The 257,527-nt window shown below is 41.3% G+C and overlaps 4 protein-coding genes and 1 long non-coding RNA gene across 8 annotated transcripts; 1 reads left to right on the top strand and 4 right to left on the bottom strand.

Moving 5' to 3' along the window:
* Positions 1-1,829: 1,829 nt before the first annotated feature.
* On the bottom strand, positions 1,830-14,641 carry spopla (speckle type BTB/POZ protein like a). 2 transcript variants are annotated; one of them, XM_037110140.1, is made up of 12 exons: positions 14,454-14,641; positions 13,076-13,161; positions 11,261-11,378; positions 10,496-10,617; positions 10,095-10,246; positions 9,825-9,952; positions 7,447-7,624; positions 6,818-6,873; positions 6,506-6,628; positions 4,024-4,166; positions 3,866-3,919; positions 1,830-3,350 (listed from the first exon to the last, which is right to left on the bottom strand). In XM_037110140.1, the coding sequence occupies exons 3-12, from the start codon at positions 11,336-11,338 to the stop codon at positions 3,206-3,208; spliced, it is 1,179 nt and encodes a 392-aa protein (XP_036966035.1). In that variant the 5' UTR covers positions 11,339-11,378; positions 13,076-13,161; positions 14,454-14,641; the 3' UTR covers positions 1,830-3,205. The 2 variants fall into 2 exon arrangements, with proteins under 2 accessions (XP_036966035.1, XP_036966037.1); XM_037110142.1 differs by lacking the exon at positions 14,454-14,641 and adding an exon at positions 14,177-14,321.
* On the top strand, positions 13,174-32,790 carry LOC119026052. The gene is made up of 3 exons (XR_005076998.1): positions 13,174-14,213; positions 19,026-19,099; positions 32,366-32,790. It is a non-coding gene; the product is annotated as an uncharacterized LOC119026052 (long non-coding RNA).
* A 20,838-nt stretch (positions 32,791-53,628) lies between these two features.
* Positions 53,629-59,440, bottom strand: LOC119025224 (histamine N-methyltransferase A-like). Its single transcript, XM_037108599.1, has 7 exons — positions 59,297-59,440; positions 59,048-59,190; positions 57,717-57,769; positions 55,177-55,284; positions 54,707-54,837; positions 54,339-54,432; positions 53,629-54,187 (listed from the first exon to the last, which is right to left on the bottom strand). Exons 1-7 carry the CDS (start codon positions 59,423-59,425, stop codon positions 53,835-53,837), a joined length of 1,011 nt encoding a protein of 336 aa, XP_036964494.1. The 5' UTR covers positions 59,426-59,440; the 3' UTR covers positions 53,629-53,834.
* Positions 59,441-63,009: 3,569 nt separating this feature from the next.
* On the bottom strand, positions 63,010-74,766 carry hnmt (histamine N-methyltransferase). 2 transcript variants are annotated; one of them, XM_037110827.1, is made up of 7 exons: positions 74,670-74,766; positions 73,846-73,994; positions 70,980-71,032; positions 69,999-70,106; positions 67,768-67,898; positions 67,493-67,586; positions 63,010-64,669 (listed from the first exon to the last, which is right to left on the bottom strand). In XM_037110827.1, the coding sequence occupies exons 2-7, from the start codon at positions 73,980-73,982 to the stop codon at positions 64,311-64,313; spliced, it is 882 nt and encodes a 293-aa protein (XP_036966722.1). In that variant the 5' UTR covers positions 73,983-73,994; positions 74,670-74,766; the 3' UTR covers positions 63,010-64,310. The 2 variants fall into 2 exon arrangements, with proteins under 2 accessions (XP_036966722.1, XP_036966723.1); XM_037110828.1 differs by having other exon boundaries at positions 74,598-74,679.
* A 6,367-nt stretch (positions 74,767-81,133) lies between these two features.
* thsd7ba (thrombospondin, type I, domain containing 7Ba) lies at positions 81,134-247,212 on the bottom strand. Of its 2 annotated transcripts, XM_037110810.1 has the most exons (29): positions 246,881-247,212; positions 239,576-239,755; positions 191,107-191,953; positions 186,505-186,753; positions 184,696-184,865; positions 178,840-178,998; positions 167,933-168,133; positions 157,836-158,027; positions 155,262-155,493; positions 148,127-148,242; positions 146,685-146,817; positions 144,793-144,896; positions 135,735-135,926; positions 124,029-124,295; positions 122,575-122,753; positions 107,469-107,474; positions 105,372-105,505; positions 103,911-104,067; positions 96,555-96,699; positions 96,286-96,401; positions 94,755-94,872; positions 93,096-93,241; positions 92,286-92,457; positions 87,887-88,060; positions 85,723-85,818; positions 84,471-84,553; positions 82,680-82,875; positions 82,233-82,320; positions 81,134-81,877 (listed from the first exon to the last, which is right to left on the bottom strand). In XM_037110810.1, exons 2-29 carry the CDS (start codon positions 239,736-239,738, stop codon positions 81,796-81,798), a joined length of 4,917 nt encoding a protein of 1,638 aa, XP_036966705.1. In that variant the 5' UTR covers positions 239,739-239,755; positions 246,881-247,212; the 3' UTR covers positions 81,134-81,795. The 2 variants fall into 2 exon arrangements, with proteins under 2 accessions (XP_036966705.1, XP_036966706.1); XM_037110811.1 differs by lacking the exon at positions 107,469-107,474.
* Positions 247,213-257,527: the final 10,315 nt, after the last annotated feature.

Genomic DNA, 257,527 nt, shown 5'->3' with positions numbered 1-257,527 from the left:
TTCTTCACATGTGAATTCAACATTTTTTACATACAATGCAAACAAAATGTTTTACTTGTTTTCATGATCAGTTCTTTTCACATATGAAAACATTTTTACATGTAAAATTTAAATGCTCACATGTGTAACTGCATATATTCAATATACGTATATTGGCTTTTTGTCATGTGGATTAAAATTCCAATATGTGAAAACAAAACATGGCACAGAAAATGCACGAAATTTGAAATGTGAACTAAGATTTTAAGGTGCACATGTCACATGTGAACAGTGTGTTTTCACAAGTGACGGCATTTTACATATGAATATTTTCTCATGTCAAGTTTATATATATAAAAAAAACACACAACGCACATTTTCACATGTGAATTGCATTTCGAAGTATATGACTGACTTCTTCATTCACATGTGGATTCAAATGTCGTGTGGAGACAAAACATGGCGCTGTGAAATGGCATGAATTTGCTTCTTTGGGTGCAAATTCCACATTTTTAGATATGACGGGCAATTTTGAAATGTCAATTAAAACTTCAATATGAAGGTGGCGGGTGAGCCCCATGTGCAGAGACTGTTACTGACGCAGCCGCCAAGGATTTGATTCCAACCTGTGGCCCTTTGTGGCATGTCATCCCCCCTCTCTCTAATCCAATTTCCTGTCATCTCTCTGTGCTGTCCAGTCTAACAAATGACCACAAAAAGGCCAAAACAACAATTAACAAGAAAATGAAATGTCACATTTGAACTGGACATTTCACAAGTGACTGTTTTTTTTAAATATTACATTATATTACGGAGTGTAAGAGCAACTGAACATGTTGCATTTCAACATGTGTATCAACCCTCTTTGCAGAAAAGCTTGGTTCATAAAAATGCTTTCTCTTGCGGATGCACTCCAAAGCTGGATTTGACAAGCTGCTGATTCTTTACTGGTTTTCTCTAAATGCATCCAGGAAAAAAAACCAAAGGAAACTACAGTACATCCTAATTGGATGAGTCTGGGGAAAGCACAGCAGTTAAAAAAGCATCTTTGAGTTTATTATAAAATACTTCCTGGGATGTACAGAGCAACACAAATTACTGTTACTGCTCTCTGTCAATTTGCGGTGGAAAGGGTGGTGTACTCTACTGCAGCCTCACGCCACAAGCTAACAAATAAAACTTTGACCAAGACCAGTTTTGTACTCAAGCGTCTAGAGTTCTGGCCACATGTGCTCCTTTAACAATCTCATTTCCTATGATCCAAAGGACAGAATAAATTTTCGATTGCGACGATGCCACTGCAGGCATTGGCTCCTTCAAGCATTACAGTCAGTGGAGGAAAGCGAAAGAGGAAGATAAAAGGTTGGAGAGGCGTCCTAAAGCATCGATGGTATCAGGTCTTTTCCTAGGATCTGTGCTGAGAGGGGCGGACGAGGATCAGCAAGCTGCTGATGAAGACGTCTGTGTTCCAGCAGGACAGAGCGGCCTCGCGTTCACTTTAATTAGAGCCTGCACCGAGCATTCACACATAAAACAAGAGGGAAAATCTCTTTCATGCACTGTAAAAAAGGTTCACCATTAAACACGGTGCTATGCTACTGCAGTTTAAGCAAATTTCTTTTGATTATCACGGTGGTGTTGTTGTCTCGTCTATTTAAAAAGAAAACTGCAGAGAGAGAAGAAAAAAAAACACTGCAGCCTGACATCCACATCCATTAACATGACCATTAAAAAAAAAAAAAAAAAAGCATAGATAATAATCACCCATCTTCAAAGTGGAATCTCCTGTCACATTGATTTGAACAATCCCTAGTGTCAAGACAAAAATAAAATAAACCCGGGCTCCTTCAGACTGCTGGAAAATGGTTTAATGGGTTAATGCAGGCATTCTTGCAGACAACAACTTCATCTTTTTTGCTTCCAAACAAAAGAGGGTTCAACATCTCAACATGACGCTGAATGATGAGTAATATCATGTAAAAATGATGCTACTCCTTTAATTTACAAAATCCTCTGAAGTGTTGGTCACACCACACTACATACGAGACGGACTGGATAAACATGACAACCCCCCATTCAAACACAGAATAACATTGCCAGTAGAAGTGATGCTCAGCATCCTACAAATATCCAAGCATGTTAGAGGAAATCTTTTTTGCACATACTCAATTCATTTAATTCTGCACAAATATGTCAGATAATTGCAGAAAATAAATTGTTAAAACAAAATTGGTACTTGGACACTTTCTTTGACAATAACATGACCATGCATTAGTCTCTCCACTTTTAGTTAACCACAATATATTGAGAATATATAATATTTGCAAGTTGGTGATACTAAGGACAGAAATTCTCAAAATTTAATCTATAACAGGTCACAGACGTATGATCTGGAATATGTCATTCAAATGGGAGACTGAGTAAATACTTCCATATACTTCCAATGTTTCAATATATTAGGGCCAAAGTATAGACACTTTTCCGTCTTACATGTATTATAAAGGATTGACACTGGGTCCTCGTAATGGCAGATTACAATTTTTTTTCCCCACAAATATGCAATAGACTTTCTTGTACACTGGTCTTCTGAAGATGGTTCAACTGTCATTTACATAGAAATGGTGCCATCAATATGGGGCATACACATCTTTTAAAAAGTGTAAAGAACTGACCTTGCACTGAAAGTGTTCATGCTTTTTAATGTCTAGTCACAAAACGGGCTAAACATTACAAATATATAATATTTCCCATTTAGTTAAACCTTTGTTACGTTCCTATAGAACTCCATATCAAAATGACTATTCATGGGAACTAGTGCAACCTGGAGGAGGCCTGGTCTTTGTGACAAGGCAGGCACAGAGTAAAATAGACAAAGTACTCTAGAGCAGCTCCAGAGCAATGGCAGATATATTAAGGCCATTTTCAAAATTACAGGGAAAAAAAACAGTAGCAGACAGCTCGACTTGCTACCCAGGCTGAACAGAATTCAGTTGGGGCAGCAAAGCAAGCAAGCGACACCGATTTTTACCAATTTTTTTCCCAAATCCACTGATGTCAGTCGTCCACGTGCCAGCCTCCCCACATCATCCCCTGGCCAGAAAGCTCCACTCTTCTGTATTCAAGTGTGTTCAGTTTTGGTGGAAATAAGAGTGGTACCCTCGCTAGTCCTTCCTTTGTAAACCCATGCTTCACACCTCCAGTAAAGTCCTGGGGCACAGTCAGGCAGTCAGGACTGTTTTAGACGCTTCCTGGGAAGACCAAAGGGTGGGCACTGTGCTGAAGCCAGGGCACGGAAGGCCTCGGCTACCAAGTGAGGGTGGGATTGGATCATTGACTTCCAGCCTGCAGTCTCCATTATATCTGTAGCATGACTGTAAGCACAGGCAAAATGAAGTTAACACTCAGACATGAGAGCGTGCACATTAAAAATCAATAAACATAAATGAGAATGTAATGACAAAGCAAATAAGGGGGGACTTGATTTGTGAGTTGCATGGAAAACTTAAAAAAGGGCCATTAGTGCTTTCCATGCATGGCTTGAAATTAATGTCGGGTTAAAATGTCTTCACATGTTGGATGCATGAGATGAAGAGAAGTTCAACATTTCAAGGTGCCCTATAATAACACACTATATCATCTGAAAGGAAAACTTCAAACAGCGAGCGCCTCCCTTCTTTTTAAAATTCTGCAAATATTCCATTTCCAGGGTTTATCCAGGTATGAGTCTATTAATAACTTGGATACAAAGATATGGCGCTTCAAACTGAAAAGGCAAATAGCACTCTGTCTGCTTGGGCTAAAACAATGAATTCTAATGCATCTGGTAGGGGGAAGAGATAAGAGTGTGTTATTAATCTTGTGTCACATATATCAGCTAATTACATACTTGCTATTCCAGTTCTTTCCATCTTTACAGCCCAGCTGTCTCAGGACACTGCACCTATGGCAAGGAGATAAAAAGGTAAGCATTCAGGGCTGGTAAACAGAAATGGCAGCAGGAATTTATCACTGGAGGTTTTTTTCTTTTTTTTTTGCGATACTTGCCTGTTGATAAAATCTATGGCTTGTGCTTTGAGCTGCTCGGCACTGTGCAAGTCTGCAAGGATGAGGGTGTCGGCCACATTCTCCACTGAAAGGCTGTTGCACAAGGCCTCTTCACACATGACCTTTAAACGCTCAAGAGCATACTGGGGTAGGGGGGCGAGAGGGGGACACAAATAGAAAGTGGTTACATGCTGGATGTAAAGTGGATCCCCATGGTTTGAGGTTTTGTCTCAGCTACACTGAATACACACAAAAGATCAGAACAGATGTGATCAGTTACTAAAATTTGATGATTACGGCTCTCCAGGGAATTGGGGGGGGGGGAATTACCACTCCCAAAATGACTGCAATGGAAAAAAAACAAAACAGGAAATACCCAATTTTCACCACATGATGTATGTGATTTATCACTTCAGTAATGATTTTGGAAGGAGGCAAGTACGGTTGTTTCTGGTTCTGGTTCACTGCTCAGTTGAAACTCATCCTTTATATTCACAAATAGCACGGTATTCTTAATACAGTTTTGCTAACCCTTCAAGAGGTGAAATTGTGAAAGTGGTTCTGCTTTAAAAGATTATAAGCGACGTCATATCACAGTCCCCAAAGAAACGCAGCTTTTAAAGCTGTACCGATTATAAATGCAACCAGAGGTGGGCAATCTGGCTATAAAATAATACCGCAATCTATTGAATCCCAATCATGATCCCCAATCTAAATTACAATCTTATTTTTTAAATTTTGAAATGGCCTGTAGAGTTGGGAGTTTTAAACAGTCTCTGATTTTCTGTATTTGCACCATTTAAAAACAAAATAGTTATTAAATATAGTTCTTTTTTGGCCCAAGCCCGTCATCCACCAGGCTGCTACCAATAACTCAAATTTGAACTGTTTACAGTAGGTCACCAACAGAAGAGCAATGTTAAGTAATTTGTCTGATTATCATAGCCGTCATAGCAGTTGGCTACATCACTGTACTGCAGGGGTTTTCAACGTTCTTCGGGTCAAGCACCCCCTGCTCCATAAACTGTAAGAAATCTGCTGCATATTCAACTGGACTAGCGTTAACGTGTGGGGCAGTGCATAGTGTCATGTGCAAACAAGCCAGCAGCAGATGCATGGCTAATATTAGGGTTTTTTAGCAATAAGTTATGACATAACCCACTGTGTCTCACAAAAATGTCCATACACTTGTGATAATACGACAAATAACTGGCCAATATGTTTCAAGAATACATAGTTGTCTAGTTTTCCATTATGTGCAGGTGCTGCACAGTGATTAAGCGTACGGTTGGCTAGCTGTCTCACAAAAATGCATGAGGAATCATGGGCAGACAATCATCAGTGTTGTGTAAATTAAATGGTTCCTGTTATTTTATTTTTTTTTATTTATTTTTTTTATCAGATTCACTGAAGATTAATGTTTTTAAAAACTGAAAACTTTAAAATTGTTATTAAACAATAATATAGCGGGCCCCCTGCAATAACTCTGAGGACTCACACTCTATTACTTTAACATAGTGCAGATCTGTGAACATCTATCAGCAACATGGTAAAATATGGAAGAAATCCAAACTAGCACCTGAACAGCAAATCAGCACTCTAATATTCTTTTGTTTTGATCCCAACAACTTCTTTAAATCAAGTTTTTTTTAAAGTAATTCATCATAAATTATGATTTCTGTTGACGAAAGATGACAAGAAATTTCCATTACAGAATAGAAACAACGCAGCTGAAATCCTTCTCAATTCTCTGACCTTCAATTACATGTTACACAAACATATCTGTTAAAGAGCTACTGTCCTGTATTGAACTCTATATATTTTTCACACTGCACAAACATGCTGTTGTAATGGCTGAGGATGAGGTGGGGTGTAATGGACTATATTATTTATAGTTTATCAATACTGAGATTATGCCACATTAGAATGCAAGTTAACAGCTGTGTAATTACACAACAGACCGCATTAGCCTTTTAGCCTCATTGACTTGCATTGCTTTCTGGTCACTTCACTGATTGGAGGCTCCAAACATTCAAACCCAAGCGATGGGAGAAGCAGTGAGGTACATGACTGCTCATCCAATGACTGCCTCAACATTACTGTTTCAGTGTGTAAATAACCTGATGCTGTAATTAACTTGACAGAACACCTTGTGGTGATGAAGTCTGAAATGAGAAAAACCAAAATTCTCATCAGAGTTATTTTGATAGAGTTGACAGATTCAAGCGTTAAACACAGTCGTTTAAACAAGCTCACTCTTTATCTGTGAAAATGAGAGTTGTATCCCAAGATGATTTCAGGGTGGGGCGAGTGGCTGGAGCTTAACTAAACCCAGGTTTTATCAGATTACATTTTTGCATGGCATTTAACTCACAAACTGATAAAAATAACTGTCCAAAAAAGACAAGAATAGAGGGACCTGTTTCTCTGCCTCAGGAAAAGAGGTGGAAGGTAGTTGTTTGCAAACCACTTTGGAACTTACTTTATCTGCAGCTGCCAGCAAATTGTCTGCCATTTTCTCCAGGTTTGGAGCCTTTCCTGTGTATATGAAGCCCATCATTTCCTTAAAGACATCTGGGTCTACGTCGCTGATGTCAACACGGTTCTGGAAGGGAAGACAAAAAGGTTTCTGTGCGACTGAAAACACCCATTAAAAGAAGACACTTATTACCACTGAGCTTGGATCAAAGTTCATTGTAAACATGAAAAAGGCTCTTGAGCATCAATTATGTTGGAAGTAGAGCACTGTGCAATAGAAGACATACATTTACTATAAGTAACCTGTTATTCTTACCTTTTTACTTTCCTCCATTTCATGTTCAAACATGGCATTAAAGACAGGTGACCTCGCTGTCAAAGAAATAAATATGACCAGTCAACATCATGATATGAATGTTAGCACACCAAATAAATAGCTACTGTCCATCAAGATCAACCAACATTGCCTTATGTGATTAATAAAGATGCTCTAATTTAACAGCTTGAGATATAGCTGCTTTATGTATAAGAATAAAAAGGCAAACAAACAAAAATTACATATTTAGCACAACACATCAGTATTGAACTATGTCTGTCGGAATAAAATTGAACAAATCCATAAAGCTGCCACTTCATCAGCACTTGCCCCTGACCACAGCAGCTGCCACCGTGTCTAATGGACACAAGCTGGAGAGCCTCTCAATCTCCTGGATCCTCCAGTCATCTGGGTCAAGTAGGGCCAAGCAGGGGTAGTAGGGTGGATTAGCATCCACTGCTGAGCTAGGCCACCACAAATCATGCCAGGAATACCAAACCCCCTGTAGCATTCTGAGGTGCTTATGGATCTCCGGGAGAGGCCATTAAGAAAAAGGGTATAAACATGTCTGTCTAGGGCCATTTTGGGTTGCCACTTGCTAAAAAGCTGGGGCCAGGGGACGGTCTTACCTGCAAGGATGGATTTGTGGGCTTTGAACTCCTGCCCTCCGACATAGAGGCTGCAGTCTGTGAAGCGCGAACACTCCCACAGGTTCCCCAGATCATCAGACAGCTGACACTCTGGGACCTTCAGCATGTTCATGTTGGACTGGCCCGAAATGTTAACAGAGTCTTGGACAACGCTTACCTGTGCAAAGCAAAACATGACAGAGAGAACAACACGCTTAAGCACTCTCATCAAAAAGGCTGAACATCTTAACAAATCCAGCGGCAGGAATGTCTGACTGCACTGGAGAGCAGTCTCATTTAGGGTTTAATTTGCTCCTTTTACAGTGTATTCGAGACTGAGGAACCTACAGTGGGAGGGAGTCTTGTTTGCAAAACACAACCACTTGAAACCAAAATTAATTAACTCTGCCGAAACACCTAATTGATAACGAAAGGCATTTTGTCTTTAATTTGAATGTAATTTGTTTATCAAAGTGGCAATTTCCCAGAAATGGCTCAATCCTTGTGAAACTGTTGTCTGGCACACTGTCTGATCATGGCAGTATTCAGCCAATTCCATTCACATCAAATTTCATTGACACTTCATTTAGCTTGTCCCTTGAAAGAACATTTTAGAAGACATTTATTCTTCCTGACAGACGGAATTCAATTATTTCGAAAACAAGCATCATTGTAAATGATTTGAGATGGAGGAAGCATTTCAGTTTCTAAGAGGTTAATGCCATTTAAAGCAAATGCCAACAGTATGTTTGTAGTTAAATGGCACCGGAGCTTACAATCAGATGTAAACTGGTCGTGACAAGAATTAAGAGACTCCAGCCTTGATTCACTTAAGGTTACATTTGGGGAACATGGTGATGTGATTCTGATCTTTGCATAGATTCATTTCTGGTACAGCCCAGACTGACTGAAATACAACAATCATTTACTGATCCTTTTTTACATACGCACAATTGAAAAGAGGAAAAAGACAATGTAGTCAATGTTTTACTCCATCAACTTCCTTAATTTTTGTGAATACATCTTGAATTTTGATGCAAAACAAGTTAAAACCGGGGAAACAAAAGAGTGGAAAAGTTGTAGACTGCTCAAAATGTATGACAGAGTCATCCCTGAAAGAGAATGACTCTTTCAGGGATGACAAGCAATTGTGGGGCGAGGTTCACCACATTGTGAAATACTCTTATGGAAAGGATATTATGACATGGGCTCTGGAAAACTGTCTTAAAACAGCTAAAGGTAAACAGTTTGTTTGCACATTATTGTATTCTGTTTTAGTTATACTTTATACAGGTATCTCAGCTGTTATGGATTTGGGGTTGTGTGTAGAGATGCACCGATCAACTGACTGATGGTGAAAAATGTTAAATAGCAACACAGAATCCCTGTTGCCTAAACCAGAGCAGCACAGTTTAAACCAAAAAGTGGGATATTGTTGCAGTTCATTTTCAGGTGGACATTATTGTACAAAAAAGCTCTTTCCAGTTAAAGAGCACTTTATTTTATGATTTGTCCAAGTGAGTGGGAGAGAAGGTCCTGTAACCTGGTGCAGTAAATGTTTGAGAATGCTATTAAATATAGTTCTTAGAAAGAAGATCAGAATTAGCACGTCAGACTTAATACATTTTTTTTTTTTTTTAAACTGACTTGGCCAAGAAAATCACAATTGGTGCACTTCTACTGGTATGCCACATAACAAAATGCAGTTCAGCAACATGGTACTGGTGTGCACTACTGAAAATACCTAAACAGCAGGTTTTTTTTTTTTTTTTTAAACACATTTTTCACAATTCTAAAACAGAATTGGCACTCTAAAACTCAGGTCTAATCAGCCCACGCATCAACATGTTTTGCACATCTATTCAGCAGAGACAAAGTGTAAACAAAACAAGCATAGTCAGCACCTTTGCCTGTTATGTATATGCCAATCACATATGTTCCCAATTATTTGTAAATCATTTTGCAATTTGCAAACCTATATGAATGATTTTTTGGGTATTTTTTCCTTTAATTAATCTACTAGAAATCATTTCTTATACATACAACAACATTTGAATGGGCATGTGCGTAGGATGGAATGTTTTGTTCCCTCAACCAAAAATTGAGAAACAGCTTTTGTTCAGTGAACAGAAGGGAAATATGTAATCAGTGATTTCCCAAAATGAATGACCAAGCTAATAACGAGAAAAATCCTCTCCCATTAATCCGTCCAATAGATTTTTATGTATAGTTCCATAGATCATCTTATGAAATCACCGCAAGCAGACATGACTAGAGTGTTGCTCGTTGAAAAATTTAGCAGAATGAAAGCATTTCCAAATAAAAAGACTGTAAATTGTTAATTTGAAGAATAAAAAAAAGGAAGAAACAGTATTTACCTCACAGAACAGAGTAAGCTTGTCATCTGGCAAGAGTCCATTGGCTTCATCAAGGAGGAAATCTCTCCGTATAAATTTTTTGAAGCCCCAGTCTTTGCCTTGGACAAATCTATATGCTCTTTGGCTTTCTGCAAAAAACAACAAGAAAAAAAGCCCTATTACTGCTATTCTTCTACTTGCAAATTAAAAACCTGGTGAAAAGTGGAGGTATACAAAACAACAAAGATACGGCAAACTGGATGTGAGCATGATCTGAATGCTTGTACTCACCCATCGCTTTTGTCTCCTCTCTTTTAGCGTTCAGCAAAGAAAACTTGAACTTTGCTCTGACTTCACTTTTTGGACAACTAACAAGAAGTAAATACAATGACAGATAATCTTTGCTTTCATCATCAAGTCCCTTTGGATTGACTCGCAGACACCTGGCAGGTAAAAAGACAAAGCGGCGCGTCAGTAACGTGACAAACAAGACAGTAACAACCTTGATGAAAAGTGAAAATCATGACAAGCTTTCATAATGGCTTTAAGAGATTATAATTATCACTCATGTCTAGAGTTACTACAGAACGACATTCATGTTTGTACTTTAAGAACACGAAACTTTTTAAATTCTACAGTAAAGGCTGCAAATAAAAAGGAACAGCAGTGAGTGGTTTAGCTCAAGCACTGACCATTTCATCTTATCATTGGGGCCAGAGGAGAAGGTCGAGCTCTTCAACACCTCCCCCATTTCTTCTCTGCAAAAACTAAAGTTGTTTATGGTCCACATGTAGGAAAACTTCACAACTTTGACCTTGGAATCAGAAAATAAACAAAAAATCAAAACATGCAGCAAAAAAAAAAAAACAGACCAGAGCACCTTCTTTACAATACTAAAATGCAATTGGAAAAAACAACAGGAAATTATATGGCTTATTATGACAAGTTAACTTTCTCAAATGATTTGAATAATTAAGAAATAGGGCTAATTTTGAGGCTGTCCATCCTAGATTACATTAATGTGAAAAATAACAATACACCAGATTTGAGACATTTTGACAGAATAGATATTGACGTGTCACAGTTGGAAAAACAAAGATGTGAAGTAATAAAATTAATGATGGTTAAATTGCAATTAGCTGCTTCATTTTCAGAACCCTGGTACTGAACAACCTGGATGGCCAATGGCTTACTGGAACGCTTGAGCCACAGTTAATGTTATTAGTATCAACTTTGCTTCTCCTACCATGACAAGTCACATTGTCTGCTGTGAAACGACCTATTAACATGAAGACAGAACGAATTGCAAATAAAGTACCAATACTCATGGTTTAGTAGTTCTTTAAAATGATTTCCTGGCAGTGTGATAGGATTTGAAATCCAACAAGCTATCTAAAAAATGACCAGTTTTCTCAAATTATTGCACAGAACATGATTTAAACGAGTAATGTTAATACCTGTGTGTAACACCAGCTTTCTGCCACAGGTCCACTTGACATCTCCCCAGGGGGAGGAGGGGTGGGAACCCGTGACATCACCGGTTTCGGGGTACCACTCACTTTCGTCCTTGAAGCACTAATCATTGCAAAAAAAACAATAAGGAACTTATTTTTGCACAAATTAACAGTATGAGTGACATACACAAAGTCATTTCACCTTAACCACTGACATAATTTGAAAAAAAATGATTCTGACTGTACCCTGATGTCTTATAATTCTGAGAGAAACATCAAAATTTGTAAATAACCTTAACTATGAAATAGAGTTTAGGAAGTTTATAATTTTCTAAAAATAAATAATTCTCCATTTTTTTGACAAGTTTTAGTATGTGACTGGACTGGTATTTGCAGATGTATCCATGCTACATAGTAAGCTGCATCTTCTGTAACTCAAAAAGTTGAATTTACTGACAACACAGTTACTGACCATGTTGCCATCGACACAGCCATTGTCACAGCTTAAGCAAAACTATTCTCAACCTCTTCTGTTGTAAAAGTGTCACCAGAAGAAAAAGACGGAAAAAACAAGGGTGTGTTTAAGTAGTCACGGTTGTAAAAAAAATGCCACAGAAGAGACTATTACAACTTTCACTGTCACACTTTCGACTCACTGTTTGCTGCTTAGAAAAGGTCCAGTGTTGCATGTTGCACTGGTTTCTACAGTGGCCAGGAAGAAACAAACCAAACACAGAGCCGTTCACATTTTAGCAGCCATTATAGGGGAGGCTTGGTTCCAACCTACACACTGGACCTTTAACAATGCTGTTCAGTAACCACTGTATATGCCAAGCAGTTAGTTACAGGCTAGGCTCTGGCCAGTAACACTGTGCAGATAATTGTTATTACAGAAAATGGGTCCAAACACAATCTTATGTAACAGCCATTTTTCATGTGCAAACATCACCATTTAATTTCACATCAGCACCGCAACTGTTCGGGCAGCTGTGCAACAAAGCCAACACAAAAACTACCATGTTCACACAGAATCAGAATCACCTTTGCTAATATTTTCCATTCCCTACTTCACCGACACTCATTTCGGTGTGTCAGCACGTTTAATTTCATATTACTCATCAAGGAAAGTTCATATCAGTTCCCCTAAACCACTGTCATCCTTCGGATCAACCCATATCAGTGTAAGGTATTTCCAATTATTCTTCAGAAGGGTCTTCTTAAAAAACACAAATTCTATCATGTTGCTTTCAAACATTGCACACAAGCACACAAAAAGATGGGAGAATGCTTTCATGGCAAAAACACACAAAGGCAGAGAAGAAAGGATGACGGTGGAAAATCACTACTTCCACTATCTGATCACCTCCTCTTACACATCACAGTATCTCTGCTCCTCTGACTAAAACTTCAATGTACACACACAAACACACACACACACACACACACACACACACACACTGGGACTATTTATGTGTGTGTTCACTGGGCCACTTGTTTGCAGCCTTTTCCTTTAACATTAAAAATGATCTTTCATTCCAAGATTCTGTTTCATGCTATGAATATTTAAATTATGAGACAATGTGCACTCATGACCACGCAAGCAGGGACTAAAAATGATCATTTATTGCCTTTGCTTAATAATCACATTGAGTATTACTGACAGAGTCAAGGACTATTGAACAAACAACTCAAGTTGAGTCCAATGACATAACACAACTGTATCATACAGAACACTGCTGGAACTGAATCCCCTTTAACTGTAAAATATGAAATCCCAATCATGCAGCATCAGCAAGGAAATTAAGAACTTCTCATCACCTCTTATATGGTTGAAATGTACAAAGATGCAGTTTTTTTCCTAAGTTATCACAGGATCCTTCATGGCCCCATCTTCATGTGCCACTCTGGAAAAAAAAACAAACAAAAACAAACAAAAAAAAAAAAAAAAAGAAAACAGACATTAGACATAGAGAATATACCTGGTCAACATCACTAAAAGTTATTGATGTTAGCCAGCAATGTTAAGGCATTTGGCAACAAAGCCACAGCCCTCATAAGAAAGCAGACCTGTGTCATATTTAACGAGGCCTGCAAATAATCCAAGTGTCAATAAAGTGACCTCAGAAGAAAATTAGAGCTGTGAAACCGGTCAATGCCACGTTATTAAAAACGTGAAGGCATCAGTTAGCGTTCAAATAACAGATTGTTAGTGGTAGTTGTAGGCCTTAAAACCCTTGACATGTTACATGTTAACTGAATTTGTGATGCTTTAACGCATAGCCTAGCCTGTAACAGACTGATCGGCCTATAAACCAGTCAGTTAAATTAGCCAACTCAAGATTCACCTGCAACTTTGTTTGGCTAACACATTAGCTGTCCTGCTACCTCGCCTTAAATGTAACAGAAACGATGCTATCCGTACAGGCAGCTAGTTTACATTAGTTGAAAGTTAAATGATCGTACATTAAATGAGCTCCAGAGCTTACTTTAGCTTATGTGCTATTCAAATTTGTGAGCGGATATGGCTACCCTTAATACAAAAAAAAATCGAAATCACTAGAAAGCAACAGCTCAGTGTTAGCGTAACATCAGCTAAAGTGTCAACACTAATTTCTAAACCATCATCAATATCGCTTCGCGATTTCACTTCCCCGGACTTATCGTCCTTTGGAATCTAAGCTAATATACCAAATTGTACACTTGTTCAAGGAAATCTATTACACTGCGCGATTCTGTCAATTGTATGTGAAATACGTATCTAGCTAACTCAAGCTAACATTAATGTTCTCACTAGCGAGACTAATGTTAACTTCACTTTAGCCCCAGACCGCAAATGCAGCTAGCACTGATCAACTAACGTTAGCTTAACACAGATCATGTTAACAAATAATCCGTCCACATTATACCAGGCTAACTTACATTAGTCACGTTACTCCTCTGTCGCAACACAAACTAGGTAAGGATACCACAAGTTAACTTGCTAATGTGCTGTTTAGACCCCGCATTACCCGGTGTAAAACAAAGGGCCTCCACTGATCCCTGTGACAGGATGCTAACAAGACAAGCTAACGTAAACCCTCACGTTTTGGTACAAACTGCTGGTGGGAAAACAACGGCGGCTAACTAGCGGCTAGCCGAAGCTAATCTCTGCACTGACTGCTCACAAAAAGTTTAAAAAGACATGGTGACGGCGTACCTTTCAATTTCATACTTCCATATATATCGAATAACGCATATAGCTTTGTGTCACAGTCGCTCCTGGCACCCTCCGCCACTTTAAACTCTTTTTCACAGAGACTCTTCACAGGGTTTCTTTGTCTAATTTATATCTGTGCTAGCTTGCATCTGTCTAGCTGGCTGGTAGCTTAACAGGCTAGAAAATATAGCTACTGCGCATGCGCGAATTTTGGATAACACTCAGCTCCATCTCATTTTATCAACTGATCCAGACTCTGTTACTACTACTGTCAGTACCACCACTGCTATAATAATAATAATAATAATAATAATAATAATAATAATAATAATAATAATAATAATAATAATAATAATAATGATAATAAACCATGAGTGGGGTGCCCTGAGGATAATATTATCTTCATCTTGTTTCTTTTAGCCAAATAATGTACCCAAGAAAAAGACTGTAGGTCTAATCAGGGTACTTTTACCTGACAACTATAGTTCTTCACATTACTCCAAAAACCTCACACGCTGAGTATTCATGCAAAATGCGTACAAAAATGGATAACTGCTATTTTAAGACATCAAACACTGCATATAATACTTACAAATACACATATTACATATCTATAACTTTGAAAGGAACCATTCTACACAATGAGAATCTTAATTTTGTTTTGTTATCGTAAGTAAGTTTACTGTTGACACTTTAGAAACTGTGAACTTTTGGCACCTTTTTTTTTTTTTTTTTTTACAAGAAAACATTACTTTCAGCAGGCGTTTGCTTCCTTGTAGAGAGCCAAAGTTGTGCCCCTTCCAGTGAACCCCATGCAAACATTCTATGGTGGTGAATAGAGAAAGACAAATATTTTTATTCATCCGGCTTGAATTGTGCCATGAACTACACATATGATGTTGGTCATTTAAAAGGTAATTTTTCAAGTCAAGAAAGGCAGTTTGTTATTATTGAATTATCTAGTTTTGTGTTAAACTACATTGTCTCGCTCAACTCACATCACCAAATCCGACATGGTCAACTTTGTACAGAAAAGTACCAAGAAAAGATGAAAATCACAATAAATCTGGTCATATCAACAGCTGAAAGGGTAGTTTGTCAGCTCTACAGTGTTCATGGGTTTTGGCTGTTCAATGAGATGATGTCACTCACACAAAAAACTGCAACTTTCTTGACTTGAAAATCTTTTTAATCGACAAACACCATATGTGATCAATACATTATTTGTCTCTCTCCATTCAATAAGATAGTGGATACTGGAACGGGTGTGATTTCAGCTCTCTATAGGGCTATTTTAAGAGTATGTGTTGCTTTTTTGGGGCCCAGATTAGAATTTGGAATACATGTCACAGTTTATTGGAAAGTGTTGCATATACGTGTTGTTAAGACATATCAATATTTTGTCAATATTCAATATTCAGAGAATTTGATGTGGTCTCCATACTAATTTTTTACAGCTTGGTATACCAGTATCTGCTACGGTTTTTCCTCTCTCGTCTTTGACAGCGAGTTGACCTACACCCTCACCTGTGTGGTTCACACATCGCCCCATTTACATCTTCCAGAAGTAAATTAACTCAGATGCTGTTGTGCTTAACACACAGTAGCCTGGCCTTGCTATATTTTGCTTTTAATAAAATACAAACATTTTTCTGCCCTCAATGTCGTGTACATTTCCCCCATTGGTGTTGAATATATGTTTTTTTGTATCGCAGTTGGAAATTCCAGTATGTCGACATCACCAGCTGATGTAGACACACACCACCGCTGGCTCGTGTAAGAGAATAAATGTAGTCGTTAACAGTCGCATGAGAGTCCCCATGTAGGAAGAGACGCAAACAATGTGTATGTCGGGGGAGGACGTGTGCTCATCATCGGCCTATTATGTGCCAATAATAGTCCATCTTCATGTGCTGGAGACAGAGAAAAAAATAAATAGAGAAGGGAGCCTTGATATAATGTAGCTTACATGATAGATGAAAACCCCAACTGCAGCTCATTCTCAGCCAGCCTTCCACACTGTCTCTTCTGTCTGCTTCTGATGTTTCTCGTCCAGCAAACACAAAGCAGCTTGGGGTAAGCCATTCTCTGAAACAATACTCTGTAATGGCTCCCTGTGGGCCTGTGATAACTAATTCCCTTTCAGATGGATGGACACTGTTCTGCAGAATGAGCGATAAATGGCTCCTCTGCACCAATCAGTCTACATTCACGGACAAAGTGCGGCACAGTCTGTGAATGTTTTTTTTTTTTTTTTTGCGCTGCATTGTGACACCAAACACCGAAATGTATGCGAAACAGTTTGGGTTTGGTTAAAAAAAAAAAAAAACTGTAAACACAGCAGCAAAATGTCACATTCTGATACTGAAGCCCACATCAAATGTCCTTAATATCATAGTTATGATACCCTGACCCTTCTTGAAGTGGGAGGAATGGATGATAGGATTGCAGTTGAAGAGATACGGGAGGATGCTTATCAGGAGTTTAAACCAGTTTAATATAAGGGCAGGGGAAACAGGCTTCAGTGAAATTGTCTGCAGACAACATGGTCCAAGAATAGGAAGGCTGAGGAGCGATCACTTATTTGCATTTACCTGCTATTCGTTTAATTGGCTCGTGTAGAGCGCACTGTGAGCACCTAGTTTCAAATCAGTTCCATCACACATTTCTTTTCAATTCTCTCCCGGCCTCAGAATGAATAGCACTGAATACCTGTTTTGTGTCTTTTTGTCCCATTTGATACGTTCACAGCGCCCCTCTGCATGAATATCTCCTTAAACAATGGCCGTGACAGTCCTCTACCTCCAGTCTACAATACAGTTCTAATTAAGAGGATCTCCAAATACCCCTGATATTATTCCTGACAAGTATTCAGTGCCTTCAGTGATGAAGACTGATACGGACAGAACTTATGAGCAGGAGGAGAAAAAAAAGGCTATGGTGACAAGACGAGCCCCGCGGTGACCTTATCAGAACGTGGCCATACAGATGTCGAGAGAAAAATTGAGTCTGAAATTAGTCACACTTTTTTTTGCCAGTGTCTTGGAAATAAAGCCGTAATATTGAACAAAGGAGATGGTAGAAAAAAACCCAGATATTCCAATTTCATCTTAGTTGATTAAATCTGTGTCATAAAATATATGGTAATACCCAAACGTTGAGTGGACGGATATGGAAAATGTCTATTAGCTGATCAGATTATTAGAGGTCCTGCAGAAAAGTTCTGTCTCAACTATGTGGTTTTCACACCAAAAATCTATTGTTGCGATTAACAGCTAATGCAGAAAAACCCACAATATGATTGAGTCGCATTTTGGAGTATGAGCCTCCTGTTTTTAAAGTAATGTATCCTTTGTTCTCATCTATGATTGATTCCTGGATGATGGTTGAATTTTATCACAAAACTGTGATTTTAAAGAAGCCCTTGATGTTGGCTCTGAGGGACAGACACCAGAATGCGACATTCGCCAGAGATCTTTGAGATAAATGGAGGTGTTATTATTGTCAAAACATATTTTATCTCTGTAATAATAAAAAAAAGCATACCACCAAACAACAAAATAAGCCCAAAAACATGGCTTTAAAAGGCACTTATTATTCATAATTTACCTTGGTGCTACTAGAATAGGTTTACATGCTTTAATGCTAAAAAAAAACAAAAAAAAAACCACATCAGTTTTGTCATACTGTCCAGTGCAGCATCACTGTATTCCCCCCTCTGTCTGAATTACTCTGTTCCAGCGCCTGGCTCTTTAAGTCTGCTCTGATTGGTACGCTGGCAGATGCCTGAGCCAGCACTGCTAACAGCAACACCAGAGCAACTGGGCTGATTTTTTTTTCCTTGCACTAAGCATAAAGTGTGCAAATGTGTGAAATGGTGCCGTAGTACTGATGAGGTGTTTCAGGCACTTCAGGAGCAGCGTTTCCTGTGGGAGAGAAGAGCGTCTGTTGGTGGAGACTTTGACCTTTTTAACTTTCAAGACCTTTTCCATGTAAAATAACCTATATAAAACACTGAAAGAAACAATTATAGGTCTCCTTTTACGTGTTATAGCAGTTTTTTTTTTTTTTAATGAGGAGATGGTTCTGGAACATGATGAATCCAGTCCAAACATGAAATGCCAATTATTCTGTAGACTGTCATTAACATTGTCTACTGCATCACCTTGGATCCCCTTGCCAAACTAATCACTGGTTGACAGAGAAGGTACGGAATATTTCATGAAAAATATGCAAAGTGGAAAACGAGTCTTTCCTTTTCACTGGGAAGATCAGTTTTAATCCAACTTGTCCTTAACCTTATTTCAGTCAGGATGAGAATTTTGTGTCACTCACACTGATTTGAAATATGCACACCTTCTCATCCACTGCTTGTATTAATGAAACCGAAGTCTACCAACTGTACATGTCACATATTAATATTTATCATTTGCTTTCATAAGCGACAATAAGTTGCTGTGAGGTTTAGCGCTAGCATCAGAGATGCCAGTTCTGGCATGATGACCTCCGCCAAGGAGGTTTTGTTTTCACCTGCCTGTTTGTTGGGTTTGTTGACTGGTTGTTTGTTCTCAGCAGGAAGGACTGCACGAACAGATTTCCGCGAAACTTGGATGGAGGACGGGTCCAGACTTCTTTCAGACATTCTTGTAAGTGAGAACCTAAGATTTCAGATTTTCCTCATAGTTGTAGATATGATTTGGTTAATCACTCACATTTCCATAATAACACAACTAGACTGGCTCAGAATCTTCCTTTGAATGAAACATCCCATGGTCAGTTTTTTGCAAACATTTCATTGCCTCAGGGAAGCCTGGACTCCACTATTATCTTTATGAAACTGGGGTAGTCTTAAGTGTGCAACAGAAGTTGAATTCATGCAGCATTTCTGTGTTTACAGTGTTGTCAATTTTCGCACATTGGCTGCCAGTCAAGTGTTGAAGTGCTCATAATCTATCGACAGATTTCCTGAATAACTTCGTGCATAATGAGTTTGAACCAGTGAAATCTCTCTTTAAAAAAAAAAAAATACCATGCTTACAGTCTTTTAATCACAGTTAATACTCTGTTGGATGTGTGACACAGTGTCACATTGAGGTTGACTACAGTTATGCAGAAAATTCACCTTTTTGAATTACACTGATAATCCTGGCCTTCACACACACTGTCTGACGCAGGGTTCCTTTTCATATAAGAAATGAATAAATTCTTGTTGCATGCCACTAGTGAAGGTCTGTGTTTGGATTTTGTTAAAATCATTGAAAGTCCACAACACAAAACCACTCTCAGTGCCCCTATTTAAAATGTGCAGCTCCATTGAGCCTGAGCACTGGACCGGGACTCCTATACTTAGATGTAATCATTGAAAAGCTTTAAAACCTTTTTTTCCCAGTCTAATGTGCGAGACTGTCCCTGTAATGAAAAGAGATTTTGCCTAAATTTCAGCTAACTGAGCTGTTCAGTAGCAGAGTTCAGTGAGCTGGAGTAGCAGAGTTTCTTTATGCTGTATTATACTTTGTGAAATAAAACAAGCGGATGACCTAGAAAAAAAAAAAATGTTTTTGCATGTGAAATTAGATTTTGTGTCCTAATGACAACCTGTGATTGATTCTGAAACAGGGAGGAAACTGGACCTGTTTAAAGAATGTGACAGTTCAGAACACATGTTCGCAAAATGTATGATGTGCCAAATATCTCCAGGATTATAACACCTGAGCATCACACCAGTGTTGAAAGAAAATTAACTGCGAGGAGAGCGAAAGAGGGAGAGTGTAATGAAACTCCAGACAAGATTGAACTGCACTTTTTTTCCCCCCTCCATTTTCATTCTCCTTAATTAAGTGCTTTCTATGTTTTCCTTCCCAACAATCGTTGAGCCCTTTCAGGATTTTGACAGGGCTGATTATGTAGCATGAAGCAGATGCTCTGTTGCCAAGATGTCCATTGACAATTATTGCTATTCTTCATAGCTCATTTCCCACGGAGCACTGAGAGAAATTGCACACTGGCTCCATGTTATTAATAGTGCCGCTCGGTATGGAAATGAGACGCTAATTTAACCAAAATGTGCCATTTTTATTCTGGCTTGATTATCAAATGAACTATGGCATCCTTGAAATACTGTATTACAGTTATTAGAATTAAAATGAAACGTTTTCAACCACATTCTTCCATACTGCCTTTGATTAGAGAGAACATATCTAATGTGATGATTTGTCTGTGAATATTGGTGCCGTTGACAAGCTGATCTCGTGCCGCGCCGCTTGAACGTTTGTCCACTTGTTAGGGTGTTGGTGTTAATCAAACAGCAAAATACAATCACATCTGGTTAGCCACAGTGGAATACAGTGCTGGAAGTGAACAGCACATTGTTGACTATTTTAAAGTAACTTTAAAGGATTTAAAGGGAAATTTGTGTATTTTTCTTTAATAGCGAGTTTTATCAGATCTACATCACAATTGGCAAGTTTGTTGCTGAAAACTCAAAAAAGCTTTGAATCTGGTGCAATTTAGACATGCGACACTAGGGGCGTCAAGAGTAACCAGTACTGACGATGACTGATATTGTGTTAATGATAAGTGCATGATAATGTCCTGTAAATGGTACAGTGCGGGGCGATGGTAGCTCAGTGGGTAGTCGGCTAGTGATTGGAAGTTTGCTGGTTCAAATCGCGGCTCGGGGCTCAGCTGAGAGCTGCATGTTGAAGTGTCCTTGAGCAAGATACTGAATCCCCCATTGCTTGTCAGTGAGGGCACTGCGATTGGCTGGCGACGTGTCCAGGGAGTACCTTGCCCCTGAGAATTTGACAGCATTTTCCCCCTTAATTTCTCTGCGTATTGCAATAATATCATTATCGTAAATTATTTCTGGCCATGTTGATCATCTAGTTAAAATGATATTGTGACAGCACTGTGTGACATTTTCAGAAACATACATTTGTAAACAGTCAGTGCTGCCTTGTGCAGCAGTGCACCTTCAGGGCTCTGCAGACTGAAGCTTTGCTCGCACATGATCACCCTTGCGTGATCACAGACATAAAGAAAATGGACCTGCTGTAGAAGCGCGTTACAGTGAAAAAGGAAAAGCAGAAGGTTAAACGAGTCTGGAGGAGTGGGGAGACGCGATCAGCACGGGAACTGGAGGTGAGATTTAAACAGTAGTTCGCTAGCTAACGTTAGCCTCGAGGGCTAGGATGTTTACCGCCGCGTGGCAGCACCACCAGCTGCTCTGGGACGCCTCTCTCACTGGTTCTTGTGGTCCGGTTCTGAAAGAACCGATGTAATCATCCAGATTTTGAAATCGTAAACATGTTTGATATGAATTGGGGCGGCTCCGATGAGTCTGTGACAGCTCAGGAGGTTTGAGATTGGATCTGTAAACTCCTCACAACCGAGATAATCTGTGGTGTCCAACAGTAAACATCAGACACATTGATGAATTCAAAATCTACAGTTTCTCTCATATTATGCACTTGCTTCAGTAGTACAGTTCACACGGTATTAGGACGATGACACGTCTGGCTGTGTTAGTACTACTGTTACGTTGTCACTCTTTGTTGTGATGTGTGATTATTTTAGCATAAATAATAAAGACAAAGGTATGAAACTTGAACAGGAGCAGCATTGTTGTGATCACCTGAAGCACTGTAAACGATTTTGAGATCAGTAAACACAACCAAAGAGTTATCCATGAGATGTGTGTCTATATAAAATACAGATTTAACATTCACATTGCAAGTTATCTTTCCTGGAAGAAACATAGGTACGACAAAGGAAAAAAAAAAGAAAAAGATATTGGAAACTGATTTTTCAAATATTTTGTAACACGGTAACAGTTGCGTAGCGAGGATGTTGAATCTGAGCGTTGGTTGTACAGTCAGCGTCTCGTATTTGCAAACAACGCGCCGTCTGTCACGTCAGAAGTGAGGATGATTGGGTGCGAGAGCTGAGGGAGAGAGGGAGAGAGGAAGACATCATGACTTGATGACGAGGTGTCTCATTTCTCAAGCAGGGGAGCTGATGATAACCTGCCGTTCTTCTGGTCTGCTACACCTGCACACTAACTGGCTGCTGGGACCGGCTCCTTCCTGACAAGCTGCTGTCTTCTCTGCCCTTTCATCTCCTCGCTCCACAAAAGAGAGTTTAGAAGTCTTTTATCTGTGCCTGGGGGTACACTTCCTTGTCTGCCAAGAGAGGAAATCAACCAATTAAGCCTGTGGTACTATTCATATGAACCATGCATCACAGGAAGGGCTCTAAATGTGTGTGTGGTTTTTTTTTTTGTCAGTTTTTCACTCTGCATAATTGGCAAACCTCTTTTAAGTCGGTGAAGAACTTAAATAGTAAAATTTAACAAAACCTGTTGTTTCACTGTATGTAAATGTGGATCTTGTTCTGTAAACTCAGTGTTATAGTCTGAATTAATAAGAGAGCTCACTCACAAATGTTTAGGACATATATAGTCTTTTATCGCTTCTTTGATTTTTATTTCTAAACCAAAATTATGTTCGCTTTTTTTTCCCCCCCAAAATAAGATATGCCTTTTAGGTGTAATAAGAAATTGCAGTCTCTTTCCCTTACTCATAACCAGGCTGACTGGTGTATCATCACATGAAAAACAGGAAGTAAGAGGAACATGCGTTGCACCCACAGGTATTGCGGATGTTGTCAGACCTGCACTTTTGCACAAACGTGACTCCATCACCCCACACTTTTTCCTGAGGTAGCCATTCATGAAACGAAAATAGATTCAATAATGATGATTTAACATCCATCTGGCAAATCACAGCCATTTGGCCAATCCACCGGGTCAGGGAACGGTCAGTAACAGGACTGGCTGCATTATAATTCTGTGATATTGGAGAAAAAAAAAAAACACTCTGGATTTATTGTATTCCTTCACGAACCAATCACGATCTACTTTGGGCGATCGTCTAAGCCTACAATGCAGCAATGGTACGCCTGCAAATTAGTGTCAAGGGGAACTGGATGCGGTTTAACATTTGCATGTGCAGGTTGCTAGCTTTGAGAGATTGGTCTTCTTATTTCCTGCTGAGATGGAGATATGGAACATGCTAACACACTGATAGTGTGAGGGGAAAAAAAATTACTTTTTTGGCTTCATCAGTTGGGCATCATGTACAGTTAGCAAAGCATGCAGGCATTTGATTGATACTGATAACTCACTGCTCCCAAAATATCCAGTTTAATATCAGTCTGTGGATCCAGAGTCCCATATTGTTATTTGGCCTTTATAAGACTTAATAGCTTTAATATTTTTCATAGATTCATATTTGTTGAATTATATTAGTTGACCTTACATCTTAAGATGTGCGTTGTCAGCCATTGGTAGGCTCAAATCAACAGTCTACACCCGGACTATGCAAGAGTTAACAGCCAGGTGTGCATTCAGAGAAGCAGGGGATTTTGTCATTCATCCGCCGTGATGACATTGAGAACAACTCAAAGGTATGAAACGTCTGTTTAACCAGCATAGATGATGTTATTGTGCAACTTCGTCAGCTTACATTAGTCATTTAACATTAAATAAAGTAGGCTATCCTAGTTGTTGTGCCAAGCAACCGTATGCAAACTAATGGTAGCTGACATTATTTACGTAGAAAAAAGAAGTCTACCCACCTTTAAACTGTATTCTTAGATACTGGATATTTGATATGGTTTTAAAAGTGATATCATCTTAGAAATAAGAAAAAGATAATTAAAGTCTTAGTGTTTTTGGGAATGGTGTGGTTCAACAATATACATTTTGAACTCAATATCAGTTGCCTATGGTGGTGAAGAAAATGTAGAAAAGCACCGGTATTATTTGATTACGTGGCTTGGAGACTGGGTTGGGGGGTTGATGCCCCACCTCTGGAACCACCACACTTTTAAAATTGCTGCCCCAATCCCTCTTAACAGGGACATCATGGTGTTCAAGCAGACTAGAATGCATGTGAACCTGACATCCTCGAGTCCTCTCTCCTACTTTATATTTCCTGTTACTGTCTACTTATAATCGCCCAATGAAGGTGAAATGCCATTTAAAAAAATATTGCACCTAAAGCTTTAAAATGTTCCTCTTCAGGGATGGTACTTGAAATGCTCGGTACTCCCTCCGCCTCACTTGCTCTCTTGTATTCACTCCTTGTATATTTCATTTGCAAAGCACACAGCCGTGCTCCAAAGAGATACCCAGAATGGATGCATTACTGAGAGACTGTCGGTGAGCAATTGCTGATCGAGGCGGGTGATAAAGAGAGCCGGGCTGTCTGAAACCTGAAAAAAGAGACTGGAGAGAGTCATGGAGCATACAGACCAGGAAGGTCACCAGCTGCCAACGACGGGCCAGACCATCTCCACAATGTCCTCGGCTTCTCCTCTATTTACTGACACTCGGGACATTGGGAACACGCGGTGAAGGAGTGTGTAAGGAGGAAGAAAAAGTGTGTGTGCTTAGGACAAAGAAAACTAATACTTCCACACCTCATGGACGGCAAAAACTAAATCCACATAAACACAAGGCTGATTCCAAATCACGACTCAATGATCTTGGCCTTCACACTTAAACGCCGCAAGTGGATTGATTAGAAGATATGCAAACGCGATAATCCGCTGGACATCCTCACTATCGCTTCTTTTGCATATGGTCATTTTAAGGACGCGCTTATCTCTGGCAGCCAAATTTACCATGCTAATAGATTTATTTCCTTACAGCCCTTGACAATCAGCCCCCAATACATTTGCATTTGTCTGGGGAGCAGCACCTTAAAAAGTCTCACTTTGTAAAATTTGCGTTTCCCTTGAATAGATCGTTGTTTGTCGAGCTCACATAAAGGTTTACTTTTTTTTTTTTGCCGGAAGCATCCTGTGCATGTCATGAATCATATTTTTCAAAAGGATTTTACATTTCATTCCTCTGTCATCTCATTACTTGACAGATGACTGGATCTGATTTTGGATCTCGTTTCCTGTTCTAGCCAGCAGGCTTTCAGCAGTGTTTAGTCACTTATTTATCTGCAGGCTTCCCCCAATCACATTTTCTAGGCAGGTGCATGGCTGCCCTCCACAAATTACGTCCAGGATAATTTCATATTGATTAATGCAGATGCGTTCCTCTTGGCTCTCATACCCTACCTGCAGTCTATTTGGTATAAATTACTGAAGCCATTTTGCTGCACAAAGCCAGCCCTCTCCAATAAGGTGCTGGCTCATGTGTCGACTGGGGCCCCCAAACTACCCCTCTGCCTGCAGGAACCACTAAAGCTTTTAATTGCCTTCTGTGCAAATGGTCCTTATGCACTTGATAAAGTATCTGGAAAGTCAGGCGCCGGTTGCTAGAGGCTTAGGGGAGTCTGTGCACTTGCAGTATGTGTGAACAAGATAGAAACTGTGTGTGAGAGATAGGCTGAGAAAGAAAGAGAGTGTGATACGAGTATATAGATAGTGAGACTTAGTGACGGCTGGTTGGTGAATCCTCTCCATGATATTACAACCTTTATGAGTGGGGTGTTAACGTTACCCTTTATGAGTGCGGTCACCACTCAGCAAAATACTTGAATGAGCCAGCAAGTGGCCCACAGGATTATTTTCTTCTGTGTACATTTGCTACAGTAGAGTGGCTGATAACCCTGGGTAACGCGATAAACAATCAAAGTGCGGCTTCAGTGGAAATGATTGCATTCTGTGCGCTGCCCCAGAGATGGGGGCCATTATTAACTTGGGTCCTGTCCTGACAATGCTATTTTCTGGAAGGTAATTGCAGATTCAGATCTCTGAGAGGGCCTGACTGAGACTAAATGCCACCTCTTTAATTATGGTCTCCTCCACGTCTCCTCTATTGAGCCGCGGAGATGTCTATCGCTCCACGGGATCCTGGGGAAAATGACTCTAATGGGAAATGACCAGTGTCTGGGAAGCCGGCTCAGATTAGAAGCGACGTTTCTAATTGATGGCTAAAGAAATCCCTGGCCGGATGACTGGGAAAAGTCACTTTGGAGCAAATGTAATTGGTGTGATTGGAATTCTAACAAGAATCTGTGGATAATCTCTCCTGATTTAAGCTTGTGCCAACGCAGACAACACACTCAACAAGAGGCAGCACAGTATGGACTATATAGGAATTCAGAGGTGTGACGGTCATTATGCTTCTTACTGTATAAGGTCAAGAGGACAGAAAGTCTTGTCAATGCACTACATCTATTTCAAGGTGACTGCAATGTCACGGCACATGGAGATGGATACGGATGGGACCATGTGAAGTAGAAATCAAACATTCTGTGTATCTTTCATAGCCAGTGTTTAAGGGCTTTCAGGTAAAGATGTGCCCACTATAGAACAGTGTTATCAGAAACAAAAGTCATGTTTCTTGACAGGTAGTGACATCAAGTGGCTGTAGTGGTTCTGATGAAAACAAAGGAGGAAGTCAGGCAACGTTGTGTAACGAGCTACCACACAGACTCAAGGTGAGGCATTGTTGTTTAGGTTAAACAAGCGAAGAACCACCGTAAAACCGAAAGTCACCAGTGAGTTTTTTTGAAACTTATCAGTGTAGTAAAGCAACATCACCTACATAAGATCTGTAAGGTAGGTACAGTCGTAACCAAAGCAACGTGAGTAGTGTAGTGAATTCAACCAAAAACTACGGTGGCCCTGAGAGCTCACAGCACTGCAATTTAATATAACACATGCAAAAAGACAAAACACAAGCAAATTAAGAAAACGTCTTCATCAATTTGACAAAACGTGCAGCATTTAGAAAACGCGCTGCAAAGGCCACAACGCAACACATTAGGAAAAAGCAACGTAAATAGACCGCAACACATCGGAAGTGTTTCCAGTCACTTCCAGACACTTTTTCGTTTTTTTTAATGTTTCCAGAGGACACTGTGATGCACACATCCGGACACGCTTGTTGTTGAAGCAGATTTTGAGTCACAGCACTATTAAGGTACTTTTACTTGCTTTTTATCACATTTTCCAACATCCTTGACGGAAAGAGAACCTCAATAGCACTGTGACTAAAAATCAACAACTCTTCCGTTGAATTGTGGTCTATTTGTAATAATAATAATAATAGTAATAATAATAATAATAATAATAATTATTATTATTATTTCTATCTATCCTTAAGTAAACTGTTAACATATGTGGGAACTATCATAATATTAGAAAACACTGAAAAGACCTTTTCCCCTTATACTGGGTTTGATTTCGTCTGAACTCAGACGCGACTTCTTTCTGTTACCTTTCCCTTGTATTGGGCACATACTTATATCTGCAGTAACACCTTGTGCATCGTCTGTGTCACTAGACCTTTAAGACTGTCTGCAGCCGCCTGTATTGTGGATGTTCACCGGCTCTTGAATCCATCACTGCTTTCTGTCAGTGGTAACAAATTTGCTGCTCTTTTCCGACTGTCCAGTCATTAGTTGACATTCTGGAGCAGGGCAGCAGGATCTCTGAGGTTCTCCAACTGGTGCGAAATGTTGAAATGACAAAATAATAACAACATCTGTCTTGTGTCCAGGGGTATTGACATAACATTACAGGTACCAAATTGTTTGTGTTGTGAAGTGTGTCTCGAAGATACCTCAAGCTTATGACTCTCAAAGCTCCAGACAGTGTCAGGGCTTCCAAGAGTTGATGGCTGATGGTCGGCTGGCAGACAAACATGTAGTGGCATTATTAGATCCGACAGTGGATACATGTGCAGGCAATAACGTGATTGTTTTTATTTTAGTGAGGTAAGCCTTGTAAAGTAACCCTTACAAGAATTCTAAGGGAAAATACACCCTATCAGCTTCAACTCAGACTGTGAGACTGCAGCAGAGAAGGGACTCTCCTCTCAGTAAGATAAACTTCAAGTGTCCAGTCATAGCAACTGTAACTAGGCATGGTATTACTAAATGGTGAACATGGTGCGGTATAGTAGAGATACTGGTGCCTAAAAAATGAAAGACTATTAATGTGAGTTCATCTGTATTAATGTAAGCCGTGACTGTTAGCAGGCCCTGCTAACAAGCTCACTATCTACAGCATCTAACCCAGCATTACCTCCAAGGCCAAGGAGCATACCATTGGATAACTACATTAAATATGATCACCTGGCTAAACACCAAAAATATATTTTTTGCTCCAGAGAGAATTTCTGGGTCATGAATATGTGTAGTAGTGTTTCTTACACTAACCCAATCAGAATAAATGTTGGCAGTGTACAGCTCTGCAAACCACAGATATGTGTAAGCCTTACTTTAAGTTTTCTATTTTATGTTGTGACAACGCTTTGCTTATGGTCTGGTTAGGTTTAGGCATTTTGTTTTTTTCGGTTAGGATTTGGAAAAGATCATGTTATTGCTTAAAGTGCCTGGTTTTGTCACCACAAACACAGATGGAGATGTCCCGATGTCGCCTCAAACATATTGAGTGGTGCCATGCTTGCAGACATTGAAGTGTGAAGTCCCTCATCAACAAATACTCTGTGATTTCACAGATATAAATGTTGAGACACAGTTTTGTCCTTATTATACTATAATACTGTAACACATAGTGCTAAAATGTGCTTAATTAGCTGATTTGCAGCAACTAATAAAGTTGATGGTCACCCGCTAGAAATGATAAACCTGCTTTTGTTTACTTCAGTCTGGAATTGAAAGAAATCCAAAACTGAAAACTCCAAAGATGTAGAAACAGGAAGACAGGGGGTGGGGCTTGATGAGTAGTCAGTTCTCATAATACAAAAGTGAAAAAGACATAAAACAATACTGTATGAAAATATGACACTGGATAATTTTGATCTGCATGGGCATCTAAAACCTACTAATAGTCTATGTTTCAAGTACAGCATTTTGAGGGTTCTCAAGCCAAAAGCATTACGTAGTACTTGGGGCTCAGTCTGGTTTCCTTTGGCTGAGAGCAGCCAGATCAAAACAAGTGTCCTGTTTGGAGTTGACATCATCGGGATCTCTGAAATCGATGGTAAGATATTTTGCCATTTGAAGATATGAACGTGCAAATTTGCGCTTAGCTTTAGTCAATGGAAACTGACCCCCTCGCTGCGAAGGCGTTATTCACTTCCAAACCTGAAATGTGTGAACTCTCCGTCTCATATGTATATATTTTGAAATTATTCTCATTTCTGCCTGCTCTCAAAGGTCAACATTCACGTCTTATTCAATGAGTATTTACTGACCTTGTCACCTACTTTGTATTGTGTGTGGACAAATGAATTAAGATTCAAGAGCCTTGGTAATGGAAAAGTGTTTTAATTTCCCCCTGACATTAAGGTGTTGTGCCTCATAGGCATGTGGTGGCACATTACTCGGCGCCTGCTCTCTGGCTCTGCCGTTGCCCCCCATGTTCCACTTAAACACTTCAATCACAGCAAAAGATCAAAGGAGCTGTTAAACTAATCAAGTGGAGACACAAGAGATGAAACTCCCCCTGTATTCAGTGTTTTTCCTATTAGCAGTCCTCTCTCTCCCTCTCTCTCTTTTTGCTCCCCTGCTATAACCCTATTAACGAACACTGTAAATTCAGGGAGGAGGTTGGCTGGCTCAATTGTCTGCAACATATACAGAGCAAACAATGATCCTAAACAAATGGGCGTGTATCCTCTAAGAGCTGCATTATTGAACAAGGAGCGAGAATCATCTTGGGAGGGTTCTTCCTCCTCCGTACTTCGCCATCCTCCTCTGCAATAACCTCACAGTCTTGTGTAGTAGCGTGTATAGTTTTACAATAAATGTACTTATGGCTATTATCGGTGACAGCTCTATTAAAACAGAATGTATTTAGTTCCTCAGCGGCTGGTAGTTACATTAGATCAAAAGAATGCATGTACTTTCTTGTGATATTAAATTCTTATTACACAAATAGAGTCATCTGCAACAATGGAGTCACACTTTACAATGAGGTAAACAGAAACGTAATGGAAAGAGAGAGGAATGACTTGATGATTAGTTGATCTTTATTGAGTAATTCCTGAGCTCCTAGAGAATAGACCGGGTGATATATAGTGAACTAGACTATTAGGTAATAATTACTTGATAAATATCTGTAATTTGCCATGCTGACCACTTTCTTTGTGAGTTGTTCCTGATTAACTATGAACCAGCCACTGAATGGCTCAAACTAGTGACGACTCATTAATTCTTAATTACTTAAAGGTTAGTTATGCTTACTGTGCACCCTCAAGTAAAGTTAAACATAGTACTTAGTAGTTACCAATCAAACTCACTGAGTCATGATTATTAATTCATTAGTTACTCTTTTTGTGCACCTTCAACTTAAAGTCACGCATAATACTGAGTCGTTAACTAGTAGATTCGTAAATTATTGATTATTTTATCATTAGTTACTCTTTTTGTTTACTTTCAAAAAACACAACATTAAACATAATACTAAGTAGTTACCAAGCAAACTAATTAATTACGGAGTACTTAATCATTAGTTACTTTTGTTGTTCACCTTCAAGTAAAGTGATGCATAAGGAGTAGTTTTCAAGAAAACTAATTAATTATCAGTTACTTAATTATTAGTTATCTTTTTGTGTAAAAAAAAGTGAAACAACTAAGTAGTTACAAAGTAAACTAATTAATTACTCATTAATTGGTCATTTAATTACTCTTTTTGTGCACCTTCAATTAAAATGAAACACATGTTAATGAATTATCCAATAATGTTAAATTATCAGGTGGCTCCTGATTCATCCCTATATTCACTCGTCCCCCTTTTTTGTGTACCTTATTGAAATGTGCTACCGATAATGGCCAAAATATTTAGATATTTCTGACAGTAATACATTCATGAAATCAATCTGATCTATATCTCCACTCAGAGAGGTGGAGTGAGAAGTGGCACAGTGAGAGATTTCAGACTCAAGCTGAAAATGAAGCTGTGTGCTTTCATAATAAAACACTCGGAGGTTGAAGGACAGTCCTTAAGAGTCCATACCCAGCTTAATAACACCCCGGCACAGACCCTCTGCCACTTAGCTCTCAAAAGGCTGCCATATTGGATAATAACTTGTTATCAAGCAGCTGAAAGAGAGGTACATTTTGGAGGAAAAGGTCAGGGGGTGAGCACCATTTTATTTTCTCCCCGGGAAAACAATCTCAGAGATCTAACACATCTCATTTGCTCGTGTTCCAAGAAAAAGTAGTTTGATAGAGACTTTTTAGATACACAAAACAAGGAAAGGAATATGTGCATTTGCAACCTTAATACAAGCATAATTCAAAGCAGATTCAGGTTCAGTAATTCTCTTAAACTCCTGAGTGTTATGCTACATTTAATAAAGCAGGAATGCTTTCATCATTGCTGCGGGCCATTGCTCTCGTACACGGGAGCACACGATGACATCTTTGAACATCTTTTTGAGAGCTTCATCAATCCCAGATTCTTCATTTGTTTCAAGTGTGACCTATATACCGCTATCTTGTGCTACTGGTGAGAATTCATTTAGGGTTTAATGCAGAAATGTAATGTAGTGGAAACGGGGGTTAATTTGACAGGTCTTTACGTTTCAATCGCTAATTAAGTGGTTTCATTTAGGAGCCTAAATAAAGCAAACAATCAGCGAATATATGTTATTGGAGAATAAACATCGGCAGCAGAACTGAAATGAAGCAATTAATGGTGAAAGACAGAAAGTCATTAGTTTAATGGGGAAATTACAAATCAGAATACTGCCTAGGGTGTTTTTTTTTATGCTATTGTCCGTTTATTTGTTTTTTACTGATGATAAATGTGGCGGCATTAATGATAAAGACCGCGGTTCCTCTTTGTAATTTTCAGCAGGTTTCTTAACTCTGAAATCATAATTGCAACATTTGTTCTTTTATTGAATGGTGTCTGGTTGAGATTAATTCATTCATGAAACATTTTAAACAATTAACTAAATATTGCATTTTCAGGGACACTGTCTTCCAATCTGAAGACAGGGAAGACTGAGGACAACAATTAATGGCAACAAAAGTACACGGAGGGGAAGAGAAGTTTCGATCTGATTACAAAGGAGGGAAAGCAGCTCCTGACAAGTCACACAAACTCTTTGGAGCCCTGCTTTGAGTCTCCTTTTACCAGTCCTTTCACAAGGAAGTTAATGATGCTGGCAAGAAGATGAATCACCTCAGACAGCACACAGAGCAGCTCTGACAAGTGAGCACCAGCGAGTCTGACACCTGCAAGTACCAGAAGAAAGACTAATAGTCATGTCAGCTGCTACCTGTAGAGTTGAGCTATGTCTGTCTGTGCTGAAAGAAACTGTCCCTCTGATTGTAGGTGAAAAGCAGCCTGAAGGATGTGGCTGGCTGGACGAAAAAACATAAAGTCATGTGGGCTGAGGAGAAGGAATGTTTGTTGACTTTTTATTACAGATTTTAGAAGTAGATTTGTGTCATATGTGCTTCATAAAGACATTTCTTTTCGTATTAAAAAAAAAAAAACAAAAACATTTTGCACAATTATTTGTTACTTATTAGCTTTTAAAACTAAGTTTAGCAACATCTTGTATGGTGGATTCACCCTATTTGCAGTAATTTGGAGTAACTCCTAATTTAAGGTGAGCAAAGTTTTTGACATGGAAAGCTTAACTCAAAACAGGTAAGACTATTCTGCATTTTAGTATAATACATGGCATTTCGATGATCATGAGTTATTATACGTATTATAAGTATTATGATAGTAGTATGCATATTATGCAGAGGTAGAACTCTCTTTATTGGTAAGACAAGTACGTCAGGCTGAACATAGAAATGTACATAAATTGATGCAAATGTCGGTTTGATGTAATTATACCATCATATGAATGGTGGTGCCTTGGACTGTGAGCATCATGAGGATTCAGTGAAGCGTTCAGAGCTCACAAAATAAGAAAGGTGTGAAATGTTTTGAAAAAGTGTGTTTACCTTTGCCTTAAGGGAAATTCAGGATGAAAACACGTGTTGAATACTAATACACAGGTGCGTAGTAGTAGCTGAAGTCCTTATATTAAAAACAGTATACTAACAACAGTTCCATCCTGTTATTGCTGACTGTTAGGCGGTGCATTTCTCACTGGCTAACAAATGCAGGTACATTTGACTTTGCCTTTAGCTCTCTCTTGGTCTCCACTGACAATGTTCAGCCAACCGCTCTGCACCTTTCTCTGCCGTTTGCTGCTGAGCAGTGGCGCTATCAGGGCATGTTCGTGTTGATAGTGGTCCATAGGGTGAGGATGAGAGCTTCTAAGACTCAAACATACAAAAAATGTTTTGGCTGTAAACCAAAACACTGAAGTAAAACAGGATAGAATACAATACAGTACTTATTTCTGACATGATCGAACTAGTAGCATTAACTAGTGGCTGATCCCATCTAAATCTGGTGCATATATGTAGTTTATAGCCTCTCGAGAGTTTCCTCTGTCCTGTCAAGTTCTTTAGCCACAGCTTTTAGTTTTGCTAATCCTGCCTGCAGCGACATTACTGCACACATTGAAACCTTCTAAATTACTGAAAGCGGTCTCTCTAATCATTAATGTCATTTAAGAAAAATACTCTTTATGAAAAGTCTTAATTTGTGCCGGATCCTGCCTTCAAACTGATGGTGGACTGTTCTTAAGTGGCTTGTCTGCCTATGTCCATGGTACTGAAACAGAGTGGATGACATGATATTGAGTGGTGAAAGCCCTAATGAATGAATGTAAATAAATAGCTTTGTTTGCAGTGGTCGTTAAAACAAGTATGATTAGCCTTTTAGCCTTCCCTATCCTCAGCCTCACCTGCCACCCATGACAATAATACATATAAAGAGATGCAATTAAAAAGGTTAGATAAGATTTTCATTTGCAGTTGTCATAAAGAGTAGTGATATCAGCCGGCCTCAGATGGTCTCAGCTAAAATGATGGGTCACTGAGAGGATCTATTGTTGTTGCAGCTGACCCCCCCGTGGTTATTCATCTGCAGATGTGGAGAACGTGATCAATTATAAAAAAAAAAATGTTTTGACTCAATACCTCACTATCAATGATGGGATGAGATTTGGCAGATGACTATTGCTGCAGAGACTATTGTAGATAGAGATATAGGTATAGGTGGCACAGATGACTCACAGCTTTTTTTAAACATTTTTTTTACTTCAGTTAAAAATGATTATGTGCAGGTGTGACTCTGTAATGCACTCAACCACAAAATGTCCTGTTTCGGAATCAGAAATTAGAACTAAACCGAAAGAAATGTGCAAAACTAAAACTAACCCGTAAATCACATCATTCAAAACTAATAAAATGCAAATGAAAAGATGTTCTAAGAGCCATCGCTCCCTCCCTCCCTCCGTGAGCAAGGCTGAGCAGGAAACATCTGTCGGACACGCCTTGCTTACTCAGCATTCGGGTTATATTATACGGTTATATTTTTGGCATTGGGCGATTTGAGGATAACATGGCGATTTTGGTGATGTTCCTGCTTCAGTGCCCTTGAAACCCTCATGCACCATTGTTTCCCATTTACTTGTTTCTCACTACTAAGGAGGCAACCTTTCCTGGGGATCAGCCCAAAGAAATCTTAGTACACTCAAGTGTCTTTTAACCTTAACAGCCTTCCCTGGTTTAACTCCCAGAAAATCTGCCAATTCCCACAAACATCACATGTACTGGCTCAGCACTCTACCGTTGACCTGTCCATGAGAAATAAACAACAACCGTGTGGTCTCACGTTTGCTGTATCTGCTCATTATTTGCTCGGTATTTCAGTATTTTTGACACCCTTTGACTGTAAGTCTTATAAAACCTGAACCAAACTAAACCAGCTAAAGCATTTAACAGACTGTCGAGAATCGCTCTGTGGCAGTCGCGTTTTTTTTATTAACATTGGAGGATGTCATCACAGCTGAAATCAAAGCCATGTGTTAATGAGAAATTTCTGCGTGTATCATCTTTTAAAAAGGGAGCCATTATCAAAAGCGGTAAAACAAATGTGACAGCCTCGAGAGCGTCCTTTCTCCCCGGACCCTCGTAAAGTCCCCACAGCGATAGTGTGATGAACGATTCAAGGCCGGCTCTGGCCCAGGGATGCTCCACTGAACCATGCTTTGATCTATCATCCGGCCTTCCCATATTAATGATGAGGTCACAGCGTTGAGGGTCACAGCATTGCTGATAAAAGCGCAAAGCCTGCTATTTGTTATGAGCCCAACTTGACTGATCATAACTCTTTTGATGAAAGGCGACATGATTTCACACCCCCGTGCTGTCACACCCAAGACATGCCCGTGTTCCTTGTAATATAATGTCGTTTTGAGGATCACAGTGAATGAGCCCTATCATAGTCAATGTAGAAGTAAATGAAGTGGTTGTTATCACTCATAGGACAATGATTATGGTCTTCTGGGGGCAGTTTCCGACGCCAGCCCTGCTGATATAACACATGTACTCACTGTATGCGCTGTTGAAAGTTTGTAGGTTGTGATTCCCATTAGATGTTACAATAGCTCAGCGGCCATAAAAGGCATCGGACTCTGGAGACGATCAAAACAGCTTGGAGGGCTGTTTTGAGCGGATGCGTTAATGACGTTTTGATTTTGGAAAATGGCACAAGTGACTGCAGACATCATCCCAACATTATTTAAAAATTGTATTCGTTACATTCACACTGACTTTGTTGTGTTTGCCATAAGTTGTCACTCGACAATATATCACAAAGCAGTTATGGAGAATGATTCCCTACTTAACTGCATCATACGTTTTCCTTTAAATAAAGCTTTATTGCATTTAGTGAGGTGTAAAATCTAAATTTTGGCGAAGGACATTCCTGCAAACTCTTACATGCTGAAACTTAACATTTCTTTGTGTCTCACCTTTGTCCATCTTGAGATTCAGTTTTCTGTTTTATGTTGTGACAACACTCATGGTTTGGAACCCCCCCCCCCCCAAAAAAAAAAAAACAGGGTTAGGAAGAGAAGTTTTAGCTTAAAATGCTGGTTTTGGCAGCTACAAACATGGCTGGAGATGTCCCGACTTCTTGTTAAATATATCCGGCTTCCGTCAAAAGAAACGCAACTGAACAAACAAATTTGGTCACTAGCTTGGCAGCCTTCTCACCCGCAACTCCACTGCCATCCCTTCACATCCCAGTATGAGAGTCAAGTACATTAACATGTAATGTGTACAATATTAATCTTATTTTTTTTAGAAATACGTGTCAAGATTTTGTCTTGGTGACTATATTTAAGTTGAATTATAAGGGCAAAACAGCAAACATTTATTAACGAAACATACAGATTTTTTCTGGTAAATACATATCTTTTGTTCCTATTGTGTCAGTTTTTTCCATCAAACTTATCAGCAATACTTAGATAATAAATTCCACCTTAAGCAACAACATGTCATTTCCTGGAGAAAGATAGTTAAGCCTCATCTTCATGTTGACAAATACTGGTGCTTTAAAAAAAAACAAAAAAACAACCTTAAGTGTCAGTATTTGACGACCTGGTGAGGAGACATAGATTCTGTTGAGATCTGGTGACAATTTTTGTCTAATGTGCAGAATCTGAAACACTGGAGGAGACAATTAAGGTGAAATTCTTCCAAACATCCATCTCAGTTTACAGACCGACTACCTGGTTTATCGTTACTTTGTGGTCATCAGTTTTCCTGTGTAATGCCTGGTTATCATTACTGCCATACTTTCACATCTATTAGACAAACTGGTGAAACAGTGTGTGTAGCTTTACAACGCCTCTAATCTCTCAAACACGCTCGTCTTGGTGAATATAATGTTATGATAACCAGTAAAGGAGAACATTAATAAATCACCTCTCTCAACACAACTTCAGAGATGAATATTCATCGTAAACCCGCTGCTTACTTTCAACTTGTAACTCTTAACCTTTGCCGACGCTGTTTGCCTGTGTGCAGCGTTTGTGGATTTGCCACACTGTTCCCTTTGACATGTGAAATAAATCTGCAGTGCTCGTGACGGATGTTGCCAATGATTCGGCCCTCTTTGGAGTTCTTTTCCCGACATTTCATGTTGCTTTTAAAAAAAAAAAAAAAAAAGTAAAAAACCCACATATCAAAGCGCTGTTTGCTCCGAGCTGACACATGAAGCCAACTGCAACCTCATTTGACCCGCTTTGGTAACAGCCACTGCAAATGTGATTAAGTTACCTCGGAGTTAAAGCCCCTTTCAACTGTTTCTCAGGAAGAACATTCATACAGTGACTCACTGCAACCTACTGAAGAATTACCACAAGATAGCAACGCCCTTCTTATATGGAATATACTGACATTAACATAACATAGTTTCAGCTTTTAACCGTAATCTGTGATAATTGTAGTTCATTAAATCCATATAAATGCATTTCTAACTTTTATTTGCACGGCTGCCTTGACTCAAATGTATCAGCTGTATTTTAAACATCTCCCCCCTTCTGTGTTTTCTCCTCCTCTGCTCTCCTTCCCTTCTCTCAGGTGCTGCTCGTCAGGTAATTAGCCCTGCCACGTATTGAAGGGAGGCTGGAGGAGAAGAAGCTCTCTTCTGTCCTGACTGTTTTAGATTATCTGTCTTTGTCCTCTGTTGATGCGTTCTGTTCTTTTCTCCAGACTCCCATAAATTGATATTATCTGTGAATAAACATTCATTTTATTTTGCAAACTTGCTCTCAGGTATGGTGTCCTTTTGAATATGTTGCTGGTCACGAGGTAGAGCTGTAACATGTATATGTACATATGCACAAACAGTTAATTTATCAGATCAGATAAAATAAATGACATTGACGGACTCTGATGCACCATGTAATCTCCAAAGTAACTAGTAACTAACTAGTACAAGTACCTCAAGATTGTACTTAAGAACACTACTTTCCAGCTGCATTACATTCCAACACATGGTGTAATTTACCGTAACCGTCTAAATATGAGAAAATCAAAAGCATTCATGGATATAAGTATCAGTATTTAGTGTTTCTGCTGGAACACATTAGTCTGCCATGGAAAACTAAGATCTGAAACAAAGCATTTAAACTGAGGATGCTGCTGCTGACCTTTAAACAACTGGTGCAGTACTCAACAGTTTTACAATGTTTGTATCATCACATCCATCATATCAGAAGCAGATGACACCAGCTGCCTATTGTCTTGCATTTAATAAAGAGCAAATATTAGCCATGAATGTCTGTGTTTGCGAGTGTGTGTGTGTGTGTGTGTGTGTGTGTGTTTGCTGGGTTATGGCAGGCAGCAGCGTACCTGTAGCGCCTGCAGAAAGAGGCTCCCCGCCGTCGTCTCTCAGCCACTTCACCCGCTGCCCTTGTCAACATATGGCCTCATCCACGGGGGGAATCTCATCTCACTTGGATTGATAATGAGATCTGCTCAACAAGTCCTGACTAACTACAGCAATTTAGATCAACACGGGCACCACCAAACCAACCATTCGATGTTGAGAAGAAGACGTTGAATTAAGTTCGCTAACGCAGAAAATTAGTGTGCACACCAAACATAACACCAGCATGATTCTGCATAACTGTCCGAGATCAGGACCTAAATAAACCATTCAAAAAGCAGTTTTTAGCATTATTATTATGTTGCCCTGAGTGTACTTGTAACCAGATCATCAGTACACTTCAAGTATATTAATGAGGAAGTGACTTAAAGTATGCTGTTTTGGAAAAAAAAAAAAAAACTACCTTTGTACTGACTAGATTTTCAGCTCTAATTATTGTTAACTTTACCTTATTTATGTTATAAATATTTTCGCTTATATATACATACACATTTACAGATATTACAATTATTTTTTTTGCCCTCTTGATGAAAGTATTTGTATTTGTTTTCATGAGGGCAGACACTGTTCAGAGAAATTCATTACGACCATCCAGCTTTTGGATGGACTTACATCCCTGTTTGAACTGTACAAGAGAGGGGAACATAAACAGCCAAACAGCCTGTTTTAGAATAACACTTTTATCAGGAGGCCTAAATTGACATTGATTTATTAGCTTCCTGCATCCTTCCCATCCCCTCCTCTTCCTGCGATGATTGGTACAGTTGCTAATATTTGAATGCCGGTGTTACTCTGTTTGCTAATGAAAGGGTGAACGCACCGGGCTCTCTAATGGTTGGCTGTGAATGTCAGCACGGACAATAAATTAAGGCTGTGACACGGCGTTCTGACCCAGACGGGCATGCCTTCCAATGAAGTGGAAGTCATCTAGCAGAATCATTGCAGTTTGTACACATTAACTCATCGATGTTTGGTATATGCGGCTCTCGACATGACGGCTGGGTCTTGAGAAGCACGCAGCTTTGATGGAGATGTTTGGCGACACAGTCCATTATCAGCAGCTTATGCTTCTTGTGTGCATGGAGGCTCTGCGAAGGCACAAAAACATGGCTGATTCAATAGCCTGAGACAATGTTGAAATGCTACCTGCAACGCTTAGTGAAGTCACACACTACTGTGAATGTCTTCCATCCTGTCTTAATATCCTTTCCAGCTTCTAAACCCCTAATGTTGTCTTTTAATGTACCATAAAGAATGTGCTCGTTTTGATTGACATTAAACTTCGCCACGTTACAATCCATTGAAAGTTGTTTCTCCGCCGGTTCTCTCTTCTCTTTACAGCATCCTCTTCACTCATATTAAACCCTGCCTATCAGATCTACCATAAACTGCAACCCATTCTCTCGCCCTTAGGGATATATTGGGGTTCATCGAATGAATCTCAAACATCAGAGCAATCACTGCCTGTGCTGAGTGGCATTCCGCTCTTCACTCTCAGACCAGCAGCCATGTTCCGCTTCATTTGAGCCGACATCCGGCCGGAGAATGATCTGAGCGGCCAGAGGAGTCTTCCCAGCCGTTTTGTGGGCGTCTGGATGTCCTGGGCTCCTCTGTATTCATTAGCAGGCTAGTCACAGCGGTGCGATGGAGCGTATCCTCTCAGCGGGCTGCAGGGACTGTCAGCAGAGTGACGGAGACAGATCGCAGGTGGACCGGCGAGGAGACCTGCCATAGATTAACTCGTCTGCCAGCAGGGGGACTCCGCGGTACCATTTGTTTTCAGCTCCAACAGATAATTTTTCTAATTAACCTTTTAAATGCATTGCTTGATGTTGCATTCGCAGAGTGGAAAGACCTCCGGACAGCTGCCTGACTTTTCTTTAAGTCCATTAAGAAATGTCTTCTCAAGTATAAGGACACTGCTCCTTGAACTGTAAGTCTCGGTCACTGTAGGTCAGGCTCTGTATATGAATGCATTCTATGTGCTTACTGCGAAATGTCATCTTTGTTTTCCCTGCAGAAGGAAACAATGTAGTATTGATCCGGCTTATATATTGAGCGACCTATAGATGTCACAAATCTCCACTGCTGTGTTATTTCAACCGAGAGCGTTTCAACAGTATGCCAGTGTGTCTGTCAGTGCACACCCATCAGAGCCGATTCGATTTCCCTTTGAACGGCAGCTTTGAGAAGCGGAGAGAAACAAAACAATGCTCCAAATACTGGGGGGAAAAAAAATGAAGTTATTAATGTAATTTCTAATGATCGGTATTAAAATCTGCAAAAACACAAACAGGCTTAAATGAGCTGCTCAACAGCTTGGGAAATAATCACTCTCTGGCTGAGAGTAAGATGAGTAGATACCGACCTCATATCTGATCGTTAAATGAAGCCACAGCCAGCAGCTGGTTAGCTTAGGACAGCTTAGCAACAGCTAGCCTGGCTCTCTTTTGGTTGCCTGGCAACTGCTCTGAGCTAAGAAACAGTCAGACACAAACTGCTGCAAAATGCTTGTTTTTACAGTCTTTGTGCACCGACTAAACAAACAGGATGAAACGTGTTCATTAGTGAGCATTAGGCTTGCTCACATGCGAGTCATGGATTCAGGTCCAGACTAGTGGTTGCCGCCTATTTCCAGGCTTTATGTTAAGCTAAGCTAACTGATGACAGGCTGTAGCCTTCTGTGTAAAGGAGCAGGACCGGCCTGTCCTGGTGTATAATACCACTTCATACTCGCTAGAGGTGATAGTCCTGTGGCCCCCGCAGTTTCAGCTAATATGACAGCTGTTAATGTAGTAAAAATAAACAAAATAAAGTCACGAAATGCCAAGATGAATGTATTGGCCAACTCTTTCTTCTATTTTCTTACCAAACATGAAGCATAGTACACCTTCTGAATTCAAGTGGCTCTCTTTTACCAAACTAAGGTGTGATTAGTTAGACTTAGACGTTCTTTTATTGGCAATCGAATTTCACTTTACAGTGGGAACGAAATTTTGTTTCGGTGGCTCAGAATAGTGCAGGAAAAAGCACCCAGCATGTATTCACATGAAAAACAAACAAAAAGTGCACACATAAAAACGATACAAAATATTCAATAACACAATTAATTCCCTTGTTCACTTGTTGTAAAACCCACACTTCAAACTCGACATAAACAACAGAAACAAAACTAACCAACACAGCCTCGGTTTGTCTTGCCACATTATTCTGAATTTACTCAATATTTTTTAACTAGTTGCTAACGCAGCATATTTATATGTCTATATACAGGACAAGAAAAACATAGAGATTATTTGTTCAAATCACCAGACCAGCTTGTGAGTTTGACTTATCTTTCAGAGCGAGCTCTGACCAAGTGGACTCGGGACATTCAATGTCAAACTTCATATTTACCATCAAATGTTGCCCCCAGGGCAAGAAACTGTCTCTTCTGGAAATAAATCCAAAATGGCTATCCCAAGAAGATTTCCCCAAGCCTAGAGAGGTTCAAGCTTTAGATTAAAAAATGTGTAATTCCATAGCCATCTGGCTCGAGAAAAGGAATTTAAAAGCTGTGAGGATGCCAGCCCGATGCCACATCTTGGAATGGGCTATTGCTTTCCAAATGGCTCTGGGCTGTGTCCCCCTCCATGTATTTGTGCAATATCATTAGCTTGTTTTCTGTCTGCACTCCCCTCTTCCCAAAGTTTAAAAAGTAATCTTTTCTCAGAGCATGGCTGTTTTTTTGATAAGGAATCTAAACTGGGTCAAGGACTCAGAATAAAGTCATTGAACTGTAATTAAAGCAGCCGCCGATGCTACAGTTCAAACTGTCTCCACCATGAGCTTTGAGATAGAAATCCATTCAAGGATTTGGAGAGCCATTGTTTCATTTTCCTCTTGAGTAAAATCATTTTCTTGCTTTTTTTTTTTCTGGGAAGCCGAGTCAGTAATTAAGAAAGCTCAGTTATTATCAAGTCACTGGAGGGACTGGAGAAGTGCTGCCTGTTCACCTATAATGTGCAGTGTCCACTCAGTGAGCGGCAGTGTGCTCACTGCTGCATAAGCAGGGTGCTGCAACTTCTGCCTGCAAACAGTTAGCTAAAAAACACAGTTTTATTACCCTTCTACGTGTCCAAAGTAAAAAGAATCAAGCCTGTTAAATTGTTTCATTTAGTTTTCCTTATTGCATAATGTTTCTTTTTTTTTTTTTAACAAATAAAAGCTATTTAAATACATGATTCTGTGCTAGTGATCATTTCATGACTTGCAGATATTACAATGGTCTCAAAGAGCGAAAAGCACAAGTCATGTGTCATTTTTACACCAAAATTAGAATTCACAAACCCACTAAAAATAGGCATTTGACTCCTTTTACATTTCTAATGTATTAGTATTATACATATGGTCTGATACATGAGTTCTCTCTCACTCTTTTAAAGATTAGATACTGGCAGATAGAAAATAAATACATGCCAATGTCTGAAACATCAGTGCACATCATAACATTGTGCTGAAAAACCTACCAAATTATCAAGAATTCAGATAAGCCAGTGACTACAGTTCAAAACCGCGTTCCTACATTTGAGAGCGTTATGTGATTGCATGTTTTTAAGGAGACCTCGGGACAATTTCAAGCTGTGTCTGTGGCGACCAATGCATGTGTTCAAGCCAAAACATGCACTGTTTGTCGTGCCTAAACCTAACTGAACCCTAAGCTCAGCTTTTTTTACAACATAAAATTGAAAATGGAATGTAAAGAAACATAAAGTTGCAACACATCCATGGTTTTCACAGTTTATTTGCCCAGTGTAATGGAGGTAATCGTAGATGATCAGTAGCTGTGACAAGACGTGGTTAGGATGTATAAAAGTCATTCTTATATCAGAGTTAGTTTGTTGGCCAGCAGGAAAAAACATTGGCATCATATTTTCCAGCGTCAACTAGTTGGTTTCTCGTGTATTTCATATTTAAGACATCATAAAACACAAAGGTTTACTCTGGGAATTAAACGAGCCAAAATAGTCTGCACAGTGTGTCGGAGCCAAACCACTGCTAAGAAGTTCTGAAAGTCAGGAAAAGAAAAAATAAACAGAAATATATGCAGATCTGGAGAACAATATGCGGACTAATATTCTCACCAATGGGACCACCATTGCCTTGTGAAATTCATAATCCCTCTCTGTAAGAAGATGATATTTGGCAGCCACCTCCATCTACTGTAACATTGTGCCTGTGGTCTTTTTGTTTCTTTAGGAGAGCCTCTGGCTGAGCATTTGAAGTTTTTAATCTGGCGTTCCACAGACTAAGGTCACCTTTCACTATCCCCCCACTCTCTCTCTCTTTTATTTGCTCTCGCTGAGTACTGGCAACCCCACTATTTCACACACTATTAAAAGAAATCTGCTAATGCAAGGAGCAGGGTCCTTGGCTTGTGGAATGGAAAATGATGGCATTTCTGAATTCTGTCTCTCTAAAAAAGACCCCAGGCGTCTTGTGCAGGGTTTATGACCCTAAGATTAGTCACTTTTTGGAGCTGGATGTACTGCCTCAGGCTATTTCTGCCAGAAACTGATTTTCATATTGATGTGCGACGTTGAGCCCTCTCCAGTCCACATATTGGCTCATGCATCACCTGGACTCTGCAGCTGTCAAGCGTCAGTGATAGCAAGTGATGCGGACAATTCCTCTGTTAATAAATAAACAAGTGAGACACTGCTAGTACATATTATATTCCTGGGGCTTCGAGGCATCCGGGCTACGCGCCGCACATTTCATTACCATTAACATTGCATGATGTTCAGTCTCAATTTGGTCCTGATTTCCTTTCACAAAGCATAATTATGACATTTTTATGGATTACTTGCGCACAATCAACAATGCAAATGGATACAGTACATGCAGTTCATTGTGTTTCCCTCACCATGGCACCGATCATTTGGTTTTGCTTCTTAATCATCAGAAAGCTGAATGAAAAAAAAAAAAATACACTTTACAATACAGGAATCTGTTGTTAAGCTTCTGCAATTTGTAATTCTCGCTCTGTGTCATATTTATGTTTAAGTCACTTTTGTTTGGATGAACTACAGCCATTTGCAACAGTAAGAGTATGTATTACAAAATCAAAACATGCAGTGTACTTCATACTACCGGCCTTTTTAGCCTTGTCAGGGGGAAAAAGAGCAGTCGGGGGAATTACATGGAGCAGAGCTTTGCATGTATTACACAGTAGAAGACTAAGGAGAGATTATCCAAGGCCAGATGTGTCTTTCTCCAAGTGAAAAACACGCTGTCCGCTAAGAAGCAGCCATATCCTGCCGCTGGTAAGCGTCAAGCAGCAGGGCGTCGGCGGTCGGCTGTCTGGAGCATCACGCCGGCTGTCTCTGAATATGCAAGATTTCAGGTTTAGGAAGCGGTCGCCTTTTAATGTTGTCGACGCGTCATCCATCATACTTAAACAAACATTTACAAAGTTGACTGATTGACGGTAATGCAGCATTAGCCTCTGTTTGCTCAGAGGCAAATGTCATGCCTGTTTATGCATTTCTGAGTGGGGGGGTAGGTGTGGAGTGGGGGGGTGGGGGGGGGGGAAGAAATGTGGAGTTCAATTTTGCCTGTGAAAAGGACCTGGAGAGCTTCGAGAAAGAATATGTTGCAGGGGGGATACAAGAGAGCATGACAGGACTAAACCTCTCTAAAACAAAACTGATATATCACTCCTAATATCATCACAGCCACTTTTTTTTATCCCCCCCCCCCACTTAATTGTGAGGAGAAAATGTTCTTTGAGGAGCATCCCAAGGCAACGACACCCTGCGGTTCATGAGCTATGACTCCAGAGCAAAGAAACCAGCGTGCTCCTCTCGCTACAGATTGCGTTTTATTGAACCGGGGCTTGTCAGCATTTTTTGGTGAGCTGGTAAAATATAATTGTGTCATCCTTTATAAAGCAGTGTTGGGGTGACAGCGCCCACAGAAGCTTCATTACTCTGCTTTTTATTGGGGTGTGAAGAAGGGGACATTCTCCTGGTGATGAATAACGTCTCTCTCGCATGAAGTCAAGGTAAAGCACACTCGCGTTGGTGGTGGTGGCGGCGGCGGCGGCGGCGGCTGCGTGCTCCGCTGGATGTACATGGATCATTTAAAATGAAATCAATTCAGCTGAAGAATTAGAGCTGGTTGCCATAATGGTTTTTATCTGACGCCCATCAATAGCTGCATTGATTTGCAGGTGGGATCGAACCCTGTGAGAACCGAGGGTTGGGGTGGGGAAGGTGGGAGGGGAGGAAAAAAAAATGCTACACACACAAATACTTGAGCGGCGCCGGAACAAATGTAGCATGATGTGACATCTGTTAATCCATCATGGTTTTATTCACGCTGCGACGCACCTCCAGATGCAGGGAAACCCGGCCTAAAGCGCTGTGAATGTTTAATAATATTGTAGCCCAGGGAACTTTACAACCTAAATCCCATCCTCTTTTTATAATAACGTCAGACTCGTGCATGGGTTCGTAACTTTGGTTTGCCTGCTTTGGTGTGCCGCAAACCATCCACCTGATTTCCATGCAGGGATGTGAGACCACTGATTCAAGCTGTAATTGTTTCAAAAGTGCACAAGGAATTTAATGGCGTGCATCATTTGTGGAGCACATTGATTCTCAGTGGTAGTCAGTGTTGCAAGGGGGAGACTCCCTCAAACTGCCCCATTAGAGGTGAGCGACGTTCAGAGTGCCTCGCAGCTCCTAAATGAGATGGCAAACATCCCCCCGTTCACCTGCACTGTGAATTACCAACTTAAACAACCATCTTTATTGTGCGTCGCTTCTCACCGGGGCTGTAAACATCCCCCCCCCCTTTTTTTTTATGGACGGAAACACAGATCTGTCTGACAATTTAGCAGAACATTTCATTAGAATGGGCTTAGTTGCGGGGAACACCGGCGAGGCGGAATAAAAATAAAGGACCCGGGGATCCTGATCGTAAGTTATTAAGACGGAGAGGTTGCTCCAGGGACCCGCACTTTAAATAGAGCTCTGAAGTTCCCAACTTCATTTCCTATGCACAATCAAGCCCACACCCCTGAGAGGGAGGATACTTAAGATCCAATGAATGGATGTGAGCCAGAAACGGCATTTAATAAAAGCAAAAGACGAGATACTGGTTGATTAATGCACCGAAGAATAATAAAGCCACAGCAGATCTGCAGGGAAATGTAAGGTCTTATTTTCTTTTTCTCATGACAGGGATTAAGTGCAAATATCCCCGCTACTGGTATTAACTTCTGGCAGGACTGCTCTGTGTCATGAACAGTTTTTTTCAGTGCAGCGAGTCCTGTGTCTGTCCACTGACGTAGCTGCAGGAGAGGCAGACTTCATCCTCAGTAATAACAGTAATAAAACACAGCAGATATCATCGGCAAGGGTTTAACTGATAAGGATTTTTTAAAGGCCTCCGCTGATGCACTGGAGCCACCGACAGTCACTATATTCAGCTTTTTTTTCTAAATTTGGATGTTTTTTTGCCACAGTGTCATTGTTTGTTAAAGGTTTCCACGCTTATCCTCAACGGCAGCAGCATCACTAAACCTCCAAACATTCGCTCAATTAATTTCCCTTTGAATCCCAGACTAATTAAATTCTTTTCTTTTCTTTTAAAGCAGACCTGACCCACATCACAAGCGCAGCGATTAACTCTGGGACACATTGAACTTAGATGTAAAACAAAACCAGATATTAAAAGAAAATAACACATATAAGGGTTAGTTTTGGTGGATTGGAATTGCCGATAACTCATATATCAATCTAACCTTAGTCGTCTGAGCAGAAACAACACGAGCAACAGAACTGACACTGTGTGAGGCTTTTTTTTTAGTAAGTAAATGACAAGCACAGCCCCAAACACTGCACCATGTTGAAGGGGAACCGGGGTGTTTAGCGAGGGGGGGGGGAAACGTCACCGAGTGTAATTAAGGAGGATCTCGCCCTCAGGAACTCTCTCAGTTGACAAAGTGAACAAGTGACAGCGAGAGTCACTGTCACTTTTATCAAAAACGAGCAAATATGGGCTTAAAAGAGCATGGCTTAGAGTCAATATCAAGTCGTTGCTCAAAATTGTTATCGCCGTTTGTCAGGCACGTCTGAAATTCTTTAGAAGTCGCCTACTTCTCACTTGAACTTTTTCCTCCCTGACAAGAGAAGTTTGTACAGTCTGCACCGCAAAAACAAAAGGCCCGAGCTGGAACACGTTATTTACGAAGTCACTAAATCTGTTGTGTTATCTGTAATTGATCGAGATATGAGCCGAACGGGGTCAATTAGTGGCGGGTTTTTTTGTTTTTTTCTTGGCCTGGTTTATCTCCCGCGCTAGCGATGCGCAGAATAAATATGGCGCCGCAGCTTATCTCGTGGCGACTCTTCGTACTCACACCCACAGGAAAACAGTCCTGAAAATCTGACCACGAGGCCTCCAATCGCTAGATTAATGAGACAGACAAAGGTAAACTTGATTAGAGCAGAGTCAGTCCGTTGCACCCTTTCCTGATTTGTGGTTAATCACCTCGGATTGATTTAAGCCTGCGAGGACTATAGGATCACTTCCATGCGGCACAATTCAACCCCGGTGACAGAGAGAGACCGAATTCTGCAACTGGAATTGCGATTTAATTGATCTGAGATAGAATTTTAAAAGGGGGGGGGGGGATCCGAAGAATCATCAATCGTCAGGCCTTATTCCGCCTGACTCAGACCTGCGGACGACAGCTGCTATATAACAGCGGCTGCTAAACACGACTAATTCTCCAGAATGAAATACGCTGCAGAGGCCGGCCATTTACAGGACTGGTATCAGAGCAATATTTCAAGCCCCGGCCGCAGCCTCTGCCCATTAAAGTGTGTGTGATGTATTTTAGGGCCAGTGTATGTCCTGCTCTGGTCTCACAGAGGTCTGCACACTGACATGATGGCTGATAGAAGACGCCTCTGGTCTAAGACTTGCTCTCCATACGGAGGGGACCAGAGCAGAGGAGCCGTATTAAAGGAGATAGACATCTTACAAGTTTATTTGGCCAAAGACGGAGCTCAGAAATGCCATGTCATGTTGCGCTGTCTTTAACAATAAGGGGGATGTGGGCAAAAAACGATGAAAGAAAAACAAAAGACATCATTTCAGCTCTCATGTTGTTCTTGGTTGTATTTGGGGTTATAAACACTGACATCGTCCTGCAGTATCAACATCTAGTCCACGTCAAACTATTGGCTGTATGGTACCCTTAACAAAATGATATCCTTTAATATTGGAGCTTGTGCAACAGTAGTAGACACTCAAGATGTTGTTTATTCTCTAGTTTTTAGAAAATGTCTCGCTGTAGTCTTGTGTTGAAAAGTTGTCGATTGTATTTTTTGAGTTGGCTAAATTTACGTCCCTTTTGATACCCGGCCTTGTTCTCTTATTCAGTTTGTTACACACAGATGATTGCAATAAGCCTCGGCGCTAAAAGACATAACATAATGCAGAGACTCATCTAGTCTGCTGCTTTTAGACATTCAGACATTTTAAACCAGGGTGTGCAAAAACTTTTTTCCATTGGAGGGGCCAAAGCTGAAACTTAACAGAGGTCCAACTTTTGTATTGTTTCATTGTGATGCAAAAACGTCCCGTGACGTCCCTCTCTCAACATTTTTTGACAGAAGAATCTTTAGAAGGTCCTTAAAATGTTGTTCATTTGCCTCTCAGGGCTTCCATAGCTCCCTTTATTGACTGACTTTGTGCACAAAGTGTCTCTAAGTAGGGATCCAGTTGGATAAATATGTTGAAATACTTAAAGGTGCACTGTAGTTTTGGAAAATAGATTTGAACATTTGAAAGGTAACATTTACAATAGTGATACATTATTAATACAAATCTATAATTATGTGCATTTATAAAATAAAAATGTATATATCAAATTGGTTATTTTGTTTGTCCATTCACTTTATTTAGTCGTGAAAATCCATTCAAGAGGATTTTTCTTTTCTTCCCCAAACCTACATAGTGCACCTCTTTTTGGAAAGCCCTGGTTTTAAACCAGCTTTCCTCTTCAGGCATACAAACACCGGGCTATTTGCAGACATGGTACAATAAATGTGGGCTGGACTGTCTTCATTGTGTGAAACAAAAGAAATAACTGAGGTGTTCTCAGGTCAAGACAAAACAATAATATTCAAACTTTTGGACACATGGCGCGTTAGCTCATTACACTAAAGATGAGTGAAGTCACACTGATGAGCACCCACAGGCTGGAGGTTCAGCTCTGATGGCCGGCCAGATGGACTTTCCTTTTCTGAGGAAGGCTTTCACCTGGACGCCTCTCGCAACCGTGTCAACATTTTGGCACAGCTGCCGTTTCTGACCTGCACGTGTGGCGAAGAAGCATTTAAGGACTGGGTGTTCAGTAACTTTACAGTGACAGTGAGCTTGCAGAGAAAAAAAAAACAAAAAAAAAAACAAAAAAACAAAAACATGAATGTACATCAAACGCCCCGGAGACACGGCTCTACGCAGTGCCATCAGCTAACGAGCAATTGTCAGAGAGTAAATAAAAGCAATATGCAGCTAACAACACAACAACATCCAGCTGTTCGGCGCTTCTGAGCGTAATCAATCATGTGAGAAACAAGGTGAACGTTTCATCACATTTATCGAGCTGAGAACTTCTCCCGCGATAGGACACCAACTGGCATGTGAAGTAAATAGTTCTTGAAGCGCATTAGCCGCAAACAGTGTCTTGAGGTTGATTATCCCTGTGACTAATGCTCTGTCACTCTGTGGTATGAGAAGGGGCCCAGCGAGGACCCCCGGTAATGGAGCCTGAGCAGGTGCTGAAAGCCCACTGACATCAGGGGGGAGTGCACTGACAAGAATTTCTGATGAATTTCAATTACTGATCTATTAAAGCTAATGAGGTAAATGAGCAGCCAGAATACATTTGCCAGACAGCTCGAGACGAGACCTCGGCGGCTTGACGGGGTTTCCGAGCGCGTGCAGCCAGACAGACGCTGCCTGTTCACTGTGTTAGCCGGCTGAGCGGGAACTAAAGGTGCAGGAGGCGACCAGCAAAAAGGGTGGGACACATGTACCTTATTTCCCACACATTAGGCAAACTGTTTTTGGTTATGTTTAATAAAAAAAAGTTGGTGCCCTCACTCTTGACTGTGACGCCGTGTCTAACTGTGAGACCAGCGTGCCATCTGCTGGAGGTGCAGCGGAGAAACACAGGTACAGGATCAGCTGCATTGTCAGACATACAGTACCATCTGGTGGCTGTCAGGTTAACAGCATCACGGAGAGGCCGCTCAAAAGAGTGTGCGCTTACATTACTTGCCTTTACTGTTAGATATTGTAAACAGCGAGTGTAGATTTGGAGAGACAACTTCTGAGAGACTGTTCTCCAGCCTGGCATATCAGGAATAGTCACAGTGGTGTGTGTGTGTGTGTGCGTGTGTGTGATCATGGAATAAGCACTGAGGGGCAAGTGAGATTTAATTTCTTTTTTTTTTTTTTTTTCTGGCGCTCCATTTTCTAAGTTCTAATTTCTTTTCTTCAGCTGCGAAAACAGGGTGAAAGAAATTCTCACTTGCCCCTCAGGGCTTCCGTACTTGACTTGCTATCCTCAAAAAAAAAAAAAAAAAAATATATATATAAATATATATATCTAAGTAATTATATAAGAAAAAAAGTAAAAATAGGGTCACAAAAAGATAAGGGCAGATCTTGGGATAATAATGATAATAATGATAATGATATAGACCCACTCGGTGTGCCCTTTTAAAGGAGGAGCCATTCACAAATACTTTTAATTATTAACTGGGCTCTAAGTTAATCTGTACACAGACCTGAATGGTTCGTACGTTCTGTGGGTGGCTGTGGATCAGGGGTAGAGCTGGCATCTTGTTATTGGAAGGTTGCTGGTTTGATTCCCCTGGTCTACATGTTGAAGTGTCCTTGGACAAGATGCTGAACCCCAAACTGCTCCCTGCATGGCAGCCACCTCCATCAGTGTATGAATTACTGTAAGTCACTTTGGACACAAAGCATCTGATAAATACCCTGAATGTAAATGTACTGTAGGTGGGGCCATGTAGAACACTGTTGAATATAACCTTTGATAATCAGCCAGGCAGGCAAGTGGTCAACTCATAGTATACATGCATGTAAATTATATGTATAATTGACTTTAACTTCTAGTTTTTTTAATCAGAATCATATTAACTGAGTTACTTTTTTCACTTTCTTTATGTGTTTAAACAGGCATATGGTATAAAGTAGAAGAAATAAAACAAATAAAACAACTGTATTCAGCATTGATTGTTCATTTGCTGTTAAAATGTTTCATGAAGTTAAATCTGAGTTTAACTCAACATTTCATTGACTCTAATACTTTACAGGTACATGCTCCTGATTTTATTTACACTATAGTGTAAGGTACTTTTGCACAGTGTGTAGAAAAGGCTCCCGTTTCGCCCGACCAGGCGTGCTATCAAGTCCCCTGTGACAGGAGACAGTCTTTACGGTCGGCTTTAACCTCACCTGTTGTGCGCTGAAATAACTGAAAGTTGTGTTACAAGCTGCCAAACGGTTAAGTTGATGTCGAGGAGAAAAATTGTGTCAAAATAATCCCTCACTGCCTTTTATTGTTCCTCTGCCTTCATGTTACACACTCAAAACATTTGATGAGAGATTTATGATTCTTGATTTTCTTTTTTTTCTACTTTTTTCCTTTATTACAATCTGGTTGTACAATATTAGTAACGTATTAACTGTAATAACTCTCCTGTTTTTGCCCCCTACATATTCCCACACCCTGCATTACGCTGACCTGAAGTTATATAAATCCAAGTCGAGTCTCTGTGACCTGTCACCCGGTATTGCTGGAAAAACACCTGAGCCAGGTGAATCCTTTAGTACACAGCATTTGTGAGCTCAATTGAAATATCACTCTTGTGTATTAACTATGCAAACAGCTGCCTACTATATATCCTGCAGAGCAACATAAGCATTCATTTCAGTCACATGTTCACTCTACCTTTAGTTACCTTAAGGCTCCATCAACATCTCAGGGCATTAGATATGTGGGTATGACAATCAAATTCCGGTTAAGTGGACTGACACTTTTATTTGGATGAACTAACAGCAGAAAAGGGCACTTTTTCATCAGGACACATATTTGAAGATACTGAAGGGTGCTGGGCTGTGCTGACAGAGCTACCAGCTGCCTAATTGTATCTGTAGCTAATGTAACGGCAGCACTGCAGTGACAATTAAAAGATTCAGAGTGAATAATAAAAAAATAAATCAATAAAAGCTTACAGATAGAACTCCCATCTGCCTTGACACCTTTCACCGCTTTCTTTCACTCCCTTTTTCCTCTGTTTGCCATCTTACTTCCCTCTTTCCGGTCATGTTTTCATTCTTCCTACATGGTTTACTCTCTTTGTTCAAGGCTTTTTGTGTTGTCAGGGTTTGACCCACCTTAACTCAGCTGCCCGGCATCCGGGGACCATTGACTCATGAGGGGCATGTCTGTGTGTATGCTGTGTTTCAGTCTGCCTGGGTGCAAGGTGAGCAGTGAGAACGCGGCATGGAATTGAAACGATTTGGGAATTTCCACAATAGGAAAGCAGAGGCGGAGACAGACCGATGCATTTTCGACATGATAAAAATGAGGCGGGCGAAAATAAGAACTTGAAAAACTGTGTGGGACTCACTCAATGTCTGAGGGAAACATCTTGAATTATAATATAATACAAAGCAGCTGCTCCACGGTCTTTACCAGCTGGTTGCAAACTATGACTATTGAATCATAAAGCTCCTTTCAAAAACGAGGGATGTAGTGGGATATGATTTCTTTTCCTCGAGATATACATTTTGTCTGTGGCAGTGATTGAGACGGCAAAACTGAAACTTATTTGATTTTATTGACCTTTCTGGTACACATACAGAGTAAATGAGGTGAACAGATGCTGGTATACAGAGAGATTAAATGAGGTGAATATGTGCTGAAAAATATAGCAAACAGGCAAATGTATTGTACAAATGATCAGGTGGCATGGCAGAGATTGGATTAGGGGAACTCTGAATGTGTGAATTTTTCATAGCATTAACTCAAGCATGAACGAATATGCAGCTCAGAGTGCTGTTGAAGAGCACCTTGCCATCCTTCTCGGTGCTGCACTTGTTTCTGAGCAGATCTAAAATCCCCGCTCTGATCTCAGGGGTGAAGGACTGGTAGAATTGATCTCTTGCCGTCATGAAATTCAGCAGGCGCACTCCAGTCTGGCTGTTTGGATCGAAGCACTTAGTGATGTCAAAGGCGTTGGGAACGGCGTGCTCCTCGTACTTCAGGCCCAGGCTCTTCAGGCAGGCGATAACTTCGCCTGACGAGCGGTACTCGGTGATGGCGTCGACACAGAGATCCTTGTGGTACGTCTTCCACAGGGTGTCCCAGCCACCGTTTCCTTGGTAGGATGAGATCAGAGGATACATTCACTCCGGGAGGAATAAAATCGTGGTAACCTTATCGTCATCTGAATTCTTTTTAGAACCAAAAAACCCCCAATCAAGCTCTGTTCTTCTATTTGCCCGCGAGAAGGAAGAAGTTCTACTCACTTGTTTCGATGATGATCATGAGCCTGCCGTTGCTCTTCAGAAGGCTGTGGTAGAACTTGATCGTATCGGCGAGGTCATCCACGTAATAGATCATCTGTCAAGAAGGCAGTTGTTGGGAAACTTTAATCCAACCCTCAATATCAAGGCTGGCATCCACGCAAGGCCTATAGTGTGAATTGTGAAGTGACTCACTCACTGTAGATGAATCGGGGCCAGATGATACAGTATGTTTTACTATTAATAGTAATAATAACTATACACGCAGCAGTGGAGGACTTAGTGGGTGGCTAAATAAATCTCATACTTGCACAGGAAGACACCGATATTCTTGTTGACAGCATCGCTCACATTATTTTAAAATCGAATACCTGAATCATGTGGATGAAGTCGAATTTCTTCACGTCTCCCTTGGCTTTGACTTGCCTCTCGTAGTCCCCGCTGTGCATGACGTGCCACGTGAACGGGATCGTCTGAAGGTTGGGGGTCTTCGCCACCAAAGCTGTAGGTGGTGCATAAAAGAAATACCACTGAGATATGGTGGGAGCGTTTTATATAAGCACAGATCATGGCAAAGAAGTACATATATGTACAGTATATGATACCAAAGTTAGTGTTATGGTCAAAAACTAATTCAGAAGTGAGGAATATTAAAAAGGGAAGCTTCGATTACTGAGAGGTCTTTTTTTGCAATGACACATTATTTTACATAAAATATTCATATTTTGTTAATAATACAAATATGATGATAACAGCCTTGCCTATCTTTTGTTCATGAGTTCAGAGTTTCCTTTTCACTACTAACTGAGTAGTTGATACTGTGTTTCTGAATGCACAGTACCTTTGAAGTTGTCTACGAGCTTCGAGCTGCCCTCCACGATGTCCGCAGTGATCGGGACAGCGGGGAACGCCGACTGCAGCAGGCTGAGCATCTGGACGTCCATCTCCCCTGGGACAAAAACCAGGAAGCCTCAGTGTAACGCTGCTTCAATGTGAAAACCCCCAAATATATCTGTCTGCACTCAACATTCAAGCACTAATTTCAGGTCGATATGTTCACTGTCACTGTATTTAGGTCAAGCGAGAGAGGTGGTGTGTGTGGCTCCATAGTCTGATTGTTCTGGATACGACCCTCTGATGTTGCCGCTGTGCAGCAGTAAATGCAATCTACAGTATGTCCTGATTTAACCTGTAGAGGGCCTTACATAAACTGCATGAGCTTTGACCAAAGTGTCCTTCTGTAATCTAGCAACTCTCCCCCAGTCTCTAATCAGGACGTCTCTCTATTATTAGACCCTTAATGATGCGCAGCATGAGCAGTTCAACCAGTCTTGGTTGTCAGACTGAGATTCTGCCCGCAGAATAACATTTAACATGAGATAAAATATCTGCTCCTCATTATCAACGGCAGCTCAACAATGAAGAAACCCAGAGGCGACAGAGGAAGAAAAAAAATAAAAAATTGAAGGTGGTGGTTCATTTACAAGAAAAAGTTTTGCGAGACCTCTTTCCCTCCCTGTCCCTTCCGGGCGTCTTGTATTATTGTTTAAGAATAAGTTACAATTTTGCATACTTTTCAAGTCAGTATTGTCCATTGTAAGTGTATTTTATATGTAATGATGTAAATATGTCAATATGAGGCTTCAGCAGTCTGAAACAGTTGAAACAGAGGGGGCATATAAAGCTGCTGTCTTTTCAGTATTAAATCCATCTGTTGTCCTTACAGAGACAGTTTTTCCCGGCAGTTGAGGGACAGAAACACAAAGAGTGAATTTCATTCTTGAAAAGACTGTAACTTCGAAGGCTCTCATTGGATTTGATCTGTGACTACCGAGGCCTCATATTAAATTTAGACACACTTTTGAAAGTATCTTTTGCACAGACATCAGACTGTCCCTCATCACTTCTCTTCTCTCCTCTGGGCCTGTATGAAGAGAAGGAATGATAACAGAAACATAAACTGTTTCAGTGCTCCTATGGGCACTTGACTATTGACTTCAGTGGTTACCTGATCATTGAAGTTTCATCTATGAGGCCATCTTTGTCGCAAAGCTATCATAAAATGAGAGTGGAGAGTAGTGTAACTCTAACTGAATCCAGGTGTGTAATCAGATTTGTAAATGTGTCAATTAACCTCTAAATGCATAATGAGAGGTAAACGTGCACGGGAATGTTTCTTGATTTAGAATAGAATAGTATAGAATACGATAGAATGTCTACCTACACAATTTCATGCTGTTTTACTTGTTACTGTTTACATGTGGCGGACCCTGCCACCGTTCTAGCTTCAAACAGGGTTCTGGGGACCTAATTTTCCTGCAAACATCTACGTCAAAAAGAGCACCTTTCACTACGTTTTAAGAGTGAGTCAGAAAAATAAAAAATTCAAGTGTTGTGTGTTGAGGTAGCAGACTCCCTTCAAAAAGTAGCTGTCATTATTCATTTATCTATTCTATGGCTTGGCTATGGATTTTGCGTTGTTGTGATAAATTAATAAATACATTCAAAAAAAAAGTTTAACTTTTCGGACATTAATATCTCATACAAAAAAAACAGTCTTCACATTAACAAATCTCAATACCCTTCTGAATCTGGACACATGGATTTAAATAAAGCTACCAAACTCTCCACTCAAATGTGTGAATAGGTCTGTTACAATATGGACCCTGTATAATTCTGCCAATCACTCAGAGATCACTTGTCACTGAGATCTCTGCATAACATTTCTCTGCCTCCCACCAACTCCACCTCCTCAACTGGAAATATATTAAAAGCTGCAATGCGGTGACAGCCGGTATCACTACTTCTACCCCCTGTAATAAACATATTCAGCTTTAAATCCATTATGCATTGTGTTTGTTAATGAATTAGAATGAATTAGAATTATGAATTAGAAGCAGCAGTTGAAGCAGTTTGTTATTAAGAAGCCAGATTGTGTCGTCTTAGCTTTGATGTGCGCTCGGGACAGAAGTTTGCCAGAAAACTAAGTGGTAGAACATTAATGCAGGGCCACTCAACTTAAACTGGGCTAAATCCTGTATCTAAACAGGGTATTTATGTCAGTTTGCAATTGACCTCTGGAGGGGGCATCATTATTTGTTTGAAAAAGTGTAAGTGTTCTGTTTTTTTCCCAGCAGCAAGGAGTCCTGCAGAGGCAGAGGCCCCCCGACTGGGCCGTCTGCAGGGGGGAAACATCTAATGAGACTCACACATCAGTGTGTTTTTCCTCTGGTATTTGAATAAAGCCGTGTCTGTAAACACACGTGCCCTCTGTCTCATTCACGGAGTGTTGCTGTTGTTTAAAATTAGACCTCAATTAGTAACCCCGACCACGTGTGTTTATGCAACGGTTACCAGTTGCTGTATCTCATCATCATATACCTCCACCGCTTCCAACGCCGAGAACATCCAGGCTGCTTCGATCAGCTCCGGTCCTGCATCAACACACCAGAGACAGAAAACAAGAGTGTGAACAAATCAGACAGAACATAATAAGTATGACACTTATCAGGGTGTCACTGGGATGATTTTAATACCAATAATGTGGCAGTTTTTTGGCCTGATTTCTGAGCTTTCTAACTAAAAAAAATAATAATAATAAAAATCATGTTATTCTCTTAAAAATATATAAAATATTTAAAAACTCTAATACAAATAGTATCATTTCTATGCATTATTTATTTTTACATTACTTTATAATAAAAGCGTATTAATGCACAACTCTTCCCTTTCATTAGAGACAAAAAATCTATATGCAAATAGGAAATTGCAGTCATTCATTAAAACAAATAGTGCAGCATGTAATGGAATAAATTGTGTATGGCAGTATTATCATTCATTAACCCGAGCCAGTCTACTGTTAGTTTAAAGACTTTAACTTAAAGGTGTATTAAGTAGTTTTGGGAGAGAAATTTTAATCAGATGAGAAAGACCATTGACTGACTTTTTGTTTGGTTTGTGCCTTAACAAACTCAACAAACAAAACCCTCATCAAACAAACTTACTTATCATGACTTGAAATTGAATAAACAAACTGACTTTAAAAGACAACACAGTTTCATACTGTTTTACTTTGTCTATATGTGTCGGACCCTGCCACCATTCAGACATACACCTATTTTGTGTGTATTTTAAAGTCTAACAATGATTAATATGGACTATAGCTGAACTACATGTACAAACAATACATATTTCTGAGTTTGTACTATTACCTCATTATTATTATTATTATTATTATTATTATTATTATTATTATTATTATTATTATTATTATACTATTATTTCTTCTCCAAAACACAGTGCCTCTTTATATTTAAGAAGGTGTCTAATTCGTCTGAGATGTCACTGTGTTGCCCGGCCATGCCACCCACCTCAGGGTTATCAGGGATGTTTGGACATGGAAAACTGGCACAAGCAAAAAAAACCAAAAAAAAAACCAGGTACTTTTGCCCCACATAAAGGGCAGTAAGGTTGATTTCCTGCAGCACTACTGCCAGTTTTAATACAATTTCATCTCTATTTGAAATGTCTAGACTGACCTCTGAGAGAGTTCATATGAGGACTCAGTCAACGAGCTAATGATTCTCTACCTCCAGGCTGCAATACATAGACATATAGAAGGCATCCAAAGCCTCTACTGAGTCTGAGCACAAAGTCACAACAGTTTGAGGATAAAACAAACAAAGTGCACTTCCAGCATTTCCCTCTTGTACCTTTTCATTTCTCCCGGCAGGATGTTTTGAACACACCGGAGCATGGCCTCGTGTTCTCCTGACTGCTGTAAGTAGAACTGGAAACTATCGACAGAACTGCCCTCATAGCAGGTCTGCTTTGTTTCTGCAGCCATGACGGATTCCTGCAAATCAGATGAAAAGCAATGATTTATGCATGCTAAAACTACAGCAACTTGCAGACTTGTGAGCAAGGCAAACATCAGGTGTGCACGTTAAATATTCATTTACCTTGAATGTGTGGAGAGGAGAGACAGAGAGTCGGCTGTTCTCCCACTCTTTAAGTTGGACAGAGTTGCTCTCCCCTCCCACAGTCTGGCCGGCTGCCCTCCCCTGAGTGTGTCTTACGTAACTCTTCATGATGAACTTTGGCTGCACAGAGGAGCCACCGGCAGCTGTGCCTTAAGATTCCTTTCCACGCAAGTATTCCAGAGGCTATTTCGACACCACTTTTCTCAGTAAGTCCCGACAGAAGTTTGTTTCAAATGTTCTCAACACTTTTTACGCTTACGGCAAGCACTCACTGCTATGTTCGCAAGTGTCTCATGCATTATTTTAGGGTTACTTTGGGTTGCTTTCACCCTATCGAGTAAAATGCATCCCAGAGGTCAGAATATAAAAATGTTGGCACTGTACAGTTCTGCAAACTAGAGATACATTAAATCTGTATGTTTCATACTTATCATATGAACATATTTTTTGTTATAAGGGTAAGACTCCGAGCGAGAGACCACTGTTGTGAGCAGGAGACCACTGGCTATTTTTAACGAGAAACCACTGGAATTTGTTAAGTCCCAACCCCGACCATGTGTTTGGTGCCTTAAGCGTAACCAGACCACATGCACAGCGCTGTCACTGCACAGACGTACAGACAAGTCAACCGAATTTGAGACAGAAGGGGACACTGTCAACTTTTATCCCGGCGATCAGGTCGGGAAAACATTTCATTTGTAACCAGCCCCAGGTAAGTGTTTATTTCTGATTTGCAATTTAGAAATGCAATGCCTGTTGATAGAGGCATCAACCTTTCACTGTTCGTTAAAGCAAAACTTCTGCATGACACAGTGACGGTGCGTTTACTGAGCTGGACTCTTTAAATTCTGGTCATTTCTCACAGAAGAATTTTGGGAGGTAGATTTATGCAGGACGGACCTTTTAAAATGAATGCTGAAAATGTTTGAATAAATGAATGCATATGTATAAATATGAGGGCCAACAGTAGAAAAAAATCAGCCCGGTCGCCAGAATAAAATGTTGGCGCTTCGTGTCTCTGCAAAACAACATGCGTTCACATCCGTACACGTTACAGGCTCGTATCACGTTCCCGTTACAGCGATGTCTAACTTCAAGTAGAAACATGATCGATCCTGCAAACCACAAAAAACCCTGAAATGTCTCATGCCATCGAGGCTACACAGTCTTCTACATGTGTTAATAAGCAAAACAAAACAAAGCAACAAAATCTGCATTGCTGCGCAAACAATAAGCAGTTTGAATCCACCAGCTGGCTGCAGCCTCAGGGCGCTCCAGTTCCCACAGTCCAAACACATGCAGATGAGGTGAACTGGCAACTCTAATTTGCTCCTGAGTGTGAGTGCAAATGTGTTTGTCTGTGTGTATACGTGTTAGCACCGCGATGCACTGCAGGCCTACTCAGGTTTTCTAAATGTGAGCTCGGGATTGGCCCCGCGTGACCCTGCAGGATGGGAGGAAAGAGACTCATGCTGAAGAATTTGGGAGGATAGCTGGATTTGGTAAGAATGACCTGAAATGTGCACAAATATTTGCAGAATCGCAGATTTCTGAGGCATGGCAACATCAACTTTCGCAAGCTCGCACGCAGATGATTTCCACCTGCAGTCTGGTTGTTGGATGTTTGGTCAAATATCAAGCAACATTTAAACGAACCGGTTAGAGAAAATGGTAAAAGAATGAATCCTTTTATTGAGGTCTTTCAAAAAGGCCGATCTATGCACTGCTTTTGTTTAAGATTAGATGGATTAAATGTATATCACCTCCTGTGCCTTTGTCAGTTTGTGTGTTGAGTCTTATTGTGTTCCAGTGTCTCCCTGTCCCGCCCTTTTGTGTTCTTCCTGCTTTGAACCCTGCATTTTGATTTGTACTTTGCTTTTGGTTTATATATCTTTTTACCTTTCTTGTTTAATCTTTTGTATTTTGCATTTCACAGATTTTGGATGATTCATTTTTTTTTCTTTTTTTTGTTTAAGCTGTAACAATGAAGGATCAATAACTGCTGAACACAAGATCTCAGGACTCTGACATTTTGGGTCACCATTTCTTCATTATTTTAAACTCGCCAGGATCCAGTTTCTTTGTATTCTACCACAATCCCAACCAGATGTCCAATTCATAAGCACCAAACTGGCACTTAGCTCACTTTGAGGCAAAGTGAGGCGGTTGCAAACTTTTGAAATTTAAAAAACTTACAATTTCAGTTAATATCTAAAATGTGCCCCCCCATTAATCCCTGTTTGTAGCCACCCCAGCTGGTTGTTTCTAACTGACTTAAGAAACCTCGGGAGAAGTTGAAACCAACAGTTAGAAAAATGTGTGCATGGCACTTCCTCTGGATGAGAAGAGAAAGAAAAAGCTAATCATGTTGTTTCTAGACTATTACTGCTTTTACATTCACACCAGGGGGTAAAACTCCTGTCTGCCTCCGTCCTGACAACTGCTGAGTGGATCCACTGGAGCATCTCAACTAAAAAAATCATTTTCTGAATCGCTTCAGATCATATTTTCTGTGCTTATACTGACTGAATAGAGACAGCAATACAGTATCTCGCGAGGTTATTAACATGTTCATGTTTAAGTAAGTGTCGCCCACATCTCCGCAGTGATGGTGCACAGATTTCAAGTTCGTGTTGAATGTGATATAGTCAAGAGCAACCTTAAAAACAAAAACAAAAAAACAAACCCAAACAGCTGCAGGCAGTGTTTTTTCACTGCAGATACAGCAGCTCTGTCTGTGAGCTCGTGTTTCTGTATGTATTAAATATAGTCCCGTCATTTCAGTAAAACAAACCAAAGAAAAAAAGTTTTTCTTGTGCTTTATTTTATCTGTAGCTTTCAGTTTAATTAGAGGATAAATCAAATAACACATTTAGTGTTTTCTGTGAAAGACAGAGAGTTATTTCTTGGTGTTTTTTGGTGAAATGGGTGATCACTGATCGGCCCTGTATTCTGCAGACGGTTACTAACAGTGTCCTCAAGATGGTGCCAATACATCGCACAACAGCGGTGATTATTTTAGCAGAAGACAAATGGTGACACCCGTGGCAGCTAATGTTCCCGTGTGAAACTAAGCCAATATATTGCACATCTGTATGTACGTTGCACTACTGCAGGTTGAAAGGCTGAATATATGTGATTTTTAAAGAGTCTTCTCAGATTTAAGTTGTGTAGAGTTATCAGAGTTCTCTCTCTCTCTCTCTCTCTCTCTCTCTCACACACACACACACACACACCCTCCTGTCCGTGGGCAGCTGATTGATATGTTTAATTTCTGCATTTATAAGCCACACTAGAACCTCTACATCAGCTGAATATCAATTTGATTAACTCCACTGTGTAGTTAGCGGCAATGCTTCATCTTCAAGTGATTTTCGGTCAATAATAAGTCTCAAATTAAAATCCTTCTGACTGACTGACTAACAGAAAAATACATTTGCATAGGGTTTATAAGACTAATTTCTGTGTATTTTAAAGTCTAACAATGATGAATATGGAACCGGGCTTATAGCCGAGATAAGTATACAAACATTTTTCTACAGCTACTATGCTAAACAGAAAGGCAGCAGAAAACAGGTTCTGGTTTTTAATTTGTCCCTCAGTGATGTAAATTTTATGCAGTATAACTGAATGCAAAGACACAAAAATCCATCACCAAATCTCCACGGAATATTAAAATGTTCAATTTTCCATTTATTTTTTTATTTCCAAAGTAATATGATGTGATGAGAGCAGCGGCGTAAAGGGGCTGCCAGCAGTAGCCCATAAAGATTATGTGATAGCAGCATCTGAAGCTGATGTCTGAAGCTGATTAAAACACATAACTTTATGTTTTGATTTGGGGGCTCATGACAAAATAATAAATTGCACATATAATTTGTTCAGAAAAAAATATATAGAATCAAGTCTTACATTTTGCACGAACATAGACATTTATCATGAAATGGGGAAATAATTCTGGTATGGACAAAAAACATCATGTAAAACAAACAAGCCATTTCACACAGGCTAAAATCATATTAATTATGTACAGTCAATTATAAACAGTACAATTTGAGACAATCACCATGTTTAAAACTAATTAACCAACAGTTCTATTATCATCCTACTGCTAATTTCACTTTTCAACAGGACGTTTTTCAAGGGAGCTGAGTAGGTTTGTCGCAATTTTGTTTTTTTAGTCAACAATTGATCAAAATCAGTGTTCAGTTTCAACCATCAAACTCAAATGAATCATCGACCATTATCCCCCTCCCCTCTGCCACGACACGCCGACTTGTGCCCGTCCAAACGTAATAAAAACACTTCAGAAGACACAGCTAGTTTATCAGTAGCCTGCAGCCGCACTCCTACGCTGCATTCACGTGCTCCTCAGATTGGTCCCACTTCCAGAGCTCAGAAGTCGTTCTCCTGACTTTGTGCATCTGGTCGGAATATGGGAGCAGCATGGATGATGTTCTGCAGCTTAATGTGTTTAAACGACACACTGACAGCTGTCTCTGGCATTTGAGTGACATGGACGAGCAAAGGAAACAGATCATCATCCTCATGTGACGTCAACTCTGCAACTTGTGCATCAAAATGTTCTCTGAGTTTACGAGTTGTTGTTCCGACCTGAGGGGAACTTTCCCCGCTCAGAAATACACTTTTCTGATTATTCTAATACCAAGCGAACACACTAAAAAGTAACTCTGACAGTACTGAAGATGCTTCAGAGATCCTTTATTAATGAGACGAGGGTTCACACGACGAGAAAAAAACCGTAATGAAACTAAACTGATAACGTTGCCAAAGATCCTCGATTAATTCACTTGATAAGATGATTTACTCCGAACAGTTTTGAGATTCCAAACTGTGTAACAATTTCTGTGTTTTGCTGATTATTATTGAATGGCTAATTTGTGTTTTTAGCATAGCATAGCTGTCTAATCAAAATTGTGATTGTAAAATCGCAAGTCACATGGAATGGTGGGTTTGGAGAACCGTGACACCCCTAGCGTGGATCTAAGACGATTACTTCAAGGTTGTTGTTAAAGATAACTCTGCCGTTGGACTCCACGCTACAGCCTGGCTGCCGAAGTGTTTTCATGACACCGGCTCTCAGCTCAGGTGGGGCCGTCTTACTGAAGTCCAGCACCTCCGTGAGAAAATCGAGCAGCAGCTCTCCCTTCTCATCCCCCTCGGTAAAACACTCGGTGATATCCAGTTGAGATGGCAGATTGTAGCTCTGGTAGCTCACTCCCTCCGAGTCCAGGAAGCTTTTGATGTCTCCTGTGGTCACACACTGACTTATTTCCGTGTTACAGAGTTGTCTCCTGTGAGTCTTCCACAGTTTTCCCCAACCACTCTCACCTGGAATAGACGACATGAAAGCAAGACTGAGAATTTACGGCCATGCTGGTGGCACGGTGAGGCTGCTCTGACGCTGCAGTGCTGAGTCTGTACTCGCAGTGTGTGCGCTCAGGGAAACATCGTTAGTCGCAGCAACTTAGTGTTTGAAGTCTGTGAACTTCACAAGCAGCAGCTGATGTAACAGATTAGCAAACTTAAAAAAAGAGACAGTATGAATATGCTCGTACCACATGCTCGCAACCACATCAAGCACAAATCCCCTGAATGTAAATGTAAATGACAACTACAAAAGTTGTTACACTTAAACAGGTAATTGTTAACTGTGTGTGCGCTGCCATACTGCTGTGATTTCATGTGAGGTTATGATGGTGAAGTCTTGGTTGGCCTTGCTCGAGTTTTAGAAATTGAATTACCACACGGATGACCGTTCCACTGCACTTTCTTTGTTTGTCTTTGTTTTCTCCTTGAGTTCCGAATAAAATGGAATGCAGCATTAAGTACATCAGTGCTTTGAGCTAAATCACCAGCATACTAATGCAAACACATCACAATGCTAACATGCTAAAGCTAAACACAACTTACACAGCTACATCAGGTGCCACTGCAACATGTTTCATAAAACTGCAGCAGCACACATTTTTGTAAATGTCCCTGTGGGGTAGTTTATGTAGGACAAACTATAAGAGCTTTACAGATTTGCATATCTGAGCACAGAAATGCACACAGGCTACTGATTGTGCTGCTGCTCAGCGTTATGTACAGGCTAACCGTGGATCTGTAGCATCAATAAAGACAAAATCTCATCCTCTGCTTGAGGTGAGGTGGTGATTAAAGAAGTAAATGTGTTTCCTATAACTAACTGAGGGATGCACTGCCTTTAAGAACAACTATTTAACTGCAGGGTAAATTGTATTTGTGTTTCAAAAGTGACTACAGTGCAGTGTGGCAGTTGGACACTGGCTATGGCAACTCCCACCCTTGCAAACATTATACAAAAAGATACAAAATCCAGTTTACTCTGCTCTCGGTCGAATATTTGTTTGCCTAATGTCGTCATTGTCTGCTTGTTCTTTGATGACACAGTCATCAGAGTCAAAGCGCTGGTCTGTTTACACTATTAGAGGCTTTTAAAATCAATTTGTGTACAGAGTTCCCTTTTGTCCTTTGGCAGGTGTAGTGTTTACAGTGCTTATTATCTTAATGTGGTTTGATAGCATGCGATCATTTGATTATTAGCATTGAACACAAGCACAGCTGAGAGTGATGGAAATGTAATTGGTCATAAAACCCAAAGTGAACAAATTTTGACCTTTATGGTGGCACTGAAAGGTTAAGGGAACAAATGTGATTTTTATTCATTCAACAGTGTAATATTTGACTGTAAAACACAAATGTCAACCTCGTGCTGATGCTGGCAGAAAAGTCGAGGCATCACCAAAGTCATTAAAATACATGTGACAGCTGTGAATATCTGCACAAATCTTGGGCCAATCCATCTACTGAATGTTGAGATATTTTACTGGATGAGTATAAACGAGCAGAAATGTTAGTAGAAACTGGAATAGCTTAGAGATCACCAAGCCAGTAGGTCCATCCTTAACATCTGCACCAACGGAAATCAATCCAATCATTTTTGTGATACTGGACTAGGGATGGCATGATGAAAGATTTTATTGGGGTTTGTGTGAATAAAATACACATTACGCTGATGATGCATAATTGTTATTAATGGGCTAATCATGAATATCCTCACATGACTTTAAAAAGATGTCTAGCTCACTGACATGCAGTCTTAAACTGGTTTCCTGATTTATTTTGAATTGCCTCAGCACCATGGCTGAGGACGTAACTTGCACAGTGTATCTCTCACAAAAACAAGTTCAATCAGATGTGTGTAAATACTACAGATTCCAACTTAAAGACTGAGGACGACATGAGGTCACCATCATTAATGTATCATTTACTTGTGCAGGAGGACCTTATGATGTATGATTAATTATTTAAGGTTCTATGATTGGCTGTTTCACTAAAAAAAGATGCAATCTTAAACAGTGCAATAGTAAGCTAGCCCACAGCATGGTTCCCCACCATCTTCCCGAGCTCCGAGCTTCCAGTTCATGCAGACTTGAGTAAAATGATAAGACAGCTAGCTGCACTGCTAACAGAGCTAAATCGCTGACAGCAGGTAAACGTATCAGTAGTTAGCAGTTACTCTGATGATATGCTGCCGCATATTTGTTTGAAATTTGAATCCTTACATACTACATCTTTAAAGTTTTAGGAATATTTTGAGGATTACTGCGATACTTGCAATGACGTGAGACAGGCTGATCATAAAATGATATTATCACTTGACCCCTGTGTAATCTGGACAGAGTCGAGGACTGATGGACTGACATCGCTGTGCAGCCTTGGACACAAAGGAAAGCAAAGCAACATCCTTTGAAGGGACATGTTTGTTTGGCTAATTACTGAATTAAATTCAGTAAATGAAGAATGATTTTCACAGAAATAAATGTGGAGCTTCTAATTAGAAACCACCTGACTGCTTTGTCCACTTACTCCATAATTAATCTGAGCGGTTTGTACCAAAACAGCAGGCAAAGGTTTCTCTCTTTTTAATCCTAGCTCTGATAACCACAGTAATAGTGTTTTTTTTTTTTTTTCCTGAGCGACAGCGTTAAACTAGTCTCCATCCCTTTACTGTACTGTATGTTGGAGCTCTAGCTACAGTATACTCACTGTAAACTGCATAAAAAAAAAAAACAGAGTGAAGAAAAGATGATATGCCTTGATAAGTTAAGATTAGATCCATCCACTCACCAGACACCAGAATGATCACAAGCTTCCCATTCTTGTCGAGGAGACTCTGGAAGAAGCTGACGGTCGCTCCAGGATCCTTCACATAGTACAGCATCTGTCGATTTCAGCACAGATAATGAGTTGGTAACTGGATTCGGAGAGCACCTAATTATAACGCTATGCTAGACAGATGTTCTAATGGGATTAATTGCTGTGGAGCCCCGCCAAATGAATATGACCTAGATGTGTCAGAAACACAGTTTGTGGGCCAGAAGTGCCACAGTGGCAGCACTAACCTGAATCATGTGGATGAAGTCAGCCTTCTTACTCATCTTCTTCTCTTTCCACTGCGCCTCAAACTCTGCCGCGGTCATCTTGTTCCAGTGGAACTGGACCCAATCTAATTCTGGTTTCTTTGACACCAAAACTGCATCGACGGACATAAAAAATGAGTCACGGAGAGTGTCTTATTAGTCCTATTACAGTTGCAGTAAGTTTTTAAGATCTCTGTTAAATTCAATAATTGACTGGTCAAGTCTTGAGAGTGTAACATTCTTTAATAATGTTGTAAATACAGTAGAGAATGAAAAATACATTTTAAATTTCCCCTTTTTGACGCCTCTGCCAAGGAGGGAATGTATTCACTGTGTCTGTTGGTTGGTTGGTCAGCAGGATTACACAGAAAACTACTGAACTGATTTCCACAAAGCTTGGATGGAAGATTACTAACTTCTGGTGTGGATGCAGATAAAAAAAGGGATAGATGAAGGACTGTTTCACTCACTGTCTTCAACATCACAAGTTCATTTCTCAGGGAATAATGCATGGTGATAAAATCGGGCGTATTAAGGTGGCTGTGAGCTATTAGCGAGCATAATTTGATGAGGTTCCAGATAAAAATCTATTTTTATTCCTCGGCGTAATTGAAATTATGGCTCCATCTTCATTGTTTTGTTGTCACAGTGGCTTGCAGATGAAGCCATTATGAGTGGTTTAAAATCTAGCATGAATGAATTAAAGGGGGCTGCTGGGCCTTGGCAGACGTGTGCGCCGGCTAGTTTTTATATTTAATCAATATGGTCCTCTGAGTCTTCATCAACTGAAGAAAGAAGAGCGAGGATAAAAACTGATAATCATGTTATTTATTGATGATGCACGTGCTGAGAGATTTCATTATACCCTTCAGATGCTAATTATGTGAAGATCTCTTGCCATGTCTAGGTATAACTGAAGCAACACTACGTAGAAATACATGAGCGGAGTGCTGTGGATCAGATTCAGTGTCTTGTTATCGAAAGGTTGCTGGTTTGATTCCCCTGGTCTGCATGTCGAAGTGACCTTGGGCAAGATACTGAACCCCAAACTGCTCCTGATGTGCTGCTCAGCAACTCGCATGGCAGCCACCACCATCAGTGTATGAACGTGTGTATGAATTACTGTAAGTTGGACAAAAGCGTACAAGAAGGGTAAATGTAGAATTGTGCGTTTTGACGCCCCCCACAGTTTTTGAGTGCACCACCACTGTTGTAAATACAAATCCCGGATCTGTAACAATTCATCAGATGTAACATAGGCGCTAAATACAAAATAAAAATCATTACGTCATAACAATGTCTACCGATATCTTGAAGTAAAAGCATGTTACGCTGTGATCTTACCCAGGATATACAGTGCCGAAACAAGTGATATAGACACCACTCACCATTCAAGACACTGTACCATCATCATGACCTGGAAGCTGTTGTTTTAAGGTAAATTATGCATTATGCTGCTTTAAAATCAACCAACTTTGAACTCATTTCCTTCCAGCTGTCCTCTGTAAACCCACACAGCCGTGACTCCCTCTGTGAACTCTCTCTTGTGCTGATTCAAAGGGAGGCATTCGCAGGCATGTCTTCAGATCACAAACAGACTCCCAACATGTTTTGCTAAGTGCTTTTAAGAAACACTAATCCTGGCTGACATGTGTGTCAACAGAGAACCACCTACAGAAGCTCCCAAGACAAAAAAAAAAAAAAAAAAACCCGGGGTGGTGTGAGAACATGACGAGCACTTAAAGGGGAGGAACGTCAGGAACACTTCCCCGCACACACGTCTTTATTTATTTACTTTTTTAAGTATGTTTTCTCTGTGGTACCAGAACCAGACATACTTGATGTGAAGCTACTGGTCAGAGAGCAGCAGAATTGGAGCTGGGAGGGTGTCAGTGTTTTATTCACTTCAGAAAGGTTTATACTCGCTGACATGAAGGCTCGGATCTGGGACTGGGGGTTGAAAGAGCGATCCCCCACTCACACATGAACGACAGTAGCACGTCTGCATTAGTGTGAAAGCCAAAGGCAGCTTTTAAAATGTGTTCTCTGCATTCAAAATGATCTAATATAATAATAAAAAGCGAAATATATTTATATTTTACCCTTATTTGCTGTTAAATTAAGTATTAAAACAGATTTTCGGGGGCACAAGAATGTAGATACAGTGTCAATTTGTGGTATGCGAGTCAAGTGTGTGTCGATAAAGGCAGTACCTCTGTAGTTATGTTGCTGCTGCCCACTAGGCTCAACCACCTCGTTATCCACCGTCACCCCTGGGTGCTTCAGACGGAGCTGGGAGAGCATCTCAAGGTCAATCTCACCTACAGGCACCAACACACTTTTTTTTGAAAATGGCTTGCAAGTAAAATCCTGACCTACTTTCCCCTACAACAGCCAAACTCAAACTAAATACACACACAAAAATATTAAAAAAAAACAGGTTGAGTCGAGCAGCGTTTCATCACAATCCTCTAATTTAAGCAGGAAATAGCTAATGGCACTTGTCAGTTTTGCAGGAAATTATACGTTTAATGCTGCGAGATTCAGAGTTACCCAGAGTTATCACTGTGATATTCATTTCAATCTCATTTAGCCACAGGCAGGTGATTTTGCTCGAGCTCTTATTGGAGCTGACAAGTTGCTTTGTATAAAGGGATAAATTTGAGTAAAGAAGCCGATCTGGACAGGCGCTGAATCTTTCTGATTAGATTGAATAATACCTTGCGGGGGAGTTTGTAGTCATTCTAATGGATTTTACAGTCCATTAGAGAATCCGTAACATCGCTCCATTATGATACCGACATGACAGCTCAGGTAAATTAAAAAGATTGGCTTTGACATAAGTGAAGGGTAATAGCACTCATGGGCAGGCCGTGGGTTTGCTGGGAAACAAATTAACCTTGCTGTATCACGAGCGTTCCGAAACTAGTAAAATCAAGGACTGGTCCGGTCACCCTGACAGCAGAAATATTAATCTGACAACCGGACAGATGCAAACCCTTGACAGTCATAATAAGGGCGAAGGTTTTTATACTGCTGCAGCCAATAAATGACAGCGCAGCAATAGGATATGTAATAGCAAGCTGATTCAACAACGCCCCCTCACCTTCGCTGTCTGCGGCAGCTATTTACAGTGTCACGCGGCACATAAGGTAAGTTCGGCAATAAAAGTGTCCTATAGCGTGCGTTCTCACCGGCTCCGCTTCCAACTCCAATGACATTTAGATGGGACTTTCCATTTCCGATGCTGTGGGGAGAGAAGGAGAAGAAGAAGAAGGGAAAAAAAAAAAAAAAACACGCTGTGAGTCTTCAGAGCAGCCATGACTCGGAAAATTCACATCCTCCAACCTGCCAAATGTGGGTCACATTTTTGGGCTTGTAACTGTCAATTCTGCCTGACACCCTCTACGTGAGAGGGACTGTTTTAGCGTCTGAAGCATCTCCAACACCCGGCTTTGAGTGTCGCTGTGACATGTTCCGTCACTCACCGTCTGATTTTTAATAACACTCTTACACTTTTTCATTAATTAACTTGTGAGTCATATGTCTCCAGATTCCTTCCTCTGATCTGCGTCTCAGACACCGACAGGGAGCCGAGAGATGGGTTTTTAGTTCTCTGCATCACAGCACTGGCCTCCTACAGCTCAAGCTTTTATATTCTATTACATTCTTTTATTTAACCTTTATTTTTACTAGGTCTATCCCCACTGAGATTCAGATTTTTTATTTTTACAAGGAGAGTCCCGGCCAAGATGGCCACATAAAAGGAACAAACAATAACCAAAAACAAACCACATGAACATTTTCATATAAAAGAAACAAGCAGCTGATTTAAAACAATCAGCAAATTAAAGTTTACGGCGTCTCTGTAACTCACACCGGCACAAAGATGCAAAAACTTGCACAGTTTTCACAGAGACAGTGCCGGTTGCTTTTTAGGAGTCAGAGGACAATATAGTTAAGGGGGCGGTTCATGCAATACGGCCATTTTTCCTTGTACAAGCTGCAGTGATGCGTACGAAAACACAGAATCAAACAACACAGCATTGCACGCTGAATCCAACATTTTCAAAGAAGAGACATGTGCATGCATAATGTAAAATAGCACCATATTTACATATATCAACACAGAAGAAATATAAGAAGAGGAATTTCCATAAACACACACGCACACTTTGCTAAGCTGCTTATAATCTGTATGTACATTTGTGTGGTCAAATATTGTGGGCATATCAGTGACGAACAGCATGAAATTACCTGTATATAATATCACTGATTTGTACAGGTTATGTTGCTTTATTGTTCTTGTGCCCCAGATCTCATATCTAAATAGCATAGCTGCATTATCATATGTGTATGCCCTACTATTGGACTGGACCGGTGTCGCAGACATTACTTTTTGTACTTTTTGACAAATAAATGCTGACCAACTTGAAGCTCGTGAGGCTTTGAGTGGCCATGAGTTTCAAAGTGTCACGAGTCCCTCCGGATCTCTCTGTCTGTCTCTGTTTCTCTGTGTATTCACTGATTCATTCACTGCACCTGTTTTTTCCTTCTTCCTGTTACTAACCTGTCACTGCAGAAACAGACACACCCTCATCTCATTCCCGCTGCTCTGATCACCTGACCTGCTCTGCCCACTTACTCAGAAGCTCCACATTCCCTGTGATTATGTCAGCAGCATCTACACAGGCCGGCAGTTCAACCCCTCTTCCAGACTGTCTTTAGCGCATTGCTAAGCATTCCAGCCGTCATTGTTTTACAGTCTAATCCTGACTGCCTGAACCTCTGTCTGATTCCTGGGAACTCAAGTAAAAAACAGGAACGGATCAAAACGTGACACAAGCAGCACTGCATAAAATAACAAGGTAAAATACAAAGACGATAAAAACCAAAGAGTGACGAGGTTTCTTCATTAATTCATAGGCTGAGGAAAAGAGATGGGTTTCAAGGCAGGTGAATCAGGATGTATCGGTGGAGGAGGAGGATTTAGCTGTTTGTGGTAAACTATTCCACCGTTATGAGCAGAAATTGGTCAGCGGATCTGAGGGGTCGAGAGGTGCAGTACAGGATGAGCAGTTCTGAAAGGTAACCCGGTGTCAGTACAAGTAGTACAGGTACTCCTAAACAATGAAAACAAACTAAAGAATCTGAAAATCAATCATGACCCAGGGAGATACGGTGTCTTTTCCTGATACCAGTGCATTGTGAAGCCGCTGCAGGCGTGACGGGTCTGACTGACTGTTTCCTGTGTAAAAAGAACTGCAGCAATCACGGCAAGACGAAATGAACGCCTGAGCCAAAGTTTTCTGAATCTTTTAAATGGGCACAAACGATTTTAACTTTTCAATAGATGGAAGAAGCTTGTGTGATGATTCGCGTATCAAATTTCAATCCTGAAACAAACAAAAAAACAAAAACAAAAACAATGTTTTCGGGAAAAAAACAAACAAAAAACAACAACTTTGCTGTAGCGTCTTGGATGCTAGATAAACCATGACAGTCTAGTGGACTAAATATGGTGCCCCGTGTGCAGACGGGGCTCTTTTTTTTTTTTTAAATCTTTTTTTGCCCCTCGCCCATCCAGATCGGCAATGGGACACTAAACAGTAGTAATCAGAAAAATGTTTAATATCGATAATCAGCTGGTCCATCCTTGCCTTCTTAAATCAGGAGATGTAGGCGTGGACATCGCTGCGGCTTCTGTGATCCGGATAATGCAATTAGCCATATTGTGATTTTTCGATTGCATTCTGATTAATTGTGAAGCCCTACATGAACAATAATCATTGCAGCTCTAACGTCCTCTTTATTAATTTCACTTCAGCCTCTTAATTGTATGTTTTTTTCTTATGGCTGTATTGGTGAACTAGTTTATTTAAACTTCTGTTTGTAAATGTTGAGAAACTCTACAGTGTGTTTTAGTAGCAATACCACTTTAAATACATTATATTACACCGTTCCATAAACTCTGGTGCATTCTATCCTGTCGTCAGTGATGTGACTCATAAAAGATCTCTGTGTGTGTGTGTGTGTGTGTGTGTGTGTGTGAAGGATTACCTGGCCAGTATATCTGGCAGCAGACTGTGGATGAAGTCCCTCATACACTGATGCTCAGAGGAGCGCTCCAGAAAGAGCTCAAAAGATTCCTGGTACCTTCCATCATCATTAACCAGACTGTTCAGTGGAGATGACATGGCTCAAGTTATCTGGGAATAAAAAAATTAAAAACATGCATCATTTCCAGGAGCAGCAGAAGAAATGTGTGTACATGCGTTTTTTGTTTTTTTTTTGCTTAAAAACACATTTTTCTTGCATTGCAGGTGAACTCTTCAACCCATCACACATCAGTCACACTGCGTGGGTGGTGCTGGGAGATCTGGACGGGGAGTTACGAGTCTAGCTGTCACATTTGTCATTCGAGGATTCAATGTGGAATAAATCATTTGCCGAGGATTGTTTTGTGGGGGATAAATGCCCATATTAAAAAAATAAAATAAAAATCAACTTTAGGATATTATTATTTCCGTTTATAGAGGGCCAGCTTTTGCACAATTGACCTTCATCATTTGCACTTCCTCTCTCCGTGGATTTGAAACCTGTTGCTGGAAAACGAAACGGTGCGTCCCAACATGAAACCACGTTAAACCGAACTGCTGCTCTCGGCTACAGGTGCGAATCTCCCAGCTGCTGGGACGCAACGTCGCTGTCTTCACGATCATGACGGAGCTGCTCCGCGTATTCAGACGACCGAGACAGCAGCGGAAGCAGAAACACGCGCGTAATGTGCGCAACATCTCATCGGCACTCACATCATGATCACTGTGAGGCTGGTGTTGAAGACAGATTAAGACGAAAGCCAACGCGAACATTTGCGCACTTACACGTTTCTTGCAGGAGTGAGAGTGTTTTCCGGAGAGATCTGCGGGCTGCGACACGGAGAGTCCGCCCACAGCTGCGTTTTTATGGAAGGTCAAAGAGGCCGAAAGAAAAAAAAAAAAAAAGAAAGAGAGAGAGAAGGGGAACAGAAACAAACCAATCCAATGACGTAACACCAGTCTGGCTTAATTTGTAAACTATTAATACATTTTGAATTACATAAGTTAATGTTCATTTTACTGTTGTAAAACAATACAATGCTTTAGTAAGTGATTGAAAGTGTTTAAACTCAATTGCAACCATCTAAATGATGTTTATGTGATTTTGAACAGTTTACTAGTATTGATTTGAATTAGTTTATTAAATATTTTTTTAAAAAATCAGTTGTAATCTTATGATAAATAATTGCTTGATGAATGGTTTATGAAGCGTTTCATTCTGCCATTTGACTTAAAAAAAAAAAAAACATTTTTAATGTCAGTGTTGCATCAACACTTGCTGTTGAAGATTAAAGAGTAGCTCCACCAATTTTGATTTTACAAGCCTTGGGTAGCTCTACTGCATATGTGAGAATGAAACAGTATAAGACCTCTTGTGGCTCCAGAGGATGCTGCAGGAATTTTGAAAAAAATGTCTTCAGTGATGTCACTCAGTGGCTAAATTGCATTGTGGTTAATGTAGGAGCCTGGTCCTGAAAAGCAGTCAGCTGGCCTAGAGTTCAAATCTGCTGGACTCATTATGGACGGATTAAAAACAAATGTTCAAAAATCGATACAGCAGAGCCAGAGATGTCACCTTTCTGTTCCCTATATTCTTTTCAAAACCTAGCGCCTACATTACCCACAATGCCATGTAGCCACTGAGTGAGAAGGTTTTATGCTACTTTTTTTACTTTTGCAGCACTACTTCCCCTAAGTAAACATACTTTTATTCGTAAAATAGGTGGAGTTATCCTTTAAGTTGCTGTTCTAATATTTGTAGTAAGTAGTACAACTAGTTTCCCATCACATTTTCCAATCAGGGGGTTGGATGAGCTTTGTTATTTGGATCACAGCTGTCCCTGAATATCATGGGGTATACAAGAAAGGCTTTAGCAGGGATGGCTTGATCAAAATATCATTTTGTTTAAGATGATAAAAAAAAGTCATATATATTTGTATTTTATTTGTAAAAATGTTGTCGGTGCATACACGTGACCGCCAAAACACAGACAGAAGCAGGCAGACAGGACGAGTTTTGATGATTTATTGGGGAAGTTAATGAGTCACAAGACAAACAAGGCTGTGGTCCAAAAAAAGATCCAAATAGGTAAATATATCTAAAATAAGGTCTGGCAGGTGCTCTTGTAGCTCACTTGGCATGAGCGTACATCCCACGAACAAATACTGTGTCCTCGAGGCAGCAGCCAGTCTGGCAAAAGGAATAACGAGGAGCAGTATCGTACTAAAACAACATAAGATGGTTCGATACGGCTCATATGGTGAAGCCCCAAGATCCCAAATTGGTTTGAAAAAGACAATATTTACACCCATGGCTGAGCTCGTGTATCCACACTAATGCTATGATAGCTCAACAGCTACAGTGAAGATTTGAGCTTTTGAATAAAGTCCTTTAAAATCAATTTGGGGTCTCGGGGCTTCCAGAAACTTTGATGATGCCGGAAACTTCACCCGACTCACCATCGGCATTAAATCTATCCTCTAAGTAATTCGTCATGTCAGTTTTAGTTTTGTCAGGGAAACAAGATTTGACAACGCTGCCCTTCAGCATCACTACACAAAGTAAATGTATTTTTGAAAAGAATAAAAGCGGACACTTATTATGATTTAGCTCAAGTCTCAGCAAAGTGGGTTATCTTACTGTGTGGAGACCAGCGACTGGAAAGACGCGTCACAATGCTTTGATAAGGTTAGCAAAGAAAATGTTAGATACAATACTGTAGTACACTCTTAAAGAGAGAGATACAAAGGACTTTTTGAAATATGATGTTTTACATCAGTTTGTGATAACCAAAAAGAATACATGGTGTAATTTGAAGGAGAGAGAATGAAGGGAATGCCATGTCTCTTGGTTTGTCCGCAGCTCCCAGATTTCCCAGTTGTCATTTAGTAATGTCAGACAGGAAGTAGGCCAAGGACCTAAATTAGATTGTAATTAGGCCACAGACCCCATCTGATAAGGTTTAAATCCAGGGAGTCAATCCAGAGAGGAGCTTTTTACTCATATATGTTTTAGTAGTCAGTGATCCAAGGAGTAGTTTTCTGACAAAAAAAAACAAAAAACTACGACAATATCCATTTTTAGACATGCACCATGTGGATAATTCTCCTCTAGGGCCTCTGCGAATCTTCTCCGTGATCCTCTGTACTCACGTTGGCCTTGTTTTGGGACTCGGTCATATCTTTTCAGCTTCACCTGGACATGGGCCATTAGAGCTCTATTCAAGTAAAAGTACGTCGAAGACAATTTGTTGGGGACACCTTGAGGAAAACATCATATATATTCCGGCCTCTCTTTTTTAAAAAAACATTAAACCTTCAGCATGTATAAAACATTGCCTCGCAAAGCTGACCGTATTAAATCAGTTTGTCCTTTCCTTCATTGGCTCGGAGTCCACGTCTGACTCAACTTCAAAGTCTCTTTATCAATTACACGTGCTTGCACCATCTTATCTACCCGGCCTCATTGCTCTCTCTCTCTCTCTCTCTCTGTCTGTGCCACCTCTGTGTCTCTCAGATCACAGGGGGACTGGTTCTCCGTGTAATCATGACGATTGTACATAAAAAACCAGAGACGACAAAGTGGGCGGAAAAGTGTTTTTTTTCCCACCAAGCGCCACCTCTTTGAAATGAATGAACAAATCTGACTAACTTTGCTTGATTTACAGATACTCTTTAAGATAACAAAACAAAAGTCCGTCTCTCTCTTACAACACACACACACAGACGCTCTGCTGTAGGCCACATAAAGGACTTTGTTACATGTAATGTTTTGAGTTGTATAACGCCGTGCGCGTGCATTGCGTGCAAAGTGCCTCGCAAGGAGATGACATAAATAATAGATAGATGAAAACACAAGACAAACAGCATACATAAAATGACAGAGTTGATTATCATCATGAAGACTCGGAGGGAGGGAAGACTCGTCCGTAACCCTGGCAGAGGTCGCTGAGGGCGTCATGAAGCTGCCCGGCGGCAAGGCGCCAGGGGTGGACGAGATATGCTCCGAGACGCTGAAGGCTCTGGACATTGTTGGGCTGTCTTGTTTGACATTCCTTTTCAGTGTCCCGTGGGGGATCGGGACAGTACCTCTGCAGCGTCAGACAGAGGTGGTGGCCCTTATTTACATAAAGGGGGACCGGAGAGTGTGCCGCAATTGTCATTGTATTACACTGTTCAGCCTCCCTGAGAGAGTTTATTCCATTTGAGAAAAGTATCCAGTCTGGGAACCTCAGAGGGAGCCAGCTGAGGTGGTTTGGGCATCTGACTAGGATGTCTCCTGGACACCTTGAGGTTTTAAGGGCGTGACCGACAATTTATCCACAGATGTTATGGCAATCCCTCCAATAGTTGGGGAGACATTCTCTAAAAAAAACTAACAAAAAATGTCAACCTCATGGTGCTTTAAAAGTGAAATAGTGTTCATCATCTGGGGACCATGAATGTCTGTACATAATTCAGCAGCAATCCATCAAGCAGATGTTGAGATATTCTTAGACCCCTTTCTGCTGCTTACATGGCATCGCTAAACTTCACCCTGAAATCCAAAACATCTTTTTCTTCTGTAGTGATTTAATAACATCACAGGCAACTGCAGAACCAATACTGCAGATGCTTCACTTTTCATCTATGAGGCTTTGTCAGTTCTATTGATTAAGACCGACTCCCCGGTTCTCCTAGACATTCAAACTCAATTCCAGCATGATACTTTTTGTTAGATGGCTTCCTATTATGTCTTCCTGTTGTTCTCCCATCAAAAACTGAATGTTTAATAAAGCCTAATTTCCATAAATACTGTCCAAAAAGTTTTTGTTTTTTTTTCTGGAGAAGAAAAAAGAGACAGATTCATTTCAAGGAGACAAAATACCACCAGCAAGATGATGAAAATGCAGAATTTCATCATTCTGTGGGGGTGTTAGACATGACCACAATAAATCAGTAATACATTATAATAAACATTCATTATTTTAAAAGGTTATTCCATTCCTCCGACTAAATATTCATCAAGCTCTCAGTCTGCTCTGCCAAAACACAGCATGCTGCACTTTATTAGAATGATCAGCTTGCGGTAACAGATGAATCCTGATTACAACTCGACACTGCCACAGTCAGACGGTTCACATATCTTCCCCCGAAACCTGCAAATATGTCTTGAGAGCTACTAAAAAATGAGATGAATCAGACATGACAAGATCAGCCCACGTGCTCGCCACCGATCAGATGGCCATGACACAAGCGTTTGAATTCAACCTCCTCTTAAACAAAAGTGACAGCCTTAAATAAATGAATTAGATGAGACAAAAAGATTTAAACACTATTTCCCGCACAACCTGCGAAGCATCCCTGGGATTATCGGAGTGGGAATCTGACTGGAGGGCAAGATGAATCTTATCAGCTGCTTATATATTCCGGGCTCTGCCTCAGAGCCCGTATCAGTAATTACAATTTATCAGGACTGAGAGTCAAGGAGCCGATGAAGATCACAGCGGGAGTGTAGAGCTTCTCTCGTTTCCAAAAAGATTTCACACAGTTTGAACTCAACGAAGAGCAAAGAATGCAGCGTGTTTTTTTTTTTTTATTTCTTTTTATTTTTTTCACATGGTTCCACAATTTATTTGCATTTTTGTCCAGCTCTCCACGTACACACAATAGTAACACAAATAGCATGGTACTGTAAACAATGAGGGAACAGACTTTTAGATTATCCAAATAGAATTCCTTTTATCAGGTCAGTTGGCTGTTCTGTGTTTTATATAATGGAAATTGGCCCAGGTAATTGGTAATCGATCAATCGCGTAAATTAGACGCGATCAGTTCTTCACAATTGGGTTTTTTACGTCAACTTTCACAGTTACCACACGTCCCGTTTTTTCTTTTTTGTTGGCCAAAGAATTAGAAACATCGCCTAAAAAGAAACTACTCTAAGATGTTTGGCAACTTGTAAAAACAGAATCTCTGCAAGGCCACTCGGAGCACTTTCTGCCAAAATGGATCAAGCATGCCTACGTACAATCAGCTGTTGTAATACGACTGTTACGACACGTAACAACCATATCTGCACAGCCATTAAGATTATAGAGTTACTGGTAAAAATACATTCAGAAGGAGGTCAGATAACATGAGACCAAATCTTCAGTTTGTGGGGTGGGGTTGGGGGGGGGGCAGAGAGGGGAAACAGCAGTAACTCCGGTCAGTGTATCAGGAACCTAATTCTCCAGTGGGTCATGTGAGTAATGCACTGAAGGATCTGCGTCCAAATGTGACTGAATGTCAGCAGTCGTGGTCCACTGGGACGCTGTGGGATAATGCACACAAAAAAAGGAAATAATCATGAATGCCTTGTGGGGTAAGTCATGTCATGTCATCATCTGTAACTGCTTTATCCCTTTTTCAAGGGGTCGCGGGGTTTGTTGCCGGGGCCAATCCCAGCTGTCTCCAGGTGGAGGCAGGGTGCACCCTGGACAAGTCGCCAGCTCATCGCAGCTTGTGGCATAAGAGTAAATCTTAAATTACTTCAGGGCTGAATAAATATGAGTCTTGATTTTCTATGCGGGAGCGAGAGGAACAGAAATGAGAGACGGCTCACTTAAGCAACGTGTGCTCACAAATATTTGGTATTTGATGTCTTTAAACGCTTTCAGCTCTGACTCTGTGGTGCAAAAAACTGAAAAGAAATACACTAGAAAAAGAACTCAAAAGCTATTTTCTCCTCTTCGCTGTGTGTCAGCTGACCTTGAAATAAACAGTGTAAAAGAAAATGAAGTGTGACGTCCTTGTAACAGAAATAAAGTGGAGCATTTGCTCCAGTGGATAAATTCTTCATCTGTTTCTGAAATCGGTGCTTTTTCTGTTTTGCATTTCATGAAAATGTGTGTAGGAGGTATGATCTTTATCATGCTGGTAATTCATTAACCGCCTGTAAATGTTGTTCTTTGTTAACTCATGACGGCATTTGTTGCCAAAGGAGCCACTTTCAGTTGAAGCTGTATGTTTTCAATACATTTCTTTATCTTTTTCTTTCAATTTATTCCTGGCCGAGAGTCTCATGAGTGTCAGGGAGGGGAAATTACTGCATCATTGTATCGTTAAATTCAAGGCAAGCCTGCTTTTGGTTTCCACATTTACACAACATATGGCATCATCAACAAAACACAATCTGACGGCAACAACTTGCATTACAATTAAAACACTAGAAAAGTCATTTGAAAGGAAAAAAAACAAAACAAAACAAAACAAAAGTGAATCAGCACTAACGTAGTGCATAGAGCATCTTGTTTATTCTCAGAAATTCAAAAAAAGGCTGTTTGTTTACCCAAAAGGCTTGTGACATTTCCTTTTACAAAGATCCAGCACTGATGAGACAAAGTCAAATGTCAAACGTTCCGGTGTTCCACCTTTTTGGATGTTGGCTCGAGATGCTTCGTCTCACTCATGACACAAATACGAGACAGATAACAAGGCGGTCCCACGGAAACACGTCCAAAATCAACACTTGTGGATCCACTCTGTCTTTGCCTTTCAGGCGTCCTTAAGTCTTGTGTGTCGAAAACAGTGCTTCAGCTGGCTGTTCACATAGCTAGCAGTTAAAAAAAAAAGAAAGAAACAGAGGTCCATTTATTTCCTATGCCTAGAGACCTTTTATCTCATTTTCATTATTCATGTTCGGCTTTGGTTCCCTCTTCTGCGGGGAGGAAAGTTGGCTGCAGCCAAAAAATTCAGGGCTCCATCGCCCTTCAGCAGCAAATTCATGTGCGCTGCATTTTGCAGTACTGTTGGCACGACAGCAAACAGTCAGCCAGCAGCGAGCCGGCCAGCAATCAGTGGTGTGTGATGGACGTGCCTGCTAACAATCTGAACGCGGTCAGGAGTCTGTCCGAGGCCGAGCGCGTCCTCGTGAGGTATAGCAGCCGGGTTACATATCCATGTCGCCGTCGTAGGCCAGGGTCAGGGGCTTCTGCGGAGGAGGAGACGTCTTAGTGGTTTTGGTCGGCTTACTGAAAAAAAAAAAAAAAAAAAATGAAATAAATAAATAATTGACAAGAAAGAAAAGCTGACAGGGTATCTGACTTCGCAGCACAGAGCAGCCCAACTTGATTTCAGCCTCTACAAAGAATTCCATTATCTGATACCAGCAGCACGCAGCAGACAAAATATTGTGAGGAGTATAACTCATACTTGACAAGGTGCTTTTCAGGGGAGGGTGGGGGAGCAGGTGGTTAGGAATTTGCTTTGCTTTCTCAGTGTTCAGTCTGTTCTCATCTACAACGTGTGTGACCTACAAGTGGGGCTTTTGTTCTCGGGGAAATTGCACGGTGAGGAATCTCGTAAAGAATGTAATACGGTACGTACCAGACCAGGAATGATAATGCAATAATGAAGAGTATTAAGATGAATCCGACGGCAGTCACGGCGTAAACCCACAGCTTTACTCTTCCATCTGTGCAGTCGGAAAAGCAGGTCTTAATGCAAAGTTTTAAAAACATACGTACGTCTGCATCATTAGTCTGGAGGTCTCTGGAACTTTCTGAATCCTAACCTTTCAGAATAAAGCAGTAGGTTTATTCCCTTTTTTAAATATACTGCAGAGAGGAGCAGCTAGAATTTCTTGACATTTTTATGATCCATTGAGTTTTTTTTTTTATACAGCACACACATAATGATGAATGTCAGAAAACATTGACCTAGAATGGATTCCACCCCCAGACCAGTGATCCCAGAGCTACAAAGGCTGCTTCAAAGGCAGGAATGATCTCAGGCACGGCGGCTGAGCTGTAAAGATGATTTCCATTTCAGTACCTGGGCCAACAGGTCGTAAGGTCCACTCGTTGAAGAGGTCCTGAGCCTGAGACGGCCCTGGTTTTAATCTTCCAGAGTTGGTTTTCACGTCCGCCTTCTTGTTGTTGTCCACCCCCGGGGTTCTGGTGCAGTAGTCCAAGAAGCCGTGCGTGGTCATCACTTCGGTGTAACCCTTCTCACACCCACACACGCCGCTCTGCACGGGGAGGAGGTGAGGCCGGAAGAACATCATTTACAGCCAACACAAGACACCTGCAATCTTTACTTCCCATTATAACAAAACACTTCTGACACAACAGTCTGCCGTGTACAAGGACCAGTCTGCTGCGCTCTACTCTTTAAAAACTTTCTGTTATCAACACCGGTTGATTTATTCCAGCAGTGACATTAAGATGCGCTCCTCGGGGGGTAGATTACACCGACACTTCACAGGCATTTCATCAGCATTAAGCATCATAAATGCAATTACATTAAATGTTCAATGGCATTGAAATAGAACTTTGTCAGCCACCACAATGGAAAATGTAAGAAATGTGGCAGCAAGTTCGACAAACAAACCAAAAAACTATTTTCATAATGATGTTTTATGAAATGTTGTAAGAATGGTCTTCTTTACCTTGTGGTACGTGTCCACAGGAGTGTCATTTGATGCGAGGACATGCAAAGCTTTGCAAAAATAGCTCAGCGGAATGTGTTTCTGCGGACATTTTTTGCGGGAATTAAACCACATAGTTGCAGAAACTGTCTTCATTTTAACTCAGCAACGTTTAGTGTTTTATAGGTTTTTAGGAGATTCCTGAGCAACCATGATTTGCATAAAATAGCCAGAATAAAATAGTTTAGGCAAATAAGGAGCGAATGGGAAGTGAGGACACAAGGGATCCTGTGGACACGTACCTTTAGCAGGTACTCTTTGACAGAGTCTGCCATGCTGCAACCCCATGTTTCTACAGGAGCCCAGAAAGGACAACGCAAACAGAGGGGTGTTCAGTCAATTACTAACCGCCACTACCACACAGCTAGATTCCCCTTCACACTGGTCTCCTAAGACTAGAGTAGACTATTTTCCACAAACAACAACAGATAAGACACCTAAAAGAAAGCAGAAAGCATTAAAATATTGCACAGAATACTGTGGGGCAAGATGTGTGCTTCAGGTTGGGGTTTAAATAGCTGATTGAATTAAAATAGTCTTTTTTTTTGACATATTGTTGGTTGCCGAAGGCACCATGTAGTGCCTTTCAGAGCTCAGTCTCAAACTGAGAACATTAAGGCTGAGAACAGACTCTATGACTGCTTAAGGCTTCATCTCTTGTCCTCGCAGCGCACTTCATCAGGGGCTTCCCCATTATTTCCTCCGGCAGCTATTCTAGCCGGCTTATTCCTGCAGTACAGGTCACCAAACAAGTCAAGTGGGATGTTAAAAGACTCTCTATCAGGGTTTCAGGAACGGTTTCTAAGACCGAGTGTTTCCTAAGGAGATGAAGCCTCAGTGCAGTTACACCGAGGGTACTCAGAGGGGCAGTAAAACGTCAAACTCGGGCTACCCTCTGTCGTTTTCACGGCTGCTTTCTGTGCAGTTTCCCCCCCATCTCGGTGTAGTCTCTACCAGAGACTGAGCCCACGTCCACTGCTAATAATACAATTATCCTTTAATGGCAACAAAATATGTCATCCATCAAAGTCCATTTAAATCCTCACCTAGGATGTGGTGGCGACAGGAAACAGACAAAAACACACAGTGAGAATTACAGAGATCACAGATGTCGGATCAAAGTACAGTGATCTTACCGGCGTGCAGTGCGAGAAGGGTTTCATGCACGGAGGATGGCAGTGTCTGACCGTGGTCGGCCTTTTCTGCGGGAAACAGCCCCCTGGAGAGAAACAACAGGTTCGTATTTCTGTTCCTTTGCCCATTGATCACTAAATTAATGTACTGTCACACCTGATTAATGTGCTCAGTTGCCTATCAGAGTCCCTGATCAATCTGTGAACATTTTAATTCCAACATGGAAAATTGCATGTCAAAATATCAAAGACTAATGCCTTGGGCTCTTGCCTTCTCTGCAGAGCGAGGTTACTCCTTCTGGGCCGGGAACACTTCCTTACAGCGATAAGATCACATTCACCCACTATTTACAGCACATCAAGCTCGCCTAAAGCTTTTCGGTTCCCACAGCACTATTACCTTTGTTCTGTTTCTCTACGCCTGCTTTGCTTCCCACAAATACAAATGCATGATTATATTTATATGGATTGAAAGCCTCCCAGCTCAGAGTCTGGCTTATTGATTACTTATGTTAAGAGGGAGAGAAGAAATCAATAGAGGCTGCACTGCGAAAAGGCAGATCAAATAAGGTGTTAAATTCAACTAGAACACTATGCTAAAATTATTCCTTGTGTGTGTGTGTGTGTGTGTGTGTGTGTGTGTGTGTTTGTGTGTGTGTGCGTCTCCACATCGATGTGCAAGGCCGCCGTCGTGAAACGTTGCCAAGTGATTCTTTCTTTGCAGGGGCGGTGTGTCGGATGCTATCTATCGCAGGGTATAACCCGTAAAAAGTAAACTAATATCATAACCTGAGATTGAAATTACAACAAGGAAAGACATCACATCAGTTTTGTTTATTTTTTTGTATCCACCTTTCTCACTTGTTTCCGAACATTTCAATTATCTCCTGAGCCAACAAGGAAATCGATTGTGAATGTATTTTCAAAACCAGCTGCTACAATCACCTCTGCCAGAAATCACCCGTGTGACAGCTTCCTCAGATGAATGAGAGAAGACACTCACTGTCATGACAGTGCAAATAATCTGATACACATATCCAATGTGATCCAGGCTGAATAGAAAAATGTGACTCTGTGGAGCTGTTTGCCATTCACACGATTCAGCTCATTGCGGCGGAACAAAAACAGAACTGGGACACTTTCGGCGCTGTCTGCATTTAGCCGGGGAGATATTCGTATCTATGTAAGAATGTGCGTCTGTGTGTGTTCTACAAAACCACCTCTGAGGTGGCCAGAACATACAGCGACTACTCACCTGTGACATTGACACCGTCTGAGCGCTGACACCACACTGCTCGCACATTGTTGCTCCATCCTCCTGTCCTCCACTGGTAACTGTGGCATTTTCCTCCTGCAGAAACAGCAGAGTGGATGCTCAGCAGTGGTTTGTTTTTTTCGGGGGAATGCAGCCCTGTCATTTGGCTCCTGTGGACACTAACCACCACTTCGCTCACTGCTTTGCTACTTAAAATTATAAGACACATTATGTTTGTCTGGGAAAGAGGAAGCACACCTCCTCTGAAGCAGTACACTACGAGACAAAGGTATCTTTTGGAGGAAATGAGATGGTAGAAAGTGGCTGGAAATGTATGAAAGACACCTCTTATTTTATCTGAGGAAGGCTCTAATTTTCCCTTGGGGGAGCTATAGGGGATAAGATTGAATCGAAGAGAGTCGAAGACACCTGAGTTTAACTGTATCTATTAAAGGAAACCTATTGTGCTTTTTCATTTCTTTCCTTTCCTTTAGTGTGTTGATGTGGGTTCTTGTGCATGTAGAAGAAATTGATAGTTAAGACGGTCAAAGTCCACACAAACCGAAGCTCCTCTCTCCAACGGAAAACACTGCTCCTGAAACGCCTCGTCGGCAGTCCCGCCTTTAATTCTGTGACATCACGCTACATCACCTCGTAACACACTTGCACAATGAATGCCTCGAGCCCTGTTTGGCCCGTAACAGGACAAAATTATGAACTGGGAAATTCAGCATTAATAAGTCTGCTTTAAATAAATCTCTCTGCGTGTGCAATGGTGAAAATTACTGCAGAGTCATAAATAGAAGGAAGGACTTAAAAAGTACAGTATCTCTATCAAACATACACATTTAGCTGCACAGAATGAATATGAATGACAAGTGCTGGACAATTACCGTTTATAACGAAACTTTAAAAATCAGCTAATTAATAAGGGAGGAGGAGAGAGCTGGCACAAGCCCAAACACTTGGCAGCTGATTAGGTATATGAAGGTATCTACTGTAGGCAAAGCAATCAAGAAAGTGGAAGATTATGTTATGAAACAGTGGAGAAAAAAGTTAAGAAACTCATGATAAAAATAAACTCGGCACAGGGAAGCAGTCGAAGCGCAGCAGAGATTCCGTAGCAGTATTCCACGGTGAGATATGCACATCTTCCTGGGGTCAGTCTGTTAGCAGTGGTATAGCAGCCATAGTGCAACTTTCTGTATTTTTGAACACTGGCCCTTTGATGAGCCCCTTGATTGTATTTGTAATTTTCTAAGTGCCCTCCATACAATGATAGCCAATGCAATCACAAAACTGCCTTTTACTGCAGGGCTAGCCATTTAGAAAGCATTTGTAATGTCACCTTTCAGCCTTTCACCACTGTACACACAGGTTCATACTTATTGAGAACGCTAGATAAAGCCTCCAGTCCAGAGAGTGTTTGCTCTGTTCATGATGAGTGATTCTGTTGTGGATGGTGTAAACACGACTCTCATGGATTTCTCAAGGTAAAAGTGCCCCGACGCACGCAGATAAACATCGGCGCGTTCGTTCGATGTCAACAAGGTGAAATACATATCTTTTCTGTGTCCCTCATGACTGCATCTCAAGTTTATTGAACATATATTTGGAAGGGTCAACTTCATTGATCCACGTGAGGAGGAGAGACTTTCCATTCTCCGACATCCAATGTTCAAACTCTAAATAGAGGCGGCGCTACAGCATTGAGGAGGGAGGAAAGAAGCTGTACTGAATTAAAGCAAATGTAGGCCATCAAGCTCAAACAAATCTCCTGGAAAATACAGCAATATAGGTCATGTGTGGACGTAAGAATGACGGAAGCAAAGGAGGACGTCTGGTGACAAAGGACTTTCACCCAGAAACCACAAAACCAGCGGTGACTTATTCCAACTTGCATGTGTAAGCATGCCTCCATAACGTCACATACTTAACGTAAAATAAATCAAATATGTCACTGAGCTTACACGATTAATTACAACAAACCATGACCTTCTCTTAAACCTAACCAAGTAGTTTTGGTGCATAAACATCTGTTGTTGAGGCATCCGAGGAGGAGAGTTACTTAAAACACAACTTGTCTTCATGTTAATTTACCCCGTTCATCACTAGAGACGAAATGATGTTTTCTGACATATGTATCTAAGTGGTTCCCGGGTACCTTTACAGGGCTGGGTCTCAAAGACTTGATGTGGGCAGCTGCCCTGGTTCTCCATGACCTGAATGATGACAGCTCTCGAGCGAGCTTGGCGCCCCGTGGTCTCAAAGCTTCGCCCCTCCAGGCAGGTCAGCTGGCACGAGCTCCAAGAGGACCACACAGTCAAATGGCAGTCTCCTGGGGGCAAAAAGGGTCGAGGAAAAAAACATCAATGACAGACATGACTTAGTCAACAACACTGCCTGACACTATCTTTTCAGACATTTGAGAGTGGTTTATATTCAGTTTTCCAACAGTATTTCAGGGATCATTTTATTGGCTCCCCTGCTAGCTCCTGGAACATTTAAAAGACATCCAAAACAGCTTCGGCACACATCTGTGGCCGATAATGTACCGAACCCCCAAACAAATTACTCAGACAGCCCAGTGGGTATTCAGAAGTAATAGACCAACCAGAGTTATAAATTATACAATACAAGCTATAACTCGGAGCCCAGCTGTAAAAGGCGGCACCCAATTCTGAAAACAGGTCTCCTCGGAGAAGCAAAACTCAATCGGTTTGGGAGCATTTTTTAAGTGGATAATGGCCGGTTGGTGTTTTCAGTCAGCCAACACATAAACACACGGACACTTGCTTCCTTGAAGGTCAAGCATTGCTATCCTCTGTAATCCTCGATAAGGGTCAGCCTGTAGTGAAAATATCACCTGCTGCTACAGCTCCCCAGCCAGAACAACCCTCAGATACTCTGCCCTGAACGCCCATTAGTGTCTGTCTGTGGATTGGTGCATCTCATTATGTTTCATCTTTATACAGATCCACTCAATCAGCTCTCCCCCCATGCTGCTATGGCTGTGGAAACACGCTGTGGCGAAAGCTGCAGCACACAGCAAACAGCAACACCAATACACACACACATAGTGTACATCACATGGATGTCGACAGACCCCTCCCCTGGCCCCTACAGCGCGCCGGCCACCTTCACAGCCGACACACACGCGGCCACAAATACACACACATCTGCTCCGGCCATCAAACACTTCTGATCCTGAGCCAAGGCTCACAGCAAAGGCGGGATGAGTGATGAATCAAGGCAAGGATCAGAGCCGGGGCGAGAGACAGATGAGCAAAAGCAAGCACTGCAAGATGGTGTCTCTTCATAGCAAAAGCTAACAAGAGCCTCGCTTGGCTAGAACCATGCCCAGGGAGATCAGAGTCGTCTTTTTATCAGATGCTAATGATTGTGTTTTTCTTTTGTAGATGACAAAAAAAATCTGGTATATTCTCTGCTACTTGTAGAGGCGGCCCGCATGTTGACTGAGCGCGCCTTAAGCTTTTGTTATAGATTTTCAGCGCGGAAAGCCTGACAGTGACAAGTGATTTGGGTCATAGCTGTCAGCTGGCCAGAAGCTCCCATTCTAACGGCAAAATCGTCCGTTCACAATGTGGCCTAAAAATGGATATTCAAAAAAGAGAAAAGACACCAGCAGGCACCGCGGGACGTCTGGCTGGTTTCTTGTTGCTGTGGTGATTTTCATAATTATAAGTTTGACAGTTTCACTGTGCACGGATACAATTAAACACCACGGCGATGCTTGATGTTAGGGCTCCCTAATTATCGCACTTAAACGATCAATTAAAGGCATCGCGTGACAGCTTAATTTCTATATTTTGCTAAATTTCAAAATGTCTAAAAGGTTACGTTGAAAAAGCACCACACATGAGCCGTCGTCAACAGCAACTCCCCGTCACATAGAGTTGTAGTTTGTGTATGACTATGACAGGCCGAAGGAGAAGTAATTCCTACGTCAACTACATCTTGGTGTTAGTATAGTTTCATTCTGTTGCCCTGCTGATGATAACGCACACATTTACCCAAATTTACTGAGTCTGAATAGAGATGAAAATTGATCGTACACCAGAAACTTCTGGGTCAATCTGCACACCATTACCGCGCAATTACATTTCTGATTTACTGCAAACAGCAGGAACATAAAGTCACACTAAATCATATTTTTTTTCAGCCTCCTCTATGCCAAGTTCTCTCCACTGTTAAGACACAAGCAGAGCCAAGATGCAGAAGATTTTTTTTTTTCCTTTTTTTTTTTTTTTTTACAGCTCCTGTATTGGCAGCAGTCTCCAAGCACTGGTGCACTTTTATCATCGTCTGTCAGAAACAGCATGCGAGTGACGTGATGTGCGCTGCAGACTGCCAACGGTGAATGAATAACACAGCTGAAATTTCGAGAGAAGCAGATTTATCTCGACCTTCTCAGTGGGCTGTGGCTGTACAGTATGGTTCGAACACATGGACGCGCCATTAACCCAACATTAGTAATGCACCTGATCAAATAGTAATGCACCCGTGACAGACAAGCGTATGTTACTCCACGATCAGAAAAACTGCATTTGACAAACTGAGTTGAATAAAAGCCACACACAGACATGTTGAGGTGTCACATTCTGGTCCAAGATTTATATAGTTTGTTTTCCCTTACTGTCAGGTAAGAAATGTGGCCGGTACATGTCCAGGGGTCCCAGAGCCATTAATCAGCTCTGTGTTTGCGTTAAAGTTTAGCTTGAGGACGAAGTCCCCTAAAGAGCACTAAAACTGAATGTATCTCTTATGCCAGATGTTCGGAGCTGACTCACATTTCCATATAAGCATCAAGAGACAATCCGGTCAACTTTAGGCTGACCAGCTAAATCTCTCATCAACAGAGGGCAAAGCACTTTGGCCTTACTTTGTCTTAGATTTAAGAATACCAAAGTGCGGCCTCGCTTGGTTCGGACGCAGGCTTGAGATCTGTTTCAATAAAGATTGCTCTATCATTCCACCCAGCCTTGCCTCCGCAGAATTCTTTTATCATCAAACTACACGCCGGCTGTCTTTGATGAAGACAGCCCAGAAACAACAATGTCTAAAGATATTGTAGTGATGTTAGAAGTATTCTATGCTGAGCTCACTTAAAAAGGTATATCATTGAAATCTTCGCTAGGCCTTAAAATGCTAAATGAAGAAAATTATTGTGGTGTTTTGGATTTTTGATATGCTTCAATACTTCTCACTGTCTTCCTCCCACACACTGCCTTTATCTTTTCATGCAGTTTTGCCGAATAATGAGCTGCAACACACCCCCTGCAGCTTTCATGACGAAGAAATATAACAGGCCCGATCAATAACCAATTTCTAGGTAGTTATATAAGCCACTTAAAAAATAAACTAAAATACTTATTCGATGGCAAAGGAGGCGCATTTCCCTTTTCCTTTTATATTTCCCTCCAGGAGCTCGAAGCTCCTGCAGTTCTGGACCGCCATTTCACAGATCTCAAATAAAGTAATGGTAAGCTCCATCAGTCGCTGGGACAACACATGCAGCTTGTTACTGTCGAGTATCTCCAACATGTATATATGTACAGTCCTGTATATCTGGGTATAATTACTGCTTTTACTGCAGTTGGTGCTGTCATAACGTGTTGCCACCATATTGTAAAACGGCCGCGTTAAATTACTTCACCAACGTGTCACATAAGGGAAAAGTAGCCTGAGCTGCAATGAACCCAGTCACATATTTGCATGTCGTCATCATATATAATTTTCTGATCGCAATACAGGTTAACAAAGTTGTTTCAGTTACAACTAGTTTCTTTCCGCTGTTGCGTTATTTCTGTTGGAAAATCTCCACCTATGTGCTGATGGAAAAGCTCCTGCCATGCATAATTCCTACAGCTGCTAATGATGTGGTGTTATGTGAGTGATTTCTCTCAGCAGTGTGGAAGTGTGATCGGTTAATTGTCGCTGTTATCACAGGAGGGTTTTTTTTTTTGCTCTTCCTATTTCAAGGAAGGAACATCATGTAGTGTAAAAAAATCCATAGCATTGCCAAGTATTTGATGGAAAACATGTCTCTCTCTCCCTCTCGTAGCCATTTGGTGCTGACTTCTGCAGCATTAGTACGATCGCACAAACTTTCTGTTGCACAAATGGACATTGTATTGTTTTTTTCCATAGCTGTTACTGGACGTGCCCATCCAGATAATGTGGAGCTAAAAGGGTCATTAGTTACTCTATGACTTATATTGATTTTCCAATAATTATTTAGCAGCTGAAAATGTCAACGACTCGGAAGAGGACACAGTGTATCGACAGATTCCAGCAAATGAGCTTGCATTAAAAACATAATTATTGATGAAAAAGTACGTGTCCCGAGGCAAGTCATTATTGCTATTATGAATCCAGAGTGACCACAGTAATGCATAATTCATGCAATTACGTAGTTTCGCTCTATTTGCGCATATCACAGTGTTACAATATACTGTAGAGTTCATGCAATTACAACAACAATAACACACATTTGAATAACAAAGACTGTGAGGCCGGTGTATGTGAGGAGCAGCTCTTACCTGGGCAGGGCACGAAGCAGGGCTGCTCCATCTCCTGTTGGATCTGCCGCCTCAGTTTGTCTCCGCAGAGCTCGTCCTCCTCCACCGACTGAGGAGGAGACTCGGACCCGTCGCCCCAGTGGACGACGCACGACAGGTTCCGTCTCCGAAGCCCCTCGCCGCACGCTGCCCCCTGCATGGCCGCACACCAACAGATGTCCGGTCAATTTAACTTCGTCAAGAAGCATTTACTTAGCTTGGGTGGATATCATAAGCGCAGTACTGAAAGAATGAGGTGAAACCAGCTGAAACTAGTTGGCTGTTGCCCCTCAGTAGCATTGGACTTTTTAATAAGTGGTTCGGACTGGAGTCCATGAATTAGGACAATGTTCAGCCGTGTTCAGACAAAAACACGTTATTTCTCTAACCCCGACCAAAGTAAATTGTGTGCCTAAACATAACCAGACCATAAGCATACCCTTGTTGCAACATAACACTAAAAACCGAGCATGAGGTCTCAACATTTTCATGGTTTGCAAAAAAATACATTGCCAGCTATTACAGACTCTGGATTGTTGACTCATGAAAGCTGAAATTTTAAATTGTCCCTTGTGGACAAGTAAAGTGTTCTGAATTGAATTGAATTGAAACTCCACAGGGTACCTTTCAGAAATGTGGCGGTTTGGTGACGCCATGCCAAACTGCACGTATTCAAATGAAAATTGATGCATAGAAACACTAATGGTGAAGAGAAACAGAAACTAAGGACTCTTCATGGTGCAAATAGACACCCTTTGTAAGTACAGAATATAGAGCAGGTGCAGGTCATACCTCTACAGTGCACGGGGACCAGTCACTCAGCAGCCAGGTGTAGCAGGGCCTCACCGGACAGGGTTTGGTCTGAGTGAGCTGGTTGGGACAAGGCCGACCCTCCTCGTGAGCCTCCTGCAGGATTCTCCGGGTGCGCACCGACTGACCTGCCGAGGATTAAGAACCGACTCGCCGTTAACAAACACTAGATCACAGGAGAGCCAAGTACATCTACAAGCCGCGTTTACAGAGCCGTGTGCAAAATTGCGACACTTCCGGGGCCAGTTTGCTGGTTTGCTTCTAGAGAATTAAAAATCTGCAAATGAGAAAATCAATAACACTGTGGAGTTGATCCAACGCAAGCAAGTCAGGTCGACGGAAACAAATGCATCATCGCACAAACAAAAAGCACCGTGAAATAACAGTTAATAAAAACGAGTGGCTGAAATGGATGGTGATCGTTTATTTAGGGGTGAAAATAGGCTGAGCGGTCTCTGTAGCCTGCGACAGAGAGGAATAAGCACAACAGCACCATACATCTATGTCGCCGTGACACTCTTTGTTCACATTTAACAGTTTCCCCACACAAGTGCTTTGTTCAGCTCAGTCATTAATAATGTGCGAGAGAAAAAGTTTGGTGAATGGCAACAGTAAAAAAAGGACGGGCCACAGAGCGGCTCTGCTGTGTAGTAAGAGCTCAATGTCTCAGTGAAGGCAGGGCCTCCATCAGCCATCCAGTCAAGACAGAAGCTGTGTGTGTTTGCGGTACGCCGGTGGGGAGACGCTGCTCTCCGTCGGCCCCCAGGCAGACGCGGCAAAAGGAGCATTTCGGCTCTGCCATCTCAAAAATCAAACCCAAAACATTAACGCTCCCTTGGCATCCCGACAAAACAAGATCCTTGCGTCGTCTGACACAGATACGACGCAAAGCCCTCATCAGGGCTGACAATGTGTGAGGGGGAACTGAGACAGTGGTGGAGACAGAGCGAGAGGCTTGAGTATAAATCCCTGGTTGGAAGCCTGAGCTAGAGTGAGCTTACTGGAATGAGGGGGTTAAATGTGAGGAGACAGACAGCCGACAACAATTTAAAATTAATGAACTTAAGGAGACACTGTTGAGTGTCTAATTAACAGAATAAGAGGCTTTCTCTCTCGGAGATTGGCTTCGGAAGGCCCGAGAAACAGCGTATGCATCCAGGTTAAATCATTAGCGTTTACATATTGAATGAGGTTACATCACGGCTTTCTTTTTCAAAGCCGTGTGCCAAGCATGCCACAGGTTGGTGCGTACTAATTGCAAATTTTGAAATCAGGCGAGGGAAGGGTGTATATTTTATTTAGGAACACTGAATCATTTATGATGTCCATACAGGTCAGCCGTATAAAATTTAGCTTAAGTGAACCAGCTGTTCTTTAAATATAACCTCATGAAGCAAAATTAATTGGGGTTCATATAGAATGATAATGAAGTAGGATTATTAATGTATACATGGCTGAATTAAAAAAAAAAAAAACTCACTGCACTGTTTCTCTGTATAATAAGGCTCTGGATTACACATACTCGTAAATATTTTAACGCATTTAAATGTATTCATGCACAATTCAACATCTTGGTGAATGCCTGAGTCGACGGAATAATGAGCCGCTGCACATGCGGTCGACTCCTGCGCACATGTTTACCTCGGCTGCCACAGGTGTGCGAGCACTCCGCCCACGGCGACCAATCAGAGAGCATGCAGCTGACGGGGCAGTCGACCACGCAGCCCTCCGACAGCCTCCACTTGTTGATCAGACCGAACTGTAGAAAAACAAGAGCGGCGCTGTGAGGAGGGAGAGTTAATTATATCCACTAACAAGAGAGAGAGAGAGAGAGAGAGCGTCTGCATTTCCGTGTCTTTTTTTTTAAACAGGCGGCAGTTCACTTCAGGACAGGGGAGACGTTGCAATTAAAATCTTACCATTAACCTCGCCGTCACGCGTTATTGAGCTAGTTCCTTGAATTTTTTATGAATCACAGAGGCGACAGCAACACCCCATCAGAACTCCCTCCAGAGGAACACTGTTGAGGTTGTGGAATGAGACGGATGTCCAGTTTGCCAGCCCACCACTGAGGAAAGCTGCTCGGGTTATTGAATCCACAGTAACTTGCAGCATCTTCAGGACCTCCATCTGTCTTTGCATGATTAAGCCACGGCGATAAAAGTGACGTTGCGTTTGGCTTGGTGGCGAACTGCTTAGTGAAACATGAAGGTGTCTCCGGGACGTTTTCACTTCAATAAATTGGGCTGCTGGCCTTTCAATAATGTACACGCCAGTGGGAGCATGAGAGGAAATGGAGTGCTGCTGCATAAATCAATACTTCACATTTAAAAAAAAAAACAAACAAAAAAAACTCGCCAAACAGTTTTGGAAGGATTTCAGTGTTCCCTTGTTCTCTGTCATTTGATGCACTTCACTTCCTGTTCGCTCATTCCCCGTCTGCAAAGTTAAGATGAAGCGTGAGGCGTAACCTAAGATAAACTGATGTGTAACCTTAGATACCGCACAGAGTAAATGCTCTTTGGGTTATTTTTACTTTGGGTTACTTAAACTGATTGTTTGCTTGTTAGTATTTCAGCAGGAATGATTCGCCAACAATTTTGGACTCACAGAATTGAGTTACAGTTCTTATAACTATATTCTATTTGTTTGTTTACATGTGTAAATTTGCATCTTTTGTCCCCTTTTCCGCGGATTATCTATAAATTGATACCTGCCATTTTTTTAGGATTAACAGCTACGAGTGTAACAGATGGAGCAGTGTTGTGCAGAGCTGTGAACCCCAAGAGAGTTGGGTGTACACCGTCCTGCAGCAGCTGGGCTGATTAAGAGAAGATTAAAGTAAAAAGGTTTTTCTTTTTTTATATGTGTATAGAGCATTATAGAAAAGTGGTGTGTAGCCACTTTTGTGAAACAATTCAATAAACTACTGATGGACCACTAAAGTTTTATATAGCACTCTACATTCTACACAGCTAGCATGCTACCTGCGTTCATGCTAAATATGCTGTCACACCTTTCACGTTGATGCAAATCTATGAAAAGAGCTGTATTACATTCATCAGTCAGTGAGCTATTTTGCAAACACACTGGAGATCGTGGAGGTTCTGGACACGGTTTTTACACGGGGGGGGCAATGTGGAAAAACGCGGCGCGATGACACGAGGATTACCTGCTGGCACTTCTGCAACTCCACGATCTTGCCGTCGCTGCGAACACAGTCCAGGAGACGCAACCTTGAACCCTGACCGCAGATGGCATTTTCGCTCAGTTGGCATGTACTCCAGTCTGCAACACAAACACACACATATGCATCATAGCTGTACTTTAGTCACACTGTCAGATGTACGCCCGGCAGCACTTGAGCTGAACTCGTGATTTTAGATCCTCAGAAAGTTTCACTGCTGTCAGCGCTGCCCTGTCATATTGCCACCGTCCTACCTGAGACTCTGTGCTGGTAGGTGAAACAGGTGCTGTTGAGGACGCAGGGCTCTGACTGGACCAGGTCCGGACAGGCCGGGTTTGTCGAGGCCGGGTGACGGAGAATGTGTCTGCTCCTGTTCCTCGCCGTTCCTTGGTCACACTGCTGCACAACAAGAAGACACATAAACGGAAACATGTCATCGTTGACGGCAAAAGTAAAACATAATGTGTTATCTTCTGTCTTAATCACTATGATTAAATTGTCATCCATAATGATATCATAACTTGAAGGTGTACAGTCATCTCCTCACAGGGGTTTTCATGCTTGATTAAATGATGAATTGATGAATAGAACATGCTTGATTTTTGTCATAACACACTTAACTTTGAATGAAAAAGATGAGTCAGGGACATGACATCCTCAACTGTATTTTTAGTCTTCTGTTTTTTTTAACTGTACCAGAGAGACCAGCAGTAATTCATGCTTCCTGTATTCATTCTCAAGGGCAAACCACTGTAAATGCCTAAAGTTGTGTAACTGACTGCTTTTATAAGTAGATTATATAACTCCACTGAGTTTGTTAGTGGTACAGTATGTGAGCAAATCATGTAACCTTTGCATAAATTACAAGTGTGGAAAAAAAAAGCCCTCCTCTGCCTCACTGCTGTTGAGACAGGTGACTTTCACTTTGACTCACTGTGAAGCAAGTTGCACAGAAGTGGTGAGAAAATTGGCTGTAAATGAAAAAGTTCAAAATTTCACCTAAACAAAAGATTATAACGGCTCTGATTATAATGATATCAAAATGTTCCATATACACAGTGTGGCTGTTTGTGCATATGTGTTTATTCTTTTTTATGTCTTGTATTTTCACCCTTGTTGGATAATGGTGAGGACATGAGGACTGTATTGTCTGACTTAGGTGATCTGTAAACTGTATGTTTGGGTTTTTTTTTGTTTGTTTGTTTTAGATTTTTGGGGCAGTCCAATTGTTGAGACTTGCTGTTTTTCTTTGTGCTGATTTTCTCCCTCATGACTAACTGCAGGGGATTCAGATCACCTGTGCACAGGTTGGGGAGACCGACTCCTGATTGAGGAGTGGAAGCAGCTTGGGGCGTTTAGCTCCCAGCCCCCAGCCCTTTATTGTGAAGGCTTAAAGGAGGTGGGGAATGGCACACAGGTGGCTCGCACCCTCAATCCGAATCTATCCTTGGGCTACTGCAAACATCATTCCCCTTCGAGTGTCAGCCAGAAACTCTGCTCTTTTTATTTGGGAACCCCCAAGCCCAAGCCTCCATACATACACCTTCAAAACACCTTTTTATTTCCCCTGGGGCTTGTAAGAGGTACTTGTTCGTTACACCTGGAAGAGGTGTTTGTTTATTGGGCATTTCCCCTTCATTTTCATGTAGGTTGGGCCGGCCCGTCAGTAATAATAACATTTTTTAAAAAGACATAAGTTGCTGTACAGATCAAACAATACTGATTATACTAAAAAGCCATGGAGAGATATTGGAAGATGACTGTATGCGAGTTAGCAAAGAAACTTGTGAAACTGTGGATGAGAAGCATTTTAAAATTTCAACTTTTTTTATGAACGAACAGGTGAAATTAATTTGTTAGACATCAAGGAAAACCTCAGCAATGTATAAATCCAGCTTTTCCTTTTTCTCCCTTTTATACCCATAATATGAGCATTTTCTGAAGAATGAACTGGAATTTACCTGCCACATAAAATTTGTATAGGAAGTCATGTATGCTTTAATTTCAACACTAAATCTAAAGAAGACCTCTCCGGGGCTTATTATGGCTCTTTGCTAGTTACAGCCTACCTCATCATCCCAACCTATCACCTTTTTAATAATAATATTTTAAAATGAGTCTCTGACCTGTAATTTCACTGCGGTAACCTAAAAATTGTCCTAGAGGTGTTTTCACTCCAGTCTCGACAGCATCTTGCCTTTTCAGTCATGGTGGACTTGGAATAAGTAAGAAAATATGTGAACTAGCTTTCCAACATTATCTATTAATATTTAAAATAATCCATTACTCGTTCATGTTTTATTTTTTTGTTTTTTCCCCCCACCAATAGAAATCCATTTCTGCTCTTGAAAATACATAAAAGGAGATAGCATCTCAAAAATAACGTACTGAGACTCCAGTTAACATCTTTGTCATGGCACAGTTGTTTCTGTGTGACAATGCGTTGAGCTCTTAGTGAAGGTAATGCAAATTTACTGATACAAATCGGCATAAACATCCTTTTATGTCCCGCCACCCGAGGCCTTGAAAAGAACTAGGACACTTGTTTGAATAGAACTCAACATTATTTGACACACATACGGCAACTGCTGCTATAAATACTGTATTTTCAGTCTGAATGTCTGAAACTGAGGGGGAAAAAAACCCCAACAAAAAACTGAATTCACCGTAGCGCTGATATTTACACAGCACATTTGAAGTCGGATGAAGACGAACGTGATAATAATTGAGAGAGCAATTATGAGCACAAGAGTGCTACATCACCCACATCTACCAAGGGACAGTGGTAGCAGGATGAGGATTTGCAAATCCCTTAAGTCACAGTAACACGGGAACGAGAAATCTCCGAACCGAGAAGCAAAGGATGTGTGAAAATGTGTGGATGAACTGTCATCTCGTTCCCTGAGGGAAGAAGAAAGATTCTTTTGATAAAGGTCTCCACATTGAGCTGCATTTGTCCCTCTGCTCCTGATGCAGCAGGACCAGAACCTCAATCACTGTCACCTCCTAATGAGGGACCTCCGTGTGAGGCTCATGAATCAGCTGCAGTCAGTCTCCCCTTAATGTTTTCACACCTGCCGTCATGCAATAGTAATCTCAAGGGAAGGGAAGGTGCTTTGTATCACAGCACATGTGTGCTATATAAAGCTTCAGGTTCGATTGTGCCTTTTAATTGATAGATGGGAAGCAGATTGAGAACAAGCATAAGAACTGTGACGTTACCAGGCCAATAAAAACCTATGAGGTTCACAAAATTAATGATTTAAATTATGAGGAAATTCGAATTGAAAAAAGCTGATCACATGTGAACTGGTGCTTGGATACCTGACCTGAGTCTGGGAAGGATGTCCGGGTATGGATCGCGTTCAGTCAGGTCACTTGACATGATGTCAATATAAATGAATGTAGTGTCAAAACAAATACATATTGCGTCAAAATAAATAATATAGTGTCTTCTGCACCTGATTGGGTTCGGGCAGAAACCTGAAGTAAAAAAAAAGTTCACATCTGACATTATCATATTTATACAAATGTTGGTTCACACGTGAAGAAGCAAATATTGTGGGATTATGTGTGCTGTGTACGTAATACAAAGAACAATACATTTTTTTGTGTAAACAGACTGACAGAAGACAAAAAAAAACAACCCAAAAAGTGATAAATATTAATCGAGAGGCTCTTCACATACATCGGACAGATCAGCAGACCATCGCTCTGTCTTGTGCCCCGTCCTCTCCTAATCTCCTTCACTTGGAACAGAAAGGGACGTTCACCTTTTTTTCCCCACAGGAAGCTACAGTATGACATCCGATTTTAAAATTGCTGAGTCTTATCCTCGAGACCATTTCACATTTACCCCAAGCTGTGCTGCAGGAAGCAGCTTACAGGTAGACGTGTTCGTGAATATGAATAGAAAGTTTGGCGAAGCAGAAATGTGTTAACCCAGGTTTACCCTGCAGAAAATCCCTACGGTACACCAACCAGTATTAACTTTCAGCCCTACAATTGCAGCATTAGTTATGTTATTGCCAGATTTTTTTTCCTAAAGTGGTATTGATGGAGTGGTGTTTGCTGAATGTTTCCCTGGTTGAGGAAGCCCTCTTGTTTTTTCTCTTCCTCTCGGCTCCGTTGCCTCATTTCAATAAACCTAAGAGAGAGTCTGCATGTGTGCAAGAGCCCTCCACTGTAGGTTCAGCCGATCCTGTGAGCAAACACAATACTTTAATGCAGTGTTTGTGCCTTACCATAAAGACCGTTCTGGGTTTATTCTTGATACTGTGTGATGTGTATCTTCTGCAGAGGTCTTGGAGCTAAATATAATCCCCCCCGTGATTGCATTTTATTGACAAAGTTCGGCTTTAACCCGGGTGAAAGAAGGCTACAGGGAAAGAGAATCATTGGCCATCATGTCACTGTGAATATATGTGGACAGTGTGGGGAACCATCACGGCGTTATTAACCAGGATACTTCCCTTTTATTACTCTGCCACCCTTGGACCCCACACCACTGCTGATCTCATCACAATCCTGCACACACTACACAACACCCTCATTCCAGCTGGGTACAGAAATGGCCCACAGCTATACAACTGCCGCCAATTACGGTGGACTATTTGCGAAGAAAAATCCTGCTTTTAGGACGCCCCAGAATTGAGATGTGTCCTGTCAAGATGTCTCATCAGCGTCTCGGAGCGCAACGTCCCAGACGTCAAGACAAGTAAAGGTGAGACATGCACGTCTGAGAAGAGATGAAGTATCGAGAATGACTCAGCGACCGGTGTTCTGGTATTTTGGGGCTCGTTATCGACTTCGTGAAGAGATTTGGTTGTGGGGTTTAGATGATCTACAGAACAGTGATACTATGTGGTTTGCTTAAAGCAGAAACTGCAAATCTGTTTAAACATATGGGTAAAAATTGATACGTAGAGGTATTTCAGTCTCACATAAGATCTCCCTATTAATTAGTTATTATTTACACTGTGCATTTTGTACAATATTGTGTTTATACAAGTCTATTTCTACCTCTCTACCTTCTCTTACCTTTTTATTATACAGTTTATTTTTTTAACTTTTATTGGTGTTTGTAATATTAATGTCCTTTGGCTGCTGTGAGACAGAAATAAAGAAATTCTGATTTTACACAAGTTTTATGTCTAAAGTATATAATTTTACTGCAAAATATTTCTAATATGTTGAGTTGATGTGAATACTTTAAATAACCTAGTCTGCTCAATCAAGTCAATCAATCTTAAAAGCGTCTAACATAAAAATAATCCGTATGTTATGCCACACCATCGATGGAAATGCTGTGTGTGTGATTGTGTCACACACAGCATTTCTGTCTGCGAGGGCGAGGCGTCTGTCGCGCCCTAGCAGCAGCACCTGACACTGTGCTCTCCTCTTCTGTCCATCATCACAAACCGCGTCTTGGCTGTTTGTGGAGCTGAAATAGCTCCACACATGACTCCGTATACACTCTGCCATTGTGTCTACACACTGATGATGAGTGACTGACTGACTGAGCAGCGTGCCGCTGCGCTTACGCACTTACCCAAGTGGAAGAAAAAGTAGTTCCCACCAACCGCGTATCATTTAGAGAACATCTCAATAGTTTAGTTACGTTCCACTGTGTTCCTGTTGATATACATCACCTCAAATGACTGAAGTATCAAAAGTATCGATATTTTGATTTGAGAATCGATTTTAGTGCATAAAGATCCAGTACTGGAGGTATCATTAGTTCAGTTTCGATCCGCACATCACTACTGTATGTTGTCTTTGTTCTCCCTCATGTCTTAGTCAGTTCGCTCTGTGTTCCGACGGTGACGCCACCTTGTGTTTCCCATCTACGTCCTCTCCAGTCTTTTCCCCAGTGCCTCCCCGTGGTATGTTTGTTTTTTGTTCTTTGTGTTTTAATGATTTTCACTTTTTTGCAGATCTTTTTGTTGCTACTTTGTCTTTTTGACTCATTTTATTTTTTTCTGGATTCTTTTTTCTTTTCTTCAATATTCAGCTTTTGGTTTAAAAAAAAAAAAAAAAAAAAATCTTGCCTATTTGTTCCCCAATCCTCCTCTTCCCCCATGTGCTGTCTTGCATTTGGGTCCTCCCCTTCTGCCATAAATTGTAACACACTTTCAATTAGCATTTCACTGTATTCATTCAGGCCGTGATAACTGTTTATGGTACAGTCCAACTTATTCCTTGCGCATTTTGAAGATGTTACAAAAATTGTTTGACTTTTCACTTTTATTTTCTCATTATTATCGACCCAGTTTTTTTTTTTTTTTCTTCTGCTTCCTCGTGACCAAAAATCAATTGATGCAGCTCCACCACTTCAGTCCACACAACAGTGAAATCCTGTAACAAGCTTTGCCTGCTTCAGAAGTTAGTCATTCTGTTGTACGGATAGATTAAAAATAAAATAAAAAAAACCCTAGTTCAAACACAAACACCATCATCTCCACTATGCTACACGTGTTAAATGTTTCAGGGTTGCTTAAACTGAAGAAATATATCATCTATAACAGTTTTATATGGCTGTTACAGTTTAATTGGCTCTCGAGTTAACAGTTTTTCGCATCATTATATCACCAAATGCACCAGACAGCTGCATTTTACTGATGATGAGAGTCCTGCCAAGAGCTCGCAGACTGAGAGATTGAATGAGACAAAACGTCCGAGGAAAAAACTCAGACTAATTAAGTTATCGCTATATCTCTTTTTTCTCCCACCCTGTTATGTCTCTGGCTGCAATGTTCCTGTCTGCTGAACTGTTACCTTTGACAGGAAACCTATAACATGGCAACATGGCTGTGTGACCGCTAGCCTGTGGCTAAACACTGGAGAACATATGCTTCGTGGTTTGAGCCCGAGGGCTATCCTTAATTAGAAAATGGAGGCATGTTTATGGGCTCTTTAATTTGTTGGAGTGGTGCTGAATGTTACAGAACAGCTGGGTGGATGAGAGCTCTTTAAATTATGAGAAGTTATTGCTAATTATTACTTTAACTTCCCAAATGTGTAATTACATGGTGAAAATGTTGTTTTTAACCTCTATATTAACACAAGATGTAGTGAAACATTACACACTTACACACTCGCACTCAAAACTCAACACTTTGTGTTAGTGAAGACTAAATATGTTCATATTACTGCAGCTGTTGGTCATTTTAATTGATACATATTGCTGTTTTCCAAATAATGGAATTAACCTGCATCCAAAAAACATAAAAAATGTATAATAAAAGATCTATTTTATCATATTTTAAGCTAAAACCATTAAAACAAATAATTACTCTTCTGTGAATAGACACAAATGTAAGTAAAACAAAGTGGAAATACTTAAAATGTAACAAAAAAAACAAACATGGTCTTTATAAACCAATTTGCATGCTCAAACATACTAAAATTTCTATCAAATAATTAATGTAAAGTACTGAAAAGCCTCTTTCCTGTTCGTGTTAACTTTCTCCCTTCTGCACTAGCTTGACTTGAATTGTCCCTCTTGCATGCTGATTATTATGAACATGCCTTTTAATGACACAACAATGAATAATCTCACTTACCACACAAAACAACTTAACCAATACAACTCAGTAATTGCGTCTTACCAGGGGGCAGTTGCTCCACGCTCCCCAGGGTGTCGTTACGCAGTCGTCGGGGCAGGCCAGGAAGCAGACCTGGGCTCTGGGTGGCGCTTCGTCCTGATCGCACAGACTGTCGTCCACGCTGCTGGCCTCCCCGATCATCGTTCCCTTCTTCACACACCTAGCAGAGCAGCAGGTGAAGCTGTATAAAGAGTCTCTGGGGCATTTCTAAGTTTCTGACATAAAAAAATCCATGTGAGATGTGGCTGCTTGTTTATTTGCACAGGGACTATTTGTCCCCATGTGTCTGGGCTCTCCAAACATTAAGCCGTGTAAAAACTGAAGCATTGGTTCAGAAAGGGTACTTTCTATTTTTACAATGTAAATGACAGCGTTGGCTATTTTTGTTTTGACTTTGACCCACGTTTTTTTGGCGCACAGTCTACTTTGGTTGCTCTTTCTCCTCTGGCTTGAAGGCCATTTTCTAAAACCTTTTAGTATCAGTAAAAGAACTTGTGCTTTTGAAAAGGCTGATGAGCAGTAGTGCTAGATTAATTTGCAAATGCGTACTAGTCCTTAGCCTCGAGGTTCATTTCTGATTTTCCAAGTGGCGCAGAACAAGATGCCTCTATTGCAGCCTGAAAGACATGCTGCACAGAATACATGTAGGCGTGTTAGCTCCCACTGAATCACAGTTAGCTACTGCTAATTTACATACATAGAGCAGTTTGCATTGTGACCTGTAATGTTTTGTAATGCCATCGTTATACTGTGTGCAACTCACTCAAAACTTCAACTACAGGCAAACTAACTTCCGTCCATGTTACCGGGCACTTTCGGCAGAAAAACACCACTTAAAGCAGTTAATCATTCAACCAAAACACCTGCGGTACGGTGGTGCCCGACTCTTACAAAAGTCAGAACAGATCTGGCGCTTGAAGATTTGTCTAGCGCGAGGAGAGGTGAAAACATAATTTCCTCTGCAATCTCTCACCATTGAGCTCATTGTTTAAAAACCTGGAAACTGGCAGGTTTGCTCAAAGGAACACTGCATGAAAATATCTTAAAATGGAGACACTAATGTGGATTCTTAAACTGAAAGAGGCCCTCTGGCTGGTCAACTGGGTCCAGTTTGAGATCTGCAATTGTGACTCGACAGAGACGTTGCAGTTTGCTTTGATGCAATGAGCCAGTTGCCCAATTGGTTTTTATCCATTTCCAACAGTGCTTGCAAAAGTCAACACTCAACTGCTTTCCTCTGTGGCTATTCTAAGTACCCATTAAAAAAAGGAAAAAAAAAAGAAAAGACAAATCAAACAACACTCATTAGGAAGCAGTAGTTTGTTTTGACTGTTTGTTTTCCCCTGGCATTGCAAGTGTCAGGACCGGTGCGACTGCCAGCTACAGGAACTGCTGCCAGTCTGCTCCTCCTGACTGTTGCAGTGCCAGGGCTCGCTGTCTGCCAAGTCTAACCCGCTCACTGACCTGATCTTGCGGCTTTGGACTCCCTCACCGCAGGCTGGCAGGTCGTCTACAGTGTTGATGGTACAAATGGACCAGGGCTCGATCCTCCACTCGTATTGGCTGCATTCCCGGTGGCACCGCACGGCCTCGTACACCTGTACGCGCGCATGCGCAAGCGGGAAAGGGAGACATACGAGGGATTACAGAGTGGAAACAGCTGAGTGTGCTTGCCTGAAAAGATAAACAAATCAGCACACACACAAAGTAAATACCCACACAAGCATGCTACGTGTGTAGAGGTGGTGAATTTGGTGTGTTTCAATCGAGGCTTTTTTGCTTTATTGTATGTTTTTTGTACGTCATGTTGTGATTTTGTACGGCTGCTAGCTTGACCAGATTTCCTTTGTGACAGAGTGGCTGGATCTCATATGGGACTTCCTGGTAAAATAAAGTTGAAAATAACACTAATGAAGCATCTCGAGGTTAACAACCAGTCATCCTTGCCAGTTCGCCCTCGGTAAATCTCACAAAAAAAAATGACTTCTTTGTGCTTTCAGGTGTTATCACTTGCCTTCACAGCTATACATCTGAACATCCTCTTTTTACGATTAGGCTCATGCTGAAGAACACAATGTGTGCTCACATTGTCTTGTTTGGCCGTTTATTTCCCGACATCAAGCACTTGTGCATTTATGGATGTGCGCATTGCTTCCCTGGGATGTTTTTTGAAGTCTGCCTGCTCCCAATTAAAGGGAAGAACTATTCAGCGTTGCCACAAATGATGCAGTTTAATGTCAGTGCAAACTACCAAATATTTCTGCAGTCAGAGCATGACAGGCTGAAAAAGCATAATTGAGAGGAGTAGTGAGTAATGGAAATTAAAACGGAGCGTTAAACGCCTTTTTTTTTTAAAATTTAGAGGAAGTGCATATTCCCCCACGGAGGGACTACGGACTGACTGACGGGCACTTAACATGCGACCACTGCGGGAAAAAGAAGAAAGTATTATTCTTCACATTGAAATCAAACAGATGCATGATATGGAGGGGAACAGCATGGGGTGTGTAAAGCGACAATGACCATGGCAATCGGCACTTCAGCCGAGGATGTAATTGGCTGGATGTTGAGCTTTACTCACTCCCTCCCTCCCCTCCCCCCGCTCGACCAGTGGCTCTGGCACGTGGGTATAACCAAGGGAACAGGCAGCGCAATGCTCCTGTAAACACATGTTTATTCTCAATCTATGTAACAGTCTGCAGTAGTAAAAGGTATACTCTGGAGGACAATTTGTGGGGAAAAAGCTATGACAAGCTGTAATGGGTGTCTGTGTGGTGAATGTGTGTGTGTGCAGTCTAGAGAGAGGGAGAGAATGAGTGTGGAGTATTCCCTCCCCTACGGGCCACACAGATGCCTATTACACACCCTCATCATCTCCCATCTGTCCCTGCAGATGCCCCTGCTGGGTAAACTGGCAAGTGCTCTGCTCCCACTTTTTTCCACCACTACTGTAGGAAACACAATTCCAGCTAAACAGCTCATTTTCATCACCGAGGGGAAAATAAACAACAACTTTTCTTGTCTGTTTCCTCAATATATGTGCACTTCTCATTCTATTTTCTCGCCCCACGTAAATCGCATAACCCTGCACTTACCAGAATTGGTTTTATAGTGGCACAACACCCAGGTAATGGATAGGTACTTAATCATCACCTCCATCATCAGTATATGTTACATGGGCAATCTCTATCTTCTGCTCTTTCCGTTCTCGTTTAGTTGCTCTGAAAAAATCGAACATATATTTCTTTTTTCTAGAGAGGGAACACAGGAATGATATCATGAGGCTCAGTTTCTTTGGGCACGCTCTCAAATGTTTGACCGACAGTGTAATGAAGTCCTAACGTTCTGCAGAAAAATGTCAATCTGAGTCCCTCTGGTTGGGGAAAAAACAGCAGATGGACTATCATCCAAATGCACTTTGACATAGATAATTTCCATCAATGTGGCACTCTCTCTCGACCAGAGGGGTCACAGGAGTACATGTGACTTGGACAGATCTGGCATGCATTTTGTCTTCATTAGCTAAAAGCAGAGTGTATGTACAGAATGAACGGCACTGACCTGAGCCTGCGTGGATGTCCATATTAGCAGTGCATGACAAGCCAGAAGTTGGGCGGGGGAGAGAAGAACAATGATATGATCATTAGTTTAGCTTTTGCCTGCAGTGACAGAAATGCATAGTTCTGCTTTAAAATTTGATTTAGGAAAAAAAAAAAAATACTGCATTCTGCTCTGTGTTTCATTAATGAGCAAAGGATGATTAAGTGCTTCATCATCTAGCGAATCTCGCGGTCCCGGATATTTTGCCAAACTGAATGATTCATAGTGTTGAGAGAGTTTTTAAAGCGCTGCAGTTGCTCGAAACAGCTGGTGCAACGGCCAGACCTGCAGCTGAAGGCAACTCCGAGAAATTAATTTGTCTTGAGATGGTGAGAGGGAAGTCGGCGTGAACGAGCATATGCTCGGAGAGGCTGTGCGCTCTGTGTCTACACAGGGCTTCCTAACAGTAACTATTGTGTTTTTGAAAGAAACCGGTGAGGCTGTCAATTATTTTGCGCAGTGAAAGTGACATTCAAATAAAAGTTCCGTGGGCCAAGACAGCTCTAATGTTTTCCAACACATTCTTACGCCCAGCTTGTCAAATACAGAAGCTCGGTCAAGCGCCTCAAGCCGAAAACCATGACGCTCTGACTAAACCTCTTGCATCAGTTTTGCATGTGAAGGGTTCAGCGATCAAGTTGCTAATAAAACGTAATGTACGAGGTCCAGTTAGTTTTCAGAATAAAGCCAGCTGACAAACAGTTCACATATCATACTGAGACTTCAGGACTGTTGTCAGCGTTGTCAAATGGTCACCGTTTGGTCAGGGTCAGGCACAAAAAATACTTTTTACCACTGTTTACCACTGTCAAAGGAAAAGATCGCTTTCCACAGTTACCTCAGTCTTGTAGCCTTGTAACAGTCAGAAACAGGATGCAAACCCTGTTCTCGGTTGGGGAAAACCAGTGGATGACCCATCCGGCCACCACAACTGCACATGACTTTGACTTTTCTCACTCTTGTTCTTTTATACTACTGAACTAGAGGGCGCTTCAAAAATTGAAACTAGGGCTAACTACAGCATCATATTTCGAAGTGTGGGGCCACTGACCACGCTAGGAATGAGAACAACCTGCATGTTCTATGAACGCAAATACCTTTTTGAACATTTAAAAGACTCTCAATATGCTTGTTTTGTCGTGACAAATGGCGAGAGCATCGATGAGTGTAAACACTAGCTGCAAATCCCCCATGGATATCAGGATAGGCACTATTTCTATCTGCATTCTTTCATTCATGATTTCGCTTTGCATATCTGAACGGATCCGCTTAAAAACCATCCTCATTTCCAGTGAAGAGGCTACACCGAATGATGAAGTATAAAGTCTTGCAGAAAACAAACGTGCATCAGACAGAAAGTGAATTGTGTTCTTCTGAAATTCTTCTCAATGGGTGTATGAGACAATCACACCCATCCGAAAAACACACGCACCTGCAAAAGACTTGAGAATCCCACGCAGAGAGACAAAAATGTTCACTGTAATTGCCTACACACTGACGCACATGCACGAAGAAAAACATACACACACCCATACACAAATAAACACACATACACACACACAGAAGGAGGCCCTCCTGCAGGGGTTTTATTCTATTGTGAACAGAGGGGGAAATTGGATAGAAAGCCTTAAAGAGGAGGACTCTCTTCTATAAATCTCTCTAACCGTCATTGTGTGACTAAAACTTCAAATAAACTGCCCTATTACCGTCAGCAGGCCGGGGGACGAGTTGGAAAACAATGGCTCCTCTGAGAAACACAGGGGGATCTATTCCCGTGCGATGATGACCCCTTAAATATACTCCTGAGACGATAAGCCGAGAGTGTGCCAACATTTACAGCAGCCATTAGGACGACTGCCAGTGAGAGTACCAAACATTTGTGACACACGGCACTCATGCAAAAACAACCTCTTCTCTGCCCCTGAGAACTGAAGTCCAAGCGAGTGTAAATGACGAGAGACAAGATGAAATGCAGCCACACGTCCGAAAAACAATTTGCATTAAAAAGTGTGTGGGCTGCTCAAATAACCCACGCTCTGCACCAACAAACCGACAGATGCAAAATTATGAATTTGGGAAAACCTGAATCACAACAACAAAATCAACAAAAGGAAACAATGCACAAAGTCTGAGTCTGCCATCGGCTCCCGAGCACTTCCCGATGATTCAAAACGGTGGGATGACTCAGATGATCTCTTGAGAGCAGCGAGACTCCACCACGAGAGCAGAAAGGGATCAAACTTGAAATACGAAGAGATGTTATTCAGTGGAACTTGATGCATGCAGCTTACTGTATTTGAAATAAAGCTGTGAGCTTGTTTTTAAAGTTTCCCAGCACGCACAATAACTCAATATTACAGCACTCCTAAAGGGCAAGTGCAAAAAAAAAAAAATCTGGCAAAGCATTTTTGATCTAATATTATTTCTCTCCTGTGTTCATGACTTAAGAACAGGTGGAGGGGAAAAAAAAAGGTTACTCCAGGTTCATCATCAGTTCCTCCATGTTTATTAATTCTTGAAAACCTGTAAAAATAACACCATCTGGTTAAGCTGGAAGAAAATGATAAAAACAATCCCCAGGTAACGGTGGAGCAACTTGTATAACTTTAGAAGCTCTACACTGCAAAAGAAAAAGAACGCCTGCTGGTGGAAGAGGCAAAGGAGGTGAAAAGTGATAGAAACCGAGGTAGAACAAGAAGTGAGCGGACGGTTCCCATTCCATGGAGAGCTGTGGTGTTGTGTCAAAGCCTGCCTGTTCTTTCTACCTGCTTATTAATACGGCCAGTCGTTTGACTCTGCCCTTTCATAGCACTGAGATTGTGACAGGAAGTCAAAATTGGAAGTCTGTTGAATTTTCTTTCTTTTTTTTTTTGTTGCTTTGAACAGTAACCAGGCTGTTAGCGGTAGCCGTGTTGCTAACGCCGTCTTGTGCCGGTGCCAGGAGGGGGGGAATTTGAATGGAAAAGAACAAAAAATAAATAAAAAATGAATCAGCAAACCTAACCACACTTGCCTCTCAGGGCTTCCTTACGATACTGTACTGCATAACAAAGCATATCCGCTGTGAACCTGCGATGATCAATCGGCTGTAATCCCTCCATTTTCGATCAGTAAGCACCCACACATAGCCCCGAGTGACGCGAACATAACCGCTCTGAAATTGATTTCAGCGTTTTGAAAACTGAGTTGGTTTACATATCACAGTCTCTCCCTCCAACTGTCTTCCAATCATGACTCTTAACTCTCGAGGCCTTACGAGATTTACGTCCAACATCCTCCTTGGATCAACAGCTGTGCTGGCTCCGCCGCGAGGCAATGACGTGACTATCCATAATTACACAAATTATTTGACCATCAAGCTCTATTTCCTGCTCTGAAATAATCTGCTTCCCTCATTCACTTTGTAATCTATTACGGGCACACAGCTCAACTAGACAGGAATGCATTAGCGGAGACATTTCACAAGCACTTAACCCTGCGCCAGCTTTTAATAATAGCTATCAAAGATCTTTTTCACACGGTTACACAAACATTTGGGAATGAGCTCCCCCATTGTATCAGAGTTAATACCACTCTTTCAAATTTGATATGAGCAACTTAGACATTTAAACCCAGCAGAGATCACAACATCACCTGGAGGCCCAATCTGTGCCCCTTTGTCTGATGTTGATTCCCCTTAAATGTTAATTCTGCTGTTCGTCTCTTTGTGTGGTCCTATTATGATGATTTTTCTATTTGCTTTATTGTCATAACAACAAAAAGCCATTTGGTACAAAGCTGAGAGGCAGAAAGAAAATTAACAGGAAGAACAAATTCAAGGAAACAAACAAACAAAAAAGCCTTTCATTGAGAAAAAAAAACAGAGCTCGGTGGTTATTGTTATGTTTCATTAGATTATAAACGGGCAGCAACTGAGTCTCTAAGAACGTCACCCCAGGTATCGAATGATGAGCCTGTATTCGATACTCGCTGTTACTTAACACAATTTGTTTTTCTAATTACAGAGAAGAAGTGATGATTAACCTTTGTATTTGAAGTAAATGCTGAGGGCCACCTGAGTGGCTAGAGGCTTAAACCAGAGACAGAGAGGCTCCAAAGGTAGCTTCTCTGGCCACCACGCTGCCTTCACATTATGCATCGATTGTAATGCAAGGAGACACCTCGCTTTTTGGGATGGGACTGAAGCAGGATAATAACACATGCCGGAGCACTGCTCTTCTTTAATTCCACCTCATTGGCCTTAGAGGAGAAGAAGCTAGCTCCAAAATTCTTTCGTTCTAAAGCAGGAGAGAAAATAGTTTTAGCACCTGGGTGAACTCCAGTAAAAACAAAAACACATTTTTTTTTTCTCTCTTTAATCTTTTTATCGATATCCCGGATTCAGCCATTTTGTAGACTTGCTCTGGGCTGCTGTTGGCTGTTGACAGAGGGACAGCACGCCGATAGATGACAGAAGCAAAGAAGATTGAATTGTTATGACATTTGTTGAAGATACGTATATTGACGTATCGTGTTCACATTATATGTTTATCAACTGACTGTCATATTGGGAGGATATGTTGAGAGGGTTACAGGTGAGAGGGCTGCCAAGTTTCCAAAAAATGTGAAACTAAGGACACTTTTAAATGTCCTTATTAAATTAAACCTTTAATTTTAAAGTTACAACATTAATTCATGGAGCTATCTGTGGTTTGCAATAAGGTACATTGCCAACATTTATTTTGGCGATTGGGTTGCGAGAGGATTAATCACAGTTACTTTGGGAAGGGCTTCGACTTCAGTGAGAACAGCCAGCTTGGTCCTGTTATTCAGATTTAGTTTTTTTGCCAGGCCAGTATAAGACGAATTAATCCGGTGTGATTTTACTTCACAGTTTTGATGAATTATAGTCCTCAGTTGTGAAGACGACAGAGGACGAGGCCGATTAAAAGTTATAAACATTAGGCTGTAAGAAACAAAGTGAGTGTGACCAAGTGGTTCAACAAAGTTCTGCTTGTTTGCTGTAAATATAACTCTATGACATATAATCTTGTACACTAATGTTTTTTTAATATTGCTATTTTTTTCTTGTTTGAGGATGTTTTTATAAGGATGCAGTATCTTCCCTCAATGATGTAACCGTGTGTGTGTGTGTGTGTGTGTGTGTGTGTGTGTGTGTGTTTATAGTATATTAATGTTTTGTCTGAGGCGGCTTTTTAAGTGTCATCTCACAACTGGGCTTCATATGAGCGACACGGTGCCGTCATTTATGTCTATGTATATGCATATATTTGTGTACTTTCGCATTTTTACTCATCAGAGACTCTTTTCATGTGACTGTTCCTGGGACTGTTCTCATAAAACCTCAAAGCTGCTTGTGTATAAGATAATTTGCAAAGAGGCTTATATACAGCGCAGCTGAAAACACCGGGATAACGTTATGGTCGTCTTATAATTCAGGATTTATTGTGGTCCACTGAAGGTAACGGTGGCTGTAGAGCCACAAAACAGCAGGGAGGAGCTGCTTCTCTCCTACACTACAGGTAGGGCATCCTGGCACCAGACGAGGTGCCAAGGACACTTCAGTCCGACACAGTGGGTGGAAGGTGTTGCACATAATGGATGGTTACAACCCCACATACTCGAGGGAAGCCATTGTCCATTGCGCAGAGCACATCTTTCCAGGTTGTCAGTACAGTCCACCTTGTTTTTGAGGAAACACTCAGCTTTTTTTGTAAGAATAGAGAAACCCGCGCCTCCACTTGTGAGGCTCCTGTGGCTGCTGTGAGAAAGTACAGAGGACTGTTGTTGGCAGTTTGATAACCAGCTTCACCTGTCCACATGTGTCCATGAGCGAGGCGCACAGCGTGACATACTGGAAATGGTTATGCCAGCGCCGGCTTTAGCTGGCTATCGTCCCACTGTTCTGACCTGCCAGAGGCCACGAACAACACCTTGGTTTTAACACTGAAATGGATGCAGGGTCATTGTAGATACACAAACCACAAACCAGAGCTGCAACTACGGGATATTTTCAACATCTGACAATTCACGAATAATCAAGTACTGGTTTATTCTATAGAATGTCAAAAAGATTGTGACAGATGCTCACAATTTCCCATGTGACGTCTTTGATTGTTTTGTCAGTCCAAACCCCAAAGATCATTCATTTATCATCTTATATGATGATGAAAGGCAGCAAATCCTTACATTTAAGATGATGGAACCAGTCAATCTTTTATATGCTTCAAAAAGGACTGGAAGGATTAATCAACTTTCAAAACAGATTGACTTACTGCAACAATCATAAAATTAATCGGTATCACTGTATCACCAGAGTCTGAGGTAGAGAGAGGACGAGCTTCCCCGGACTCCAGATAAGCACGGACCGGGAACTGACTACCATGATACACTGTGTATCACGGTGTAACGATAAGAGACTCCAGCTTTTGCAGCAGATAGTTCATTAACGTATTCAAATTACAAGCTCACGAGTCTTGGCTTGGAGCAGACAAAATCTCCTCCATGAAAAAGCAGCACCGATAAACAGCAGATGGCCGCGAGTTCATCGAGTGTGATCGTAGTCCAGCAGCAAATCCAGAGAAGTTTAACAAGCGCTCAGCTGTTTAGGCCTCATACATGATATCAAAACAGCAGAGCAAGCTGTCACCTAAATCAGTGTTTTCTTTTTTTTTTTTTTTTGCTGAGCTTAAGTATGCGTGGAGAAAATCTGAACGCGATGACCTAAAAAACATGCTGTTCATGCCTCGAAGCCAATAAAACAAGGACTATATAAGGATTAGTGATTTGAAACCAATATACAAGTACAACTTTCTCCCAGTGACCGCAGTTTAAGCAGCTAAAATAGGAGAGAGAGCTCACAAAAATCAGTGCCAACAGCATTAATGGGGGCCCTCAATCAATGCCTGCTGACACAAGTAGTCAAAATTCGCTGCTGTTGTAACCAGCAGCATGAAGCATCTCAATATGTTGCCAAAAAGGAAACAACCAAAAGCCTGGGCACGGACAGATAGCAGCGCCATAAGAGCTTAACTTGGCAGCCACACCAGCAGCCACCAGCAGCTCTGTGGGAGGCAATGAAAACCCCTCAATAAATTAATACCTATAATCGAATGTCTCTTAGCCTGTTCTTATACTCGGGCGCAGCAGCAAAGCAGCTCAAGGTATTCTGAGGAGAACAGTGAGCAGCATCGGCACTCTCGTAGCTCACTGACGTTCGCCAAGAAGACAAACTGAGCCAAGACATCCGATCAACTCTTCTGGGAAGACTGTCCACAAGGTTGAGGAGAGTGTTTATAGGAATTTTTGACCATTCTTCCAAAAGCGCATTGGTGAGGTCACACACTGATGTTGGTCGAGAAGGCCTGGCTCTCAGTCTCCGCTCTAATTCATCCCAAAGGTGTTCTATCGGGTTCAGGTCAGGACTCTGTGCAGGCCAGTCAAGTTCATCCACACCAGACTCTGTCATCCACGTCTTTATGGACCTTGCTTTGTGCACTGGTGCACAGTCATGTTGGAAGAGGAAGGGGCCCGCTCCAAACTGTTCCCACAAGGTTGGGAGCATGGAATTGTCCAAAATGTTTTGGTATCCTGAAGCATTCAATGTTCCTTTCACTGGAACTAAGGGGCCAAGCCCAGCTCCTGAAAAACAACCCCATACCATAATTCCTCCTCCACCAAATTTCACAGTTGGCACAATGCAATCTGAAATGTACCGTTCTCCTGGCAACCTCCAAACCCAGACTCGTCCATCAGATTGCCAGATGGAAAAGCGTGATTCATCACTCCAGAGAACGCGTCTCCACTGCTCTAGAGGCCAGTGACGGCGTGCTTTACACCATTGCATCCGACGCCTTGCATTGCACTTGGTGATGTGTGGCTTGGCTGCAGCTGCTCGGCCATGGAAACCCATTCCATGAAGCTCTCTGCGTACTGTACTTGGGCTAATCTGAAGGTCACATGAAGTTTGTAGCTCTCTAGCAATTGACTGTGCAGAAAGTCGGCGACCTCTTTGCACTATGCGCTTCAGCATCCGCTGACCCCTCTCCGTCACTTTACGTGGCCTACCACTTCGTGGCTGAGTTGCTGTTGTTCCCAAACGCTTCCATTTTGTTATAATAGAGCTGACAGTTGACTGTGGAATATTTAGGAGCGAGGAAATTTCACGACTGGATTTGTTGCACAAGTGGCATCCTATGACAGTTCCACGCTGGAATTCACTGAGCTCCTGAGAGCGGCCCATTCTTTCACATGTGAGCACCAAGCAAGCGCCAAATGCTCAAATTTAGAGAAGTAAAGCGATGAGCTTGGGAACTCAGTGTTGACAGTGTTGATACATAGGAATAAAATCATTTTGCAATGCTCCCAAGCCTCCGACAGCATAGGCTGAAAAAACAAGCCTTAAAGTGTGTTTATGGGTAACTGTTGGTATTCGATTGGTCATTGCTCAGATTTCCAGGATGCTGTCAGCAGCAGTGGATGTGGAGAGCACACGCGTGATTATTGCCTTGGTAAATCTCTCCTGAAATAGCATGATCTGACTGTTGGGATGCCAGCTTGCCGAATAAAAAGCCATTCTTTATTAACAGCCCGGTGACGAAGGTGAGAAACAACTTCGATAAACTGCAAAAAGTGCATTCCATGTCCACTGTAGATGGAGGTATACTGAATGTCAGACGTGAGCGTCACTTGACTCGGCTGCCTGAAGCTCACAGACAATGCTTTTTCTCTCCTGACAGATTTTAATATTGTCAACACCCATGTTCAACTGTGGCATTTAAAGGTCTCATATCAAAGACAGTGATATTTTCTAGTCTTTATTATTATTACGAAGTAGATCTAGGTGGGATATCAATACTGTGAAAGTATCAAAATGCTCAACCAATGGAAAAAAATGCACATGGGCTTTCAAGAGAGCCCTGAAGGCTCCTTCAGGTTAAAATGTTACGAGTCACCACCCTCAGAAATTGGCCCAGGCATATCCATGGGTGTAAAAATCACCAGCAGATCTGATGCAGAAGCACCGTGGGTGGTGCCTGCTCAGGCCTGTGTGAGCTGATCAATCAGAGCAGACTAACTGTACTGGACCTTGAACCGTGCGCTGTAGCTATCTTTGTCTGAAGCGACTAGCTACTGTGAGCCAGGAGTTCTGCTAGCTGTGGAGCTAAGTGGCCTTATTAGCAGACTCGAGTCTGCCCACGCTGCCACCTTTGGATAATGGGGGGAGTCACCAAGGGCAACTGGGCTCAGTCAAGGGGACTCTCAGTGGACACAGCTGGATAGCAGACTGGGACTGAGCACGCTCTCTGAGGACCGATTGATGTCAGTTTGAAGACAGGGGATACACTGCTGAGGTGATTTAACGTGTCTCTAATCAGAACTACAAACTAAAACTGTTCCGGTATGTGTTTTTATAATGAGGTAAAAAGGCAATTAAGCTCATCTTAGTTCGGTAACAGAGAAGATGTTGAATTCAGGCGGTGTCTTTTGCTCCTTTTTTAATGTGTTTTTGAGCATTCAAGCATGTGAACATATTTTTTTGAAGATGGGGATTAAGCACGGTGTATTTAACGGTACTAAGAACATGAAAGTTTCCTCATGATTTGGACCCACGCTCCACATATGACACACATGGTCTGTGAAAGACAGGAGGAAAACTGTTTTCTGATAACTATATTCCACGGAACTCTTTGAGATGTGACATCTTGTTTTTAAGGACACCCACAAGAACCAACAATTAAACGCGAGAGCAAAAAATAAAGAATATACAGCCCAAACATCCCACAGCAGCGGAGCAGCAAAACTAGAACAATCAACTTAATCCAGGCAATAAAAAGGACTTAAAAGTAACTGTTGCGTAAGTTTTGTAACTGTTGCATGAGCTGCATAATACAAGAGTTAACTGAAAAAGTCAAAAAGTGAAGTCAATGTCCGATGCTGGCTCACCATCACCACCTAAATCACATAACTGTCTTCGTGCCTGTCAGGCATCTCTGTATTCACTTTCACACAAACCTCCCACCGCACGCAACATACAGCCTCACAGCATCGGAGTTGGACAGTATGTTTCTCCACAGGACAGAGCCAGAGCGGATGAGTTGGAGGGCACAGGCATTAATAGAATGAAATCTGACTGGCAGGAGTGGCTGGCACACAGTCAAGACAATTGTGTTGTATTGTATGGAAATAACACATACGGCACTTGATATCTCAGCGCTCGTTGGCAGACACTTGTGGGAGTTTTTTGACGAAATTCAAATGTCTCCTGTAATTATAGATCCAGTTTGTTGTGTCTCTCAGTGAGCACTGCTTTGACATCTTCTGAGCTCTCTGAAGCAGTCTCTCAGGGAAGCTTGTACTCACATACTGGCTCCAAATAGCTTTACTGTGAAACCAATGTGTGAAGATGCAGCAGTTCACTATTTGAATATTTGCGAGTGTTGTGATATCAATTTTACAAAGCACAGATCTTTCTTAAAGCTGCTATATACATTATTTTCTTATCAAACTAAGTCCTTCTTTTCTACAGTAATCACTGTTATAGAGTGTTTGGTCAGTAACCCATGTCTCTCCTCCCCCTGCTTGTGCAAAACAAGATATTTTCTGGTATCCCTGCTAACTTTATCCAATCAGGACAGAGAACTCCATAAAGAGGCGATTCTGTCTGCTCAGGTAACAGGTAGAGAGCGGCAACCTCCTGTTCTGGTAGCTACGTTGGTAATGGCATGACACGTCAAGCTCCCAATTCCAGCGCTCTGGGTGACAACTTACGTGGGCCAAGTGATGAATACGCTTGCAAAAAGACAGAGGCAAAGAGGGCTGCCTTGGAGAAAAGAAGTGAGGAGTTGAGCAGGTGTGGTGGCGTATGAAGGAGGGAAGGGGCATTTGCTAACTGTGAAATGGATGGAAAGAACGCTAAAATGACAAATACAGCAGCTTTAAATATGATAATCTATGTAAGGCCTAAGAATATGGCCAAAGTGTGTCTTGACAGAATGCATGTGAAGGAAGGATCACTCTCCACATAGAAACATCCTAGTCACCTACACTGTCTTAAAATAGTGTGCAATTTTCCACAGCGTGACCACATTAAAACAGAAATTTCTCAAGTTTGATATGCCGCTACAGTCATAACAGGCACGTCGAGTCAAACTGTCCGTAATGAAGACACCAACTTCAACGTTCACAATATGCGGCTGCTTTTCTTCTGATGCAATACTTTTACATATCACAATAACATAACTGTGTTTGTCTGCTCAGCTTATATAATTGGCCGAGCGAGACGGCGGTTAAGCTGCGCTGTTGTTTGTCTTTTCAAAACAGTATGTTTCACTCTTATTGTTATGGGAGAGAAGGACTAACTGATGTGTTTGGCGAACGCTGGTTCGGATAACGAGTTTGGGTGGAACTGCTGGAGTGTGAACTCCACCAAATCTAATTAGGAGCCACGTAAGAAGGAGATACAGAGGAAGTCTTATTACGGCTCCGCGCACGCTACTTCAACATGAGGAAATCAAAAACCTGACAGGCGTGCTGTGAGGATTACAGTTGCAAAACTCTGATTCCTGAGAGGGAATCTGCAAACAGTCAACAGAAAGCACGCCTTGAGTACAATTAGTAACCATCTATTGAAAGTTTGTACTGTTATTACTCTCTTCCCACTTGAACGGGCCAAGAGATCGGCAATGACAGGTTTTCATTGAGGTGATGCAGGAATTATTCATCTCGATCACACTTGGTTTTGATCGCATTTTCTTAATGCCTGGAAATCTCAAGGACTATCTAATTAACAGTAACAGCTTACCTTATAGCACAACTCCTACGCAGTCTGTCGGATTGTGTGTTCGAGGGTGGCCGTTTTCGCTCGTTATTTTCACAGTGGCACTTTCTCTCCCTCTCCCTATCTCTCTTGCTCACTCAGCCATGTGATGAGGGGATGAGTTGTGGCGCACTGTAAATTTCATCTCTGTCAAGCCAGTCACTTTCTGGCCCTCGGCTTGAGGGGAAACATCTGCCGGCGGGAGCGAGGCCACACTTTGACGAGAGAGTGGTTCACAGTGGGTGATAAGAGGGCAAGTGGTCGAAGGAGAGGAGGGTAGCCATTAAGAATGTGAATATCCTCACACTGTATCCTAACAGGGACTAAATGAAGCATCAAAGGTAGACGCCCAATCCTAATTCACCCCTCACGCCCCTACCACTTAGCCCTACCCTTCCCTTTTGCACATTTACACCAGTCATGATTCTTGTTGGGATGGAGGGGTAGGCCAAACTCTAAGGGCTTATCTAATACCGTATCACAGTAACTTGCCGCCTCCAGCCATTTCAACAAGGCAAGGGTGGAGAGGCAGTTTCGACCACAGTGGTTGGACTAAGAAGTGATTGCCGCCGTGAATGTGCACAGATATTTCTCTGCTGCTCAGAGTTCAGCATGCTGAACTTATGGCGGTAGCATCTTGGATTGGCCAATCAAATAGAAATGGACATCAGATGCAAACACGGAGGAGTTGATAATGTTGGTATCTGATTATCCGAAGCTGTAAAACAAGGCACTAGCTCCGTATAAGGACATGCTAGTATACTTGTCATTGGGATTTTTGGGTGGGTAGTACCAACACTATGACGTTTACTTAAGCACCTACCTATCATCGCAGCCTCGGACTGCAACGGTGGCAGCTGCTCTTTTAGTAACACAAGAGTATTATGGTTCTGTTCTTTTTACAGGCACAAAACAATCACGACAAGTCTGTTGATTCTCGGTAGCTAGCTAGCTAGCGTTACATTGTTATAGCTGATATGTGCACAACCGTTTTGCATTTATGGTATTTCAGTGTTGCCACCCCTTTGATGTGGTGCAGCAGCAGTGAAGTTGCAGCTGTTAACACTCATCTAATATCAGCGCAGATTGGCAACCTATACGCATATCCTGCCTATGTTAGCCTAAAAAAGGATCACTAGGAATCAGTGTTCCTTTGTATTTGATTGAAATTGGGACCCAACTGCTAGCGTCAATGCTTTTCCATCTCCATCATATAAATGGGAAATTGCATTGTGAATATAGCTACCTGTATTGCCGCAGACGCATCGATTTACAGAAACGCCATCGACGATGACAGATGATGTATGAGGGTGTTGAACGGTTGTCCCATTTCATAGGGACAGATTTAAATCACTACCCCCTGTAACTCTGTTCTGATGGTCAAGGGGACACTTAACAATCGGAGGTAGGGGTAAAAATTGGAAATGGGATTGAGCGTAAATGAAGGTATGAAGGTTGAACGGTGAAGTGCACCAGCTCAAGGAGAAAGCAGGTATTTTGAGTCCATGTCAAGCCACCACTTATCATCCAGGAGTTTTCTTGTCGAACACAACAATACCTATTGAAAGGTTATAGTATCTGTCCACCCACACCTTAGACAGATGTACATTAAAATAGCTGCCAGTTTGATAATGTTAACACCGAGGCCATGTCCACCCTCAGGATAAATCCGCGAGGGCACTGGCAATAGCGAGCTCCAATTTCAGTGTTGAGGGTTATTACAGGGCATAACTACAGGGGCCATATAGACCTTGTTAGTGGGCACTTAACCATCTGTACACAAATCTCCACTCAAACACAGTGGAATATTTTTCACACAGCCGTGCCTCATTTTCATACTGACCTCTACAAACTGAAGTGTCCTTTCAAACCCATTCAGGCGTACTGAAGCATTCATAAAACACTTCCCCTCTTTAAACCGCGACCCCATGAGAGAGATGCTGTCACAAAATGTTCAGCGCTACTGATAAAACCTGACTATGGAATATCAAAAGCTCCCATCTGTCGACTTTCCCTCTCTGCCCCCCTTCTCCTTGTTACTTAACAGTGCCCTGTTTTTATGTCAAGGAAAGGGCATGTGTTGCATGTCTGTCTGAAGACACCAGAAAATGAACAGGTCACCCAGGAGTCCCACTGGCTGATGGATGATAAACCTTGTCATTGAAATGTGAGCAGAATGCAGCAATTCCACAGTGTCGTGATGGCATTGGGCTGTAACACAACCAGGGCTGAAGGAAAATGTATTCCAAACACATACTGGAGATGTGTAAAAAAAAATAAAGACGCATGCATCATACTAATGTTCCCAGTGAGAGGATGCTGTGTAAAATGAGCAGCACTGTGGAAACTATCCGCTACATGCAGATTAATCTGTTCACATTTAGCACGGCCTTCCTCTTACATGTGCTGTTAGTGGTAAACATGAGGGGACTCGGGGTATATTTGCATTCTATTATATGTGTCCCTGAAAACAATCAATTCCGGGAAGAAGTGAGTTGAGAACAATGTAGATGGATGATGAGGTCAGCTCTGGAGACTAAAACGAGGAAATGTGATTTTTTAAGTCTTTTTGGACAGATATACAGTCAGACAATGGCTCACATTGGCATGAATATGACTTAATTTCCACTCTAATGACAGACACATCAGTATTCTCCAGTCCAGTCACCAGGATATCATGTTAGCAGTTGACACTTCTGCAAACCACAGATTCATCCTAGCCATCTGAAGCAGCAAGACGTGGAGGGGATGGCGGTGGTGTTTTAACAAGCCAGCAGGGCTGCCAAATGGGTGACACCTGGAGACATTTCCATCAGTTTTTGGGGCCTCAAACCAGGTGTTTTTTAAGGAGAGCTGCGGACATTTCCAGTGGCTTTTGTGGTGACCAAAACCACACTATTTTTTTCCCAGGAATTCGGCCCATTCCCACCAAAACAGGTATTTTTAGCCAAACCACAATGCTTATCTAAACCTAACCAAGCAATGTTTGTGCCTTTAATCTAACTGTAGCATATAAACGCTGCATCTGGATGACAGAGAAAAGGAAACTCCAACCTAAACAAACAACATAGAGAAACATCCTGTTTTAACTCATCTGGGGTTTTGTGGAAATGCACTCGGCTAACATTTATTCTGGCGATTGGGTTGGTATTCTGGTATTCTTCATCATAACAGTTACCTTCAACAGTTTGTTTCCCTTTTGTACTGAACAGGATACCAAGGAAACACAAGAATTGGCGCATGTCTTACCTGGTTTTTCAAATCCAGCCTGGGGCATGGGCGTCCTCCGTTGAAAGCTTTCTCCCTGAGCCACTTGGACCTGATCTTCAACCCGCTGCCACAGGATGCACTGCAGGACGACCACGCCGACCAGTCACTGAGCTTACAGTCCAGGGGGCAAGGGATGTGGCAAACCTCCACCATGTAGCCTGAAATTGAACATTAGCAGATGGGAGGGGGAGGCCTGATTCAGCGTCTGCAGCGAGGATCACATTAATAATGTCAGACAGACGTGCCACTGGCCTGCGCTCTGCCAGACCTTGGACTTGCTCGCTGTGACACCAAGAGATAATTATCTGACTAATGAGTATCTCATTCCTACACTGTGCCAACACGGCAAACGAAAACTGGGTTTCCACACTGTATTATGCTTTGTGTTTGTTTGCTATCTCTGGATAACTTTATTAGCATGATTCCAACCAACTGTCTCTCATACTGAAATGTGCAGAAAAATGGACCAAGACAATTCCAATAGCTACCACCTGCACAAAATGCATTATAAATAGGGTTTCATTGATATGACAGTTTAATTTCTGATTATTCTGACTGCTTATGCATAGTATAGCCTAAATATACTGGCATCTACTGAAAAAAGTTATTTTTTATTTAACTAGAAAGCCTGTGAGTCATCTTACCCAAGAGCAGATAAAAGTATAAAGTCAGTTTGTCTCTGGAGAAAATAAATGGCAGTGATTTAATTAAAATATAACTGATATTTTGCAAAAAAATTGCCTTTTTGGAAGCATGGTTCACTTTTGATGGAAGTCCTTGAAATCAATACAGTGTTAGTCTGCCTTTAGCCGCCCACATTTGAGAATTGCTCAGTGATTTCCAATAGGTCTGGTGTTGTGCCCACTGTGTTTGAGCCAGGCAAAGAAACAGTGGACCATGGCCAGTCAGACTACATTGGCATGTGTTTGTCTCTGGATTCTCTCACCACTTTTAGTGTGTCACACAAAAGAAGCAAGCACAGCACTGAAAAAGAAAGTAACAGGCAGGCGAGGCCGCAGACTTGAGACTGTCTCGTAGTGCCCCCTGGTATCGCAGTTTATCTGGGGCCATTATGAATTGCCCAGAGAATCGAACACAGAGAGGACATAAAAGAGTACTGAGAGCCTCTGAGAAGTGCTGGTGCCTGAGAAGAAGTCATGGGACACCAAAGAGCAAAATGTAAGAGGGCTTCTACACTGGCCCACTTCAAGCACTGCCAATCAATGCTTGCTAAAGGGGATTGAAAATGTGGATGTCATCTCGCTACATACTGTAGCTAGCAAGCTACCAAGCTACATCCATGAAGAGCAATACCAAAAGATTGTCCTTTTTATATGCATTAATTTACAGATATTTGTTCATAATGATTAGAAACCACCTAAGATGAACAAGGGCCGACATGAACTAGTTGAATCTATTTCTCTGAATCTTACCTGAGTCCGTACAGAGTTTGGGGTCGACCAGGTGTCCCTGCTGGTCGATGCAGGCCACCGCTCTGTAGCGCAGACCCTGGCCACACTCCTTTATTTCCCGGTGGCTCATCCAGCCCTTCAGGGACCCCGGAGCTGAAGGATCAGGGAGGACGCAAACCGACCAGTTCCCATAGGGCTGGGACAAAAACTCATCACAGGGACACATCTCTGTCTCCTCCAGCGGGTACGACTTCTCATTCAGGCAATGGTCCTTCTTTTTACTGCGACCTGAGTAGAAGATGGACGATTAAGGAAAAGTTGGTGTGCACTGGATGGGTGGTGAAAAGTGTATGTATTACCATCACTAGAATAGAGTGTCGAGTACGAGCTGCTGAATACATAATTAAATGTGCTTTTTGCTTTAAACATGAAACTATGAAACAAATGTCTTTTGATCAGTTATTTATCATTTATAATGCATTCTTAATCTTCGAATGTCAGCAGGTAAGCAAACTGGATCGCCAGTAATAACTATCATAAACAGAACTTAAATTGTCTGATGTAAGTGAGGCAAAGAATGTTTTATCTGCCGGAGGTTTTAGGTTCTGATTGGGACATCATCCTTCATGCCAGCACCAGTTCTGTGCCAAGTCGTCTTGTCTCTAGTGTCAAGTGTGCCAGCATGCTTTCCTAGTGCAGTGCTCTCGGTTTTGATCTTTGATCATGAATTGCTCTTTCAACTCAGCCTTTTTGCCTGAACTGACTGCCTGCCTGTGCACTGACCCCTTATCTGTATCAAAGGACTTCTGATTTTTACTGCGTGGTCTTGAGTTGTGCTTGTGAGTCCTCCGCCTTGTCCTCCGCCTGTGTGAAGTTCTTTACAAGTAACTGCTGAAAACCCACCAATTCCAGATTTTTCTGCTTCATAATAAAATGTTTTTAAGTAACCACATCATGCAGGATTTATATTGTAAAAAAGTTCACAGAACTTGTTTATCACACAAGACAGAGTTTTGTTAGCTGCTAATCTTAGAGAATACTGCAGGAAGGAAGAGTACTTACACCCACTTCTTTGACAATTACCAAGGCAAGCCTGTCATTAGCTCACATTGCATTCTGGGGGGTTTTGCCTTTCTGTTATTGTGTTATGTAGCATTTTTGTTCATATAAAAGTCCTGCAAAGTGAAAAAGTCCATGACAAAGAGAGTTACTCTCTCCCACAGTTGCCACTGCTTTACCTGCGTTATTTTTGATCACACTACCATGCTCAGCATGACCTGCCCTACCCACCTCTGATTGGTAAGAGTTGCACATGCACATTACTTAACAGGCACATTACCAAAGACTGAGAAGAGGCAAGATGTCTCACTCTGTAGCTAAAACAGAGCCCTCAAGACAGTGTGAAAATAGATGGAAAAAAATGCAGTATGTTTACCTATTCTACCAAGACCCAACAATAAATATATGAACCTGAAAATTGGCATAACATGACCCTATCCTCTAAGACAAAACTTTAGGTGGGTAGGCCTGTTATGGAGATGCTGGCCTCGCTGGGGTGACATGCCAAGTCAAAACCTTGTCATGCCAAGCCGGAACATGTGCACAGAGAAGCCTTAACACATTTCATGTGCTTTTAGCTTCAAATCTGATTTTTCACCTTATGCTGTGATGACTCTTAAAGGGAAAGTAGCCACATTTTAAGTGGATCTCCAATCTCCAGGCGTTGATAGTAAACGGTTTCAATGAAACAAATAAATTCCTCAGTGCATGCTTTAATCACCAAGAAAGCTGTATTCTCCTCATGTGGGGCTGTACCTGCAGTACCTACATGTACCAGGATGCACTGCATGCAAAAAATACATCCTCCCTATGCATTTTTTGGGATGCAAATTTAGCTGTTGGAAATGGAGCTAGTTTACAAGCAAGAGAAAAAGTTTTGTTTATGAGGAAGCACACATCCTGGCTGCCCAGAGGCAGAGACTAGACAGCCAAGCAGCAGTAGCTTGTGGTTCCTCCTGACTACCAACTACATCACTGGTGATGGAAACAGATTTTGCTGCAGCAGAACTCAGCCCTCTTGGTCGATATGGCACAAAGAGAGGCATTCATAGTTTCAACTGACTACATTAAACACTGTAGAAAACAGCCTTCAACACTGACTAGACATCACTTAAAATGTGGCGATTGTCCCTTTTGAATGAATTCATTTTTTGTTTACCACTTTTCACATCTGGTTTCATTACAGACGGTCAAATAAATGGCTTTCTCTAAATGTCTGGTTACACAACACAAAATGTGAGATAATGTAGGCATTGGACACTTAACTCAGTAGTTCATCTTCCCTTCTCTTCCCTTTATTTCTACTTGATTTCCTTCAGGGGGATTTAACATAACAAATTAAAAGCCTATCAGAGCTTTAAAGTGCTCCATGACTGGTGGCAAGGCAGCTCTTTTCTCTGTGATGCATGTTCAGAAAGAACTCCAGATGACCCCTTGAAATGATTTGTGCTATCTGAGAGTATATTAAACTTTAATTCTTCTCTTACATTAAAGCAGCCTGGGAACAGTGCACACTTAATGTCTGTGTTACACATTACGAGCGTACGCTCTAAAAAGTTTGATCCGAGTAATTGTTCCTTTTCCCACACAATACAAAAGCAAGTAGAATTCACAACATAAACGGGATCATCTTTTTATTCAACAAAACAACAATTTCCAGCTCTCGCATGTCATTTGCATGCAAATGCATCTTATCTAGGCATCTCACGTACAGTACAGCCATTGTGTGTTACCATGAAGAACAGGGAGAGTCAAAACCACTGCAGCTGTTTTCCCACTAAGAAGGAAATACAGAAATGCTTGTCTGCTTAAAAGTCTCCTGCCTTTTTTTTTTTTTCCTGCTCCTGGTGCATATTTATTCCCTCGCTTCCTACTTCATCCAAGGCTTCTCACCAGCATGAAGTGGTTACTGTTTATTATTAATGAGCTTCACAGCTGTTCATGCACTGTTATATCATTAGTCGGTGATGTTCAGCTCAGGAGGTATTTGATGATTAAGTGCTGTTAATTCTCTCTTTGGAGAAGCCACTTTCCCTCAGTCTGCCTTGTGTCTTTTAATATCATTTAATAACTTCATATATTTCCTGTTATGCTTTTGTTAACCCCTTGTAGCAGCAGAGTTGTGGGCTGTCAGGTGATACCTGGATGCTTCCTTTTAATGGAAAAATTTGGTGTCAAAATATTTCAGCGCAATGCAACAACACTAGAAACATGTCATCATTTTTCCTTTTCCAGCTCCAATTCTTTTGTCTAATGAGGGTGAAAATGAATTTTTTATTTCAAGCTGAAGACCTCCATTAAAACCTCCATTATGACTATTAGAGCTAACCTCTCAATGCACTTCACTTCAGGCTTCAAATAATTAATCCTGTCCATTACATCTGATGGGTATTAATAGATGAGAATGAGCAGGAAAGCATCACAGCGGCAGAGAGGCATGTGTTCCCCTCAGACACTGTCACTTTCAATATCTGGACAAGTAACAGATACAGCCTGTCAAACTGCCCGATCACTCAAAAATCTTCCTCATGATTGATTGTCTGCTTTGCATCATTGAAGAGTATCACATAGGAGAGCTGTGATGTTCTGTTCCCAACAGCTATATATATATATATCACGCTTCTATTGACATATTACCGTTGCCATAGTGCATTGTTCACATGGTTCAAAGTAATAAATAGTTACCGCTGCCAATGCCTCTTCAAATAAATGTCAAGGCTATAATCAAATGATGCATTTGATAAGAGCACCGGCCTTCGTGGAGGGATTGCATTCAGTTCATCTCATTTACCACAGAGACAATCCAAGCTCATGCAACAGAATGAAAAGCTTCTGACAAATCCTCATATTTTCACAAATTTACTTCAAGGGTTTGAGATACATTAGGCGTTTACATGAGGACGTAAAACATTTAGCAACTGGAGGACAAGAAGAGGCCAAACTCAAGGATAATTTTGTTGATCTCTCACTTGGTGCCATCCTTAGGTCAGGAGCACAGCTGTGCAGAGTTGCGGCCTCACAGAGTTGCTAGCGCAGTTGCAGAGCCATTAGTCCTATTAATGTTTTGCATATATCGGCTGGTGGATACTGATTAGAGAGCAAAATAACATTTAACAGCACTATATTTCTAGAATAATTCTCCCCATAATGTGATACGTTCTAACTTTTTCTGAAACATTTTCAGTTTTGTCTTATTTTCACAGATTCTTCAGGGTCCTGACACACACCAAGCTGATGAGAGAAATAAGTCTGAATCAGTGAGTAGGAAAATGTTAAAAGAAAAAGAAATTCTCTTGATCATGTCACTGTAGTTTTAAGTATACAGCTAACTAAAAGTAGCTATATTGACGACAGTGGTGTGAAAAATTGTTGCTTCATCATAACAATGGTTTGTATAATGCTTAATCTTTTTGCTTTCTAATGACGAATACAGACTGCCGATGCATGGTGATTTGTGGTGTGTTCGAGGGCAGCTTTTTGCCAAGATACAGGCGATGTGAGGCAGTGCAACAGCCCGCCTTTGTCGCCACTAGTTTAATGCTGGTTTCGGTGTGTCTGGACCCTTAACGACATCAACATTTGATGAACTAAATGGGTGATGGTAGCAACCAAACATGTCTCCTAGTGAGTAATGTTTACTGTCTATGTAACGTGCTGCAGAGTAGCGTCACAGTAGTGAGTAAAGAAGAGTCAGAAATTCGTGTATCTAAGTGAGTAAGAAATGTAAAGTTTGTGTAACAGCAAAAGCCCTCAGTGTAATGAACTGAGGAACGATTGCCTGTTTTATGGTAATCAAACTTTTATATAGTTTTCTATAGTTACAAAGTCTTGATTTAAAAGTAGACGAATAATAATGCATCCGCTGTATTCATATTGGACACCTGGTATTATATTGCTTTATTTCCCTACATTTAAGTGGCTATTTCCTTATTGTTTGGTTAAAATGAACCCTGCTGGTCCCAATGGAATATAGCAGGAAAAACACATTTTGCAACATGCATGTGTGGTCCTAACAAGTTGCAGTAGGAAATGAGTATGTCCTTGTCATAATTGAGGCAAACACCTTGTTTCTGTGCTGTACATTAAACTCGTGGAAGTTGAGCTGCAGGTTTCCCAATCCTGCTACACTTGTGCGCCCCTATCCGTTTCATGGATCCTGGGAGTCCTCTGTGTCCTGTGCACCCAATGAGCAGCCCATCTGTTTCTGAAGTGGGTCTGATTGCAAACATTCCTCACAGCATGTGAACTCACTGCCACCGCACCGCAATTCACCAACAATCTGTTCAATCTACGACACTGCTGGTGTTTGATTGAGGAGCGCCAGTGTAACATCACTTCACTTTGACAACTACATTAAAGGCGAAAGAACCACATAGGCTAACAGGCATCACAAACAATCTTATTTAAGTGTGCAATATCCAACCAGTTCCAACATCTTGCATCTGAATAAAATATCTGATCACTAGAAGACTTTTCTGTTTTTTTTTCTGCTCATTCCCCATTAACAGTCATGGCACTCTGCAGTCCCCTCTCAGCAGTGACCTGAGAAGCATCTGCAAATGCTGACTGTGTAATGGCCAGGCCACAGATGAAATAGCTTTGACAAAGATGTCAACAGATAGACATAACTGAATAGTGACGTGTAAACAGGAACCTCCTTCATTTGATTTGATAAGTGCATCACACCTCGGTCTGTCATTGATCTGGTTAACATTTTTCAAACTGATAAAAAAAAAAAAAAAAACACACTGCCTGTTCAAGAAACACTGTTGGTGCCAAACGAAACGTTTAATATTTCAAGTTAATATCAAGGTTAGGTCTGTAAAATGGTACACGTTTTGTGTAATTATAGGAAAGATTATGTTTAATCAAAGAAAATATTCTTTTTCATCTCTGTAAAGGTGTTAATTTGTAAAACACAACCAAGGAAGCTCCAAAAATACAGAGGGCAGCATGTCAACAGAGTTACTGAGAGCTGCTGCTCATTGCTAGCAGTCCTCTGCACAAGCTACCACAACTCAGTTTTTTTAGGAGCAAGTGCCTCTAAAGTTTGCCTGAACAAGGACCTCAGATCAGAAGGGGAGTCATAAAGGGTAGCGGGGCTCAGCTCAGCCGGGTTTAGTAGCCTAAGTGTGAACACAGTTGGACACGGAACTGGGAATGAACGGCCCCCAACACCAACTGAGGTCAGTATGACGACTGGGGATACAGTAAGAAGGTGATTTACAGCTTTTAACCAGGAATAGGAAGCAAGTTTTCTGAGGTTATTTCATTCACTTTTTACACTAAGAGCTAAGACTGCTTGTGAAACCTCGCTGACTTGCCACTGGCATATATCTACCAGCTGAATCTACAGGGCCAGTCATCATTGGACCATCGCCTCTTGACATAGTGGCATTACGAGACAGGACGGGCTGGGGCTAGCTGGTTAGCATGATAACTTCAGAGGACATTGACATCTTTCAAAAATATTACTTCATTTTTTTTTTTTTTTTTAATGTTTTAAACTAATATTCTGACCAAATCTTAGAGTCATTGTATCCTATTATAATAACATCTTAGAAGAGTGACATACAGGGGGATCCTGTGAAAACTCAACTTAAAACTGTCTTTAAAGACAAACTAAAAGAAACAGCTATTCCAACAACTAAACACATTCAATCACTGTAATGAGTGCTTATATTGTTCACAAAGCACAACTGAGAATATGGTCATTATTCATATTAGCGCATATATTTTCTATTTTCTGCACAAATCCCAGAACAGTTTGCCATAAAATGAATGTCATAAAACAACAAGTCTCTCTATGCAACTGCAGTCTATCTGGTTGGTAGTATAATGCCTGACAGTAAAATCCATGTACGGTAATAATGGTGTGTAATAAATCCCAGAGAAATCCTCTCCCTGCTCCCCAGCTCAGTGCTATATGTTCAGTTGGGATAACTTATTTTCTCTCTACCTTTCCCGGAAATTTGAGTGGATTTTTTTCCAGTGTGGGTTTCAATTTCTCAATCGATATTTAATGATAATCAATATTATGGTGCAATCAATATAATATAAATTAATACATACTATCAGACACTTAGAGAGCAGAAACAAAGTCGAAGAAGGAATTCACAGAGTTCGTGGAGTAGAGAGGGCATAAGAGCAGAGGAAAAAAAACAGAGCCATGGAATCAAATCAAATCAATTTACTTCCAAACGGCAAATTGACCATTAGAACTACAGAATTTCTATAAAAGGCTGGGCTAAGTGGTACACACAAGGTACTTAAAAGCTTAGTCTGACAAAGAAGAGAGTCGGAACAATTCTGAATGGCTGAGTAACAAAGCTGGATAGTGTAGCTAAACCATTTATCTGCAGTTAAGCTCTTACAGCTCCACGCACAAACTCTGCTCTCTGATCTGTGGCAAGAAATAATTCACAGGAACTTAACGTCTGAATACACATACAACAAGTCAACATGCTGCTTCGGAAAGAAATTAGCCACAACTCAGTACATGTCAATAAAGCAGTGAGAAACACATTCATTTCATCCTGACAGGAGACAGATTCAGATTACCGCTAATCTGCATAAATGTGTGTCATTTAAAACATCAATAAATCATTACCCCATTAATGTTTGAGCGTCCGTGTAATTCATGTAAACAAAACGATGAAACTGGCATTTGAGGCAAACAGAGTTGAAGTTTTCAGAGGTCTTGACAGGGAGCCACATCGTAACTGCAACAGCCTTGAAAATGAGATCTTAATTTGTGTTTCTGACACTTTCAATCGTCTTTCAAGCTGTCATTTCTTTATTGTAACTATATCAACATATCAGAACCAGTTAAAGATACATACGTATGCTGTTTCAAAATGTCAATGTGAATCATCTGTCAAGGGTCATGTTATTCTATAAAGATGGTGATTGCCGCTGTGGTTGTGAAGCCTGGACATGAGACATACACTGTAAGGGAGTTGGCAGGTCTTGATTTAACGGGTTTATCCCTGCATGCATTGAACAACATGCAACTCTGACCACTCCGTCACGGGGCTAATAGCAATCCCTTCTTTAAACTGCCCACACTGTGCCGGGTCATGAGGGGATTAATGTATTCATTACATGAATGACTGGAGAGTAGTTTCCAGGCTATGGTCACTCTCTTACATTTGGGGCACTATTAAACTATCGATCGGGTGGTGTCTAAAGAGCGTGGACCAAGTGCATTTTGGGCATGACCAACTCCCTTTATGCGTATATGCCTGCCTATGGAGCCGCATATTACAATCTGAACAATGAATACTGCAACACTGTACATTTAGCCACACTTCCTCGTACCAAAACAAGTGAGTAGGGCGACTCCGAAACAACGTGACCATTGCAGTTTTGTTAGGTTCAGGCAACAAAACTACTTTCTTCAATTTCAAACATAACTACACTTAACTTATGCTATGTACGTGAAGTAACGTCACTATGTTGGTAAGAGCTTTGACTTTGACTGATGTCACACTGGGCATGAACAGTGCTCTCCTGGATGAAAGCCCAAGGCTTGTTTGTTGCCCTTTGTACTTCTTCCTCTCACTTCCTCCTCACAAAAACTGCAGATATGGGTCGTAATAAACAGTATTCACAGGCAACATATTGTCGTTTTTCTGATGAAGACAGGCTGACATCTGCTATTTACACAATGTGGACATTGCATATGAAAATGACAAGTGTGTTGGTCGGAAACTCTTGATGACACATTTGCGACGGGCATGAAATAGTGTGTGCATGTCTGTGAACAAAAATAGAAGCAGGTAAAGAAAAGGAAAAAAAAGATTGCTGGCTGGCAGTAGGGCTTACCCCTATCGAGTTGGCATCAGCTGCTAGCGCACGACAAGCCCCACGAGCGGCCAGCCTAAATGGTATTCATCACAGACACCCTTGCTTCCAGTTTAATTGTCGTTTGGCTGGTCCAACCAGCAGACAAATCTGGAGGTATTCGCCTCAACAGTTCTCAGCGAAAAGACACGTGATCAAACAGGTGTGAGCTGTCTCTCTCTCAGTCCAAAAGCCTGAAGGTAGCTTAACAACACTGCTACGCATGAGCACTAAATACACCTGGGTGTCTGAGTTAATTGATGAGCCACGTCCACTCAGCCAGCATCTTTTAATCTTTCAAAAAAAAAGAAGTAATGTGAGTCTTCCACACAGTATCCAAGTACCTATTCTGCAAGTGGCGTACAGTCAGATGTGTATTCTAAACAGGTGTTGATAGTCTACATATGAGGCACACACAGACAGACAAACATATCAACACCTAAAGGCAATTTTGAATAATCAGTTCACCTAATCTGCCTGTTTTCTTTGTACTGTGGGAGGGAATCAGAGCACCAGGAGGAAACCCGCATGGGATAAACATGCAAATTCCTCACAGAAAGGCAGCAGCCTCCCTGTGGACAGAGAACCAGAGCAGCCTCACTTTAAAGTGACAGTGCTAAATACTACACCACCCACTGCTGTCTTTACACTGATAGACTGCCACATATGTATACAGTATCCGGCTCAAGTGACTCATAAAACGCAAAACGCGTACAGATAACAACCAAACTCGGCGCAGAATCAATCACACGGGTCTCGTGAGCAAGCCGTTTAAAAGTCAGAGGTGTAACATCAGACCTGTGAATACAAAATCCAATGATTTGCATTTGTGTGTGCGTGTGTGTTTGTGTGACGGAGAGGGGGGCAGGCAGGGATGTCGGAAGCTGTCAGAAAAGTTAACATTCACATATTGCTGAGGCGTGGCTGCTCTCCTTTCAAAGCCCTCGATTTGTTTTACCTGTAAACAAACCATTGTTACGGGTAATAAGTGGCATGATACGAGGTAGGTTATTAAATTATGACAATCCCAAAATTATATACACAAACCTCAGGAACACCTGTCATAATATGCTCCATGCAAAACTAAAGGATTCATACTCCTTGTGTTTACTTTGTCTGGCAGGAATACCTTGCCAATTTTCATCCCTATCTTCAGCCATTAGTAATCAGGCTGTTGTGTTTATACCGTAACAGCCAATGACATATGCCAACTTTGTTGAGGGAGATTTTTTTTCCCTCCGCTTCTCGGTATTCAAACAGCCTTTTGGACCTTCAGAACGACTTGAAGTTTAGACACGCAAACTACACGGCTGCACGACTCCAGGAGGCTTTTTTAAAGGTAGCTGTATCATCTAAGCAGAGGCCTTGGTGAGCTGCCAACTTCCTCAACCACATCCTCGAGCTTAACACCCACAGTGGGTTTGCTTTTCATCAATTTACCTGACAGAGGAATTTAAAGAAGTGTTAAAGTTGGCATAAAATAGTTGAAAAATTGATCCATTATGACCATTACGACCCTCTGAGCGTGAGCACGCGCTTCTTTTTTCAAATGAAACCCACCGCTGAGCAAAAGGCTTCATGTGTTGGATTCTAAGAGCGTTATAGAAGGAGACAGGGTATGTTTACTACAGCCCCTCCGGCATCGGATCAAATATTCATGAAGACAAATAGTATCCAGCATGGTCCGCAACCACGGCATGTAATTCAGATTTCGCCATCTGCGCTGAAATAAGGGATTACAAGCTATGAGAGACCTAATTTAAGACCTGACATAACACTGCAGGGACAGTAGGAAGTTACAGTAACAGGCGGAGGAGAGAGGTTGGACTGGATGCTGCTATATATGTCACAGCACAGGGGCTTTATTCAGCACATAAAGATCCTCTGCAATGATGACAACCCTGTAAATGATGGAATCACTTTTGGAGTGAGTGTACAAGAGGATTAGTACAGTGTGTTCTTACAGGAAGTGATTATTTCATTTCACTGTGTGGTGCAAACAAACAAAGAAAAAAAAAAAAGAATCTGTTCCATGAAGTGGTAGAAGTAAATCAAAATATCAGACACATCTTTTGTTTTAAGGCGACTTTCTCAAAATAGCTACTTACTTGTTCCTGCACTAACGCGTGGGGGTTGAAACTCAACGACCGACTGAACTAGCATTGTTGAGCTGCCACAATAAAATTGTATGTTTCTTCCGACCACAGTTATGTTAGACTTTACTTTTCTTACTGTTGAAGCTTTGCATTTGTCTCGGTTCAATTCTCAGCGCTATGCTTATGCTCTGGTTAGGTTTAGGCACAAAAACCTATTGATTAGGGTTAGAAAAACATCCCGTTTGGGCTGAAGATACCTGTTTTGGTCGCCACAAAAACAGAGACTGAGATGTCTGTCACCTAACTCCACCACCGCCCTCTCCACCTCCTGACATGAAAGTCAGGTAACAAACAGGTACTTTGAATGTGATACGACATGTTTTGTAGAAATATCAATAAGTGTGTAGACTATGACTCTATCAGTGATTTGCATAAACATCAACTGCCAACATTTTTATCCTGGTGACTGGGCAGCGACACAGAACATTTCCTGACTGTGTTTGTAACAACAAGACCACAAATGTTTTTTGCACGAGCCTAACCAGAGCACAAGCACAGCAATGTCATGCACAAACATAAGATTTAAACATTCACTCTGGTGTCTAGGTTGGTTTATGATAGTATGAAATGTGTGACTGATTAATCGAAATCTTTCTTCGGCTGGACAAGCAGCAAGCGTGAGTGATTTTTGTGTCTCGCGGTCAGTGAGTAAAAGTCAAGCCTTTACCTGTGAGGGCGCGTTTGCGACTGCGGGAGCTGCCACATCCAGCACACTCGGAGAACTTGGACCAGGTAGTTAGAGTGCAGTCGTCCTTGCAGGCCACCCGGCACTCTCTGATCTGAGGGGGCACGGGGCCAGCCCACCGCAGGCATTCTGTCATATTGGCCGACTCACCGCTCTCCTCAACACAACTGACTCCTGTGAACACAGAGGGGAGGCAGGACTGTCACTCCAATTATACGAGACGATGCACACGGAGCGGATCGCATCTCACCAAGTTAAGTCATCCTGTTCAGTTATCTTCAGTATTGTTTGAATTCTCCCTACAGATACTTTCACGGCCGTCCGTCCTGGAATAACCCCTAATTCAAGCAATAGCTCATATTCACAGTTTGATTGAACACGATCAGAGAGGGAAGGATCTATTATTCATCTTTTTTTTTTTTAATGTTTGGTTTAATGGGTTACGGGAAAGCCATTTAATCATGGCTATAAAGAACATCCCTGTGTAGCTTTCATGTTCACAACTTGTGAAATGCTAATTCAACACCTTCATCCGGCTAAATGAAATAACTATGATTTATTGCATAAAAAGCAAACATTCACAGTAACGGATTAACGTGTGAGCTAAACACTCTTGATAGAAAGATGTATACACTCTCTAATCAGTGTATAGGTATCTGATCAATGAGGGATAAAGACATCCCTGTGCTGTAGCGGCAGTGTGTGCCCATGTGTGCTCGGAATAATTATCAGGTACTTAGAACACACAGCGAGACCAGATGGATAACTAAACACCTGATGTAGCATCCAATTTACCGCAAACAGACTTTTTAGTCCGGTGTGGCTGCTTTTAAATTTGGGGAATACCCCCGAACATGAGTGTTGCAATCATTTGATAGCTCATACATCATAAATGAGAACTATCAAAGGGAAGTAAGTCCACTCTTTGTCATAAAAAGACAGAGCTAGTCTAGGAAGAAAGTGCTCACTTTAAAACAAATTGACAAAAGGAGGCATGAGGGATTGATATGTGCGGTGCGACAGAAGGGCTACATAATAGAGCAAAACTATGGCTTTAAAAAAACAAAAAAAAAAGAGAGAATTGTCCTCGTTCACATACAGAAAATGTGAGAAATTCGGCACGTCATATGTGTGTTCGTGTGCAAGCCATCTCCCAGAACCCTAACCGCAGTAGATTTCCTGACACCACAGGTTCCCTCTGTAGAGGAGATGATTTGATTTTGGAGCGCCTTGCTGCATTTATTTGCATACTAATGAGGATTCCTGTGACTCTAGCATAATGTCTTCGCTTCAAGATATGCGTTTTTCTTAAGACATTTGTGTGAACATGTAAATATTGACTTATTGATGCACTTTTTAACTTAAACCTCACTGTTTTTCACACCATATTGAGCAACGTGCACGCCTTTTGTTTTGGAACTTCAAGTGTATCCTCCAGTCTGATGTCTCGGATGTTGGTCTTGTTATGGGAAAAAAAAAACAACAAAAAACTGAATTATGCATTTTGCGCTGTGTCTCAGTGTTTGATATATCGTGCTGCTTGGTTTAATGAATGGCTCAAAACTGCAAGTTGGGGACACAAAAGATCCAAATCTCCATCTTGGGAAGGATATTTAACCAGTTTGATTTCAACAAAATGTAAAGCGAAGAGATATCTTACTACAGATCAGCCTTCGCTTCTTTATCATTCTTGGGGGAATTACACGTTCACTTGACAGAATCATTTTTGAAGAATGTGAACTGGTGACAGTAATGTTGTGAATCAAGTGGCACATCTAAATTCAAACACTCCCCGGATAAAGACATTTTCCTGATATCTCAGGCTGCATAATGTTTGGCAGGGAAGTTGGTGGAAATAATAATTATGTGACTGTCAGAGCAGTGGCTCAGACTGTAACTAAGAATATTATACAAGTCCTGCACTTAAAGCCCCCCTCCAGTGTATTTTGGCATTTTTATTATACTTAGTATTTTTCTGAGTCCTTTCCTTACAATATTGATGAGCGACACTGTTTGCCACTAATTGTTTTTTGGACACATAAATTAATTTTGTGCTCATGGTTTAAAAAACGACGTATGACTGTAGTGAAATCATAGTGAGTCATCCTCCAAACCTGGCTTATAAGACGAGCGTGGCTCCCTAAAGAAACAGGGCAGTGTGGGTGGTCGAGCGAGACAAGAGGAGACAGATCAAGTGTAATGTCTCACAACTCAGCACCATCTAAGAGGAAAGTGACCTTAATGACAAACCTCAAATAACAGTGGTAAACCTGGTTAATTAAATAAATCTCACTGAAAGAAAAAACGGGAACATAACATGGTGACAACTCTCTGCTCCTTTTTCCACGCTCCGCTTTTGTAGCTTTGTCAGGCGTCAGCGACTGAACGGTAGCAGTTGATTGGACCACAGCGCTCTTAAACTAGACATAAAAGCAGACGGACGCTACACAGGACATCGATGTTCAAATACACTGTTTCTCTCATGGACGCTCTGGGATTCAAGTAAGGCAGCGATGTGCCGGTGGAGAAACGCCCCCCAACGCCTCCGCCGTCTTTGAGGATTCACTGATATACAAACATGCCTTTAATCCATTTTATTGATTTCTATTTGACTTTTAAATTTTGCCCTCTGACAAAAACGGGTTGGGTTTCTACATGTCTGCTGAGGATGTGTGGGATGGTCATTTACATACGAGGCCTCGACAAAGGCACCGAAAGCGAGGTGATAGCTATTACTGAAGTGCATTTACGTAACATTCACAATCAGGACTATAAAAAACAATCCTTTTGTGTTTCGACGTATGTGTTCGGGTTAAGGAGCGGCGACACCAATGGCGAGCCCTCGAAGGTGAATCTTATTTTGCGTTAAACAACAGATCATTAACAGCCGCTGCAGCATCAGTCCAATTAGCACCAGTGTGGGAATAATTACGCCTCCCTGTCGACATTTACCTTTGTCCGTTTACCTTGAATTGTCTTTTCTCATACCCAGCCTGCTCCACCAGTTACTGCCTCATTCTGTCACCCCGAGACTCTTTTATTAAACGAAGCCCGGCCCCCCCTGCAAGTGCTGACATTCTGATTGTGAACTGGGTGACATCCATTTTTAATATGATAATTTCAGCCTGTGGTTACATTTATGTGGCCTTTCACATCGTCTCCGCAAAGATTTTTCGTCATGGCGTCGCCGCCTGTGACAGGGATTACCTTTTAATTATACAGTTATTTAGGATTAGAAAGGTGATCACTTCTGAGGGGCCAGTTGGAAGCGGAAGCTGTGAAGAGGGGCTGTCACGCTCTCAACTTTTAAACATAAATGGCTGTTATCAATCTGACCTGGAACTTGTTACATTTTCCTGCGATTACTTCTAAAACTAGGACTTCTATCCACATAAACCTCCCTAACATCGAATATAATCTTTATGTTAATTCAGCCATATTGCCCATACAGTGTTCTTCTATGTGCAGAGTAACGTGGATTAGATTCATCACGGCCATTAAGACTCCCTGCAGCAGAATATGATCAGCATGACTCATTTTCTATTGAATAATTTTCCCAAACAGTTCCAGTTCTACTCAGGGAGGGATATAACACATCCAGCTGGTAGCGAGCCACAAGTTGGCAGAAATTAGACACAGTGTGTTGTAGTTGGTGTGAAATCCATTGGCTCATTGCACGCTCCCAAGTTATCAGCTACAACTTCATATAGGCACTTCAGAGGTGCCTGTTCTTTTTCGGTGAAAGATTTCCTCTCGGCAAAGTGAGGATCCCTCCTCTTCAAATCTTGTCTGATTTAGTAATGCCTGTTATCTGTGACCCGAGGCATGTCAGGTCAGCGCGAGCACCTCAACCCACACCTCATTTTACACTCGGTCAGACATTAGCATTCATTCAACACGCAGCCTTGCATCCGTCACGGGGGCCAGACGCACACTGGAGATAGGGAGGAAGCATTTGCTCAAGCCAAGGGCATATTGGCTTTGTGAGGCAGGAACCTAATCACATGCATGTGTCTCAAACTTGGCCTTGATTATTACCTTACAGTACACGTCTAAGCCGTTGTTTTCGGTCTGAAACTGGGCTGAAACTGAATGGTCGCTATTTGATTTTTTTTTTTTTTTTCTGTAATAGCTGTTTGAGTGCGTCACACAATTTTCAGTCAGCACTCCTGTAATTCTCTCAGGAAAGAAAACCTGGCAACAGAAATGATGCACACCTCAAGGAAAATAAAAAAGGTGTTGGTTTAGGAAGAATGTCACCGGTGACAGAACAACCACTGTAGGCATACTTACACTGTTCGGGTAACTAAAGGTGAAACTATACGGTCAGATCAGAGTTCAGCGCATTACACATGGTACAGTTTATGGTTTGATGCATTTCCATTCACTGTTTGTAGACGCAAAGCCCAATATCCGAAGCAAATGTGGTAAAGGGCATCATTTAGATATATCTGGAAACAGCATGCATACAGACAAAATCAACGGAAAAAGACGGAGAGGCGGCACTAATAGACAGCATATATTTTAACAGAAAATGTAAGTGAATTGACTCCATGTGTCTACAGAAGCAGGAGGGAAAAACGAGACTTGAAGAAAAATTTAAGAAACTGACTTTGCGGTAATTTATTAAACCAGCCTGTCTGAGCTGTGACATACAGAGACACAGGAAGTGTCACAGCAGTCAGATGGGAAACACAACCATTGGCTGATTGTGGCAAGACATAATTACAATCTCAAACACTTTGGACACTAAGGATAATATGTGTAAATATCCCATTTTCTTATTCAATGTTTTCCTCGTATTGTGATATGTTAATGTGTTGGAATCATTCACAATGGAATCAATGTAGAGTTTAAGAAATTAACCTAACCTGGTAAAAAAAACAGGCACAGGATTTGTTTATAATGACTTTCTCCTGAGTTGTGAATAATGTAACAGATGTATATTTCATAAAATGGCCAACAGATACTATCATCATCTATTTAAATGCCTAAACTGTCTTAACTGAGTAATTTGTGATCTTTTGTCTCAACTTTAAAAAGCCCTGCAGACTACGGCCTTGAAATAGACTTAAAATAGCTGATGAGTTTCTCCATTACGGCATGGCTTTAAAGAAGGATCACTCTTTTTAGGAAACATTTAATATATACTTTCATTCTTAATTGTTTTTGTTTCCATTTAATTCATCCTCTTCATTTTATTGTGATTTTATCTGCCTTTTGTACTGTTATTCCTCCTTGTTGAGCACTTTATCACTTTGATAAGACAGTTAAGAAAATGTATGACCATTATTATTATATTTTGGCATGAGCTCATCATTTGCCATGTTAACTTTACTCATGATACACTGTTTACAATACGTCACCCAAGGAAGAGTTATGATAAGTAATTCATCTAATCAGCATAGCCGTCTATCATATCTGTATGGCTAAACTGGGCTAGAGCAGATCTGCTAGTCAAGGAGGATATGTGAGGTTTGCAGGAGGACATTAAATACTGCAATCTCCACAGTTCAGCTGAAAAAATAGACTGCGGATGCATTTCAGATTGATCACTATCCAAAATCATCAGATTGCCCACCTGTACCCTTAATTACACTAATTAATAACACTCTGGAGCAGGAGAAGCTTTCCCCACATGCAGTGTCGGATGTAAGTGCGGCACTAGTGCTGATCTAGTCTACACAGTGAAATGCAGAGGAGAACGTGAGAGCTGGCCTATATTTTTGGGGGTGGAACAGGTCGAGTGTCTCACATGATAACACTGCACAACCTGCTTTTTTCATATTTAGCTTCTCAATGAAATGAAATGTTTTTTTAGTAGATACCATCTCATGCTCGGCTCCCACTGCTGGGAGCACAACAACAACAGAGAATACCAAGTGCAGGCAAAAAATAACGAAATGTCGAATATTTTGAGGGCAACTGAAATTGATGTCAAAGACGCAGATAAACAGGGAAGCGCAATGCGTTCCAAAACAGGAAATGAACAATGAATAAAGCATAACTTGATGTTGAAAATATCGTCAAAACTGCACACTGATGAGAATAATGACATGAACGCAACAAAAGAAAATGAAGCCACATCTCTATCATGTTATCAGCCATTATCTAATTCAGACTGCATCATACTTTGGGCTTTGTGTGGGCTGATGATGGTGTATACACACCTTTAAAGGTCCTTGAATAACATCATTGTGGAACCCCCTGCTTTAACTTGCTGTCATTAAATCTGTGATTTGGCCTTATTCAAAGTTTGTATGCCCTTTGGTTGGCCCTATTCCCAATCACTGTGCCCTAATTATGCCCCAATTTGACATTTATATGTAATTTTCCTCAAAATGAGTCAGTGAAAAGGAAACCCTGGCTACAATCTTTGTTTCTTAAATCGATATTTAAATTCGGTCTTTCCACCCAATGCAAATTCCAGACTCACACTTGAGTTTTTGAAATGTCACAGGTATTTAACTTAGACATTTTCTAATCATATTCAAATAGGAGGCTTTAAAGGTCAATGAGGGTTGCTCTTAACCTGGGAACGCCGCAGACACTCACTTCCTCCCATCCTCGCCAAGAAGTCATCGACACTCACTCGAGAAATGTCAGTCACAATTACACCGCCTAGTGAAAGTGTGCGGCTGAGCAGAAATGCTAGAAAAGTTGTCGCGGTGGCACAGTAAAGCCCCCCCGAAAAACTTCACTCCGATCGCCTCAGTAAATTAGATAGAACAGCCAGTTTCTGGGATTTATTGGGACATTTGCTTTTCTCTAAATAAGTCTGAAATGATCCAATTAACACTCTCTGGCTTTTTAACGATTTGGGCCACTGGCAGCCGCTCTCACAGCTCCACTTGGAAAAAAAAATGGAGTTCTTCACCAAGGACAGTAGGCTGGAGTCTGCATCGCAAAAAAACACACACAACACATTCAGACTCTCAGAAAGCACCGGCAATAATGAGCGGTAATTACGAGGAGACAGTACAATAAATGATGCCTACAATAATGGCCGTATCACGATACAGGTAATCATGCTGTAAGGGACACGCGGCAGACAGTCATTAACAGATCCAGACACGTCCGCCCACAGGTTTCACAAAAGTAAAACAGCTGTGTTCTGGCTAAACTTTCATATATACTTACACATAATAACTCCTGACCTACTGATCAAAAGTGTTATCCCAAAAATCCACACTTATCCAGAAAATGTTGCAATCCAACAATAACAACTCAAAATCTACATTCAGCACACTTTATGCTGGGTTTACCTGTCCGTATATTGTGATGGTAATGTTCGTAAATACTCCGCGATTCAAATACTCAGCAGCAGCAAAACAAAGAGGACCAGATGACCAACACACACACACACACACACACACACACACACACACACACACACACACACACACACACACACACACACACACACACACACACACACACCACAGAACTTAAACAGAAGTTGAAGAGAATAGCTCAGCGCTAGGTATCTTTCATCTCAAAAAAAAGGATGCGCCCAGTCAAGGTCTCTGAAAACAGCGGCTGTCCCCAGAGCAGAGGATGCAGCAGAGAGGCGGCTCTCTGCTGCTGGAAACATTGAGATAACAACAACACAGCGAGGCACTCCGCCTCCCCCTCATTTTCTTTGTCTCAAAAAAAAAAGGCGAGAGTTAAATTTGCTTTCAAAATAATTCACTAATTCATGTGTAACCCAGACAACTTATTAAAATATAAAGGCCGAGGACCATATTTATTTTTCATACTGTATTTCGGTGGACTGTTGGAACGATAGGATGGTTTGGATCGCAGTATAATGGCGATGTTTTTCTATTCATTCAATGAAGAATCTATTAGTCATGATAATAACTAATGGGGAGATAGTGTTTTGTCCAAGGCTTAACTTTTTTTAAATGTTTTTTTTTTTTCTTTTTTCTAAATACAGTTACCATCAGCAACATCTGCTGATTTAAAAACACAGCCGGTCTGCACTTAGACTTAAGGCCCCAACTTAACACCAGGACGAACAACTTTTCAGAGGAAAACTCTGTTAGGTGGTTTCATTAATTCGGGGCCATAGACGAACCACAATATGCTTTACTTTGGCCTGTCAGGTGTTTTTAAGATAAAAAAAAAGCTCCTTAAATATACAGAAGAGTATTAGGGCCAGGGATGAGGGGAAAAAAAAAAACAGAGGAGGATGTTTTTTCTTTATTTCATTATGCACTTCAAGAAAATAGTCGAATAAACTTGAAAATATAATTCCGTGAATGAAGTCGAAATGTCGAGAATAAAGCAAACTCTTCTGGTCCCCCAAATCCAGTTAGGGGAGCGACCTGCCAGCGACTGCCAGCTATGCATTAGTCATGGTTAGTTGGGATCCTAGTGCCACTTTGCATCTTAACAACACAATACAATAAGTTTTGGCTCTCCAAGGGGAAGGGTATATAGGAGAGGATTGTATATAATTTCTGTTCATGACTCTGCTCTTGTTCTGTTCTTAATGAATGAATTGTGTTATGTGAGTTTATTCTTGTTGTTGTACTGCACACTCTCTCAGTATCAGACTTTATAACCCCAGATTGTCATGCTATGAAGCATGTATTTATCGTTTTGTCTGACACCTCTGGTGGGTGAAATAAACAGGCTGTTAAAATGTTTTTTAAAAAACTTCATTGCGCGAGTCGGTCCGCACAAGTGTCTGCGGTTATTGTGTGCATCAAGGCTGATTGTTTCTTTCGAGCGGCTGAGATGTGTTTTGTGGCCATCAGACTTGCTGGCATTCATTAATAAGAAACCGGCGTTGTGAGATGTGATCATCAAGACGACAGACGTAAAGGTTCATCTCGTTCCACTCTCCGGACAAATTGCCTCTGTCTTTTATGTTTCCATCACTTGCTTGTTAAAGGAGCAGATCTGAAAGGGCTATTAGGTCTCATTAAATAAGGGGAGTAAATAGATGGAAGAGCAAAGCTTAAATGGCGATATAGCAGCGGCTGACAAGTGTAGCGATTAGAATAGTTCGACAATGAAAGCAAACACCTGCCTCTTGTTTCCAAGCCTTTCCCGCAGGCCTCCCCTGGTCCAGGTAAACCACGTCGAACCGAATCTGGAACCAGAATACAGCTGTGCCACTTGTGTATCCTCCACCTGCACGAAAACATACAGGGAGAAAGACTTAGGAACGGTAGTGTGTTATTACAGCTTCATTTACACAGCAGGGAAAAAGTCCCCCCCCCCGATTCAGTTCTGTGCTCAGTCTGGACCATGTATGTATGTATTCATTGGACACACTTAAAGGAACTTACAATCATAGTTACCCCCCCCAGCGATTACATCTATATGTTTCCTTGAAATGAACAGCATTTATTGATAGATAGATAGATAGATAGATAGATAGATAGATAGATAGATAGATAGATAGATAGATAGATAGATAGATAGATAGATAGATAGATACTTTATTGATCCCGGAGGAAATTCAAGAATGTGGAATATTAGGGAATTAATATTGATTATCAAAAGGTAGGTAGACACCGAGGCCCTTTATTTTAGATGATAAACAATAAGTGGTGAAATACAAACTGCACTCATTATATAAAAAAGCTCACCATTAAAAAGGAAAAAAAATGGTCTCAGTAAGTAAAGTAAAGCATTATGCAACATTTACATATTCTAATTTGTTAACTGGATAATGTTTATTGGACTCTACCTACAGAACACTCTGCTTTTCCAATTTGCATAATGTTATTCTAATATAAGCCAATTCTTAAGGGATCTTTGTTTATTACCAAATTCACATTCAATACTGTAAATACTTAATAATGTCCATGTCAACTGCTTGAATAATACTCAGAAAAACTTGCAAAAAGCTGGAGGTGATCTGTATTTTTATAAGCTTTTAATGATTAGCCGATTATTGATTGAGTTGGTAAGCAGCATGAAACGGCCGGACAGGCAGCCTGCATGAGTGGCGCTGAACTGCCCGCGACTGCCAACAGATGATGACTTGATTTCCTGCTACGAAAGGGAAAATCACTGTTGTGTATATACTCGCCATGTCTGTGACATATTCTACAGATACAGACACTGAAACATTAGTGAAAGGCTGGTATGGTGTCGATGTGACTGTCTGCAGGTCGTTTTCAGGTCTGCCTATGCTGAGAACATTGGCGTGACATAAACCATAAATAGGTGACACATGCATGAGCTGCCTGCCACCAGCTGTTTGGCAGCTCCAACCTGTTTACATGGGCATATTAGTGTTGTATTAGTATTAGAATATGACTTACAATGCTTAAGGAGACCATATCATAAGAGTATTCAGTTTTGTGTGTCCCCATATACTGCCAAATGACTGAGAATGTTTTTTATCCTGTCATGTCAGAGTTTTGTTTAATCTTTTATTGACCAAGAAGTTGCATAATTACACACTGTTACTTCCTCATCACACAATAACTATCAAAGCTGTCAATCAATCAATCAATCAATGTCAATCAGTGACTTTCCTAATAACATTAACAGCAATAACTGATATGATTTAGAGTTGTACAAAATGGGCTTGTTATATTCTGACTGCTTCGTTGGTTGTGGCAACGTTTCCATGTGACGTTGTTGCAATACAGATTGTGTCGCTGAACACACACATGCCTCCATGTTTAACCATAATAACATTACACTGTGAGCAGCATGACAGTATGTGTCATTGTCATGGCGTCTGTTCTTAAGGCCATTATAAAATAACATCTAGACATCTCGAATATTTCCAAACAATAATTTGCCCTTGGGTGCTAGTTAATTTAAAAAAAAAAGAAAGAAAAAAAAAAGTCCAACACAGTCCACTTTCTTCTCTCTTGGTGCTATTGTACAGCTGGTCTACAAAGACAGCTCACCCTTGGACAAGAAAGGAAAGTGGTTGGTTATAAATTATGCTTTTACCTATACACTGGACATACAGGAAGTGATTCACACTCTCTTTCTTCAAACAGGGTGTCAGGGCACTCTTGACCTCCATTAGCAGACCTCTGAATAATGGTCCTGTATCGCGACTGCGTGGCGGCAGTGGCATTATCTGTTGAACAAGAAACACAATCTTCACTGAAAGGATGCATTAGTTGCACTGTTGAATAACAGGGAATGTTTTACGGGAGGAAGAGACAGTAAAATGATACTGGGACAAATGGCTGACATATGTAGTGTGAGTGAAGTCGAGGTGAAGTAGAGGAACAATACCACCCGTGCAGCCTGACATAGCTATGAAACAAATCATTTCAAAGTTGAACTGATCCTGATTAGCTTGCCCTTGTGGCTGGAATGTCCTCCACTTCACTGCAGTCTGTTTTCGGACACATCACATTGTAATGGCTTCATTTGGCTCCCGCTCCAAGGCTCATTACACAACACTAATTACTAAACATCGAAAATGGTGCAATTAAGAAAGTGATTACATCATCAGCGGACCCAATGGACTACAGCATATTTACAGAGACGAGATGGCTGCACACTTCTTTAAAAAACAATTACATACTTTTTGATTTCCAAAATACTTACAGTACACATATTGAAAGCCATTAAATATCCATTTTCCTCGTGATGTGTCAGCTTAATGTAATGGACAGTTAACACTGTCATTTACACTTAAATGTAATCATTGAATACACCACAGACATTAACTGAGAGCACAACATTTTCAATTTCCAGTCTCTGATGACACTTACTAATACATATATTACACGATACAGTAAGTACCTCGTACTTTTTTACTCATACTGTGTCCTGCTACTGTAACAACTGTAGATACAACAGTTCAGTTATATAATGTTCAGAGCTGCGACTATCATTTTCATTTTGGATTAACCTTCTAAACAAAGGAAAATAGTGATATGCAAGTTATATTAGAATTGCTTTTTTGTGTGACCAACAATCCAAACCCCCCCAAAATGTAATTCTTACTATATGAGAAACAAAGCAAAACTGTCTGGAACAGCTACGTTTTTTGAAATGTTCTTGAGAAGTTAGTCATGAATCATTAAAATCCACTGATACTTAGTCAATTAAATAATCCAGTAACTGACTGACCATTCCAGCTTCACAAAGTGCCAGGTACAGGTATGTAGTCAGAGGGTAACTCCAACTAAACTCTCTAGTTGCTCAAAGGAAGTGTGCTGGAAGTGTGGGTGTAGGTATAAAAGGCACATATACCGTATGTTTATATAATATGTAATGTGTGCTATTATGTTTAGGATTGGATTCACTCTACTGCTAGCATTTCTCAGCATTTCTCACTTACAAGAAAACTTCATTATCGCTTGTTAGCAATGGATATCTGACACATTTTCTAAAGGTTGTCAAGGTGTCAGACAGTTCACAAGCAGAGCTACCTGGCATACAGGTTGCTGGGCAGGCTGTCCATTCACTGAAGGGTGTCACGATGCAGTCTCTCTTGCAGGGAAGCGAACAGGGGCGGATGGTTTCCGGACGAGCAGAATCTGAGCACCTAAACATACAAACAAACAGTGGTCTTAAATTCTCCTCATCCCCCAGGCCATGAATGATAAACGCCCCGAGTTGCCCCGGTAACAGGACAGGGCAGTGAAACAACTGCCCTGTCCTTGACAGCACACATCTCCCCACAGAAAACATGATTGATCACATGTCCCCCTGCCTGCCCGCTCAGGCAAAAGGTGGACAAATATAAAAATTTACAGTTTTCTCACATGTTCGGTTGCATCCCAGGGAACAAATATTGCTCTGTGAAAAGAAAAATCCTCCTGCTATTCAAGTGCATAAGTGCCAGTGTTTTATGGTTCATTGTCAGGTTTAAAACCCAATTATCTTAAAGCTGCACTAATAAAAATGTTTTATATCAACAATAGATCAAATAAACTATGTGTAATATGAACAGGGTGTAGGCTTGTAGTGATGAATTATCGCCCGGCTCTGCAGTTCCTCCCAGCTCTATTAAGCCTCTCAGTCTGTTTTGGATCATTTTTGGATTTCCATCTCCCTCCCAACTTCATTCTCATAGACCTCTTCAGCCACAACAGGAAATCTGGTTTAAGGTGATATGCTCTGACAGAAAACCACTGTGCGATAACACACAATTTCTAAACAGCAAACAAAGGAAGGGACGGGTTGAATATTTTGTGCAGGAGCATGTAAGAACTAAGAGCCAGGTGTTTTTCTCAGACTAAAAAGAGACTAAAACAAAACTAAATCATACAAATGGATGCTGAAATTGCCGCATTTAATTAAACATATGAAATATTGATACCATGTTAATAATTTGAGTATAGTAACATCTTCTGAAAAATCCAGTGGAGATTTTTTGACCTTGTTCACCTGCTTGCCTTTACACTTGCAACTGACTCGTTTATATTAATTGTTCTTCATTTTTTTCATTATATTTACACAGTCATGGTTAAAAATCTCTTCACCTTCCTACACGTATCATTTGAGGGTCATTAGACCTATAACACACAGTAAACAAAGGTGAAGATAAGATTTGATGGCCAGCATTTATTTCGAAGTGAAAATCAGCTCTAGTCAGACTGCAGTCAGATGTATTTAGTCAAAAAACCCTTAAGCTATCACTTTGTTTTCAAGGGGCCAACTCAGAAAACCAATTGGAAAATAAAAAAAATCTAGAACACAACACAAAACTAAAGAGTTACAGCCTGAGGGTAGACATTATCACAAGATAAACTATAGAGAAAATGGAGAAACAGCAAGTGACTGAGAACAAATGCAATTTGTTTTCCGATAAAAGAATAAAATATTTTTTAAATAAGCCAAATGAATACAGAAATTGAATAATGTATGTCCAGGTAAATTAGCCCGTTTGAGGTAGCTGATCAAAACATCTTGAAGCATGAGGGCCAATGATTTTCTTAATAAATAGCATAATAAATAGTCAATAAGCATCATGCAAGGACTTAAGGAGGGCCTTGTAACCTAATAACCAGCACTTACTAAAAGGGATCTCAATAAAGAATTAGCATAACGGTGGTGAATGTACAATAGAGGTCATGGTAAAAGAACTCAACATGGAACACAACAAGGAAAAATGCTGATTAAACACACATAAAATTCATTAAAGGATCATGTGACTCGTATGACTTGTAGTATGTTTAACTAATTCTAATCCAGAAGATAAAAAATCATCACTCTCTATACGTTACTCTCTACTCTATCATTATGTTTCCTTGTGGCTCTATCCCCTTTGACTAAAACAAATTGCTGTAGAGTAAATTCAAGATAAATGTCTGTCCCTAACTTCTCAGGCATGTTTATCGACCGCGTGAGTAAAGAAGTGTTTTGAGCATCAGGTATTAATCAGAATCTCTCATGATGATTGTTTCTGTTGGGTTCAGACACCAGTAATTAATTTATCATGGTACATCAACTTTATAAGGTGATGACTTGATAAGGTTGATGTTGGTGCTTTGAGCTTCCCCCACTGCCCCCAGGGTGCCAATAATTAATATGATAACTAAGGTTTGCATTTCTAACAAATTACAACATTCAGTATATCAGTTCTTGCAGATGCAAAGATGCGTTATGCATGACGTGGACTGCATCTACCAAATTCTTTTCTGGGACTGTGTAGCTAAAAGTAGGGGAAACAAATGTAGGATCAGTTTAAACAACCAGGTGAGTGCATTTATCTCTCCATATACATGTGCAGAGCAGCCGCAGAAGTCTTTTGTTGCCTCCGAGGAGACGGAGTGTTCTAGGACGAAAAATCAATCAAAGTCCACAGCATGGCTGCTAATTAAACCTGAGAAAAGTGAGGATATGCAAACTGTTTACCAATGAATCACTCCTGCCACACCAAGGACACCGTAACCAGGATTCAAAGAGGACTTCACAGACTTTTACCAATTTTCATTGTTGTGGAATAGAAAATTAATAATGTATTTCGGCTGCTACACATCTTGTGGAACATGTCTGTAATGTATCCCGTGGCTGTGTTTCATTTTGTGCGTCGTGAAACCTTGAAGTGCTGCGGATTAATGCAGCAACGTAAAATCAAATAAGTCTGAGCTTTGATGTCTTCATCAACAAGCAGCCACCCCCCCCCCCCCCCCCCACACACACACACACAGACACACACTACAACACATGCACACACATATATACACTCACACACACACACATCACATTTTTTTTTATTTTTAAAGTGAGTGACTGCCTTTGCTCGACAACTAGATCCAGGTCTCACTAGAGACCCAGCATGGTGCCACATCCTAGCAACTGCAGAAAGCCAGCATGCACAGGAATGAGATCAAAGTATGCCAAAGCATAAGGAGGCAAGATACATAAAACCCAACCTTCCTCAGCTTTATCCCTCCTCTTCTCTCTCCATCTTTGCGGTGATGCATGCCAGAGGGCATGGCAACGTAACAGCAGCTGAGGGAATATTGTGTGGTGCGCCAAAGTTGAAGGAATCAGACTTGCAGTCTCGGGGTTGGGAACCTTAAATGTCTCTCATACGCTGCTGACTGTCTCCGTGCAAATACCAAATTCCTCATTTTCATACAATTACAGGTTAATATTTTAGTTTGAGTCAGTATTGATTTACTGTTTCAGCCCAGAACCAACTGCTGTAATTTGTCTGCTCTCAACATAATTAATACAAAAATCATAACTCGGAAAAATAAATGAATATTAAAGCAGCTACAAGGAGATGTCATTTCGTGCTGAGTCTGGCAGCCCATGTGGACAAAGGCGCTATGAGCAGCTCTGGCTTGAGTCTGCCTTAACATCTTGATCTGGCCAGCATTCACATTTGTTTTGGAAGCGAGTGAAAGCAGGACGCCATGTTTGATGATGTTATTTTCCTTTATGAAACACAGGTGTTTGGAGGATGAGGTAACATTAAATAGCCTCAAATATCCATTTAAAGGTTATTTAAGGTTAAAAACTATAATATGACAACTGTGAAACAAAACAAACTTGTCAGACTCAATTCATCCTTAGCATTTCATTGTTTTGTTTTTTTTAGCAGTGAGCTAATCATTAACTAAAGTTGAACTAGCTATAAATGTACCATATATTAATGTGGGTTATTTTTAAGTGTTACCAAAATAGTTTTAATTATACGACTTATCCAACCAGGATAAGTCGGAATCCCATCCGGTGACAGGCATTAATTAAGAATGGGCTGTAATCGCTTCATAGAAATAGACAGCCTTCTTGCTGACAGTCTTGTTTGCTCATGTAGGTCATACAGAGGGCTCAGTATTAAATTGAGACTGTTTCATAACCAGTTAAAAGATCCTTGTAGTACTCATTAGAGTGCGTTGTTGGAGAAACGATCATTTAGTCCCCATCTATAATAAAGATTGCTGTACGTCGCACACTCATTTCCACCGCTTTCGGCTCGTTAATGAATATGTTATCCTCGATGTGTAACAAAGGGGAGCAGAAATTAAAGTAAAAATCAATCCGCTGTTTTCCTGGGGGCTCCGTAATGATTCCGAGAAACACCTACTAACCTTTCATTGAGCCACTGCTCACCGCGGAGATTATTGCCAACCATGAAATGCTCAGATGTTTACTCACTTAGCTGACCCTTTCTCAAGCAGCACAACATCAAATGTATTGAGGGCGCATCTGCTTCTTGGATGGAAACAATCTGGAAATACTCAGCACAAACACATTTTAAAATAGCGCTGAAAATGACCGAGTGTGAACAGTCTCCTGAATGTAGGCAGCATGCTAACACAGAGTATCTGTCGTCTGTCTGTGTGTTTTATATGGACACAGTCGAGCTTTGATCGCATCTCTGCACATGAGGACAGAAGAAAGGCCCGGTCACTCGTTACTGATAATCGAAATCAACTATGATGAGCAGCAACATGCAGGGTTATGTGTTAGGCGCCGTTGCATTAAATGAAGGCCCTGCTGCTGGATATGAATAGCGGAGGAGCGATTGAATCCACAGCGTACTGTACAGGCGAGATTTGTCGGGGAAGCAGAAATGACAGCTTTCATTAAAGCCTCTGCGGCGGGAGATAGGGCGCTCATAAGAAAAAAAGCCTCCATAATCCACTTTATGGCCCTGTCAATAATAGATCGAGCTAAAGAAGGGCAAACTTTGTGAATTATTTATAAATCTATCTTCCTGGTGTGGGCTATAACATCATTATGGTGACAGCACAAAAGCCCTTAGCAGTGTTTGATATTGTATTGCTGAAAGAAGAGTAGATAATGGCGGAGCATAAGCACAATGAATCTCAGGTTCGCATAAAAAAAAAAAAAAAAAAAAAAGAATCCTAAACAAAAGCACAGAAGAGCTCAGTGTACAAAACTCTGGGGGTTACGTTTCACTGTGCATCGAGTCCTCTGGGTCATTTGTCAGCAAGTAAGAGCATACACTATGCATCTCCAAGGAAGACGCTTTTTTAAAATGATTTTCTCTGTGAAGGAGACACGATCACCTCTCAACTCCTCCGTCAGATTTTTTACAAAGCTTTCAACTCCTCATCCATGAGTTCTCCACATGTGTCTCCTGGGAACCATTTCCTGGTATCTTAAACCAAGCAAAGCAGCGGTGTCAGATAAGGATATTAGAGGAAAATACTCTGTTACAAAGTGAAATTCTTATCCTTGCATAATGACTCAATGCTGACATATGATTCTAGTTATAAGTCTCCCATTCACTTCTTTTGTTATGGCTAAGTGTCAGGTTACTTTGACACATTACTTAAAAAACACACCTAATGTGTTCTAGGCCCCGTTTTCAACAAAGCAAAGCTTGATATCCCTTTTGGGCGCAATAAAAGACAAATCGGTCTATCTGCAATTTGAAACAAGCAGATGGGGGAGAACATTTAACAAATGGGGCCAGCATGTACGTAAGTGCATCTGGCTCAACACCATCCAAAGGTAAACGAGAGGGAGAGTCGTGCACAGGTATCGATTCGCCTCCGAACAGATGCGGGAAAAACATGTCTGCAACCTAACACATCCAACTGTAAAGACACAGTGCTGCCCTGAAACCCACACTCCTCATACAGAAAAACCACTGAACGTCTGAAAGGTTAAAAAAAAAAAAAAACATAACAAGTGATATGTGGGTGACAGTATTGCAGGACTGAAGTACACATTAATAGAACTGCTGTGACATCGCAGTAACAACTCTTCTGGTGGACAGCTGGTGGTGAAGCACCTCTGCCACAGCGGTTATGTTTTCATCTTTCCGTGTGTGTTCGGCGTGTCGGCTGGTTCGTCAGCAGGACGACAGAAAGGCTACCGACCAGATTTAGGTGAAACTTGGATGGACGATGGGTCTCGGCTCCTCATAAACCCCAATCAACTTTTGGTGCGGATCTGGATAAAAAGGATATATCCAGGAACTTTCTCTTCATTCAGGCCTACTTAGGTGACTATGGGTGAGAACAATTAGATGAAGACCCAAATAAAAGATCCAAGACCCAGCAGGTTTAGTTATGTTTTGTATGATATTAGACTAGTATTGATTGAATTAAAGGACACCGTTGGGCCTCGGAGATTGTACGCATTGTACTGAGTGCTGTTCTAGTTTTACGTACTGTGTTGCCTTGCGAGAGTCTCTGATACCACAAAATCTACCCAACAGCATGAAACAGAACTGTGAATTGTGAAATGGACTTTTAGGACATACTGGGCTGCTTAGTTACCTTGTTTTTCCATGAGTTGTATGAGCAACAGTCCATTATGTTTGCCTTTCAGCTCAAGTAGAATGTGATAGCCACTGTTTGGTCATCTATAATAGAATAGTAAGCATGCAACCAGGCTTTGTGATAAACAACGCGCAACGTAGAAACCCCCCCATTACGTGTGGCTGTGGGTTTTTGGCTGACTGTGTTGTCCTCTGGTTCTGCTTACCATCATCAACCAAGAAGGGCGGTCCATCAGGACCAAAACCTCACGCCACAAGAACAGTTTCTTCCCGTCTGCTGTCAGCCTTATCAACAAGGCCTGAATCCCCCCTGACACTCCTCACACTCCACCTCTACCACTGACTCTACTGTCACACTGACAGCACCATAACTCTATGCGTTACATTAACGCTCAGCTTGAACTTCCTGTTCATTTGCGCATTTTCATTTGCACATCATTCTTGTAATTGTTCACTGCCAGCTGGTCTGCTCCTTTTATCCTTTTACCCAAAAAGCAGATTGTGTATATATATTTATATTGTATAGTTATATTTTCTACTTTTTAAAATAGTTTATATTGTTAATGTGTTATATTTTCTATTCTTTAAATAGTTTATATTGTTAATTTGTTATATTTTCACTTAATAGTTATTTGATGCATGCACCAACATCACCACAACAAATTCCTCGTATGTGTAAAATCGTACTTGGCAATAAAGCTTTTCTGATTCTGATTCTGATTCTGAAACACAAATCAAAAACCATTACAAGCTACCATCTCACCGCTGTGGTCCCCAACCTGATGTTAGTGAGATGTGAAAGATTTAAACAGCCATTTTAAAAGAATAAAACTACCCGAAACTTCTACCTTTTACTGATGACGGGTCCAACGTTCGCCTTCGTGCAGCTGACTTTGCGGATCTGAACGCCCACTGCACAGGTAGGGGTCCCATTCCAGAAGCTGGTCCCATTGAAATCCATGGAGGCATCCTCAATGCAGGGACCCCAGGCGGAGGCCTCCCAGTAGAACACCACACAAGGGTGGTCATTGCAGACTCTCCACTCCTCCAGGGCTGACGGAGCCGGACACTCTTTCCCACCTGGACACCAACACACGGGACAGAATCACAGAGTCAATCACAGTCACAGCGTTTTCCTCGCTGGTTCAACAAGACGACATTGTTATGCTGGGCGTGCATGTGATTTGCACAGAATGGACAAATAAACGTCCCCCTCAAGTAACAGGCTGTAGTTAGTCGCTGGAAGTCAAGTGCTAATATTATCACTGGCTGCTTAGCGGCAAAAACAAATGTTTGTTCAGGTTAGCTGAGCAGAATCATTACAAGTTAACACTTGCAGAAGTTTGTTTCACGGATGAAAAGTCACGGTGAGGTCACCAAGACACAACGCGGGGGCCATTTTAAACACCGCCCTCAGCTACACCATAACAATCCTTTCCAGCCCCTGCTCCCTGGATACCACGTGTCATATTTTTAGTCTTTTTTTTAAGGAAAAGCATACTCATCTCTTCTATATGAGTCCTCACTGACAACACTGAGAGCACGTAATTTGTATAAACGTCTATTTTTCACTAACATGGTGCAGTAAGGTATCACGGCTATAATAATATCACAGTGTTGTTAGTGCTGTGTGACTTTTTCCTCTCTGCAGACGGGTGACACTGTCAGGTTCATTGTAACCAAGAAACTCACAGATAGAGCGCATATACCTTAAGTGCGAAGAACAACGCAATATGTGATCACGTGGGAAATTAGTCATCGCAACTTAAGGCGTATTCATACTGTGCCATCTTTCAGTTCTGTGCACCGACAGCCTCGCTGTGTTGTGCTATTTTTACATTTTGGTGTTTCGTCTGCATTTTTTTTCCCCCAATGGAAGTAAAAGCAAGGAGCAGTCTGCACAAAAGTAGGATCATAGGTGTCATACGGAGAACAGTAAGTGCCCTAAAGTGACTCGAAGAAGGGGCGAGAATGAGTTTGTCACTGAACCAAGACCGAATAAACACCTCCAGCTCCCAGTCTGCTTTTGCATTCTGTAGTTTTCTCTACTGTCACACAGTCTTAAAAAACAAGCCGGCCATACGAGCAAAGATACAGCACGCGGACACACACACACACACACACACACACACACACACACACACACACACACACACACACACACACACACACACACACACACAAACACACACACACACACAGCACCTCTGCCAGCGAGCAGATAGCCAGCAACATAGTAATAAACAACACAGTTTGGAACCTGACTTAAGCTGTGAGATTCTTTCATCAGCTGTTATTGCAGATATGTGTTTGGTTACAGGGATTAATGGGCAGGAGCTGGCTGCCAAGGCTCTGCTGTCTGACTCAAAAAGAAAAAAAAAAAAAAAACACACTTGCAGAAAAAATGCTGGCCAGAAAAAGAGCCCTCGATAATGGATGGTCAACTCGAAACCTCAAATGTTTTCTCAGATGAAAAATGTCTAAATAAGACTCCATAAGAAGTCCACAGAAACAACAGCCAAGGCAAACCCACAGTGTTGGTGAAAACATTCTGAAAAAAAAACAAAAAACAAAAAAAAAAAACTCTGGCTCAATCAATCTTTATTCTTTATTTTTTTATTGCTGAGCTGAACTTTGAGTTTATCTATGGGTTTCTTAGTTGTGTTTCCCGTTGACAGTACAACACATCCTGCAGTTTTTTGAGTTCTCCATTTTAAAAAGAAATCACAGTGCAATTTGTTTTCTAACCACATGCAGCTTTTGCAAATTAACTTAAAACGATTTTCAGTGTTTTTCAGAAGTCACGGCTGGCATCTAGTCTGTCTACTTCTGTAGCCCGGTAACACAATGATCTGCTGTATATATTACATTAGAGCCCGAGGATTTAAAAAACTACTCTTACTGTGTGTTTTATTTCTGTCCCTCTTAACCTCGTTGCAGGTTAAGTGGGACAGACTTGTATCTAAATCTTAGTACGGGTATCATTGTAATGCACAATATGCAACTATTTCCATTAAGGGTCTCTCTCAGAATAGGTCACACGAATGAACATAATCACTTTTATCACCGCGGCTAATGAAAATCTATCTGATGTGACTCCAGGCACGAGTGTTCATGGTCATGTTTAGCTCCTTCTTAAACTTCCTTCCTCACTCTCTGACTCTGACTCTATCCCAGAAGTCATAGAAACAGGCTACCAAACGAAACACACCGCTACCTTGTTGGAAACATCTGGGATGATGTAAGTAGACAATCCCTACAAACACAAACGCTGCACGTAACAAATGTCACAGATACAGCTGTAATCTACGTTGCATAATCTTAATCAATTTTACCTACAGACATCCATGCTTCATAACCAGAAAATGTAGGAAAACTAAGACAACACACCAATACATTGACATAGCAGCGAGTTCCTTTACCTTTCCCTGGGAGGGCCAGCACCGTGCGAGTGCGACTCTGTCGGCCCTCTGCGTTCTTGGTGGCACAGCTGTGCGAGCAGGCCGACCAGGGAGACCAGGAGCCGACCACACAGTCTGCAGAACAGGCAACCTCGCAGGCCACTTCTGCGGGGGGAGCGTCGCCTTCACAGTGGGCAGCGGACACCTCTTCCCCTGTGGAAGACAAGTTGCGATACCAAAATTGAAAAGGAGCTTTTAGGGTGAGGTCTATTACACCTCGATGCATCTTGACACGATAAGACAGCAATCAGATAGCGACGGAACGACATTTCAATCCAGGTAAAGGATTAAAATGAACACGGGAAGCGCAGAGAATGTAGAACAGTATGAAATCTCATATATTCGGATTGATCAGATGAAAACTTGCAGAGCAGCATGTGTCCACATAAAAATGCACATGTGAATGAAGCCTGATTAATTGTGATCTGAACACACAAACAACCCTCCGGGAGCAGAGCGTGGTTTCATTCTGATCACACAGACGGAAAGTGTAAAAGCAGTTCTCATAGAGTGCAACTAAAAATATATGCTCAGCTACTTTGACATGCAAGGCCTGTAACAGTTGTCTTGTTTACTGTTTTCTGAAAGGCCTGTATTTTTCTTTCAGGGGATGTGGTGCTGTTGAGGCGTCCAGTTCTGACACGGACATAGATCAGGATGGGATGTTATTATAATCCGTAGCTTGCTGTTGCTCTTAAGCGTTGGCAAAGTTTACCAAATGCAAAATGATTTGGATCTTCTCAGAGAAACCGAATCTCCTCTCTGAAAAAGAAAAGATTCACACCAAACTTGAACAGTCTTCCTTCTTGCGTGTTCAAAAAATTCTGTCAAACACAATTAGAATTTCATTTCATCCAAAAAAATAAATAAAATAAAAAATTATAAGGCCATCCCATTGGTATTCTGAGCAAGTTTTAAAAGCCATCCTTGAGCCTTCATCTTGCAGTCATGTTATGAAATATTTATCACAGCTCCCAGTTAACTCTTGGTTGGGGAGCGAGACAGCTAAAGGAGAGACAGAGCCTCTTTCTCTTCACTGTACTTCCATGATAATGACTCTCTCATTGTGTGATTAAAAACTAAATTGCAGAAAAATACTCTCACATGAATGCTAATGACTGAATAATACCCCCAGAAAAATACCGTCCTGTGATTTTGTTCTAGTTGGAGTTAGCCGTGCCACAGTTTCCGCTGAGGTCTGTGTGTCCAGGAGAAAGAGAGATCAATTTCAGAAAGCAGGCATGCCAGCAGCAGCCGAGGCTTTGTTTTTTTTGGATGTACGCTCACACACAGCAGTATCATTAACTTGGTTGAACTCTGCCACTACATCATGGAATATGGTTTAACAATAACAACCCCGGGGCAGATTTGTCATCAATTTGTCTTTTTCTTCCTTTCCAAATGAATACCCTTGATGCGGAGGAGCGCGGTGGACAGCGAGAAACCTAAGTATCGCCTCATCAGACAGATGTGACACACTCCCTCGGGGAGTCTGAGAACCTTTTCGTCCGTAAAAGTTAAAGCACCAGAGATCTCCAAACCATCAAAGTATATCCACTGGGAGATATTAGTCTGCTAGAAGTACTGTTAAAGTCCCACTGGCTATGCTTTGCATTATACCTTTTATTAGTTTAAATGCGATTAGACGGTAAGATGAGCGCTCTGCAGTTAACAAACTATTCTCAAACAGTTTTGGAAGTTTGTATTTGTCACGTGTCGACATTTCGACATGAGCACATTACATTCACATTGCATGTTCCTGTCATGTCAGCAGGCAGCTGGGTTAAGCAAGAAAGGTTGTTAAGCTAGTGACTGTAGCTCCAGGCTGCATTTTCAACATTTTGTAAGTGTGACACCAATGAATATTTTTATCTCAGAAAGCCTTTGGACAATTTCCAACCATGATCTTTGTAACAAACCTGGATATTTTTTAACAGGAAGCTGGGACATCTCCAGCTGCGTTGTGCCTAAACCTAAGCAGACCGTAAGCGCTGCATTGCCGCAACTTTTTTGGATGTTTGGATCATACTTTTCCATCCCTGATACTGGGTTACATGGTTAGTATAGTGACGAAGTTAGTGTTATAAAATACAGTAAAATGACATTGAAACTCTGAAAAATAAAGAGAATTATTATAATACACCAGCTGAGCAAAGATCTGGAGGCTGCGGCACTTGAACAAGAACTGCCTGTGCTCATACTTTACATAATTGTTTTGAACTGGCAGGGCAATTTTAAGCTGTGGGAAATACATTGTATTGGTTCACCATGGCTCCCACCCGGGTAATTATTTCAGGCGTCAGTGCTTATACAAAGTAAGCATAAGAGGAAAAAAGGTAATACGCAGTAGGTTCTGTGAATCAACCCCTGTGACCCATATTCAGAGGGACAGACACAAAGTATTTTTATCTTTACCATCCATGTAGTTTCGGTGAAAATGTGGAGATAACAGACTATTTTGCACTCGGAACGTGAAAATGGACAACGAGATACAGCGTGGCGGCGTTTAAAAACTTTAAATTGGTATTTCCAGCAGAAAGTTTTATCAGGTTGGGCAGGAAACATTCTTTTGCTTGTATTACTTTCACAGGAACGGGTGCAGATTATCCGTTTGTCAAGTAGAGGAAGTTAAAACATTGCCAAAATGTTCATGGTTTAGCCATCTTTGCCAACATTTGAGAGAACAATATTTTTGGCACTCTTTCAACAATGAGGTGAAGTGAAGTTTACAGCGTTTCATTTCCTTTTCGTCTACAGCATTACACATTCAAACTGTCAAATTGATACTATTCAAAAACACTGCAGGAGTGAGTAATTCACTGTACCTACAAAAACATTTCAATGATTTCCGAAGGAAACATGGAAGCCAGCAAATATCTCATGAGCTCATTTTTCCCTCGAAAGGTGTCGTGGAGTGGCGCAGTAATGGTGCAGTGTGTAGGATTCAGGGAGATCTATGAGGAAATGGAAAATAATATTCCTAACTATGTGTGTGCAGTAGTGTGTGGAAGTAATAATTGCTTTTTTCTTTTTTTTTCTTTTTTTGGTGGTGGTGTAACACTGAGCCTTTTATATCTACTGAGTGATCAGGTCTTCAACTAAGAGGTCAGCCATGTTTCTATAGTACCCAAAAACAGACAGAACACTTGCGCTCCAGAGAGGTGTTCAGTCGGTTGTGATCTCCAGCCACGCAAATGTGAGAATGGACCTCTGACCCCTAGCCAAGCCAAAATATATGAAGCTATTTCAACACATTTACAAATAACATGCATTGGTTGTAGATTCAAGAAATGTATGGAACAATGTGGGAGTATGCATTGCCGCACAGAAAGACAGCAGTTTCCTCGTGCTCCAGGCTGATTTTTATGAATTGTTTAGATGTGTAATTGCCGACGGTGGAAGTGTTTGCTATACTATAACAAACAGCAGACAAATAAGTAATTATTCAACAATCCCTCCGCTTGAAAATCACAGAGGACTAATGAATATGTTTGCAAAAAAAACAAAACTAACAAGAGCACCACAAAGCTTTGCCTGCTGGAAACGCCGCCTAAAGAAAAAAAAAAAAAAGAAATGGTATGATAACATGAATCCAGAGTCACACACTTGTCTATGTGAGTGACAATGTGTGTCTATGTGTGCGAGTGTGAGACTACATGTTGGGGGGGGCTCTGCAAATAGATGGCTGCCCTAGGGGTCCTTTTGCATTATTAATACAGGGATCTGTAGTTGGGGTTCTTACTCAGATATAATACCACTGCCTCCTGCATACAATTTCAACATGATTTCTATTCTGCTCACCCACCCTCCAATTAATCCTCGTTGTTATTATCCCAGGTAGATAGATATATATATAAAAAAAAAAAGAAAAAAAAAATACAATCCTCGCCTTTGCTTAAAAGTTAATAATCACATCCACTACGTGCGGCAGCTTTTAAGACAAAGCCTGTGGGCTAAAGCAACAAGGCAAATTGGACAAAATCGCTGTGAATATATCAAAGTGGGCTCTGACAATCTAGCCCAGGTCACTAATTAATGGTTTTACTGTGTTAGTCTGTCAATCACAGAACTTCACTGTTCGAGGCAGCTTACCAGTCGAGCAGGGATAGTTCAGGCTGATGGCAACCGCACTACTGACTTATTGTTGTTGGGCTCGGAAATGTCTGTAGGTTTAGGAAGGTTAGCCAGCATGCATCCATGAGGGGTTACATCTGTCATGTCAGCTGTCAGTCACAGGTGCACTGAGTGTGTGCTGTGGTTGATAGTTAGTCCAGGAAATGGGGCTCACTCCTCTCGTGTGAATGGTCGCCGTGCAGCGAGCAGGAGCTGTCAAAACAACTTTACTCCGCCTGAGGCAAAAAGCCAGTGGGTTACACTAACACAGCATGTTTTTTTAATATTAATTTTTTTTTATTTTGCCACAATTTACGGCCCAATGAAGTTATTGTGGAATGCAATAAGTGCCCATTACCCTCCCTGCGGGAGACACCTTAATACTTTTAACTCATTTTGCAACAACTGTGGATGCAGCTCCCTCCAGCTCTAAACTGCATGCATGGCAACTTCTTCTTCACATGGCTAACATGCACAAGTGGACGATGACAAGGTTCAAAGACTGAATGCTTTAGCTTCTGCATTATTGACACATGATAATATGGGAGGGTTTTCATTGAATGGATAAGCAGCCTAACTCTCTCTGCTGTCAACATAAGATTGGCCTTAGGTCAGTCATGACCCAGTCAAGCTAACCGACAAACACAAACAAAGTGCAGATCGGATCCTCAGAAACTTGCATAGATACATTTTTCACAGTTATGGCTCAATCTTCAGTAACTCTATGAAAGATTTATTACTTTACAGCAATACCTCAAGAAATAAGGAGCAAAAAGTAAAACAAAACAAAAAAAAAAACATACAGCCAGACAACTTATCTGCCAAGAGAACTGCTAAATCACACTTTGACAGTTGTGCCAGTGTTAATCAGTGTCAGTCTCATCATGTATCGACAGGTACAATTAAACAGGTCATCCACACTAGTGACTAACAGTGACACATTCCACATATTCTGAAACACACCACAGGTAATTTAAAACATATTAATTTCAGCAAAAATGATGCCTTCGGCATGAGGTGCAATGATATTAAGGGTGTCTGTGCATGAATTGATGTGATCTAATTTGTAGTTACTGCATTCTTTAGTGGCTGTATGCAGCCACTCGAGTTTGCCGTGTTCTTCGAGGACTATGCTTCTATCTACACACCCTGAAGCTGAATGGCAGATGGCAGGAGACAGGTGAGGGGAAGTACATAGAGACTATGTGATGCGGCAGACTGATGCATTTTCATCTGAAAAGTTTTTTTTTTTTCTCTCAGGGGTAGATCCCTCTGGGTCGTACTCATGGCCAAGAACCAAAATGTCCTCCAACACTGGGCCAGTCTATTTCATTTCATCCACCCCTGAGTGGTTTTAAGAATTACCGTGTGTCGTTGCTAAAATATAAAAGCTGCCATTTAGGCGACAGGGAATGTTTTCTGATTGCTTGAGCAGTCGTAGATAATAATTTAAATAGCCATTAGATCAACTTTGCTGGTAAAGTGCTATCCATCACTTTCCCAAACTGTCCTCAGCCTGAGTTTTCAGGCTTGAAATGCAGAGTAGCGTTGAGAGAGAAATTGGAAACCAAATGCTTGCTCAATCAGGGAGTAAAGTGGAAAAAAACATTACATCTCTCTCGGGGGCCTGTTACTTGACTGAAGCTCACAATCTGAGATGGTGCCTGCCACTTCAAACACCTACGTACCTTATTACAGTAGAGAGTAAATATGTGTTTACATCAACACCAATTTTATTCTTTGTAAGATCGTCATCCAACACACATGCACATTGGAAGCATTTGCAAATCCGTGTCCCAAGTGACTCTATACACTGAAAATAAACTGAAGTTAAAAGCATGCTCCTGGAGCAGTGACTTCCTTGAAGCACAATCTCTAATCTGTATATATATATATCTATTTACTTTAACACCTGAACACTAAAGAGCTGGCAAAGCAAGCAGACAACTCTATCAATAACAAGTAACAGGGAAATTGGTGTAAATGTTGTCTAAAAGTATAAATGGTAGTCGTATCTACTCACTGTATTTGAACCATTTATCCTTAAATGGTAAAGTGGTTAAATAGACGGCTGAAAGTAATTGATAAATGGCTGAAATCGATATCCCAAAGTAATGGACAATCAGTTGAAATAGCTATAAGTCTTAAATGGTGCATAAAACGCAGTTAAAAGTAATGGATAAATAGCCAGAAACAGGTGAAATAGTAAGCTAAAAGTCATTGTTAAAACGGAGAAGCACTTAAGTAGTGGACAAAGGCTTTAAACTGTTGATACATAGTTAAAACAGATAACTCTAAGTCAAAATACTTAGCTCAAAGTTATGAATGAAATGGCTGAAATGTTAGATTTCTGAATGAAATGGCTGAAATGTTAGATTTCCACCTCCCCAAGTGGAGAGCAAATCCAAATTTGACCAAACTCGACTGTATAAAAAATTAACATCTGGTTTGAAATCAATTCGAATGAACAGATTTAGACATGATGGTTTGTACTGATAAAGGGTTACTTTTATTGGAATTCATCCAGTTGGAGAGGGCAGTTTGGATACAGCAGAATAAAAGGATAGGAGCCAATTTCCCAATGTATGGTGAAAAAGTAAGATCCAAAGATGAAAATGTTGTATGAATTTACTCATGACTGGATCATTGGTTAACGCAGGTTTTGAGTGAATGAGCAAGGAAGTTTCCCAAACTGCCGACAGGGTGAAACTAAATCTTGTTTTTGCAAATAACAAGATAAGGTGAGGTCATGATGAGCTGGACTGCAGACAGCCTGTTTTTTTTTTGTTTTTGTTTTTTCAGACACCAATCACATCTCATCCATAAACATCTTAAATGAACCGAGGGAGCTGAAATTAATTCAGACTTTAGAACAAACATTAGGTCGGCTAATTTACGGCATGATTAGGAGGGACGGCGAGCTGCTTCCACTGACAGACATGTGCATCTGCCAACATCATAGCTGCTCACTGTTTATCATTGAGAACAATCCTTTCACCTTTCCAGATGTGTCACTACCTCTCTTTTCTCTCTCGCCTCTCCACTGTCCTGTCAGCTATTTTCTGCACCTTCGGGAAAAAGTTCAAATGATTGAAGCCAAGCCGAGAGCGACTACAGCATGACCGCAGGTATTTCATTCTTCACCATCATTCTGAAAATATTCCTGCCATAGCATCTTCGGACACCCGTGGCTCTCTCCACAGAACTGTAAAGTACTGTAAAAACATTATTGGAATCTCCTCGCCGACACCACAGGCACCCAAAGATGTTGCGGATAACGCCACTAACAGTCCACCTCCAGGACCGGATTTAGATCGCTTCGATTGAAGCTGCCTTGAAAACATCTGGGATGAGTGATGGCTGATAACAGCCTGCTTAAAATGTAAAATGCACACGATAAAACATTCAGTCGTTAACCCAAATCTTGATGCATGCTGGACATTAGTGACTGTATACACCCAATACATCTATTTTTTCATTTAAAACTATGACAATAACAGTAACTGTCAACGTTTGTTTAACTGATATAATCCGACTGTTATGTTTCATATTAATTTACCTAGTCCATATTAATACTGATGGAGAAAAAATTTTGAATTTTTTTTCAAACTGTTCATATATATGTTTATAATGGGTTGTGAATTTGTGACCAAACAGATTTTACAGACTGGTCTAAATTAAACACTAAACACGGACAAAGCGTCCATCATCTCTCCTTGTGTGGAGTCTGTAAGGAAGGCTTTAGATGTTACGAGTGTGAATGCGCAGACAGACTGCCAATTAGTGGGCTGCCTCTCCCCAAGGTCTACTAAATTGATACGTAAAGCACAACAAAAAAAGTAACCAAAAAGCATATTTTATCTGGAGGAAAATAAAAAATGACCGCGATCAAAAACCGGGGGTCAACGAGATGTTTGCACAAAACATAAGAATCACAGCAACAGACAGACGTTATTCTGTCCACCTAATTATCTATGTTTCCATCTGTCCAACGTTCAATTCATTAAAGGAAGAATAGCAGCAGCAGTTGGTTTTGGTTTGGTTGTCATTAGGAGTAATCAGCGTGTAGATGCTGCGTTTGTATTTGGATAACATGAATTGACACAGTCGGTGTCAAATCCTTGACACTAGGACTGCCAGCATGCCGAAACATCTTTTCTCATTAAAGTTACATTTTATCAGAACTATTCACAACAGAAACCCACAATAAAAAACAAAAAAAGCCATTCTCCAGAAATATGCATTTATCATTTGTTTTGTGCAGATTAGACAGCCAGTGTGTTTTGCAGTAGATCTTGTGGAAGTAAAAAGACACGTAACGACAGTTCCACTTAAAACATTAAAACAGTAACTGCGAGTCTAAATCTGAAACTTCTTTAGTTTCCATACAAACGGTATCATTTGTGAAACTGTGACTCATATTGTCACGCTCAGTGATTCTTTCAGTCCATACCTGTAACACTGCTCTGCCAGCCCGCGGTGTCTTTTTGTGTAAAACAGAGCCCTTTACGGGATTTTTGGCCGTGACACTGTTGTGACTGTGCGAGAAAATAACATGCTTAAATGGAAAGTTCGATAAGCCAATTAAGGAAGGGAACAGTGAACAACTTGTCAACATTCACGAACAATAAATCCGCAGCAGATAATTTCATAAGCCCTTTTTTCTTCAAACTCCACCTAAGCTTGAGTTCTTAGCCGTCCTGTCAAAACTCATTACGCTCTCTCGCCGGCTAATAAATCTGGACCCTCTGCTGCCTTCTTGACAAACATACACATGATCCATTGTGACAGAATAATAAAACACAGGCAAAAAAGAGGGGCGCAATTAGGTTCATAATCTATGGAGATGAGCAATTAATGCTTAGCAGGAAGCTGCGATTCTGATTTTTTAATCAGGCCAATGTTTTCTGTGCCTATAAACTCAGTGATGGACCCTCATGAATAATTCATGCTTAATTAACACTGATGTTCCTATCACCCAATGTGATGATACGACTGAGCACAATGGATCACATTATACCTGATAGTTCATGCGTCACAATGCTGCTGATAACATTACGTGTCTGGACCAACCCTGGCACTGACGGCTCTACTGTGGCACCTTTTTAAACTTACTGAGCTACATGGCTGAAAGAAAAACTCCAGTAGTCATTTCATAGCGTTCATTAGTTGTCAAAAGAATAGTTGAACTTTTCTTGGGAGATTAAACCTTGTTGGTTTTGTGATGAGCTAGATGAGGAGATTGATCCCACAAGTATGATGCTACAGCCGGGGGCTAGCTTAGCATGGCGCAACCTTAGCATAACAAATCGAAACAGAGCAAAAGTGCTGGCTTATTGACTATTAATGTTGGCAATGCACGTTTCCTCTTAATCATGAAAATGTTCAAACTTTTACACTTCTTGAGGCTCAGTTTTGAAATTGAAATTAACCTGCACAAAGCTCTGCTAAAGTTCGGTTTAGGCACAAATAAACTTGGTTTGCACAAGGAAAAGGTTATGTTTTGGCCACAGAAAGACTATTTTTCTGTGGACACAAACACGGCTGAAGATGTCCCGACTTCCCCTCAAAAATATCTGATGGTTTCACGCTTATACATGCTGAAAAAACATCTCAAACTTGGCAGCCGACTCGCCCAGCTATCACACCACCACCACCATCAGCAGAAACATACTGTGACAACATTTTATTCCGGCGGCTGGGCTGCTGTCCAAAAGTAACAAAAAGGATGGTTTCTCATCGTGGTCTTGGCAAGGAAGCGACTAAGCATTTTTACCAAAATGTCCTTTAAGCGTGCTTTAATAGCAGGAGGAAGGTGACATCGAAGTGAAAAAAAAAAAAAAAAATCACCTTGCATTTATTTCCTGGACAAATCTCAGTGGTGTGACTGAAGATTTAAATATTTACGTGAACTGCTTCCTTATGATGCAAATCGAGGACATTACCTTCAGTGCTGACACAGGTCACGTTCTGGACCGCCGTTCCAGGACCACAGGGGCTTTTAGCGGGTACGCATCTTCCTTCTTGTTGGACCTGCCACAGGTAGCAGGCGGGATCCTCACAGGGGACGGACTCTACCAGATGGGGGCAGGTCTCCAGAGGACTGCTGGACTCCCACAACACCTCTCGCCTCCTCTGTCTGAAACCTGACAGAGAAGAGGAAGGTTAGGGAGGGAACAGGGACGGGTTGTCAGCAAAGCTGTTGCTATTCCTGTACAAAAAAAAAAACAAGGCAACAGTTAGCATGTTGTCTCACGTAAAACGTCTCGAGAACCCATCTCAGCCAATTAATAAAAAATGGTATTAAGATGTAGTCTTCACTGGGCATCGACTCTGTGATGAATTATTTAGGTCTTTTATCAACTCTGCTTTTGTCAGCAGCAGCAGCAGCTCCCAACAAGAGCAGCAATGTCTCACTGGTAATATTATAGCTGAATCACGAAAACAGGAGTTTAAAAGAGGCAAGGTTTGTTCTTTCCACGGCTTCTTCCTAATAACATTGTCGTTGATGGAAAATAAATAACTTCGGAATGGTAATACTTTTTGGGTAATGAAAGTGTGCCTGATAGCAGCAAGCTCTAAGCTGAAACAAGTGGTTTTTACTCGTCCGTTAAGTTATTCACCTTTTTTAGCACTGAAGGAGATATCTCATAATGAAGGCACAAGTGGTAGATGAATTTATTAGATTCAATTTCAGTGGCAGGAGCTGTCCACAGGATGATCTATTAAGTGGCTCGGTGCTGAGTGAGACGTAGAGTCCATTTCCACTCACTCCACATGGAAGGTGTTAGGTATGAGGTTGTAAATCAAAGTAGGGGCTTTCTCAAACCACCCCTACACCCTCTCCACCCAATCCACTTCCACCCCATTTGCACGTCCATATGGAGGGTTCGCCACATTAGGTGCAATCCCATACTAATAAGCCCTGAGCCGCAGTTGGTTCTAACCCTCTCATAGTTAGACTGGAGCGATGCTGACTTGCCGATCACGTGCGTCATTCAAATGTAAGTTCTGCGCGACTACCGGAACAAATTACAATGCTGAGCTAAGATAGACATTTTTGTAAAGTGTTGGATATGTGCAAGGGTTGTTTCAAAATCCAAGCATGCTCATAAACATCAATGTGAAAAACAACACAATGTTTGAGAAATTGATAAATGCAGCTTCTGAATGATGCTGATAGATGCCTGCCAAGAGCGAGGTTCCCCCAAAGCTTTCCACTCCCCTACACCTTAATGAAGTCTGCTTCATTCAGCTGTGACTGTGACTATACAACCTGCCGCATAAAGGCACGACCACTTGGCTTGGTTCAGGAATAGATTGTGGTTTGGCTCCCCACCCCAGAAAACATTAGACTCCCCAAGTACCACCATCATGACTGACCTTTAGTCATATCACCTTACTGTTTTATCCCGTTTGCTTCAAACATTTGGAATGGCTCAGAATTTTACTTTAGTTTTTTTAAAAAAATGAAGCAACAAGCCAAACTCACACAAAACCCAGAACTTTTCCCAGTTCATGTTGTGGATTGTCTTGAAAAAAAAAATCATGCTGAAATACTTTTTACTTTTTTTTTTTTTTTTAAAGTTTAGCTCTCAGAGCAAAATTTCAGCATTTCAGTGACTCTATGTATTTGTATTTTGAACCTTACCAATCCATTATTTTTCACCAGATTTGGTAGAAATTTGTCCTGAAAATCCAAGACACCCTCACAAAACTTGGCAATATGTATTCACTGAGGTAGTTGAGTTGAGGAATGGTTACAGTAATCAAATTCCAGTAGTTTTTCACTTTCTTGTAACCAAAGGTTGGGTATGTACTAATGTAGTTTTCAAGAACATCCGTGACATGAATTGTGACGCCCTAGGTGAGTTGGTATGGAAGGATCCATTATATTGTGTGAAGAAACCACAGTGTTGAGGTTATGTCTGTGCTGCCCAGATTTAAGGAAGATAGCATGCTAACCAGCTAGCCTAACCCTGTCGGACATACCGCTTTGTGCCCAGGTGGTTTCAGCTGGCAGATGTAACGTCAGGCCTTCTAGCGACTAAGTGCAATACACAAACGAAAGAAATTCAGAAAATGGGATATACCAAAAGACAAGATTTTGGAATTCATTTTCACTATAAACAGCCAGATTTTACACAAGCTGGGAGTCGTCAGCCCTTCCTGTTCCAACCCTTTTCCCAGAGCCTACCAAGGGATTCCAGCTAATGACCATCACCTGGTTCCTTATCAGCCAGGCGCCTGCCAGCTCTGTATTGCCTGCAAACTCGATTAATCTTGTCAGTGGTACGTTCTGTGCAAAATATCGAGTGTATAACCCATCTAAACATGCTCACACAAAACTCGCATTCCTCCTCATTTAATTTTTGTTTATCTGAAAAAAAAATACTCCTTATTTAATATTCCAAAACAGACACGTAGAATATATCTAAAACACAACAGATAAGACAGATAAGAGGAGCTCATAAATCTCCGCTTGTATCCAATTTCCCTAGTGAGAAGAGAGACAGGGGAAGGTGAGCAACATAATGAGCAATGTGACACGGTGAAGGAGAAGGTGTTTAAAGAAGTGAATAAGTCTGAGTGAATGGGGTCAAGATACAGTAGGAAAACTTTCGCGATGACACCTGTCTCTCCAATTACTGAGTCTCACTGTCCTGTCGCTGCCGCCGCCGCTGCTGCTGCTGCTGCTGCTGTTACTAAATTGGAGGCTACCGGCTGAGGTGTGCTGGCTCCATGCTGGCACCTACAGTACTGAACATCACTGCAGTGGCAGAAATGTGAAAACAGCTCATCAATCTCAATTTTTGTTTACAGCCATTAGTCCCGAGAGGTTAACAGCAGTGCGTAGCAATAGTCTAAATAAAGACCAACAGCGTGAGTTAAATCACACAACCATATCCTTATGTGCTGTACAGTTGTGGGTATGTGAAAGAAAATCATGAATAATTAAAAAGGAAAAAGTGGAAATCCCTCTGAAATCTATTAATTTGCTTTAAAACAGTGCAAATATGCATATTCATTTTTTCTTTAGTAGATTTTAGTTTATCATTTTCCATTTTTCATCATCCTCACGTAAAAAATTCACAATCGGATAATCTTCTCTAGGTCGAACAGGGCAGAAAAAGGCACACGGAGCAACACATAATGAACCCTCGATATGTTTTCTACTCCACTGTAAATGTGAAATACATGTAGAGTAGCCCAAGGGAGCAGCACACATCTGACTTCTGCAGTGATGCAATTTAGATATAATATGATTCAAATGAAGACCCAAGGCCGAGCAGTTAACGTTATCTGATGCGAGACAAAACATTCCTCTGCTCGGCGATTGAGTAAAAGAAAATAATGATTTAATAGTGGCGCGCAAAGATCAGAGTCAGAGGAGTATGTAAGGAATAATGCAACCTGAAATCTGGTCTCTCGTGTGACAGTGTAGCTTCTTCCCTAAGACTACTGTAATTATATTTTCAAGGTGTGTTTGTAATACATTTAAAAGACACCAACCAGGTTAAAACGGAGATTGTCACAGTTACATGGTCTCCTGCGTCAAATAAGAAGAAACATGTATTTACACCTTTACTCCAGTTTACAATCATTTACGCAGTGTGTTAAAATGTATATTGCGTGACCATTAAATATGTGCTGGTTCACCTAAATGAAAAAGTTAGCCTCACCAGTGCAGCCAGGGTGGGAAGTGAGTCTGGAACCATGAAATGTTCAAAAGTCAATGGGCAGTCTGAATTATTATCTATAAGTGTTTCAGCCACGATAGAAGCTAAAGCTACAGGTGCACACATTCCAGCACATGACCACAACATCAAACATAGCATTCAGAATGAGCAGTAAAGACCTTAGTGACTGTAAAATTAGCACTGTCACGGGATGCCACCCTCGCAGCAAGTCAGTTCATGAAATTACCGCCTTACTCGATTGGCCCTGGTCAACTGTAAGTGCTGTTATTGTGAAGCAATAGCACTTAGGAGTAACAAAAGCTCAGCCACAAAGTGTAGACTGCACGTGGAGCATGAAAAAAATCCTCCGTTGCATCACTCACTACAGAGTTTTAAACTGCCTCTGGAAGCACACAAACTGTGCGTCTGGCGCTACACATGATGGATTTTCATGGCCTGGGCAGCAGCACGCAATGCCAAGCATCAGCTGGAGTCCATGGCACAGCACAACTGGACTCCAGTCCAGCGAGAAAAATGTGTTGTTTGGAGAGAAAAGTCATGCTCCACTACTCCGGCAATCGATGGATGGATGAATCAGAAACGCTACCACCTGGAATGCTTGGTGCCAACTGTAAAGTTTGGTGGAGGAGGGACAATAGTCTGGGGCTGTTTGCAAAAGGCCCCTCAGTTCAAGTGAAAGGCCTTCTTACTGCTGCAGGATACAAAGACGTTCCAACTTTATGGCATCAGCTTTTCTGTTCTATCATAACTTGGCCACAAAGTGAGGTCTGTGAATGGCTAGACCATTATGGTTTGGAGTGGTGGATAATTTCAGTATCAGCATTCAATCTGCGCATCCACAACAGTCACAATCGCAGCACGTGCAATGTCAAGAAAAAACAATTCTTTTCATAAGGCAATATATATATTCCAGAGAATCAAATATTGCAACGTCAGTTTTTTTTTTCCCAACATTGTGCAGCACATCGTGGTAGAACTCGACTCGATTACTATGACCTTAATCAATGTGAGTAAGGCCTCGACCTCAAACATCCTCCTTTAACTGAATGGAAACAAATTGGCTTTTTGAATGTTCTGTCCAACAAGTTCATACAGGTGGTTTGGGAAATAAGTATATGTACTGAGCCTGCCTGATAGTATTGTCAAAATCTTACTGTATTTTGCAGGAAAGGATTAGAGATGTAAATGAGCCCAGATGCAGTTCATCAGATTTGCACAGCTGATCTATAAAATCTAAAGCTGCGCCGTCTAAGTCACTTTTTGTGCATGTGTGGAATACAAATGAAGGACTGAAAGTCTTTATTGGCACTGGAATAAATAAATAAAGATCAATAACTAAATAAATGAATAGAGGACGCTTTTCAAAACTGCAATCAAACGATATGCGCAGTAGTTGAAAAGTTGCTTGATGTAGTTGGCTCAACAAAAACATCAGTGGAATGAAAAGACCGTCTGCTATGAGACATCAGTGTGGAAGACTTGTTTGTTCTTTAAACTCTGACGAGATTATTGGCTGTAAACAGATACAAATCTGACAGGCTATCTTAATAACTGGTTCATTTGCGATTCAATCATATGGCACTACAGTGGAGCAGCTATCAGCCATTTGAAGTTAGGAGAAACTACATGTTTAAACCAACCAACCAATCAGCAGAGTAAACCTGAGGGGGTCGTCCCCATGTTCCCACAGCTCAATGGTCCCATAACTCTATGTTCCCACATTTCTAGGAAATTTCCATAAAATAGGTCTTGTGTTCCAACATTTCCCTTCAATTTAAGCCCTATCCTCCCACAAGATGTTTTGGGTTAGGGTTATTGATAATTTATAATTGGCTACCAAACTGGGAGAAAGAGGGATAAAATCTGAAACATATTTATGAAAAAGGAAATGTGGGAACATAGGGCCTAACTTCGAAAAGATTCTTAGAAATGTGGGAGCATAGGCAGGCTCCCAATATGAGCTAGTGTAAGTATGCTTCTGCTGCTTATCTGAAGACAAGTTAAACCTTTATGTTCCTTAATGTTGCAACTTTACATTTCTTTAGGTTTAGTTTTCGATGTGCTTAGGTTAGATTTAGGCAAAAAAAAACAAAAAAAAAAACAAAAAAAAACACTTGGTTAGGGTGAGGAAAAGATCATCGTTCGGCATACTTCTTATGGTCACCGCAAATCCTGCTGGAAAATGTCCACTGGTCTCCTTATAAAAACACGCGGTTCTGTCTGCACAAATGTGGCCCAGTTTTGGCGGCCACAAACACGGCCCATGAGCTCGCCTTTAAGATATTAAGTGGTGTGAGCTTGCAAATGTTGAAAAAAAGGTGGTGGGCCCTTGTCAGAAACATCCAGTGGTTTCACACTTGGTCACCCATCACCTGAAACTCCACCACCAGCAGCTCCACCTCCCTGCTACCCACTTGAGATGATAACCATGTAAATATAATGCTGTGCTGTTTTGTACCAATGCCGATATGGTACATAGCCTATGACACATACACTCTTGTCTGTATTACAGAAACATTTACTGTTGACACTATATCCTGGCGACTGGGCTGTTCAAACAGGAGGCGTGAAAAAGAACGTGGTGTTGCATTGCTGGACTGGTGCTGTCATCCCTGAACATGCCACATTTTGTGTCAAAAACACTCTTTTATACTGATCACATTTTAAGCTATGTCAATTGTCTTCTTATCATCTATGCAAAAACTCAGTGCGAGGAAATTGGAAAGGAAAATGAGGAGGAGAAATCATCTGTTCCCTTGGAGTGGCATCATAGACCACCTTGGTGTTTCCTCATTACTCTGTTTTCCAGGTATTGACAATGTCCTTTGTGCTGGTTTGTGTTAGTAATAAATCAGACACACTGATGAGTGACACTCTGTTTTAAATGACATTGATGACAATGGCAGTGATCTGAAAGAGGCTATGACAGGATGTTAACAACAAATGGCCCTGAATACAATCTAAATAAGTTATTGGCAAATTGTCCAATTACACGATCAACATTCTGACACAATCATTATCAATAAGACAATTACCTAATCAGCTTGGATTCATATCGCGCTCTCTTCAACATTGATCTTTCTCAAAGCTGGACTTTTCATACAATATTCATTTCGTTATGAAAAGGTTTCCCACTGAGAAGACACCTCATCCTCTAATCTCTGGTCTCTATCGACTACTGAGCTCTTCCAATTCCCAGATGACACAGAAAAATGTTCTTCGAGATAAAAAATGGTGGGATCAAAAAGCTATTTCTAGGCTACGGCACCTCCTCCGGTAAATGTCCACGACACTTCAGCAGCAGCTTTTCTTGGGGAGCCACGCTCATTTTACCGCAGCTCTGACACTTGGCAAAAAGGTCCCACATTCTTTCCCTCCACAGGTAGACCTGTCTAACCCCAGGATACCCACTCTACAAATTACATCCCCCGACCGTCTACTGGTGCCAGGCACCAGTTCAGGAGTCTGATCCACAGTGCTGCCCGAGTGTGCTCTCCAAGAGAAAAGAGACTATGGATCGATTGCAGTATTGCCCAGAGCACTTACTGCTACTCACATCCAAACCACAAAAAACAATTTGGTGTGGGCATGCCCCCATGGATATTAATAATTGAAAGGTTTCTTGGTCATACCAGGTTTATTTCAGGGAATCAAGGGCCAACCAGTGATTTCCAGCACCCTGTAACTCAGAAATACACCTTCCTTCAGCTCTGTGATGTCTACTATAGGCATTACTGAAATTCTATAAAGTAACCTTCCATGGCCAATTCATTTTCCCTCATAGCTACAAAATGTGATAGGCCAAGATAACATGAAAAAAAAAAAAAAAACGAAGCAAAAAAGTGAATAGCACATAAAGCTTCTGCGAGGCAATTTGAATTTGTAATTTTCCGGAGAGCAAAGCCGGGGCAGCAGAAGCATCTTGGCTGGCTGGCTCGTCTACCTGAACGCCGGGATCCCGCAAGCCTTTTTCGGAAGGGAACGGATCACAGTTTATTCTGATGTTTTGAAACATAAAGGCTAAGTGCACATTCAATAGGAGAGATTCTGTGCAGCTCAAGGACCACGGGCGAACGACTTGGATCATAACAATGCCTACCACTCAATAACTGTTCATTGCTTCGCCGGCAACAAAGCTCGCTGCGAGTGATTTTCTGTTGGTTTCAGACTCGCGTAGCTGCTGCGGGCTGTGGATCTTTATGAATGCCATCAAAAGACAGAATGCCACAAGAGAGCCTGGTGCAAAACAGCGTGTGCTGCTTTTTTTTTTTTTTTTTTTTTTCCTCCACCCCTTGAAATATATTAATGACACTGTCTGAGAGAGCAGCCGGCTCATCCCATAGAGATCCAGCGTTGAAGAGTGTGGGCACTGACCTGAACAATTCCACACTTCACTTGCTCCCCGGGGGGCTTTCATGCACATTTACTAACGGCATGGGGCGAGGTCACGCTGCCCTTTTAGCGCCGCGCCGACACACTACTGGCTCGGCACTGCAAAACACACACTCACACACACCGCCCTGCACCGCACACACAATGCTGAGCCTCCGCGAAGCACTGAGATATGACATGGGTTCACCGGCGAAAAGAGACAAGTACATTCAGACAGCACGAGCTTGCTGAATACTTGAGCACACCTACCGACACACACACATACACACACACCATGCAGAGGCACACACACAGTTAGGAAGCATCCTGTCTGTTGATGCTCCTTTCTACCCTCCCAGGGACTGAGAGCTGAACTACAGGTGTGCTCTCTTTCTGTCTTTTTCTTCTGCTGGTTTATACATGTTGCCACCTTCCTCCGGAGCACGCTTCCTCTCATCAAAAAACAATTTATGATTCAAACACACACCTCTCTCTCTCTCTCTCTCTCTCTCTCCTGCTCTGACAACATCGCTCCCTTGCACCGTCGCTCTCCCTCTTAGCCTCCGTCTGCCTCGATCGCTCCATCTCTCCTTTGGTTTTCAGCGTTGCCAAAAGCAGGACACAGTCCATTGTTTAGGCATTCAAAACACGGCGCCTTGCTAAATTGAAAACATACAAGGTACAAACCAGGTTAATATAAAGCCCCCTTGTTGACCATATTGATGGCACTCGGCTCTTGAGCAACAATAGGCGCGAACAGATGATTGTAAATGTGGCTATCTGCAATAAAACTCAACAGTTAATTGCTTTTGACCGAGTGCTTCTGATTTCAACACCGGCCCATCTGTGCAATTATCAATTTCAATTTGAAATCATATCAGCTTGTTAGATAGCTATCTGTAAAAATCTTTTTTGGATGATTGGTTCAGATGTGTTCATCCCTCTCTCCGTCCATCTGTCAGACATGATTAGGAGAGAACAGTTTTTCGCTTTTCAAGAACGTTGGAAGGATGATATGTGTTTTTTTTCTTTGGCATTTTAAAGAATACCCTGGACTCCTTTAGGGAAGATAGTTACAATTTTCTCAGAGCTACTGTTGTTGTCCAATCTGAAGATGAACCAGCTGGTGATTACTGGTGCAGCGGTCGGTTGTTGCGTCTTTACATTAACACCAGTTGTTTTGCTAGTATCAGCCATCTGGATCATGTTTCAGTAAGAATATTAGTCTTTGGTTGCACATGTAGCACTAACAAACAGCCACCTTTACTCATTTCATATACTAAAATGTAAACTCTGGACCAGTGGCGACAGTCTATGGTCTGTCCAAAAACCACAAGAGTTAAACCCTAAATGAATAAATAAACAACTCAATTGTTAGTAACCGGCATTATAAGGCCATTGACACATTAAGTATTGATTTGGAGGCAGTGGCAGTGCACAGTATTGTGCCTGTATGGGAGGTTTATAGTTGTCATTGCATGATGTGCCAATATGAGTGACGATTGGGGACCTCTTCTCCCAAATTTCTTTCGGGAGCCCCAAACTTGTGCCGTGTTTGCCTCTCCTGGTGTTACGCCTGCGCTCTGGACATCAATGTTCTTCAACAAGAGAAGGGATTAAGTGACAACTGAAGATTATCAGCTTTCCAATACCCTCCTTATATTAATTTCAAATACTTTCACACCCAATTCTGATCGGAAGGTCAGTGGTTCAAGTCCCAGCTCCGGGCTGAGCTGCGCGTCGAAGTGTCCTTGAGCAAGATACTGAACCCCAAATTGCACCTGATGTGTGGTTGGCACCTTGCATGGCGGCCTCTGCCATCAGCGAGGGCCCTGCGATGAGCTGGCGACTTGTCCAAGGAGTACCCTGCCCTCGCCCAGAGACAGCTGGGATTGGCTCCAGCAAAAAAACCTGCGACCCCATAAAAGGGATAAAGCAGCTACAGACAATGGATGGATGGAGTTACAGCACTGAGAATTTCTATGAATGAGACCAATCTGGCTTTACAGAAGCTCACAGATTTTGCAATTTTAAAAGAAATATAAAGCTTTTCCTTGTGCAAAATCTATAAATTTCACTTTCATCGATTTATTATGTCTGTTTTCAAAAATGTCAATCTTCAAGGATTTCAAGTAACTGTGGGAACCCTGGATTGCAAACGTCTTTATCCAGCTCTTGGATGGTGTGTGAAAAGATGAAAATTCAGGCCAATACAATATAATGTAATGTCAGTCACTATAAACCAGGGCTGCCCAAAGTGGGGCCCGGGGACCAAGGTTGGCCCACCATAAGGTTACATGAAGAAAAGAAAATAATGTTTATGCCGCTGGATTTTCTTGTGAGGTGAAAGTGCTCTGTAAATATGTAGGATCTCCAATTATTATGTTTCATAATCTGAGCATGGTGATTTGGGGTCAAGGTATCATTTTGCATCTTAACAATACAATATAGAACTGTTTTGTTCTTTTTTCCTGTGGCCCACTGTTAGATTGTAGTCTTGGCCCTCCAACTGGAAATGTTTGGGCACCCCGGCTATAAATTATATAATTAAATACAAACACACTCCAGTCTTTGGAGCTGAACACGGGTGTTTGAGGTAAATCTGAGCACACAACAAAACCTCTTTGAACAAGCTTGAGCTGTTTTCTTTCCCTTTAACAAACCATGAATGATGGGGAAGTGTTTGAACATGTATTTTAAGACACTGAGCTCTTTTGATTACATTTTGAGAAACCATGCAAAGCTTGTTTCTGCCTCATATCCAATTTACTCCATCGTACCTTTCTTTCCCTGTGGTTCCTTGCAGTTATCGTGTAGGCAGGCACCCCAGGGCGACCACTGGGAGAGCAGGCAGGAGTGCTGGCAAGGGATGGAGCAGTGCTGGACGGCTGAGGGGGGCTCTTCACCGGTGCACAGCCTGGCATTCACAGGCCTGGACACTGAACAAAGACAAGGAACACAGGCAAGGAAATACTTGGTTTAAGTCAATAAACGGGCAGTGGTGGAGTGTATTTCAGTGTGTGTGTGTGCGTGGAAAAAGTATGTTTGAAACAGGAACGCAAGCAAAAATAACTGCTTGATGTTGTGAAAGAGAGCAAGGACGATAAAGTAGCATCACAAGAAGCAGATGTAGTTTCACTCTGAAGTGGGAAGAGAGTGGGTTATACTGTATATTGGTGAAGTCTTAGCTTCAAATTTTGAACAATATGGTGAGAGGCGGCGTAGATTTAGCGGAGCTTATTGTGGAGAAATAAAGGAGGAAATAGAAAGAAGAGAAACAAAATTGCTCGTCGTATCTCAAGCCCGGCTCAGGAGAATATTAAATAGAGGGCAGCGGCCAGCTGAGGGAGTAAACAGCCGCTGAATAGGGAGATATCAAGGCAAGACACGGTATAACCAATTCACCATTAAGCATGGCTGGTATCATTTGTAGATCACAGAGCGCTCAGCCACCTGTAATGGGCTTTGACATTAGTCTCTCACACAGAACAACTGGGTTTTTTTTTTTTTTTTTTTTTACCCGTCCGCAACACAGGGACTTATTCAATCTAATATTCCATTTTGATGCAGCTCCGCACACCATTGAGTGGCAAATTTCCATTTAAATGAGAGCCCGAAGAGGAATCCACTAAAAGTCCATTGTGCATTTTGTCTTCGCCACCAAAAGTAATTTACATGGTGTTTGATTCCCCTTTGTAAAAAAATAAAATAAAATAAAAATGAGATGCTTGCTTAAACGCGTTCGCAAAGTGCGTTTTGCAGATCTGTCCGCTTTGTACGTGTTTGTCAGCTGCGTCACGAGACATCCAGCCGCAGCAAACGTCGCCGAACCCAAGTAGATCTCCATATTGCATAATTCAGACAGCCACATCCGTCTGAATTAGCTTAAGCTGCACGGGTCACGTCAAGGTAAACATTACAGTTGACGTATAGATTTTCTCCCGCCTCACATCTCTTGGTTGAAAGAACTGCCCCCCCATCATTGGTATGCCGCATTCAGCTCGTTGTCCAAACACACCTCTGGGGAGAAGCAAAGCCACCCGGGACTCATCGAGTCGGCAATATAGGAAAACGCGGATGAGCCGAAATTAATATCTTCTTATTAAAATAAATGCTAATTCATTTCACAGGAAGGAGTGCGATTTGCAAAATAGGACCTTATAGTTGAACGCCATTACAAGCTACCCACTGCGCTTAATTAAAAAGATGAATGAAGCACTTGGTTTGCATTCGCTCCTGTTACTTTCTTGCAGTGATTGATTTTAAATAAGCCTTAAACTTTCAATTTGTTTCATTTCCTTTTTTTTTTTCATTGTGAGAACTGTATCACTTTCTTTTTGCCACAGTTCACAAACACTGGTTGCCTTGGTGATTCTGGCACCCACCGAACTCAGCACGCTTCTCCTCGTCTCAGTTCACACCAATGTATCTGCCGAAAAGTAATTAACTTTAGCTTTCACATACAACCTGGAGAACTTGTAGAGCTCTTGGGTTGTTTACACAGATAATCACACTAAATCTTTTTTACATTTTGAGTACAAATATATCTAAGCTGTTGCTTTTCATCTCTGAGCGATACCTACCAACTGTGATTAGAGGATCGTGTCCGCCTCCAGGTTTCTCTCTCTTTTATTCCAAAGCTTTAATGTTTCTTTCCAACGAAACTCCCACGAAAAAGGAAGTGATGAGTTTTGTGATTCTGGCTGCGGAAAGAGGACTTTGTTTGGAATAAAGAAGAAGGGGAAGAGACGGGGTAGCATGCGGAATGAGGTGTTGCTGAACAACGGGGGAAACTTTGAAAACACAATCTTGAAACTTTTGCGGGGCATGGCAAATGTGAAGAGGGTTAGGTCAAAGGTCTACACTGTGAAATATTTATCAGGTGTATATTCTTTGCATTGAGTCAAAAATGGGCAAGTGCAGGAAAAAAAAAAAAGGCAAATGCTTTCCTGAACGCATAGTCAGGAGCTGGAAACAGACACAGTGAAGGCACGAAAACCAGCTGAGTGGATCTGATCAGAGGAGGCCTCGGGGACATGGCTATAGATACAAAATGTTAATCAATTCACTAGAAAAAAATAAAGAATAATCATCAGGTCACTAATTTGCATCCAAAGACAGATATGCTATAAATGAGACCTACATTGTTTTGTTTTGTATTTTTTTTTGTATTTTTTTTGTTATTTTTTGTTATTTTTGTTTATGCATTGACATGCATAATGTTACGCTTCTGCTTCTGGCAGCGTTGACATTGTAATCTTGTGCTCTCATGGAAACAGCTTGGGGACAGGCTTTAATTCCTGCTATTAGGGCTTTAAGTACATATGCTGAAACAGCAAAAACAAGACAGGCTGCAATTCACTGTGTATATTTTTAGCGTGGCGATTATATGGAATATGCATATGCACCATAAGCAGTAAGAGTTCACAGGGAATCTGTTTTTATTTTACCTTTTTCTTAACCAGCGACAATACCGAACAATATCAGTGCTTTGGTTTGATGATCTGTGTTCATTTGTCTCGTCATTTTGGGTTTCATTAGTCATTTGATGCAGTAAAAAGGAGGTCAAATGTCACAATAGGCAGCTGAGCCCTGCCCGCATTTGAGTTGGGCAGGAAACTCGATGCCGTGGCTCACTGCTTGATCAGCACCCACGGAGGCTGAAAAAGAAGAAAGGGTCATTACGTCAACCAATCTTACTGTGGTGCCAGCTGTATTTAAATCCTATGACCTCTGATGAAGAAGTGCCTCCAGGAGATGAAAGACAACACTTCGGAGTCGAGGTTAACCACAGATTTTTTTCAACACGCTGTTAGTCCCTCGATTGTGTAGCACAAGCTATGTATAAGTAATGTATATCAAATACAGAGAGAGTTTCCAAGGCTCAGGAAAAGATTAAAGTTTGATTTTGTTTTGGCTCTCTCCCCTTTTAAGCAACTTTCTTCTTTTCTAACTTTTATTCTCTATATGAACTGACTCCCCTTAACTGAAGCCACCTGTTTACACCTCACTACAGGCTGTTAAATCTGCATGATACCAACATAATGCATAATAAAATGAGCATAAGTCACAGTGGGAAGGATGAGCCGTTCCTTCTCGATGTTCGGAGTAAACAAATTCATCCCCCCCTTTAATACTATACCTGTTTCGCCGCATTTGATTTGATGTGAACACACGCTGCCCAGCGAGCCTGCAACAGTTTCTCCACCTCGTAAAACTGTTTTACTTGTTTTGTGAAAATGCCCATCCCCCCCCCTACAATCCGGGCCAGCCACAATTACACAGATGCTTGTACGATATAATGCAATCCTAGGTGTTCGAGTTACTGTGTCCGCCCCCGCATTAAAGTGATTTAGTCGGTTAGGTTTCCCACACGAACACTAACTGCAGAGGGGAGGCGAGGCTGAAAAAGAAAAAAAAAAGCTAAAGGAATTATACTTTTAAACTTAGTGGCTGTAATGATAACACTCTTCGTGTGCGATGGATAATTCATGTGTGACCTACAGCGGCAGAGATGTTCCATGAAATCTTGTGCTAAGCTAGTTATGATACCGGCGATGACCGATCCTCCTGACGTGCTCGTACATCAACTGTCTGGACTTGGAGCGCATAAACAGCAGGCTCGACAATCATAATAACAACAACAATAATAATGTCTTTTTAAAAAAATGTTTTTACTGTTTTACACATATCGTCTACAGTGCACTCCAACAGGGGCATTTCCATTAAGATGCTAGTGAGATTGGTTGTTATCTGAAAAGGAAATGAGAGTCCTGATTTAACAAAAATTACTGTTACGTGAATGGTAAAAATGTTTTTTTTTTCTCTCTCTCTGCAATTCACAATCATCCTTACACAACTTGCAAATGTTGGACTAATTTATTTCAAACAGTCTGAAGGGTCTGTCCATTTTTTCATTGCCAGTGACGCACTTCTCAACCTGCAGCAGAGTTCACAATAGCTCTTGATTACTTATGAAAGCTGATTAGTTGTAACTTAGTCTTCGGGGTTATTCTGCTCGTAACACTACTTCATGTAGATTTTCCGGCGCAGCGCAGTCACTAAACCTGCCGCCCTTCTAGTTTCTGTCCCACCTCAACTGCTCTCAGCGTGTCTAAGTCCGCCTGACACGAGATGCGAGCGGAGGAGGCGAGCAAGAGACACGAGGAGAGAGGACAGGCATTTAACGAAATGAGACGTCACTGCCTCGGAGAAACATATTCAACAGACATCAGCTCAGCATGGCGTGTGGCGAAGCTGCATCATACGCCCGTTGTTTCGCTGTCGTCTGCTGTTGTGCTTTGTGATCTCTGTCTGATGAGCAAAACGGTGTTTGTGAAAACTTGTGCTCCGATTATGGTGCGACTCACAACGTGGCATAAGGCGACATAAATGACACCAAGGTGAGATGTCATTAAGGACTGTGATCAGAACAGCACCTTAAGAGGGAGAGGAAAGCAACACATTTGAGTCCCGCCTCCACCATGTTTTTTTTCATTTTCCGATTACATGTCACGCCTTTGGAAAGAACTTCTGAAAAGGATACACCTGTGCACCCTCGCTTCTACCCTCCTATGGATCGCCTCCTCTGTCCTTGTTCCTCTCTCCTTAAGAGCATGTTGGAAACTGAGACATCCTTTACTGTGGTGCGCTGAGATTGATTTCAGAGTCACAGGCATGAGGACGGAACGAGCGAAGAGGCGAGATGGCACAAAATAGAGAAACAAAAACAGCTCCTGGCGAAGTCAAGACTCCAGAAAAGGACAGGAAATAAACCCTCTGTACAACCCTAACGTGTTGGCTTTACATTTTGGCTTAATATGGATTCAAAAGAGATATAATGTGTTCAATCAATAAGCTGTAGAGGAGCTACTGTGCTACCTTTTGGACGGACCCAGGTGACCTATTCTGTTTTTTGCATTCTTCTTTTTCTGTTCTTTCCTGCTGAGCAAAGCCAACCGGCTGCTGGCCTTATATAAACCACACAGACATGAGAGTGGTATCTTTTCATCTAACTACCTCGAGAGGAAGGAAAGTAAGAGCATTCCCCCAAATGTCAAACATTGCCAGGAGGTGTGGCACCCCTGCAAAATGAAACACATTCTAGGCAAACAGTTGTTTCGCTGTATGCCGTGAGGAAGGGTATTTCCATTTTCACACTGCCCTGCGAGGCTTTCAGCGCAAAATAAGTGCAAACATTTTATATCAAACTGAGGTAAAATGTATACTGATGCCACACCAAAGTGCTAGTTGTCTGAAACAAACAAACATAAAAAGACAATAAAACCTTTCGAGGTAAAATTGAGCTCTTTCACATAGGGAGTGGTGGATCCACAGCAGCCTCGGCCACAGTGTTCTGTAGCACAGGAAAGCACAGTCCAAATAAAATGATAATCCTCATTGACTGCTTGCACTTTGAACATGCTTCAGCTGCAGCAACACAGCGTGCTCATGATTGTTTTCCTGGTGCGACATAATGCTCTGCTGCTAACCTTAACGTAAATAATTTATGCTCACAGCTTATATGAAAACACACCGCTGAGTTTACTCTGAATTTATTTCTGGTGCATCTCTCGAGTCGCCGCGTGCTTCCAGCGGGCCCCGGGTCAAAGGGGATGAATGCGGATTTTTCTCACCCTCTTTCCTGTGATGTGGTGCTGAGTCATCAGGGACTTGAACGCAGTAGGTCTTCCTGGTCTGGATCCCGCCGCCGCACAGAATACTGATGTTAGCCTGCCGCCGATCCTGCTGGCTCAGTAAAGGGAGGACGCGACACTCTCCCCAGTCAGTGGCCCTCCACACATACCTGGCAGAGAGCAGACAAGCATGTAAAGACATTTGCAGTACAAACAAGGAAATGGCAATCAGATCGTGTCACGACTGAAGACACTGTTTCTTTTAGGATGTCAGCCCAGGATAAATGCAGGCAGTGCAGGTTTCTGCAAACCAACAATATGTTGTACCTCTACGTTTTTTGTTTTTTTTATCCAAATCAGTTTTCTATTTAACGGTGTGATGGTGGTTAGGTTAAGACACATAGACCACTTGCTTAGAGTTAGGAAAATATCATGTATTGGCTTGAAATACCTGCTTTGAGTACCAGAAACACATCCTGAAATGTTCTCATTTCTCAAAAATAGATGTTTTTTTTGTTTTTTTGTTTTTTTTTGCTTTACATTTCTCTATGTTGCATCTTTAAATATCTTTAGGTTTACTTTCTATTTTATTTTGTGACATCACTGTGCTTATTGTCTGGTTTGATTAAGGCGCAAAAACTACTTGGTCAGTGCTGGGAAAAGATCATATTTTGGCTTAAAATACCCCTACAAACACAAATGAAAATGTTCTCAAGGTCCACTTAAAATTGACCAGTGGTGTCATGCTAACAAAAGTTAGAATGCAGTTTAAAAATGCAGTTACTTTGGCAACCTTCTCGCCTCTAAGTCCTCCACCATCCCCTCGTCACAACCGTGTAACGCAAACGAGACGTGACACATTTTGCTGAAATGTCAATATGACTCGTACAAATGTGCACATATCAGTGGGTTTGTAGAAACGTTAACTGCCGGTACTTTATCCTGACGACTAAGGGTGTCATGTGTTTTCAGGAGCTGCAATCCATTCAGAAAACAACAGATGAATGAGCTTATTGAAAAAAGGATAAAGTATCAGTATACACAGCGGTGTTGTTTCAGGAGAGCCGCACAAAGCAAGAGACAAATTAATGGGAGCAGTCTCTGGTAAAAGCCTCTCTCACAGTACGACAGGAGGAGGGATTGCGTGATTGTTTTGATTTGGAAACTTCTAAACAAATGTTTAGCTCCAACTATGAAAAATGCAGTGGTGCATAAAGCAATATTATTGGAAGGGTTTTACCAGAACAACAGCCTGTAGTAATCTATCAAATGCTTAATTTCCGTAATGAGTTTTCCCTAATCATGTAAATCCTCTGCTCTCAGGCACTCCATGTAGATTTAGCAAATGAAACAAAATCTACCAACAGGGAAAATAATTCTCTATTGATTACTTTGTTTACTGCGTGTGATATTAGGCAAAGGCCTTTTATCTTAACCCAAACACTCCTGAAACAATGAGGCTCTGTCAAACACTGCTTGTCATCCATGTCATGTCCGCTGAGTGAAAAAGCTCCCGACAGTACAGAAGGTTAGTGGAGGTGTCGCAAGATAATTGAGGGAATGCCGAAAAATATGCACAGAGTAATTCAATGGTGAGATCATGAATATTTGCAGCCTCTAGGCTTTTCTCGCATAATTGTTCAGGTGAAAAAGCTCAGAGAGGCAAAATTAAAAATCATTATTTGGTTTCAGACTTTGACATTTGATGCATAAACATCTGCATGGGGAGATCACACACGAACAAAGCTTTTTGTTTCCGAGGACTGCGAGCTCAGAGAGAGATGATAGCCGTCACTGCTGAGAAACTACCTGGGGCAGATTGGAAGTAAATCTCCCATGATGTTGCAAGCTTCTTTTTCCTCAAGGGCAGGACACCGTTTGCCCCCTGCGACTGGAATCTGAGTCATGATCCGTGACCGGAGGCGGTAACCAGGAGACAGGTCGCTGGAACGGCAGGTCTTGGAGCAGGGACTCCACGATGACCAATCAGACGTCTGACAGTCTTTGGGCATCACGCACGCCTGGAACGTGAGGGGGGAGTTGTCCTTGGTACAGAGACTGCAGATTGAGAAGAAAAACAACGTTGAATTGTGACACATCAAAGACGCAAAATTTAATTACACCAAATCTTTGTAACCCCGCCAGAGATCGACACTGGTGTTGCCTCAAGAAAGTTAGAGAACACGAAGCAGAGGAGTGACAGATGTTAGGTGTGGTCGGGATTTAATCAGATTGGTACAGAGATTTTATTTTATTAAGTCAGAATCACATCAATTGTAAGAAATACCATCTGCTACAGTAGGATACTGATTCCCAACCAGGGGGACTAGTACCCCCAAAGGTACTTCTACTCTCTCTGTACATAGAGAGTTCGTACAGTACAACATGTATTTAATTATACATCCACATGTGTGCAATTGCAATTAAGAGTGCATGAAAACTAGTTACAGTAGCAAGTTAGCAGAGATGAGGTTAGCTCAAAGTAATGGAAAAATGTTGGAACATCGACCTTTGCAACTCTGTGTCGGAGTAGAAAAAAAAAAACAACATTGACAGTTCAACAGGCGTAACTTTGAAGCTTTGGTATATTGGATTTAGTGGCAGAAATACAACATCATATTTAGAATTATGATTTTGTTGGTGTATAATCAATTGAAACTACGAATCAATGTGTTTACTTTTCCTTTGAATGAACCTGTTATATCTGCAGAGGGAGCGGATCCTCATCCACAGAGTTTGCCATGTTGCACTGACATGTTTCTACAGTAGCCAAGAACAAACAAACTCAGCGCTGACTCCAGAGAGGTCCTTTTCTAGCCTGCTCTCTTTCCCAACACATCAAATACAGCAGACTGGCCAGTGGCCCTACGCTTCAAAATCTGATGCTGTAGGTTCCCCTCGAGTGTCTCTCCTTGAAGAAGCAGTTGTATAAAGAGTCAGATGAGCCCTTGAGTCCTTGGGTCACTCTCTGGATTTTCCCTCGGGTGACAGAGGTTTGTGTCCTGTTTGTAACCAAGTCAAGAGTGACTTGTTGTTTTGTGTATGTAACAAAGAGTTAGTTATCCTACGTATATAACATATGTGACGGAGGTCAATGACACAAGTGGCGTTTGATGACTGAATGTTGATGTTTTCCTAAACCTAACCAAGCTGTTTTGTTGCTTCAGTCCAAAACTCATCATATATGAACTGTTTCAATTAAATGTTCAAATCATTCAAAAATCGTTGACGTTTCCCTTGTTTTTCACTGATGTCGTGATCCACAAAAATACAGTGTTGAAACATTTCAGAAGAGCAAAAGTCTGCAAAAATTGTTTTGAGCTAATCGTCTTCAGTTGTCAAGTTGTAATAAGATGTCAGAGTTTCTAAGTTCAGAAAAGACTGTCGTTTGCCAGCATGCTTTATTTTTAAAGTCTAAATGGATGGTGTATATTATATTGTTGCTAATTTGACTGCAGAGCTCTTTATGTGAAAAAAAAATTGACCTGGAGTTGTAGATGGAGCGTCGTAGTTTGAGGCTTAGGGCACTGACCAAGCTGCTGAATTTGACGAGTTGGGACTGAGAACAAGTTGACATCACCATTGTAGGTGAGGGTGGGACAAGGGTGCTCTGTTGAACCTCTAAATGAACTCTTTTGGAACATAAATGGTTGCAATGATGAAGGGGTCACTTGATTTAGTCGAACACAGCTGTGCGGATACATCGTAAAAAGGTTGGCAACCACTGTGCCAGGAGAACCAACTCAAAGATATCATGAGTTCCTGATGAAGAAATGACCTTGGCAGCGTCCACTCCATCATGACATCTTGCAAAGCTATTACACATCATCATAAAACAGGTCTCAGCCATGAAGTTCAGCCTTTACAGAAATGGTACAAAGAGCTGATATGCTCATTGAAATATGAAACAAGTGCATTAGTCATGTAATTATGGCTCCCATTCTTTAATTTGGACAATTTAATTAGTTAGGTTATTAAGATGTGGGTACAATGCTCATTTTAGAATTTTACTTTGTAATTAGGGTGTAATTAGAAAAGCAGAATGAGGCAGAACTCAGGTGGGAAATCCATATTCAAAAGCTCCTTGGTAAATACCATGCTAATCAAGCATTGTACAGTAAATGGTCTCTTCACACTAAAGCCATAAAGCCAATGAACCTTGTGCGCCCCGTCAGGGATAATGGCGTGCGAGCATCAATCACACAAGACAAATTTAAGCCCCTTCATCCAAACGGCATGGGGCACAGGAAACACATCACATCATAATTGGTATGAAACTTAATACGGTATTGTACATGTGAGGGTTTCAACCTTAAAGCTGCCACTGCTTAGCTGTTATTTAGCAATTGTGTGCTATTGCAGTGCACTGCTCCTCACTTTTTATTTTAGGTTGCTACTAGAGCAGGTTGACAGGCTTTCTTCCAAAAAAAATTTTAAAAAAACATAAACAAAAAAAACACATCAGTTTTCTCAAACTGTCCACTGCTGCAGCACTCTGTCTGAAACGCTCTGTTTTCGGTCCTGCCTCTTTAAGACTTACCCAGTCTGCTCTGAATAGCATCGCATACAAGTACAGAAGAGCGGTGCTAAATCAATTCTTACCGCACCAAACTAGCTGCTAGGCATAAATTGTGCAAATGTGTGGGATGGTGATGTATCGTGATGTCACCAAGCCACAGAATTAAAGGTGGAACTACTGACGAGGTGTTTCAGGGGCAGACTATTTACCTGTGAATATCTTTTACATGCACAAGAGCCTATTAAACATGGAAGGAAAGCATAATAGGTCTCTTTCAAAAGAAATATCTATGGACTATGAATGCATCATTCCGACATGATATTATTGATACACGGTTACTATATCTTCCATAGATAGCAGTCGGTATTTGATTAAAACAGTCAACTAATAGTGTCACTTTACAACAAGTAGAAGGTTTAGTGGCATTCAGTCAATGTAATATATACAATGATTTTCCTTCTCCTTGAAAAGAAAGCCCAAGATGGAGTGTTGATATTTCTGGACTCTATGTGTGGGTATGGAGGTGTGTGTGTGTGTGTGTGTGTGTGTGTGTGTGTGTGTGTGTGAGTGTGTGTGTTTCTCACTTCATTTGTGTGCTAGCATGTGCAGAAAAATCCATTCTTATCAAATCCTGCACCGTGGCACAACTCAAACAGCAGGCACAGGAGAGGAGCAGCACTTGACATTTACCACAATGGAGCCTCGCCACCATGCTAATACGCGTGAGAAACACCAGCTCCCACATAATCTAGTTATAATTGAATAAATAACCACCATCGATAAAACCCATTTTGTTTCAGTGAGTACGCCTCCGCGTGGAGCAAACGACCCACTGGTATCATGAGGGGGGGATGACCATTGATCACGTCCCTGTCATGTTACAAAACAATACGAGTGTGGAGGATTCATAAAAACAATCAACTCCATTAGGAATATTTCACCTGACACCCACGTTAAGCTACAGAGCCTTTTTTTTATGACTTTGTCATATGCTACACCAGTGGAAGAAGGGATTAATGTTTGACAAATCCAGTTATCTGCACAGGTCCGTTCCCTAGACAACTACAAACCAGCTCTTTTCACACAGCCTCCTTGCTTTCATTATTACATTGAACTCATCTTAGAACTTGAAATGAAATGCCATATTTTTCGCCGTGCTTTCATGTATCCATCTCAGGTTCACCACTGTTCTGTTCTCACTGTATGAAAAGTCATGCTTCCACCCTGCAGTTCAGATCAGTTCGTTCCACTCTAGAACGGTAAACCTCAATCTGTTTTGCATTTTCACCGCGGACAGGACTCTCACATGTGTAGACAGAGCTGTTACCTGGGCTTCAGTGCTAAGCCCCTTCACTTTTCTAGCTTCCGGGAAACAAACAAGACATTTTTGGGTCTTGAGAAGCGGCAGCATTCATTAACTGAAAAACTGTAACTCATACTGCCAGATGTACAACTTACTGATAACCTTGTCTCTGCACCACTCATATATACCATCACTTTTCTGCCGTACAAAATTTTACAAGGACACAAACTTTGTATAAGGAAAGCTGAAGGCAGAAAGACAAAAGACCACTAAGAAAAAAAGCAAGACGATTCTGGTTGCTCCATTTGTCTCTGACCAACCAGCAGTCTGCAGTGTTTTAACACCACCTTTGAGTATAGACTCACTTCTAACCTGGAAGTGTAGCAAAAAACAATGGTGGAATGGAGTGGTTTTATTGGTACAATCCACAACTTTTGTCAATGGAAAAAAAAATATATATATTAAATTGAACTGGATTGAATTTAAAGCTTCTGCTGGTAAGCAGAGTGTCATTCCCAACTCATCAATGGTGACGCTTTCAGATTGCAGCTAAAAGGAAAACAACTTGCAGCATTTGTGCTTGACTTACCTCAGCATTGCGTTCTTGCCGTCGCTCCGTGTGCAGCGGACATGTCGCGTCTGGTATCCAACCTCCAGTTCCCATGACATGGGGTTCTTGTGCGCATGATGGTGGTGTTGGTGGGAGTGGTGGTGAGAAGTGTGTGTGTGCAGTGTTACTGTGTTGTTCTCACTGTGGCTGGTGGAAAAGTCCACTGTGGTCCTCCCACTCAACAGGGTGTCCTTGTGGTGGGGGAGTCGGCACTCGCTCCACGCCCCTACTTTAAGGCTGTACTGGTACTCGCCCTCCCCAGCAGGACAGTCAACAGGGCTAGAACAAGTCCTGAGCTCTGTCAGGTTGGGACAGTTTGCACCTCCGTACATTGGTGTGGCCAAGACATGTCGAGTCCGATGCTGCAGGCCAGCGCCGCAGGTTTTGCTGCAAAGTGACCAGGAGTTGAAGTCTGAAACGACACAGTCTTGGGGGCAGGGGATGAGGCACGCCTGCTCAACAGCTGGCTTCTGGGAAAAGAACTCGCATATCCGTGAGGTGACAGTGGTGCGGTTTGAGGTGCGTACACAGTGGACTTTGCGCCTCTGGATGCCATGTTGTGCTGTGATGCACTCAGCTGTCCTTGGCAGGAGCTCATTGGCAAAGAAAGGGACAAGAACACAGCCCCCCCAGTCTGACACATCCCACTCAAAGAGGTCCTGGTGCCAGTCGCAGACCTTAAAGCAGTGCCGCTGGCTCTCTGGCTTGTCCAGGTGCTGGCAGTGGGTATGGTGTGTCGTCCAGCCCTCCTTGTGAACACACCATATTGTCCTCGTCTGAACCCCGCCGGAGCCACACTCCTCGCCCATACAGTGACCCCACTGGCCTGCAACCGAGAGAAGACACACGGAGAGGGCATTTTCATTAAAACCTGAAATGATTATTTCAATTGCAGCTATCTGGCAGCTTGCAATCAAGTACAATTCAAGGCCATTCACTTAACCTGTGTGATTGCTTTATTCATGAACTGAAGGAGAAAGGAAGAAAGGAACACACCACTGGCAGACATCAATATATATATATATATAAAAATAAATAAGGTTAGTTTCTTGGTCTCAAGGGACGAGATTCATTAGGGTACTTGATCCCAAGTGGATCAATATCTCGGGCTAAGCTGTTCACTCAGGAACTATTGTCAGATATGCTATCATTTTGCTGAACTGCAACATTTTGTGAGCAATATCTTGTTTTTTATTTCAATAAGTACACTTGATATGAAGCTACTTCTTCAAAGGTGACTGCAGGGATGTTTAAACAAACTGCATAAAAAACTCTCTCTGTTTTCATGACTTCATAAACTGAACAAACCAACTGACCTTAAAGGACGACACAATTTCATACTGTTTTTCTTTGTTCATACAGTACTTGCTGCACCCTGCCTGCACCTTCAGACAGAGTTCTAGGGACCTTATTCTTTCTGAAAGAACAGTGTGTTCATTCTGTTATGGAACAAATAAATATTTTGTATTATTACCTCATTACTATAACTTTAAATACAGAAAATTCTGAGTTTGAATTCCTTCTCCATAAGTAAAAAAAAAAAGAAGAAAAGAACCAACCAAGGACATGTCTGGTATTTTGCTCCAGTTTGGCTCACTGCTTGCAGCACACTGAGGATCTGACCTTACCACGCAATACAATCGCTGGCTGAAATTATTTAAAAAACAGCTCTGGTCGTACAGAAAATAAATTAACGTCTGCAAAAGAAACAAAACTTAGAATAACATTATGCCCCCCTTTACTGAGTGCAGAGGAAAAATCCAAACCCTGAAAGAAACGCAAGTTTCTTTTTCTCTGTTCATAGCTTTAGGAACTGCTAACAATGTCAAACTTCAAAAGCGGAAAGCGGTGAAGCTGTTTAAAAACAGTTCATCTTTCACCAGTCGTGACAATTGATTGAGTCAATGCCTGTTGGGTCTGTTTGCGAAGTTCAAAAACAGACTAAGAGGTGAAATTAAAGTCAACTCAATTGGCTCTGTCATAAATACATGTTCCTTGTAAATTCATCACCCAGCCGTATCAAATGTCTGCAAAGAAACTATACAGACATTTAAAGGATTTTAATGCTGTAAGCATACTTTCTTGTATACTTACAACAAAGGTATATAAAATAGTGTACTGGCACATTGCTGCAGTCACAAAAAAATGCATGCTATCATTACTTTAGCCGGCCATAGATAGTGTGTAGATTATTTGAGTTTGCAGAGTAACAGTTACTGAAAGGCTGTGTGTTGTTCACTGCCACAGAAGAGAAATAAAAAGTTCCTGTTGTTGTAAAGTTACTATGATGTCTTTCAGCATTCTTCACAGCTGAGTTGGTCCAAACTTTCGAAAACTACAACACTGAGTTCTTTGGGCTCATTCACTTCCTGTTTTATTTTGAAGTTATCTCCTCATGTGTCATGTTTTGTCATCTTTTCACTTCCACTCTTTGTGCTCTTTCAACTTTTTCAACTGTGTTTCATCAGTTCTTTAGTCCCTGTGTTTTTCTTTATTTCCTGCATGCATTCCCAGCTCTACTTTAGTTTTTGTATTGGTATACAATTTTAAACTCATACTTGGTAACATACAATTACGTTAATCAGTAGGACAGGCTGGTTTATTGTAAAAGGGTTTTTTTGTAGTATTATTTTGCTTGCAGTGCAAAACATGACCAAAGTGAACAATGGAACCCGTCACAGTATCGATAACCCAGTTTCATCATAGGAGAGGATGTCATCAGACATTACCACAGTGCCACTTGGTGTCCCAAGTTATGCCTTCTAGTGTGAAACTGTGCACACACATCATCCTACATGGTGAAGCTCAAACACTCAACTGTTGGAACAAAAAGAAAAATCCCCCAAAAAAATTGACTGGAGGGGGGCTCTGAGTGTTCTGACTCAAACAATTCTCATCTTTCTTTCTGGTTACATTTTATTTAACAAACTCTGACACATGAATATTGTGCACACAAATTATGAGAACATTAGGTCATATTGACATTTAAAGCTTAGGGCCACAACACTCAGAAAGGTGCGAAATGCTGATTTTCACTCCTCATGAAAAACCTCAGTTCAATAAATTTCACACAAAGTTAAGTTGTACAATAGAATATCAGCCTGAATTTTAGGTATTCGGTAACATTACAGAGTGATGATGTGGTTGAGCCCCGCTGTGTGAAACAGAGCCGCGCTCGGCCGTGACAACCGGCAGCATCAAAGTGTGAGGGTGACAATAACTGTGCTTTTGTCACACAAACAGAGGAACATAGAAGCACTGCGTGGTCGGAGAGGGAACAAAATTGCTGACACCTTTTTCTCCTCTTTCATCGTGAAAACTTGCATGGGCATCAGATTTGTGGTTTAAAGTGTAATACTTGCACAAATTCAGACTGACCACAGATTCTCATTCTGTGAAGACGGGGAGCTGCAGAGTTTTCACAGCCACCTTCAAATCAACGGTTGATGTGATACTATGAAAAAGAGATGGATTTGGATATAAATTTATGTATTTCAGTTGATGTAAGATGCATGAAAAGAAAAGAAGGATGACTTTTTACTTATTCATATGGGGCAGAAAACTGTGTTAAATTAAAATTAAAGTGACAGGTAGAGGACGGTGCCACAGTGCAGTGGCTGTTCGTACTCTTGCCGCACAGCAAGAAGGTTCTGTAACGCTCCATAATAAGGGTACAAATCATATACTTAAATGTCGTTTAATTCATGTGTGACTCATGATGATATAATCAACAGGTTCTCCCTCCCAACTCGTCAAATACAGCATTTTGGTCAGTGCCCTTAAGCTTCAAACTATGACACTTTACCTACCTACCCTAGTCTCAGTTTTGGACGTGAAAGCCTCCCCTCAAGTCACACAACATCTGCTTAGACTTTCAGAATAAGACATGCTGTCAAACAAATCGCATATATTTACACCTTTGGGACCATTATTAGCATTGTCAAACAGTTGTGGTTTGGTTAGGCTGAGGCATAAAAAAAATACCTGGTTAGGGTTAGGAAACAAATATTATACCATGATTTGGGTTTTCAGTTTTGTGACTTCCTGTTTTATGTTGTTTAATTTTACTTTCCACTTCCACCCTTTGTCTGTTTTCTTGCCTCATTAATGAATTACTCCCGGTATATTTAAGCCTGTGTTGTTCCCTCACTCTCTCTTGATTTGTCAAGAAAATCATCTCAGTTGTTTCCACCATGTCAGTCCTGACATTGGGTTTTAATTGTCATGAAGCAGGCATAAAATAACCTCATGTCCTCTCACGTTCCTCCCAAAAAAGGATGTCTGCGTTTTGGACACCATAATGTACCCTAACATCATTCTTTCTGTGCATAATATTTTCTTATCCTCACAGGAGCTAACCCTTATCACATTTGAGTTACTGGTGACATTATAATCTCCCCTCTTCCAAGGTTGAACACCCATATTCCCATAATATCACCTAATCCATCACTTCCCAACAAAGTCATCCTGACCTTAAACATTCACTTCCTTACGCAATGATTTCTTACTGTCCACTAACAGTAATTTAAAAAAATCAAGATTAAACATGACTATTTACGGATTATTCATGTATTGATCAGAATAAACCATGTATTAGTAAAGTCAAATATTATACGTATTTACTGTTTGTTCTCTGTTTTTTTGGAAAACTTGTTAGTTTTCTTGGAGTTTTCATTCTGTAGTTTGCTTAACGCATTTTGGACTTTGGTCATCAGCAATAAAGAGGGCTTTTTGTTCCTTTACCTGTCTGCCTCTGTGGGTGTCTTGTGTTTGGGTACATTTTTGCCTAAACGTGTCACATAATTGAGTTATGTTTATTAAAAGATCACACTCATCCCATATTATACTGTTTTTCATCAATTTCACACAGCTGTCAGAGGTCCAACAACACTGTATTCGATACGCATTGTCCCAAACCTATCAGTGGTCCTGAATTTCAGCTGTCTAAAATTTGCTCCACTGAGCTCTACTGACAGCAGGCTGTGTCTGTGCCTGCACCTTTAAATGCTAATGAGCTCCGTCTGTCAACGCCTACTTGCCTGCTACACGTCCCTCTCAAGAAGATGATGCCCCTTATGGTAGTGGTAGCATGCACTAATGTTATGGTGGATGTATATATATGTATCGCTATGGCTCACCAAGACTTTTTCGTTCAACCATACCAGTTTGACCAAGAATCGGACCCAGAAGGAGAGGCTCCTGAAGTACAGACTCTGTGCAGCAGGACGTTTCAGAACGGTCAGTGTGCCTGAATAATGTTAAGTTTGCTCTATGTGTTGTTACAGTTACTGCTATGTAGCTGATGGCTAACAGCTAGCGAAAACTGTGTTTGTCTCCAAACTCTTGGACACTGTTCGCATCGTCTCTGTCTCCAGTCTGCACATGTTTCCAGACTTTTTATTGCGACAACCAAGCTCCCTGGTAATGTTATTAACATTAAACTTGCTTCAAACGCCATTGCATAGCGGACCAAAGCAGAAGTAACTAGTTAGCCGATTTCCAGCTGACTTCACCAGAGTCGTATTCAACTGTAAATACTTTAAAAATGCACCAACACTTTTCGGTGGCTCAGGTGTAGTTGCTGGGTCCAGTATGGTTGGGACTGATCCTTTTACAAGGGTCAGTGTCGAGGCAAAGCCAGCTTTGTACTGACCCTCGTTACTGAAGCAGTCCGATGTGAACTGGTTAGCACACACATACAAGCTAACACGAACCGTAGCCGGCACATTGTTTTTAAAATTGAAATGCAACTACTGTCTCTCCTGTTGTTCTGTAGCTGGGACAGAATATAGGCACTGATGTTGAACCAACATCAGAGCTGTTTGCGTGTCTAGCTTTGAGCGACAACATTGTGAAACACTGCTGTTCCACTGCTGGACACCCCGAACTTCACTTCGGGGATGAACGCCCCCCTCTCTGATATCTCCTATCACCACACAGAGGAGGCCGGCCTATGATAATGACTCCTTTTGTTACGTAACGTCAGGAGCTGAATCTGGACAGCCTGTAGGAGCGCCATGTTACCAGTGGGTGGGCTGCAGAGACCATGCAGGAATCACTTGTCTTCCTCATTCTGGGAGTTGGCAGGCTCAGGGAGGACCAGCTTATATATGTAGAGACCAGAGAAAATGTGTTTTTCATAATATGGGCCCTTTAATTAAGAATTTATCACAAGCTGTGTTGCTCATCATTAAGAGATGATGAGGTCATTATGACTTCATGTGAATACTTCACACTTAACAGATCATCAGCTATGAACATGTTAAATGATCAGATTAGACATAGAACACGTATTTGCTTTGCCTCTCTGAAAGCAGAGCAGTACCTGCTCTCATAGAAATATTAAGCAAACCAAACTGGTCGTCAGATGGCAACATTTACATAATAAACACAGATACAGTTACATAAATACATTGTTTTTGTATTTGGAATCAAGCTAATTCGATTGCATACTGATTAATGAGTGAATTAACTGATGAAGCGTGACAATAAAGTCGTATTAACCTGATCATTTGCTAACGATGAGCAACAACAACTCATAACACATCCTGAGTTGATTCATGCATTAAATCATCATGAGTCTTGCATTTGTCTTAGAATTACTCAAGTCTATAACTCGCACCATCACTTTAAAGCGCTACCAGAGGTTCAAATGAAAGGGCTGGCTGTGCAGAGTCGCTACTACATACATTGCTCACTTCACTTTCCTTCAGCTGGAGAAGATAAAACACAAATTGATGTCCAGTCTCATGCAAACAGCTGTCATCATGAACACACCGCAGCCTGGTTAATGAGAGGTTAATGGTCCTGGCCTGTTAATAAAGAATACATTGGGAAGTTAAAACTTCAAAGAGAGCTGCTTGCCATGTGTCATCAGCCCGCCACACCGCACTGCTCCTCTCTGGTTGCTTCTTCTGTGACAACACCTCCTGTTGAGGGCTTGAATCTCAGCCTAATGTCTTTCAATATGTTCTCAAATCTGTATCAGAACATGATACACTTATTCACACTGTGCAAATGTCTGCAGGATGTGTAGGATCAGGTTATTAGAAAAGGGATCATGTTATTAGAAGTCGGGGGCATATTGAATTGCAATTGAATGAAATGCTGAATTAATTTGTGATTCGTAAGAATTCCATCCTAAAAAAGGGATTTGTGCTCCCCCCCTTCCCCCCCCCCAACTAATTTAGTTTTTGACCTTCTGTCCTCAATTTCAAAAGACATAAATCAGAAAAAGTAGACCAAAAAAAAGGCGAAATCAATTTGCTGATACGATGTGATTATCTGCGTTCACTTCTCATCCAGTTATTTTGCCACATGCTATGAAAAGGATAATTTGATTCATTTCTTCTAATTGGAATTAAATTGATGTAATAATGAGATCCTACTGCTTCCTAAATTGCTTTCGAATGACAACGAGCTGAAACTGTTTTATGCCGTTTTTCCTGCCAGAGAAATCTGTTTTTAACACTTTGTTTCCTGGCCAATCACTGACATGACAGAGCTGCTCTGGAGCTGTTGCTTTCTGCTTAAGGGGGCAATATTTCAAACCGCTGAATTGTTTCATAGTTCACCGAAGCACATCATTGAGTTTATTCATCTCGGCTTTGCAATGTTAATGGGGACTTGCGGTGTAGCTAACATTATTATGTCCGTATGATCTTCAACTGAACATATGAAAAGCACAAAGGGAAAAGAATTACAAGCGTTACATAAATTCAGAAAGAGTTTTTTTTTTTTTCTTTCTTTCACACAGGAGGGCAGATAAACGACTCGTCCACTGGTTTCATTTCAGGAACTGGAACGTGGAAATAAACATGAAGAGGCGCAGCAATGAGGACAAGGCCGTCTTTGTCTGACACAGTGCGAAACACATCTCTTGCAGCAGATGCGTGTGTTTTTATGTCGCGGGTCAATACTGTCACAGTAATTATTATCATCCTTTCATCTTCATTCCCACTGCAGCGAGATGCGAATGGGATCAGACCTTTTCTCTCACAAGACATGTTTGGCATAAACAGCGGATGAAATTTGTCTTAGTTTTATTTCAACTCCAATTCAGATCGCATGGACACGCGGAACAAAATACGACCTACATGTGATGGTGTGTTGAGCCATTCACACTGCGGGTTTTTTAAGTGTTGCCACAATTGTGAGCAATTAGCGTACATTTGGCGTCTACTAGTAAGCTGTGTTAACATATTATTGGAGATACACTGGAATGATTCAGATGGAAGTCCCTGTGGGAAGGGGCCATAGCTACACTGTTACTGGTGTTACACTCCCCTTCTGTAATTAAAGTGGCAACAGACAACATTTCCCCAGTGTTCCCCAGTGGTATAATTGTTAGCACAGCTGTTTTTAAGACAATTGGATTGTTTCTATTTTGCTAAGAGTCACAAATAACAACAACACAAGACAAAAACATGAGTTTATTTAATCATTTTGACTATTAAAAAATGGACTGCCACATAACCTTCCTTTCTCAGGGTGACTGTGTGCCCAGTAGCAAACAAAATGCTGTAGCGATAGCAAGGTTTACAGGGAACCAACGTAAACATTGATGGTTTCATTCTAAATCCATTATATTGTGCATCAACATTTACTTCATGATGTATGTTGAGGCAAAATATTGCCAGTTTAACTACAACAAATAGTACAAATTTGCATATTTTAACTTTATAATCATTACTTTAAATATAAAAAACAGTGTTTTCACATACGAAGCAAAAGTAGGAGACTCTACCTCTTCCTGAGGTTTCCTCCATTCCCCCTATTACTTACTTCTATTAAAAGTATCAGAAGTATCGTCATCAAAATGTATTTTTAAGTATCGAGAGTAAAAGTTCTCATTTCTGCAGAATGGCTCCGTAGATATTCTATTCTGCTCTCATCACTAATCAATAAATGTAAGAGCATTGCTGTGGTTCTTAATGCAGAGACAATTTTAGATACTTCATTTATCACTGGGTGGATCGGTAGCGTAGTACTGCATCATATCTATTAGAACCACATATGACTAGTCATGGCTGTCATATACATATCATAAAAATATTTCACTCAGAAATGTGATGGAGTTGAGGTATAATGTAATATAACATGGAAATTGTACATGAATACAGTACTTGATTGAAAGTACTTAGTTACTTTCCATCGCTGTCTATGAACAGAGTGTTATAGGACGACGAGCTAATAAGCTTCATGGGGAGCGAGAGCACGATGAAGAGGTCAAATCACAGGAACTTGAAGGCCAAAAATATCTTGTTGCATTAGCCTTCATAATAAAAAGGCCACGTGTAAATGAGGCTTGCGATTCGATATTTAAATTAAGCGGAAAATGAGCTGCATAAAACATGAAGCCAAACAAAAATAGCCGAAAATAGAAGAACAGGCGCGCGTGGAGAGGATCCTCAAGTTCATGCATTGCCGAACGTGGACTTTTTAACCAATAAATAAGCACTGTCACCAACACAAAAGTTCAGATTCTCACTACAGTATGTATTGGATATTTCCATTCCACTCCTTGGTATTTCTGTGTGTTTATTTAAGCTGCAGCACATTGTGTTAAACCGAACCAACATGGCTTTGCGACACTATGAATTAATAGTTTGAACTCTGGTTCGACGAGATGTAAACTGCCAACCTGAAAGACACTTGAAAGCACTTTGAACAGGAGAGACGCGTTGTTTTCTGTCTGTCAGAGGAGAGAAAAAGCTACACAAGATCACTCCCGGCTGTGATAACATCTACGTTCATCTACGCCAAAAATTAGATGCAACACATCAGTCGAATTTAATTTAAAAAAACAAACAAACAAAAAAAAAAAACGTGTAGTCACAACCCCAACACCAACACTCCCACTCTGTAAATGTGCTTGAAGACATGTTCTCAATTCAGTCAATGCCGACGAGACCGAAATAAATAATCTTATATGGGTTAGACCCTAAAATAGACATGAAGAACCCGCCACAAAAATAAGATATGCGCGGCAATTCACAGCTGAGCTTATAAAGAGCTCCAGTGTCAACAGTGAGCAGCTGAGTGCTCCTGTGGTCACTGATGGCACTCCAGCCCGATAACCACTCTTTCATCAGCATGACCACCTTTGCTCAATGGTGCTGTTTTCACACTGTGCCAGGGATGTGTGTGCGTGATTTATGGAGGTGTGATTGGGACTGATTCCGCTGCCAGGGGAGCCAGCTAACACAAGCACTAGTTCATCTCCAGAGCTCTGAATAATCACTCTCTCGATCTGTCAGCATCAGCATCTGTCAGCCCCTCAGGAGGAACCAGTCACCCACAGCTCCTTGATTCCTGTCGCACTTAGTCGCCTTGCTTACACCTCCGGGGGGCTCCAGTACCCCCACGGGCCTCTGCTATATTTACTATTCCATTTACATCTTGGTAATAGGAAGTAAAAAACTTTGTAAGAGGCTGAGCAGACTTCACTACGACACAGGGAAAAGGGAGAAATTAAATTTAGCCAATGTTGCATGACTGAAACCGTATTCTCTCTTTCAGCAGTGTTCAGCTCAACCCTTAAGTTGGACAAATGATAGCAAAGCTGTACGACAATAACAAGTAACACAACAAAAGCAATCTCCGCCATGCCCCGAAACCAGACAGACGGAGACAGAGAAGAAGCAAATAGCAAAGCAGTAAAGTGTTGTTTAAACAGCAGCGAGCGGCACTCTGTCTCGAGAACACTGTGATTTCACCACTGTGAAATCTTTCGCCTCTCCGGTTCCTTTAATTATATTTGGTAAAAGCACCATTGAGTAAGCTCAGTAAAGTCTTTCAACAATTTCTTCTGAACTTTCCAACTTCAGGCGACCATGTCGGAGCTGTTAATGTGCAACGTTTACTAGTACAACTTTAAACTTTCACACTCAAACAGCTCGACTTGACGGCGGCTTAAAGAGCTTCCGATTAAAAGGGTGTTTTTTTTTTTTTTTTTAGCATTGAAACCTATTCCAGAGAAAAACAGATGCAAAACTCTTCTGAGCATTTGTTGATCAAACTGCAGTCTAGTTAGCAGGACAAATTGCGGGCAATAAACGTTTCTGTTATCCACTGATAAGCGTGTACCACATAGAAATGTCCACAACACGTGTCATAATCATGATAATATTTCATGTTTATGACCTGACCTAAATCAGGATGTGGAGGGGAAGGTGATGGAGTTACGGGCAGGGAAGCTGCCTAGCCAGTGAACACAGTCTGCTTTTTGGCATTTGTAAGCCACTGTAAACCACTGGATATTTTTAAGGAGACCTCAGGACATTTCCAGCTATGTTCTTGACTCTAACCATGTGGTTTTTGTGCCTAAAAGTAACCAAAGAATAATCACAATGATGTCACAAAGGAAAAATATAAAATTGCACTTCCAGAAATGTTAAGTTGCAAACACTACGTTTTAACTTATCCCTGGTTTTGCAGAAGGCTACTTTGCCACCTTGTATTATGGTCATTGGGTTGAGTTAGGCGACAAGGCTACCGAGCCAGTGACCACAGTTCAAGACTGTGTTTCAACATTTGGAGTGTGAAACCACTGTATATTTTTTACAGAACATACAGAAATGTTTGTGGTGACAAAAACAAGTACTTTAAGCCAAAACATGATGAACATTTCTGAACCCTAACCGAGTGCTTTTTGTGCCAAAACCTAACCAGACCATAATCACAGTGTTGTCTAAAGATACAATTGTAAAAACCTAACCTGACATAAAGTTTCAACGTAAGTGTGGTTTTCAGAGACCTACATTCCCAGCGTTTTAACTGGTGATTGGGTCACTATCGACAGAGCTGTCCTGAACACCGTATTTATCTTGAACTTTTTCAAATAATAATAATTAAGATACCTCAGCTCTGGAGGGGGAGGCGACATATTTTCTCTCCATGCAGCAGCTTTCGGTGCATTCTTCCTCACAAACATCTGCCGAGTTTACTCGCCATCCATCCTCGACTCCTCTGCCTGAGTTAAGTTTGGCTGTCTGGATACATGCGTCTTTTGTCACAACACTTTTTAATTAAATGATACCTGTGCCACTGAGCCTCATTATGCGCGGAGCCGTCCCCCATGCCACACTTCCATCAGTTGTAATTTATGAGCAGCGAGGTGCATCCTCAATTACAACATTCATATATGCAGAAATTCATCAGATTATCATCAGCCAGTCAATCCATCTCCAGAAGGCCTGAATCAGCTCGTTTTTAAACGACTGTTTTTGTAGCAGGTTACGGGGGACAATTTGCGACCTGTGAGCAAGGGTAGTAAAAAAAAAATAAAAATTCACTTACAAGGAAGAATTCACAAGCAAATTAAGCGACAAAAAATAAAACACTCATCACCTGCAGCTAAAAATAATGTGTGATAATAAAAAGAATGAGCAGCCACTGTGAGAACCTGACCTTCCTGCTTGAATATAAATCAGACATTTCCATAAATGCTCAATAAGTGAATGCATTATGGTATTTGTGTTTTGGCTTGACAATGAGATGCTTATTGCGGCTTGCATTATCCCGAGGCAAAGCATCAAATGCGGCTTCAGTATCCCACACTAATGAATTAAGCACCCTGGGGCTGCAGAACTATACACATGGCCCCAATGGGCTTTTGTGATGATTTAGCATTCAGCCCTACAGCACCAGTGCCAGAGCTACTCGAATGCCTAATCATTAACTGAATGGCCAGCAGTATAAACAAGACAACACTAACACATGTTGTGTCCACTGAGTGATGTAATACCCATTTGAGCCAATCAGTAACAAAGCAAACATGTGCTGTAATGCAGCCATACAATGTCATTTTTAAACGCCGAAGTGCCACAATAAAACTTGTTTCCTCCCTTTCTTTTTAATGAAAATCTGATTAGTGGTGTCCGAGATTGTGCGCGATAGAGACAAATGCACCCACAGCATCTGGAGTCTCATGAGGTGTGACCGTTCAGAGAGCCACTCTCACCCTCCACACTGTAAAAAAAAAAAAAAACCCAGACACACAAGCTCCTCTGCTCTGATTTATCTCAAATCGATATTGCAGTAGATCATGAAGAGGATAATTTTAATACCAGCATGAAGACTTCTAAGTGAATAATCAATCATCTTTAGTCAGCATTAGTATGATTCCTTCAGAGAGTTATCACTGTGTGTGTGTTGGGGGGAGGACAGTGTTGAATCGTACAGCAGTCAGACAATAGTGTGAGGTGGAGCCACGCGGAATAACAGAAGTCATAATGAAGCAGGGCCCTTTTTTGATGTATTCACTTTCTGGTTTCTGGGGATTTTTTTTTCTCTCTTCAGCCTGCAGAGCAAAACAAACAACACAGCTCTGTGACCGGCTGCATAAATACGCCAATGATCCATATTTATATGCAATCATGGAAGGTGGCAATTCAGCAGCTTTTGATATAAACAAGCACAGATATTTTTCCTGCTTTGCACTGTCTCCCCTACTATGCACAAAACACACTGATGATAACATAACATAGCCTTTGAAACTTCAATTACCAGGCCAGTCGTCAGGATGCAGTGTTAGCCATCAACGTTTATGCAAACCACAGGTAGGTCCAGGGTTTGCATGTGTACCAAATGTGGCATATCAGTTTCACATTATATGCTTATTAGGCACCGTTCAGATCAGGAAGTGGAGGGGACGGTGGTCGCATTATTAACAGACAACAAGACAAGACTGCCAACTTGCAGACTGAAGTTTGAGTCACACCGCTGGATAAGTTTAAGAACACCTGGGGGACATATCCAAATGTTTTTGTGGAGACCAAAATCTGCTTTATTTCACAGGAAGTCAAACCATGATACAGAGGACAATTAAATTCAACCTACATGTAAACAGATGTAAAAGTGGCAACATAAAGAAACGGACAGCTTGAATTCATCTGTGGTTTTGCAGGATGGTCCTTTATTCCCTCGATTGGGTTGCAACCACACAGCAAACAACTTCTTATCACCAAGGTGTAGACTGTTGATTGACTAGGTGTTTTACAACAGCAGAACCTCAATACAGTGTATCCACAAGCCTGCAAACAATACAATATGATGAATTCATGAAGGTAAATAGAGATACAACATGCATGTAGGTTGTTTCTGTGTCATCTAACTACGGTATTGAGGGTTTTTGGCCTAATATAGAACTTGTCTGACATTGCACCAATGATAATTAGGGAAAGACAACAGAAATAGGCATACAACAATAATCTACATCCAAAGACACCCATTTATAATATATATGTCTGGTATTGTATGTAATATAGGTCCACATGCTAACTATAACATGACTATATGTGTGCTAAAGCCGTTAGTTTGAGGCCATTGTGCTGTGCTGAAACATACCCGCCTCCAGCTCAGGTGGAACCTCTGCTCACCGGTAGCTGGGACAAAGATTCATCTGTGTCTGTGACTATACAGATGAAGAATAAGCTTGCATTTCTTACTTTCTGCTCTGCCTGATATATTTTTTTTCCGGGTCATTGCTTGAGTCCCATTTGTCTTTGTGAGTACTCTGTATATGTTAACCTGCCCACAGCAGTGGGTTGTCAGAGAGTTTCAAATGGGCTCTGTTGAAAACACAGGCTCCTTTCTGTTATGTCAAGACGAGGTGGGGGGGGGGGTAGAATAATGTAAAAGCAGCCACCATGAGCAGCACTATTCTCCTGGGTTTTCCATGGCTTAACGATAAAGATCCTGGACCCTTTGGATGGATTTTCTAAAGGAACTTGATGTTGAGTCGGTCAGATTTGTCTGTAGCTTCTGTGTGTTTAAGACTCTAACTTTAAAATGTAATGGCTGATATCCAGGGACATGTTTACACTGCTAAACCTTTCAAATAGTGCATTTAAAAAAAATGGATGGGTCAGAGTCTGCCTCAATATATGTTTGCAGGAATAAAGAATTAAAAAAAAAACCTACATTAAAATAATATGATAATACAGAGAAGGTAAGACAAAGAAATTGTCCGAGATGATACAATCTAAATCAAAGCAATACAACAGGAAGTTAGGAGACATACAATAAAACCAACAGCAGCAGGGTTACATTAAGATGGGACTAAAGAATAAAAAACATAGCACTCTCTTAGTGGCCCATTAAAACCACTGTTATTTAAACTAATACCTCTAGTGCTGTGGAAAAATGTAGCTATTACACATTCTGAGGTGAGACTGGGTGTTTTGTTTGACACTGAAAAAAGGCCTTTGTGCCAGGGTGCAAGCCACTGGAAATAATGGGTTTCAGAGCGCAGTGGTGGCGTTGACCCACTGGGCATGTAAGGCCCATCAGACTACACTAAAAGCAAGCTGAAATGAGGTTAATTAATGTGTTAACAAATGTGTTAAATCGGGATCTTAACTCGGTTCCCCTCACAGACCCCTGCTGTGAATCAGTTGATTTGGGGTGTAAAATGCGATCATAACTGAAAGTCCCCGACAGACAAACAGGCTGACATGGCATACACTTATGTGTAATGTTGTGTCAGCACAACACAGCAGGACACGATTTTTCTATACTCTGGTTCGACTATAAATCCAGCGCCAGTGACATTTCATCTTTTCCTAATAGTGAGCGTGGCATGTCCCGCTGTCTCACTAAATACGCTCACGGCAGAATCCAGACAGGACTTCCTCCTCTGAAATCAATGTTGGCCTGTTCTATTAACTGGCCTTGGGAGACTCTGTAGTTTATCTACAAAGCACATAATGTATTTCCTCTAAGATTTCATTTATTCATATAGATCCCACTTTGATTTAGGCTGGAAATCCCCTCCGGGGGTTCTCTTCGAATCAATGTGTTTACACTTATTAATGCCACAGTACTTCAGTTGGTATCACTTTAAGACACGAAGACTACAGCGGGGGCCAGGCAGAGGTGCGCTGTACCACCGCGGTGATCAGAATCTTTTTCCGTATAATTGCTTGTCTCATGTGGTCTCCTCTAGTCCCAGCACCAGCCTGTGTAGAGGTGACAGGTAATTGGATAGGATGTCATTCACTCCTCTGTCTCACTGTCTTCCACTGACCTGGGATTTCTCCCCCGTAAGCACAGGAGCAGAACTAATGGCCATATCTACAGGCAACAACCTGAGGAAAGGCCACGGTGTTTTGATAATGCAGGTGACAAGTGGCCATGGCAGGACAGAGATAAAGTTGTGTATCTGGCAATGCAGCATTTTGTATGATTCATCCTCGGATTATTCTATGTCAAAAAAGTTACATCCAGCGGTGCAGATCTGGGAGTTGCCAGGTAATCTGTCACCACCAACATGTTGTTTAATGTTTTTTTTTTTTTATTTGTTAGCCCTTATTCATGCTGTGCTATGGATTTGCAATTTCTCCCATTAATCTCCTGATTTCATAGAGGGTGTGTTTTTTTTTTGTTGTTTTTTTTTTTTTCAAGTTTCTGCACAGGATATGAGTCATGGTACCTGGCAACCCAACCCAGTGGCAGAGGTGAGTGTGTGCTAACAACCCTGACTGGTGCAGGGTCCCATGAAGAATAAATTCACCTCCTAATTTCACTCCACCGGTGCTAAACTTGTCTCGTCAGCAATCAATGTGCACCGACTTTAGCATAGAGCAGGGTGCTAAAAACGAAGCTGCAACACTAAACATGCTAACTAGGCTAAACACAAGTAAGCCACAGAGGCAACTCCTCGCTTATGAATTGAAGACTAGTTTGAAGTCATTTTTACTTTCACATCATTGTAGTAATTCAATTCATCTGTAGTGTAGGGTTATATGGGAGTGAAGGTACTGCAGATAACCCAGAAAATCCCCCTCTTTTGCACATTGAATTAATGAAAACTACTTATTTTTTGATAAACAATGCAGATATATATTCATGAGTCACAGTGCAGGAGGGGTTTGTCTCAAAGAAATAAAAAAAAAAAAGAGAAATGTATTGGCTGGTTTTTGGAGGCACTGCAGGAAGAACAGGGAATAAGCTGACTTTGCAGGGGCTATGAAGCGCTACCCCTCGTCTGCGTTTGAGGCGAGCCTTGACAAGGTTGTCATGGCTGAACATCTGCTGAAACTTCATTTGAGCAGTGATTACTGACGCACCCCAGAGGTTTTCCTTGAGCTGCTCTCAGACTGAGCCGCGATATATCTGAAGTGCCGCTCCACTTCTGCTCGAGTGTGAGGTGAGAGCACTTCAAACCGAGTCAAGGTAGGTTTTCATCCCTCCCGAACAATGTAAACTATGTCTCTGAGGTGCTCGAGTGCCTAAACAACAAACGTGGACTTTCAGCGCTTTGAAAGGAGCCACATCAGCATGCTCTTATTGGTTCCTCTGTTACATAGTTGTATTTACTCGGTTAAGGTCACACAGAGAATGTAAGTGATGTGTTCGGGGGTCATCCCAGCCGTCAGTCTTACAGAGCTTTTCAGCCTCTTTTAGCCGTTTTGCTGTTTGGTTTGGTCTAACCACCCTCATCAACTGTTTTTCCCATCCGCAGCAGGCAGCTATTTTCTCTCCAAAAAAGCTCTGATTTACCCATTATGCGCTACAGTACCTGCTCAGTACCGAAACAAGGTTAGTCAGTAGATAGTGAACACGGTGGAACATTCAGCTGCGAAGGAGCTTATTTTGCATTTTGGTAGAAAGTAAAACAGAGCCGCAGAATGATCATAATCTGTAAATAGGCAATCGGTTGATAGCACATTCGCCATAACTTTATAAGCCGCGGCGTTGTGTTCACACTCGTCCGTCTGTGACGCAGTGATGTATGAATTGAGAAACTGTAATCACACCTCAGTTACTGACCAATTACCTTGTTTCTTGCTTTAGAAGTTCTTCCATTATCTGCATGACGATCAGCCTGGCCTCCCCTGAGACCCATGAAACTCAACACAGTGATAACGTCTAGTTCCCCCTGTGGAGAGGCCTTTCAGCCTCGCCGGTCTTCCACTGACTCCAACGAGAAACACATTATCATAACTTGATTAGTCCCTATCTTGGAAAATGGCACATTAACACAATCACAACTGAAAAATTGCATGCTGACGCATCTAGATAGATAGATAGATAGATAGATGTAAGGATGTAAGGGCAAATATTGATATTAAAAACAGTATAATACACAATATGCAACCACTATACACTATAAACAATAAGATGCTAAGCAGTTCCAGGACAGTTTCTGCATCACTCTGTGGTTTATCTGGGCGTACATGTATCGTAACTAAAAAAGTAGCACACAGCCAAATCCTCAGGCCTGAACTGACAAATCTCACTTTTGCCAATTTATTCTGGCCATGTCAACCAACATGGTAATGTTTGACCTTCATCATAGCATCCACCAGGCTGAAATGTTAACATGTTGGCTGACGTGGCCAGAATAAATTGGAGGAACTGAGAATCGTCAAAGCTGTCTTTGGGTATTCGGCAGCTTGGAAAACATGAACTTGCTTTAGCACCGCAAAATAAAACGGCGGGAAGGTGCATCCTCTCAGAGATTAACTGCATATTACCGTAGCTCAGTGCGGACAAGCACGCGTCCCACTAACGGGCTTCCTGCAGGAATCTTCTGCAGTGTTTGTGAAACTCATTCATCTCAACCTTTGTTTTTACAAGGCGTCACCATGTTTGTCTATCAAGTAGATCAAACTACTACTCTCCTTTAGCGGCTTTACTAGAACACATTGCTAGAAAATAACACTTAATATATATCACAGTGCTTGCATTGGTATATCCAAAAAGTCAAAGATCTGATTTCTTCCTTTGTTTTTTGTTTTATAACATTGAAAAGATGTCTGTTTGTTCAACACTGCTGACCTTGCATATAGCAGTTGTAAAATGCTACAGCCATCATGTGAATTCACTCAAAAAGCTGTGAGAGGCATCAGGATTTAATGTTAATAACACCCACACATGCTTTGTGCTCTTTCTGTCAGAGCGGCAGTTGAAGCCGCGCTCACACCATCAAATTGTGTTTTTTTTTTTTTTTTTCCTCTCTCTGTTTCTCTGCGTGTGCTGTGAGTAGATGTGGGGGGGGGGGAAGCAAGGACGAGGTATTGTTCCTGCCCTAGATTTTATTGGCTACTCAAAATGCATTTAAGCAAAAAGAAAGGTAGACAACTGTTTCACAGAAAGTAGACATCAGGATACTGAACACTTCATTATTGATCCTCCCGTCCTCTGGGAAAAAAAAAAAAAAAAAAAAAAAAACATCTGCCTCTCTGCCACTAAAACGCGGCTGGTGATTCCTGAATACACCGCTGTTTTCTGAAAGCATCTCCTGTCCACAGGCTTTTTCATGTTCCAGATTCGTCTCATGGTGCAGACTTCAATCGGAGCAATTTTGGTGTTTTTTTTTTTTTCCCTTTAATCAACCCACAAAATGATGAGGTGAGGACCAGTTCAACGAGGACCCCGAGCCAAAAGAGCGTCCGTGACACAAGAAGCGATTACCCGCGTCAGGTAGCCTGCAGAGTGGAACCTGCAGAGGCTAAATACTTCACCTATCCTCCATCTGTCATTTGTGCTCCCTTCGTCCCTCAGATATTAATCAGATGCTCCCCTCATTTAATGTTCATCTGTGGGAGGTCAAATAAATAATGACTGGACAAAACAGCATCCAGCAGCACCTCTAAAACTCGGTTTATTCCAACTTAATATCGCAGCAGAAGAAAAACCACACGAGACGGAGAAGACTTTGCTTTCCCTGATGCCGAAGTCGGTAAGAGCTCGGTGTTCAGCTGCAACAAACTCACTTTTTTTTTTTCTTCTATTTTTCACCTCGTAGAGGAAGAACAATATAGAAATAATACAGTATGCTCTCAAATGTGAAATTGAAAAATCGCTCAATATACTCTGTAGGGCTGCTGCATGCTGCCGTACACTGATACCCCCGTGATCACCTCGGCCAAAACACACAACACAACGGTCTCTGGCCTGTCCTTATCAGGGAGCCAAACAAAGCCATCAGCCACTGTGAAGCCACAGTAGTTGTTATCACTGAGTCCATTAGAGATGTGCAGACACATCCGATCCCATTGCTCTGGGAGACTTATTGGCAAGGACAGAAAACTAATGGATAGTTCGGGAGTTCTGATAGTCAGAGGTGCACCACCATCATCTCCCTCACATCATGACAAATCAAACTGATAATTGATGGCAGAAAAAGAATGAGGGGTATATACTGCTTTGTTATTTGGGGCCATTTTGCTCCTGAGTCAGATGTCCTTATCAAGAGGCAGTACATGTGACTGACGAGGGATGTATCTGCCTCCGTCTAACTGCGCATATTGGAATCCATGATCACAGAGGATCAATTGATTATTACGTTACATTTTTCATCTAACACTGTTTGCGTGAGTTCAAAGTAAAGGGTCGCATTTAAAGCAATGTTTTGGTTTTCTTTCTGTCATTGTGAATAAATTCAATAACTCGACATGTTAAAAAAAATTTGAAATGTATTACTTTTATACTTGAATAATGAATACACTTAAAAGACACATTATTTTTTATGTCTTAACTTTATCTATTATAACTGAGTAAACACATAAAACATGTATAAGTTTGAATTATTTAATAACTAGTCAAGGTTATTTGATTTACTGAATATGATGTGACTCTTTACTCTGAACTTGTGTCATCAAATTAGATTAGCAATTCATTTTATTACATAGTCAAATTTATTAATGAGTCAACATTTTAGGCTCATTATTTCTTGTGTGTGTCACTGAGTCAATTTACCCAGAACTTTGGGTTTTAACCAAATATCTGATACAAAGTTATGACGTTCAGTGTTCAGTGTTTAACGCTGACCATATAAACATGACAACTTCTACCAAGTTTTAGTTTTCTCTGTTTTACATATAATTAGGTCAAGTACAAGAACACATGAAAAATTAGATGAGAAGATGATTAAACTCATTACGTCTATCCATGTCCTGGAACACACAATGAATCAGATAACAAGTAATGGGAAAAAGAAAAAACAAAAGAAATAAGAAAATAAACCACAAAAATTAACAATAACAATTATATATAAAAGGCTGGACTTGGATTAAAAAGCCTTAAACCACTACCATTTTTACAAAAGGACTAACTAACTTTGGCATTCAACCAGCTAAATCTGTTATCCAACCGGTGTGTCAGAAGCGCAGCAGCACTGCTGGTTTAGTCAGATTTAACTGCTCATTTTAGCTAAAATCATCGTATGTCCGTAGCATCACTGTGTTAGGATCTGCAGAGCTTTGTCTGTCTGTCTGGCAGTGATTTGTCTGACCTGGGCGTGGCTGACCTGCACTCTGATCATCAGACAGACTCTTCTCACCTGCTGCTCCACACACCTGTGGTCCATCCACACTCATCACCAGCTACCTGTTTTAAGCCGGTCTTTCCCCAGGAGCCTTCACCAGTCAGTTGTGAAACCATCCGTGGTAACACCCAAGCCTTGCTTTAAGAATATTTTGTGCAAATCTGCTCTATTTCTTTTTTCCGCCTGTCTGGAACCGGCCCCTTTTCCCCCCTCTGTGCTGCAGACCAGCCACACGCTAACTTCTCCAACTTTTCATGATCTTAGAAAAACGAATATGTTGTCAGCTTTGTGACGGTGTATTTTCAAGAAGATCCACGATTTTAAATGATTGATTCAGCTTAGGAAGAAGAAGTTCAGAAACACTGAATTTTATCCGTCAACGCCATCAGAAAATAAGCAGTGAAAAGTACAATATCTGCCTCTGAGATGTGGAACAGAAGTATGAAGTTGGACTGAAAATGAACTGTAATGCCCTCTGTGTATCCAGCCTTAAGTCACAGGGCAGTGGGTGTCAGGGTATCATGACAAGAGCACTTGGCGGCAAGCTGTTGTTGTCCGTTGGGTCAAGTGTTCCTCAACCAGCGACTCAGCTCCCAAAAAGACCAGTCGCCAACAGTTCAGATCTTAAAAAAGAAAACGTGCATCATGCAAACACTTTGCCGATAATTAAAAGCTTGTTTTGTGGCTGTCAGACAACCTATCACACCTCACATCACGCCGCGATGCCGCCATGTGAGCCGAGTCCTTGAGAGCCTCAGCATTGTCTCCTTCATTCTTGAATACGCACGAAATAAGAAAGGCAGTTATGTAAGCGTGGGCGCACATCAGGGAGAGGCGTGGGTGTGATGCATGGATTTTAAATGACATTAGACCTGATGCAGCCCACCCTGAAAAAGCAGCTGTGTGGCTTGTTTTTTTTTTTTTTTTGGCTCATAACTCAAGGCAGAAATCGAGACGAGGCAGTCGCGGCTCGGAGTGTGAATTGAATATTCCCCGCTACGCACTGTGCAACCAGATTGTTCTGTACACCTGTAATAAAGTGTTATATAATAGCACTGCAGTAAATCCTACCTTATTTATCATTCAGGGTTTTTTCGTTTTTGTTTTTTTTTTCGTTTCACAGTCATTTTGCAGGCTGGTGGTTTGTGTTGTATTGATTACAGTTCCTATAGCACGACGTTCACCTGAAGTTGTCTTTTCGTCTTTTAATGTGATGCGGCACATCCTGCATCATACTGTATATGTTAGGCGTCCAACGTGAACACTTAGAGGTCTCATCTCGGTCTCACTGGGCTAAAAAAAAAAAAATCCACATGTTGAGGTTATTCAATCTCAGCTGGGGGGAATATAAATCTGGCAACGTTCACGATACAGCCAGCAGCAACATTCGCTTATCACGCGCCCCACTGACGTGTACACGGTGAAGGCATAGGGAGGATGAAGTCAGTGTTGCTGAGGCTGATGCAACAGTTCGGCTCAGTGCAGATCAGGGGAACACCACAGAAGGCTTTAAAACCCAAAACCATCAGGAACCTCATGCTCCCACTGGACATGTGGGAGACGCAGGTGAAAGATTTGTACGCACTGTGTTCTATCTGTGTCGACTGATGCTCAAGCTGCAGCCACAAAACATCAAAACATATTCTAATTCAGGGGGCGCTAATTATATTACAGTGCCGATTATGGTTGCAAAAATGTAATAAAAAATGAATATTTATTCAAGTAGAGTCAATTATGGGAGTGCACTGAACCGTCTCCTGAAACTGAAGACACGGGCCTGTTTTTGGACTATCATGGATGGTTTTTTTAGGCGGGGGAATGAGATGCAGTCGGTTGAGAAGTCAATCGACAGGAAAGGAAAAAAAGGACAAATGTCAAATATTTTCTGGTTCCAGCCTCTTAAATGTAAGAATTTGCTGCTTTTCTTTGTCATGATTGGTTAATGAGGATTTGAAGACGTCACTGTGGAAATGCTGATGAGCAGCTTTCACAATTTTCTGACATTTAGGGACTAAAGGATAAGCGTATTAATAATCAAAATGATAATCAATAATTAATTGCTGGTTGCAGCCGTAGTGGTAATAGGCTGGAAGATGTATTACTGGCCCTAATATAATAAGCTGGGCTGGTGTGATTCCCTGCCAGAAATATTATCCCAGTCGGACCCTGCTTTTGACTCTATATGCACTAGAATTATTTATAATTGCAAGAGAGACATAAATCAAATCGCAGATACAGTCGGTCACAGAACTATTCTGGAAGTGTTGCATAAGTTTAGCGTATTAAAGTGAATGTTTAAATGTCCTATATTTCCATTTGTTATTTTAAATCATAAAGTAGGTCTATAAATAACGAGAAAGTGTCAAAACATTCAGTTCTCTGAGAAAAGCTCAGCACAAAAACTGTGCTTTTCAACGAGTCGTCAGGACCCGCTTTAGATTGTGATGTCACAGCTATCCAATCACAGTCTTCAGCCACGCCCCTCAGCTCAGGTATAAGTGCCTGCTCAGGCCTGCGAGAGCTGACCAATCAGAGCAAACTGGGCTTTTCAGAAGGGGGCGGGTCTTAAAGAGACAGGAGGAGACGGAGGGTGATCAGCTTTTTTGAACATTAAAGCAGTGTAAACATTTTTCTTGTAGACATACAAAAAAAAAAAGATCCTAATAATGGGAATTATAAGTGGCCTTCAAGACAATATTAGTGAGATGCCATAATAAAAACCTCTTAAACTTACATGTACAATATCTTACATGTTGTCTAGGTGTCACACATACATAGTCACAGGTTGTTTCAGTGTCGGGGCACAATAAGACTTTAATCAAACACCCAGCGCTACTGTTGGTCTGTACAGCAAGCAGTCCAAGAGTGAAAATACATTTTGGGATTACCTCTGAGTCAGCATTGTGCTAGCTCTTTGAACCACAAAGACAAATGACTTTAACCCGTTTACAGCTCGGAAAGTTAACATCGGTTTCAAAGAAAATCAAGGGCAAAGGGAGAGAGAGAGAGAGAAAAAAAGAGGGGTGGCGGTGTTGGTCGTTTTTCTGCTGACATTTTAGGGGTTTAGGATCCACCAGACATTAATCAAGACCATTTCCGCATTAGCTTCTTCGGAAACCAAAGATTAGCCTGACCAATTTTGTCACCGAGCTGTGCAGAGAGTTTTGGAGCCAATTATGTTTTTGGGAGAGCTCGTCTCCCGGGATCCTCCACAGATTCCACCTGTCCTCTGCGGGATATCTGCCATCATGTTATAATAAGTCAGAGTGTTTCACAGACAGTTAGATAATGAAAAGTCTTAAATACCCCTGTCTGATTTGGAGGTGGCTGCTGCTATTTCCCAGTGGGCTGCCCTAAAAAGAACATGATTTGTCATTGTATTTTCAGCTCCTCTCCAACACACTGAGCACTTTACCCGGAAGGAATGCAAGAAAATGACAACACAGCTATGATTATTAATCAGTTTGTCTACATACACAGCAAACGCTGCTCCTGGATAAAAGACTGAGGAACTCAAGAAACTCAAACCCCAAGAGAAAGGTCATGGGGCTGATAATATGTCATTTCATCATGGAGTCAGGTCAGTACAAATATTATACCTGGAAGAGCAATAATTCCAGAAATATGGTCATTATATTGACCTCCCCGTGACACCAGGTATAAGCTATGGTCATTAAACTCAAAAGGCGTCTTCCTGTTGGGAAGCAGACAATTTCTGATGCGCGCAGGAATGCAGAGGCCATCATATTACCTCCAAGGCGAAGCTAATGAAAGATCAAACATCACTCCACAAATCCTAATTAAAAGTTCACCTGGCTTCTCTCCTCATGATTAAGTGCCGGGGTAGGAAAATGATGCATGGCGTATCCAACTTGTGTTAATCATGTTCTATGAGTTTTCTGCACATTAACACCCTGAAAACTTGCATTTTAAGCGTCTTTTCGCATCTAACACCTTTGCAGTACAAGCCAAACACAATTTTCAGCAGATCCTGTGAGAGATGTGCTCTCTCTTTCTTTTTGCAGGAATCAACGAAAACGGCTGTCCTCGGGAGGATGGTGAGCATGAACGCCACTCCAGAGAGAAACTGATGTACATTATTATTATTATTATTATTATTATTATTATTATTATTATTATTATTATTATTATTATTATTATTATTATTATAACACTGTATTGACACAAAAAAATAAACCTCTTAGTGAGAAAGCATGTCTGTAAGGTTTAGCGTTTGCAGGCTATCATCTCTTTCTGTTTCCCTTAATGAGTTCAGTCCCTGTACCACCCTTGGTCAGTGATAATGACTAGGATGATCTGATTGCCACCAGATTCCTGAGGCTGATGGTTTCATTTTACTTCGAGCAGAGGTGTGCGTCACTCTGGATAAGAGCGAAACTGCTTCAATCCAGAACATAATGCAGAGTTCAAGGGGGAGACACTGAACAAGTGAGAACATCATATTTTTTTTTTTTTCATTGACAGGTCAATTTTGAGACTTTGGACTATTTTGCTTTTGTGACATTTCTTGTTTCAGTCCAGTGGAAAAAGAAAAAGGTCCAAAATACACACTGGAGTCTTTATTTTAGTTTTTTTAGATTTCTGTTTTGGAAATCTAAATGAGCACATATTTAACTGGATATCCTTACTTGCTTATTTTAAGAACTTGTCGTACAAATTCTCCTTTTGATAATTATCTCCACAACGCTCAAAACAATAACCGAGCTGAGCACAGATCCACTGGATTTTTCAAATCAGTCAGAGTATGAGCCCACAGTGCAGGTGTGTTTAAACATCCTCCTCCTCACAAGAGGTGACTGGTTTCTTGATGTTTCACACCTGTAACCAACGGGTAAGAAATTTCACATAATCATACATTTTTTTTTAAACACACTGTCTAGACTTTTACAATATAGAATGAGAAATAAATATGATCATATTATTTTTTCTTGCCACAGTAATAACATTTTGCAGACCTGAGAGAGATTTTATAAGAGTATTTTAAATATACATACAATGTTGGTTTTTAAATATCATCTCATTATTAACACTATAAATATATCAAATGTTTGGTAGCAATTGTTTCAGAGCAACTACATTTGTGTTTGAACATACTAAAATAGTTGTCATGAAGTAATAAAGCAGGGAAGTTCCACAGTTATATCTGTTAGATAAAATATTTACCCCTTTCACCATTTTAAATCTAAAACTGTGAGAAAATTGTACATCTGCATTTCATCAGTGCGACATACACAAAGTGTTCCACTTACATTCTTGTCTGTACACTGCAGGTTTTCACAAAAGGGTTTGCTCACACTTTATATAACATTCTATTCCTACAAATATGGACGTTATGGTTTTTCTTTATAGATGTTGACAGTATTTCCTGATTCATGGTGTGGGTCAGGGTCTCTTAGTTGTGCAACAACCAAAGAATTACAATGATATATTGTTGTGAGGACGAGACAGCACCTCTTAATGGATTCTGATAGAGCACAAATTACTAAATTAAAAAAAAGACTGGGACCCTCATTTAAACTCAATTACAACTCTGTCATGTAGACGAGATGCCTCGGAAAAGAAAAAAAAAAAAAGGCTTGTTTCGGATCATCAGTGTGGTGTTCAGAACTCTAGAAGAACAAGATGTGCTGTGGTTTTGAATCACTGGTATCGAGAGCAGTGTGGTTATTAAACGCGCACTCTCTGACCTCTGGAGGAGGGGAACAGTGCACAGGGGGTTCGTCTCTCCACCGGGACACACTGAACATTTAGTATCAAGAACACGAAGAACACGTTGAACTTTGTCGCCAAATAGCACTTCATATTATCGTGTGGGCTTGAGATCACTTTGTACTTGGTATTTGTTTTGACTGAGTTTGAGTAATGAGACAGCCCTCAGAGTCTCCTGACTTCCTGGTTGGGCCTTCCTGCCTTAATAGGAACCTAACAAAAAAAAAGGGTCATTGCATCACTGAATCTTGCTTTGGGGCCAGACTGTGGTGCCGGCAGAACTGACCTAGATATATTGGGTTTGACGGCCGTGAGACTTCAACACAGCCATCACCACGGTCTGGCACCAAAGCAAGATTCGGTGACATAATGACCTTTCCATCTTTTCTAGGTTCCTTGGAGAGAAGCGGAAAGTGCACCACTAATTACCACCTCTGACTGCTGCTCCTCAGCTATAAGCCGGTGGATTCAAGTGGTTTCTTTCTCTCTATCTGTGTGAAAAGTTTGTTGTTGGAGTTCGGTTTTCCCTGTGTTTAATTTCTTAGTCTTTTGAACACACAAAACACTACTGCTATTGCAAATTTATACTTGGACAAACTACTACTTGGTTACATTTTGTGTAACTCAAACTTAAATGGAAAAAGTGTTGTCCTCTCCACTTTGTCCTTCCCTTTAGCCAAGCTGTGTGTTATAAACTGTTAGGCTCTGTACCTTTTTTCTTGTTAGAACTCAACAAATGTTAAAATTAATTAAAACTGAGATTCAGAATTGCCTACACTTTGGGAAAAAGCTAGGTACAACATTCATGTTTAATTTTGTCAAAGTTTAAATTTATGTTCTGGAGATTTATGCATAGTGCATAGTAAACAGGATAATGCCTGATTGTATTTTGAACACACTGTTTATGGAAAGCATTTAATAGGAAAAAGCAACTGTCTTTATAAAGATTCTTCATGTTGATGTGTGTTGATTAAAATGTTATTCATCTGTAGTTTCTTCCCATGAATTCTATCATCAAATTAAGCAGGTCTCTTATAAAAATAATTTTCAAGCATCATAGGCATCATTTACACTTGAGACACGGGGGACACGTCAGCACCACTTTTTTTTAAAAGCACAATTTGTTAAAAATGTTCCACCAAGAAGTGTTACAGTTCATATTGTGCTCATTCTCAGGTTCATACCTTTTTATTTTGGTGTCCCATTAGAATAGGTTTACATATTTTAATTAAAGAAAAAAAAACAGCATTTTTCTCATGCTGCAGCATCCCTTTTCTCACTGTGTCTTCAATGCTCCATTTTAGCTACATAGTGGGACATCTCACCTCATTTCAATCTTTGGTGAAAGTTGCATATGCTCATTATTTAACGTGCATGATATAGCTAATCAGAGGCAGAGTAGGACGGGTCATGCAGTGCAAGGTAGTGTGATCTAAAATGACGGCGCTACAGCGGTAACAATTGTATGTCTGGTTACTGACTGTAGTGAAATACTGTATCATAAATAATCTTTATTATTATAAAGAATAATAAAAATTCATGTTTATATAACGCCTGTTACATATTGACACACATAAGTTACAGAAGCAAAGGCACGACTCCAAACCAGTCGATTCAGGCAGTGCACGAGCAGTGTTTTCTGTGGGAGACAGTTACTCTATTTGAAGTGGACTTTTTCAGTTTTTCTTTTCACATGTACAAAAATTCACTATAATGTGCGTTTAACACTGAATTTCTATGTTTGTCTACAGTGCAGAGCCCTGGCTGTGCCCTTTTGATGGCCTGTTATAAAATGAGTTTCTTGCTTGAATAGCCACTCTGATCCATCCTTTGCATTGCCTTAAAAATACTGTGTGTTGAAGGCCACTGTCTGTACATCTCCCTGTCCCCAGAATAGATGTATTAAAGGTGAATCGGCTGAAGGTGTAAAAATAGCTTGTGTTTGCACGTCAAGGCTTGAGAACCATCATCTGTGAGGTGTTTAAATTCAACTGTTAAACATTTGCAAACATAAAATACAAACGGGGACCAAGGATTTCTTATTGTGCGCTCCCATCTCTCGATCATTTTTGTTATCTGTGGCATTTTGACACCACCTCCTCTGGGGATTGAGGGGTGAGTTGCTTCTCAACAGCTGTTGTACAATTCTGCCTTAAGGACCGAAGGAGTCACTGAAGTTGCTGCTTATTAGAGATGGCGGTGCGCAACCTCGTCTGACACATGAGGCTGATACACAGCTCTGGCAACTTTTGAGTTTCTGCCCTAACTAGCTTTCTCAGGCCTTGCTTCATTTGTGATGAGTAGCTTCTTTGGGTACTCCGACTGTGCCATTGAGCCGCCGCTGCCATTCGTCGGCTCGGGCCTCACGCTGCCAAAATCAGCCAGTCTGAGAGCGTGATCCCTGATCAAGCAGAGTCCCGCGAGCACCCCTGCAGCAAAGCCCACCAGCACCCTTTTCCCACCGCTGCCTGTTTATCATTACACCAGTGTTCTCTCCCCTTGTTACATCTTATTGAAATGCAACTTTTGCGAGCGCCTCATTTAAATCTCTGTGAACTGCACTCCCACTTGAGTTCCACACAAGTTCAACATTTACAACTTCAGGTTTGTGAAATTCAATGATGTTCTTTTTCACAGAATCCAGGGGTTTAGAGGGCTGGATAGATGTAGTCCTGAAGTAAAGTCACTTTGCTGAGATGAATAATTATATATGTATATATTAAAAAAAAAAAACATTTGTGTTAACTCTCCCTGAAGACATTAAAAGACTTGATATCTGAAATGTGATATTATTTCAACATGACTGCAATTTCTGGGGGAGGAAAAGTTGGAATTACTCATATTTAAGCAGCAAACACAATGAGAGCGACGTCAGCATGGCTTTAGGGATGATGATGGTGACGTGTCAGTCGGTTCGCTGGTCCGTCTTCCACTTTGGTCAAGACTAAAATAATCACCAACCGTTGTACTGGATGGATGGACATGAAACTGGCATTCCCAGGAGATCAAACCTACTGCCTTTAACGCTCCCCTGATCATCAGGTATGAATTTTTCAATTTGTCAAATACTTTATGTTTTATGACCACAGACCTGCAAAATTCATGACTTCCCCCTTCAGAGATTCAGCCTCTCGCCTCACCCCTCCCCTCTCTCTCTAGCCTGGATGTCTCTCTCTCTTTCTCTGTGGTCTGTTTGTTTGTCCCTCTGTCTGTGTAAATGCTGCGCTGCCTCTTCTGTGTTTGTCTGTGGGGACTCTCCTGTTGTTTTTCCCAAGCTCTCTGTGGTCAGAGGAGGTTGTGAGACTATCTGGTGACGCCTGAAGTTGCTCGACGTCCTGCTTGATCCATACTCTAGGTATTTTTGCCATCAAAAACGTATATACTGTGATGTATCTGTTGATCTAGTATTCTTTACGGTGAGAGGAACCCCTCCACTGCTGACACATGAAATGCTTTTTCTTTAGGGGGTTTTTACTTATCCGGATCACGTTCTCATGGTCTAAGATACAGGTTGTGCAGATTGTAAAGCCCTCTGATGTAATTTGTGATTTGGCTACATAAATAAAATGGGTTAGGGTAACCCCAGTTGCCGCTGTACTCATGCTTGGCGCAGATGCTGAGCAGTGAAATTTGAAATGTAATAAAACTATGCATGGTTGGAGAAAGCGTCACAGTACTTCAGTAGATAGTAGACTACAAGTAGACATTCTAACTTTAATCAATAAGGTGGTCGAGTTTTGCAGATGGTGGGAGATTCAAGACCACAACATTTTAGAGGTCAACGACTAATCCCATAAAGTAGCAGAATTGACTTAGATTGATATGTATCATGTGTTTTCATCCAATTACAGTGGGTCTGATCTGTTGCAGTAACAATGCAACAGCTCTCTAGCAGGGACAGCAGGATCCTCTCCTTCGTCAGATAACAGAAATTCTGTTTATTAAACATGACATGACATCGAAAATGATTGAATATATGTTCAACCACAACGAAGTTACATCCATCTGCTGCTGCTGTGAGAAGCCCAGCTCAAAACCTCTGAATAGCCCACTGTGATGCATGATGACACTTAGTACTGCCAAAGATTAACAATTAGTCTCCCACAATGCATAGTGTCGACTTTTTGAGTCAATAATTCGGTGAAACCCTAGCAGGGCGATGGTGTTTTACATCAGACCGGAGGGAAAACTGCAGGTTTGAAGGAGGTTTGTCTGGAGGTGTGTGTTTGTGAGTTGAAACCATTAAAATCAACTCTTGGTTTTAGTTTAATAGTGACAGTAAACTGAAATATTTAAAGACTGACTTTCTCCTCTCCATATTATCCACAAAGTGGTTCACCACACAATGTAAGAGATGAAGGACGCCCTACACCGCCCTTGTTGCATAACAAATGCATCCCAGCTCAGTCAAAGCTAATGTGATGCTTCAGCTGTCTGACGTCGCCGAATGAAACCAACCAATATTTATCCGACAATTATCTTGTGAGCTCTAAATAATTACCGTGGGTAAGTGATAGTTTATTTTGCCTGAAAATTATAGCATAGATGTATTAGTTCATTCATGTGGAATTTATTACATTTGCCCCATTAAGGAAACGGCCCCTCTCTCACCTCATGAGTACAGCAGATTGCAAAGAAAAAGCCCACAGTGTGATTAAGAAGACACTCACAAAACATTATTAAACGGCCGCACTAAGCAAAAAAAAAACAAAAAAAAACAAAACAAAAAACCAGGATGAAAGCCAAGCATTAGCAGAATTAATGAATTTGGTTTGTTGTGCCCACTGAGCCCGACAGGTCGATCCAGCTCTCCCTCTTCTCTCAACAACAAAGAATTATTTAGCTGCTCATCCCAGGGCAGTGGAAATAAACAAGAGGCAAGGAAAAAAAAAATGACATGCTGCAGAGACACAACTGGATGGCTCGTTATACTCACAAATAAACCCTTAATGCAAATTAAAATAATGCTGCAGAAAATTCCTCATCAACATAGTCATAGAATCAGTGGCATCTGGGATATGCATTGCTAAAGTCATCCACATTGACAGCAGCCAGCCCTGGTTAATTGCTAATGCACCATAAGTCATTGAATTTCAGTATATATATATCCGTTAACATAATCAAATTCCTAATATGGAATACAGAATACGGTTGGAGTGGAAGCTGTGTCTGTTCTCAAATCACAGTCCATTGCAGCTACTGTCAGTGGAGTTCTATGACTCCCTCTATAATTGTCACACATCAGCGAGTGAGAAAGAAGTCCTGACACCACCGCTGACAACTTCTCTCTTTGAAAGCGTGAAAATAAAGATTAGACATTTACACTGGTGTCCTCAGAATACAATTCTGATGGTCTGATGATGATCCGAGGTCAGGGGCCTCTATTCCCCTGCAGACCCGGGGCAAACACACAAAGGTTATTTTAATTATTTTGGCTGATTGGACCTCTGCTCAGGACTGTGTGTACTGTATGTGTGTGCTTAACATCTGCCTGATTCTTCTGTTAGCTTTGTTAACAGTTCGGTCGGGACGAATTATGTATGTACACACTGGGTTTCTCTCCCCATCGATTTCCTTCAAACTGTACTTAAACACGCAAATCGCAAAGCTCCACAATGTTCAGCCATTCTGGGGAAGTAGGTGGGATTGACCTCCCATTCACGAAATATTGATTGTCTATATTCTTGTTTATTTAACTGATAGAGGAATAATATAAGCAGCAGAGAAAGGTTAATGCTGCAAGCACAGGGACGGAATTTAAAGAGCGAACAGTGTGAGAAACTCTGACTCCGTCGGTCCGACCTCAACATCATGATGCACATGGAGTCCAGTTAGTTCAAGCAACACCAGCGTAGCTCCATCCAAACTCGACCCTGAGCAGAAGTCTAATCAGCCACAAGTGAAAACACTTGTGTCTGTGCACAGGGACAAACAAAGTAAAGGAACACTGTATTTAAAAGTTTAATCTGATTGAATCAGAGAAGGAAATGTATGATAATTTACATATAAACATGATATAAATGTGTGCTTAAATCATTTAGTGTACCTAACTCGATGATTCCATTCCAATAGAATTGTTGTTGAGTCAACACAGTACCTCAATTTCTAACTAAAATACTTCCAAAGCTGACACTTACAGTTCAGACTACCTAAAATATCTGGTTTACCTATCACTGCTGGAGCTGCACCTGTTGGAACTACTTTGTTCCAGCATTGGCACATAGGGCCACTCCCAATCAGTCATATGAAAGAAGTGAGGTAAAGCTTTATTGTCATTATTGTGAAAGTAAACACCCATGTCTTATGTGCAAAATGTATTTTTCCAACATATACTGCACATTTTACTCACTAACTATTAAAAAAGATGGGTCTGAGGGGCGTGTTAACTGTCAAACAATGTGTGCTTGAAGTTCAATCACGCAACTCATCATTTCAGAAAAAACTGTTTTCTTATGTCAAAAACAGTGTCATTTTAAGTTGTATCATCCTTGTTACTTTGGTCAAGTAGATGAGAAAAGCTGATTCCGTGTGACCTCATGGAGTCTAGTCCTGGTCATCAGTCAGTTTACCTCGAGGCGTCAAAATCATTTTCAGCTACTGTTCGCAAAAGGTTTTGGTTTCAGCAAAATGTCAGACAAGTAAACACATCTCATGTCTGAATAGTGTAAGTGGTTCATAATACTTTGTACTTCATAATTCATTCACAAAACAAAATAGGGGTCAGGCTATCACCAGAGTAATCGCTAACTACGTTAGTTAGTTCACTCAGTTTGCTGTGCAGCTAGCGGTTCAGACGGGGAGCTCGGGGACCAGGGGACTGTTGGTGTTTATACATCTATCTCAGGAGCTTTGGAGCGGGGAGGGGTCAGGCTGAGCTAGATGTTAGCATGCTAACTTCAGTAGATATCTCTGCAACACAATACATAGAAATCATATGTTGCCTCTTTAAAATGTGTAAACATGCTCTAGTCGCCATATGGGTGGATATTGTGTCGCAAGATATTGTGGGTAAAACAATTAAAACAGTGTTAGTGAACATTTTACCGATACATCAGTATCAAGATTTTGCAACCAGATGTGTTAATTTAAACCATTTCCCCTTTATGATGATAAAACACCCAATCTATGCAGCATTACGTTTCCCCCAAAATGAAATTGCTGTTGCAAATTGGTCATTTTTTACCAGCTACAGTGGATTGGCAGAGGGCAACTCAGCAAAGTCATCCAGATAACTCCATACATCTGCATCTTGGAGCGGAGCCCAGATCTCGTACATAAGGCACGTTTCTCAAATGTGATTTTTTAAATTTTTTTCATTTTTAAATGAGCTTCATTATTCAAAACCTATATTTTGCATTGGCTACTGCATTAACAGCGGTAGGATAACTCCCCTGCAATCTCGTCCTCCCAGCCCCTCTTTCCCACTCCTCCTCTGCTCCGACTAGTCTGCGATTCAGCACAGCGGCTGATCAAAGGGTAAAATAAAACAAGCGCTCTTGATAGACAGCGCTCTACAATCAGAAAATGACTCATGGGGGAGTTTTTCTCAGGTAAGAATGAAATCCATTTGCTTTCACCCCGCTGTCTCTCTGGTGTGTTCCCCACTGGGTCAAATACACAGTAAACAGAGTGGGCTATTTTAACAGGTCTCTGTAGAGGCTCGCTGCTCAAACAAAGAGAACTTTATTAACATTTTCCCTTTCCTTTCTTTTTTTTCTCCCCCCGCTTTACTGCGGGTAGTGCATCGGGAAAGGAGTTCCCATCCTCCATTATTCAGAGATCTTTTTAAATGAAGTGAAACAACCACCCCGGGAAACAAATATCGTGCCATTAGTTATCAAACACAAAGGAGGATATAGTGATAGAAATGGAGTGGAACTTTGCGAGAAGAAATGAGAAATCTTATCAGTCGGTAACCTATTTACTTCCAGCCCCGTCTTGCAGTAGGGGGTATAAGCACTTTTGCTGACAGAGACAGAGCACTCCAGCATGGAGAGCAGCTTGTCAAGGAAACTGCACCATGAAGAAGATGAACACAAAAGTTCTTTTTTTTTTTTTTTTTTCCTTTTTTAAAGCCATTTTTAGCATTTAGGTTTGAGCTCCTCTTGTATTTTTATGCAGCTTCTCCCCGGACTGGTACTGATTCAGTGTGGCTGAGACCTTCAGGCTTAAGAATTTTTTTTATATTTTTTTTGTAAAGCTAAGAGGAGTTCATCTCATTAAAACTACTGTAATTACAACAGGCCTGTTATGTTTTGTTCGAGCGGCAAATAGCCTTTTTTTTTTTCACAAACTACAATTACAACGAAAAGCTTCCTCCGCAGAGAGCATTTATAGAGCGTATTAAGAGGCGGCACAAAAGTGAGGCGCAGAATGATAGAGTAATAATGCTATGTGACACTGAGGCTTAATTTATTTTGTAGTGTGCAGCGGAGGATGTCGAATGCTTTGTCCGTTCATTTCATGCAGTGACAAATTATTTTTACGGTCTTTTTATGTGCCTGACCTTCACGCGGGCATGTATAACACGCAGGAGTACAAGGTCGCGAGCAAAACTCAGCACTCCAAACTTCTAGTTAAGCGACAGGAAATGCTCCTGCCTGGCTCTCCCACTGATATCTTTGCAGTCAGGCCAGTTTGCAGCAGTGGAACAGGAGAAGTTCCAGTCAGCGGGTTTATCTAATTAGCATTAAAGGAGCAAAGCTGTTGACTAATCACATTTATTTATTTTATCTTTTTTTTTTGTTTGTTTGTGAGGTACAACTATGTTCCTAAAATTCATTCTGAATTACTCATTTGCTTGGGTTTGCACACATACCATAACTCAACACAGCGTACGAGCTTGTGCGTGTATTTGTTTGTGGAAACACTTTCTGTAGGGAATCATGCAGACAGTCATAGTTAATCACAATGCATTCATAATGCTTCACGACTACACTCACAAACACACGTAATGCCTTCTGATGCGGTCTATCAACAGTCATTAACACTCTAGACATGACTCGCAATGAATAATAATAAGACGTACACTAAGAAGTTCAACTAGTCAAGAGTTATGGAGTTATGAACTAAGTTTGACGCTACAAGCACCCGTCTAACATTCTCACGATGCGAGTTACGTTGCATACGTTACTAACATGATGTAGGTTACAAGACTGAATGTAGTTATTGTGACCCATAGTATGATGTTTTACCAGAGCTAAACAAGTAGTGTTTGACAATGTTAATATCAGTACAATAGTCATAATATGTCTTAATATGTGAACTTTCTATCAGCAACCTTTATTTTGAAAGTCTAACCAGATGTTGCATACTAGATATTGTTGCTAACTTGTCTGCAGAGAACACCAGTATTTCAGGTAAAGCACTGTACTCCTGACCACAGTCAGAGGATTAGCAGGAGACCGGCCTGCGTCGACCCTGCAGAGTGTGTCGACTCTGTCAGAGAGAGGAGAAAGGTGAGAAAGAGCAGCTGGTATCAGAATCGATTCTGTGGAGAATTAGTATCACTATATACTTATTTGATGGGTTGGGAGCGAGTACGTGTTGAAGCTAGAGGTGACTGATGGGGCTTATAACACTGTATAACTACCCAATACTCACCTATACAAACATCCATAATCATCTGTATTAAGGACCTTTAGCATGCTACAACAATCCATGCAGTATCATTTGTTGTCTTGACACTGAACACTTCATCATAATGTTTCTTCTTTGTTAGTAAGCGAAGTGTAATGCAATTTCATCCATGTAAATGATATTACGCGCTATACAATCTTATGATACTGCATGAAATATAGTAGTATACAAAAAGTCAAGTTACAATTGTTTAATAATTGTTTGTTATATTGTCTATTAACTAACAACTGTAGTTAAAAAAAACTATTATCTAACTTTTAAATGATGCGTATTATGCAGTGTTCCTGAAAAGCATTTACATCTGTTTATAAGTTCAGTCATAAGCATTATGAATGCATTATAATACCATAATGCCCTATATATGCGGTTTTAATTAATAAAAGTGTCAACATGACACTTCATGTAAAAGTAGAGAAATTGAATGGGTGTCTAAACAAATAAACCACAAATAGACACGGATTTTATCAGAAGCCATCCATCTAATGAATTTAAGAAAGACGTATTAAGGAAACGCTTCTGCACACAAGTGGCTCAAACAAAATTAGAGGAGATGTCTTTCATGCACTGCAGTATTATTATTAATTGAAGCCGTGGGAGTCGTTCCGTAATGAGACAAACCTTTTTATCTTTGATTCCCATCATTTACACAATGGCACTTCAGGACACTTTCTTTTTCTTTTTTTTCCAGTAGCAACAGGAGCTCTTTATAATTATTTCTCTCCCAAAGTTACAAACTTGTCACAGCTGTGTGTCTTCCCTCTATTCTTCTTCCGAGCCTCTAATGGGAGAAATTGAACTGTGGGAGATTTGACCAGAATAGAAGCGTTTTGTATGAGGGCAGCGTGAAAGGCCCCGTGCTGTTTGAAAAGGGACTTATGAGAGGAGAGCTGCTCTGAAAGCAAACTCCAGTGTGTGGATATCCTCATTGGATTAGGGATGCGTCTGCTTGGAATCTCCCGCCTCATGGGCTCTCAGGAGAATTTTGCCGCCAGCTTTTATGACAACCTCAATCAGTCCCCTGCCAGTCAGACAGCGGGGGGGCGGGCGGAGTGGACAAGTTCAAAATGAGATCTCAATTGCATAATCAATGTAAAGGGCTTTTGAAGAGAAACATCAAATGTTGTCAAGGTCGCTCTGATAGCTGGAATACACGCTCTGCCATTGCAAATGCGCTGCTTTCAATGCTGATCACATTTAAATTAGACAAAGCAATGCATCTGTTTGTCATTCACTTTTATTGTTCGTGGGATTTTTTATTTTTTTTTTTTTTTATTTCGTCAACACTATGCCCAAGGCACTTTTTGAAAGATGCAGAGTAGATGTGGGATTTGACTTTTAAAAGAGCTCGAGATATAGAATATCTAATTGGAGCTTCGGATCAATAGTCAACTTTGAATTTTTATTCACCTTGATCCTAATCAGGCTGATCCAGCCTACCCACGGGAGATATGGGTGAAGGCGGATGAAGGAAAAAAAAAAAGAAAAGAAATCACATTCCTTTATTTCAAATTTTAATAAGACAGCATTTGTGCACATTTGCAGGAATTTGCTGAATTGAAATGCCACACTGCATAATTTAAACTATATGGATGGAACAAGAATGAACATCTTGTAAGCTTTACAGTGTTTACAAAAAGAAAACACTCAACCATTTGTTATGACACGCTCTTGATTTGAGTGAGGAAAAGGTTGCATGTAAGTTTTGTGTTAAAAAAAGAAACGCCTCAGAAGTCCTTCAGTCGTAGTGAAGTTTAGGGTTTTGTCATGATTTTAAAGAACGCTCAGGTGTCTCTTGGGTGTGAAGGCCAAGCAAGATGTTTTTTTTTTACTATGAACAAAAATGTCCCTTTCTGTGAAAAGGAGAAAAAAAAATCCACAATTCTGATTTTACTCTCAGAACTTTGAGAATAAAGTAAGACTATTTTGTTTTTAGTACCTTTCTCTTTGTGGTAAACCTGTTTGTATTTGTACTTAAAACTGAACATCTGAGATTAAACTCAGGATTAAGATTCAGATTTTTCATCTCAAAATTCTGAAAAAAAAGTCAAGAATTGTGAAGAAACTAACTTTTTTTTTTTACCCTGGCCCTAACCATCCTCCGTACCTCTGTCATGTGTTTATATCTGCACTTAAAGCCCCACAGGGAGGTAAAGGAAATACAACACACAGCTGCAAAACTGTTTGTTTGTCTTGTTCCTAACACTGAAACCACCGTCGCTACAGCGTAATTTATGATTTCCTCGCTCTCTGGAAGTTCTTATTCCCTTCAGATGTGCGTCTGATGAGCGGCATCCTTCTCGATCTCAGACCAGCGCTTGTGCTGCAATTACATTCTCACCCCTCAAGTCAGAGAGAGGCCGACTTAATGAGAGGGAACTGTGTGATTGCTGATGTGCGGTTACGGGCAAAAAAAGAAAAAAAAAAACAACATGTTGCGGCTTATCTGCCAATTCAATTAAAACACTCAATATTAATATCACTTGCAGCATTGTCTTTGCTAATTTGTTTTTTTTTTCATATTTGCTGCCTCTAAGGTTAAAGGACTGTGATGTTGTGCTGTGTTAAGGATGTTGCAGAGGTTTGGGAACATAGAGAGCAGCAGCAGCAGCGGCAGCTTTCTATCCTGAATCATTGCTTATTTACCTTGAAAGCTCTCCATATGCAGCAGAGGAAATCTCACTTTGACGAGGATACACAGCTGTTGTCAGACTCCTCACAACACCAGAGCCCACAGGACAAATCACAGCAGCCGTCATCATTGCGATTACATGGAAATAAAGCGTGCCTTCCAAAAAGTAAGCAAAACACTCCGCGTCCCATAAAAAACTACAGAAACATAAAATCAGACTGACAGATGACTGACTTAATGTAAACCCTGTTAGTATCCTATTACACTCCACAGCAATATGTTATTTATCCATGGAACTATGGGGGTCATAGACAGGAAACAAAACCTTTGAGGACTGCTGTGAAACTGTCAGCTACCATCACCATGAAATAATAATTAAACAAAGAACAATTCGAAAGCAAGAAACATTTTGTGAGTTAGCGACTGCCATGTGTGCAAGGAAACCTCAAGAAACGTGACGATTATATTAACATACATTAATTGAAAATTTCAGTCCACTTCAGCTACTAGAAAATTTCAACATTATTTGTCATTGTTCCTTGCTATATCTAAATTAAATGAAAAAAAAAACAACAACAATGGACCAATAGAGAGACCTCATGTGACTTGTATTGAAAGTGTGAACGATTGCTGGGTCACCTTGGCCTTTGTCAAAACAAAGCTCTATGGACAGGTTCTTCTTAAGAGGCCACACACTGAGAAAGTCTAGATGATGAGCAAAAAACCTGAGCACCAACGTCGAGAAGGCTCTTCCACCCTCCAGCACCTCGAAACCAAAACCGACAGTCTCGACCCTCCGCTGTAATTGCTAAGGAACTATCCATCGTGGCCTTGAACTAGGCTCCTGTTTTCTCTTTTCATTGTGTCCCAGTGTTTGTCTCTCTTTTCTCGTCTTTGGTTGCATGTCTCTTGCCGTGGCTATCCACCTCCTCTCGCCTGGTAGCCTGCACTCCTCTTCCTGTTTGCATGAGTTCACCTGTTTCCCCATCAGCTCACCAGCCTGCGGCATCTAAAGCTCAGTTCTTCGGCCACTCAGCAAAGTGTTTAGCCTACTACAGTACAGATGAAAAGGCCTTGGGGTGCTTTTTGCTTGCGTTTTGTTTCCTTGTGTTTGTGACCTTCACTAACTGAATAGCTTCAATGCTCCGGCTTCACATCTTATCCAGCCAGCCTGCCTGCCCACAGATCTACATCTCTACTGAGGCGCCCACCACCCGCATCACCTCAGCCCATATATCCTGCCTCGCCTTGCAAAAAACTCCTTTCAACCTCTCATCAGAGTCCCAGTTCTGCCTGACCTTCTTTGGTTATCACACTATTGGGAATAGCCGAACACTGTCGACAGTTAACACAGACTTCGCCACCTTGATTTCTTTGCCATCTCTGAAATGTATAAGATTTTGGCATGACAGACACTCACAATGAAGAGTGATAAGCTGTTGGTTGATCTACGTTTCACTTTTTGCCATGGTTCCACCTTATACCCCCCAGGCCCAGTTAAATGAATATTTCTGGCCACACTTCTGCATTGTTTGAAAGTTTTTTTAATTTGAATTCATGAGTTGAATGAAAGTACTGCACTGCTGAGAGTTCACACCACTCATTATATTGAAGCAGTTAAACATTTAAACACCCCGAAGACCCGCAAAGAAAGTTTACATCATGTAAAAATGTGTAGATAAGTTGTGGCTACTGAATAAAAGCATGTAAACCATGAAGGTTGCAGGTAATTCCAGTGCACTTAATAACTTAACATACTCTACGTTAGCAACAGCTGTAAGTTTGTATTGTCAAATTAGAAACCGATTCATCAAACAAATAAAAAACTTACTAACGTAACTCAACTTTGTGAGGCAGCAAAGAAAAATGTGCCTTTTAATTGCACCCGTGGTCCCGACTCTGATGGAGAACTCTTCATCAGCTAAACAAGCAAACTCGAGGAGGGACTCTCAGGTAAGCATCTTCTGCAGCCAGATGGGACGTCCCATCACTGGGATTGGAGCAGATGTTAAGGGCTCAGGGCTGCAGATGGTGCAAGATTTCAAATTGTTTCCTATTACTGTCAAAGTGTCATTCTGTAATAGTTGCAAACTTTGTGCCACCTGAATGCTTTATCTTACTGCAGAATTTAGCACCCCCCCCCCTTTTTTTTGCTCTTCTTACGCATTCAACACTTTGCAAATTATTACAAATTGCACCTTTGAATGCAATTTTTAATAATCATGATATCAGTGTCTGTTTATGCTGTTTTATCTTGTAAGAAAAAACACTCTCTAAATAATTATGTAGAATCCCAGATGAATTTTTTCATTTTCACAATCCAAGAACAGTGACACTTTGAAGTCAGTTGGGATCCTTGTTCCATTTTGCATTTTAAAGATGCTCTACAGTAGGTTTTTGCTTTTGGACCAGACCCTACTGTTTCATTGGTTTCATTTCTGGCCATCCAAAAGAGGACGTTTTTGGCACCCCTGCCGTCGACTTTGTTCAAACCGCACACAAATCAGATTTGCTTCCCAAAGAAGATCTTTCACGCAGACTGTCCGCACTGTTATTTGCAAGTGATCTAATCAGATCTGTGTGTCCAGACATCGACAACCTGTCCGCATGGGCTGCTGTGGTAATGACATCATTGACTGCGTACACAGGTGAGGTGGCTTTCCAACATGTAAGCATGAGAAATGGAGATCCATCATCGCACCAGCTAAACGATCACAGTGCAGAAATCCGAATAGCAGAATTGATCCAGCTCAGCTGCCCCGATGCACCTCTGTCACTTTAGATAGGAAGTCGCTGTTATGTCCCGGTGCAGGTGACTCAAAAAACCCAGTGAGATCCGCAGTCAGAGTCAGGACTGAGACGCAACCGACGAAATCTGATTGGAATCTCTTTTCAAACCACCTTCAAATGTATCTTAGATGTGCAAATGTCGCATTTCATGTCAGGTTTTTTTTTTTTTTTTTTTTTTTGCTGTCTCAACATTCTCAATGAAAATCAGTTAACAACTGTACTGTGGGCTCTATTGATCAATCAAAAATGAGGGTTTGAGGCAGACGAAATTTTGCTTCTTCACAGTTCTGCTCCCACTTATATTCAGGAAAATATTATTGTGGTGAAAAAAGTTTTACTTTCACCATCCACATCCAAGTCTGGCATCAAGTTTGGAGAGCATCTTTGAAAAGTACGTTTTGAGGTGTGAAAAAAAATCCCAATGTGCATAGCAGGCTGAAATACAGAGGAAGAGATGTGTTTTTTGCAAATTAAGCCGGCTTATACTGTGCACTTGTCCTTCGTAGGATATTTCCATGACAAAGCTCAGAGCAGGATCGCGAGGACAGCAGTGTAGTGAGACAGGAGGGAAGAACATCACTCACAGCTATGTGTTGTAATCCGATATCGGACTGAAACAGATATGAAAATAATCAAGTCTGAAGTTGAAACATGGGTCCTTTGTAACTTCCAGACTCATGCACACACGGTGAGGGAGGCCTGTGTACTCGTGTCAGCGCTTGCATACGCCAGACTTGATTTGCATTCAGCTCCACGAGAGTAATCAGTTATGGCAGCGCTGTGAACACATTCCCCGATTTCCTACAATAACCTGTTCTCCATCCAGCGTGTCATTTGTTATTTACAGCTGATCAGCTCCACGAGGGGGTCTCTACACCTACAGCACCGGTCACACGAGACCTACGTTTATGATTTATTGTTTGTGGGATTCTCTGTTGCTTCACCTCAAGGCTCACACTTCCAGTGGACACACCTCCGGGTCAGTTCTGTACATAACAATTACTCTGCACAGTCACGCTCCGAAAGAGGAAGGAGCCCGTTGGATCTGGAGATTCCTTCATTTTGTTTCCTCCAGCACCACCGTCAGAACAAGTATGACTCCCTTTATAGTACTGTTCTATCATCCACTAGGTCCAATATTGACTGTGACAGTAACATCTGACAGGGTGGTGCACCTTTTCTCGGTGTGAGGTTAGCTAGATAATGTCCACATGCAGTCAAGTGGCTAAAGAATGTCTTTGACCTATGTGATTTTTTCATCTTATTTTTTATTTTTTGTGTTCGTTGTCACCATGAAGACCAGCCCATTCTAAATTATTCAGTGCCATCTGGTTTTAATATGAAATTGTGGTAGACTCCATCCTAGCACAGTGCCTCCTTTGAGCTTATTTCTCAGAAACAACAGAAGCTCACTGCAGCAGCGATGTTTGATTTAAGCTTTGATGGCGCAACAGTGTGGTGAAATTGCAAATAAACACACTCAGACCCTGAAATGAAATGTAAATGTTGCCTGACTGTATCACTGCACGCTATTGGTTTATATTTTCTTACAGTCACAATGCCCCCTGGGAAAGACGGTGTCCTGTGTGCTTCATCCCCCCGTGAGCTCATTGAATAATACAGCCGGAGCCAAGATCCTTCTCATTAAGGAAAAACCTTTTATTGATTTCTCAATCTTTTGAAAATCATTGCCCGTCAGCTCTTAAAGCTCCAAGTTCCCACGTAATGTAAATGAACAATAGACTGCTTAATTATTCAGTCCTGCGGAGAACCAGGATTTGGCAGGATTTATCAAAACAGCGACTCATGTGGTTTTATTTCAATAGCCAAAAAGGAAATATAAATGAAACAATTCAAATGAGGACATACAGTCACTGCTTTAATATAAATGCATTGTTTTAATCATAGCACTCTCTGCAGTCTTAATCCTGTACACAGTCTCCAACGTATTGTTAAATTGTTTCTGGATATCACATTTTCCTCTTCAGAGATTAAGAAACCTCACTCTACTGAACCAGCTGGATTCCCTTGTCAAAAAAAAAAAAAAAAAAAAAGAAAGAAATTAAAAAGGTTTTTTTCTTTCCTTTTTTTGTTTTTGGGGAAAAAAAAGAAGCTTTGATGCACAATACAGCCCCATCTGGGATGAGCTCTTGTATCTAAGAATAAAGCGGCTCTCCTCCTGTTGGTTAAACTAGGCTGTGAAAACACACAAATAACTTCTGATAGGTGCATCTAGGCATTTTAAAGATCTTTTTATAGAGAAAAATTAGGCTCGTCTCAAAGGTGACAAATGGAAACCTGGGAGAGGAGTTCTTACTTCTCCCCTCGACTTAAGCTGACACAGGAAGAGCATGGTGTCCTCCTGTGCTGCATTTCAATGCAGACGCGTATGGAAGTCGGAATAAATCCAATTCAAAAGCTCTGTTTTGGAGGATATCAGCATCCTGAAGCTCACAGGGCTGCATGTTATCTCCTGAATTTCAAAAGCAAAATTGAAGAGGCAACCGCTGGAGTTTGCAGACGTTCACTTGTCTGCAAATATTTGAAAAATCAATTTCCTCAACACATAAATTACATGCCATCTACAGCAGTGCAACAACACTGACATAAAAAATACAACAATACATCGTGCTCTCCCAGTCGACAGCTCCGATTTGTTGTGAGGGCATTTACAGTAGGAACTGATTTTCTGTCACATTTTTCACACACAGAATTTCACATCGGAAATAAAAATAGATAACCAACCTAACTGTCAGAATAAATGTTGGCAATGTACAATTCTACAATTCTACAAACCACAGATAAGATTATTTTATGTTGTTAAAATGCTGCGTTTATGGTCAGGTTCGGTCTCGACAAATAAACTACTTATTACCACTAACGAGGCTCAAAATTCTCCCGACCTCTGCTCAAACATAACCAATGGTGTGACTCTTAGAAATGTTGAAACACTGATTTTCATGTGCCAACCTGCAGGCCAGTGTTCAAGACAGTCTGTCTGATGTCATCCTTTTTCGGTTTTCTGTCAGTCTTTGGTTAGGTTTAGACAGAGAAATATCAGCCAAGTTGCCAGGATCTTATGTTAGCACTTAACGTTGATGCAACCCACAGTAACGTCCAAGGTTGACATGTGTACCAAACATAGCATCTCATAATGTTAGCCACCTGTCGCAGCAGGAAGAGGAGGGGGGATTGATGTTGTTATTACAAGGCAACAAGGCTGCAAAGCAGGGGACAGTCACACCAGTGGATGTTTTCAGGAGCTGTGGCGACATTTCCAGCAGTTTCTGCGGTGACCGTAACTGGCTATTTTTTTGTCGGACCATCTCCATTCATGAGCGTGCCATAAAGCCAAACCATGATGCTTTCCTAACCCTATCCAAATAGTTTTTGTGCCTAAACCTAACCAGAGCAAGAGCACAGCATAGTGGCATGAGAGAAATCGAAAAGCTGAAACAAATTCAGCTGAAATTAATAGAAAGTTATAACAAAGAGAAAAGTCCAAGTTTTTTTTTTTTTTTTACTGCAGAAGTGTACTTAGCAAACATTTATTTCGACAATTGGATTGACAAATTCTTGGTAAGTAAACCATGGTTTGGGAACAAAAGACACCCTTTCGTAATGCTAAACACATGTTACAAAGGATAACTTTGTAAAAGTTTGCCAGTTTTTCCGAGTCACAAAGCTGTCTCGTGTAAAAAATGTGATTGGTCAGCTCCAGTGATGGTCCTGAAGTAACATTAATCATGATGTTCCAGGAGCAATATCAACCCTGGCGATATCACCATATTGTGCCATGAAATCAGCTCATTGACATGTAATGTGAAAATGATATGACGCGTGTTGTACATGGATAAGACAGGTCCAAATGTAAATGTACCTGCAGTTTTCAGAAATGCAAAATGCCAACATTTTATCGTGGCCACAGGGCTGAGACAATTCCACCATCTGTGGTTGACAATGATAAGCCTCATAAGTATACATGGTAGTTTTATACTCCCATTACTATCTCATAGTTTGTGCCTTTTAGTGTGCTGTGAGTTAATGATAAATGTGTACCCTCCCGTTAAAAAAGGGCATGCATGGCTGTTTAAAAGTGACTGCCTTTGAACACTCACTTTTTAAATAATTAAATAATAGCCCCATTAGCTGCAGTGTTTCAGCGCTATATTCTGCTCTCCGAGACGCTGATGAAGGTCAAGCTTAAATGGCTCCGGTTCTCTGTTTGAGCCAGAGACTCCCGGCTTAGCCACAGCTCTGGGAGCTGTCTCACACAAAAGATTTACCCCACAATGCTGCTGGCCTAGATAGACCCACCAAACACACAATAGGGTGGCTGTGCATAATTTAGAGCACATCTTTCCTGCATTGACAAGTCAGGAATTAAAAAGGAGCCTGTCAGCCAATTTATGTATTTAAATAGGCCTATATTATGTCCGTGGTGGACACGGAGAAGTTAAATCAATATTTGCCAAAATGAGCGTAATACTTGTGATATACAGCCTGGAGCAGCTGCAGAAACAGTGGATATGAGACAGATCGGTGGCCAAGAGCAATTTTTGCTCGTTTCACACCAAACTATGCCAAAAAAACCTGTCGTACTGTAACTCAACACATTTTTATTTTACAGCTGACTGTTCTTAGACTGAAGTTCCCGCTGTAAGAATTAACTTCAAAGCATTGCGATACCGAAATGTTACAGTCCCTCAGTTTTCCCTCGAGTCAAACAGACATTAGGAGGATATATTCAGAGGTGAGAGGCATGTTAAGTTTGAGATTTCCTTTCTTGTTTCCAAAGTGGTTTTCATATCCAGTTAAGCAACAACTCATAAGCCATCTTAGCCCTGCAAGGATGTCAAATCCTCACACTTGGTGTCCCGGTTACATCCCTTTTGAACATACGCTCTTTCAAGTGAAATTAATCAATCTCTTTATCACTTGGGCAGTGTCATTACCCAACCGCAGAGTGAGAAATGAAAGTGCTAATCGCACAGCAAGTGGGGCTTTTGTGTGGGAAGGCCAAGTTTTCCTCCTCAAGCTGCTTTGGAAATGCGTTTTCAATTGAATTTGTTAAGCAAGTGAAGGACTGCGCTCCAGTTGTACCTACAGGATGAATCTTGAGATTACCTCAAATCCCCTTTATATGGAGGTTGAGGTAAGATGTGACCTTTTCATACAGTGTTCAAAAGGTTCAGTCATGAATATGATACATGTTGATTTTTATAAAACACTGCATGAATGAATTAGAAAAAAAAAGAGCTTAATAATCAATACATTTACACTCAATATTCATAAAACATTACATATATGTACTGTTTGCAGCACACTGTTCATTAAAAGCACTTCATCAGATATAAGCAAGGCAATAAATCCTTGACATACCAGGACATGATTATTTACTATGCACCGACGTCTCATTAACCTTGTCACGTTACGACAACATACACATCATTATGGCTCCAGTTGTCACCAGGGGGCTGTGGATGGATAGTCCATCACAAACAAGGCATTATTATGCTAACTGGCCGGGTGTAAGTACCCCCAGGCTTGATGGTGTCCTGAGGTTTATGCTCCCAACAACGGGCGTCAGAAAGAAGAGGATTACTCTCCCCACACAACTGGCTGCACTGAAAATAAAATGTAATTGTACAGTATCTTCTTCCCCCCATTATAAGAAGTAGTAATGGCTGTCAGGCTCTGGTGTGTGTGTGTGTATGTGTGTGCACAGTTGGTGTACTGGATTGTGCGCCTGTGTGTGGGCTACCACAATGCAGCATATCCAGCAGTAAGAACCATAACAGGTTCAAAGAGGTCTGTCTTGTTAAATCCTCACACTGAGATGGTCGGAAATGCAAATATAAGCATTGGAGCTACCTCTGGCAAATCACAAGCAGCGGAGTGCAGTTGTGTATCTCAGTGTGTGGAATTCACGCTGTTGGGCGATATGTTATATTATCAGCACAACATCCGACATCTGCCAATAAGTAAAGTGGTTTGTTTCTTTAAGCGAACCGACATAAGACTCGTGTGCCATGTTTTTTTTGTTTTTTTTCGCCCCCATTTCATTTCGTAGTTATGTCTTCTCAGGTCTTGTTGTCACTTTCTACTTCCCTGCTCACCTGTGTTCCCAGTGTTCTGTTTACCTCGCTGTGCTACTCCGTTAGCTTGCAGCTAACTCGACGCTGAGCAGCAGCTCTCCTTCAGCCAATTGGCCAGTTGTCGATAAATCTGTCCTGTCGCTCAACCCTTCATTATAACTAACTACCATCTGATTATTTTGCTTCAGAGATGAAAGAGATTTTACCCGGGTGATTCAACTTGAAAAGTCAAAAACGGACACTGATTAAGACAATCACGGCGAAGAAGAGCAACTGACATCTTACCTGCTTTCCATGAGAAGTGATGGTCCCGAGGAAACACAATGTCGGACTGGACTGAAAAGGAAAAGAGAGACAAGAGGAGGAAGAGGCTGAGGTAGTTCCCTGCTCCTCGCCGTGTCCAGGCAATGACCCCAAAGTCATCTTTCAGAGTCATAGTCCAGCCCATTGCTTCCTCTCTTACTCCTGTGGGAAGAAAAGGGAATTCATCAGCATATCACTCACAAAAAAAAAAAAAAAAAAAAAACTCCCCGAGACGTGGGGGCCATAGGAAAAGCCCGGGTAGGAGATCGTTTGTGGCTCTTTAAAAATGAGGGAAGTGGAAAAGGTCTCACTGAAACCATACCGGCCCAACAACATGACATTTAGTGTCACCTTGCAAAGTGTGTAACACTCTCTCACATGTGAATCATACCGTCTCATGTTGTCAAATCCTGCATACGAGTGTGACACCATCCCCGCTTTTCCTCCCACATAGACCAAAAATAATTAGTCAGAGAGGCTTGAGCATCCCTGCCTCCCATGGTAGAAGTGGAAACATGTATTGAAAGAAGGGGAGACTTTAAGCTTGGAGTAATACAGGGTATTAGTACCTTTTTATTGCAGCTCATTTATTCCTATCTCCTGCTACCCTGATTCATGTCCTAGGAGTGTTGGGGATTAGTCCTGGATTCACTACGCCTCTAATTGTGTTGCACCAACAGCAAAATTAATGAATATGGAATTGAATCTGCAACACCTGATGCTTTGAGAGACTGATGTTATGGTGTTCATGACGAGGGTGATTCATTTTCCCCAAAAACAATTCTTGCTGCACCGTAGCACTTGGGTATTGTGAGATTTGTTATTATTGGCTTATCATCCCACAGCACACTCCCTGCAGTTTTTTTTTTTTTTTTTTTTTTGTCATTCTGCGAGCAGAACTCGGTGTAGAAATCTAAAACACTTTCTGATTCACAGCTGAGCTTATTATTGTAGACATAATTTGGCATTAAATTAAAATTGCATGAATCTTTGCAACACATGGGGTTGTTGCATATCACAGAAATAAAAGAACTGTAACTCTAAAAAGTTTAAACAAATTGTGAGATGCTCTGAAATTCACAAGTCGGTATAAGATGTATTTTTTAACAACTTATTCGGAGATTATCAGTAGAGCTGTAACTCGCTGTTGAGATGGATGGTTGATATTATCATTCAGAGAGATTCTATAAGCTAAGCTGTAATGTTAGCTAGCTAATTGGTGATGTACCCTTCCTTCTGCATGTTCTTGTGCCCAAATTAACAAAATACGGCAGCTTGGTCAGTGGCGTAAAGTTTGACAAATACGGGGGTTGTTCATGTTTGACCTGCCCCCTCTAGCGTCAGTTCTGCACATGCAGGGCTCCACGGCTAAGTTAGCAAGAACATGAAACATACAATATGTGGTTATACTTTGAAAGTAAAGCTTGCTGACAAACACTTTCACGTATTATGACATACTACAACCGCTAATGTCAAACTGCATATAAAAGGTCCTACTTTGGGTTTGAATGACCATGTTGAATCTCACAGCATGACTTAACTGACATCTCAGCACGTACCTGACTTGCATTACATCACTGTTACACTAGTGACATAGGTAATATCATTTACTGTTACTTGTGAGACATACATCAAAAACTAGTCACTCTTGGTCACAAACAGGATGCAAGGAAAGTCTATAGTATGACTCATTCAACCGGCGCTGACCAACCCGTGAGTTGGTGTTATACTGCTACACTCCAACGACGCCTCAGGAATTGATGCGAGAGGGTAAGTCTGGCTTACCAGATGTCGGCTGATGACGATCAACAACAACCTCTCAAGCAAGCAAACCTACACGCTCAAACTGGGAAGTTAACACTAGCCACGTAACCAACGCCATGACCGTCAACACACCAGCAGCGGATATCTTATCTTTTACCAGGGATTTAGTCGTTTTAATGGCAGGGCTGCCCTCTCATGCGCTGACCAACTTTCCTCTGACGCTATTTTGCAGTGGTACAGTTGCTGCATCCTAGAGGCTGAGCACCGCCCAAGAGGATTGGTGCAGTCAGACCTTCCTCCACTGCAGACACAGTGCTGTGGTGGTGAGTCTGGCAACGCAAGACTAGTAGAGGGGGTACTTGATGCATTAGAAGAAAGAATGAGTTGGCAGGAAAGAGTCATTGCTGTTGATGTTTTCAAAGGATTTCTTGCACCACAAGCCGGGTGCCTTCTAGCTCTATTACAATCAAAAGACAGCAAACATCTCTACAGATGAGACCTCTAAAGCTCGGCAACACAAAAAACAAGCTAAAGGGATAAAATAGCACCACAGGTAAGAGAAAATATTTTTGATGGGGGTGAACCGTCCCTTTAAAGTGCATCATGACAATGAGAAAATCAGTTTTTAATTTGATTTCCTTTCGTCGTCGCAGACCACCACAACACAGTGGTTTTACATTTCCTCTTGATAACCAAGTATCACTGAGGGTATCTAATGGTAGATTAACCACTGAGAGGCAGCAGGCATTTAAGATTCAGGATTATTTACACATGGCGCATTTCTGCAAATGGCAGGTGCTAGATTATTTTTTTGCTCGACTTCATTCGGGGGAAATTAGATTTTTTACGTTGCTGCTTTAGCTGTGTTTCAGGGGGGGCAAAAATTTGTTTAATGAGAAAGAATTGCATGGTAGAGATGGCTCGGTTCCCAGAAGCGGGCTGCCAGGGGCCCGCGCTTTTTTGATGGACTGTCCAATTTTGCACTGGGTTTGATGTGTTATTCTATAGTCATCCAAAGTGTTTTGGTCTCTTTGTGTCAGATGCTTATAAACTCAAATTCAGAGCTCGGCAATTCAACATAGAGCTCTTATTTGTATCTGTCCTCAGTGCTAATCTTTCACACACACTATCCGGGCACATATCATCGGAAATCTGTCAACCCCGGAGAACAGTGATAGGGTTAATTGTCTCTTCTGCTTTTAATACAATATATGCACTTCTTTTTTTTTTTCTTTAATCAAAGCTGCCTCTGTCTCACACTTTCTGATGACCACAGAATTTATTCTATTTGGATGAACGAGCAGAGCAGTCTGGTACTTACACAGCCGCCAATTAGACACCTCTGGTTGCTGATTACTAGCCAACCTCTCGGGCTGCGCTGCTCTGGAAGCCATACCTGACTGCACCCAGATTACATCCTCCCCCCAGCCAGTCTAATTTGACTATTCATGGGACGGGCAGCGCTTTCCGTAGGCTGTCAGAACATGCCACGACTGATTGAAAAACATGGTCTTGAACAAAAAAAAAAGAAAAAACAAGCATCGGAAGAAAAACATGACCCCGAGGCATCGCTGTATTGTTTTATCGAACTGGACGTTTAAGATTTACTATAGTGTAAAATATGGGTGCTTTTGTTGAGCCGCCTCACTTTGAAGCGTTGTGTCCATACCGCTCCGACACATCCTGCCTGTGCCTGTCAGTAGAGGAGGAATACAGGCTATACTGCAAATCTTAAAAACAGTAAAGAAAAAAAAAAAAAAAGGGAAAAAAAAAAAGAAAAGCTCTTAAGCTGCTAAATATCTGGGTCAAAGAAATCATGCCAGGCTCTCAGTGGCCACTGCAAACCTGGCAAACAGCAGCGCGGCTCAGATGCTGCCGTGCATCCTATTAGATACTCCATGATCTGATGGAATGCAATCTGCTCCCCTGTCTCCTGTGGTCCTTGTTCGTGGGGGGTGGGGGGAGGCGTTCACTGGCTTCAGAGAGTACGGACCCTGCAGCAACCGTAAGGGAGCAGATGAGCAACACTCCTCAGCCTTCTCCTTCGCAGGTGGTCAAAATAATTAATGTTTGATCAGGTCTTTCCAAATGAATGGCAAAAGCTAATTTGCTGTGCCAAGGCTCTGAACAATCACCATGTGATCCTCCAGCTTCTCTTGAAACGAGCCAAACAGCCAGTTCTGTCTGGAGTGGGAACAAAGGCATTTTGATCCCGGCGCGTTAACCAGAGATGCCACCCTCTTCCCTGGATTTCCAAACCATTATGTGGCTGACCGGCTCGTTCACTCAGATTCCTGCCCGTATCCCTGTGCTCTTCTTTGTGTACCGCGTCCAGCATATTCAGGTTAACAAAGCTGCAAGTATTTTCCTCTTTGTTGCCGTGCATGTAATTGTTCTTAATTGGGTCTGGCAAAATAAAAACCGAGATCTATCCTCACCAAAAACCTGCTGATTTTCTGCAGATGTTTTCATTGGCAGGAGCGACCATGACTGCACTGTACCAATCACAAACGCAACACACATCAGGTTTTTTTTTTTGTTGTTTTGTTTTTTGTATTCCTTTGATCGCCGGCTTGTGGGTTGCAGCTGTCACTGTATGGACTGTTATGGGAGGAAACTGCTGTCCATCTCTGTTTTATTCCCCCGCATTTCATTTGACACTGTTTGCGTTGTTCCATTCAGGACCGTGACAAAGACCACTTCCCAATTTTGTTAGCTGAACGGATGATGACATCTCTGAAGCGCGCCATGTATTTGATGCTTCCAGAACAAGGTTGAGCCTCTGCTCACGTTTCATAAAGGACGGGCACTGCACACTGGGAATCACATTAACATTGGACAAATCCGCTGCATTCAATGCCAACGATCTGTGCCTGAACAAAGCAGTTTGCCCTGTACGCATCTGGGTGAATTATGTGTAGGTTGAAGTAGCGGATGGGTTTGTGGAGTTCTCGACCCATAATGGACCTTCAATTAGCACTTCCCTTTGTATTGACTTTTCCTCAAACTCCGCTAAACCTCAAGGGTAGGGAAGGTGAGTGTAGAGAAAGGTAGTCGATAGCTGAGTCTCATCCCAGGCGGTCGAATACCGAAGCTTTGGGTTGGTAATCAGCCCGGAATTCTTACCCAGATGGGATTTGACGACCCAGGAATGAGACTCAACAAAACAATCAACTATCGTGCTTCAGAATCACCTTCCCAACCTTTAACCATGTGTTTTAGCTGCCCACCCCTAACTGTGATTAGAGCTGTCTTTCCTTAACTTTAATGTCAAAAGTTTGTAGGTTGTAAGCATTTGAAGATGTGCATCCCTTTTTTATTGGCCATATGTAAGAGGATGGTAACGTGACACCTTCTCTTGCAAGTCTGTGGACGATTTGTCATTGTAGCTGACTTCCAGTCCGTTTTGCAGTCGGCTCCCTACGTCACCACATGAACGCGCAGCGGTGATCGAGTGCCCTGTCTCAGTGTAACGGTAGCTAATGTTAGCTCAGAAATGGAGTCCGCCGACATAAAGTAATGACGGGCTTCCAGCACAAGACAGGAGTTCCACAGAACCTCTTCAACCATACCGTAGCTTCGATTGATTCTTCTTCTTCATCATCATCATCTGGCAACAGTGTTTGGACCAGTAATATTGTTTACACTGTACACTGATAGTTTTAGTCTTCTGACCAAAAGGCAACATTTAACTCATTGGATGTTAGCCATTTCAGTCTTGTTTTTGTCAACAAAAACAAAATACAAATCAGTCTGGTTTTTATCCTTGAAACTTTTTATCCCAATTTTGTGATACTTTTTTTTTATTATTATTTTAGCGTTCTCTAAACATTCCGAGGCTACTGCTGTCACCACGTTTGTGCACAGCTACTGTACCGTACCGTGGTTACAGGTGTCCTTCTTGTCTGCTGAAAGGTAAGTGGAAAAGGCATCTGTTTACTCAGTGTCAATGCCACTCTTCAGCGCAGTAGTACAACAAACTGACTCTGACTCGGTACATCCAGTTGTCATCTCCAAACTCTGTTTGAAAAGAAGTGCTGTCTCTCTGTCATTCCCGCTCACCTAACAATACCGCAGCTACCTGTGTTCTGCACAGCACTCACATGTTAACGGAAAACAAAGCTCGAGAGGAGCAGCTAAAACATCAGATAACAGAGGCACTTCTTCTGTGAAGTTTTCGAGGAAGATTCTGATGACTGTCGGCATTATTCCTCGAACTCACTCGTTCTTTTTGATAGCGAAATAACATCAACATATCCACAGCACTCAAAAGTGCTGTGCTGCCATCCATGTTTGACCAAGCTGTTTTGTTGTTGCTGCTTTTCCGTCGCTCAGATAAATTCAGTCCATACATCTGCTTCTTCCAAGAAGTGGTAATGTCAGATTGCATTACACAGAATATCACTGAATGTGAGATTTTCACCAGTGCCAGTGCAACAGGTTAAGCAGCATAATCAAACTAAGAGATATTCTGGGGCGGTGGAAAAGACTGCTTTCCTAATCAATAGCTTAAGAGGACAATGCATGCAGGTAGGAGTTGTTAAAACAGTAGCCTAATTAGTTCATTAGTCCATTCGTCTATTTTGCATATCATTTAGTTTTTACGAGTTTTTGGTTAAATATCCTAGATTTACCAACAGTTCTCAAAATTCAAGGTTGTTGTTAATTTATTTAGCTTAAGTCTTGCTACTGTCATCAAAAAAGCGTTGTCAGTGTCACTGTACCCTGGAATGAAACCCATTATTCTGCATAATCAACTGGAAAAACTGCAAACACACATAAATAATTACATCTGACCAAAATGTACCCACACCCAATTTGTCATATATGGCAGTATGGTCAGTAACTTCAAGTTACAGACTATGGTTCTTTAACCTACTGCTCTGGCATCAGCTTTGCATGTGAATGGCTGTGCAGTCAGGTCAACAATAATATAAATGCGACATCTGGTTAGACTTTCAAAATTAAGCTTCCTGGCAAACACTTGACAAATGATTGATGACTTGTTAGGATGTTTCGGCTGTTATCAGTGGTGTCACATGGTCACTGTTGGGTTAGGCTGAGGCACAAATCTACTCGTTTACATTTTAATACCAAAACTACTTGGTTAGCTTTTGGAAAAGATAATATTTTGGGTCAAAATCACTTCTCTCAGTCACGTAACTCATGTCACATAACATTAGTGAGTACATCACTCACCACCATGTATTAACATTAACATTCATTACCTTACTTACATAACACAATGAATCTCCCCTGACTTTTAGAAACAGGAAATGAAACTATGTGTGAGGAAAATCCAGTGTTTTACCCAACCAACCACCCAAAACACCCCTGAACGATGACTTTTCTCGCTGTCTGCACGACTGCACGAGATGGGGCGCTTCAAAAAGTAACACTAGCGAGATAACTACGGGGTCAAACCTGGAAGAGTAGGGCCTCTGACCAGGCTGCTGCATTTGACACATCTGGAGTGAGAACAGGCTGATCCGACACAGCGTGATTTTGCAAGATACACCGTACCTGAGCAAGATGACTTCCAGTCATCCCTTTAGGTGATACGGTTGGTGCGGTGGCAGATGCTTTTTACTAGTTCTTCCACAGAGGACAAGAGCAGGGCAGAGGAGGCCTCCGAAGACGTTAAGTCTGACAGGGACGGTAAATCAGCTGCGCCAGCCGTCCCGCCTGAAGCATCATGCAGTGGCTTAATCCCGTGTGAATCAATGTGTAGGGGGCTGGGACTGTGTCACACCTCCAGCAACACTGAGCGGTATTAACTCCCCGGTGCTGGCTCTGTCAGGCACCCACCCACTGATGTTCCTGCTGGGGCTGGCACAAGAGTCACCCCGGGCTGCAAGGTCTGAAGAGGACAGAGAGAGAGGAGAGATGAAAAAGACACTGATGAAAACAACCGATACCTCAGCAGAGCAAAATCTGACGCTTCCCGCGTTGACACGTTCAAGATTATATTTCTTTAACATGATGCATTGTTGATTGCTGCCGTGCATCGCAGGGGTGTGCAAAAGCTAAAAGGAGCAAAGAGGGATGAGCGACAGTGTCGGATGCCTCATAAAGATGCATGACCTGAAGGCAGCGTCCTTTCACTTTATACGCCATCAGCGGTCGAGAGGCACGACTTTGCTGTGATTTATAATCCACTCATCTGTTCTGTCTTATTCATTCTACCATTAATCTAAGCAGGGAAAAAAAAGTTCTCAAGAGAAAGTTTCTGCGCATATAAAGAAGGATTATTATATTTTCTATATTTAGACCTGAGCAACGTCGCTTTTGCACGTCGCATTAGCTCAGGGTTGGTTGTTGTTTTGAATTTTACGAGAAACTGCGAGGCTTACATGATTTGTCATAGCCTGTGTCACATTCTGACAGCGATATCAAAGACAAGAGTGCAGCCTCAAGAGTTGCAGCCTGGGTTTTTTTGCTCTACTATGACATCCAATGATTACATGTCAACCCTCCAGCCAAGCCTGTTCCGAGAGCTCATCCAGAGGAAACTCTGATTCTATTAACACTTCCTGCCCTCGTCCCCCATTCACCCCACCACCCCCCCAACCCCTGCCTCACTGGCCCTACCTCTCAGCTCTGCTCCTTTATTGCCCTTACTGGCCACGCTCCTGAAAAACCCGGGATCCCAGCAACCCAGACCTTTATTTCCCAAGGCTTTTAAGTGCCTTGCCTTGCCATTCCATTGTGGTTAAAATGAGCTTGTCTCTGTAGCTGCGCCTCTTGTCCTCTGGCTGGCGACTAACTAAATAAAAGCCAACAAATAGGATGGGAGAAAGGTGGTCCTGGTGGAGGGAGCAAAAATCAATTGCGAACATGAGGTTTCAGGTACGGACAAACAATTCATTTAATCTTTATTCAATCTCAACTTAAGACTTCTATTACAGTCAAAGCGCTTGCGCTGCCTCACACCGTTTTCCCCCTCATGTGGATTTCTGCATCGAGTTGGTGCAGTAGTTGTTGTTTACTCTCGAAAAAAAACAAGACGACCAAGGAATCAGAATAAATAGTTTTATCTCGGACCGCTATCAAGACCACAAATGTTCCCATCAGCCTCGTGCTGTACTTTATGCTGAATGCATAAAGTATGGTGAATGCATAAAGTACAGCACAAGGCTGATGGGAATGTTTACACTGTAAACCTTATGCCTGCCTGCTGAACACCGGCACTCACTGTAAGCACGTTAGCATTCAGATCAAAGCGTCGTGCAGCCTCACAGAGATGTTGGCACATATATTCTGCCTTCCAAATGAAGAAAAGGCAGTTTCAGTAATCGATGGCTTTTAATTCCACTGCCAATTTATTGGGTACAAACTAATGCCGTCTAATTCGACAGCCCTACAGTTAACCCTCTTAAATCTTCTAGAGAGCCGTTTTTTTCTAATTCGATTGTCCACCATATTTATATCAGTGAAGGCAAATCAAATATTAGGCAAACCTCTCATTAACAGCACCTCAAACTACCTCCAAAACAACTATAAATTGAAGTTAATACCTCTTTAAAACTGTTTTGACAATTAATGAAATGTATAACCTTCGTGATGCCAAAGCTACCAAATTACATGTGTGTATTTAGTCTTTGTCATCTTTTGGCACAATATGCCTTACGCTAATATGACAGCCCTACAATTAATCATACTTAAAGAAAGATTAATGTTTATCGTTCTAATTTTGGGTCTACCATATTTATATCTTTGACTGTGTTTTAAAGGGTAACTCCTCCAATTTTACACATTAAGTGTGTTTACAGGTCTTGGGGTTGTACTACTGCATGCGTAGAAAACAGTACTTCAAGGTCTTTTGTGGCTCCAGGGGAAGCTGCATGTGATCTGATAAATTGATGTTGTTCACTGGCTAAATTGCACCGTGGGTAATGTAGGCATGGAAGAAGGAATGTATGAAAAAAAATGGCTTGATTAAACTGTCCATAATGACTCCAACGGTGTTAAAGGAGTGCAATGCTAGATCAGTGGATTGTGTATTACCCACAATGCAATTTAGCCACTGAGTGACACGACTGGAGGTGATTCATCAGATTACATGCAGCTTCCTCTGAAGCCACAAAAAAAATGTAGATTAGTTTTTTTTTCACATATGCAGCCGTACTCCCCAAGACCTGTAAACACACTTAGTGTGTTAAAATTGATGGGATTACCCTTTAAATATTAGTGACAGCCAGTAACTGACAGCAACACCAACTACCTCCAAAATGACCATGAATTTGAGTCAACACCTCTTTCAACGTTCATGATGCAAGGATTTCTCAGGGCGGCTGTATTGGATTAAGCTAGCTTTAACACAACCCCTCACTGTATTTAATCTTTAAAACAGGGAAACGCTGTTTATATCCTAGTTAGTGTCAATGGTTTTCTTCAATTTCCATCCCAGAGAGTGCATTTAGCGATGTTTCCTGTCTCAGCAGTGCGTCTAGCATGCCAGTGTTGCCGTTTAAGGTGTTGAAGACATCTGTGAGGTGGTACAAAAGCAACCTGGCAGGATTCAGATGTCTGTTGAATTAGATGCTGATAGGTCAACCTGTACTAAAAAAAGGAATCCTGTGACAGGTGAGATTTCTCCTGCCGCCTGCATCGTTTTGAGAGATCAAGACCTACGGATCTGGCTGATTTCAGTGTAGGACAGTTAAATATTGTAACATAAAACTGTGGAAATGATCTGCTCGTGTGGGTGGTTGTTGAACTCGAATATCTGCTGCACAGTATCATCTGTCAAATGATTCTCTTTTTTGTTGCCTTCTCAAAATAAATTCATTGTTTACTGGAGAAAATTTGTAAGTTATGGGTTGAAAAAAAAACTAACTTTTTTTTTTAAATGTGCTTTTTTTCACAAAGCAAAAAAAATTGTTTTTTTTGTTTTTTTTTTTTTTTTAGAGTTAAAGAGTTTCAAATTAAAATACTTGGTTAGACATATGCTCAAACCCCTCTATACCTCACAAACAAACTGTGCTGCTTTGCCACTAACTCACATCTCTAAGACAAACTGTATATTTTTGCAGTCCTTCCAGGAATTTCACAACTGTTTCCCCAGACTGTTAAGATGTTGAATGTGGCTGTATCTGAAAGAGAGAGAGAGAGGTATCTCTGCTCTGCCAGCAACCCAAACAGTCTGGCAGCCTGGGCAGCTGCTCCTGAAGCCAGGGTTGTGAACTCAATCAGCTGCATGTTTATCATGGTGGCACCAAACATACTACAGACCCTTTTTTTTCTGTGCTGTAGGTGCAGCAGTACGGCTAGTTAAGCAATCTGACAGGGTTTGCAGCGTCGATAACGGCAGAGAGTTTTTAAAGCCAGTCGTGCCCACCTGGCTCCACCACATAAAGATCAGTTAAATGATATCATCCGTCTGCCGCAGAGTATCTTTCTCTAACAAAATTACTGGATTTAACTTTGGTATTAAATCTTTTTCATCGCTATGTTGTGATGTTTCCCCCTTTTTTTTTTCTTTTTCCTTCCCTCAGCTTCTGAATGCTTATAATAAACAGCCTTGGCTTGGATTGGAAATTGAATCACAGACTTTGCCGGCCGGGGGAAGCATATGCTTCTTTAGAAGATTGCTGATTAATTACAAAGCAAATGTGATCAGAAAAAAAGAGAAAAAAAATTAAAAAAAAAAAAAACACCAGGCATCAGGACGCTTAAATGTGGACGAGCTGCAGTGAATCTCTTAATCAAATTAGTTACATCTAACACCATCACTGAGAGGAAATCCTTGCTTCTGTGAACTCGTTTGTGTATTTTCATGAATTTGAGTCACAAGGTTCGCGGATTGTCTCGATTGCAGCATGTCTTGGTTGGTGACTAACATCCAATCAGAGGTAAAAAAAAAAAAAAAAAACATACGCGCTCCCCCACAAATCAAACATCTGATCCGGAATAAGAATCCGTGCTCAGTGTGATCGATTGCAGCCGAGACCTAGTATGTTTATCAAAGCAATCCCGAGTCGGCCGGAGACAGGCCTCGCATTCACAAAGATAAATTGGTGTACAGCCCTGTTAACAGACCCTGATGTTTAACACAGAATACCTTCATACATCAAGTCTGCTCCGAGGATATAAAAGGTTTTTTTTTTTTTTTGAATTTCATAGCCGGCTATTCATGCACCATTTACTCGCTCACATAATTCCTGTTCAAAGCAAATCAATAGCCTTTAGAGTGAAATGACGCTAATTGAAGTGGTGCCTAAAACAAAGCCACGGAGCATTGCATTGTTAGTCAGGCAATTCTTGCTGAATATTTTTATCGCACCATAAATATTTCATCAAAGACATGAAAAGGGATATTAGAGAATGTCAAATTAGTGCGGAACAATAGCAGAACAAAAGCTGCAAAGTGATAAGCCCATTTCTATTTATTGGCGTGAACTTGCTCAATAAGAATACGACAAATCTCACAGGGGGGAGAAGTAGAAATAGCTTGAAGTTGCTTTAGGATGTGGAGGGACATCTCTCATCTTCCTTACTTTTCTTTCTTTTCTTTTTTTTTTTTTAAACACAGGGGCTTTAATTGGTTATGTTTCAGGTAGTTCATCCTGCATGAAAATAAAGTTAACGCCACCCCCCTGAGAAGCTGCCGCGGGATGTGCAAAATAGAGCAAAAAGGGATTTGGAGCAGAAACAGACACCCGAAAAAACAAGTGTCTGTGCTTTCCGAAGCGGAGCAGGGAAATTATTCCACAAAAGACAGAATGGCGAGAGATGGAGAGCTTGAAAAGAGAAACAAACCGTTCCCGAGTAATCGGATTTGTTTTGGGTGGCTGTTCCACCTGGCCTCCCACCCTCTACCTCCCCTTCATTAAAAAAAAAGCTTATAATTAACGCAGCGCTGGCTGTAATCCCGGTCATTCTCTCTCTCTGTCTCTCTCTTTCTTGCTCGCTCTCTCCCGTTCGATTGATGGGAGAGTCTCGTGGGGCCGGGGCATGCAGGTGAGCGTGTCTGAGTCCCGGCTGCAAAGGGACCAGAGGGGATTGTCGCCCAGAGAGAGAGCCATCAGTGTGAGCACGGGGGGTGGCGTGACGGCGTCAGGATTAATTTTGAGGAGGCCTGCTTGCTGAGGCAGGCTGATAACATGGGTCAGCAGTCGCACAGACACCTGGACCCTGAAGCCACGAGTGTCTCTCTGGAAAATAACTGTTAATGTACTGAGAGCTGTGTGTATTTATCCCTGTGTGTGTGTCCGTGTGTGTGTGTGTGTGTGTGTGTGTGTGGGCGGAGTAGCGGAGGGCTTGGTACCTGCCTAGCCTGCAGAAGATGTCCAGAGATGGCTGAAACGTGCAAAAAGTCAATTATAAAGAGGGGAAAAACGTGGAGGAGAGGGGAGCCATGGGTGAAATTAAAAGCCTGGTTCTTGTGATAAGTGGCGGGCGATGTGAAGTAGAAAGACGGGGTTGTGTGAAGAAGGAAAAAAAAAAAAAGAAGTCAAAATGTTCCATCGTGTTCGGGAAAGGTGTGTGAAAAGACAGCTGAGAATGTGGGATGTGTAGCCGCTACAGGGTTCTTTGTGAAAAATCAATACGATATCCAAAATTAACAACAGGCCTTCGCTGCTTTTATTTTCTATAAATAGATGAGACAACAATGCGCTGAGCCATTCACTGCTCAGTGTGCGCTACAATCTGACAATAATGGATGCACAAGGATACGACCGCGGTGCCACTTAAAAAAAATTACTTGCAGAATAAACATCGAGCCTTTTACTCGTGACATCGCACACATTCGAAAACCAGACGGTCTGTTAACGAGGCCACGACTACGGTGTTTTGCATGTCACGACAGCAAATAAAGAAACACAACCACAAATAGAAATACGCAACAACAAACCCAACCGAAAAATCGAGAGACACAACCGCAAATAAAAAAAGACATTTTGTGATTTGCAGTTGTGTGTGTTTCTTTGATCTGAGGTTGTGTTTTTCTATTTTGTGATTGTGTTTGCTTATTTGCTTTTTGGTTTTGTGCTTCCGCGAGGTCTCTGTACGGAACAGGTCAACCGGCACCAGACAGTCCCAGCAAACTTGAAAATGCGAGTTAGAACTTAATTATTTCGAGCAAGAACTTAATATTCAAATATTATATTTCAGGTTCTAAGATGAGACTTTGGTTCATGCATGAAGGCACTATTTTTCTATTATGAGTCATCAAAAACATTATTATTATCTCTCCCACTCTCTCACTTCTAAATGTCAGAACATTATGTTCACTTTGTTCACTGACCTTTCCAAACCTATCAACACTGCCAGCAGCACTAATAACCCAGGCACGCACAGCCATGTTTCTATCTCCTACTGCGCTATCTACATATTTGAAACAATGAGCCAATTGCTATGCAATGAACTATTGTGTTTATTAATGTTTCGGAAGACACAACGTGTGTCTGTGTGTGTGTGTGTGTTTGACATTATCAACCCAAAGCTGTGGGGTGGATTAAAAAGCAAAGAAGGTGGCACGCATCAGGGATGCGCAGTCGTTTCCCAGCTAATTGAAAAGACCCTTTATCAGAGTTCTCCGGTGCACGGATCCTCGCAACGGTTTGTTTCTTTTTGGGTTTATCAAAATAAAACAAACATTTCCAGCACCTGCCCGCGGGCACCGTCAAAAACCAAAGATTGTGCTCACCGTCAAACAAAATGTCCAGTCAATAGACAAAGACGGCCTAATAGGGCGCAGCAGCTCTCACACACACACACACACACACACACACACAGTCACGTGTACGCGGCGCACACACAGACCTCAAACTAACACAAAGAACTTTTGAAGTCTGTACCATGAAATGGGTAGAGTTTAAGCTCCACTGCATCAGAGCTCAAAGTTCACATTTTGAGGGGTGAGGGGAAACAAGTTGGTGCTTTGTGCTATAAGGAGGCACCGGTATTGTGCCGAGAGATAAGGGCTCAGGACAATAGAGGAAGGCTGCCTGGGAGACCGGATGCTGAGTCTGTAGCTGTCTGGATTATCAGAGTGCAGCCGAGGATGGAAAGGAGAGGAGGCTGGCTCCAGGTCGTTTTACTGGGAATTATGGTTCCATGTCGAGGGAAGGCACTCAAACGGGTGACTTCCTGTATTGATTGATGGGAGTTCCAGGGATTAAATCTTAACCTTATATTGATCCAGCTCGCTTTGAGAGAGTGTGGATCCGGGGGAGGATGGCACTGGCCTCCAGACAGCTGTTACATTTCCCCTCGTCGGTCTCTTCATTTAAGGCCCGGCTTTGTCCTTGTTTGCGTGCGTGAACCTCGCCGGCACGCTGAAAACAATGAGGAGGGATCTTCGGGCGACTGAATCGCGGTGCTACAGTAAACTCTACCTGTCAGGTGATCCAAGATGAAAAGAATGTTTTATTTACAAACAGCGTCCAACCCAGACCTGACACGGCAGCACGTGTGCACTACAAAGAAGCCGGCGCTGTTAGCTCACCAATAAGATAACCGATGTCACTCAGAAGTGCTGGCACGGCGCAAGGTTGACGAGCGGAAAATGGAGATGATGGAACGCAATTTGTCACTCATTCGCTGCACGGGTGTTTATGCAGGGTGTAGCATGAAAGGGAATAAGTGCCTACTCCAGCATCGAGCGCGCAGACAATGTTTTGGCAGCTGCAATTAGGCTTTTGGCTGAGTGTGCGAGCGTTTGATAGGAATTGTCTTCTCCCCCTCGCAGGCTTTAAGAGAATACACAACAATTTGCGGAGATTAGTCTGCGAATGATGGCAACATAATGATGACAGGAGAGGGATGTCGCTCTCGAACGACGGTGCCGTTACTGTATATGTTAAATCGCTCGTGTCTTCCCAGTACACGATTGATTTCGGCGTGCGACGCTCACACTTCAGGGCGCACTGTTGTTGAATCGCATTTGCATGAGGAAGTGGATCGTGATTGTGCTCTTTTTTTCTTTTTTTTTTCAGTTGCTGTTGCTGCTTCAGGACTTCAGAACAGTCTCAGGGAGGCAAAACCAGAGCACATTTTCATAAAATCGGCTCGTCGTGCCCAATGTCTGCGGATTGTACAGTCTGCGACCACAGCCTCGCATGTGGCCTCGCGCGACTCTTCAGTCTACTCTTCATTTTGTCCCTTCTGTGAACCCATTTATCATGTTTTTTTTTTGAGAGGGACGATATCGAGTTAGCCGAAGTCGAAGCGCTCTAACTAATTTTCTACCTCAGCTGGATGCTGGCTTGAAAAACGCATGTCAGGCTACGGTGATGTTTCTCGATGAATGACCCTTAAGGCAAAAGAAGGAGTTAATTCGGTCCACGAGCAGAAGTGAATCACAAAAGGCCTTGCAGAGACACTCGTCTACTTTTTTCGACGGTCTCGTCTCAGAATCGACCGCGTTTTTTGACTCAGAAAAAGAAAAAAAAGGGACAGTGGATTTCATTTCAAGACCGCAGCTGTGGGGACTGCACGGTTATTGATTCATCTTTTGGACACATTCCGCACCTCATGATGGTTTGTACTGTACACCAATTTTGTGTTCATGATGGTTGGTGTTTCGTTGCTGATAGAAACAACAAAATATAATTCCAACACATCAGAATCCCTCCCGCAGTGCCTGTTGATTACTTAATGTACATCAGTCATGGAACACTAACACACAGACACACACAGCATAAAAGAGCAGAATGAAGAGGTTTTCCATGGGTGTCTTCATGGGAATTTGGATCTTTGTCTTGCTCTCAACTGCTCAACAACGTGGTCTCGTCTCTGGTCTTGGTTCACGTGTGCTCGACGACGACGCTCAGTCACAGTTGTAGTTGTACACTGAGTGCTGGGTGACAGCTACCTTGTTTGTGTTTATGTGCTGTGATGTGATTGCGGCATTGAACAAAGTTGTCTGTTTATTAGGCTAATAAAGCTAACGGAGCTTGTGAAACTTAGCAAACTCATGAGTTCATGAGCGGCTCCCCTGGCGGCAGGTTACGCTACAGAACCGCTCTTCTCATCATGATCAGACCGCACTGTTCGTCACTGAACACTCGTTGTCTCGAATGCTCGGTTGGTAACTAAAGGTTGACTGGGCCTTCGCGATACTTGCCCCCAGACCTCAGGTTGGCTTATGCAGTACCCTAATTTTGAATCACTTTTAAAAAAGGAATTTTTATTAAATGGCATTCTTAAATTATCATGGTATCTGGTTGGTCTGAGTAAATATACTTTTTTCTAGGTTCAATGCTTGTTTTCAAATGATTTCTTTGTGTTTTGTATCTGGTTTAGGTTGTTACGATATGTCCACTTATTTCTACAGAACTGTATTTCAGTTTCACTGTACAAGCACATTTTAACCTTGCTCAGAAAGGTTCAATACAAATAAATAAAACAATTTATATTGAATGGTATTTTTTTTTCTAAATATCTATAGATTTATTTCAGTGGTTCCTCTTTGTACGCCGAATAATGGCTAATGTGATCTGGAGGCTACTTCGTGATGTATCCTTACTTCATAGCCTTCTGCGCCACCCACACAAACTAGAGCCCTGCTAATATTTAAACCAATATCAGGGAGTAGAAATATCAATATAGATTCCCTGTATTGATTCTGTTAAACGCTTGTGACAAACATATGCGGTGACAGTGTCTGACAACAGACAGTGTCGTCATAAGTCGATACAGAAATGATCCACAGTGTAAACATGCTGGAGCGCTCCTGCTGTTCTCCAGCATTGTGTTCATATTATCACTCGTTCCACGCAACGATCTGCCATCTTCACCTCTGTGCAGTTTCAATGCTCTTGCTCCAGTAGCTGACGGAGTTGTCGCTGATAGTGGCTGCTGTTCTATTCCATACACCATTATCTTGATGGAAACTCCATATATTTAGGTTGTTTTTGTGACTAAAGCCCTAATTGAAAAGGATTAATATTCCAGTGGGAGGTCCATAAATTGCCCTGCTCCTCCGCCACCGAGGAACTCGCTCTGGGTGACATTTGAGACGGAGGTGATAGACGCCACTCGCAAGAAAGTAATCGTTTTCTGGCTGGAACAGGACTGTTGATAACCATTACAATACCACTGTCACACAGAAGTCATATTGCGAGCTTTACTGATTAAACTCCGGCAGGAAAGGTCAATCTTTTGTAGAAATCTCGAGGATACCGTTTTAAGGTACAAGGTGGCCGGGACTTGAATTATGCA

This window comes from Acanthopagrus latus, chromosome 9, assembly GCF_904848185.1.
Source record: "Acanthopagrus latus isolate v.2019 chromosome 9, fAcaLat1.1, whole genome shotgun sequence".
NCBI classification, from domain to species: Eukaryota; Metazoa; Chordata; class Actinopteri; order Spariformes; family Sparidae; genus Acanthopagrus; species Acanthopagrus latus.
This window is presented reverse-complemented; position numbering and strand designations above follow the sequence as displayed.

Excerpts from the sequence above, each read along its gene's own strand:
- spopla (XM_037110140.1), bottom strand. The coding sequence starts at position 11,338 with ATGTCACGGGTTCCCACCCCTCCTCCCCCTGGGGAGATGTCAAGTGGA. Across the intron at positions 10,247-10,495 it reads CCCAATGATAAGATGAAATG|GTGTCTGCGAGTCAATCCAA; the intron begins GTCAGTGCTTGA and ends TTTACCTGCCAG. Across the intron at positions 3,920-4,023 it reads GCCATAGATTTTATCAACAG|GTGCAGTGTCCTGAGACAGC; the intron begins GCAAGTATCGCA and ends TCCTTGCCATAG.
- LOC119025224 (XM_037108599.1), bottom strand. The coding sequence starts at position 59,425 with ATGAAGAGTTACGTAAGACACACTCAGGGGAGGGCAGCCGGCCAGACT. Across the intron at positions 55,285-57,716 it reads CGGCGTTGGAAGCGGTGGAG|GGGAGATGGACGTCCAGATG; the intron begins GTATATGATGAT and ends TTTTTGTCCCAG. Across the intron at positions 54,188-54,338 it reads CATGATCATCATCGAAACAA|GAAACGGTGGCTGGGACACC; the intron begins GTGAGTAGAACT and ends CATCCTACCAAG.
- hnmt (XM_037110827.1), bottom strand. The coding sequence starts at position 73,982 with ATGTCATCTCCACTGAACAGTCTGGTTAATGATGATGGAAGGTACCAG. Across the intron at positions 70,107-70,979 it reads TGGAGTTGGAAGCGGAGCCG|GTGAGATTGACCTTGAGATG; the intron begins GTGAGAACGCAC and ends TGGTGCCTGTAG. Across the intron at positions 67,899-69,998 it reads GCAGCAACATAACTACAGAG|TTTTGGTGTCAAAGAAACCA; the intron begins GTACTGCCTTTA and ends CCGTCGATGCAG.
- thsd7ba (XM_037110810.1), bottom strand. The coding sequence starts at position 239,738 with ATGGGCTGGACTATGACTCTGAAAGATGACTTTGGGGTCATTGCCTGG. Across the intron at positions 135,927-144,792 it reads GAAAGGCTTGGAAACAAGAG|GAGTCAGTTGTGTTGAGGAG; the intron begins GCAGGTGTTTGC and ends CTGTGTTCACAG. Across the intron at positions 122,754-124,028 it reads CAAACTCTGTACGGACTCAG|GCTACATGGTGGAGGTTTGC; the intron begins GTAAGATTCAGA and ends GTTCAATTTCAG.